At 45.9% G+C, this 288,358-nt stretch overlaps 1 protein-coding gene and 1 long non-coding RNA gene across 2 annotated transcripts; one reads left to right on the top strand and one right to left on the bottom strand.

Moving 5' to 3' along the window:
• Positions 1–128,059: 128,059 nt before the first annotated feature.
• HUNK (hormonally up-regulated Neu-associated kinase) lies at positions 128,060–259,322 on the top strand. The gene is made up of 11 exons (XM_002684590.4): positions 128,060–129,135; positions 174,383–174,675; positions 190,256–190,311; positions 196,266–196,401; positions 212,607–212,734; positions 224,643–224,778; positions 231,617–231,779; positions 237,791–237,874; positions 245,161–245,208; positions 251,178–251,358; positions 256,005–259,322. The coding sequence occupies exons 1-11, from the start codon at positions 128,872–128,874 to the stop codon at positions 256,652–256,654; spliced, it is 2,139 nt and encodes a 712-aa protein (XP_002684636.2). The 5' UTR covers positions 128,060–128,871; the 3' UTR covers positions 256,655–259,322.
• On the bottom strand, positions 227,694–228,685 carry LOC112447138 (uncharacterized). Its single transcript, XR_003035246.2, has 3 exons — positions 228,522–228,685; positions 228,069–228,153; positions 227,694–227,973 (listed from the first exon to the last, which is right to left on the bottom strand). It is a non-coding gene; the product is annotated as an uncharacterized lncRNA (long non-coding RNA).
• Positions 259,323–288,358: the final 29,036 nt, after the last annotated feature.

The raw sequence follows: 288,358 nt of genomic DNA, 5'->3' as shown, positions 1-288,358 counted from the left end.
AAGGAGGCTGGGAACTGAGCTGTGTGAGAGGAGAAAAGCTGGAGTTAGAAAAGGCCGAGGAAGAATGCTGCAGGAGAGGTCAGCCCCTTCTGATGCTGGAGTTGGAGGTCAGCAAGGTACAGGTTGGAAAGTACCTGAGAGCATCGGGGACCTCTGCAGGAATGTGGGTGAGAGTGTAGAACAGAAGCCAAACTGGCGTGCACTCAGCGGAAGGCAGCAGGAGGTATTCGACAGTCTTGACTATGAAAGCAAGTTTGTAAGGGCCCCAGGGAAGAGCTGTAGAATGAAGGAAGACTGTGCTCCTTTCTTTTAGGTTGTGAGAAGTGCACTCTTAATTTTGTTGAAGGAACAAGCAGAATATTCTTTCAGGGCCCATCTGGCCTCTACTTCATTACACTCCCTTTTTTCTCTCTCAGTTGAACTACCATTATGTTTTTTAAAACCCATTTGGCTTCTGTAGAAGTAGTTACCCACAGGGCCATTGCGTTAGAAAATACAGTTCTTAGAAGATCTTCCTCTTGGCTTTTCTGGATATTCCATAGTCTGCCAAAGACTATCCAAGACTCCCACACCATGTTTCCAGCCTACGGCCAGGGGCCCAACCCAAGTTTGGTCATTCCCTGGACACACCTTTGCGCTTATGTAAAACCCCTCCCTGCGTCTCATGTAGGCAGACCGATTTAGCACCTGGTTGATGTTCAGACATTGTGTATGTGTGTGTTACTCACTCAGTCATGTCTGACTCTTCGTAACCCCATGAACTGTAGCCTGCTAGGCTCCTCTGTCCACGGAATTCTCCAGGCTCCAGGCAAGAATACTGGTGTGGGTTGCCATTCCCTTCAGGGGAATCTTCCCAACCCAGGGATCAAACCCAGGTCTCCTGCAGGTGAATCCCAGGCAGGTGGATTCTTTACTGTGTGAGCCACCAGGGAAGCCCATTCAGACGATACTTCCTTTCAATTATTAATCACTTCTCAGATACCTACTTTGTGTCAGGCACTGTGCTGAACAGCTTCTCTCTTCTCCTCCCAGCCAGACTCAACATCTCCCACCATATGCTTCCATGACCCCAGCACCTCTTACCTTATATTGCTATTATCTGAAAAGGGGGCGGGAGAAGGTCTGTTGTGCCCTTGGCCTTCTTCTACCTCTTTCTGTGAACAGCAGCAGAATTTTAAAAGGGATCTATAAAGTCTAATGGAGTTCCTTCTCCCTCAATTCATAACTGCAGTCTTCTTTCCTCCTGTAATTCAGGGAAGTAGATTTGGCCAAGGAAGTTTGAAGTCTTGAGCTGGGGGGAAGGTGGTGACTTCAGCTTCAGATATTTGGCATTTGGGACTCAGCAATGGCACCCCACTCCAGTACTCTTGCCTGGAAAATCCCATGGACGGAGGAGCCTAGTAGGCTGCAGTCCATGGGATCTCGAAGAGTTGGACACGACTGAAGTGACTTAGCAGCAGCAGCTATTTTTAAAAAATATTTCTTTATTTGACTGCTGGGTCTTAAGATGCGGCATATGGGATCTAGTTCCCTGACCAGAAATGCCTGGAGTCTTAGCCACTGGACCACCAGGGAAGTCTGCATGAGAACTGAGGGAATGATGGCCCAGAGGAAAACATTTTCTGTGTACCGTTCTATTGAGATTTGAATGTATAAGGAACAAGATTTGACATCTGATATCCTTAGGTTTTACAGCAACTTCCCACTAGCTATCCCAGGTGGCGCAGTGGTAAAGAATGCACCTGCCAATGCAGGAGACGCAAGAGATACAAGTCCGATCCCTGGTGGAGGGAATGGCCACCCACTCCAGTATTCTTGCCTGGAGAATCCCATAGACAGAGGAGCCTGGCAGGGTACAGTCCATGGGGTTGAAAAGAGTCGGACACATCTGAGCACCCAGCACCATCCTTAAGTTTGAGGGCTTTTTAAATGGCGCAGACAGCAAGAGATGTGATTCAATCCCTGGGTCAGGAAGATTTCTTAGAGAAGGAAATGGCAACCCACTCCAGTATTCTTGCCTGGGGAATTCCATGGGCAAAGGAGCCTGGCAGGGTACAGTCCATGGGGTTGCAAAGAATCGGATGAGACTGAACACACATCCTTCTGTTTGAAGTAGATAATTAGATGCAGGGGGTGCTATCCTGAATAGGGTTGTGTGGTTTATATGTTGATAGTATTTGGGAGGTCTTTTAGACAAGTTGTTTAGGGAATATGTGTTATCAGCTAGGCTTTGGGTGCCTTGGCAGCATTTACTACAAATTTTCGGTTCAGAAGATGGCAGCACCTCTATTTGCTTTGGGATATCTGACAACCATTTGCAGAACTACTGCTGGATTTCCATCTCTGTCTCTCCAGGCATACAAATCAAACCCTCCAATAGGAAGTGAAAATGTTAGTTGCTCAGTCGTGTCTGACTCTGCGACATCATGGACTGTAGCCTGCCAGGCTCCTCAGTCCGTGGAATCCTCCAGGCAAGAATACTGGAGTGGGTTGCCATGCCCTTCTCCAGGGAATCTTCCCAACCCAGGGATCACACCTGGGTCTCCTTCATGGCAGGCAGATTCTTTATCATCTCAGCCACCAGGGAAGCCTGGCAACCATTTGCAGAGCTACTGCCAGACTTCCATCTCTGACTCTCCAGGCACACAAATCAAATCCTCCAATAGGAAATTTTGGGCAAATAACAAAAATTCATGAGGACTATCCTTTGTGAGCAGACCTTGAAGCAGTAGGAATGCAGCCTGTTAGAAAGATGGCTGGTGAATTGTAAATACATGTGGCAGAAGTCAGCAAGACATTTTATCCACCTGCAGACTTTCCTTTGCTCAAAGAACATTGACTTAGATTCATGTGTTCATAATGTGGGTGTGGAAATAGTTCTTAAAAGCCATTCCAAACAAACTTGTTTTTAAAAAGAGTAGATGAAATCAATTCAGAGGAAAGAAAAGATGACATTCAGAAAGCAATATTCCTGTTAATTCTGTGCCCTTCACATGTCAACACATTCTGTTGAATGCTGGCTACAGTCTGTAGGGGTGGAAACCAGAAAGCAGCTCACTCCTGAAGAGCTCAGAAAAACATTCATAGATAAAGAGTTCAAGAGGAAACAGCATTGTTTCTAATGCTTTAGACTGTATGCTTTCCAGAGCAAGTATAAACTAATGATACTGTACAAGACTCTTCTTTCTTCTTGGTCTGCTTTCCTTCTCTGGCCAGCGTCCTCCCCTTCCTGAGATTTCACCTGACATCTCAGTGATTGCTGTCCCTCCCCACTTACAGGTCTGAAATCTCCCCTGGTTGGCAACTGTATTTCCAGCTACCAACTAGAAAATTCCACGTGGACATCCTCCTTTGTCCCCAAGGGACCCACCTGGTTCGTTTTTGTGTCAGCCTCTGTCTCTGAGCTCTTTATGTGGTTGGCACCAAAATAGGGGAATGAGCTCTGAGGAAAGGAAAGTGGAAAAAGGAAGAGCTCATGCACAGCGATGAAGACCCAGCACAACCAAAACTTTTAAAAAAAATGATAATAATTATTAGAAAAGAAGAAGAAGGTGCAGAGACTTCCCTGGTGGTCCAGTGGTTTAAGATATCACCTTCCAATGCAGGGAATGTGGGTTCAGTCCCTGGCTGGGAGCTAAGATCCCACATGCCTTGCAGCCAAAAAAACAAAACATGAAACACAAGCAATATTGTAACAGATTGATTGCGGACCTTAAAAATGGTCCACATTTTTAAAAAAAAACTTAAAAAAAAGAAGGGTGAGGAAGAGCCCTAAGGTATGGCTGTTGAATTAACAACAAAGATTGACTGCCATCTAAAGACACTTGGTGTGTGAATGTGTGCTGTATGCAGGATATATGGAAGGGTATATGTACAGTTGTTGGCACATGATCCATCACAGTTGGGAAAGGGGCCCTAATATGGATGAAGCAGGAGAGGAAGAAAGCGCACACACACACACAAATGTTCTAAAAATACGTAGAGTATTTATATAAATGAATATTTGTATTTATATGTATTTACATGAAATTATGTACGTCTGTGAGTACTCAACACATTCTCTTGAATGCTGGCTACAGTCTGTAGGGGTGGAAACTAGAAAGCAGCTCACTCCTGAAGAGCCCAGAAAAACATTCATAGATAAAGAGTACTCACAGATGTACATAAATCAATTGGAAGATTAAAAAAGCGGCTCCAACCCCATCCAAAACAAAGGTCATTTGAGGGGTGGAATGGCAAAATATCAGCAATATGGCTGAGCACCTGCATTCAACCAAAAGATAAGTAAATGAAGGGCAAGTGAATGAATAATGTCTGGAAGCAGCCCCAATAGATATTCCAGCTAAACAAACACAAGTCTTCAAACAACCAAAATAGATGTCTTATTGTCCACATATAAAGATCATACCTGCTACCGACTGGACAGTCACTCAGCCCTCACTCTTACGGTTATCCAACAATTATAATACCTTGAGTCTTTTAAGTCCAAGCACATTAAAAGCACTGAAATAGGGAAGGAGGCTGCTGGAGAACGGTAAACACAGCAACACCAAGCGGCTGCCGTTAGGACTTATAGTGAGGAAGGAGACAGAAAAATCTGTAGAAAGCAGACACAAGAACTCATCAAGACAAAACTGTCAGGGCCATTCATTTTAAAAGAAACTGGTTCTAGGCACTTCCATAACCACCACCCCCAACCCCTGCTGGCATCCTTTTCACAGTAAGTCACAAAAAGGTTGCTGTGATGTCAGACCCCAGCTAACAAGGAAATTGAGGGTGTGTGCCACATTCTTTTAGAAAGCAAGACAGCGTATATTAGAATAGCTATGCCTTTCTTGAGAAAGGAACTCTGCCCAGCTCATTGTGACTTTCAAGGCGCAACCTTCGGCTGTCTACTGGATGCACCAGCTGGAGTCTGCAGCCACTTCCAGCTCGGTGCATCTGAAACATTTCCTGCCTCATTTTCAATTAAGGTGCCAGTTTGATATCAATTACCAAAGTGATTGTGAAGCAAGTCCATGTATGAACATTTTCAAGAGAAATGTCTGAGAAAGTGTTTGTTAAACTCTTAAACACCCTCCCCCACTTTGAGGTGATAAAAGTGGTCAGGGTACCAAGAGAGAGGGTTTGTTGTAAGGACTGGAAATAAGAAAGCGGCTGTTGGGACTTCCCTGGTGGTCCAGTGGCTAACATTCTGCTCCCAGTGCAGGGTGCCCAAGTTTAACCAGGTCTAGTCTGCCACAACTAAGACCTGGCATGGCCAAATAAATAAATAGATAAAGAAATTAATATATTTTTTTCAGTGACTGTCTTTCTCGGGCTTCCACCCCATCTGTTTGGGAAGTGAAATGAAGAATGGAGGAATGCTACCTCTAACCTAGGGATTGGCAAGCTTTTGCCTGCAGGCCAAACCTGGTTGTCGTTGTTGTTGTTTGGTTGCTAAGTCATATTCGACTCTTTGCAATCCTATGGACTGCAGCATGCCAGGCTTCCCTGTCCTTCACTATCTTCTGGAGTTTGTCCATCAAGTCAGTGACGCTGTCTAACCATCTCATCCCCTGTTTCCCCCTTCTCCTCCTGCCCTCAGTCTTTCCCAGCGTCAGGGTCTTTTCCAATGAGTCGGCTCTTTGCATCAGGTGGCCAAAGTATTGGAGCTTCAGCATCACCTTTTCATAAATAAAGTTTCACTGGGACGCAGTCATGCTGATTGGGTTATGTATTGTCTCTATGCTGTGTTTCAAGCTACAATGCAGAATTGAGTAGTTATGACACAGAGCTGGAGGCTACAAAGTCTAAAATATACTACTCAGCTCTCTTCAGGAAAAGTTTGCTGACCTCTCTTCTAATCTCATGCCTCATGAGGAAGACTTCAGGGGTCAGTGGAAGAGTATTGAAAAGATCTGTGGACGTTGGAGACAGGTATAAACCATGTCTCAGGCAACGAAGGTAACCCATGGGCTGGGATCTGACTCCTAGGAAATCTAGAGGGTGAGCCTTTTTCTGGTGGCAGAAACAATCCTGTGATGCCTGGATCCAGGATGGGTAGGGGAAATGACTCTGAGTGTTTCCTGAGGACCAGTCAGGACTGAATGGGAGGCAGAAAGTGGTGATAAGGTTCATTTGGGGTCTTACTGGATAGGCCACCTGGAGACCTAGGCAGAGCTGACCAGGTGTTGCTTGCCCAGAGATTAAAGAAGATCATATAAGAGACCACACAGAATAGGTACATCCTTTGTGGTCAAAGGAAGAAGGGGAGAAAAGGGTCCAGAAGAAAACCTTTAAAGAGTCCACAAATGAACCCATGAGAGAGAGCCAGAACCAACCATCTGTCAGCCCAGAGACTCAGTGTGAAGGCACCAGCTGAATGAGAGCTGGTCTAGACCCCTGTTTCCTCCTCGCCCACCCCTGCTTTGCCCCAGTGGCACCACAGCAACGACTGGCGATCTGGGGAGGACGTGAGCAGGGGAAGAGGGGAGCAGAAGCTTCCAGCCAAGAAGTCAAGGGAGGGTAAAGGCTTAACACTGTCAAGTTGAGTTTTCTGACATTCTAACTAATAAAACTGTGACTTAACATGACTCATGTATTACCTAGAAATGAGTAGGAAAGCTATGGGACTTCCTAGAATTTCATCTAGGCTCTTTTGATGAGAAGATAAATTCCACTGAGAAGAGCTTGAAGGATTGAGGGGAAACCCACAACTAAGGTTTTGTTTGTGGCACGGTCCATGCTTGTTCAACATACTGGATGTGATAACTAATACTTATAGAGCACTCACATGTGGCTGGATACCATGCCAGGCACTTCTCATGCATGAGCATACTTAATCCTCTCAACAAGTCCCTACTGTTAAGCCAGCTTTATTGGTGGGGAACTGAGACAAAAGGAAGATAAGCTGTGGTCCACAGTCTCACAGCTAGTGAGTGACAGAGATGAGATTCAAACTCTGGCAGCCTGGAGCCAGGCGAGCTTCCGCTCACTCACTACATCATGTTGCCTTGTAGCATATTAACCCTAGAGCCGGCTCTCTAAAGGTTTGCTATTTGCTCAGGGTTCTTAGCTTTTCTTAGATCCATATGGTTGTCTGCTTTGGTTCTTCTATCAGGGCCTGCCACAAACTTGTTGTTGTTCGGTCCCGAAGTTGTGTCCGACTGTTTGCAAGCCCATGAACGGCAGCACGCCAGGCTTCCTTGTCCTTCATTGTCTCTTGGAGTTTGCTCAAACTCATGTCCATTCAGTCGGTGATGCCATCCATCTCATCCTAGACTCTATTGCATCCCAATTGGCCAGAGACATGTCAGGCCTCATTGGATCAGCTGGATCACAAGTGCTAAATGGCAGAGTAGCTGGTACTATATCCTGGACCAGCTCTGGACCATCTCATTGTCCAAACTGAGAGTTGAGTCACCCATGGAGTCAGATGGCAATGTATTGTACAAATCTTAAGTCCACAAACATGGCACCTGATTCCTAGTGATAGGGCTTTCAAGGTATAACAACTTACTCTTCATTTTGGAGATAGAGCCCTATATGTCCTCCATTATTAGACCCTTTCCCCCACCTCTTCCTAAAATCCACTGCCCTAAATCCAGTGTAGTTTTTTTGAGACTTATGTCTCACCGTTTGATATAAATTGTCTAATCCAATCATCCTGGGTATCTGCTGCTTCAGCTTCCTAGATTCTGTCAACTTGATGTCCTTTGGACAATTGAGGTTGCTTCAGACCCAACTGTGACACAAAACCAGAGAAGTAACTTAATGGGATAAGATAATAAAAGTGTACTATTGTCCTTGCCAGGTAAAACAAGCAAGCAAACACTTGCTTCTGGTTCTCTTTGTGTGCTGGGATAGAGAAAAAACACTTTGGCAAATCCATAGATGCATACCAAGTGCCAGGGTCTCTGTATGTTTGCTTCTGTCAAATGAAGCCTGCTGAGATGTAGATGTAATTAAATAAGATTATAATAATCTATTGTCACTCTCTAAGACCCACCTGGTTTTCTTCACTGACCAATCTAGAAAGTTAAATCGGAATGTGGTAGCAATCATCATCTTTGGTCTTTCAGACCTTTTAATCTCTGAAATTCTTCTAGGGATGTGATATCACTTATGATGTGCTATTTTATGTATGGAGAGTTTGCACTTGACCATTCCTATCATAATAGCCCTTAATTCATGGACTAGAGAGCCAATGTGGAGAATTGCTCTTTGCTGTATGTATCAGTTCCAGTTATAACTCCATAAGCTGAGGAAATGAACACAGATTTGGGGGCTCATTGAGCCTAATGAAGACAAACAAATCAATTTATTACCTTATTGCCCATAATCTTCTCTCTGGTAGACAACAGTGGCATTCTGTTTCCGTAGGAATTAGCATTAATAATGGACCAGTTTGTAATAATCCTCTGAAGATCTAGGTACTTCCCCTTCTTTAGTACACGTTTACCCTGACTAATGATGATAACTGTTTTAGAGGAAGATCAGGATGAGGATTTTCAATACATATTTATGATCTTATTGTAGATCTGGGCTTCCCAGGTGGTACAGTGGTAAAGAATCTGCCTGTCAATGCAGGAGACTAAGGTTCAATCCCTGGGTTGGGAAGATCCCTTGGAGAAGAAAATGGCAATCCACTCCAGTATTCTTGCCTGGGAAATCCCATGGACAAAGGAGCCCCGAGGGGCTACAGTCCATGGGGTGGCAAAAGAATCGGACATGACTTAGCGACTAAAATGACAACAATGAAAGTGTAGTTATTCATCAGTAGTTCCTTCATTCAAAAGGCTCTGAGTCTATAAACTACTTCAGGTCTAAGATTTGAGACTCTCTATTGAAATTCCTCTGATTTGTCAGACATGAGTGGGCTCCTTATGATTTTGGACCTTAGAAATTCCATGGTCAGTTAGCCATGACGAAAGAGCCCTGCTAGTCAGACCATTCAGATTCTATTCTGGCCCTGCTTCTTTGGGTCACTTGCTCCTGATTCGCTCTCTGGGGATGGCTGAAGGAAGGGAAAGGGTCCAGTTGGCTAAATCTAGGTCATTTGCCCACCTCCTAGCTACATAAGCATCTGAGGAGTGACAAAATCTGTTTTTCACTTTTAATGATGGGACTTAGAATCTGCTCTCCACTAGGATTTATAATCTGGAGAAATAAATCCAGATTCTTATCCCCAATATATGAAGGAGGTTCAGAGCTGCTCAGCCAAAAACAGCAACAAATGCTTTTCCTGATCCATTTCATCCCTCTGTTGTCTAACAACTATGAAGTTAAGAAGATTAATCTCAACTCCAAAGGTAACCTGGGCTTTATCCAGACAAATTCAACAATGTAATCCCCCTTGCTAGTGATTTGTTCAGAAATACAGGAGAAGCGGGCATCACCGAATCATGGACATGAGTTTGAGCCAACCCTGGGAGGTGGTGAAGGACAGGGAAGCCTGGAGTGCTGCAGTCCATGCAGTCACAAAGAGTTGGAGATGACTGAGCAACTGAACAACAGCAAAACCAGTTAGCACAGGGTGGTTCCTCTGACCTCAAAGATTGGCTGAGGAATAGGCATCTGACAGATTTTAGTCTAAAAGATGCAAGATGACATGTTCTAGGTGATTCTAGGGGAAAGTTTCTCATGATCCAGAAAGTGACAGAAAGACAGTAGCATCTTCTGTATTTGGTCTGTATGCAACCATCTTGATACCAGCCTGAGAATGAAGCTGCCATAGGCTGAGGAGCAGAACCAAGAGAATCCCAGGAAAACTGAACAGGATGCTGGATTAAACCAACCCTGAATCTACTTCTGGACTTGGAATTATGAAAACCAATATATTCCCTTATTATGGAAGCCAGTTTGTGTTGGGTTTTCTGTTATTTGTGATTGAAAATATCCTAATTTATTCAATATACAATCTGTGTTTATAGCTCTTAATCGCATCCTCCAGAATGAACTATTAAACATTTAAGAAAATGCTTAAACAAGTAAAACAATAAACCCAATTTAGGCCTCACTGTGCCATTTCCCTCACTTTGAACTACTTTATTATTATGAAGCCTTGGAAAGAATCCAAGGAACTGGTTTTTATTTTTATTTTTTTTAATTTAATTTTATTTTTAAAATTTACAATATTGTATTAGTTTTGCCAAATATCGAAATGAATCCGCCACAGGTGTACCCGCGTTCCCCATCCTGAACCCTCCTCCCTCCTCCCTCCCCTACCCTCCCTCTGGGTCGTCCCAGTGCACCAGCCCCAAGCATCCAGTACCGTGCATCGAACCTGGACTGGCGACTCGTTTCATACATGATATTATACATGTTTCAATGCTATTCTCCCAAATCTCCCCACCCTCTCCCTCTCCCACAGAGTCCATAAGACTGATCTATACATCAGTGTCTCTTTTGCAGTCTCGTACACAGGGTTATTGTTACCAACTTTCTAAATTCCATATATATGCGTTAGTATACTGTATTGGTGTTTTTCTTTCTGGCTTACTTCACTCTGTATAATAGGTTCCAGTTTCATCCATCTCATTAGAACTGATTCAAATGTATTCTTTTTAATGGCTGAGTAATACTCCATTGTGTATATGTACCACAGCTTTCTTATCCATTCATCTGCTGATGGGCATCTAGGTTGCTTCCATGTCCTGGCTATTATAAACAGTGCTGCAATGAACATTGGGGTACACTTGTCTCTTTCCCTTCTGGTTTCCTCAGTGTGTATGCCCAGCAGTGGGATTGCTGGATCATAAGGCAGTTCTATTTCCAGTTTTTTAAGGAATCTCCACACTGTTCTCCATAGTGGCTGTACTAGTTTGCATTCCCACCAACAGTGTAAGAGAGTTCCCTTTTCTGCACACCCTCTCCAGCATTTATTGCTTGTAGACTTTTGGATCGCAGCCATTCTGACTGGCGTGAAATGGTACCTCATAGTGGTTTTGATTTGCATTTCTCTGATAATGAGTGATGTTGAGCATCTTTTCATGTGTTTGTTAGCCATCTGTATGTCTTCTTTGGAGAAATGTCTATTTAGTTCTTTGGCCCATTTTTTGATTGGGTCATTTATTTTTCTGGAGTTGAGCTGTAGGAGTTGCTTGTGTATTTTTGAGATTAGTTGTTTGTCCGTTGCTTCATTTGCTATTATTTTCTCCCATTCTGAAGGCTGCCTTTTCACCTTGCTAATAGTTTCCTTTGTTGTGCAGAAGCTTTTAAGTTTAATTAGGTCCCATTTGTTTATTTTTGCTTTTATTTCCAATATTCTGGGAGGTGGATCATAGAGGATCCTGCTGTGATGTATGTCAGAGAGTGTTTTGCCTATGTTCTCCTCTAGGAGTTTTATAGTTTCTGGTCTTACATTTAGATCTTTAATCCATTTTGAGTTTATTTTTGTGTAAGGTGTTAGAAAGTGTTCAGTTTCATTCTTTTACAAGTGGTTGACCAGTTTTCCCAGCACCACTTGTTAAAGAGATTGTCTTTAATCCATTGTATATTCTTGCCTCCTTTGTCAAAGATAAGGTGTCCATAGGTGCGTAGATTTATCTCTGGGCTTTCTATTTTGTTCCATTGATCAATATTTCTGTCTTTGTGCCAGTACCATACTGTCTTGATAACTGTGGCTTTGTAATAGAGCCTGAAGTCAGGTAGGTTGATTCCTCCAGTTTCATTCTTCTTTCTCAAGATAGCTTTGGCTATTCAGGTTTTTTGTATTTCCATACAAATTGTGAAATTATTTGTTCTAGCTCTGTGAAGAATACCGTTGGTAGCTTGATAGGGATTGCATTGAATCTATAAATTGCTTTGGGTAGTATACTCATTTTCACTATATTTATTCTTCCAATCCATGAACATGGTATATTTCTCCATCTATTAGTGTCCTCTTTGATTTCTTTCACCAGTGTTTTATAGTTTTCTATATATAGGTCTTTAGTTTCTTTAGGTAGATATATTCCTAAGTATTTTATTCTTTCTGTTGCAATGGTGAATGGAATTGTTTCCTTAATTTCTCTGTCAGTTTTCTCATTATTAGTGTATAGGAATGCAAGGGATTTTTGTGTGTTGATTTTATATCCTGCAACTTTACTATAATCATTGATTAGTTCTAGTAATTTTCTGGTGGAGTCTTTAGGGTTTTCTATGTAAAGGATCATGTCATCTGCAAACAGTGAGAGTTTTACTTCTTCTTTTCCAATTTGGATTCCTTTTATTTCTTTTTCTGCTCTGATTGCTGTGGCCAAAACTTCCAAAACTATGTTGAATAGGAATGGTGAAAGTGGGCACCCTTGTCTTGTTCCTGACTTTAGAGGAAATGCTTTCAATTTTTCACCATTGAGGATAATGTTTGCTGTGGGTTTGTCATATATAGCTTTTATTATGTTGAGGTATGCTCCTTCTATTCCTGCTTTCTGGAGAGTTCTTATCATAAATGGATGTTGAATTTTGTCAAAGGCTTTCTCTGCATCTATTGAGATAATCATATGCTTTTTGTTTTTCAATTTGTTAATGTGGTGTATAACATTGATTGATTTGCGGATATTGAAGAATCCTTGCATCCCTGGGATAAAGCCCACTTGGTCATGGTGTATGATCTTTTTAATGTTGTTGGATTCTGATTGCTAGAATTTTGTTAAGGATTTTTGCATCTATGTTCATCAGTGATATTGGCCTGTAGTTTTCTTTTTTTGTGGGATCTTTGTTAGGTTTTGGTATTAGGGTGATGGTGGCCTCATAGAATGAGTTTGGAAGTTTACCTTCCTCTGCAATTTTCTGGAAGAGTTTGAGCAGGATAGGTGTTAGCTCTTCTCTAAATTTTTGGTAGAATTCAGCTGTGAAGCCGTCTGGACCTGGGCTTTTGTTTGCTGGAAGATTTTTTATTACAGTTTCAATTTCCATGCTTGTGATGGGTCTGTTAAGATTTTCTATTTCTTCCTGGTCCAGTTTTGGAAAGTTGTACTTTTCTAAGAATTTGTCCATTTCTTCCACGTTGTCCATTTTATTGGCATATAATTGTTGATAGTAGTCTCTTATGATCCTTTGTATTTCTGTGTTGTCTGTTGTGATCTCTCCATTTTCATTTCTAATTTTATTGATTTGATTTTTCTCCCTTTGTTTCTTGATGAGTCTGGCTAATGGTTTGTCAATTTTATTTATCCTTTCAAAGAACCAGCTTTTGGCTTTGTTGATTTTTGCTATGGTCTCTTTTGTTTCTTTTGCATTTATTTCTGCCCTAATTTTTAAGATTTCTTTCCTTCTACTAACCCTGGGGTTCTTCATTTTTTCCTTTTCTAGTTGCTTTAGGTGTAGGGTTAGGTTATTTATTTGACTTTTTTCTTGTTTCTTTAGGAATGCCTGTATTGCTATGAACTTTCCCCTTAGGACTGCTTTTAAAGTGTCCCACAGGTTTTGAGTTGTTGTGTTTTCATTTTCATTAGTTTCTATGCAAATTTTGATTTCTTTTTTGATTTCTTCTGTGATTTGTTGGTTATTCAGCAGGGTGTTGTTCAGCCTCCATATGTTGGAATTTTTAATAGTTTTTCTCCTGTAATTGAGATCTAATCTTACTGCATTGTGGTCAGAAAAGATGCTTGGAATGATTTCTATTTTTTTGAATTTACCAAGGCTAGATTTATGGCCCAGCATGTGATCTATCCTGGAGAAGGTTCCATGTGCGCTTGAGAAAAAGGTGTAATTCATTTTTGGGGGATGAAATGTCCTATAGATATCAATTAGGTCTAACTAGTCTATTGTATCATTTAACGTTTGTGTTTCCTTGTTAATTTTCTGTTTAGTTGATCTATCCATAGGTGTGAGTGGGGTATTAAAGTCTCCCACTATTATTGTGTTATTGTTAATTTCTCCAAGGAACTGGTTTTTAATATGAACTTATACGGGTGAATTTAATTCTCTAAATTTTAGATTTCTAGTCTGCAAAACAATTGTTGTTAGTATCAGATTTATGCATATATGTGGAAAATCATTATAGAGCCCAGGACAGTGAAGAGACAAGTTTTATGCTTGTCTGAATTCTGCAAGGTTGAGAATAGTCCCGCTGGTCATTCATGAATTTTAGTTCTAGTGTAAATACTAGATGGATATATACACATACACACATATATTTGTTAGATAACTGAGTAGTGATACTAACATTTTGTGGAAGCAAAGAGAAGTAATGAACCCCTTTCCAATGTATTTGAGAGATGCAGGAACTCTGTGCAGTCCAAAGGGAGGGCAGAATTATGGCCACAGCTTTCCTAGGTACTTGGAGAGGAGTGCACACCAGCTAATTATGTGGTCAAGCTAGTTAGCTGTGGAAGGAGAATTTTAATTCAGTCTTCTGATAATAATATTCCTTTGAGAGTCTTTTCAATTTGACTTTGTTGTCTTCCCATGATTACTAGCTTTTTGCTGGTGGGCAAGTGATAGCCTCTTATGTCTTAGTTTCCTTATCTGTAAGATGGAGATAATAATGGTAATAATAGGGGTGTTTTGGGAATTAAATGAGCTAATATTTATAAAGTATTTGGGCTAGAGCCTGAAACTTAGTAAGCACAGTATAATCAGTTGTTGAATAATAAATAGACATGCTTTTTTCTTGCTTTCTTATTACCTTCATCATCACCATTGTTATTTTGAGTATTTCTCCTCAAATACTATTATTTTATTTTTAATTTTTTTACAGATACTTTAATTTGTAGTCTTGATATTAACCACATAAAAAAATGATTTATGTGAAAGTGTGTTATTTGTTACTTCTTTAACAATGTTTTAGATTGGGATAGGCATACTGTGGACCAAATCTGGCCCACTCCTTGTTTTTACAAATAAAGTTTTATTGAAACATAGCCTCACCCATTCATTTGCATATCACCTATGGCTGCTTCACAGTATAATGGGAGAGTTTTGAAGTTATAACAGAGAATTTATAGCCCACAAAGCCTAAAATATTTATTATCTGACCTTTTACAAAAAATGTTTGTTGACTTCTATTTTAGATGCATCTTCTTTAGATTCATATTTGGAGTTTTAAGATCTTTAAGAGAGAGTAAATCTCACACTTTTTATATTCAAAAAAGATAACTGTTTCCTTCTTGTTTCTTTTGGTTTACAAATATAAATGATCCCTATAAAACTGTTCACCTACCTTTCCTATGTCGCAAAAGACAATTATTAATATTATTTTTATTATTACATTAAGTGCAGATTGTCTTTGCCTACCCTCTGCTGCCAAGAAGTTGTGGATTTTGCTTTTCTGTATTTGAGGAGATTCATTTCCTTCTTCAAACATGTCTTATGATCTGAGGTTCCCCTTTCAATCAAAGGAGTGATTCATCTCCCCCGAGATCAGATTAAAGCAGAGTGGGAGGCTAGGTCTTGCAAGGGCTGTCCCCTGCCCCTCCCCCCCATCTAACATACACTTCCTGAAGCAGAGCAGTTCTCATTTATGATTGCCTGTCATCCTCTTAATCTCAGATATTCGTCTTCTACATCTGTTCCTACAAGAGATTTAGGGAAAATTTGAATGAATCAGATCAAATTCATTATGATTTCTCCCTTGGAAAAATAGTTTCAGGCCCATGACATATGTCTCCTGCATAAACAGATCCAGTTTTCATGGCCGGATGTCCTGATGTTTTTTGCAGCTTAAAGTGATCTATTAGACAGTGACTGTGTGAGAGTTATCTCATATCTGGGTCTTTGAGTGGAATTGCTTTTCACAGATCAGTTTTGGCAATTTGTCTTTAAAGCATCTGAAAATTTCCCCATGTTCTCCTATAATACCTGCCACTCTAAGAATCTGTCTCCCCTAGACATAACTCCTGTCATTGTATAATTCAAGGACATCACTTCCTAAATCTTTAAAGTATGTTACTATTCAGATTGACAGATTTTGTACTTATATCTATGACATTTTCATTGATTTCTTTGCAAAGTGACATTATTTCCATCCCAGTCTGGGTAAAACTTAATACCTTATCTTCCCTCCATCCATTTATCAAAATCACTCATAAGTCTTTCTTTCTTTCCCCTACCCCTATGCAAAGTATAAATTCAAAAAGTTTTCTTTTTATCCTATATATCTTTGGATATTTTTCTTTGCTTATTACTTTGGTAAAGAAATATTATTACCTAAAAGACAGTAGCTGTCTCAATCTCTGTCTGAATTCTCATTTATTGAGACAGATTATGGGCTTTTTATACAAAACTCCTAAGGAAGTGTCCAAATACATTGCTAATGACAAGGGACCATTGTTTTATTATTTCCTTATAAACATTCTTGATAATGTCCTTATTGGAGACATTATAAGTTATTTCTAAGTTACCTCTAAAGTTTAATAAATATGAAAATTTAAAACATTAAAGTCTATTTATTAAAAATAATTATTTATTATAGATATCTATTAAATTATAATACATATTTAATATCTTTGAAAGCAATGATCTTCCATTTTCATGACAAATTGATAAATCTGAAATACTAATTTATTTCTTAATCCAAAGGCAGTGGAGACACAGATCTGAATAGACATAGATCTGAACGGTGTCTTTGCAAACAGGGTTTACAATTTCAGGTGAGAGTCTGACAAGTTAACAAAAAGTCTTATAATGTGGAAAGTGCTAAGGGAGCTACTATTGTGGTGGGTTGTGTGAGTTTTACTGGAGCCCATGCAATGTCTTCAGGGAGGACTTCCTGTAAGAGGTGAACTAAGTTTTTAAAGGAAGCACAGTATGTCGCTTGGTTGGGAAAGTTCTTCCAGGATGAACAGGTTGTGCAAAGTAAAGTAGTTCTGCTTGGATAATTTCCAGCAGGTCCATGTGAACATGGAGTTGAGATTATCTAACTATGCTAATAAACATATGTGCTCAGGGAAAAACTAGACTAAACCTAAGTGCTAACAGGCTTTCTCCGGGAGATGCAACAAGGTCTAGAAGCAGCTTGAAGTGACGTGAAAGTCATTCAGGCACGTCTGACTCTTTGCAACCCCGTGGACTATACAGTCCATGGAGTTCTCCAGGCCAGGATACTGGAATGCGCAGCTGTTCCCTTCTCCAGGGAATCTTCCCAACTCAGGGATCGAACCCATGTTTCCCATATTGCTGGCGGATTCTTAACCAGCTGAGCCACTAGGGAAGCCCAGGTTAGGGGTATGTGAAAGACATCAAGTAACTTTGACATAAGAGAGTATAGCTGCAAATAAAAGAAGTTTTGAGTTGGGAACTATATTCAATATCTTATAATAACCTATAATTGAAAAGTATATATACATATATTTATACATATATGTGTGTATGTATAACTGAATCACTTTGCTATACACTAGAAACTAACACAAGATTGTAAATCAATTGTACTTCAATTAAAAAAAATAAAAGAAACTTAGAGCAATGAATTATAATTACATAGGTAATTCTTTTTCCCCCCTCAATCCCCCACACCCACTCTTTTCTTCTTTCTTTTTTTTGGGGGGAGGGGTAATTCTTTAAAATAACACTTTATAGGGTCCGAACAGGGAAATACTTTTTTTTCTGATTTTCTTTCATGGTTCTTATTGAGTAAGACTCCGTGTGCAGGTTGTAGTCTGAAGGGAGCAAACTGAGGGGTATATGGTTTCCTTTCTCTGGACTAGCTATAATTTTGCTGCTGCTGCTGCTAAGTTGCTTCAGTCGTGTCCGACTCCGTGCGACCCCATAGACGGCAGCCCACCAGGCTTCCCCATCCCTGGGATTCTCCAGGCAAGAACACTGGAGTGGGTTGCCATTTCCTTCTCCAATGCATGAAAGTGAAAAGTGAAAGTGAAGTCGTTCAGTCGTGTCCGACTCTAGCGACCCCATGGACTGCAGCCTACCAGGCTCCTCCATCCACTGGATTTTCTAGGCAAAAGTACTGGAGTGGGGTGCCATTGCCTTCTCCGAGCTCTAATTTTAGGAAGTGACAAAACAGATACTCAATAAAATAAGATGTTTCTAAGCAGACTGTACGTTAGAACATTTTCCCTTCTGGCCTCAGCAATATCAGAAAAATGGAATGAGCAAATTGATACTTTGATGTTATTATTATTATTATTTTTTGATGATATTATTTTTATATCTAGCACATGGGCATGGCAGGTTGGTTTCTGATCTTACTTCCAAAACCAAGGTATTGGCTTAAAGACACTACTGTAGTGATTTTGAGCAAACACTGGAGCCAGGCTGGGTTCAAATCCCGGCACTACCCTAGCTATCTATCAGCTAGGGTGAGTAGGTGAGTAGCACAGATGACTCAGCATTGTCATCTGTAAAATGGAAGTAATATTAATAATGCCAACTTCAAGAGCGTTCTGAGGATTAAATGATAGACACAGACAGGTACTCGGAAGCACTGGCCAGCATCACCTCTCAAACAGCATCTAGGGTTATACACCAGGGACCAAGAACGCTTGTCCTCAGTACCCGCTCTCTTCCTTCCAACTTAGTCGCCATGCAGTGTCCCCCCAGTCTTCACCCCAGTTTGCTCCCAGCTTGTTCAGAGGACAGAGACCTGGCCAGTGTCAGTCACTGATACCAATGAGATCCGTTATATTTTAACTGAGTCTCCCCGGCATTGAGAAAGAACTTGATAAAGAATCAGAAAATTTGGGGTCTATTGCTTCACCACTGCTTGTGCTGTGCTGTGCTGGGTCGCTCAGTTGTGTCCGATTCTTTCCGACTCCACAGACTGCAGCCTGCCAGGCTCCTCTGTCCATGGGGATTCTCCAGGCAAGAACACTAGAGAGGGTTGCCATGCCCTCCTCCAGGGGATCTTCCCAACCCAGGGATCAAACCAAGGTCTTCCTCATTGCAGGTGGATTCTTTACCAGCTGAGCTATCCCTGTATCTTTGCGTGCTCCGTCACTTCAGTCGTGTCTGACTCTGTGCGACCCCATGGGCTGTAGCCTGCCAGGCTCCTCTGTCCATGGGATTCTCCAAGTAAGAATACTGGAGTGACTTGCCATGCCTCTCTCCAGGGGATCTTCCCGACCCAAGGATCGAACCGAGTCTCATGTCTCCTGCATTGGCAGGCGGGTTCTTTACCACTAGCGCCACCTGGCCCATATCTTTAGGGAAATCTCAAAATGCCATGACTCTCAGGATCCTTGTCCTGGGATGATCCTTAAAGCTGGGATGACAATCCTTGTCCTCATCTCACCTGGACTTTGTCAGGGTCACAGGAGATAGCGTCTATGGAACTCTTTTATAAACTGTAAAATGCAAACAGATACTGAGGATTGTTTCCATTGACTCAAAGGAAAGACTTGTCAGTGAATGGTGTTCATGTTTCCTGGTCTTGATGTATTATTTAGTACCTGCAGCACAACGCTGAAGAGGAAACTTGTCTTATCTCTGACTTTTTATGGGTGGGATTTGTGATCTTTGACCCACAAAATAGTACTTACTTAGGTTACTAACACACTTTGTCAGGATTAAGACATGTCTTCTCCTGGTTTGCTGCCAAGAATGAGTGCTGAATTTTAACAAAGGCCTCTGAAACATTTGTTAATACAATCATCTGGTTTCTCTAACCTCTTTGATTATTTAAAAAAATATTTATTTTTATTTATTTATTTGGCTCTACCAGGTCTTAGTTGCTACTTGGGGGATCTTCAATCTTCATTGCAGCATAAGGAATCTTTAGTTGTGGCATGTGGACTTGAGCTTACTGATCAAGGATGGATCCTGAAAGAAAGTGAAGTCGTTCAGTTGTATCTGACTCTTTTCGACCCAATAGACTGTAGCCTGCCAGGCTCCTCTGTCCATGGGATTTTCCAGGCAAGAGTATTGGAGTGGGTTGCCATTTCCTTCTCCAGGGAATCTTCTTCCCAACCCAGGGATCGAACCCAGGTCTCCTGCATTGCAGGCAAGCTCTTTACCATCTGAGCCACCAGAGGTCTTAGGTCCTGGGCCTCCTGCATTAGGAGCACACAGTCTTAGCCACTCGACCACCAGGGAAATCCTTAGATTCTTAATATTGAAACACCTTCTCATTCCTAGAATGATCCTTTTCTAATTATTCCTTCAATACACTGTTGGATATGGAATTTTCTATCTTTTAAAAAGGTTTTATATATATATACACACATGTTATATATATGTGTGTGTGTGTGTGTATACCATATGTATTCCATATATACATGTGGAGAGAGAAATAGAGGTATCAGTGTTATACTGAACTTATAAAATGATTACAGAGCTTCTCATCTTTTCCTAGGCCCTGGAAACAGTTTTTATAGAATTTTCTCTAAAGGTCTGGTAGTATCTACCTGAAAAGCCCTCTGAATAGATGCCTATTTTAGGTAGATCTCTGAATAGCTCTTCACTTTCTTTTATGGTTGATGTTCTATTCAAGTTTCCTACCTTTCTTTGGATGAACTTTTATAATGTTATTTCCATAGGAATTTAATCATTTTATCTACAGATTTTTCGGAATGCTTGCCATGAGGGTAACATTTTTACAATTTTTGACTTAATATTTTGTCTTTTTTCTGTCTTTAGACAAGTATGTCAAAAGTTTGTCTTTCCATTAATTCTTCCAAAGAACAAGTTAATTCTATTGTCTTTGTTTTTTTTTTTTTTTATTTATTATTGTCTACTTTTATCTTCCCCGGTTTTTTTCTTCAACTTTCTTCAGATTTATTTTCTATCTCTCTTCTCCTCACCTCTCCTCCCAGCTTCTTGAGTTGAAAACTTGATTGATTCATTCATTTTCAACCTTTCTGGTTTTCTGTTATATGTATTTAAGGTTACATATTTTCCCTCAGAATGCTGCCTTGTCAAAGCCATGGCTTTGATTTGTATATAATGCTCCTGTGATTCTAAATTTCCAGTTTTTTTCCCAGGACTTAGTTGGCAGAGTATTGTAAAATATCCAGTAGGATGAATTTTTGTTGGTTTCCTTTCTGTTATTATTTTCTAATTTATTTCCTTATAGTTCATGAATAGGGACTGTCAGAGTTTTCCTTTTGGGGTTTTGTTATGGGTTCTTTTGTGAACTGATGTACCTGGAGAATGTCTCAAGAGATTTTGAAAAACTGTGTAATCTCTGTTGGGCAAAAACCTATTCCTCTCCAGATATCTATTAAAGGATCATTGTTAATTGTATTAGTTAGAACTTCTCAAGCCTTATTTGTTTTTGTAATAATTGGCCAGCGATTTCTGAAGATGTGTTTAAAGTCACCCTTTATAAGAACTTGTCAGTGTCTCCTCACATTACTATTAGGGTTTACTTTATCTATTTTGAGGCTAAAATTTTTAGGTTCAGAAAGGTTTATGAGATATTTGGTAGGTGGTGTTTTTCTGACTATGATACATTCTTAGTGATTTTCATTCTGAATTTCTTTCTGTGCAAAATGATTATGAATGTGTACCTGGCATGCCTTTTCTGCTTTTTTTCTCCCATAGCTTTATATTTGACTTTCCTGGGTCCTTTTCCTTAGGTGTTATCAGTTCAGTTCAGTTCAGTCGCTCAGTCGTGTCCGACTCTTTGCAACCCCATGAATTGCAGCACGCCAGGCCTCGCTGTCCATCACCAACTCCCGGAGTTCACTCAGACTCACGTCCATCGAGTCAGTGATGCCATCCAGCCATCTCATCCTCTGTCGTCCCCTTCTCCTCCTGCCCCCAATCCCTCCCAGCATCAGAGTTTTTTCCAATGAGTCAACTCTTCACATGAGGTGGCCAAAGTACTGGAGTTTCAGCTTTAGCATCAGTCCTTCCCAAAAAAACCCAGGGCTGATCTCCTTCAGAATGGACTGGCTGGATCTCCTTGCAGTCCAAGGGACTCTCAAGAGTCTTCTCCAACACCACAGTTCAAAGGCATCAATTCTTCAGCACTCAGCTTTCTTCACAGTCCAACTCTCACATCCATACATGACCACTGGAAAAACCGTAGCCTTGACTAGACGGACCTTTGTTGGCAAAGTAATGTCTCTGCTTTTCAATATGCTGTCTAGGTTGGTCATAACTTTCCTTCCAAGGAGTAAGCATCTTATAATTTCATGGCTGCAGTCACCATCTGCAGTGATTTTGGAGCCCCCCAAAATAAAGTCTGACACTGTTTCCACTGTTTCCCCATCTATTTTCCACGAAGTGATGGGACCAGATGCTATGATCTTAGTTTTCTGAATGTTGAGCTTTAAGCCGACTTTTCCACTCTCCTCTTTCACTTTCATCAAGAGGCTCTTTAGTTCCTCTTCACTTTCTGCCATAATGGTGGTGTCATCTGCATATCTGAGGTGATTGATATTTCTCCCAGCAATCTTGATTCCAGCTTGTGCTTCTTTCAGCCCAGCGTTTCTCATGATGTACTCTGCATATAAGTTAAATAAGCAGGGGGACAATATACAGCCTTGACATACTTCTTTTCCTATTTGGAACAAGTCTGTTGTTCCATGTCCAGTTCTAACTTTTGCTTCCTGACCTGCATATAGGTTTCTCGAGAGGCAGATCAGGTGGTCTGGTATTCCCATCTTTTTCAGAATTTTCCACAGTTTATTGTGATCCACACAGTCAAAGGCTTTGGCATAGTCAATAAAGCAGAAGTAGATGTTTTTCTGGAACTCTCTTGCTTTTTCTATGATCCAGTGGATGTTGTAATAACTGATATATTTGCTTTTTTCTGGTAGTGACAGAGGTGACCAGTTGACCACATGCTCCTGCCTCCCCACTATGGAAGGTGACTGCCCAGTAAAGGGCTACATCCTGGTCGAGTCATGTGATTAGTTCTCAGCAGTGGCGTGTGAGTGGCAATGATGGGAATCACTGAGGACTTAAATTATTTTCTCAACTTTCTGACTTATTGGAAAAGACCCTGATGCTGAGAAAGATTGAAGGCAGGAGGAGAAGGGGGCGTCAGAGGATGAGGTGGTTGGATGGCATCATTAACTCAATGGACATGAGTTTGAACAATCTTCAGGAGATGGTGAAGGCCAGGGAAGCCTGGCAACCTGCAGTCCATGGGGTTGCAAAGAGTTGGACATGACTGAGCAACTGAAACAAATTTGTGTCTTTAATCATGTGTTATCCAAAGAGTGACTAGAAAAGCTGTAAATTGAGATTAATGGAAAGAAGCTGTAAATAATAGCAAAGATCTGCATTGTGTCAGGCCCTGAGCTGGTGCTTTTTATACGGTTATTCATTTAATTCTCACAATAGCTACCATGTAGGTATTATTCTCCCTGTTTTACAGATGAGTCCATAGGGTTGCAGGGTCGGACATGACTAAAGTAACTTGGTAGGCATGTACGCAACTGAAACTTCTACTGCTTATGAAAAGAATTCAGTGGCCTGATGTTCAAGGCATAGCTGATTGGTTTTAGGAAGTCATTTAATTTCTCTGAGCCTCAGTCTCCTCAGTTTTAGAATGGGGATAACAACTATACTGATTTTCACCTCCTTGCAGGATTATCGCAAAGACTAAATGAGGGGATGTTTAGGATGACCGTGTTTTAAGCGACTGAACTGAACTGAACTGAAGCTCTACAAATATTGTTTATTTTGTAGTCTACAGGAGAAACTTGAGCTTCCCTGGTGGCTCAGCAGTAAAGAACCTGCCTGCCAATGCAGGAGACACGATCCCTGGGTCAGGAAGATCCCCTAGAGAAAGAAATGGCAATCCACTCCAGTATTTCTGCCTAGGAAATCCCAAGGACAGAGGAGATTAGAGGACTAAAGTCCACGGGTCGCTAAGAGTTGGACATGACTTAGTGACTAAACAACAACGACAACAACACTGGAGAAACTTAACGTCAGATTTTGAAGTTTCTCAATTTGGGTAGAAGCTCTTTCACACGCAACTTCTCAGTTATTCAGAGCAGAAATAATGCTCCCAGTCCCCTGAGAGACCATTTTCTTCTTTTTTAAGTATTCAACTTTCTCTGCGGTGCTGTTTGCAGGTAGGCAAGCCTTAACCAAGTTTCTGTTCCTCAAATCAGTTTCTTAATTTGCATTGGGGGAAGTGTTGCATAAGCTCATTTTAGTGTTGCCCAGCCTTTCATAAATCTTTCATAGTGTTGTTGAAAGAGGCCTTGGTTGGTTGTCACGAGCCCAGCCTGGAGCTGAGCCTTGACACTCAGCAGCCTTGTGATGATGGTCAGAAGCTACTGCAAGCTCCCCATCTGTAAGGCAATGAATGGGTGGGGCTCTTTCCCTAAGGGTACCTTGCTGTACAGCTTAAGAGTGACTGCAAAGGGTCTTAAGCAAAACTGCACATTGTCTGTAAAAGTTTGCATCTCAGCAACATGGTCTGCAGTGGAATCTATATTTAGTTACAATGGGATCATTCCTCCCCCCCCCCCCCACCCTTTTTTTTTGGTAGCTTTGGAACTTCCTACCTCCAACTATTTTTTATTACAGTTGTGCCCCCTTTTTGCTCTACTGATGCAGGTGAGATGCAAATATGCTTCTCACAATTTTTGCTGGGGCTCCTGGCCGGAAATTGACAAATATAAAGATAGAACTGTTGTAGAAGTGCATATTGGAGCTGGCAGGCTATGGGGGCAAGACGTGTGAATCACCTCACAAGAAAAAATGGGGCAAATAGCTGGACAAGGAGGAAAGAAGATTTGAATTTTGAAGGAGGGCTGAGAAATGGGTTAGTTTCAGAGATCTCTGGCTCTGGGACTCAAAGACAGCACTGCTGACTTGAGTGTGGCCAGGTTAGGACTATATTTTAAAAGAAAAGTTAGATTATGACACCGCCCCCCCCCACATAAAACTCTTCGATGGATTACCGTCTCACTTAAACATAAAAGAATCCGTCCTTATACTGGCTGGCAAAGGCTCCCTGGTCTAAGCTTTGCTGTTTCTTCATCTTGTTTTCTGCCAGTCTTGCCTGTGCTCCCTGTGGGCCAACAACACTGGTTTCTCAGGGTTCCTTAGCAGGGTGCTGCCACAGGGCCTTGGCTCATGCTGTTTCCTCTGCCTGGAACACCCTCTCCCTTATCCAAGTGGCCATGTCACCTTCTTAGGGACATTTTCTGACCACCCACACTGAAAGAGCCAGTCTCACTCCCAGCTTTCTTTGTCCCCCTGCTCAAATTTATTTTGCTTTGTGGCGCTTACCACCACTTGACCTTGTACTATAAATGGGGCTGTTTGATGTCTGTCTCCTCCACTGGCCTGTGAGCATCTCAAGGAGCAGGAGCTTTGTGAGTTTCTCCATGGTGCCCTCGGGACGTAGTTCAGAGCCTGACACATTTGTAGAGTGAATGAATGAATGAGCAAATGAATGAATGAAGAGATGGATGGGGGAAAGGATGCTAGGCTTATCAGAAGGTCCATCTAGTCAAAGCTGTGGTTTTTCCAGTGGTCATGTATGGATATGAGAGTTGGACTATAAAGAAAGCTGAGCACCAAAGAATTGATGATTTTGAACTGTGGTGTTGGAGAAGACTCTTGAGAGTCCCTTGGACTGCAAGGAGATCCAACCAGCCCGTCCTAAAGGAGATTAGTCATGAATATTCAGAGGAAGGACTGATGCTATAGCTGAAACTCCAATACTGTGGCCACCTGATGCGAAGAACTGACTCATCTGAAAAGACCCTGATGCTGGGAAAGATTGAAGGCAGGAGGAGAAGGGGATGACAGAGGATGAGATGGTTGGATGGCATCACCGACCCAATGGACATGAGTATGAGTAAGCTCCGGGAGTTGGTGATGGACAGGGAGGCCTGATGTGCTGCAATCCAGGGGTTGCAGAGTCGGACACAACTGAGCGACTGAACTGAACTGAACTGACTGAAGATTTGGGATCCACCTCTGGTTCCTCAGATTCCCCTCTGTCATCTTTGGCCTCTTATTTCCAAGTGTTTCTTTTTCTTTTTGTAATTGTAATATAATTGTTGTACAGTGTTGCATTCGTTTCTGCTATACAATAAAGGGAATCAGCTGTATGTATACATGTATCCCCTCCCTTTTGTACCTTCTCCTACACCTGCCCCCCCAATCTCACCCATCTAGGTCATCACAAGCTGAGCTTCCTGTGCTTTACAGCAGGTTCTCACTAGCTAGCTATTTTATGCATGGTAGTATATATACTAAGATGTCGATCCTAACCTCTCAGTTTGTCCCACCCTTCCCTCACCTCCCCCCCGCTCCCGAGTCTACATGTCCATTCTCTACATCTGCATCTCTCTTCTTGCCTTGGAAATAGGTTCATCTTTACCATTTTTCTTGATTCTTCATATATGCATTAACATATGAGATTTGTGGGGTTTTTTTCTGATTTACTTTACTTTGTATGACAGAATCTAGGTCCATCCACATCTCTCTAAATGACCTTAATTCGTTCCTTTTCCTTGTATTTCTGGATTCTGCTTTTTCCTCTGTTTTTTTTTGTTTTTTTTTTTGCTTACCTAGTCTTGGTGAGAAATTTCCTTACCCCATCCTGGTTCCATGGCTCCTCCCTGGTCAAGTGGTGGCCGTGAGGAGGAAGTAGAGCAATTCAGGTGCAGGCAGAGGTTCCGGGTCCAGAAGAGAGGATGCTATAGCTAAGGCTAAGTCACCAGAGGCCTCAGGATATCAGAGGCGAAGCATTAACTGATCGGCTCTTTAATCCAGCTGCCCCAGGTCTGAGTCAGAGCCGTGAGAACAGTGGGACAGGCACCCAGTGTCAGTGGAAAGGACATGGTCCAGAGCCCAGAGGCCTCTGGTCGTATTCTGACCCTCATTTAATTTCTACAAAGCTTATAAAGGTATGACTCTTATAGATCATCTACTGTATGTTGTTGTCTTCAAAATACGACAGTTTGAAGTGAAATCAAGTGGAGTCACTCAGTCGTGCTCGACTCTCTGTGACCCCATGGACTGTAGCCTACCAGGTTCTTCCATTCATGGGATTTTCCAGGCAAGAGTACTGGAGTAGGTTGCCATTTCCTTCTCCAGGGGATCTTTCCAACCCAGGGATCGAACCTAGGTCTCCCGCATGGTAGGCAGACGCTTTACCCTCTGAGCCACCAGGGCAGCCACCAAGTAGTAAGACAGTCCCAGTCACCAAAAATCATACCAACGTAACTCAAGTTTGTTTCATCTATTTCTTGAACTCCAGGAAACCCATAATCACTGTAGCTCTCAAAATCCTCCTTTCCTCTCCTGTTCACTGCAGATATACAACACAGGTGCAGTTTTTAACAACACCCCACTTGAAATACTCCCCTGGTCCCGCCCCTGCACACCTCCTGTATTCCTTCTCCCTTCCCCAATCCTCTAGCTCAAAAGACTTGTCTTGGAGGAAAAGGAAGGGAAAAGATGGAACTTTTCCTTAGGGATCATAGGGACGAAGTCCAGTTTCCTCACCTGGGAAAAATAGCAAAACCCACCTCCCAGAAGTGTGGAAGGATCAACTGAGCTAACGCGCAGGGAGCAGGGATCTCCATCAAAACAGAGAAAACAGTTTTCTGTGTATTTTCCTTCCTCTCTGCTGCAGTTGCCCCCAGGATGCATAGAAGCAGAAAGGGATACCGCTGACCCCAATGAAAGAATGATCTGGATGCTTAAGATCTTGAAGGATGTTAGGGCAAGGTGTGGGGGAAAGCAGAGTCCCTGGAACAGAGCATGGGTGGTGGGGAGCAGGAAGGACACACCTCTTTAGCCTCCCACAGTCCCAACAACGTGGGACAAACACTTGAGACTCGGGCTCTTTTAATGAGAAGAGATGGGCGGAATGGGAAGAGACCACCCTCTCGTGACCAAGGTTGAGCTCAACTGAGGGAATCTCCCTCCGCGCCGGGTTAGTGGACCCAGCCACACATGTGACCCCCGCGTGTGACGCAAAGGCTACAGTTTGCCCTGGGTCTGATAATCCAGGTTTATCTCTTTTCTTTTCTATTGGTAAAATGTCAGCTTTTATTATCTCGCGCTCCCAGGAAGGGGCGTGGCCCCGGCCTTCGGGACATGTCTGTCTGTCCTGCGACGTCGCTCCCCCCGGCTGGCACCACAGGTGTCCCTGCTCCAAGGCTGGCTGGCGTCTGTGGCCTCGAGGAGGGAGATGGTAGAAACCAGGCTTTTCAGCCAGTGCAGAAATGGAGTGGAAGCTGCGTCGAGCATCCCGCCTGGGTGTTAGGCAGGGAGGCCGTGGGGTAGGGAGCGCAGGTTCCTCTTCCTTCACAGGGCAGCGGGGAGGGTAGGAAGGGGCTCCTTGTGGTTTGTTTGCCAAACGAAAGTGGTTGACTCCTTATTCCTGTCTCTCCTTCGCCTGCCCCTCTTCTCTCACCATCAGGATGAACTATGGTTAACTATAACTTATTTGCCTGGTTTTATATATATATACGTATATATGGTGCTTCCTGGGGTTTCCCTGGAGGCTCAGATGGTAAAACTTCTGCCTACAATGCGGGAGACCTGGGTTTGATCCCTGGGTTGGGAAGATCCTCTGGAAATGGCAACCTACTCCAGTACTCTTGCCTGGAAAATTCCATGGATGGAGGAGCCTGGTAGGCTACAGTCCATGGGGTCGCAGAGAGTCGGACACGACTGAGTGACTTCACTTTGACTATGGTGATTTCCATGGACAGAGGAGCCTGGAGGGCTACAGTCCATAGGGTTGCAAAGAGTTGGACACACAACTGAAGTGACTTAGGATGCATGCATGCACGCATGCATGGGGCTTCCCTGGTGGCACTAGTGGTAAAGAACCCGCCTGCCAATGCAGGAGTCGTCAGAACTGTGAGTTCGACCCCTGGGTCTGGAAGATCCCCTGGAGGAGGACATGACAACCCACTCTGGTATTCTTTCCTGGAGAAGCCTATGGACAGAAGAGCTTGGTGGGCTATAGTCCACAGGGTCACAAAGAGTCAGACACGACTGAAGCAACTTAGTGTACACACACACACACACACACATATATATATATCAAAGAAACAAAATTTTGCAGGTTGAATAGAGGTCCCATTGATCCGTCACCAGTCCCTGCATCCTCTCCTCTTTCTAAGATAATCTGTGGTATAAATTTGCCAAGTATCCTCTGGCCCATTAAAAATATGTATTGTATACTTTTATATATGTTCTCCATGAACAAAATATAACATTATTTTATATGTTTATAAAACATAATATACTATATTGGATGTTCATTTAGAAATGTGCTTTCACTCAATACTAAATTTTTTTATATAATTTTATTTATATATGATAGCTCAGTTGGTAAAGAATCTGCCTGCAATGCAGAAGACCCTGGTTGGATTCCTGGGTCAGGAAGATCCGCAGGAGAAGGGATAGGCTACCCACTCCAGTATTCTTGGGCTTCCCTTGTGGCTCAGCTCGTAAAGAATCTGCCTGCAATGCAGGAGACCTGGTTCGATGTCTGGGTTGGGAAGATCCCCTGGAGAAGGGAAAGGCTACCCACTCCATATTCTGGCCTGGAGAATTCCATGCACTGTATAGTCCACGGGGTTGCAAAGAGTCGGACACGACTGAATGACTTTCACTTTCACTTTGGCTGTGCTGGGTCTTTGTTGCCACGTGGGCTTCTCTCTAGTTGTGGTGAGCAGGGGCTACTCTCTAGTTTGGTGTGTGGACTTCTCACTGTGGTGGCTTCTCCTGTTTCGGAGCTCCGGCTCTAGGGCACACTAGCTTCAGTAGTGGTGGCACATAGGCTCAGTAGTGGTGGCTCCCAGGCTCTAGGGCACAGAATCAGTAGTTGTGGCACTCAGGTTCAGTTGCTCTGCGGCATGTGGGATCTTCCTGGATCAGGGATCGAACCCGTGTCTCCTGCATTGGCAAGCGGATTCTTTACCACTGAACCACCAGGGAAGCCCCAATACTACATTTTTGAGAGCCAATCACAGAGAGAGAGAGAGAGACAGAGAGAGAGAGAGAAGGATCTAGCTAATGTCTTTCTATTGCTTTCTAGAATTCTGTCCTATGGACATACCAAAATTTTTTTTTCTGTTTCTGTACTGATGTTTAGATTGTTCCTGGTGGTTTTGAACATACAAACACCACTGCAGTGAGCCTCCTGGTCCAGCTTTCCTTGAGCATGCAGTCACAATCTTGGTCCTCATTTTTGCTCTGCAGTGGTTCACAAATGAAAGGTTCACTGCAGCTCCAAAAGCAACAGCCAGGTGTTCTGGCTGTGTCAGAACATCTACCTGCCTCAGTTTTCTGCATCTGGACCCCTCATGATTTATAAGAATGGCTTTGCAGCACATTTTATTTTCTGATGAGAAGAGGGTTACTGTTACAATTCTTTCAGTCACCTAGGGCAGAGGGTCAGGACTTTTTTTCAACACGGGAGGCAGAAGGCAGCCAGAGGGATACATTTTGGTCTTGTGGGTCCTGGGTTAAGCAAGATTAGAAGACTGATGAAGATGAGACCTTGGCTTTCCTGTTGCAGGGCTGACCTACCCAGGAAGATGTGACCTCTCAGGAAACCTGCCTACCTCTTGGGACTATCCTGTTTATTTGTGCAGGAGGCCAAGGAAACTAATGGTTTGGGGAAAGTCCTGTTGAGACAAACCTAACTTGTTTACAATTTAGTGAGAGTCATGCTGGGAAGCACTATTTGGAGCAATCATGTTCAATCTCACTTCTAACCTAATGAATGTCAATGTCATGGCATCACCTGTTTCTACTACTAAACTCACTGACATCTGGATTGATAGGTGCCAAGAGCTCTTTGCCATTCACTAGTTCTTATGCCTTGTGACAATTCTCCAGGGCAGATAAAGACGTCCAGTTTAGAGACGAGGAGGATGAGATCTGAAGATGCAAAGTCTCTTCCCTGGGGCCAGATGCTTTTTTAAAAAATTATTTACTTATTTATTTTTGGCTGCACTGAGTCTTCGTTGCTGTGCATAGGCTTTCTGTTGTTGCGGCGAGTGGGGGCTTTGCTGTGACGTGCAGGCTTCTCACGGTCGTGGCTTCTCTTGTTGCAAAGCACAGGTGCTAGGTGCTCGAGCTACAGTAGTTGTGGCTCATGGGCTTCGTTGCTCCATGGCATGTGGACTCTTCCTGGACCAAGGATCGAACCTATGTCTCCTGCATGGGCAGGCGAACTCCCATCCACTGTACCACCAGGGAAGTCTTGGGGCCAGATGCTTTTCACCAGAGCCAGGAAATATATTAGAATTTCCAGTTTTTAATTATTTGCTTTTTCTACAGGCCATGCAGACAGTTAGGCACATTTAAGGGTCATGAGCTTTTCAGTGGATACCAACTCACACACACACACACACACACACACACACACACACAGTATAGGCATTCTGCCCCCTGAAAAGCCTGCTTCTTGCTAGGTCCATGATGCATCTTTGACATCTCTGCTTTCGTATTCATTGTACCAAGGGCTTCTCCCCTTGCCCCCTCTTGTCACTGCCAGACAAATTTCCTAAACACAGTTTTGTGTGGTCAGACCCATGCCCAAAGTCTGCAGGATAAGTGATGTGAAGAAAAGGAATTTGTATATTCAACTGGCAGGGGGGCAGGGCAGGGAGTCCATTTCATTATTTCAGAAAGCAATTTGGGATCATCTAGAAAAGTTGGAGGCATATTGCCATCCAGATGCTCTCACACAGGTCCGACAGGAAACAGGCATAAGAATGCCCTTGTCAACATTTTTGTTAGGGGAAAAAATAGGTATTAACCCAAATGTTCATTGAGAAGAGAATGGATGGAAAAGTGCAGGCTATGTTCATTCAATGGACCACGGCAGGAAAGAGCAGCAAAGATACATGAACTTGAGCTGATGTATCATTATGGATGGATCTTCGAAACATGAAGTTGAATGGAAAAAGAATGTCACAGAAAAATAAGTACAACCTGGTTACATTGATATAATGTTCACTAATCAGTAAACTAAGCAATATATAGAGAGGAACATGCCTGTAGTTAAACTTCCAAATCAGATTGGTGGTTCCCTTCGATGGGGAGGGAACGAGAGAGACTGGGGAGAGGTTGGTGAGGGTTTCCACTACATGGGTGATGTTCAATTTCTTAAGTTGTTTGAATCTTTAAATCTTGCATCTGCTGTGCACACACACACCCGACATATACATAACATATATTCTTTATTTTGTATGAAATATTTATTAATAGTACTAGAAAAATATACAAATAAACTACCTCTATGAGACTATCATTTCCATATCATCTACTTTTCTCTGTCCAATTTAAAGGCCATTCACAGTTTGACCCCTCCAGCCTTATTACATCAGTGTACAATACCATCACTTTAAGCCAGGGAGAATCCCAAGTGCTTTCCATTGTTTTACTATGTTTAATCCTGACAAGAACTCTACAAGTTCTTTCTTTGTATGTATATTCTTTCAAATATATCATTTAAGTGAATGGCGGGGGAAAAAAACCCAAGAAAACTGAGGTCCCACTGTGAATGTGTGCTGCTGGAGCAGAAAAGCGAGCTGAGCTTTTTTGCCCGCCATGTCTCTCCTCCTCTTCTGCCGCTCCCTCGAAATACTTCGTGAAAGGCTGTTGTTTGGCAAAACTGTAAAATAAAAGCATTGCAAAACAACAACAACAAAAAAAAGAACTCTACAAGACAAATGCTGTGATCAACCACAGTTTCTGTGTGAGGAAGCTGAGGCCCAGAGAGATGAAGTAACGTGCTGAAGTTCAGGTGGCTAGGAGATGCCAGAGGTTAGAAGCTTTACAGTCTGATGTCAGAGTTTAAGTGTCGCTGATTCCACACCCCCACCTCCAGCCCCTCACCCCCAGCTTTCCCCTCCTTGTTGCTTGTGCCCATCTTCTCACTGTTTCATATGTGTTCCCTTTCCCACCCGTGCCTTCACATGTCGGGTGCTTTGATGTTTTCCGAGAACATGCAATGGACCCGGGACCATGAAATCCTCGCTTTAAAAAAAGAGAGAGAGAGTGTGCCACGGTCAAATAAATGGAGCAAACTTTGAAGAGGAAAGCCCAATCCCAGGGAATTACAGCAGTTATCAGTTATTAGACAATCTAAGGGGTCCTGGCTGATTAACTTTGCTCAGCCTAGCAATTTCCAAACTTTTAAAACCCCGGAAACTTTTTTCTCCCAGTAACAATATTTGCTATTCCACTGGACCAGTGCTCCAAGGAACCGACTTTGGGAAATATAGACGAGCACTAACCTAATCATCCCTCTGCTTTTCCAGCTTTTATTTTGTCCTTTCTTCTCTGAACCTTACAATCCTGGTTTGTATTAGGAACCTTAGCTCTGTTTTATATACAGATACACACCAAGCCAGTTTGCTTTAAGAATTTCTCTTGTAGGCTAGCCTTTTATTCCTCAGTGGAGTATTAAATTCTTGTGGGCAGGGACTACATTTTGGGCTTGTTTTTCTTACTGTTTAGTCAGTAAGTCATGTCCAGCTCTTTGCGACCCCATAGACTGAAGTCTGCCAGGCTTCCATGGAATTTCCCAGACAAGAATACTGAAGTGGGTTGCCATTTCCTTCTCCAGGGGTTGAACCTGCATCTCCTGCATTGCAGGCAGATTCTTTACCGCTGAGCCAGTGCGGTTATTGTGGGTTATCTTTCTGCTTGTCTAGGCCACCAGCTGTGACTACAGTGCTAGGCACTTGTTAACTTCTCAAAATACAGAGAAAAAGGTAGTGACTAGAGTGATTTTTTTTTCTCTTTTGACCTTTATTTTTTTTAAATTTTATTTTATTTTTAAACTTTACAATATTGTATTAGTTTTGCCAAATATCGAAATGAATCCGCCACAGGTGTACCCGCGTTCCCCATCCTGAACCCTCCTCCCTCCTCCCCTACCCTCCCTCTGGGTCGTCCCAGTGCATCAGCCCCAAGCATCCAATACCGTGCATCGAACCTGGACTGGCGACTCGTTTCATACATGATATTATACATGTTTCAATGCTATTCTCCCAAATCTCCCCACCCTCTCCCTCTCCCACAGAGTCCATAAGACTGATCTATACATCGGTGTCTCTTTTGCTGTCTCATACACAGGGTTATTGTTACCATCTTTCTAAATTCCATATATATGCGTTAGTATACTGTATTGGTGTTTTTCTTTCTGGCTTACTTCACTCTGTATAATAGGTTCCAGTTTCATCCATCTCATTAGAACTGATTCAAATGTATTCTTTTTAATGGCTGAGTAATACTCCATTGTGTATATGTACCATAGCTTTCTTATCCATTCATCTGCTGATGGGCATCTAGGTTGCTTCCATGTCCTGGCTATTATAAACAGTGCTGTGATGAACATTGGGGTACACGTGTCTCTTTCCCTTCTGGTTTCCTCAGTGTGTATGCCCAGCAGTGGGATTGCTGGAGAAAAGGGAACTCTTTTACACTGTTGGTGGGAATGCAAACTAGTACAGCCACTATGGAGAACAGTGTGGAGATTCCTTAAAAAACTGGAAATAGAGTGATTTTGGGAGAATATCAAATGTTTATAACAGGAATTGGGTGTTAAAGCTTTGTGTTCAGAGGTCTCTGGATACGTCCCATCTTCTGAGAGATGCTCCAGAGAACACAGCACATGCCTGTTCATCAAACTGAGATTCAGCAGTGGGGGTGGCGTGGCAGTGTTTCTCAGTGATGGGACTACTGGATTACACATGGGTCAACTCTGTATAGCGCAGGCCTTCCTTGAATATTTCAGGATGTTTAACATCTCCTATTCCTAAATGTCAGTAACCACCCTAGGTCATTTCATGAATTAAAAATGTTCTCATGCATTTTCAAATGTTCCCTGACAGGGTGGTAATGCTCTCAGTTAATAGTTCAATAGGCTCAGTGTAGGGTTAGACTAGGTCTTGGGGTCCTAGGACTAGGGACAGCTGTGAGCCTGGGAAAACAAGCCAGTTAGCCCTAGGAGTGAGAAGATGGAGTCTATAGAGGTAGACCTGAGAAGGACATGATATTTGTTGTTGTTGATAAAAATGGAAATTATTTTCTAAGTCTTTTTTGTAATAGTTTATACAATGTTCTTCCATTCTCCCAACCATCTTTTCTCTTTTTTCCTTCCTTCATCTCAATTTTATTCTGCTTCCTTTTTCCCATTATCACTACCCTGGCTAAGGAGCTTGTGATTTCCTTGATTTTTTTTTTTTTTCCTCTTGGCCCACAGCACAGCACGCAGGGATCTCAGTTCCTGGACCAAGGATGGAACTCGCGCCCCCAGCAGTGAGAGCTCAGTGTTAACCACTGGACCACCATGGAAGTTCCTGATAGATTCAAGAGCTGCCCAAAGGGCTGTTTTTAATCCTGCCTTTTCCTGCCTCTGAATGCCTTACATGCATCTTTCAAAACCTCTGTTAAAGCTCAAACCTGATCATGAATGTCACTGTCCAGCTAATGAGCATTCTGGGGTCCCTACCGTCAACTCCTGGAAATAGTGCAGGACAGGGAAGCCTGGCATGCTGCAGTCCATAGGGTCGTGAAGAGTAGGACATGACTGAGTGACTGAACAGCAACAACCATCAACTCAGGGAAGGTCAAACCCAGGTGATGCTGAAGACCCTCAGTCGGCCCAGCTGGGGTTCTTGTCCAGTTTTATGTCCCAGCCCAAGCGTCTAACATTCTCTTGGTTTCAGGGTATTTCTTCTGTCCAGCATCTGTTCACCACTTGTTTCTGCAACCTCCAACCTCACCAAGGAGAATTCATACCCTTCCGTTTATACTGGGCTGGCCAAAACTTTTATTCAGGTTTTCCGTACCATCTTATAGCAAAACCCGAATGAACGTTTTGGCCAATCCTATACATCTACATCCTTTAGATGCCACTCTACCCATGTATTGATAAAATATACAGGTAAATATGACCAGATTTCTCATTTTTTTTTGAAATATGCAATTACTGATTTCACGTGGCAGTCCTATATAGCAGATATTCTAAAGGTTTTGGTGCTTTTCATTCCTCTTTTAGCCATGAAATTGCTGCTTTTATTCTAGAACAGTACCTGGATTTGGGTAACTGGCAGTGGAAAAAAATTTGTCTCAAACATAAAGCTTTTTGTTTCTCTCATTCAACATCGCTTTCTTGAAAAATAAAACATGGGGTTTTATACCACAGGGATATTATTAGCTATGACAAATTAAATTGTTTTAAACATTGTTAATGGTCATCATGTGGGGTTTTTGTCCCAAGAGCATATTACAAAAATAAGAGAGAACCCTGATTCAATAATGGACTTCCAGTCCGTTCAGCTGAAAAAAATCAGTCTAGTGGATATGCCCAGTCTAAACAGCAGAGGGCTCTCATGTCCATCACAAAAAACTAACTGCTTTTTTAAAGAGGCTACGCATAGGTGTCTCTTGGACAGCAAGGAGATCAAACCAGTCAACACTAAATATTCATTGAAAGAATTGATGCTGAAGCTGAAGCTCCAATACTTTGACCACCTGATGCAAAGAGCCCATTCATTGGAAAAGACCCTAATGCTGAGAAAGATTGAGGGCCGAAGGAGACAGGGGCAACAGAGGATGAGATGGTTGGATGGCATTATCGACTCAAGGGACGTGAGTTTGAGCAAACTCCAGGAGATAGTGAAGGACCAGGAAGCCTGGCGAGCTGCCTGCAGTTCACGGAGTCACAAAGAGTCGGACAGGATTTAGCCGCTGAACGAAACAACACACAGGTGTGCACACCCTATGACATCATCTGTTGCCTCTGCAGGTATAAGTTCCGACAGGTGTAATTCCTGTCTTTACAGCCACCATTGCCCAGGCCTTCTATTTCCCAGTGTGATTAATAGAAGCAAAGTGTGACAGGGACAGTCTATGAGGAAGTGTTTAGGAAACTCTCAAGGAAGATATACAGGCCAGGTATTATTATTAATCAGTAAAGTTCCAGAAGTAATAACCTTGTCATGAGACAGCTATGAGGTTAAAAGCTAATAACACACAGAGGCTCTGAGAGCTGGCAGATGTTGTGCAGATGTGCGTGTGTTACCGACACGCACGGGGTGCTCCACTGCTTCTCTGGGCCTGACCCCTCGCCAGAATTCCAGGCCTGAATCTCCAAAGTCCTGCTTGGAATTCCTCCCCGATGTCAAATAGGCATTTTAAAATTAATGGGGCTGAAATAAACTCTTGATCCTTCTCCACTTCCAAAAGAAAAATAACCAATTACTCCATCCCCGGTCTTTCCATTTCCATGAACGACACCATTATCATTTGGCCTGAGCTGATCAGGCCAAAAATCAAATCCTTGAGTCTGTTCTGTCTCCTCTTCCTCTAATCCCAGAAAAGGTCCTGCCCACTTTCCTGGGGAACATCCCCACCATGCCCTCCTTCTTTCACCCTCTCTGCTTCTGACCTAGCGAAGCCGCCATGATTGCTGGCCTGGACTTCTGCCAGGAACCTTCCTTATGGTTCCCCTGCTCCCTAGCTCATCCTTTTCAACCAATTCCTCAAACACAGCCAGTGTTCTTTGAAAACAGTCGCATTGTGAAAGTGAAAATGATGTCACTCAGTCGTGTCCGACTCTTAGTCACCCCACGGGCTGTAGCCTGCCAGGCCCCTCTGTCCACTGGATTCTCCAAGCAAGAATACTGGAGTGGATTGCCAGTCCCTTCTCCAGGGGATCTTCCTGACCCAGGGATTGAACCCAAGTCTCCCACATTGCAGGCAGACTCTTTACTGTCTGAACCACCAGGGAAGCAACGTCACAGCATGCCACTCCCTTAATCCACCATCACCCACCTAAACTTTCCCACAGCCCTTAAAACAAAAGCCCAGATCCCTTCCCTGGCTTAGAAGTTCCCACCGGATGCCTCTCCTACCTTTGCAGACTCATCTTCTTATATATTCCTTCTCATACTCCAGGCCACACCTTCTTCCTGTAAATACTGCACAAGAAGGCTCCCCATCTTCATCATCTCCTTGATGCACCCGATTCTCAACTTGAATGGCATCTGCTCAAAGAAGCCCTTTGGATCTCCCAATCTGAAGCCGTGAGCCAGGCATTCTTTTTCACCCTGCCTGAACTCTCTATGAATGACTTATCACCAGCTGATATTACCTACAAATCACACTGTGCCCCTAACTAATAAAGCATCTACTTTCAAATCCCACCCATTGATATTAACCATATCAGAGCAATAGTCATATGTGATTGCACAATGGAAATGTCATCCACAAACCCTTAGTATAGCTGATCCACTCAGAGATGCAATGATTTCAGAATGGGGCGAGGAACCCATGCAAAATATGACTATAAATGTTTTATCCAGGGAAACTGGAAGAGGCTGACAGGGACATCACCAACGTACAACCAGACTTCTTACTTTAGAAATATCCCTGGTATGTTTCATTGTTCATTGTTGTTGTTTAGCCACTAAGTTGTGTCTGATTCTTTTGTGACCCCATGGACTATAGCCCACCAGGCTCCTCTGTCCATGGAATTTTCTAGTCAAGCATACTGGAGTGGATTGCCATTTCCTTCTCCAGATCTTCCTGACCCAGGGACTGAATCCAAGTCTCCTGCATTGGCAGGCAAATCCTTTACCACTGAGCCACCTGGGAAACCCTTCATGTGTTCATTCCTTTAATTAATTGTCAGAAAGCATTCTTTGCACATGTGTGCATATGCTTAGCCACTGTGTCATGTCCGACTCTTTGCAACACCTGTAGCCTTCAGAATTCTTACTTTAGAAGTATCTCTGGTATATTTCATGTACTCGTTGTTTAGCCACTAAGATGTGTCTGACTCTTTTGTGACCCCATGGACTGTAGCGTGCCAGACTCTGTCTATGGCATTTCCCAGGCAAGAATACTGGAGTGGGTTGCCACTTCTTACTCCATGGGATCTTCCTGACCCAGAAATTGAACCCGAGTCTCTTGCATTGGCAGGAGGATTTTTAACTACTGTGCCACTTAGCACACCTCCACTGAACATCTACACTATGCCAAATTCTGAGAAAATCATGACAAATCAACTCCCCCAAGGGCAACTTTACAGTATTCTCTACCCTCCCAACTCCACCCCTCTCCCTTTTATTAAGAACATAGTAGGTGAATACATAAACTCACATAAACACTTCTAAGCCTGTTCCTAAATATGTGTATTTGTTATTTGGGAGCCTGCTACAATTACTAGGCAGTTGAAACCTTCATGGTAATTATTTCTAGTGACAACTTTAACCAATATGTAGTCTTTGTAGTGGTAAAGAATCCCCCTACTGATGCAGGAAATGTGGGTTCAATCCCAGGGTTGGGAAGATCCCCTGGAGAAGGAAATGGCAACCCACTCTAGAATCCTTGCCTGGAGAATCCCCTGGATGGAGGAGCCTGGCGGGCTGCAGCCCATGGGGTCACAAAGAGTCGGACATGACTGAGTGACTAGGAACGTGTGCACATTAGGAGCCTCTAAGCTTCTTTCTGCTTATTAGCTGTGTTGCTTCAGCAAGTGACATGACCTCTCTATGTTTCAGTTTCCTCATGTGTTAGTAGGTAACACAAAGTACCGGCCCCATAAGATCGTTGTAATGATGAAACTAGTGAAAGTTATGTAACGCATTTGCAATAGAACCAGGCATAGAGAAATAGTATACATAGATTAGAGCCTCCAGAAGGTGGCTCAGAGGGTAAAGAACCTGCCTGCAATGCAGGAGGCCTGGGTTCGATCCCTGGGTCGGGAAGATCCCCTGGAGAAGGGAATGTCTACCTGCTCCAGTTTTCTTGCCTGGGAAATTACATAGACAGAGGAGCCTGGTGGGCTATAGTCCAAAGAACTGGACACACTCTGGGAGCAAGTCCTGGTGGCTCAGTCAGTAAAGAATCTGCCTACAATTCAGGAGACTGGGTTTGATCCGTGGGTCAGGAAAATCCTCTGGAATAGGAAATGGCAACCCACTCCAGTATATTTGCCTGGGAAATCCCATGGACAAGAGGATCCTGGCAGCCTACAGCCTGTGGGAGTACAAGAGTTGGATGGGACTGAGCAACTAAATTCTCACCTTGTATAAAGATTAGGTATTAATGCCATCACCACCACCACTGTCACCACCAGCATCGTCACCAGCATTGGCAGCAGGAGCAGCCATGGAATTTTCCCTCTGTCGTGAGAAGATCTTCAAGCAGAATTTGATTAGTTTCTCCTTACCCTCCCCGTTTCCCTCAGTCAATTCAATCTCAGATGAGTTCGCTGCCTAGTAACATCACCAGAGGGCAGACTACGGAAGGAAAATGTGATCAAAGTTAATACGGGGAAGAGTTTTACTAGATGTTTTAAATTTTGGAGTTGCCTGAGTATAAATGCCTCTAGACAGCTCCCCAAACCATGCTTTATAGACTGCTAAAGCAGTTCTTTTTTTTTTTTTTTTCTTATTTTTTGGTCACAGTGAGTTTCTCTCATTGAGTTAAATACATATGGTTTGGAATACAGTTAAGTCCCCTACATACAAATGAGTTCCATTTTGAGAGTGCGTTCGTAAAGCCAATTTTTTTCGCAAGTCCAACAAAGTTAGCCTAGGTACCTACTCAACTAACACAGTCATGCATATAGGACTGTACTATGACAGGTTTATAATACTTTTCACCCAAATAATACATGAAAAACAAGCAAAGTATAAAGAAACCTTAAAAAATATATTTATTTATTCATTTGTCTGCACTGGGTCTTTAGTTGTAGCGTGTGAACTCTTGCTGCCTGTGGGATCTAGTTCCCTGACCAGGATTTGAAACCAGGGGACCTGCATTGGGAGCGCAGAGTCTTAGCCACTGGGCCACTAGGGAAGTCCCAAGAAAACATTTTTAATCTTACAGTCCAGTACTTTGAAATGTACAGTAGTATTGGGCTTCCCTGATGGCTCAGAGGCAAAGACTCTGGCTGCCAGTGCAGGAGACTCAGATTCGATCCCTGGGTTGGGAAGATCCCCTGGAGAAGGAAATGAAAATCCACTCCAGGATTCTTGCCCAGAGAATCCCATGGACAGAGGGGCCCGGTGTGCTACAGTCCATGAAGAGTCTGACATGACTTAGGGGCTAAAATAACAACATTACCACAACTGGCACACTACACATGGGCCCAAGCTCACCTTGAAAGCTTGCGACTTGGAGGCTTCTATGGAGGAGACTTACTGTATTTGAACCCAGTGTTTCCCTCTTTGCTGTAGATTCTGAAATGTTTTACAAAATATGGGGAAATGGAATCTGATATGTCAATTGCACTTTTTTCCTGCCAAAAAGCTATTTCGATTTAGTCTTTAGTCGCAGGCAGAAGAAGTCCAGAGCAAGAGGGTTTACGTTTCTCAGCCTGCACACATGTGACACGGGGCCACCCTTGTCCCCATCTCTTGCCCTCGGAAGGCACAGCTCATAGACTGAGGTGCTCTTCCTTGCCGAGTTCAGAGGCAGGCTGGGTGCCTTCTCAACACAGCACTTCAGTCAACTTCCAGCAATCAATGGCACTTGAGAGAAAACCAATTTGGTATCCCTGAAATGTTCTCCACACTTTTATCACTCCCTGTTCAAAGTACAGCGTTTGGGCCTCTATTTTAAGAAGCGTGTTTGTGCACTGATGCTTAACAGGGCAGTTCCACTCTTGCAGTGTTTTGGAAATGTGCAAGACTTTTTTTTTTCCGCTGTTATTTTATTTTTTTTCTGTCATCACTGTCTTTTGTCTTTCGTTTTTATGTGTGTGGTAAAACACACGTTATACAAAATTTACGAACAAAGCTAGTGGAGGTGATGGAATTCCAGTTGAGCTATGCAATTATTTTGGATATATATTCAGAAGTACAATTGCTGGTGCATATGGTAATTCTAAGTTTTGTTTTGTTTTCCAAGCAACTGCACTTGTAAGTGTACAGTTCAGCAGCACTAAGTACTCAGTGTGGTACAACCGACACCACTATCATCTCCAGAACTTTTATCTTCTCAAACTGAAGGTCTGTGTCCATTAAACTTTAACCCCGCGATCTGCTCCCACAGTCTTTGCCTACTTCAGATGCCTCATGGACGTGGAGTCATACAGTGCTTGTCATTTTGTGAATGGCTTGTTGCCCTTAGCATGATTTTTTCAAGGTTCACCCATGCTGTAGCTTGGATCAGAATTTCATTCCTTTTTAAAAGCAGGGTAAATGCATGTTCACTGCAGGTATATACCATGTGTTGTTTATCTGTTCCTTGGTAGGTAGACACGTAGATTATTTCCACTTTTTGACTGTTGTGAATGCTGCTGCTATGAATGTGGCCATATAAATATGTTTGAGATTCTACTTTCAGTTACTTTGGATATATATTCAGATATATATATATTGCTAGTGCATATGGTAATTCTATGTTTTGTTTTGTTTTCCAAGCAACTGCCATGGTGCTTTCTCACTAGCAATGCACAATGGTTCCAATTTCTTCATATCTTTGTGGGAATTTGTAGTCACAATGACTAAGGACATACCTGGCACTTAGTAGGTAGATGCCTGGATTGCTAGCCACCCTGCAAAGAGTGAGGTGTCCTTCAAAATGAAGAATTGGCCCCCAGCCTGCATTATTTTTGAATATTTTGTTGATCATTCGCATAGGTGAAAAATTTGTGGATAGTGATCAAGTCATAGACCTGAATTCCACATTATATGCAATGCAAATTATTTTTTACACACTTTTAATATATAAAAAAGATCTTCACCACCCAGATAATCACTATGGTGTGATCACTGACCTAGAGCCAGACATCCTGGAATGTGAAGTCAAGTGGGCCTTAGGAAGCATCACTATGAACGAAGCGAGTAGAGGTGATGGAATTCCAGTTGAGCCATTTCAAATCCTGAAAGATGATGCTGTGAAAGTGCTGCACTCAATATACCAGCAAATTTGGAAAACTCAGCAGTGGCCACGGGACTGGAAAAGGTGTTTTCATTCCAGTCCCAAAGAAAGGCAATGCCAAAGAATGCTCAGACTACCACACAATTGCACTCATCTCACATGCTAGTCAAGTAATGCTTAAAATTCTCCAAGCCAGGCTTCAGCGATACGTGAACCGTGAACTTCCAGATGTTCAAGCTGGTTTTAGAAAAGGCAGACGAACCAGAGATCAAATTGCCAACACCCACTGGATCATCGAAAAAGCAAGAAAGTTCCAGAAAAACACCTATTTCTGCTTTATTGACTATGACAAGGCCTTTGACTGTGTGGATCACACTAAACTGTGGAAAATTCTGAAAGAGATGGGAATACCAGACCACCTGACCTGCCTCTTAAGAAACCTCTTATGCAGGTCAGGAAGCAACAGTTAGAACTGGACATGGAACAACAGACTGGTTCCAAATAGGAAAAGGAGTACATTGAGGCTGTATATTGTCCCCATGGTTATTTAACTTCTATGCAGAGTACATCATGAGAAACGCTGGGCTGGAGGAAGCACAAGCTGGACTCAAAATTGCTGGGAGAAATATCAATAACCTCAGATATGCAGATGACACCACCCTTATGGCAGAAAGTGAAGAAGAACTATACAGCCTCTTGATGAAAGTGAAAGAGGAGAGTGGAAAAATTGGCTTAAAGCTCAAGATTCAGAAAACTAAGATCATGGCATCTGGTCCCATCACTTTATGGCAAATAGATGGGGAAATAGTGGAAAGATGTCAGACTTTATTTTGGGGGGCTCCAAAATCACTGCAGATGGTGACTGCAGCCATGAAATTAAAAGATGCTTACTCCTTGGAAGAAAAGTTATGACCAACCTAGATAGCATATTCAAAAGCAGAGACATTACTTTGCCAACAAAGGTCTGTCTAGTCAAGGCTATGGTTTTTCCAGTGGTCATGTATGGATGTGAGAGTTGGACTATAAAGAAAGCTGAGTGCCGAAGAATTGATGCTTTTGAACTGTGGTGTTGGAGAAGACTCTTGAGAGTCCCTTGGACTGCAAGGAGATCCAACCAGTCCATCCTAAAGGAGATCAGTCCTAGGTGTTCATTGGAAGGACTGATGCTGAAGCTGAAACTCCAACACTTTGGCCACCTGATGCGAAGAGCTGACTCATTTGAAAAGACCCTGATACTGGGAAAGATTGAGAGCAGGAGGAGAAGGGGACAACAGAGGATGAGATGGTTGGATGGCATCACTGACTCGAGGGACATGAGTTTGGGTGGATCTTGGGAGTTGGTGATGGACGGGGAGGCCTGGCATGCTGCAGTTCATGGGGTCGCAAAGAATCAGACACGACTGAGCGACTGAACTGAACTGAATATGCAATGAATCCTATTTGGGTAACCATGTAAATTGAAAAAACATCACATTCTCTTGTGAGAGCATTACCAACAACTGTCACCATTTCTGAGAATCCCATCACTGATGGCAACACTCTCATGGGATTTAAGTTGCCAGTGCAACACACCCATTTCATTTATTTATTTATTTGGCTGCAAAGCAAAGCCTGCAGGATCTTAGTTCTCCGACCAGGGATCGAACCCGTGCGCCCTGCAGTGGAGGTGCTCAGTCATCTCTGGATGGCCAGAGAAGTCCCAACACACCCATTTTAGTCTGCAGTATTAACTGTCCTGTTCCTGGAGTTTTAATACATGGAAGGCAAGCATCTTCACCTCAGATTTACTGATGTCTTCTATTGTAGGCAAGCATGAGCATTTATGAAGATGTGGGTTGCCCGTGCTATCTGCGGCTTTCAGGACAGTGAAATAGATGAGTGGAATATTTAATATGAGGATAACTTACTGGTATAGACAAAGGGTTGCTTTTCTTATCTCTGTTGAAGAGGGGGTTGCAATGAGTTAAATGTGCCACCCAAGAATTCATATGTTAAAACCTAATCCTCATATGATGGCATTAGAAAGCAGATCCTTTGGGAGGTATTTAGGTCACAAGGGTAGAGCCCCCATGATGGTATTAGTGTTCCTATAAAAGGGACCCCACAGAGCTCTCTCACTTTTCAAGTCCTGTGAGGTTACAGTGGAAAGATAGCTAGAAAGCAGGTTCACCAGACACTGCATCAGCGGGCACTTTGGGCTTGGAGTTTTCACCCTCCGGAACTGTGGGGAACATTTCTATCATGTATAAGCCACTCAGTCTATGGTGTTTTGTTACAGCAGCCTGAACGGGCTTCGCCGAGGAATTACGTGCTGGCCTTGCAGTAAGCTGAGCTTGGGTGGGGTGCGTATGCATATGTGTATGTGTTTGTAGCTTATTGTTTTTTTTCTAATTGTGACAACTGATTTGAGCCCATACATTTCCACTCTTTCCAAGTCCATACCTTGCCAAAAGAATAGATTTTTGAGAACATCCCCTAGGAGAGATGTTTCTCTGGCTCAGATGCCAACTAAGACTCCCCGATGAGTTTGAAGGCACCAATGGACCCTCATTTCTACCAGTCTCTGACCAGCCGTGAATTCTGGGTCTTTAAACAACTTTTAATTTTATAGAATCTCAAAATAGATGTATTTAGTTATTTTTAAAAATTAACTTATTTTAATTGGAGGATAATTACTTTTCAATATTGTGGTGGTTTTTGCCAGACATAGACATGAATCATCCTGGAATCTTAAAAGAGTTATAAATGGGAAAGTGTTCAAAAACTCCTGTGTTAGCTAACAGGCTTCTGAATGTATTGCTGTGGTCCACAGAGGAGGCTGGACAAGGTAGCAAGGAGATGATGTATCAGCTACTGCAGCCTTAAAACAAAGCTGGTGTCTCTTTGGACTTTAAAATTGTTCCTATGCAGCTTATTTTATCTTTGTTTAATCAAATAAACAAGAGGGTTTTTTCCATGGAAACAAACAAAAAAAAAGAAATGGCATGTCAAGAGTGAATCTACTTTGTTTGGCAAAATTAATTAATTCAACATATATTGATTTGCCTGTATTTTGTGCTGAGCCTTGTTTGAGGTATGGGGGATAAGGCGGAGAACAAAATGAATTCCTTAAAAAAAGTATCAAAAGTCTGGAAAACAGGACTTTGCTATTGGTCCAGTGGGAAGGCTCCAAACACCCAATGCAGGGGGCCCAGGTTTGATTCCTGGTCAGGGAACTAGATCCCCCAAGTCACAACGAAGACCTGTCGCAGCCAAATAAATAAATATTAAAAAATTCTAAAACAGGCAAAAACTAAAAAAAAAGTCTGAAAACTGCATTCCTTTTTGATACAACTATCTCCTAGCTATTTATCCTATGGGAACCAATAGGAAAATGCAAAGATGGCTGAACAGGTATGCGTCATTTATCAGACGAGAGTCAGTTCAGTTCAGTTCAGTCACTTATTCGTGTCTGACTCTTTGCGACCCCATGAATCACAGCACGCCAGGCCTCCCTGTCCATCACCAACTCCCGGAGTTCACTCAAACTCGTGTCCATCGAGTCGGTGATGCCATCCAGCCATCTCATCCTCTGTCGTCCCCTTCTCCTCCTGCCCTCAATCCCTCCCAGCATTAGGGTCTTTCCCAATGAGTCAACTCTTCACATGAGGTGGCCAAAGTACTGGAGTTTCAGCTTTAGCATCAGTCCTTCCAAAGAAATCCCAGGGCTGATCTCCTTCAGAATAGACTGGTTGGATCTCCTTGCAGTCCAAGGGACTCTCAAGAGTCTTCTCCAACACCACAGTTCAAAAGCATCAATTCTTTGGCACTCCGCTTTCTTCACAGTCCAACTCTCACATCCATACATGACCATTGGAAAAACCATAGCCTTGACTAGACGGACCTTTGTTGGCACAGTTATGTCTCTGCTTTTGAATATGCTGTCTAGGTTGGACATAACTTTCCTTCCAAGGAGTAAGCGTCTTTTAATTTCATGGCTGCAGTCACCATCTGCAGTGATTTTGGAGCCCAGAAAAATAAAGTCTGACACTGTTTCCATTGTTTCCCCATCTATTTGCCATGAAGTGATGGGACCAGATGCCATGATCTTCGTTTTCTGAATCTTGAGCTTTAAGCCAACTTTTTCACTCTCCTCTTTCACTTTCATCAAGAGGCTCTTTAGTTCTTCTTCACTTTCTGCCATAAGGGTGGTGTCATCTGCATATCTGACGTTACTGATATTTCTCCCAGCAATCTTGATTCCAGCTTGTGCTTCCTCCAGCCCAGCATTTCTCATGATGTGCTCTGCATAGAAGTTAAATAATCAGGGGGACAATATACAGCCTCAATGTACTCCTTTTCCTATTTGGAACCAGCCTGTTGTTCCATGTCCAGTTCTAACTGTTGCTTCCTGATCTGCATAAGAGGTTTCTCAAGAGGCAGGTCAGGTGGTCTGGTATTCCCATCTCTTTCAGAATTTTCCACAGTTTAGTGCGATCCACACAGTCAAAGGCTTTGGCATAGTCAATAAAGCAGAAATAGGTGTTTTTCTGAAACTCTCTTGCTTTTTCGATGATCCAGTGGGTGTTGGCAATTTGATCTCTGGTTCGTCTGCCTTTTCTAAAACCAGCTTGAACATCTGGAAGTTCACGGTTCACGTATTGCTGAAGCCTGGCTTGGAGAATTTTAAGCATTACTTGACTAGCGTGTGAGATAAGTGCAATTGTGCGGTAGTTTGAGCATTCTTTGGCAGTCTGTAATCAACTTTTACTCTCAGTAAAACCTGGGAAAAAGTCTAGCTGGTTTTTACTCTAAACCAAGAAAAAAAGTCTAGCTGGTTTTTACTCTCATCAGATGAGATCATCAGATGAGAGTAAAAACCAGGAAAAAGTCTAGCTGTTAAGCAACAGAGGCCTGCTTGAGTTATGATACATCTTTGTATACTGGCGAACTACACAAGCGTTAAAGTTAAATTTATGTTTATTAAAATGGTAGAGCAAAAGTGACGTATATTTTGTGAAAAAGTTGGTTATAGACTGTGTATTATCCACTTCAAAAACTTTTATATATTTATATGTGTATGTTTTTCTTTTTTAAGAAGCTTTGGAAGGATATGCACCAGTGGGGGGGAGGGTGAAACTGAAGTTTCATCAAATTCCCATTCTCTTTTCTGTTTCCAAAACTTTTTACAACAATCAGGTATTAAGTATGCAATTTCAAAGTGAATATACTTTCCACAAACATCTAAAATAAACAAAATTCATCTGTATACTTGCTATATTCGATTGCTAGGGTTGCCGTAAAAATGTACCACAGACTTGTAGCTTAATAGAAATTAATTTTCTCACGGTCCTGGAGGCTGGAAGTCTGAGATCAAGGTATCAGCAAGGTTGGTTTTTTCTGAGTCTTTTCTCCTTGGCTTATAGAAACCTGTCTTCTCCCTGTGTCTTCACGTGGTCCTGCCTCCGTATGTGTCTGTGTCCTAATCTCATCTTCCTGTGAAGACACCGCTCATACTGAGTTAGGGCCACTCTAATGATCTGATTTCAACTTAACTACCTCTTTAAAGACCTTATATCTAAGTACAGTCGCACTTTGAGGTCCTGGGGATCAGGCCTTCAGCACATGAATTTGTTCAGTCACTAAGTCAAGTCTGACTCTTTGTGACCCCATGGACTGCAGCACACGACGCCCCTCTGTCCTCTGCTAGTTCCCAGAGTTTTTTCAGTTTCACATCTATTGAGTCAGTGCTACGAACTGTCTCATCCTTTGTGGTCCCTGTCTCCTTTTGCCTTCAATCTTTCCCAGGACCAGGGTCTTTTCCAATGAGTCAGTTCTTCGCATCAGGTGGCCAAAGTACTGGAGCTTCAGCTTCAGCATCAGTCCTTCCAAGTCATACTGTCCGTGGGGTTTTTGTGGTAAGAATATAGGAGTGGTTTTCCATTTCCTCCTCCAGTGGACCACGTTTTGTCAGAACTCTCCACTATGACACGTCCATCATGTGTGGCCCTGCATAGCATGGCTCAGCTTTGCTGAGTTACACAAGCCCCTTCGCCATGACAATGCTGTGATCCATGAAGCTAAGCTAAGCTAAGTCGCTTCAGTCGTGTCCGACACTGCGACCCCATAGATGGCAGCCCACCAGGCTCCCCCATCCCTGGGATTCTCTAGGCAAGAACACTCGAGTGGGTTGCTGTTTCCTTCTCCAATGCATGAAAGTGAAAAGTAAAAATGAAGTTGCTCAGCCGTGTCCGACTCTTAGCAACCCCATGGACTGCAGCCCACCAGGCTCCTCCATCCATGGGATTTTCCAGGCAAGAGTACTGGAGTGGGGTGCCATTTCCTTCTCTGGTGATCCATGAAGAAGCGGTCACAATTTAGCCCATAACACTTGCCTTCTAAATAAAATAAGGTCTAATTTTCACACGTGAAATACTTTCTGCTATAAAAACGTAATTACAGCCCGAAGCTACAATGATGCTAATAATTATTTTATAGCATGCTAAAAGTTGTTTTACACATTTAGACATAGATTCCCAAAATGTCACTGGTGATGTGAAGAAGATCCAAATGCATGCCCACAGAGCAGTTTCCTTTCCTAAAAGGTTCAGGATTTGCAGTATTTGAATTGAGTCATACTTTCTTCCTTTGAGGCCAGCAGTCAATCAACCCACATTTACTGGACTCTCACAGGGTGTGGCACATTTTACTAGCTGTGGAGCTGAATTAAAAATAAATAGAAGCTCAAATAATGCCCCAAAGGAACTTGTAATTTCTGGGGGACTCAGAACATTCCAACTGAATGTAAACACACCCATAATGACACATTTCATGTGGGGTTTAGAGACCAGCAATCTAATTTATTTGGTGAAGAGTGACATATTTTGTAATTAAGAGACCACAGAATAATGGTGTGAGCCGGGACTAGCCTGTAGCCCCTTGACTCCATGCCCAGTACTTTCCCCATCAGATCAGCCCTCCACCAACTCCAACAAGTGCCCCCAACTGCAGTACTAAGTTGTGCACTAAATGCCTGGGGAGTTTAAGCAAATTAAAAAAAAAATCAGATCCTGGTGTTTAAGGAAGAGCATGTCAAGTGCATCTTGGAGGAGGGAGGAGTCAGGGAGGAGAGGAGCAGGGAGAGTGCTATACACCAGTCTTATGACTGGTTATCCTCATAATCTAACAGTTTGCTGTGCTGAGTGGTACAGAAAGTAGGGAACTGATTTCAGGCCCAGAGAGGGAGATTGGTAAGGCAGGGCTGGGAGGTGGTGAAGTTGGGAGTGGGGCTGGAGTGGAAGTCGGAGGAAAGAGAGTTTCCCCCTGGGAAGTGTGGGTTGGGCCGTGTATAGTCACCAAGAGTGAGGCTGGTGGAAATAAGGGTAGCCAGAACCCCTCAAGTCCCATAGCTTGTTTCACTGCAAGTTATTTCTTGTATGGTTAAAAGGGCTTCCCTGGTGGCTCAGGCAGTAAACAATCTGCCTGCAAAGCAGGAGACATGGGTTCGATCCCTGGGTCAGGAAGATCCCCTGGAGAAGGAAATGGCAACCCACTCCAGCATTCTTGCCTGGAGAATTCCATGAACAGAAGAGCCTATTGGGCTACAGTCCATGGGATTGCAAATAATGGGACATGACTGAGTGACTAACACATTGCATGGTTAAAAAAATGCAGGAGTTTCGGGTTCGATCCCTGGGTCAGCAAGATTCCTTGGAGAAGGAAATGGCAACCCACTCCAGTATTCTTGACTTGGAAATCGCATGGACAGAGGAGCCCAGCGGGCTTTGGTCCATGGGGTCGAAAAGAGTCAGACATGGTTAACTGATGGAGCACAAGCAAATGAGCACGATGGTTAAGAGAAATTAAAATGTTCTCCTGGGGACACTGAAAAGTCCACAGGTGTTATTCCAGAGAGTCCAGGGCAGTTGAATGAATTCATTCTTCAGGACAAGTGTGTGAGTATGTGTGTGAATGAGTGTGTATTTGTGAGACAGCATGTGTGAGGGAGTGTGTTTGTGAGGAGTTAGGGTATATGTGCATGAGTGTGTGAGTGACTGAGTAGTGCATGGGGGTGTGTGTGTCAGCGTGTGTGAGCGTGTGAGAGAGTGTACATGAGTGTGTGTATGAGAGAGAGTGTGGGTTGGTGGGAATACGTATGTGAGTGTGACCACGTGTGTGTGTGTGAATGTGTGTGAGAGTGTGTGTTTCTATGTGAGAGTGAGTGTACGTGTCTGCACTTGGCCCTAGAGGTCCCTGTAACTGTTGTGCCTTGCGGGTGTAACAAGATGAGTTGCATGCAGTGGCTTGAAACAACACAAATGTATTCTCTTCTATTTCTGAAGGTCAGCGCTCCTAAGTGAGTTCTCAAATGACCTAAAATCAAGGTGTTCCTTCGGGAGACTCTAGGAGGGGGACTCCACCCCTTGCCTTTTCCAGTCTCCAGAGGCCGCCCCCATTTCTTGGTCTGCGACCCTTCTTCCGTCTCCAAAGCCAGAAATGGCAGGCGGGGGCCTTCTCACGTCAAATACTCTGACCTGTTTTTCCACCCTTCTTCCACTTTTAAGAATCCTTGTGATTCCATCAGGTCCACTTGGATTATCCAGGATAATTTACCTTAAGGTCAGCTGAGGACAAGAGCCGGCACGTGGACACAGCAGGGGAGGAGAGCTGGGATGAGCTGAGGGCAGCACTGACATCTATACACTGCCACGCGTGAGGCAGAGCCAGTGGGAGCCTGCTGTGACGATGGAGGGGTGGGGCCAGTGGCCGGGATCCAACAGGGCAGGGACACGGGCATGCGCACAGCTGAGTCACTTCACTGTACAGCAGAAATTGCTTGAAAAGCAATTATATTCCCCCCCAAACCAATTATATTCCCCCAAATTTATATTTTATATTGAAAAAACTCAGTGGATTGGCAAACTTAATTCTATCCTTCTTAATTCTTAATTCTATTCTTGAGACTCAGGAATCTGAATTCCTTCTTGCCACCTAACCTAACATATTCATGGGTTCCAGGGATTAAGAGGGGGACATTATTTAGCCTACCACAGTCCCGGGCATCACCTCTAGGTAAGCTTTCGTAAAGCGGAAATGCCTCTTTCCCCTTTCTCCAAATGTTGACATGCCTTGGAGGGCAGGCAGGCAGTGGGTTGGAGAAACAGGTATATTTAGCAAAACTGATTCAGCTCTGCCCTCACTGAGATCCAGTGGATGAAATGTTATTTTGAAGTAGTATCTGTCTTTTCCCAAACAGCACTTCAGGACTTTTGTGGTGACCTCTCTAAACACTTCATTTTCATTCATGAGGAAATGGAGAGCCAGGCTGGTGAAGTGACTTCTCCAGGGTTTCCCAGCTGGTTCCCCAGCAAAACTGGACCTTTAACAAGATTCTTAGAACTCCATCCCTTTCCTTTCCTATTGTAATGCTCATCAATGTTCCAAGATTATTGCTCTGCCTTTTCTCACCAAGAGAGATGTGGTTTTTGACCTTCAGAGGTGCTTAATTCTCTTGATTAACAGAATATCCATCTGTGTGTACGTGTCCTAAAAGCAATTACAACAATTGGATAAGATGCTTACTTGATTGTGGTGTATTTGTTGCCGAAGGCATCTAATGAGACGAGGAGGTGAGAGTCTATATACATATACCTGGTGTTCAATTCCGAGTACCATGGCACCAAGAAGATGCAGACAGATTGGCAGCAGTTCAGAAGAGATCAGCTAAAATGATGAGAAGAGAGAAGATTGAAGCAGCTAAGCAGGGAATGCTTCACTAAGCAATCAACTGGCTTGAATAAAGCTGGCTCCAGGACTTCTATGAATATTTTCATAGGAAAGCTGTGACAAAGAGGGGACTTAATTACATCAGCATTTTGGCAGATCTAAGAAAATGCACTGTGTGTAGACACAGAGGGGGAAAAAAACCCCTACTTGTGCCAACACTAAGAGCACTGAATCATTGTACCTTAATTTGCAGTTGATCTCAACTTGTAGACAGTCTTTTTTTTTTTTTTTTTTTCACTTTGACTGATTGCTTGGGTGACCAGTTGTCCTAGTTTTCCCAGGCCTGAGGACTTTTCTAGGGTGTAAGACTGTCAGTGCTAAAACTGGTACTGTCCACGGCCAACCAAAACAGTTTGCCTCACAACTGACTGCCCAGCTTGTCTCATGGCATGTGAGGGTCATCATGTAGGCCTAACTTGTCTGTCTACCTGGAAATACTGGGATACCAGAGGTAATCAGAAATCCTATTTGTGTGAGATTCCAAATATCCTTAGAGAAATAGTAAAGAGATCCTGGAATTTAGAGCTTCAAAAATACCTGCTTGAGAATTTGGCTCAAATAAAGGAGCAAAGCCAACTCACCTTGGCTGCGCTCAGTAGTTATCTGGCTGTTTCCAAAAGATGGGGGAAATGGCTTGAGATTGCCTGAGATGTCCTGGGGTTCCTGGTCAGGTGTCATGACCTGTATGTTTGATGCGGTATTATTAGATGTGTGTGTGTGCACACTCAGTCGTAGCTGACTCTTTGAAACCCCGTGGGCTGTAGTGTGCCAGGCTCCTCTGTCCATAGAATTCTCTAGGCAAGGATACCGGAGCTGGCTGCCGTTTCCTCCTCCCGGGAATCTTCCTGACTCAGGGATTGAACCCGCATCTCTTGTGTCTCTGGCATTGAAAGGCGATTCTTTACCACTAGTGCCACTTGATATTAGATGGTGTCCCTCAAACACCTCTAGTCCCAGCAGAAGGTCTGAGGATAACTTTAGGGCCCTGGAGATGTACAAGCACTGAGGAAGCAGTGTCCGTGCTGAAGGCCCTGCAGAAGCAGGTGGACAGGTGCTGAGGCTCTGGATCTGGGAGCGGGAGGACAGCTAATCACTTCTCTGCAGCAAAACCTTCAGCTGTCAAGCCAGGTTGTCAGATAATGGAGGGAAAGAGTGTAAACTAGTACAAAAACATCAAATGAGGGGACTTCCCTGGCGATCCAGTGGTTACAATTCCCGGCTTCCAATTCAATCCCTGGTCAGAGTACTAAGATCCCACATGCCATGCAGTGCAGCCAAAAAATTAAAACAATAACCCCAAAACCCAACAACAACAACAAAACACAAAACAAGAAAGAGGTTTCCGTCCAAAAGGGAAGAACTTTAGTGGAAACTTAGAAACACAGTAATAAGATCTTGTGAACCTTCTTCCAGACCAAATATAATCTCTATTTTTACTCAAGTTGTCAGAGTCTAAAAGTCCTGTTTTACTCATAGACTTAGAGCATGAACTTACGGTTACGGGGGGAAGGGAATGTGTGGGGTGAGGGATAGACTGGGGATTTGGGATTGACATGTACACACTGCAATATCTAAAAATAGATAACCAATAAGGAACTACGGCATAGCACAGAGAAATCTGCTCAATATTCTGTAATAAGCTAAATGGGAAAAAAATTTGAAAAAGATTAGATAAACGTATACGTAAAACTGAATCACTTTGGTTTATACCTGAAACTATCAAAACATTGTTAATCAGGTATTGCTGTTGTTCCACTGCCCAGTCGAGTCTGACTCTTTGCGACCCCATGGGTTGCAACATGCCAGGCTTCCCTGTCCTTCACTTCTCCCAGAGCTTGCTCAAACTCATGTCCATTGAGTCGGTTATGCTATCCAACCATCTCATCCTCTGTTGCCCACTTCTCCTGCTCTCAATCTTTCCCGGCATCAGGGTCTTTTCTAGTGAGTCGGCTCCTCACATCAGGTGGCCAAAGTATTGGAGCTTTAGCTTCAGCATCAGTCCTTTCAATGAATATTCAGGATTGATTTCCTTTAGGATTGACTTGTTCGACTCCTTGCAGTCCAAGGGACTCTCAAGAGTCTTCTTCAGCACCATAGTTCAAAAGCATCAATTCTTTAGTGCTAAGCCTTCTTTATGGTCCAACTCTCACATCTGTACGTGACAGCTGGAAAAACCATAGCTTTGATGACATGGACCTTTGTTGACAAAGTGATATGTCTTCTTTTTATATGCTGTCTAAGTTTGTCATAGCTTTTCTTCCAGGGAGCAAGCATCTTTTAATTTTGTGACTATAGTCACTGTCCTCAGTGATTTTGGAGCCCAAGAAAATGAAGTCTCACTGTTTCCATTTTTTCCTCATCTATTTGCCATAAAGTGGTGGGACTGGATGCCATAAACTTAGTTCTTCAAGTTTTAAAGCCAGCTTTTTCACTCTCCTCTTTCACTTTCATCAAGAGGCTGTTTAGTTCCTCTTTGCTTTCTGCCATTAGATTGGTGTCATCTGCATATCTAAGGTTGTTAACATTTCTCCTGGCAATCTTGATTCCAGGTTGTGATTTATCCAGCCTGGCATTTCCCAAGATGTACTCTGCACAGAAGTTAAATAAGCAGTGTGACAACATATAATCTTGATGTACTCCTTTCCCAATTTTGAACCAGAAGTTCTGAGGATGGATTATAGGAACCTGCATTTAAACAACAGTTGGAACCAACCGAGAGGGTTGACCTTTCAGGGCTCTTCTACAAATCAGGACAAAATCCTTAGGTCTGGAATCTTCTTGGTCTGGACCTTCAATCTTGAGGCTCATAGCTCAAGACACTTCTTAGTGCGGAGGCTCCATGTTGTCATTAGAGGTGAAACCTTTGGGGAGTCTTATTTTGTAGTATGTCATAGTAGAGACTTGTTATTTAAAGAAATGAAATCAAGATGCCCATTCTTGGTGCCCAAATTAGGTGTTCCAGGGAGATTAGGAAAGGATAGGGCTTCCCTGGTGGTCCAGTGGTAAGGATCTGCCGTGCAGTGGTTCGATCCCTGGCCAGGGAACTAAGTGATGCTGCCCAGCAACTAACCCCAGGCGCCACAACTACTGAGCCTGTGAGTGCCAGAGCCCATATGCCACAGCTAGAGAGAGAGTCCATGTGCTGTGATGGAAGATTCCACGTGATGTAACAAAGAGTCTGCATGCCACAACCAAGACCCAGTGCAGCCAAAGAAATAAATAGTTAAAAAATAAAGAAAAAAAACACTTTATTTGAGCACCTGGGACAAACTCAGCTTGTGAATCAGTAGGTTGTATTACTAGACAGTGTTGTTGCTGTGGTTGTTTAGTAACTAAGTCATGTTTGACTCTTTTATGACCCCAGGGACTGTAGCCCGCCAGGCTCCTCTGCCCATGGAGTTCTCCAGGCAAGAATACTGGAGTAGATTGCCATTTCCTTCTCCAGGGCATCTTCCCCACCCAGGGATCGAACATGCATCTCCTGCATTGACAGGTGGATTCTTTACCACTGAGCCACCAGGGAAGTCCCAGTTAGACAGCATGCAGTATAATTAATAGCAAAATCACCTGTTACCCATCCTGCAGGGTAGTGAGAGTCTCAGGGTGACCAGCCATCCCAGTTTGCCCAGGACTAATGAGTTTCCTGGGACATGGGATTTGCAGTGTTAAAACTGAGATAGTCTTGGGCAAACCAGGACAGTTGGTCATTATGGAGAAGGCTTGATTTTCAAGCAAGCCTAGTTGGGGAAGCCCCCTTTGGGGAGGAGGGAGACAACTGAATGGACATCACAGTCTGGAAGGATGTACAGTGGCCAAGAGCTAGGAGAGAAGAGGGAAAATTCTAATTCAAATTCACAAGTGCCTTCACAGATTCCCCAGCTCTATCAGCTCAGATCCAGGTATTTTAAACCCCGGGTGTTTTTACTTGGCATGTTGCTACAAGAAGTGTGACAGAGCTAAGTGGTTCTGCAAGCTTGAATGGTAACAATTCACATGCGCACCCACCTCTGAGAACAGGCTGATTAGCTCATGTTTGCAGAAAACTCAGAGCGCACACAGCAGAGCCTGAAACCCAGGTATCATTAGCCAGTGAGCGCCACCTTTCAAGATTCACATTTCTGCCCTTTCATCCCATTTTTTTCTCCATTCCTTTGAAATCACTGGATTCCTGCAGATTTTAGCTTGAGACACTCAGTGGAATAGAAGAGGCTACAAGGCCTGACCTGTGTGTGAAAGGGATTACATAAAAACAGCCCAGGGCCCAGCGGGCATCACTGGCGGACAACAGGCCAATTTCTTTTCTTTTTTTATTATTACATTGAAACTTTTTTTTTTAATTGGAGTATGATTGATTTAGGGCTTCCCTGGTGGCTCAGACAGTAAAAGAATCTCCCTGCAATGCAGGAGACCCAGGTTCAGTCCCTGGGTTGGGAAGATTTCTGGAGAAGGGAATGGCAACCCACTCCAGTGTTCTTGCCTGGAGAATCCCATGGACAGAGGAGCCTGGAGGGCTACAGTCCAGTTCAGTTCAATCACTCAGTTGTGTCTGACTCTTTGTGACCCATGGACTGCAGCATGCCAGGATTCCCTGCCCATCACCAACTCCCAGAGCTTGCACAAACTCATGTTTATCAAGTTGGTGACATCATCCAACCATCTCATCCTCTGTTGTCCCCTTCTCCTCCTGCCCTCAATCTTTCCCAGCATCAGAGTCTTTTCAAATGAGTCAGCTCTTCGCATCAGGTGGCCAAAGTGTTGGAGTTTCAGCTTCAGCATCAGTCCTTCCAATGAATATTCAGGACTGGTCTCTTTAAGGATGGACTGGCTTGATCTCCTTGCAGTCCAAGGGACTCTCAAGAGTCTTCTTCAATACCACAGTTCAAAAGTAACAATTCTTCGGTGCTCAGCTTTCTTTATAGTCCAACTCTCACATCCATACATGACTACTGGAAAAACCATAGCCTTGACTAGACAGACCTTTGTTGACCAAGTAACATCTCTGCTTTTTAATATGCTATCTAGTTTGGTCATAGCTTTTCCTCCAAGGAGCAAGCTTCTTTTAATTTCATGGCTGCAGTCATCATCTGCAGTGATTTTGGAGCCCAAGAAAATAAAGTCTGTCACTGTTTCCACTGTTTCCCCATCTATTTATCATGAAGTGATAGGACCTGTTGCCATGATCTTTGTTTTTTGAATGTTGAATTTTAAGCCAACGTTTTCACTCTCCTCTTTCACTTTAATCAAGAGGCTCTTTAGTTCTTCTTCAGTTTCTGACCTAAGGGTGGTGTCATCTGTGTATCTGAGGTTATTGATATTTTCCCCTGCAATCTTGATTCCAGCTTGTGCTTCATCCAGCCCAGTCCATGGGGTTGCAGAGAGTTGGACACGACTGAGTGACTAACAGACAGACACACATGCACAAACACGATTGATTTACAGTGTTTTGTTAGTTTCAGGTGTGCAGCAAAGTGCATCAGTTATACATACCCACATATCCACTCTTTTTTGAAGATTCTTCTCCCATATAGGCCACAACAAAGTACTGAGTAGGATTCCCTGTGCTATACAGTAGGTCCTTATTAGCTATCTATTTTATGTATATAGTACTGTGTATATGTCAATCCAGTCTCCCAATTTATCCCTCCCTCCCTTATCCTCCGGTAAACATAAGTTTGTCTTCTACATCTGCGACTCTACTTCTATTTTGTAAATAAGTTCATTTGTATCCTTTTTTTTTAGATTCCATGTAAGTGACATCATATGATATCACATATGATTTGTCTCTCTGTGTCTGACTTACTGCGGGGTCAATTTCTAAGTAGGCTGTCCACTTCCTGTTGGAGAGAGAATTTCTCCTCCCTGCCTCTCCTCTGGTTGACCTGTTCATAGACATCCTTTAATCTTTCTTATATATGTTATATACATGTAATATCATAGACCATACGACACTCTATCAGTAGATAATGCAGGTCCTATAATGAGAGATGGAGTTGATGCCACAGTACAGCCGAAAACACTGCATGACAGCCCACGCTCTGCCCTGAGTCCAAGCTGGTTCCTAATGCCTCTGGGATGAGACAGAAGTGGGAAAGGTACCGCTCCCCCCACCCTTTCCAGAGCTGCTTCTAAAGGGAAACGGTGAGTTGGGGTCCCACTTCCTGAGCCTGCTTCCTATTCCTGGGCAGCTCAAAGCTTGGTTAGCCAAGCAAAGTAGTGCTGGCAGTGGCTGAACTCTCAAAAGCACGTATGTATGTAGTTGTGTGCATGTGTTGTGTGCACGTATGTGTGAGGGTATATGTTGTTTTCATGTGTGTAAGGGTGTATGTTGCATGTATGCACATATGCATGTGTATATATATGTGTGCAAGTTTGTTCTGTATATGTGTGCAGGTGTAGAATGTGTTTACATACATATGTGTGTGTACATGTGTATATGATCATGTATGTATGTACAGGTGTGCTTGGGGAATGGGTGCAAATATGAGTGTGGTATGTGTGTGTGCCTTCTTGAAAGATCCCTGAGAGTTGATGGTTATACTCTGGACCTCGGGCGGTGAACAAGCTTGCCAGCCCCTGAATGTGCAGACACGTGCCCCTGCTCCTTGCTTTGCTGAGATGCTGGGGGAGGGGAGGGAAGGAGGGTGCACGCAGGCGCAGAGCCCAGGCTGGGAGCGGGGCTGGTTTCCAGGCCTGGGCTTGCCTCTCCGTCAGTGCCTCTCTCCTGGTCAGAGTGAGAGGCAGACGGGATTAGAGCCGGGTTTCACTACTAACAATAACTGGTCTTAAGACATCCTGCCAACCTGTGGAACTCCTAGAAGTGGTTCACCCAGCCATTGTTGCTAAGCAGTAGAGTAGGAATTGCTCTTCGAGGCCCCACACTTGGCGAGGATTTCATGAATAAAAAAGCACACATGAGTGGTCCTGCCTGCCCAGTTCCAGAGCTTGTTGGATAATTCCATTCTTGGCCGGACCACCAGAGAGGGCAAACAGAGTGAGGAGTCAGCAAAGCTGATTTTCTTTAGACTTTACAGAGCCCTGAAGTCAAGGGGACTCTTGGAGGATTGCTGTTAAGGAGTCTCGAAAAATCAGTATGGCGGTAGAATGGACAATAGCTGCTTGACAGTGAAGGGGATGGAGCTTTGCTAAACAGAACAAAGGCTGAAAAACCCAGATAGATGAGCTGGGAGGTTAAAGGAGCCCGGAACACAGGGGCTGCTCACTGTCATGAGCCCAAATCTGACCCCCAAGACTCCTTGCGATTACAGATTCTTGGGGTTTCTTTCCTGGCATCTTAAACAAGTGCAGTGAGCTCCTTTGCCTGTGGGTGTTTCTTTTTCCCCAGCGGTGGCACCCACATAGGTTATTGCACAACTGGCGAGGCATCTAATATGGCCTTAAGAAAAGGAAGTGATGTGTAAGCAGGGTTTGGGAGCTATTTAAAGATGACATTATCTTCCTCCATCATACTCAGTTCAGTTCAGTTCAGTCGCTCAGTTGTGTCCGACTCTGTGACCCCATGAACCGCAGCACACCAGACCTCCCTGTCTATCACCAACTCCTGGAGTCCACCCAAACCCATGTCCATCAAGTCAGTGATGCCATCCAGCCATCTCATCCTTTGTCATCCCCTTCTCCCCCTGCCCTCAATCTTTCCCGATATTGGTCTTTTCAAATGAGTAAGCTCTTCACATCAGGTGGCCAAAGTATTGGAGTTTCAGCTTCAACATCAGTCCTTCCAATGAACACCCAGGACTGATCTCCTTTAGGATGGACTGGTTGGATCTCCTTGCAGTTCAAGGGACTCTCAAGAGTCTTCTCTAACACCACAGTTCAAAAGGATCAATTCTCCGGTGCTCAGCTTTCTTTATAGTCCAATCCCTCATACTAGGGTTTTCAAAAGCCACATCAAACACTCGAATGGCCCATGACCATGCCTGTACGGTCACACTTTTGAAACTGTGTCTTCAGATGGGGAAGTGCCTGTCACTTCCAGATGAGGCTTCAGACAAATTGGCCCCTGGACACTGGGTTTCCTGTGCTATGGGGATAATGGGTTCTCTTGATCTGCAGTGAGACACCTTAGTGTTCATAACCATCTGACTATCTTCCTTTCTTCTCCCTGCCTTTCATCTCTTACTTTCATTATTAAAAAAAAAAAAAAAAAACTTCTTTAAAAAAATAATAAATTTAATATTGCCTGTGCTGGGTCTTCTTTGCTTCGTGGGCTTTTCTCTAGTTGCGGTGAGTGAGGGCTACTTCCTAGTTGCGGAGCGCGGGAGCTTCTCATTTTAGTGGCTTCTCTCGTTGCGGAGCATGGGCTCCAGCGTGCTTGGGCTCAGTAGACGTGGTGTACGGGCTTAGTTGCTCTGTGGCATTTGGGATCGTCCCAGATCAGGGGTTGAATCCATGTCTCTTGCATTGGGATGTAGATTTTTTTTTTTTTAACCATTGAGCCACCAGGGAAACCCTAACATTTTTTGTTTTTAAAAAACTTTTAATATTTTATGCACTTTTTAAAGGTTCCATTCTATTTACAGTTATATCTTTCACCATTGTGGACAGAAAACCTAAGAACGCCTTTTTAAAAAAATTATATTTTACTCTTAACGCAGTCACCCAAGTCCACTTCATGTTTTTCCAACACATTTTTTTGGACTGCCCTGCAAGGCCTATGGGGATCTTAGTTCCCAGACCTGGGATTAACCTGGTGCCCTCTGCAGTGGGAGCACAGAGTCTGAGCTACCAGGAAAGTGTCCCAACACTCATTTCAGCGATAGGAACTTTGCGTTTGGTTTTCCTTATAGGCATTACTTACATTGTATGCTCTGGCTGCCCAATAGCACTTGCCACAATGTTGGAAATATTCTATACCTGCCCTGTCCAATATGGTAGCCACTATGGGTGATCGCTTGGAGAAGGCAATGGCACCCCACTCCAGTACTCTTGCCTGGAAAATCCCATGGGTAGAGGAGCCTGGTAGGCTGCAGTCCATGGGGTCACTAAGAGTCGAACACGACTGAGCGACTTCACTTTCACTTTTCACTTTCATGCATTGGAGAAGGAAATGGCAACCCACTCCAGTGTTCTTGCCTGGAGAATCCCAGGGACAGTGGAGCCTGGTGGGCTGCCGTCTATGGGGTCGCACAGAGTCGGACACTACTGAAGCGACTTAGCAGCAGCATAGGTGATCGTTTAGCACTCAAATGTGCTTAGTGGGGCTAAAAGGGTGGTATTTTCTCTTTTAGTTCACTTAAATTAATGTCAGTTTAAACAGTGGCGTGTGGCCAGTGGCTCTAGTGCTGAAGCCACAGTTGTAGAACCCATGTTCTCCTCCCCCGCTACACCTCCAAACCTCAATTCAGTTGAATTTCTTCCCCCTTAGGTGATCCAGGCTCACTCTATCACCCATCTGTAGGCTCCTTGACCCCAGAGAAAGTAAGCAAAGACCCAGTTCACTGTCCTGCAGCTTCTCCCAAGCTCTCAGACTCCTTTGTGAGGCGAGTGGGAAGGTGGGTTGGGAAAGGCTTACTGAAATGTCAGTGATACTGGTGAGAAAATTTCAGTTCTTTGCCAAGCGTTTTCTCTGTTGACACAACAGGTTTATCTGCTTACGTGTAGGGGGAGGTGATGGCCAGCCCCGAAATGAAGTGCCTGAATCCCAGGTGGGTTATATTTCTATTCCAGTTTCATGTATGTTTAAACAAATGTAAGTTATTAAGAGTTATCTGTGCTTGAAGGTACAGTATTACAAACATTTTAGGAAAAAGCTTGTGGGAATTACAATTACATAACTAGAGAAGAATGTGGAGAGCCCTGGGTTTGCATGGAGGAAGGCAGTCAGGCTGGGTTTAAGTTTTGTGTGAGGTACCATCTCTCTGCATGCATGCGTGCTGAGTTGCTTCAATTGTTTCCAACTCTTTGTGACCTCATGGACTGTAACCCATTCCGCCCCCACTCCAACCCCGCTGCCAGGCGCCTCTGTCCATGGGATTCTCCAGGCAAGAATACTGGAGTGGGTTGCCATGCCCTCTTCCTGGGGATCTTTCTGACCCAGGGATGGAACCCGCATCTCTTACGTCTCCCGCATTGGCAGGCAGGTTCTTTACCACTAGCACCATCTGAGAAGCCCTAGGACAGAATAATCTGACTATAATCCGGTGATACTGGCAAAGACCTTGGACAAGGGAGGGAGGGGACTGGGAAGGTTGATTTACACAAACAGGCTCTTGGCAAAAGAGAGGCCCAAGGAATTTCCAGGGTGGAAAAAATAAAAGGCATACTTTTGAGTAAAAGTCAGATGCAATTATGAAGCCCCTAAGGGAGAAAGTGGTTTGAAAGGTGCTACAGCTCAGACAATACTATACACCTGGAAAAGCTCTAAGGACCCAAGAGAGCTCATCAGTGTCAGGAACACGAGATAGATGGGGATCGCCCGAGACGGGGTGTCAGACAGCGGTCGCATAAGGAAACCACCCACAGGTCTGCGGCGGAGTCCTTGGTTAAAACAGGGGGAGGTCGCCTCTGCAACATTCAGCCACCCAGGTGTTTTTGTCAGCTTGGGCTGCCAAAAACTATACACTTGACGGCTTAAACGCCAGATATGAACTTTTTTTTTTCACTGTTCTGGAGGCAGGGTGCTGGTCAATTTGGTTGCTGGTGAGAGTTCTTTTCCTGATCGGTAGATGGCTGCTTTCTTGTCGTGTCATACATGGCAGGATCGGGGTAAGGGAAGGAGGGAGAAGAAGGGGTGGGGAGGGAAACAGAGGGAAAGAAAGAGGCAGGGAGGGTGATAGAGAGAGAGAGAGAAGCACTCCATTATCGCTTCTTCTTTTCTTTCTCATTTACTTTTTGCTGCCCTGGGTCTTTGTTGCAGCACAAGGGGCTCTTCATTGCCTGTCGTGGGCTCTGCCCAGTTGTGGTGGGGGGCTCTACTCCCCAGCTGTGGTGGGGGGCTCTACTCCCCAGCTGTGGTGGGGGGGGCTCTATTCCCCAGCTGTGGTGGGGGGCTCTAATCTCCAGCTGTGATGGGGGGCTCTACTCCGCAGCTGTTTGTGGGGGAGCTCTTCTCTCCAGCTGTGGTGGGGGGCCCTTCTCTCCAGCTGTGGTGGGGGGGCTCTACTCCTCGGCTGTGGTTGGGGCTCTACTCTCCAGCTGTGGTGGGGGGCTCTAATCTCCAGCTGTGGGGGGGGGGCTCTACTCCCCGGCTGTGGTCGGGGCTCTACTCTCCAGCTGTGGTGGGGGGCCCTTCTCTCCAGCTGTGGTGGGGGGGCTCTACTCCCCGGCTGTGGTCGGGGCTCTACTCTCCAGCTGTGGTGGGGGGCTCTACTCCCCAGCTGTTGGTGGGGGAGCTCTTCTCTCCAGCTGTGGTGGGGGGCTCTACTCCCCGGCTGTGGTGGGTAGGCTCTACTCCCCGGCTGTGGTGGGGGGCTTTTCTCTCCAGCTGGGGTGGGGGGCTCTACTCCCCGGCTGTGGTGTACAGGCATCTGGTTGCAGTGCTCTCCTGTTGTGGAGCTTGCATTCTAGAGTGCCAGCTTCAGTAGTCACAGCGTGCAGGCTTCAGTTGCTCTGTGGCATGGGGACTCTTCCCGGACCAGGGATAGAACCTGGTCCCCTGCACTGGCAGGCGGATTCTGATCCACTGTGCCGCTAGGGAAGCCCTGTAAAGCTCTTTTGTACAAGTCCACTCAGTGGATGATGGTGAAGACCTGATTGGGGGCCATGGTGGGGATAGAGAGGTGGTGGTAGATTGGGAAGGTATTTGGATGGTAGATTCCAACGAGGAGAGGAGAGGTGAGTCATAATTTGGGGACATTTCTAGACCTTTAGAGAAAGGGCTGACGGCTGACATGCAGGCAGGGAATTTAGTGGAAAGGACAGGTTTCTCCAAACCTAGTGTCAATAAATACCCAAAAAACAAATGAGCGTAACCCACTTAAGTTTAGCATGTTAACAGAGACCCTGATTGCAGAGTAATGAGACCCAGTTCTCAGCACAGCGCCCAGGATGAGACTAAGAGTTGGACACTTTTTGTGTCTTATCCCAGAACTCCTTCTCCTGCTTATAATTTCTGCCTTTTTATGTACCCAAGATCGAGCACATACCTTTCCTAGGGCTAAACAAATGGACCAATATGTTTCCTAATATCCCAAAGAAACCCTGGGTGATAGACCTGATGTTCAGGAACAAGATTATCTAGAAAAATCACTGGAGGGAACCAGATCCAGTGAGAGTGCACCTCTGTTCCCTCTTAAAGCTCAGCGTTCCCATTTTGTGCGTGCTCAGCATCGCAAGGCCATGCTGTATGACGTTACTTACACTACAGACTTGCTTTTGACTCAGTGCCAGAGGCAGCTGGGCCAGCAAGATCTCTGATTTCATTGAAAAATAGATTCCAAGCCTGAGTAACTTCTAAAACGAAACTTCTAAAGCCTTCCCTTTGAGTCCTCACCCCAGCACTGGCCTCTTCTTGCTTTTCTTCTTCCATGCTCCATCGTGCTGCTGGCTCATCACCTCAGTGACTCTTCTCTAAAATACCTCCCAGCACCTTGAGTGTGGCACTGCCAAGCACCAGGTAAGCGGGGTAGGGAATGGAGATGAGAACAGATGAGATGAGCAGAGTGCCTGCTTCCAGGAGCGAACAGTCTCATTCAAGGATAAGACAAGTATGGGATGTCTTGGGACAACCCAAGGGGACCCTTGGGGAGTTCCCTGGTGGTCCAGTGGTTAAGAACCCACCTTCCAATTCAGGAGTCTTGGGTTCAATCCTTGGTTGGGGAACTAAGATCCCACCTGCCACAAGGCAACTAAACCTGAGTGCTGAGTGCCACAGCAAAAGATCCTACATGTCGCAACTAAGACCCTACACAGCCGCCCCCCAAAAGGGCGGAGTCTCATTTTTGACCAAGGTCCCAAGTTAGTACGTGGCGAGAACAATCACATTCCAAAGTGAGGTGTGTGGTTTCCAGGCAGGATGGCAAAGGAGGTTGTTGGAAACAAACTTTGAGCCCTTCAGCTGATACCTATTATCGTTATTCAGTGGCTCAGTCATGTCCGACTCTGTGACCCCATGGACTGCAGCACACCAGGCTTCCCTGTCCTGCGCTATTTCCTGAACTTTGTTCAAACTCATGTCCATCGAGTTGGTGATATCATTCAACCACCTCATCCTCTGTCATCCCCTTCTCCTCCTGCCTTCAATCTTTTCCAGCATCAGGGTCTTTTCAAATGAGTCAGCTCTTTGCATCAGGTGGCCAAAGTATCTTCAGTATCATCAGTCCTTACAATGAATATTCAGGACTGATTTCCTTTAGGATCGACTGGTTTGATCTCCTGGCTCTCAAAAGTCTTCTCCAGCACCACAGTTCAAAGGTATCTATTCTTTGGCACTCAACTTTTTTTATTGTCCATCTCTCACATCCATACATGACTACTGGAAAAATCATAGCTTTGACTATATGGACCTTTGTTTATAGTCAAGCTGAAGCCTGTACAAAACATCAGCAAAGCTGAGAGAGGGGCTGGAGATTACAGAGAGGGTTTCTTAGAAAGAAACAGGTCTTGTGCAATGAGCTTTATCTCTCCACGGAAGGACGGTGGGATGCTATCTTCTTTCCTTGGTCTATAAGGCTAGCTTCAGTGATGCCTTTTGGAAAGGTTGCTCACTGCCCAGGGAACTTAGGTAACTCAGGGACCAGAGTCAGATTCGGGCATGTGGATTCTCACAGGTAAGGGGCTGGCTGAAGCCACAGAGAAGACGGCTGTGTGCCCACACTTCCAATGACCATGAGACAAAGATGCAAGTTCACTGCAGAGCAGGGGTGTACCACGTGATAGAGACCTCTGTGGGACTGTACTGGAGAATTCTAAGAGCAGCAGGGGAATCGAGAGGTACTGCTAGGTTTCCAGAGACCAAGGCTCTTAGGTAAAGAACAAGATGAGATGCTTTTGCCTGAGGTGAGGGCGTGACGGGCAGGAAATATCCCCAGTCTGGGGGGTGGGGGCCAGGACAGAGGCTCAGAGACAGAGCGGGTGTCACCCGGGGCCATGGCCAGCGGCTGTTTACCTCTGCCTCCTCTTGATTCTGACCTTGGAGAGGTCAAGGTGCGGCCAGCAAGGTGAGGGAAGGAGTGAAGAAACCAACCACTTGCTTCCACGTGCCGGCCAGAGGAAACCTCAACTGAACCAGGCAGGAGTTTTAACTTTGAAATGGATATTGGACTCCTGAATGCAGTGGACATTGGGAATTCATCTTCGGAGAGTGAGCAGGAAGCATTAGGACTACCTGAGATTTCATCTGGGAGCAGGAGACGAGCCAACACAGAGCAGAGCCAACCACAGAGCAGGTCAGGGAAAGAAAACATCACTCCTGATTTATCTCACGAACGTCTCTCTGGAGAACTGGTTATACGCATGCATGATGATGATCTGGGCTTCCCTGGTGATAAACAACCCGACTGCCAACGTAGGAGACACAAGAGATGCAGGTTCGATCCCTGGGTCAGGAAGATCCCCTGGAGGAGGCCATGGCAACCCACTCCTGTATTCTTGCCTGGAGAATCCCATGGATGGAGGAGGCTGGCGGGCTGCAGTCCATGGGGGATGCAGCGTTGGACACAGCTGAGTGTGTGCGCGCACACACACACAGGACGATGATCTGAGACTGACACGCATGTCCCTCACTCTCTCCGCAAACACACCCACTGGACACCTGCCACATGCTAGGCTTGGAGCTGGCTCTGGGGACCAACAGAGAGCCGAGCCAGCAAGGCCCTCAGCCTTCCCAGGGCCGACAGGCTGATGGGGAGACAGTGGACTCCCTGCCTCCTAGACAAACGGACTTGCAGAGTATTTTGAGAATTTGATGAGGGAGGCACCACCCAGGGTGGGGTGGAAAGAAGAATGGCTTCATGGCAGAGAGGCCTGGGGTTGGGTCCTGCAGAAACTGACACTCCTGGCTGGGTAGCAATGGGCAGGGAGGCTCTCCAGACAGAACGAAGAAGCACTCCTTCTGCCCAAGAGGGGAGCAAAGGGGCCCAGTTCTCTGAGAGCACAGAGTGTGGAAAAGGCCAAGTGAGGGGCCTCCCTGGTGGCCCGTGGCTAAGACTCCGCCCATCCACTGCAGGGGTGTGGGTTCCATCCCTGGGTGGAGACCTAGGATCCCACATGCCAAAAAAAAGGAGGGCGGGGGCGAATGGGCATAATTCCTTTCATATGAAATAGCCTAAAATAGGCAAGTCTATAGAGATAGAAAGTTGATTACCGGGCAGTCGAGGGTTGGGGGGCAGGGCTTCTCTTTGGGATGATAACGTTTTCTAAAATTAGATTGAGATGATGGTTAACTTAAATATAACTAAATATACTAAACTTAAATATACTTAAATATACTAATACCATTGAATTTCACACTTTAAGTGGATGAACTTCATGGTATATGAATTGTATCTTAGAAAAAGACCATTCAAAAGTCATAGCACAATAAATACGGCATTTAGGAATAGGTGGCAAACTTGTAAAGAATTCAAGGGAATGCTTCTGCAGATGTCAGTTCAGTTCAGTCCGGTTCAGTCGCTGAGTCGTGTCGGACTCTGCGACCCCATGAATCCCAGCAGCCAGGCTTCCCTGTCAATCACCAACTCCCGGAGTTCACTCAGACTCACGTCCATCGAGTCAGTGATGCCATCCAGCCATCTCATCCTCTGTCAGGAGAGGGTCAACTCTTGGAGTCAGGAGAGGAATGGGTGATTGGGGGCGGAGAGTGGGGAGCAGAGAGGTGAGTGGCCATCCAGCGGCCGCTAAGTACCCCTCGAGTCTTACCGTGAATGGTGGTTACACAGATGTGATCTCTGTAAGAGCAACTCGGACATCTCTTAGGAGCACTCCGGAATGTATGACATGTTTCTAAATAAAGGAAAACGGGGGAAGTGGAGGCCACATGAGAGATGGACTGAAAGGCACCTGGGCACTGGCTGCAGGATCCAGAGATTCAGGTCAGACGTCTGCACCGAAGGAAGACGCTGGGGAGCCAGTGAAGGTGGCTGAGCAGGCCACTGAGAGTGTGAAAGCGGTGGCTTACGAAGGGGTCTGGGTCTGCAGGCAGGAATGAATGGAGGGGTGGGGGCGGGCTCGAGGTACAGAGCCTGGAGGAGTGGGAACGGGATCTGAGCATGCGCAGTGGGGCGGTGGAGGGGCGGTGTGGTGTGATAGGTGTAAAACCACCATCCCACAGAAACTCGGGGAGGAGGAAAGATGCCTGGGAGGATGGGCGGTGGCACAGGCGTGGGCAGAGATAGAGTGGGCGAGAAGGAGCTGGAAGAAAGAAAAGGTGAACAGGTTAACCTTGCATATATACATAGTGAAAGTGAAAGTTGCTCAGTCGTGTCGGACTCTCTGCGACCCCATGGACTATATAGTCCATGGAATTCTCCATGCCAGAATACTGGAGTGGGTAGCCTTTCCCTTCTCCAGGGGGTCTTCCCAACCCAGGAATTGAACCCAGGTCTCCCACATTGCAGGCGGATTCTTTACCAACTGAGCTATCAGGGAAGCCCTGCGTATATACATAGATAAGAAAATACTTCATTACTAAATGAGGAATCTCGGGAGATTGCAGCTGTAATTCTTGGCATGTTGTAGATTCTGGGTAATTGTGAGGTCTTTCCAAGTTCTGTGGGCTTGGTTCCTTGAGGAACACGCTCCTCTGTATAAACAGTTCCACACTGAGCAGGGTATCACGATCTGAGTTGCAGCCCTGCTTCCCACTCCTTCCCAGACACAGAACTTCTCTGGAGTTTAGCCTGGGGTCTTGTGGTTTAGTTGCTAAGTCATGTCTGACTCTTCAGACCCCATGGACTTAGCCCACCAGGCTCCTCTGTCCATGGGATTTTCCAGGCAAGAATACTGGAGTGGGTTGCCATTTCCTTGTCCAAGGAATCTTCCCAACCCAGGGATTGAAGCCAGGTCTCTGGCACTGCAGTGATTCTGCAGGCAGATTCTTTACCGACTGAGCTACAAGGGAATTCCCACACTCACATACTAGTCAAATACTAAGTAAGGTGGTCTTGGCGGTGCAGATCTGAGAGGATGCTTTCTTGCTGGCCAGCTCTGAAAAGTCTTCCTTGAGTGAGTTCTCAGATGTTCCAACTTCCTGTTGTTCTGGGAAACTTACCTGGCCTGGCTTGTAAGAGGAGCAGAGAGGATGGTCCCAGGAGGAAGAAAGTCCTGGACCAGGGCAGGGATGAATGGGTGGGAGAAGCAGGTGTGCTGGTAAGTGACAGGGTCAATGGAGCCACAAGCAGGAAACAGCTGAGTCCCAAAGGGTAGCAGAGGCCAGATTGCATAAACAGGTTGGACTTGATCCTTTTCCATAAGGGTGACTGAAGCAACTGAAAATTTTGAAGCAAGATAGTGATAGGATATTAAAAAGCAGCGACATTACTTTGCCAACAAAGGTCTGTCTACCCAAGGCTATGGTTTTTCCAGTGGTCATGTATGGAGTGAGAGTTGGACTATAAAGAAAGCTGAGCACCGAAGAATTGATGCTTTTGAACTGTGGTGTTGGAGAAGATTCTTGAGTCCATTGGACTGCAAGGACATCCAACCAGTCCCTCCTAAAGGAGATCAGTCCTGAGTGTTCATTGGAAGGACTGATGTTGAAGCTGAAACTCCAATACTTTGGCCACCTGATGTGAATAACTGACTCATTGGAAAAGACCCTGATGCTGGGAAAGATTGAAGGTGGGAGAAGGGGATGACAGAGGATGAGATGGTTGGATGGCATCACTGACTTGATGGACATGAGTTTGGGTAAGCTCTGGGAGTTGGTGATGGACAGGGAGGCCTGGCGTGCTGCAGTCCATGGGGTCGCAAAGAGTCGGACATGACTGAGTGACTGAACTGAACTGAGCAATAGGATTGGTTTTTGCCTGTGTCTAATAAACATTTACTATGTGCCAGGAGTCATTCAGTTTTTTCATATATGTCCTCTCGTTTAATCTTCTCAGTGATTCTATGAGGGTAGATATGATCCAGCCATCCACCCAATCCGTTTTTAAAAACTGAAGACAGCTAGCTTTGGGCCAGTCCCTCTATGCGTGTTCTTTGGACACATACGGAAACTGAAATGTCCTCACTCCTGGAGGGTCAAAACAATTTCTAAAGGCCAAAACTAGAAAGAGGCTTGGCTAAGAATTCAAACCCAGGAAATCAGACTCTTCCACTGAACTGTGGTGCTGGAGAAGACTCTTGAAAGTCCCTTGGACTGCAAAGAGATCCAACCAGTCCATCGTAAAGGAGATCAACCCTGAATGTTTATTGGAAGGACTGATGCTGAAGCTGAAGCTCCAATACTTTGGTCACCTGATGCTGAAGAGTCGACTCATTGGAAAAGACTCTGATGCTGGGAAAGATTGAGGGCAGGAAGAGAAGGGGGCAAGAGAGGATGAGATGGTTGGATGGCATCATCGACTCAATGGACATGAGTACTCCAGGAGATAGTGAAGGACAGGGAAGTCAGAATGACAACACTGGGCCAGAGGCCTGGCTCAGCTTGAGCCCTCCTCTTGGGGTGGGGCTGTAGGTGCTTGGTGTGCCCTAAAGAGAGGACAGTCAGCTGGGGTCTTGAAGTATGAACTGATCCTAAGTAAGAGGAGGAGGTCAGTGAAGCCTCTACAGATGAGGTGGACAGGATGCAAGGCACATGCGTGGATGGGCTTGGCAGACCTGGTTACCTGCCATTTCTCTGCTTTTTTTGTTGTTGTTGTTGAGGGTAGCAATGTGCCCTGCTCTTACGAATAAATTGTGATTGGTTTTAAAGCAATGATGGTTAAGTTAAACTGTTTGCTAGGCACTCATTTTTGCTACAGCCCGTAAAGGGTCTTGTGACCAAGTTGGTTAGTCAGACAAAGGGCAAGTCTGTTGAAAAGGCTTGTAAAAAGTATTTTGAGTCCCTTGATGGATGGCAGGAAGATCAGCCCTCTCTATCTGGCTGCCTCACTGCATCCTGACTTTGAAAGCAGCCATGAATGCAGGTGCTGTGGCAGCTGTCTTATGACCATGAAGCAACAGACACAAAAAGCCAACCAATGGGGAGCGGCAGAGTAGAAAGAGCTGTGTTCTTAATGAGCTGAACTAAGAAGGCTGAGCGCTGAAGAACTGATGCTTTTGAACTGTGGTGTTGGAGAAGACTTGAGAGTCCCTTGGACTGCAAGGAGATCCAACCAGTCCATTCTAAAGGAGATCAGCCCTGGGATTTCTTTGGAAGGAATGATGCTAAAGCTGAAACTCCAGTACTTTGGCCACCTCATGTGAAGAGTTGACTAAATGGATTAAAGATCTAAACGTAAGACCAGAAACTATAAAACTCCTAGAGGAGAACATAGGCAAAACACTCTCTAACATACATCACAGCAGGATCCTCTATGACCCACCTCCCAGAATATTGGAAATAAAAGCAAAAATAAACAAATGGGACCTAATTAACCTTAAAAGCTTCTGCACATCAAAGGAAACTATTAGCAAGGTGAAAAGACAGCCTTCAGAATGGGAGAAAATAATAGCAAATGAAGCAACTGACAAACAACTAATCTCAAAAATATACAAGCAACTCCTACAGCTCAACTCCAGAAAAATAAATGACCCAATCAAAAAATGGGCCAAAGAACTAAATAGACATTTCTCCAAAGAAGACATACAGATGGCTAACAAACACATGAAAAGATGCTCAACATCACTCATTATCAGAGAAATGCAAATCAAAACCACTATGAGGTACCATTTCACACCAGTCAGAATGGCTGCGATCCAAAAGTCTACAAATAATAAATGCTGGAGAGGGTGTGGAGAAAAGGGAACCCTCTTACACTGTTGGTGGGAATGCAAACTAGTACAGCCACTATGGAGAACAGTGTGGAGATTCCTTAAAAAACTGGAAATAGAACTGCCTTATGATCCAGCAATCCCACTGCTGGGCATACACACTGAGGAAACCAGAAGGGAAAGAGACACGTGTACCCCAGTGTTCATCGCAGCACTGTTTATAATAGCCAGGACATGGAAGCAACCTAGATGTCCATCAGCAGATGAATGGATAAGAAAGCTGTGGTACATATACACAATGGAGTATTACTCAGCCATTAAAAAGAATACATTTGAATCAGTTCTAATGAGGTGGATGAAACTGGAGCCTATTATACAGAGTGAAGTAAGCCAGAAGGAAAAACACCAATACAGTATACTAACGCATATATAAGGAATTTAGAAAGATGGTAACAATAACCCTGTGTACAAGACAGCAGAAGAGACACTGATGTATAGAACAGTCTTATGGACTCTGTGGGAGAGGGAGAGGGTAGGAGGATTTGGGAGAATGGCATTGAAACATGTAAAATATCATGTATGAAACGAGATGCCAGTCCAGGTTCAATGCGCGATACTGGATGCTTGGGGCTGGTGCACTGGGACGACCCAGAGGGATGGTGTGGGGAGGGAGGAGGGAGGAGGGTTCAGGATGGGGAGCACGTGTATACCTGTGGCGGATTCATTTTGATATTTGGTAAAACTAATACAATATTGTAAAGTTTAAAAATAAAATAAAATTAAAAAAAAAAAAAAGAAAAGACTCTGATGCTGGGAGGGATTGGGGGCAAGAGGAGAAGAGGACAACAGAGGATGAGATGGCTGGATGGCATCACTGACTCGATGGACGTGAGTCCGGGTGAACTCCGAGGCCTGGCGTGCTGCGATTCATGGGGTCGCAAAGAGTCTGACACGACTGAGCGACTGAACTGAACTGAACTGAAGGGCAGCAAGACTTTCCCTCTGGGTTTCTTAATATATGAAAAAAGTAACCCCTAGGTTTTCATTGCCTCTAGCTGACCACATGCTAACTGCTATAATAAGCACAATGAGGAGAAAACAGGAAGCAGAGGTGAACTTATCTGGAGTGTAAAGTGTTATGTTGGGCACCAGTGGAAACATGGCTTTGTTCTCTAACTTTTTTATGTGTTGTAAATCTTGAAGACAGAGTCATCGTTTCTGTTTTTTTCCCTCCTACCCACTTCCTACTTTCCTTGAGCCCACATTAAGCCCACGTGCTTCATGACTTTTGGTTTGGAATAAAGAAATTTCTCCTTTGTTGACTCTCATTGTACCTTTGTTAAGTGATCAGAAATATTCCAGGACAGAGGGCAGAGACCTAAACTCCTTCATTGTGCTCCCGAGGGCCTTTTACAGATGCTTTCTTTCCATTTTGTTTGGTGCCCAGAGGGAGGCTGGTAATTTAGAAACTTGAAGAAAAAAGACCTCAAGCAAGAAAAGTCATAAAAGAATTTGGAGGGGTGGAGGAGGGCAGTTGTTAAAATGACAAAGACAATGTAAGAATGGGAAAGAAAGGATGAAAGAGTGCTTTTTGTAACACTCTGGATTTTCAAGGCACCCAGTAAAGACGCTATGACCCCTCCCCAACCCAACACATCTGCTGTTCAGTTGCTCAGTCGTGTCCAACTCTTTGCGACCCCATGGACTGCAGCTCGCCGGGTTACCCTTTCTGCCTAAATCCCAGCAGCTGACTGAGGCCTCTTCTATCAGTGCAGAAACATTTCTGAGATATCTATCATTGCTTTCTATGGTGGACACTGTTAAGTGAAGTTGCTCAGTCGTGTCTGACTCTTTGCGATCCCACGAACTGCAGCACTCCAGGCCTCCCCGTCCATCACCAACTCCCAGGGTCCACCCAAACCCATGTCCCTCGAGCCGGTGATGCCATCCAACCATCTCATCCTCTGTTGTCCCCATCTCCTCCTGCCCCCAATCTCTCCCAGCATCAGAGTCTTTTCCAATGAGTCAACTGTTCGCATCAGGTGGCCAAAGTATTGGAGTTTCAGCTTTAGCATCAGCCCTTCCAAAGAACACCCAGGACTGATCTCCTTTAGGATGGACTGGTTGGACCTCCTTGCAGTCCAAGGGACTCTCAAGAGTCTTCTCCAACACCACAGTTCAAAAGCATCAATTCTTCGGCGCTCAGCCTTCTTCACAGTTCAACTCTCACATCCATACATGACCACTGGAAAAACCATAGCCTTGACTAGACGGACCTTTGTTGGCAAAGTAATATCTCTGCTTTTGAATATGCTGTCTAGGTTGGTCATAACTTTCCTTCCAAGGAGTAAGCATCTTTTAATTTCATGGCTTCATTCACCATCTGCAATGATTCTGGAGCCCAGAAAAATAAAGTCTGACACTGTTTCCACTGTTTCCCCATCTATTTGCCATGAACTGATGGGACCAGATGCCATGATCTTAGTTTTCTGAATGTTGAATTTTAGCCAACTTTTTCACTCTCCTCTTACCAAAAATCCCTGTTCCAACTGCCACCCCTATCAATGATGGAGATTTGTGAAAAAAACACTGCTGCAAGAGCTCCCAATAGCCAAAGCCGGACAACCTGAGCACAAGATAATGAAAGTACATTGGATTATAACCCAAAGTATAAAATAAATATCCATGAGTACATGTTAATATAATATGTGGTGGAATAAATAAATGAGGGGAAAAAATTTCCTGTGCAGAAAAATTCCAAATAATTTATGTAGCTACTGCATCCTCAAAGAGATGGAGCGAAACAACCTACTCCTTAAGTTTGCAATGTGCAGAGACTTTCTTCTGAAGAGTAAGCTGTGGAAACAGAGGAGATGAGGCTAACTTGTCAGTGGAGAGTCCCGACACACGTGACCTTAGCCAGTGGTCAAGGTCAGCATCAATAGTGATGTCATATTGAAGGTGTGTATCCGATATAATGTGATGAGAACAGTACTTTGTCTCTCTGGTTTTTCTTCCCCAAATCCATAACCCCTGTCCAATCAAAGACAAACTTCAGACAAACTGCAAACTCAAACTGAGGTACATTCTAAAAATTTCCCAGTGAGTACTCTGCAGAAGTATCAAAGTCATCAAAAGCAAGGAAAATCTGAGAAACTGTCACAGCAAAAGGAGCCTAAGAAGCAATGATGACAAAATGTAATGTGGTGTCCTGGTTGGAATTTGGAACAGAAAAATGATGAGTTTAAAAAAAATTATTATACTGAATAAAGTATCAGTTCAGTTCAGTTGCTCAGTCATGTGTGATTCTTTGTGACTCCATGGACTGCAGTACTCCAGGCTTCCCTGTCCATCACCAACTCCTGGAGCTTACTCAAACTCATATCCAGTTGGTAATGCCATCCAACCATCTCATCCTCTGTCATCATCTTTTCCTCCTGCCCTCAATCTTTCCCAGCATCAGGGTCTATTCCAGTGAGTCAGTTCTTCGCATTAGGTGGCCAAAGTACTGGAGTTTCAGCTTCAGCATCAGTCCTTCCAATGAATATTCAGGCTTGATTTCCTTTCAGATGGACTGGTTGGATCTCCTTGCAGTCCAGGGGACTCTTAGCAGTCTTCTCCAACACCACAGTTCAAAAGCATCAATTCTTTAGCACTCAGCTTTCTTCACAGTCCAACTCTCACATCCATACATGACCACTGGAAAAACCATAGCCTTGACTAGATGGACCTTTGTTGGCAAAGTAATGTCTCTGCTTTTTAGTATGCTGTCTAGGTTGGTCATAACTTTTCTTCCAAGGAGTAAGTGTCTTTTAATTTCATGGCTGCAGTCACCATCTGCAGTAATGTTGGAGCCCCCCCTCACCTTCCCAAATAAAGTCTCTCACTGTTTCCACTGTTTCCCCATCTGTTTGCCATGAAGTGATGGGACCAGATGCCATGATCTTAGTTTTCTGCATGTTGAGTTTTAGCCATCTTTTTCACTCTCCTCTTTCACTTTTATCAAGAGGCTCTTTAGTTCTTCTTTGCTTTCTGTGTATCTGAGGTTATTGATATTTCTGATATTTATTGGTATTTCTCCCTGAAATCTTGATTCCAGCTTGTGCTTCATCCAGCCCGGCATTTCGTATGATGTACTCTGCATATAAGGTAAATAAGCAGGGTGACAATATACAGAGTAAAGTATGGACTTCAGCTAATAATGATGTATCAACATGTGTCGACAAGTTTACTTTACTAATGGAAGTTGTTAATAATAGGAGACAGGAGGTGGGGCATATAGGAAGTCTCTGTACTATCTTCATAAATTTTCTGTAAATCTAAAAGTATTCTAAAATTAAAAGTTTATTTTAAAGAAGAGATACCAATATTAAGAATGAAAGAGGTCTAAATAACTATAGATGCCACAGATATTTAAAGGATATATTATGAATAATTTTATGCCAATATATTTGATAACTTTGATGAAAAGGACACCGTTGATAAATACTGAAGTTCATCCAGGAAGAAGTAGGTAACGTAAATAGCACTATGTCTATTAATGAAATTTAATATCCAGTTTAAAACTTTCCTGCAGGGAACTCTCATACACTGTTCATGGGAATTAAATTGGTATAGCCACTGTGGAAAACAATATGAAAGTTTCTCAAAAAACTAAAAAAAGAACTACCATATGACCCAGCAATTCCACTCCTGGACATATATCTAAAAACAAAAACAAAAACCTTGAAAACACTCATTTGTAAAGATACATCCATCCCAATGTCCACAGAAGCATTATTACAATTGCCAAGATATGGTAGCAACCAAAGCGTTCATCAGCAGATGAATGGTTAAAGAGGATGTGGTACAAATATACAATGGGATATTACTCAGCTATAAAAAGAATGAAATAATGCTGTTTGTAGCTACAGGGATGGACCTGGAGGGTGCTGCTGCTGCTGCTGCTGCTAAGTCGCTGCAGTCGTGTCCGACTCTGTGCGACCCCGTAGACGGCAGCCCAGCAGGCTGCCCCGTCCCTGGGATTCTCCAGGCAAGAACACTGGAGTGGGTTGCCATAAGTGAAATGTCAGAGAGAGGAAGACAAGCACTGTATGATATCACTCCTATGTGGAATGTAAAACATAAAGCAAATTGGTGAATGTAACAAAAAAGAAGCAGATTCACAGATATAAAGAACAGGCTAGTAGTCGCCAATGGGGAGACGGAAGTGGGAGGGGCAAGATCGGGGGAGGGGCTTAAGAAGTACAAAGTACTATCATAAAATAAATAAGCTACAAAGATATATTGTACAACCCAGGGAATATAGCCAATACTTTATAATAACTCTAAAAGGAATATAACCTATATAAAATTTTTGAGTCACTATATTGTATACTTTGAAACTAATATAATATTGTAAAGTGGCTGTATGTCAATAAAAAAAGAAGAAAATAGTAAAAAGTTTTAGCAAATTGAATTCAACAATACGTAAAAGGAATAATATATTGTGACTAAATGAGGTTTGTAAGGAATGCAAGGCTGATTTAACACTGCACATCGAGCATCAACAAAGTAATTTACATTATCAAAGTAATGATAAAACAAAATAAAGTAAATAAAAGTTCACAGAATAAGAAAGTATTATATAATACAGAGTAAAAAAGAACAAAACACCTAAAATATGATCCACGAAAGAAAAATTGTTAAGTCAGACTTCATCAAAATTAAGAATGTTTTAGTTTTTTCAACATCATTGGAATAACTGAATATCCACATGCAAATGAAAGAAAACGTACTCATACATAATGTAAGAAAATAAACTAGGATGAAACACTTAACCATAAGATCAAAAGCTCTGAAACTCCTAGAAGAAAACAAAAGGAATAAGCATCACAACATGGATCTTGACAATGATTTTATGAAAATGATATCAAAAGCACAGACAAAAAAAACAAAACCAGGCAAGACTACATTAAGCTAAAAAGTTTCTTCACAGCAAAAGGAGCAATCAACAAAATAGAAAGGCAACACATGAAGTTGGAGAAAATATTTGCAAAGCACATATCTTCTACGTGGATAATCTCCAAAATGTATAAGGAACTTGTATAACTCAATACTGAAAAAATTAATAACCCAATGAAACAATAGGCTAAGGGTTTGAATAGACATTTTTCCAAAGAAGACAAACAAATGTGCAACAGGTGGATGAAAAAAAAAATCTCAATGTTACTAATCATCAGGGGAGGGCAAATCAAAACCACAGGAGGACTCATCTCACACTTGCTTCACAAGTGTGGGATATTAGTTCCCTGACCAGGGATCAAATCTGTGCCCCCTGCAGTGGAGATGTGGAGTCTTAACCACTGGATCACCAGGGAAGTCTCTCAATTTTTAAAAAATTACTAATTTTTTGTTCTTCAGAAGTCGCTGTAAGGGAATGAAAAAACAACTCACAACTGGGGAGAATGTTTTCAAATCCTATTTCTGATAAAGAACTTGTATACAGAATATATAAAGAAAGCTCAAGATTCATTAAGAAGAAAGTAAACTATTTTGGGGTGGGCAAAAAAAATGTGAACAGATACTTCACCCAAAAGATCAATGGATGGAAAATAAACACTTGGAAAAAATACTCAATATAGTTAGTCATTGCATGTGTGCTCAGGCGTGTCTGACTCTCTTCGGCTCTTTGGACTCTGGCCCACCAGGCTCCTCTCTCCATGGGATTCTCCAGGCAGGCGTACTGGAGTGGGTTGCCGTGCTCTCCTCCAGGGGATCTTCCTGACCCAGGGATCAAGCCTGAGCCTCTACGACTCCTGCATTGTCAGGTGAGTTCTTTACCACGGGTGCCATCTGGGAAGCCCAAACTGTTTCTACATTATAAAAGTAGCACATTTATTTAGTATGAGATTTATGATAGATTTTTACTGACATGAGGAAAGGCACATGGTACTAATAAAGAAAAGTGAGATATACTCTAAAGTTGCTCAGTTGTGTCCGACTCTTTGCAACCCCATGGACCATACAGTCCATGGAATTCTCCAGGCCAGAATACTGGAGTGGGTAGCCTTTCCCTTCTTCAGGGGATCTTCCCAACCCAGGGATTGAGCCCAGGTCTCCCGCATTGCAGATCATTTACCAGCTAAGCCACAAGGGAAGCCCACTCTAAAGTTTAATCACAGTTTAACTGTCCTCTCTCCCTCACACCCACTTCTAGATAAAATTCCTGAAGGAGATGCACTAAAATTGTGTCTGGGTAATTATAGTTTTTCTATACTGTTTATTCTTTTACTTCCATACTTTCCAAACTTTCTACAATAATCACAATTAATCTTTCTTTTTTTTTTTTTTTTACCCAGAACATAATACCTTAATTTTGAAGACAGTCACCCAGATTGGTGAAAATACTGACTCATTAATCATCAGCTACTGGATGTCTGCCCTTGCATGGTACCAATCTTCTGCTTGTTCATATGTCCACACACTTGTAGGTCTAGTTTTAGCAACAACTATTTGTTCCCTCCCTGGAGGTGGAACATACTGATAGACTCAGCCGTACAACTTGTCATAGCTGATGGAACGTGAGCGAACATGACTGAGGCCACTTCAGACCAGAAGCTTTAGGTGCAGTTATGTGGTTTGGCTTGGCAGCTTGTGCTCCTGCCCTCTGCAAGAGAACTGCATGAGGCATGGGGCTGTTCCTCCTTTCTGGGTCCCAGAGTGAGATGGCACGTGAAGCTGACCTAAAGCCATCCTGCCACCTGTAGCAAGGGCACTGCTGACCTGCAGCCCTCCTACAACAGGAGTGAGAAATCAAAGTTTGATGCAAGAGGCCTCTGAAGTTTGGGGGATTGTTTGTTACTCAGCAAAAGCTGACCACTACATATTGTCTATTGTAGACGTAAGCTCTCAGACAGTAGGGACCAATGTGTAGCATAGCACAGCAGTATGTGTACCACAAAATCTGGAATCCAAGTCAAACGCCTCTGATGCCTTAAATTCCACATCATGGGGCCGAACTGTGTGAATGAGGGTTAAGGGCTTAGGTGGAGTGTAGCAGGCAATGGCACCCCACTCCAGTACTCTTGCCTGGAAAATCCCACAGATGGAGGAGCCTGGTGGGCTGCAGTCCATGGGGTTGCTAAGAGTCGGACACGACTGAGCAACTTCACTTTCACTTTTCACTTCCATGCATTGAAGGAAATGGCAACCCACTCCAGTGTTCTTGCCTGGAGAATCCCACGGACAGGGGAGCCTGGTGGGCTGCCATCTATGGGGTCGCACAGAGTTGGACACGACTGAAGCGACTTAGCAGCAGCAGCAGCAGCAATGCTTAAAGATGCCTTTAGAAAGGAGAAGGAAATGGAAAACTTAAGAGAGAAAGAAAAGAAAATTTTAGAAATGGGGTAGAGGAATGAGAGAATGGAGTGGAACTGTAGAGAAAAGAAGTGGATGAAGATGGAGAAGGAGGAAGATACACACAATCAAAAGGTGGCTAAGAAACGCTTTCTATCTTAGCTACCACAGGTAGCCTTTCTGTTCTTAAAAATGGTGCTGACATCATCTTCTCCTCAAATGCACCTGTCACCTCCCTTCCTCAGCCAGAAAGTGGAAAATGCTCCACCGTGGGCTTTGGTGAAAGCATCTGCTGTCCTAGCAGCTCAGGGCACCACGGTGTCCGGATTTCTTTTCTGTCCACATTAGAGCTTCCTTGAGGTTCTCTTGTGTACGTTGCTTTTTCTGGGTGCTTGTCTCTGATTTGCCCTTTTCTCTTAACCTGCAGGTTTCCAGTTCAGGTCTGTCCTGTGCACCTAACTTCTCCTGGGAATATCTCACAGCTTCATCTTAATGTGTCGCACCTGTCCGCCTTTCTTGGCGAGCAGGATTATTTGATGTAGGGGAGGGCCCAAGAAACTTCACTGAAGATTGAGATGTAGGTGGCAAGAATTTAAATTCATATTTAATAACCAGCTCATCTTTTTTTAATACCTAAAGGCTTTTTTTTTTTCAAAAGAAAAAACCTAATTATGCACAAAAGAAATTCACTTAGAATTAATTCACTGGGAATTAAATTGAAAAAAAGGTAAAGATGTTAACAATCCTTTTAAAAAATAATTCAAATTAGAAAGACTAATTATAGGAACTCCTTTATATAATAGGAAACCAAGTTCTCTGAGGCATGGGGCAGAGGAATAGCTATAAAGGAGACCTGAAGAAAACAAAGTTTCTGATTTATGGGAGAATTTTTGTGGATGAGGAATACAATTTCCCTTGATGAAGTACTGCCCCATTCTGCTGATAAGCTGTGTGATTGTTTCCGGGGAGATCAAAGGATATAGCAGGACCAACATTTAATTCTGGAATCAGGATCTCAGAGTTCACCATCTTGGACTCATGAAATCAGGAAGAAAGGAAGGCTGAACGTTTCAGTGGTCTCTCTGGTTGGATGAAGTCTGCCCGGTGAGTGATAAACCTGGGATTTCTATTTGGGGGTGACTTACCCAAAGCATTTGCTCTTTTCACTGCTCCCTGAGGACAGGCAAGGATCTCCATTAGGATCTGAGGGTTTATGCTTTCTGATTCCTTTTCAAGGTTTTATTTGCCAGTCATAAGACCATAGAGTAACGCCAACATGTTAAATGGTGTTTTTCAAATTCTGGCTTGTGTCTCATTAGTGGGTTGTGAAGTCAAATTTTAGAGCATCTCATTATGTATTTTTGGAACACGGAACAGAATAGAAAATAACCGATGGTGCTGCATCCATGCAGAGAGTGTTGTGAGGGAACTGTGTCCCTTCAAAGCTCATGTGTCAAAGTTCTAAACCCCAGTACCTCAGAAAGTGACTATATTCAGAGATTGTTATTGTTGTCGTGCAGTCCCTAAGCCGTGTCCAGCTCTTTGTGACCCCATGGATTGCAGCACGCCAGGCTTCACTGTCCTTCTCTGTCTTCCAGAGTTTGCTCAACTTCATGTCCGTTGAGTTGGTGATGCCATCCAACCATCTCATCTTCTGTCATCTCCTTCTCCTTTTGCCTTCAATCTTTCCCAGCATCAGGGTCTTTCCCAGTAAGGTGGCTCTTTGCATCAGGTGGCCAAGTATTGGAGCTTCAGCTTCAGCATCAGTCGTTCTGATGACCCATGAATCAGGGTTGATCTCCTTTAGGATGGACTGGTTGGATCTCCTTGTTGTCCAAGGGACTCTCAAGAGTCTTCTCCAACACCACAGTTCAAAAGCATCAATTCTTCATGCTCAACCTTCTTTATGGTCCAACTCTCACATCTGTATATGATCACTGAAAAAATAAGGTCTTTTCTTTTTCCAGCTGTGCAGCATGTGGGATCTTAGCTTCTAGACCAAAGATCGAACCTATGCCCAGCAGTGGAGGTTCAGAGCCTTAATCACTAGGGAAGTCCTGGAGATAGAGTCTTTAAAGTGGTAATTAAGTTAACATGAGACCATTAGATTGTGTCCTAATCCAATACGCAGCTGTGCCTATAAGTTAGGACACAGACGTACAGAGGGAAGACCATGTGAGGAACCAGCTAGAAGGCAGTCATGTGCAAGCCAGGAGAGAGGCCTCAGAAGAAACCAACCTGTCCACATCTTGATCTTAACTTCCAGGCTCCAGAACGGTGAGAAAATAAACTGTTGTTTACATCATCCAGTTTGTGGAATTTTGTTATGGCAGCCCTAGCAAAAATAGCAAAAGGGTTAAGTACTATTTTGTGGGATTTTAATTTCATCACACACTTAGACAATTACGCTCTGAATATGGATTTATAGCCTGAAATTATTAAAGAACGCTGAGTTAGAGTGAGGCCTCATTTCCATAGTCAAGGAGTCAGCTATGGAGACCATCTGTGGCCATCCAGGTGAGGGTGCTGACAACGGGGAAAAACCCACTACCTGAGCCAGCAAAGGCTGCCTGCGTCCCTACCAGCAGCAAAGAGAAGCCCCTGGCTTGGCAGTGGAAAATCTACTCTTACCTGGAATTTTACCATGGCAAAAGAATGTGTGTTAGAACAATGCAACAGTCTTTAAGTGCAAATTATTTATACTGATTTTTTTTCCCCCTCAAGGGAGCAACTGAGCTTCCCAGGTGGCTCACTGGTCAAGAATCCACCTGCTAATACAGTAGCTGCAGGAAACAGGTGTTTGATCCCTGTGTCAGGAAGATCCCCAGAGAAGGAAATGGAAACCCACTCCAGTATTCTTGCCTGGAAAATCCCATGGACAGAGGAGCCTGGTGGGCTACAGTCCATGGGGTTGTGAAGAGTCAGATCTGACTTAGCAACTGAAAATCAACTCAGTACCTGGTGAGCTCAACTATTTGTAATCAACCCAGAAGCCTGGCAGGAAGCTGGACACATTTCACAAGTCAGTAAGCCTCAGTCTCACAAAATCTATCGCCGAAAGTTTACCAACTGTGTTCACAGGAAAGCTCCTCTGGTCCTCATTCCATCTTTCCCTTCTTATTTTTGGCCCTAATAGTTGGGGAAAAAAGTATTACTTTAAAACATTAAAAAAGCACTGCATTTGTTAGCCAAAATCAAGAGTAAACTCTCTCTTTTGATTTGAGCCTTATTCTTGGTGATGAGGTCAATCAATGCTTCAGGACACCTAGAATCCTCAAAGAGTCATTTTGCTTTCCCCTGAAAACATTTTTAAAAACATTTAATTTTTTCAGTTGCTCCATGTGGCTTGCTGAATCTCTTCCTCCATCAGGGATTGAACCCAGGCCTACAGCAGTGAAAACTTGGAAACCTAACCACTAGACCACAAGAGAACTCCTACCCCCTTATTTTCTATTAAAAAATATAACATATCTTTTAGAGATAATCAAGCAGACTTCTGTTCTGTTGATGAGAGGACTTATGTTTCCAGGGGTGTGAGTAGACCAGGATCACCCTGCTAGCAGAGCATCCTGAAACGGGGGTCTGCTTGGAAAGGGAAAGTGTGGGACCTTTTGTAGCCTTTCTTGGGGCAAATGTGACTGACAGAAACAGCATGCAATCACATCTCCATTGCCTGAGTTGGGCAGGCCTAATGGGCCTGCCTCTTTCCGTTCTTTGGAACACATTTCTTGCAAAAGATTTGAGATCATCCATGTGTTTAATTTGTTGCAGTGCTGTGAAATTTACAACTCTGAAGGAGATGCACCCAACTTTTATATCTCCAATACAACCTTAAGTATATTAATCTTTTCTCTCCCAGAAGGAGGGAGAAAAATCATAAATGGTGAAGATGAGTAATGCCAGGCTTCAAATGGGGATTTTGACCAGAGGTCTCCCAGAACAAGCAACCGGAATTCTAGCATTTTGTTCTCACCGTTGTAATTAGAAACATTTCACACAAAGCTGGCAGCCTGGCTCTCTAGTTTACAGCAGACTGGAAGGAAGCAGCAAGTTGGCAAGGCAAGTGTGATGACAAGCGCAAAAATGACAGCTAACAGAATAAGAAGAATACTGACAACCACAATATTAGAGGTGGACTAAAGATCTTGGGAAGCCATCTCCTGGGGCCCTCTGGCGAAGGACCATCCCTCCCAGCACAACTTAGAAGCCCCTGGCTGTGTTTCAGACCAGAATGACACCGTGGCGTAATCAGGGAGACAAACGATGATTCTGTTGTGTAATGACAAAGATTCTCGCTTTGACCAAACTTTAGCTGGGGTTCTCTGAGCTTTCTCAACTGGGCCTCCACCTTGGCCTCTCTTCTTTTCCAGGTCTGCATAGCCTAGCTGTAGCAAGAATCCTGATATGTTAATTTAAAGAGAACCCCTCCATTCTCAATATCTGGTCCCCCCTCTATCTGTGATCAGATTCTTCATCCCAACACTTGATACCTGATCATCTTGGCTGCCTTCAGCAAGAATCCCCTACTCTTTTTTTTTTTTTTAGGCAACTGGTTTTATTTTAAAAATTATTTTGGCTGCGCTGGGTCTTAGCTGCGGCGTGCAAACTTTTAGTTGTGGCATGGGGGATCTAGTTCCCTGATCCGGGATCGAACCCAGGTCCCCTGCATTAATAGTGAGGAGTTTTAGCCACTGGACCACCAAGGAAGTCCCAAGATATCCTCTTGATGTCTCCTTTAGTAATTCCCCATCCACTGGCCCCCTCACCCTGCACCTTGCCTGTAAGTTCCAACCCATCTTTGCATTCAGAGGTGAGCCCAGTCTCTCTCCCTTGTCGAGACAGTCCTGACACCCATTGCAATAACCCCAAATAAAGTCTTCCTTACCATTTTAACAAGTGTCAGAACAATTTACTCTTTAACAGTCATCAAGAAGACAAGCCTTTCATAACAGCTTGCTTGCAGATGCTTCAGCTGTTTGCTGTGCGGGTCCCAGGAAGCTTAGGCACTAGCTCCTGCCCACTTTACTCCGGGGAGCCCAAATCTGAGAGGCAGAGCTAAGATAATTATTATGTTGGTGGGTTTTTACCAAAGCAGGGGTGTGTAAATTGCTTCCTGCTACGAGTTCCCAGCTGAACACGGAGCTCAGCTCAGTGCTCTGTGAAGACCTAGAGGGCTGGGATGGGGTGGGTGGGAGGGAGACTCAAGGGGCAGGGGGTATATGTACACATATAGCTGATTCACATCGTAGTACAGCAAAATTAACACAACAATATAAAGCAGTTATACTCTTAAAAAAAAATAAGAGTTCCCAGCTGAAACCCAGCCTACGTCTCCTTGGCAAGTGTCTCACCCTTGCGTGGGGCTGTATTCTCAGAGCAAGTGATGCTGTTTGCTAATCTTTTCAGGGCCCCATGTAAACTGTGTACCTGCTGGGTTCATATACCTGGAGCTGCTGCTGCGGCTGCTAAGTCACTTCAGTCGAGCCCGACTCTGTGTGACCCCATAGACGGCAGCCCACCAGGCTCCCCCATCCCTGGGATTCTCCAGGCAAGAACACTGGAGTGGGTTGCCATTTCCTTCTCCAGTGCATGAAAGTGAAAAGTGAAAGTGAAGTCACTCAGTTGTGTCCGACTCTAGCCACCCCATGGACTACAGATCACCAGGCTCCTCCATCCATGGGATTTTCCAGGCAAGCGTATGGAGTGGGGTGCCATCTCCTTCTCCTGGAGGGTCACGTTTAAATACTTATCCCAGGTACAGTTTGGAGAAGTAGTCTGAACACAGGTGTGGGATGGGTTACAGGGCAAAAGATAACTTTGTCTTAATACGTTCAGTAGTAAGTCGGCTCTAACAGAAAGAAAAACAAATACAGTTAACCCTTGAACAACAGGAGTTTGAACTGAGCAGGTCCCCTTAAACAGGGCTTTTATTTTCCAGTAGTACAACACGATCCACTGGTTGGTTGAACCATGGATAAAAAGAACCATGTATATGGAGTGAAAATGAAGATGTTGGTCTCTGTCGTGTCCGATTCTTCTTGACCCCATGGACTGTATAGCTCACCAGGAACTGTAACTCCTCTTTCCATGGAATTCTCCAGGCAAGAATACTGGAGTGTGTTGCCATGCCCTTCTCTAAGGGATCTTCCTGACCTAGGGACTGAACCTGGATCTCCTGCATGGCAGGCAGATTCTTTACTCTCTGAGCTGCTAGGGAAGCCCACATATATGGAGTTCAATTCAGTACAGTTACTCAGTTATGTCCGACTCATTGTGACCTCATGGACTGCAGCATGCCAGGCTTCCCTGTCCATCACCAACTCCTGGAGCTTGCTCAAACTCATGTCCATAAAGCTGGTGATGCCATCTAACCATCTCATCCTCTGTCGTCTCCTTCTCCTCCTGCCTTGATTCTTTCCCAGCATCAGGGTCTTTGCCAATGAGTCAGTTCTTCACATCAGGTGGCCAAAGTATTGGAGCTTCAGCTTCAGCATCAGTCCTTCCAATGAATATTCAGGACTTATTTCCTTTAGGATGAACTTGTTTGACCTCCTTGCAGTCCAAGGGACTCTCAGGAATATTCTCCAGCACCACAGTTCAAAAGCACCAATTCTTTGGCACTCAGCTTTCTTTATAGTCCAACTCTCACATCCATACGTGACTACTGGAAAAACTATAGCTTTGACTATACAGACTTTTGTTGGCAAAGTAACATCTCTGCTTTTTAAAATGCTGTCCAGGTTGGTCACAGCTTTTCTTTCAAGGAGGAAGTGTCTTTTGATTTCATGGCTGCAGTCACCATCTGCACTGATTTTGGAGCCCAAGAAAATAAAGTCTGTCACTATTTCCATTGTTTCCCCATCGATTTGCCTTGAAATAACAGAATCGGATACCATGACCTTCTTTTTTTGAATGTTGAGTTTTTCACTCTCCTCTTTCACTTTCATCAACGGGTTCTTTAGTTCTCTTCACATATATGGAGGTCTGGTTATAAACAGAAGGTGGGTCCCCCAACCCCCATGTTGTTCAGGTATCTACAGGTTGAATCGTCTACTTGAGAGGCCAGTGGTTCTCAAAACTCATTGTGCACCAGAATCACGGGGGAGCAGCTTCCCAGGCCACCCCCACCAACCACTGGATTCAGTAGCATTGGCCTCTTGACTGGGAATCAACATTTTAAATAACTGCTTATGTGATTCAGATGTTTGCAGCTCACGCTTTGGGAATCCCCATTTGGGAAGACTGCAGAGTCTGCCTAAGAAAACAACTGTTCTCATAGGCAGAGTGAAGATGTCCTTGGTAAAGTCTTTGCATAGAGTCTGGAAGAGGAGATGTGAACAGTGATGGAGCTGCATTGTTAGGTGTAATCAAATATCAGGGGTCTGGAAATTGTTGGAAGCCTGTAAGGGAGGAGGTTCCAGAAAGATGGAAAAGGCTTCTCTCCTGGGAGGATGGGCCCAGCAACTTGATAAGAGGCTAGGGCCAGATGGGTGGAGCAAAGTTCCCAGTGGTGAGAATAAACAAGGAACATTCCAGAAGATTAATGTCAAATATTTAATTTTAAGTTGCTTACGATTACGGGTATTAATACCCTTCTATTGCCCTCAAACCCTCAGAAATTCTGTTTTGCAAATTGGTCTTATGCCATTAGTCATTTGTGGATAAAGAAGAAACCCAGACCAAGGACCAGAATGGAAAGGGGACCGAGAGTTAGGAGGCTGGAAGCAGCACAAAATTCACTTTCTGTCTTGTGAAGTTGCCTATTGTAGATTCCTCATATGAATGGAATCACAAAATACCTGTCCATAGCAAATTACAGCTCGGAAGGGATGAGCAACAAATCTTCCCCCAAAAGGTCCTAAAGCCCTGGTGTCCTACCTTTTTTTGAGCAGATATGTTTATCAATAAAGAAAGATGGTAAGTACGCCCCTCTGATATATATGTATATCTATTTTTGTCAATAATAGACGTGTGTTACCATACTAATATATTGTCAATATTACAAAACACATATCAAAACACAAATCAAGAAAGAGATCAGGGTTTCCCTGGTGGTCTGGTGGCTAGAAGCAACAGTTAAAACTGGACCTGGAACAGCAGACTGGTTCCAAATTGGGAAAGGAGTACATCAAGGCTGTATATTGTCACTGCACTTATTTTACTTACATGCAGAGTACATCATGAGAAATGCTGGGCTGGAAGAAGCACAAGCTGGGATCAAGATTGCTGGGAGAAATATCAATAACCTCAGATATGCAGATGAATCCATACTTATGACAGAAAGTGAAGAAGAACTAAAGAGCTTCTTGATGAAAGTGAAAGAGGAGAGTGAAAAAGTTAGCTTAAAACTCAACATTCAGAAAACTAAGATCATGGCATCTGGTCCCATCACTTCATGGCAAATAGATGGGGAAACAATGGAAACAGTGAGAGACTGTGTTTGGGGGGGGGCTCCAAAATCACTGCAAATGGTGACTGCAGCCATGAAATTAAAAGATGCTTGCTCCTTGGAAGAAAAATTATAACCAACCTAGACAGCATATTAAAAATTAGATACATTACTTTGCCAACAAAAGTCCGTCTAGTTAATGCTATGGTTTTTCCAGTACTCATGCATGGATGGGAGAGTTGGATTATAAAGAAAGCTGAGCACTGAAGCATTGATGCTTTTGAACTGTAGTGTTGGAGAAGACTCTTGAGAGTCCCCTGGACTGCAAGGACATCCAACCAGTCCATCCTAAAGGAAATCAATCTTGAATGTTCATTGGAAGGACTGATACTGATGCTGAAACTCAAATACTTTGGCCCCCTGATGCAAAGAACTGATTCATTGAAAAAGATCCTGATGCAGGGAAAGACTGAAGGCAGGAGGAGAAGGGGATGACAGAGGATGAGATGGTTGGATGGCATCACAGACTCAGTGGACATGAGTTTGAGTAAACTCTGGGAGTTGGGGATGGACAGGGAGGCCTGGCGTGCTGTAGTGCACAAGGTCGCAAAGAGTCGGACATGACTGAGCGACTGAACTGACTGACTGACTAGTGGCTAAGACTCTACCGTCTCAATGCAGGGCCCTGGATTTGATCCCTAGTCAGGGAGCTAGGTCTTACATGCTACAACTAGGAGTTTGCATGCTGCAACTAAGACAGAAGATCCGGAGTATCACAACTGAGACTCGAGGCAGCCAAATAAATAATCTTTTTTTTTTAAAGGGAAGTGATGAGACATCAACACAAGAGTCCTAATAATTTACTCTTGTCTTTCACCCCAACCCTGGGCTGGATTGAGTGGCCACTAGAGCACATGGCCTCCATATTGGAAGGACTGACGGAAGGGAAGGTGACCTTTAAGTAGAGGAAGGACCAACCTTGCTGCTCTGTGGACAGGGCCGATTTAGTTAGCAGTCACTTGAATTACAGGAGAGCTGTAAGGAAGGAAACAGGAATCTATGTTCAGGTCAAAGGATGGTGCTGTATGTGCTTCTGAGACTGTGGTCAGTAGATTATCTCCCAAAGAAAAGCTATGGCAAAAATATCTCTGTTGCAACTCACTGTGATCACTAATTGAAAGGGGGAGGAAAAAAGCAACTTCAGGTGACCTTGAAACATTCAATTCTTGGTGACTGAGCAGGTATTCTGGGGCTTTTGGCCAGGCGTCTGGGTTCTCCAAAACCAAGAGCAAGATGACTATGACTTCTTTCACCAGGGCTCTGGGGCCCAGCTTTGGCTTTTTCAACTTAATCTTTAAAAATTGTGGAAAAGTATAGATAAGATAAAATTCGCCATTTTATGATACTTTGGCCATCTGATGCAAGGAGCTAACTCATTTGAAAAGACTCTGATGCTGGGAAAGATTGAAGGTGGGAGGAGAAGGGGATGACAGAGGATGAGATGGTTGGATGGCATCACCGACTCGATGGACATGAGTTTGGGTAAACTCTGGGAGTTGGTGATGGACAGGGAGGCCTGGCGTGCTGCAGTCCATGGGGTCGCAAAGAGTCAGACACGACTGAGTGACTGAACTGAACTGAACCACTTTAAGGTGGGCATTAAGTACAGTTGTGCAATAATAATTACTCGCTGGTTCCAAAACATTTTCATCACCTGAAACAGACACTTAGTACCCATTTGTTGGAGGAGGTCATTGAGGGGGTATGCCCGCCTGCTGCCCCGTGAGCTGGACCTCGGCAGTTAGAGGCTCCGTGCCTTCTGCCCTGTCCTTGGAATGCACATTCTGTTCACTGCCCCCAGCATGGGAATGATTTTGAAGGACACAGACGTAGAAGAGCAATGTGTTGTTGAGACCATCTGGATGGATTGTGTGTGACTGCACCCCATGATGCCTCTGTATAAACTTTTAAGAGTCTGGTGGACAGGGGCAGAGATCTATTTATCTTGTAGATGCCCAAGAAAAACCTCGCTTATCAAAACTGCCCCTTACCAATCTCAAGCGGTCTGCCTCTTCCTTGGTCTCACCCAGTCCTGTGTGTACAGAGGCCACTTTTACCAGGGAGACCCCTGAGGTTTTGAACCAGTACCTTAAGCAATAACTGCCCATTCTGTCCCCCACAGCCCTCATTCACTTCTAATCAACCTTCTGTCTCTGAGTGTCAGGCACATCATGAAAGTGGAATCATATACAATATTTGTCCTTTTGTGTCTGGCTTATTTTACTAAGCATAATGTTTTCAAGGCTCAACTAGGTTGTAGCATATGTCAGAACTTCACTTTTTTTTTATGGCTCAATAATATTTCATTGCATGGATCGATCACATTTGTTTATTTATCCATCTGTTGATGGACACTTGGGTCATTTCCACCGTTTGGCTATTGTGAATACTGCTGTAGTGAAGATGGGTGTACAAGAATCTGTTTGAATCCCTGTTTTCATTTTTAAGGGGTACAAGAGTGAAGTTTCTGGGATATGGGGTAATTCTATGCTTAGTTTTGGAGGAAATACTAAACTGTTTTCCACAGTAGCCACGCCAGTTTGCATTTTCAGCATTGATGTGTGGGGCTTCCAATTTCTCCAGGTTCTTACTAACACTTGTTAATTTTTGTTTTTGTTTTATAGTCATCCTATTAAGTGTGAAGTGGTATCTCAGTGTGGTTTTCATTTACATTTCCCTCATGATCAATGATGTTGAGCATCTTTTCATGTGTTTATTGGCCATTCATATGTCTTCTTTAGAGAGATGTCTATTTAAGTCTTTTGCTCATTGTAAAATTGTGTTGTCTTTTTTTGTTGTTGAGTTGTAGGAGTTCTTTATATATTCTGGATATTAAATTTCTATCAAATATATGATTGATAAATCTTTTCTCTCATTCTGTAGGTTGTCCTTTTGACCTTTGATGGAAAAATTTTTTTCATTTTAATCAAGTTCAGTTTAATCTATGTTTTCTTTTGTGGCCTTTGGTATGGTGTTATATCTGAGAATTGCCAAATTGAAGGTCATGAAGATTTACCTCTGTGTTTTAAGACTTCTATGGTTTTAACTATTTAATTTGGGTCATTTGTTTGGAGTTAACTTTAGTATATAGTATGAGATTTGTGCGCAGCTTTCTTCTTTTGCATATGAAAATCCAGGTATCTCAGCATCTCGTTTGAAGAGATTGTTGTTTTCCCATTGAATGGTCTTGGAATCCTTGTCCATAGTTAATCGGTCCATATATGTATGGGTTTATTTCTGGGCTCTTAATTCTATTCCACTGGTTTCTATGTCTATTCTTCTGTCAACACTAGATTACTTTCTCTTTGTAGTAATTTTTGAAACTGAGAAGTGTTGAGTCCTCTGACTTAGTTCTTTTTCAAGATTGCTTTTACTATTTAGAGCCCAATTCCACATCCCCAGCAATTCCATAGAAATGTGAGAATGATCTTTTTCTTTTTGAAAAGAAAAATGGTTGGAATTTTGATAGGGATTGTGTTGAATTTGTAGATCACTTTGGGTCCAGCCCTGGCTTTTTTCTGGGACTATTAGGACTACTGAGAAGCTTCTCACAGGATTCCAGAGGGTTTAACCTTGGAACTTCTTAGCCAGAGGATTCAGCAACTTCCCAGCACTCTGTCCATGGTGAGATGGTGAGTTTGGAGCAGTGAAGCCAGTCAGAACATTCAGTGACTGTCTGAGTGCATCACTCAAAACACCAACATGTCTCTCTCTCGCATTTGTTCCAACCCGGAGACCATACTTTAGAACCCACTGTCTTAGTGGGTTGATGAATCAGCACCCAATTGAGGAACTGAAATTGGACCAGCTGGGTGTTCTGAGGCTAATTGGAAAGCAGACTTTGAATAAACTCTTGGCTCTCCAGTGACTCTTCCCCTTTTATGAATGCATTTTAGTACTTTTGTACTTATATTTTGCAATGTATGTGCATACTGGTTAGGAATGCATTCAGTTGCATGTAACAAAAGATTTATTTTTCTCTTATGATGAGAAGTCCTAAGGTAGGTGGTTCCTGGCATTAGTTCAGGCATTCAAAGATTTCAGGGCTGGCATCTTGGCAGTTCTTTCTGCCTTTCACTTGCAATCTCAAGATGGCTTCATCACTCCAAATATCACATCTACATTCATAACAGGAAAGGGTGGGAGAGGCAGCTCAGAGCTTATATCAAGGAGACAGAAGCTTTTCTAGAAGCCCACAGAAGTCTTCCTATTCTGTTTTATCAGCTAGACCTGCATCCCCTGGCTCTCTGTAGTTGCAAGAGATCTGGAAATTTAGGGAGCAGGGTTGTCATGACTGGTTTCAACCAATCCTGATCCATTTCTCAGAGCCGGGTACATTGTCTTCCGAAACAGAACTCGGATCCTGTGGGCAAGGAATAAGAAGGAGTAGGATATCAATACAGGGTATACTAGTACATGCAAATGGTGGTGGTGGTTGTTTAGTCACTAAGTCGTGTCCAACTCTTGTGACCCCATGGACTGTAGCCTACCAGGAAGCTCTGTCCACGGGATTTCCCAGGCAAGAATACTGGAGTGGGTGCCATGACCTCCTCCAGGGGATCTTCCCTCCCCACTGATTGAAGCCATGTCTCCTGCATAGCAGATGGATTCTTTACTGACAGAGCCACCAGGGAAGCCCAGTACATGACTATACATATTTGTAATTGTTTTATTATGTTTCCTTACCATTTTTTGACTCATGTGGGCTTGTTCTCATCCTGATGCTCTAATACCAGAAGTCATCTCTTCCTCTTTATTTCTCTGTTGGGCTTACATAATGGCTTGATACATTGTGATTGAACAGTAAATAAGGGGTGATCTCACCGACAGATAAGCTGGAAGGTTGCCCTCTTTAAGAGAACACGCACAAGAGGGGGCTGGACTGTGCTGTTCCTTTTCTGTTGATGAAAGTCTGATAAGGTGGGGAAGGCAGTATGTGCTCACCTGATCAGGCTGTAAACAAATTCAAGCGGAGTCACGGGCTCTGTGTCTTTAAGGCCCCGAGTTCACACTATCCATGATCAGCTTCCTAATTATATCCTCTAAATGTTAAAAACACTTTCTTTTCTTACCCTTTAGGGGAAACAAGCAGTATTTCCAAGAAAACATCTCATCTACAATTCAAGCAAGGAAATAACTTAATAAGAAGACAAATAAAAAAAAAATCCCAATATTGTATTTGGGGAGATTTTGATAGTTCGTTTAGATTTCCAAATGTGAACATAAATGAAAAGGCTAAATACTTGAAAGTCAAAAATATTCCATATTTGACATTAAAATCAATGAATTGATCCACAGTCACTGAATGTAGCTAGTAAAAAATGTTAATTTATGGCTAAGTAATTAAACAGGGAGACAGATGGAGAATCAAATGAGTTTTCCCCACACCCAAATTTGCATGCAGCTTCTGACAGCGCACACACTTACTGCTCTATATGGTGCCCTCCAGTACTCGGAGCACGTGGAAAGCTATTCATGTCAGTTCTGCTTATGCCTCCCCAAAGAAAGTAGAGGGACTTAGACAAAATACAGAGCTCAGTTACATTTTCTTCTGGGTCTTATTCACTCATCCCTTTTGCTTCCATTTCATGATGGGAAGAACAGGCAATCGTGAAATAATGAAATTCTCTCTGTTCTCCCTTGTGTAATGGAAAATACATTGGTTGAGGAATCCGAAGACCAGCTTATTCTGGCTTTCTCAGTAACTAGCTATGTGACATTTGGCAACTCTCCTCTCTCTCGTCCCTGGTTGCCTCATTAGCCATTAGAGCTTACTGTTGACGAGATTATCTCTAGGTAGTCCGGCATGGTGGAGAATTGATTTTGGATCAACCACATACCAGCTGAGTCATCTTGGACAACTTATCTTTGATACTGACCAGGGTTCTTGCCTTCCCCGATCGATAGAAATTAACTAGAGGCCAAACAGGGAAATTCAGGCAAGACTTATTGGGCCCCCTGTGCAGCAGGGGGGAGTGAGAATAAATAACAGGTTCCTTTACTTGCTGACTCCCTGAGTGGGGGCAAGCTTGTATCATATATGGGGCAGGGTAGGAGTGTGTCCAGGTTTTGGGCTGAGGGGTGGCTTAAGTGGTCTGCTCACCACTGTCTTTGTGGTGTTGCATGCAGGGGGGTGGCATGCACAGTACCCTACATTTGCTTCGAACACTCCATTTTTGCTCCTGGCTCCTCAGAAATGGCAGTTGGATTTTTTTTTCCTTTTTTGTCTTTTTGGTCTAGAATTTGCCCCAGTGGTGCACGCACACAGTTATTTTTAGTCCCATATAGTTTCTGTGTGTTTTGTTGCTCAAGGAGAGCTGTGTCCAGGTGCAAGCATTGCGGTACTGCTGCGAAGTGTCCCAGGTCCCAGGCCTGTCTCACTTTGGCCACAATGTGCCATAGTTTCTCAGCCAGTGCTTGATAGAGGGAACCTGGGAGTCTGTTCCTCGGATGGCATGAAGAAATACAACTCTGTGACCCAGACTTGAGCTGTCAGACACTGCTCCTCCCCTGCAGATGCTATCACAGGGCTGTGCCAATGAGGGAAGCAATTCCTTTACCATTGTTTGCAGAGATTCATTTTTAACCTTTTACTGAATTTTTAACCTCTCACAAATATGGAAGACCCAGTGATCAAGTGCCAGTTAGTTTTACAATCCATTTCATTTTCATTTTTATGTTGTAGCCAGTTGTTTGGGATTACAAAAGCACTAAAATCTATTTTTTTTTTTTTTTTTTAAGTTTCAGATAATTTCTGTGGTAGATATCACTGTCTGGTCACTATGTTGCCTTATTTCTCTAAAAGTAACTTGATTTGCTTAAAGTCTTAAGGTCATAGCAAATCAAGATGGTCTGTCCTTCCCTACCCAAGAGGTGAGAACCAGGTCCAAACTGGGCAACTTGGATTCTCCTCTAACTGGAATTTTATGCTAAATGGAGTAAGAATGCACTCTTCACTGGTCTCTCCAGTTCACCTCCTCCAGCCATCCACACCGCTCAGTGTCTTAGAAAGCTGATCCGTACAGCGTCCATCAGTGGACTTCCTTGACCTCTGGATTCCGTTTGTGTTTGGCCACTGGAACGCACTGCAGGGGGCCAGCAGACAGAAGAAGGGCGATCCTGGGGTCTTTTTTCATCTTTTTCCCTCCCTGTCAGGCACTTTGGGCTGGCTCTTTCCCTTTCCCATTGCCTCAGCTCCTAGAAATGAGTAATTTCTTTCCAGGACTTGGCTGGTGGTCCAGTGGTTAAGAATCTGCCCGCCAATGCAGGGGACACGAGTTTGATCCCTGGTCCGCAAAGGTTCCACAAGCCTCCGGGCAACTAAGCCCGCGTGCCTAGACTTCTGAGCCCGCCACCAGCTGCAGTTACTGAAGCTACAATTACAGGAGAAGCCACCACAATGAGAAATTCTCACCCTGCAACTAGAGAGGAGCCCCACTGGCCACAGCTAGAGAAACTGCGTGCAGCGGCAAAGACCCAGCACAGCCAAAAATAAAAGAAAAATTTCTTTCCAGTTTAGTACCACCACAGAGCGGCAGTCCTGATCATCACTCCTCGAAAACCAGGATGGTGTGAGTTGAGAACTGGAAGCTCTGCAGTTGTGGTGTGCATTTAAACATCAAAATTAACTCATAACCTCTTTCTTTTCTTGGCAAACATTTTTCAATCCAAGCGTTATTGTATTTAGGGTTGTCTATTTCCATGTTTGTAGTAGTTAACCTGTCAAAATTTTAGATATAATTAGCATATCCTGAAATTCACCCTTTTAAAGTGTACAATTCAGTGACTTTAGGTCACTTTTTATAAAATTAAAACAATTTTTTTAATTGTGCCATCATTTCCACTGTCTAATTTCAGAAGATTTTGGTGATTCCAAGAAATCCCACACCCGTTAAGCACTCACTCCCTATTCCTCCCTTCTCTATGTCACTGACAACCACTACTTTACTTTCTGTCTATGGAGTTGCCTATTTTGGATATTTCATATAAATTAAATTATGGATTATGTAGTCTTTTGTGACTGGCTTCTTTCATGTAGAATAATACTTTCAACATTCATCCAGGTTGTAGCATGTATTAGTATTTCTTTTTATGGACAAAAATGCATTCCATTGTATGAATATGTTACATTTTGTTTATCTGTTCATCACTGGATGAGCATTTTGGTTACTTCAGTTTTTTGATTATTATGAATAATAGTGCTGTGAATATTCATGTACAAGGTTTTGTTTTTTTTTTAAACATCTGTTTTCAGTTTTTTTGGATGAATACCAAGAAGAGGAATTAGTAGATCATATGGTGATTCTGTGCTTATTTTGAGGAATTATCAAACTGCTCTCCAAAGTAGCAGTACCATTTTATGTGCCCACCAGCAATGTAAGAGGATTCCATTCTCCACATCCTCACCAACACTTGTTATTGTCTGTCTTTTTGATTGTAGTCATCCTAGTGGGTGTAGCTTGTGACTTTGATTTGCATTTCCAGTGGTTAAATCTCAGTGCTCTCACTGCCGAGGGCCTGGGTTCAATACCTGGTAGTGGAACTAAGATCCCACAAACTGCACAATGCAGCAAAAAAAATATATATATATATATATATATATATTTTAATTTATATATATAAATAAAAAAATATTTTTTTATTTATATATAAATAAAGTACCTGTCTGCCAGTGCAGGAGATGTAAGAGATGTGAGTTTGACCCCTGGGTTGGGAAGATCCCCTGAATGAAAGCACGACAACTCATTCCAGTATTCTTGCCTGAAAAAAATCCCATGGACAGAAGAGCCTATTGGGTTACAATCTGTGGCGTCTCAAAGAGTCAGACACAACTGAAGCAACTTAACAATAACTAATATTGTTGAACATCATTTTATGTAGTTATTATCCATTTTGATGTTTTCTTTGGAGAATACCTACTCAAATCATTTGCCCATATTTTAATTGAATTGTCTTTTTATTGTTGAGTTGTAAGTTTCTTATATTGTAGGTGCAAATCCCTTATCAGATATATGAATTGCAAAACTTTTCTCCCATCCTGTGGATTGTCTTTTCACATTCTTTTAAAAAAATTTTTCGTTTATTTGTATTTTTGGCTGTGCTGGGTCTTCCTTGCTGCACAGGCTTTTCTCTAGTCGCAGCAAGCAGGGGCTACTCTAGTTGTGGTGCGTGGGCTTCAGTGCAGTGTCTTCTGTCGTTGTGGAGCGTGGACTCTAGAGTTCAGGCTCAGCAGTGGTAGCACATGGGCTTAATTGCCGTGTGGCATGTGGGATCTTCCCTGACCAGGGCTCAAACCCACATCTCTTGCATTGGCAGGTGGAGTCTTTACTGCTGAGCCATCAGGGAAGCCCCTGTCTTTTCACATTCTTGATGGTGTTCTTTGAGGTATAAAAGTTTTTACTTTTGATGATCCATTTTATCTATTTTTTTCTCGAGTTGCTTGCACTTTTAGTGTCATATTTAAGACCCAAAGTCCGAGGAAATTCTCATCTATTTTATATTCTAATATTTCCTCTTTTCCATGAAATTCTGAGGAACTGTATTAGATATTCTGACTTTATCCTAAAAGTCTCTTAACCACTGTTCCATCTGCTGTTCTTTCTTTCTTTCACTTCTTTCTCCAGTTTCACTGAGACATAATTGATATACACTACTGTGTAAGCTTAAGGTGTACTTTGACTGTGTGGATCACAAGCTGTGGAAAATTCTTCAAGAAATGGGAATACCAGACCACCTGACCTTCCTCCTGAGAAATCTGTATGCAGGTCAGGAAGCAACAGTTAGAACTGGACATGGAACAACAGTCTGGTTCCAAATCGGGAAAGGAGTACATCAAGGCTGTATATTGTCACCCTGCTTATTTAACTTATATGCAGAGTACATCATGAGAAATGCTGGGCTGGATGAAGCACAAGCTGGAATCAAGATTGCTGGGAGAAATATCAATAACCTCAGATATGCAGATGACACCACCCTTATGGCAGAAAGTGAAGAGTAACTAAAAAGCCTCTTGATGAAAGTGAAAGAGGAGAGTGAAAAAGTTGGCTTAAAGCTCAACATTCAGAAAATGAAGATCATAGCATCTGGTCCCATCACTTCATGGGAAATAGATGGGGAAACAATGGAAACAGTGGGAGATTATTTCAGGGGGCTCCAAAATCGCTGCCGATGGTGTCTGCAGCCATGAAGTTAAAAGACGCTTGCTCCTTGGAAGAAAAGCTATGACCAAACTAGATAGCATATTAAAAAGCAGACACATTACTTTGCCAATAAAGGTCTGTCTAGTCAAAGCTATAGTTTTCCCAGTGGTCATGTATGGATGTGAGATTTGGACTATAAAGAAAGCTGAGCACCAATGAATTGATGCTTTTGAACTGTGGTGTCGAAGAAGATTCTTAAGAGTCCCTTGGACTGCAAGGAGATCCAATCAGTCCATCCTAAAGGAAATCAGTCCTGGGTGTTCATTGGAAGGACTGATGCTAAAACTGAAACTCCAATACTTTGGCCACCTGATGTGAAGAACTGACTCATTGGAAAAGTCCCTGATGCTGGGAAAGATTGAAGGCAGGAGGAGAAGGGGACGATAGAGGATGAGATGGTTGGATGGCATCACTGGCTCTATGGACATGAATTTGAGCAAGCTCTGGGACTTGGTGGTGGACAGGGACTGGCGTGCTGCAGTCCATGGGGTCACAAAGAGTTGGATATGACTGAGCAACTGAACTGAACTGAAGGTGTAAAGCATCATGGTTTACACATATTGTGTAAATACTTACATATATTGATATTTAAATATTTATATATATTGATTTATAATATTGGGAAATGATTACTGCCATATATTTAACTAACATCCATTTTCTCATAGATACAATAACAAGAAAAATAAAGAGGACAAAAAAAATTCTCTTTGTGATGAGAACTCTTAGAATTTACTCTCTTAACAATTTTCTTACTTACCATATAGCAGTATTAGCTATAGTCTTCATGCTATATGTTACATTCCTAGCATTTACTTATGCTGTAACTAAACTTTGCACCTTTTGACTACTTTCCTTCAATTTCCCCTTCCCCCACTTTCTTCCTCTGGTAACCACAAGTCTGATATCTTTTTCCAAGTGTTTTATTTTTTAATATTAAATTTGGTATGTAAGTGAGATCATACAATATTTGTCTTTCTCTGTCTGACTTGTTTCACTCAGCATAATGCCTTCACGATTCATCCATATTATCTAAAGTGGTAGGATTTTCTCATTTTTAATAGCTAATTAATATTCCATTATACATAGATAAGTATAATTAGTTTACCCAATTTTTTTTTTCCATTTATCTGTTGCTGGATACTTAGGTTGTTTCCACATCTTGGCTATTGTACATAATGCTGCTGTGAATGTGGAGATGCAACTATCCTTTGGAGTTCGTGTTTTCATTTCCTTTGGATATATTCCCAGAAGTTGAGTTGCTGGATTATGTAGTAGTTTTATCTTTAATTTTTTGAGGAGCCTCCATACTGTATCCCATAGTGACCACATCATGTTTTGTTTTGTTTTTCTATATTCCATCCTAAGTAATTTCATCATATCTATCTTCCATTTCACCAATTCTCCTTTTAGCTGTGTCTAATCTGTTGCTTTTCTACTTATTGATGATGTCATTTAATATATTTGTATTTCTAGAATCTCTGTATTTTTTTAATGTCCTTGTTGTCATTTATAGCTGTTTGTTCGCTTTATAGGGTTTCATGTTCCCTATTTAATTCTTTACTTATTTCTAGCATATTTAATTTGTGCTATTTTCCAGATTCTTGATTTTTAAAATCTTAGGGTCTCTAATCCTCTTATTTGTTTTGTATTATGATTGTTGTTTCTGGAAAAGATTGAGGGCAGGAGGAGAAGGGGGTGACAGAGGATGAGATGGTTAGATGGCATCACTGACTCAGTGGACATGAATTTGAGCAAACTCCAGGAGATAGTGAAGGACAGGGAAGTCTGGCGTGCTGCAGTCCATGGGGTCAAAAAGAGTCAGACATGACTGAGCGACAGAACAACAAATGGTCCCTGTGGATTGTTTGGTGTGCGTTTACATAAATACATATATATGAATATATGTATGCATGCATGCATGCTAAGGTGCTTTGGTCATGTCCAACTCTTTGCAACCTTAGACAGAGCTGCTCTGGACAGATTCTAGCCTGCCAGACTCCTCTGTCCATGGGATTGTCCAGGCAAGTACACTCGAGTGGGTTGCCATGCCCTCCTCCAAGGGATCTTTCCAACCCAGAGATCAAACCCAGGTCTTCTGCATTGCAGGCAGATTCTTTACTACCTGAACCAGCAGGAAAGCCCCATATGAATACATGTATATATACTATACGCTGCTAAGTCACTTCAGTCGTGTCCGACTCTGTGCGACTCCATAGATGGCAGCCCACCAGGCTCCCCCGTCCCTGGGATTCTCCAGGCAAGAACACTGGAGAGGGTTGCCATTTCCTTCTCCAGTGCATGAAAGTGAAAAGTGAAAGTGAAGTCGCTCAGTCGTGTCCGACTCTTAGCGACCCCATGGACTGCAGCCTACCAGGCTCCTCCGTCCATGGGATTTTCCAGGCAAGAGTACTGGAGTGGGGTGCCATTGCCTTCTCCACATATACTATATAATGTAATACATATACAAGTTCACCTTTAGCAAGGTTCTATTTTATGGCAGTCTAGTGTGACTTTCTTTGCAGAGAATCTGAGAAATCATCTTGTATTTTCTTCTCCCCTGCTCTTTCCCCCCCGGTCCAGGACCACTTTTTATATTAATTTCCAGTCTGATGCTTTCTGGACTCTACTAGTATAAATTAGAATCTCAGATACATGAGGCAATGACTTAAAATTTTTATTTCCTTTTATTTTTTTTATCCAGAGCCTGAGCAGAAAACAGATGAGCTTTCTTCCCTACTATTGCCTGTGCTGGTAGATGAATGTTCCTGGTCTGCTCTTTTGCTGAGGTTGTCGCTATTTGACAGGTAAACTCTGAGTGCGGTTTTTGACTCTTCCGTCTTCATCTCACCCCGGCCTCAGTTCCTATCCCCACATAAACATTGAAACTCAAGTCCTTTGGTCATTTGGAGGAGACGTCCCCCTCGACCCCACGCCTTGGCAACCTCGTATCTACAGTGTCAACGCACATAACTTTTTTCAGTTCTCTCTTCTACATGGCCCTGGGATTTCTTCTTTCTTTCTTGTGAGCTCAGGTATAACATTTAAAAGGATTTTTAAAAGCTATAGCTTTTAAATATATTTTAGGCAGCAGGTCTAAGAGTTTGTTGAAGGTGGTTTATCTTAACCTATCATCTTGCCGGTAGACTTTACCCCCCATTCTCACCTTATGATTGGTTTTAAAAAGTCTTTTACTAGGAGGTCACTGCTACTGGCAAGCTTCCCAGGTTGGCTCAGTGATACAGGATCTGCCTGCCAATGCAAGAGATGCAAGAGACTCAGGTTTGATCCTTGGGTTGGGAAGATCCCCTGGAGGAGGAAATGGCAACCCACTCAAGTATTCTTACTTTTAAAAATCCCATGGATAGAGGAACCTGGTGGGTTACAGTCCACGGGGTCGCAAGAGGTTGGGCACAACTGACCAACTGAACACATACACACGCTGTTACTGGAATAAAATGAGCATTAGGATCCTACGTCAAGCAGGCTACACTCATGAGAAGAGAGAGATTTAGTAAGGAAAGGAATCTTTGTTACATTGAATGTATAATGCTGAGCCATTTCTCTCAGCTTACCAGTTTTCTAGCATCTTCCTAACATGCAGTCTGAGCACAGGGGCTTGAATTATTGTTTTAGGACTAATTACCCAATGAGTGAATTATTAGATTTTTTTTGTTTTCTTCCCCTCTATTTATTAGCATCTCTTCTGTTGACTGGATCATGGGAAAGATGTCAACTCTTAACAAAACTATTGGGTTGGCCAAAGAGTTGGCTTAAGTTTTTCTGTAAGTAAAAGTGTTAGTCACTCAGTCGTGTTCAACTCTTTGAGACCCTAGGGACTGTAGCTCGCCAGGCTTCTCTATCCATGAAATTCTCCAGACAAGAATATTGGAATGAGTAGCCATTCCCTTCTCCAGGGGATCTTCTCAACCCAGGGATCGAACCTAGGTCTCCCGCATTGCAGGCACATTCTTTACTGTCTGAGCCACCAGATGTTATGGAAAAACCCAAACAAATGCTTTTGTCAGCTCAATATTTTAATAACTGTCATTGGCATCTCTGATAGAACTGTGATTGGAAAGATGTAGGAACAATTGGCTGAAATAAAATCTGAATTTTTTTTACCATCTCTGCTTATTCTCTTAGTCTACATATAGAAATCTGACAACTAAATCTGAAACCTCCTACAGCACCATAGTGTTACTATGGAAAACTCAAACTCTGCTCTATGGACCTATATAGAGTTCCCAGAGTGTCTTCAAAGAATTCTGTAGGAAATAATCTATCTGTTTATTTATTCAGCAAATATTCACAGAGTGCTGGCCAGATGTCTGGCACTGGCTTGAGTATGGTCTTTGGGGAGATAGACCTGCCAACTTCCTGGCCCCCACTCTTTCAACCAGTGCAATTCTGCTGGTATCAGTTTAATAGTTGGTGTTCTGCGTAAGGGGGTTCTGCTGCTTAGAGAATGTTTGAAATCTTCTGTGACATAGCACTCCTTATTTAAAAGAAGTTCCTATTAAGCAACGATATTTGGGTGCCAGGGGCTTTTAGTTGTATGTATAAGTTGATTTTTCATCCAACACAATGATAAGCACAAATGGGTACTGTGTATTATTCAGGGTAGGTTATATTAAGCTGCTATAACAAACAACCCCTTAATCTCAATGGCTTACAACACAAAAGCTTTATTTCTTGCTTGTATTGCATGTCCTTCGCTCATCTTTCATGGCTCTGTTTACATATCATGCTACTTTGGGACTCAAGCTGACAGAGCAGCCGTGAACTAAAACATCGCTGGCCCATGGCAGGGGTCAAAGCAGAACATGGTGAAACTTACATCACCTCTTACAGCTTAGGCTTGAAAATGACATGTCATTGCTTTGGACATTTCAGTGGCTAAAACAAGTCATATGGCTTTGCCTGATGTCACAGGCACAGGGAAATATTCTCTTTCCATAGACAGGGGCAGCAAATATTTGAGAATAATCATGCAAAGTGCCATAGTATTCAGTAAATATTTGTCAATTAAACAGCTCTATATAATAAATAATCTTGTCCCAATGCATTCTCAAATTCCAACCCTTTAAGCCATTCTCTCTGAATAGAAGTTCATGATTGTGTGCTTTTTCAAATTATGAGTTAAGTGGAAATGAGATTAGGATAATCTCAAGGTTTTTATTACCACAACTAAGTAAAAACTTCCCTCCATTACTGGGTGAAGAAATCACAACATCCATTCCTTTAACCCCACATTGATTGTGTCTTTTCAAAATGCATTCTAAAATATTAGAAGGTAAAAAGGCCTACCACTTCTAAGGATTTAGAAGAAATTCACATCATCAGAAAGCTAGGATGTAAATCCCATGGAGTTGAGGAGATTAGTTCTGGACCTAGATTGTATAAAACAGGGCTTAAAAAGTAATCTGGAACCATCCTATGTAAAACTAATTGTCCACCAAGAGGAAGCCTCAAAGTGGGTTGCTGAGAATGAAGGAATGAAATGGATTCCAGACTACCATGACAACTTTCTTGATTGAAATGAGACCAACTTATAGACTTACAGAATTCTATAAATCTCTGGATTAAGAGAATCATATCATGCTCTGTATGAATCTATGGTTTCCCCCTTTCTGCAAAAATATGAAGGAAAAAATACAGATATTCTTGCTGGAATACTTAAAGATGCTTATCCATGCAAGAAGATACATAAAGGGAAGCCATGACTACTCTGCAGTGCAAGTGGCAAAAATCACTTGATTCACACATTGGAGGGACTGATGTTGAAGCTGAAACCCCAATACTTTGGCCACCTGCTGCGAAGAGCTGACTCATTGGAAAAGACCCTGATGCTGGGAAAGATTGAAGGCAGGAGGAGAAGGGGATGACAGAGGATGACATGGTTGGATGGCATCACCGACACAATGGACATGGGTTTGGGTGGACTCCGGGAGTTGGTGATGGACAGGGAGGCCTAGCGTGCTGTGGTTCATGGGATCACGAAGAGTCGGACACGACTGAGCGGCTGAACTGAACTTTTAGTGAAAGGAAATAATACTGGCTCTCAAAGCTGCAAAGCCCAGAGGTGGATTTGGTTTTACATGTGGCTGGATCCAGGTTGCCCCCATGGCTCCATGGTAAAGAATCTACCTGAAATGCAAGAGATGCAGGAGATGCAGGTTTGATCCTTGGGTTGGGAAGATCTCCTGGAAGAGGGCATGGCAACCCACTCCAGTATTCTTGCCTGGGGAATCCCATGGACAGAGGAGCCTGGCATACTATAGTCCATAGGGTTGCAAAGAATTGGACAAGACTGAATTTTGAGTGAGAGATGGCTGGATCCAGAGTCTCATGCCATATTGTGTCCTCTCTGTCTCTTGTCTCTCCCTGTTTCTGTTTGGATTTATTCTACAGGCTGGGTTGTATCCATCGAGGTTGTCCTCACTAGGGCCATGACTTTTGCATCCCATACCTCCCTTGGCTGAGCATTCAAACATCTCTGGAGTTAGCTGCAGCTGAACCATGTTTTCAGAGAAGGCGATGGCACCCCACTCCAGTACTCTTGCCTGGAAAATCCCATGGATGGAGGAGCCTGGTAGGCTATAGTCCATGGGGTTGTGAAGAGTCAGACATGACTGAGTGACTTCACTTTCACTTTTCACTCTCATGCACTGGAGAAGGAAATAGCAACCCACTCCAGTGTTCTTGCCTGGAGAATCCCAGGGACGGGGGAGCCTGGTGGGCTGCCGTCTACGAGGTCGCACAGAGTCGGACATGACTGAAGCGACTTAGCAGCAGCCTCAGCTGAACCATATTTTAGCCTGCAACTGGCCCGTGTGTATCCTTCCTTTGCAGCTGATCTGGGCCTCCTTGTGAACTCCCACTGGGATACTCTGGGAGTCCTCACTCTCTGTCATTTGCTGTCTCTTCTCCTTCTGCAGGGCACCAGTGTGACTTAGTATAACTCAGCCCATGCTGCCATCTCTGTAGGCTTCCCCCCCAGGTTTTTCACATGTCCCTCCCACCAGGACACTTTTCCAGGCCACCACCAATGAAAGCTTTAGCAACTGAGCTGCTACTTTGTGACCTACCAACTCAGACGGCAGGGGCTTCCCAGGTGGCTCCGTGGTAAAGACTCCGCCTGCCAAGCAGGAGACGTGGGTTTGATCCCTGGGTGGGGAAGATCCCCTGGAGAAGGAAATGGCACCCCACTCCAGTATTCTTGCCTGGGAAATCCCAGGAACAGAGGAGCCTGGTGGGCTACAGTCCATGGGGTCACAAAGAGTAGGGCATGACTGAACGATTTGCACTCTCAGTAGACCTTGATGGAAGAAGGGAGGGAGGGTCTGGTGCAACCCAGACTGACATGCAGTTTAAGGAAGATTCTGTGTAAGGATGCCAGGCAGTCCTCGAGCCCACCTAGGGGGTCACCTGTCTCTCAGGCAGGACCAAGTTATATCATATGCAGGGCCAGGGGTGAAGTGAACATGCAGGATTCCCTTGTTAACAAATTATTAACAGCGGACAGTTTGAAAGCATGCACGGGGCCCTTATGAGAGGAAGGCTCTGAGTGGCAGCTTGGGACTTGTGCCCATGACGTCCTCCTTGCTCCCAGGAGTGGGCTGCCTCAGTATCCCCACTGCGCTCATCACTGCCTGGGAGTAGCTCATGGGAAAATGGGGACCTCAGTGCCACACAGTGGTGGGTGTCAGAGCCCAGTGGATGGGGCCTTTTGTGCGTGTGTGTGTGCGCGCATGTGTTTATTTTTGTCTCTTAAGAAGGTTGAGGATGAACGTATTATCCTCTATTTCCAGCTAATACTTTAAAATGGAGCTGTAATCCTGATGCAATTTATTTGTATGAATGGTGTGAAGTGGGAATTTAAGTCTTGCCCTTCGTTGATAATCAGGTATCGTATCCTTAGTTATTGAATGGCTGTTTTTTTTCTTATTTAAATACCCTTTGTGTCAAACATTAAATTGCCACCTCTACATGGCTGACAGGAAGTGATAACGGAGCTGTCTTGTCTAGTTTTAACCTAGATTCTCAAGAGATTCCACATTTCACTTTTCATGTGGGAGTACCAGGCAAGGTTGGTAGAAAGGTGTTAAGACCCTGTTTTCTCAGACATATAGAGTGCACAAAAGGACTAAGAGTGAAGCTTGTTGCTGTTCAGGCGCTCAGTCATGTCCGACTCTGCAACCCTGCGGACTGCAGCACGCCAGGCTTCCTTGTCCTTCACCATCTCCTAGAGCTTGTTCAAACGCATATCCATTGAGTCGATGATGCCATCCAACCATCTCATCCTCTGTCGTCCCCTTCTCCTCCTGCCTGTAATCTTTCTCAGCATCAGGGTCTTTTCAAATGAATCGGCTCTTTGTATCAGGTGGCCAAAGTATTGGAGCCTCAGCTTCAGCAACAGTTCTTCCAAAGAATACTCAGGATTGATTTCCTTTGGGATTGACTGATTTGATCTCCTTTCAGTCCAAGGGACTCTCAAGAATCTTCTCCAACACCACAGTTCAAAAGCATCAATTCTTTGGTGCTCAGCTTTCTTTATGATACAACACACACATCCATACATGACTACTGGAAAAACCATAGCTTTGACTATGTGGACCTTTATCAGCAAAGTGATGTCTCTGCTTTTTAATATGCTGTCTAGGTTGGTCATAGATTTTCTTCCAAGGAGCAAGTGTCTTTTAACTTCATGGCTACCGTTACCATCTGCAGTGATTTTTGAGAACAAGAAATAAAATCTGTCACTTTTTCCATGAAGCTAGAGGAGGATTTTCCTTAGAGAGAGTGGTTGATGAATTTGGAGTCTTTCCAACCTAAAAGGGAGGAAGGGACGCTTGCCCTTCTTTCTAAGTTTAGAGAAAGGTGATCCCATGGGCCCACCCTGAGTGCTTGTTCTTTGTGTCCCACGGCTGTGGAGGGGGGATCCTGTTGGCTGGTGTTTGACTTATTCCAGAAAAATCTTAAACTCAAGGATCTGCCCTGCCTCTGTGAGACAAGGGGACGTGGCCCCCCAGTTCTCCCCCCAGGACTGCCCTCAGCCCCTCTACCCTCCTGGCATCACAGAAGCAATTTCCCAAATGACATCAGCTTAGCTCCTTGCCCTCTGGCTTCCTACTGGGTTTGGACATCAGGAGGCCCCAGCAGAGGGGAGCGTGGACAGGAAGGGCTGCTGTTCACAGCTTGACATTCCTGCCTCCTCTCACTTCTCCTGGTCTGAGGCTGAGAGATGCTTCTGCTTTCCTAAGTCTCAGAGGGCTTCTCTTCTCTCTTGGTTCCCCCCAGAGCAGCCCATGCTTTTATGGCTTATCCTTTGCTGGTTTTTCCAGTAGTCATGTACGGATGTGAGAGCTGGACCATAAAGAACATTGAGTGCCGAGGAACTGATGCTTTCAAACTGTGGTGCTGGAGAAGACTCTTGAGAGTCCCTTGGACTGAGAGGAGATCCAACCAGTTCATCCTAAAGGAGATCAGTCCTGGGTGTTCATTTGAAGGACTGATGCTGAAGCTCCAATACTTTGGCCACCTGATGGAAGAGCCAACTCAGGGAAAAAACCCTGATGCTGGGAAAGATTGAGAGCAAGAGAAGAGGGCAGCAGAGGATGAGATGGTTGGATGGCATCACCGACTCAATGGGCATGAGTTTGAGCAAACTCGGGGAGATAGTGAAGGACAGGGAAGCCTGGAGTGCTACAGTCCATGGGGTTGCAGAGTTGGACACCAACAATTTCCTTCGTTGAATCAGCTCCCGTTTCCCTTCCAAGTGGGCCATCTGCCTCCCACTGGAAAGAAACCTACAGCCCACATGTCACAACTACTGAAGCCCGAGCACCCTAGAGCCCGTGCTCTTCAATAGGAGAAGGCTCTGCAATGAGCAGTTGGAGCACTGCAACTAGAGAGGAGCCGCCACCTGCCCCAACTAGAGAAAACCCACGCAATGACAAAGACCCATTGGGAGAGAAGGCAGGCAGCTTGCTGGAGCAATTTTCTGCTGTCTGCCTGGTCTACCAGTGTGTTTGTCACTGTGACACACTGTTCCGGTTATCTGTGCTGTGTAAAAAAGCACCCCAAACTTGGTGGCATTTTGAAAACTAATTTTCTTTCTTTCTTTATTTTTGGCTGGGCTGGGTCTTTGGCAAGAATACTAGAGTGAGTTGCGGTGCATGAGATGCTCATTGCAGGGGCTTCTCTTGATATGGAGAGAGGACTCTACCGAACCTGGGCTTCAGTAGTGGCGGCTTCCGGGCTCTAGAGCACAGGTTCCGTAGTTGCAGAGTACAAGCTCAGTTGCTCAGTAGCGTGTGGAATCTTCCCGGATCAGGGACTCAAACCCATGTCTCCTGCGTTGGCAGGCATATTCTTTAGAACTGAGCCGAAGCTCCTGGGTGGCATTTAGCAGCAATCACTTTATCGTGCTCACACATTCTGTGGGTGAGGTATTTGGAAAGGGCACTGTGCGGATGAGTCTTCTCTGCGCGTGATGGCTTGGTGTCAGCAGGCAGGACTCCAGGCTGGAGCAGAAAGAGCAAAGGCTGCAGGAAGCACATCTGGTTGGCTCCTTCCCTGACCTGCCTGGGGCCGGAGCCAGGCTCACTGAGAGCTGGGCTCCACTGGGACTGTAGAGCCCAACGCCTCCACATGTCTCGGCTGACTAGGGTGTCTCACGGCATAGTAACTGGGTTCAGGGTGGGAGCACCCATGAGGAGTGTTTGGGTGATGACCATTCTGAGTGCACTGGGGAAGAGACTTGCTTAACTTGGTGGTTACAGGGGAAGGGCAAGGAGATGTGTGAAGCTGGTAAAAGCTGACAAACCTCCAACTGTAAGATGAGTAAGTTCTGGGCTTCCCCAGTGGCTAAGACTCTGCTCTCCCAACGCAGGGCGCATGGGTTCCACTGCTGGTCAGGGGGCTAGACTCCCAGACGCTGCAGCTAAAGAGCTCACATGCTGTAACTAAGGCTGGGTGCAGCCAAAATAAATAAAAAATAAAATTAATGAAAGATAAGTGAGTTCTGAGCTTTTAATGTACAGCATGGTGACTATAGTTAGAAGCTGTATACTTGAAAATTGCTAGGAAGATACACCTTAAATGTTCTCACCAAACACACACACACACAAGAACTATGTGAGATGAAGATGTACTAACTCACCATATTGTGGTAATAATTTCACCATATATACACATATCAAATCATCATGTTGGATACCTTAAATTTACACAAAGTTGAAAGTCAGATATATCTCAATAAAGCTGAAGAAAAAATTAAGATGACGTTTTCAAACCATCTCATATACACTCAGAAGCTAACACAGTTCCCAGGACACAGAAGATAAACAACAAATGTTTGTTGATTGCACAAACAGAAAAGCTCAAGCCATGTGAAAAAAATATCAACTTTATTCTACTACCTGGAGATAATCACTATTAAAATATGCTTCTGCTATTTTTTTCAATGCATGGACTATATACACATATGTTCTTCTTACTGAACCATTACTTCTATAAATGCCACTAGCCTTGGAGAAGGCAATGGCACCCCACTCCAGTACTCTTGCCTGGAAAATCCCATGGATGGAGGAGCCTGGTAGGCTGCAGTCCATGGGGTCGCTAAGAGTCGGACACGACTGAGTGACTTCACTTTGACTTTTCACTTTCATGCATTGGAGGAGGAAATGGCAACCCACTCCAGTGTTCTTGCCTGGAGAATCCCATGGACAGAGGAGCCTGGTGGGCTGCCATCTATGGGGTCGCACAGAGTTGGACACGACTGAAGCGACTTAGCAGCAGCAGCAGCAGCCTTATAATATTTTCTGCTTAATATTAAACCTTTTCTGTGTGCATAAATATTCTCCCACACTTCCCAGGTGGTGCTAGTGGTAAAGAACCTCCCTGCTAATGCAGGAGACGTAAGAGACCCCTGGGTTAGGAAGATTCCCTGGAAGAGGGCATGGCAACCCACTCCAGTATTCTTGCCTGGAGAATCCCATGGACAGAGGAGCCTGGTGAGCTACAGTCCATAGAGTCTCAAAGAGACTGAAGTGACTTAACACACATGCATGCAATATGGCATTTTCAGAGGTACCATATTTTATGCATTTGATCCTTAATGCTGGACAATTGGATGTTTCCCAATATTTTGCTATAAGCAAATTCTGCAACAAACATATTTGTGTGCATGTCTTTATATTTCTTCTGAGATTTCTTTTCAGAATAAATTCCTGGAAGCAACACTGTGGGTCAGAAGGTAAGCACGTTTTCAAGATCTTTCACAGATATTTCTACATTATGGTTTTCCTTTTTTTTTTGAGGAACCACAACTGAAGAGTTAACAAAAGCATCCTTGCTTGGTTTTACTCTAATTGGAGTAATTGCTTTACAATGTTGTGCTAGTTTCTAAGGTACAACAGCATGAATCAGCGATACGTGTACATCGTTCCCCTCTTTCTTGGGCCTCCCCCTAACCCTCTCCCGTCCCATCCCTCTAGGTCACCACAGAGACCAAGCCGAGCTCCCCGTGCTATGCAGCAGCTTCCCACCAGCCATCCACTCTACACCTGGTAATGCTTACATGTCAGTGCCGCTGTCTCCATTCGTCCCACCCTCTCCTTTCCCCACTGTGTCCACAAGTCCACTCCCCATGTCTGCGTCTCTATTGCTGCCCTGCAAATAGGTTCATCTATACCCTTTCTCTAGATTCCATATATATGCAGTAATAAACGATATTTGTTTTTCTCCTTCCAACTTCACTCTGTATGACAGACTCTAGGTTCATGCACTTGCAAGTTTTAAATGAGATTTCTTGTCTTTAAAACAATAAAGCATTCATGTATTTTTTTAATCTCTTCTAAATGTTGATCTTTATGACTTTTGCTTTTTTTTTAATTTCCATAAAATCAGGAGTGCTTCTGAAAAGAAATCTCAGGAGGCTTTCTAAAAATAGCCATCTTTGCAAAAACGTTCAGATTTGAAAATGAAATGCGTCCCTAGTAATTGAATCCCCCTGCAAACCAATTCATCTTGGTTCTGTGTAGCAGAGAAAATTGCAGGGTGAGAGGCGTCACGGAGCAAATTACTTGTGCTGCATGACTTGCAAACTTGCTTGAACAAAAACCCGGAGCCTAGATGCACACAAAGAGATGATTTAAGTTTTCAGTTTTATGATAGTGATATGACATTTCATCTCTTGGAACACAGTTGTGTTCTATGAGTTTTAATCTGGTTGGGGACCATCTTGTCTCTTTCATGGTGGCACACCTCTAGTTGTATTAATGATGGGTGTTATCCTGATGCATAATCTAACTTTTATAGTCTCACTAGAGTTGCAGAATAAGGAAACCGGCTGTCATACACATGATGCTGTTGTAGCTGCAGCTACAATGGATCATCTGTGTATAATCAAACTCTCCTTAAGCTTGTACTGTACATTCTACACGCTTAAAAGTTGCACATTCTATGAATCATTTGGCTTCAAGGTATCTTATATTGAAGTGAGCCAGTGTGATGGCCACGTACTTCAACTGTATCAGGGAGATAACCTGTAAAATCCATATCTGCTCATGTCTCTTACAGCAAACATCATTGGTGGAATAAAATACTAAAAGGTTTCCAATTTTTAGATAAAAAATAAAATGATATATAGTAGTTTTGTCCCCCTTCTTTGAAATATAATCAACATTTAACATTTAAGGTTTTACTAGTTTATACTGTACATCATAATGATTTGATGCTTGTTTATATTACTAAGTGATTACCATGGTAAGTTTGGTTAATATCCATTATGTCATATAGCTACAATTTTGAATCTTACTATGAGTTACTCTTTTAGCCCTTTTCAAATGTACAACATTGTATTGTTGGTGACCGTCAGGAGGCTCTACATTACATCCTCAGAACTTACTTATCTGATAACTGGAGTTGTATACTTTTTAACCACCTTCACCTCCCCTGGTGGTTCAGACAGTAAGTTATCCGCCTGCAGTGCAGGAGACTGTGGTTCACTTCCTGGGTTGGGAAGGTCCCCTGGAGGAGGGCATGGCGAATAACTGCAGTATTCTTGCCTGGAGAATCCCCATGGATAGAGGAACGCGGTGGGCAACAGTCCATGGGGTTGCCAAGAGTCAGACATGACTGAAGCGACTGAGCACACACACACACACACATGTTATATATGCAAGTTGTTAAGGGAGTAAGTGCTGAGCTCTCATCACAAGAGATGAGAAATTTTTAATGTTTAATTTTATGTGAATGTGAAACAATGGATGTTCATTAAATTTATTGTCATAATCATGATCTCTGACTGTACTGTGTTGTACACCTTAAACTTATACAGTGCTATATATCGATAAAACCGGAAGGAAAGAAACCCCAGGAAGTCTAGAAACTCATCGGTAGCATAAGTAATGGAAATAGAAATACATTCCTATCCCAGCTCATCAATGACATGTCACATTTCTTTTCTTCTGTGTGTTAAATGGGAAAAAAAAGCCCAGTGGTTTTTCTCAGAATATTTCCATTGAATTGTTTTTACCTTGCTGCCTGGACTTTTCTTCCTTGCCAGTCTTCAGCACTCTCTTGAAATTCATGAAGGCACACCATAGATTAGCCACCAAAGCTTTATTTTTATGCCTGTTTTCTTTTGTACACTGTACTGTATCACCAAATAGGCTATAATTTTGACTTTAATTAAGGTGGAATGCATTAAAATCTTTTATTACATTTTTGGTACAAGGCTGGACTCAGAATTTGCTATTATGCATTTAGATTTCTTTGTATAAGCTTTAATGTGAATATTCTTTATTGATTCTGTTTTGAGATTGGTTTGTATTTTCTGTTTTATGCTTTTGATCTAAAAATAGCATTTAGTTTTCACATTTCTTTTATTTAAAAAAATTAATTTCATTGAAGTATAGTTGATTTATAATGTGTTAATTTTGACTGTACAGCAAAGTGATACAGTTATATGTATATATTGGATTTCATATTCTTTTCTCCATGGTTTATCATGGGGTATTAAATATAGTTCCCTGTGCTATATAGTAGGATATTGCCAGGAGAAATATCAATAACCTCAGATATGCAGATGACACCACCCTTATGGCAGAAAGTGAAGAGGAACTAAAAAGCCTCTTGATGAAAATGAAAGAGGAGAGTGAATTGGCTTAAAGCTCAACATTCAAAAAACTAAGATCATGACATCTGGTCCCATCACTTCATGGGAAATAGATGGGGAAACAGTAGAAACAGTGTCAGACTTTATTTTTTTGGGCTCCAAAATCACTGCAGATGTTGATTGCAGCCATGAAATTAAAAGATGCTTACTCCTTGGAAGAAAAGCTATGACCAACCTAGACAGCATATTGAAAAGCAGAGACATTACTTTGCCAACAAAAGTCCGTCTAGTCAAGGCTATGTTTTTTCCAGTGGTCAGGTATGGATGTGAGAGTTGGGTGGTGAAGAAAGCTGAGCACCGAAGAATTGATGCTTTTGAACTGTGGTGTTGGAGAAGACTCTTAAGAGCCCCTTGGACTGCAAGGAGATCCAACTAGTCCATCCTAAAGGAGATTAGCCCTGGGTGTTCTTTGGAGGGACTGATGTTGAAGCTGAAACTCCAATACTTTGGCCACCTCATGCGAAGAGTTGACTCATTGGAAAAGACTCTGATGCCGGGAGGGATTGGGGGCAGGAGGAGAAGGGGACGATAGAGGATGAGATGGCTGGATGGCATCACCAACTCGATGGACGTGAGCTTGGGTAAACTCGGGAGTTGGTGATGGACAGGGAGGCCTGGCGTGCTGTGGTTCAAGGGGTTGCAAGGAGTCGGACACGACTGAGCGACTGAACTGAACTGTGTGTGTCTGTTTCATATTTGATAGTTCGCATCTGCTAATCCCACATCCCTAATCCATCCCCCTTCGCCTCATGGCAACGACAAGTCTGTCCTCTAGGTCTGTGAGTTTGTTTCTGTTTTATAGATATGTTCATTTATGTCATATATTCGATTCCACATATAAGTTATATCATATGATATTTGCCTTTCTCTTTCTTACTCCACTTAAGATGATAATCTCTAAGTCCATTTATGTGGTTGTAAATGGCATTATTTCATTCTTGTTTATGGCTGAGTAATATGGCTGTCATTTATATGTGGAATCTAAAATGCATCTCTCCTGTGATGGACATTTAGGTTGCTTCCACGTCTTGGCCATTGTAATCGTGCTGCAATTAACATTGGAGTGCATGTATCTTTTTGAAAATATGGTTTTCTCCACATATATTGCATTTCCTTTACTTTTCACATCCATCTTGACAGTGGAGGATTCACTTTTCTTTACTGTTGTGGTCTCATCCCCCTGTTAAGGGCTAACACTTTCCTCTTGTTTGGGCATGGTGCAGAAGCCTTGGTCCAACCTCCCCTCCTGGCCAAGAGATCAGTAGCTAGGATTAAGTCACAACATAACATATTTGGTGAAGTGCTAGTCTGAATAAGGGAGCAATGCAACCATATGTTGTAGGACCTAGCCAAAGCGTGCTGGCATAAGCAGAAGAACAGAAGGAAGTGAATTCTCAGATGTTGGATGAAGGGATGTGGAACATGAAGTCAGATAGAGGAGAGCTTATCAATTTGGGAGTACTCTCCTGGGATACAATCAACAAAATGAAAAGGTAACTATAGGATAGGAGAAAATATTTGCAAATCACATATCTGATAAGTGGTTAATTAATATCCAAAATATACAAGGAATTCATGCAACTCAATAACAAAAAAGCAGATAAGCTTATTGAAAAATGGGTAAAGGATCTGAATCTGAATGGGTAAAGATCTGTATAGTCAAGGCTATGGTTTTTCCAGTAGTCATGTATGGGTGTGAGAGCTGGACAAGAAAAAAGCTGAGGGCCAAAGAATTGATGCCTTTGAACTATGGTGCTGGAGAAGACTCTTGAGAGTCCCTTGGACTGCAAGGAGATCAAACCAGTCAATCCTAAAAGAAATCAACCCTGAATATTCATTGGAAGGACTGATGCTGAAGCTGAAACTCAGATACTCTGGCCACCTGATGTAAAGAGCCAACTCATTGAAAAAACCCTGATGCTGATAAAGACTGAAGGCAGGAGAAGTCGGGGATGACAGAGGATGAGATGGTTGGATGGCATCACCAACTCAAAGGACATGAGTTTGCGCAAATTCTGAGAGATAGAGAAGGACAGGGAAGCCTGGCGTGCTGCAGTTCTGGGGTCTCAAGAGTCAGACGTGAAAGAGTGACTGAACAACAAAGGATTTGAATAGACATTTCTCAAAAGAAGATATACAAATGGCCAACGGATACATGAAAATGTGCTGAGCTTCACTAATCATCAGGTAAGTGCAAATCAAAACTACAATGAGAGATTACCTCACACGTGTGCTAATGGTTATTATCATAAAGACGAAAGATAACAAATGTTGGTGAGGATGCAGGGAAAGGGAACATCTGTGTACTGTTGGTAGGAATGTAAATTAGCATAGACACTACGGAAAACAGTGGGAACACTGGAAAAGACCCTGATGCTGGGAAAGACTGAAGGCAAAAGAAGAGGGCAGCAGAGGATAAGATGGTTAGATGGCATCACCAACTCAATAGACACAAATCTGTGAAAACTCCAGAAGACAGTGAATGACAGGGAACCCTGACATAGTGCAGTCCATGGGCCTGCAAAGAACTGGACATGATTTAGCGACTGAACAGCAACAACATGGAAAACAGTATAGAGGGCCCTCAAAAAATTGAAATAGAACTACCATATGATCAGCAATTTCACTTATGAAAGCATATCTAAGAGAGATGAATCCTTATCTTGAAGAGTTAGCTGTACTCCTATGTTCATTGCAGCAGTATTCACAATAACCAAAATATGGAAACAACTTAAATCTTTGTCCGTGGATGAATAATAAAGAAAATGTGGCATATAAATATAGTGGAATATTATTCAGCCATGAATAAGAAGGAAATACGGGCATTTATAACAACACAGATGAACCTGAAAGACATAATACTAAGTACAATAAGGCAGACACAGAAAGACAAATATTGCATACTCTTATTAATATGTAGAATCAAAAATGATCAAACTCATAGAAAAGGAGGGAAGATGGGACTTCCCTGGCGGTCCAGTGTTTAAGACTCTCTTCACCTGCAGGGGGTGGGAGTTCGATCCCTGGTCAGGAATTAACCTGTATGCCACGCAGTGTGGCCAGAAACAAACAAATAAAAAAGATGAAAGAAGTGGACAACTGGATGGGGCTGGGAGTAGGGGATACGAGGAGATGTTGGTCAAGGGCTACAAAGTTTCAGTTACACAAGATAAGCTCTGGAGAGCTAATGTAATACAACAAAGTGACTATAGTTAATAATATTATATTGTATGCTTGAAAACTTGCTAAAATGGTAAACATTAAGTCTTCTCAAACCACACATACAAAAAAAGGTAACTATATGAGGTGACAGAAACACCCTCTTCCAACAACACAAGAGAAGACTCTACACATGGACATCACCAGATGGTCAACACCGAAATCAGATTGATTATATTCTTTGCAGCCAAAGATGGAGAAGCTCTATGCAGTCAGCAAAAACAAGACTGGGAGCTGACTGTGGCTCAGGTCATGAACTCCTTATTACCAAATTCAGACTTAAATTGAAGAAAGTGGGGAAAACCACTAGACCATTCAGGTATGACCTAAATCAAATCCCTTATGATTATACAGTGGAAATGAGAAATAGATTAAAGGGATTAGATCTGATAGACAGAGTGCCTGAAGAACTATGGACAGAGGTTTATGACATTGTACAGGAAGCAGTGATCAAGACCATCCCCAAGAAAAAGAAAGGCAAAAGGCAAAACGGTTGTCTGAGGAGGCCTTACAAACAGCTATGAAAAGAAGAGAAGTGAAAGGCAAAGGAGAAAAGGAAAGATACACCCATTTTAATGCAGAGTGCCAAAGAATAGCAAGGAGAGATAAGAATGCCTTCCTCAGCGATTAATGCAAAGAAATAGAGGAAAACAACAGAATGGGAAAGAATAGAGATCTCTTCAAGAAAATTAGAGGTATAAAGGGAACATTTCAGGGAAAGATGAGCACAATAAAGGACAGAAATGGTATGGACCTAACAGAAGCAGAAGATATTAAGAAGAGATGGCAAAAATACACAGAAGAACTGTACAAAAAAGATCTTCACAACCCAGATAATCATGATGGTGTGATCACTCACCTAGAGCCAGACATCCTGGAATGTGAAGTCAAGTGGGCCTTAGGAAGCATCACTACAAACAAAGCTAGTGGAGGTGATGGAATTCCAGTTGAGCTATATCAAATCCTAAAAGATGATGCTGTGAAAGTGCTGCACTCAATATGTCAGCAAACTTGGAAAACTCAGCAGTGGCCACAGGACTGGAAAAGATCAGTCTTCATTCCAATCCCAAAGAAAGGCAATGCCAAAGAATGCTCAAACTATGACACAATTGCACTCATCTCACACGTTAGCAAAGTAATGCTCAAAATTCTCCAAGCCAGGCTTCAACAGTACATGAACTGTGAACTTCCAGATGTTCAAGCTGGATTTAGAAAAGGCAGAGGAACCAGAAATCAAATTGCCAACATCCATTGGATCATCGAAAAAGCAAAAGAGTTCCAGAAATACACCTACTTCTGCTTTATTGACTATGCCAAAGCCTTTGACTGTGTGGATCACTACAAACTGTGGAAAATTCTTTAAGAGATGGGAATACCAGACCATCTGACCTGCCTCTTGAGATTTCTGTATGTAGGTGAAGAAGAAGCAGTTAGAACTAGACATGGAACAACAGACTGGTTCCAAATTGGAAAAGGAGTACATCAAGGCTGTATATTGTCACCCTGCTTATTTAACTTATATGCAGAGTACATCATGAGAAATGCTGGGCTGGATGAAGGCTAAGCTGTAGTCAAGAGTGTGGGGAGAAGTACCAATTACCTCAGATATGCAGATGACACCATACTTACAGCAGAAAGTGAAGAAGAACTAAAGAGCTTCTTGATGAAAGTGAAAGATGAGAGTGACAAAGTTGGCTTAAAACTCAACATTCAGAAAACTAAGATCATGGCATCTGGTCCCATCACTTCATGGCAAATAGATGGGGAAGCAGTGGAAACAGAGACAGACTTCAGATTTTGGGCTCCAAAATCACTGCAGATAGTGACTGCAGCCATGAAATTAAAAGATTCTTGCTCCTTGGAAGGAAAGTTATGACAACCTAGACAGCATATTAAAAAGCAGTTATGTTACTTTGCCAACAAAGGTCCGTCTAGTCAAAGCTATGATTTTTCCGGTAGTCATGTATGGATGTGAGAGTTGGACTATAAAGAAAGCTGAGCACTGAAAAATTGATGCTTTTGAACTGTGGTGTTGGAGAAAACTCTTGAGAGTCCCTTGGACAGCAAGGAGATCCAACCAGTCCATCCTAAAGGAGATCAGTCCTGGGTGTTCATTGGAAGGACTGATGTTGAAACTAAAACTCCAATATTTGGCCACCTGATGTGAAGAGCTGACTCTTTGGAAAAGACCCTGATGCTGGGAAAGATTGAAGGCGGGAGGAGAAGGGGACGACAGAGGACGAGATGGTTGAGTGCCATCACCAACTCAATGGACATGAGTTTGAGTAAACTCTGGGAGTGGGTGATGGACAGGGAGGCCTGGCATGCTGCAGTCCATGGGGTCACAAAGAGTTGGACATGACTGAGCAACTAAACTGAACTGAATGTGAGGAGACGGATATATTTATTGACTTGATTATTGTGACTATTTTGCAATATGTACACATATCAAACTATCCAGTTGTATTCCTTAAGTATACAAAAGTTCTCAGTGTCTATTAAAACTCAATAAAATTCTTGAAAGAGAAGTTATTGAGGCTTCTGCCTTGCTTTCTCTTACAGGTTACTGCACTGAGAGGAAGCCTTGTCATGAGGATAGTCAAACTATTTGGAGAAGTCTATAGGGCAAGGCACTGGGGCCTCCTGCCAACAGCCAGAAGGAACTTCCCATCCATGGCTCTTGGACTTGGACCAGCCATCCCCAGTGAAGTCTTCTGGGATGGAGCATAACCAGGGCCTGAGGACCAAGCAAGCTATACAAGCGGCAGCTCAGATCTCCATAACTATACCATTGTGGAATCTGCAACCTTCCGTCAGCTCATGTCTGTGGCCACATTTGGAAGGGGGATCTGGTGGCTCACTGATGGAGGAGGAAAAAGGACAAGCTTGGGTGTTGGTTGGTATGTATGGTTACAAGCCAAAAACACAGTAATTCGCTATGACTGTCCCCAGGATTGGCCTTCCTTCTAATGGGTGGAGCTTCAGTGGTGTATCTGGTCATCTGCTGGTCTAGATGGAAAACATATGTCAACCATCTATCTCCTATCTCTACACATAGACTCATCAGCAGTAACAGATGGCTTGTCAGCTGATGAGGGGTCTCTGGAGAAGGGAACGGCAATCCACTCCAGTATTCTTGCTTGGAGAATCCCATGGACAGCGGAACCTGTCAGGCTACAGTCCATGGGGTCACAAAGATTCGGATACTGAGCGATTAACATTACTGGAAGGAGAAACATTGGAAGGTCATCGTTCAAGGAGGCCTGAGGTGGGGTATGTGGATGGACTTACGACCGTAGGCACAAATGAAGATGTCTCTACCCATGTCAGTACTCCCCAGAAAGCCTCTGCCTTGAAAGGAAGAGGCTCTGAATAACCACATCTTTTCAACCATTCACTTTCCATTTTATTTTAAATTTATTGTTTTCGAAAGTATATCCCTGGTGGCTCAGATGGTAAAGAATCTGCCTGCAATGTAGGAGACCCAGGTTCGATTCCTGGGTTGGGAAGATCCCCTTGAGAAGGGAATGGCAACCATGGAGTTGTCCATGGAGTCACAAAGTGTTGGACACGACTGAGTAGCTAATACATACAATGTATACCCAGGGCTTCCCCGGTGGCTTAGTGGTAAAGAATCTGCCTGCCAATTCAGGAGACTTGGATTTGATCCCTGGGTCTGAAAGTTTCCCTAGAGAAGGAAATGGCAAACCACTCCAGTATTCTTGCCTGGAGAATCCCATGGACAGAAGAACCTGGCGGGCTACAGTCCACAGGATCGCCAGAGAGTCAGACCTGACTTAGAGACTGAACAACCACGAGAATGTATGCCCCAGACACTTTGCGTTTTGGCTTAAGACACCAATGACCAAAGTAGCTTCCATTTAAGAGAGGCACATTCACGCCAATTTGCTTCATTTTATCTGGAGAAGGCAATGGCACCCCACTCCAGTACTCTTGCCTGGAAACTCCCATGGATGGAGGAGCCTAGTAGGCTGCAGTCCATGGGGTCGCTAAGAGTCAGACACAACTGAGCGACTTCACTTTCACTTTTCACTTTCATGCATTGGAGAAGGAAATGGCAACCCACTCCAGTGTTCTTGCCTGGAGAATCCCAGGGACAGGGGAGCCTGGTGGGCTGCCGTCTATGGGGTCGCACAGAGTCGGACACGACTGAAGTGACTTAGCAGCAGCAGAAGTGAAGTCAGAGATAGTAGATGCCCTACTCAGGGTCACCGAACGGGCAGGTGAGGGTCGATTCTGGTTTCCAGACTGGTATTCTGTCTGTGGCTCCTTGGGCAGTTGAGTGGAGGGAAATCAGAGCCCAGCCGCCAGCAGGCGGCGCCTGACTCTCTTTTGTCTGAGTCCGGCCACTGGACCGCCCAGGGCAGGCTTGTGCAGTCAGCCTGCCTGTGTGCCCGACCTGCAACGGATGAGTGGACTCAGTTCTCCAGTGTCCTTCCTTTCTGACCCTCTGCCTAGCACTCACATTCTAGAGCTGCTCCACTTTGTGTGCTCACTCAGGGGTCACTGCAGACCCGAGGATGCTGCCGGGTGCCGCCCAGTCACCAGCAAGAACCAGACAAGGGTTAGCACCCATAATGGAGGTCATCAATTTCCAACCTTAGTGCTAATAATAGCCTTTCCCTTCCTGACACACTACAAATGAGCTTGCTCAGAGGTTTATCTTTGTGGCATGGTTATTGATTCTTTTTTTTTTCTTTCAAATCTGTCTTGATGATGTATGCTTTCTCTAGCGGAACTCAGTTTCGCTGTGTTTCTTTTTTTCTGCTTTCTCGTGTATCACGGTCCCCTCTTTGGCTGTGGGAGAACCTGTGAATTACAAATTCATTCAATCAGGACAGATGTGTATTGAGTACTTCCTGTACGCCTGGCTCCAGGCCGAGAGCCCTGAACTAAAGTCCCAGCCCTCATGGAGCCTCCATTCTAGGAAAGGAGACAGAGTAAACAAAGTAAATAAGGAAAATGCATGATTTGTCGGTGGTGTTAAGTGCCAGGAAGGAAAATCAAGCAGAGAACAGGAAGAGGGAGTTGGGGAGGTGAGAGTCTGGGGGAGGTCTGCATTGTAAACGAAGGGGTCAGACCCAGGCTCACAGAGGGGGTGACATTTGAACCAAGACCCGAAGAAGCAGGTATTTGGGAGGAAGTTTTTTTAGGGAATGCATAAGTTAAAGGGCCCGCTGCAGGAGTAAGCCTGGTACGTGTGGGAGCAACAGGCAGCCTGGTGTGGCTTCACTGGAGTGAAAAGGGGAGGTGAGGTCGGAGAAGTAATGGGAGGGGTCACAGAAGGGGAAGGGCTTCGTGGTCCACAGGGACGTTGCTGGTGAGGATGTTGTTGGTGTTGACCGACAATGAGAAACGCAAGCAAGGAGAAATGGTCGGTGGAGGAGGAGGTGAGAGGGCCTCTTTCTAGAAAACACTTTAACTTGCATTCCTTCTCAATAGCCTCCCTCTGGAATTTGGAGGAAGGGACCAAACCTTAAACTGTTGTTATTGTTCAGTCGCTAAGTTGTGTCCGATTCTTTGTGACCCCATGGACTGCAGCACGCAAGGCTCCCCTGTCCTTCACTGTCTCCTGGGTTTGCTCACACTCATGTCCATGGAGTCCATGGTGATGCTATCTAACCATTTCATGGTTTGCAGTCCCCTTCTCCTTTTGCCCTTCGTCTTTTCCAGCATCAGGGTCTTTTCCAATGAGTCGGCTCTTTGCATCTGGTGGCCAAAGTATTAGAACTTCAGCTTCAGCATCAGTCCTTCCAATGAATACTCAGGGCTGACTTCCTTTAAGACATGGATTAGGATGAGAGAGAGCCTGGTGGCTAGCTTGAAGAGGGTGACAGAGGTGAAGGTGATGAGCTCTGGTCAAACGTGGGTGGGTTGTGAAAATAAAACCCATGACATTTGTATAGTCCAGCTCTCACATCCATACATGACTACTGGAAAAACCATAGTAGTCATGTATGGATGTGAGAGTTGGACTATAAAGAAAGCTGAGCACCGAAGAATTGATGCTTTTGAACTGTGGTGTTGGAGAAGACTCTCGAGAGTCCCTTGGACTGAAAGGAGATCCAACCAGTCCATCCTAAAGGAAATCAGTCCTGAATATTCATTGGAAGGACTGATGCTGAAGCTGAAGCTCCAATACTTTGGCCACCTGATGCGAAGAAGTGACTCACTAAAAAAGACCCTGATGCTGGGAAAGATTGAATTTGGGAGGAGAAAGGGACAACAGAGGATGAGATGGTTGGATGACATCACCGACTCAATGGATATGAGTTTGAGTCAACTCTGGGAATTGGTGATGGACAGGGAGGACTGAAGTGACTTAGCAGCAGCAGCAGGGAGGCCTGGCGTGCTGCAGTCCATGGGGTCACAAAGAGTTGGACACGACTGAGTGACTGAACTGAACGGAACTGACATTTGCTGAGGGACTGGATATGAGACCCAGGAAGGAGAGAAAGCAGAGGATGACTCTTAAATTTTGGGGCGAATTTGGGTGAAGCCCTAGGATAGGAGTAGGGTGGTGTGTGTGTGTGTGCACTGAGCCCAGTGTAAGTCCGAGATCCTTTCAGACAGCCTGGTGGAGAAGAAGGTGGTTGGTCACAGGACTCTGGACTTAGGGAAGTGATCCAAACTGGAGGAAATGCTTTGGCTTCCTCTGTGATAAGGGCAGTTGTGTGTGTGGCATTCTGGAGTGACTTCTCCAAGTGTGGTGATGATGCCAGTATTGACTGAAGGGGTGAGAGCTAAAATTTACCAGGTGCTTCTCAGTGCCAGCCTCTGGGCTGAATGCTCTGTGTGCATCATCTCGCTGAATCCTCACGCTTCCTCAATACCCCAGTTTTATAGATGGAGGAGACTGGGGCACGGGGAGACAGTGAGTCACGACTCACTTTCAGACAAGGAGTTCACTGCTAGGTGCTGCACGCGGTCCGCTCTCCAGAGCCAGCCGAAGTTGCCTCCCCACCCTAGCGGAGGGGACCCCGCCTTCCTCAGCCTCTGTGCTGTGACAAGATCACGGTGGACATGAACTCTGGGGACCATGAGTTCGAGTCCTGCCTCTGATTAACCGACAGCTTTCTTTGGGGAGGATCAAGGGGTAGTGCTCAGAGAATTGTCTTCCAGGCAAAGTTTCTTCGTGCCTGCTGTCTTCGCTTTCCCTCTCCAGTCACCAGCCGGCTCTGCCAGCCTAACTCCCTCCAGCCAACTTTCATTTCCTGGCCATGCCAGCCTGATTACTTCTAATTGTCTTTGACTGCTTCCAGCTGGGTCTCCTAGCTGGTGTTCTATGGGAGCACACAGACCGTCTCCCAGCCATATGGTGGGAGGAGATGGAGAAGGAGACAGGGAGGAAGGAAGCAGCTGGTACAAGTCAACTGAGAAAGCTTTTCACGGCTTTCCAGCCCACTGTCGTTGGTAAAAATTTTTTTAAAGGGTTAATGCATCAAAGAGAATTGTCCGACTCTGACAAGACAATTATATTTGTTGACCACCCATAGGCAACCAACGCTTTAGAAAGCTGTTAGAAATGTCTTCCCCCAGGACAGAGGGGGATCTTGCTGTCTGGAGCAACGAAACTCCACTCATTTGAGAATCCATGAACAATTGCTTTCACTTATGCAATAAATACATACCGAGAAATGGCCATGTCTCAGGCACTGTGCTAGATGCTCTAGGGCAAATATCAATATAATATAAAATAAGGGAGCTCCCATTTGCAAAGAGTCTAAAAGAGAAGCAAGACATTCAGTAGGAAGTAACATAGGACTTTGGGGGGCTTCCCCAGTGGCTCAGTGGTAAAGAATACACCTTCCAGTACAGGAGACACAGGTTCAATCCCTGGGTTGGAAAGATCCTCTGGAGAAGGAAATGGCAACCCACTCCAGTATTCTTGCCTGGAGAATCCCATGGACAGAGTAGCCTGGTGGGCTACAGTCCATGGGGTCGCAAAAGAGTCGGACATGACTTAGTGACTAAAAAACAACAACAATATAGGACTTAGGAAGAACGAGGGATATGGAATAAGAAAGAAGGAGGAGCGATTAGCCTCTTGCAGCTCAGTGATGGTGGAGGGCTTCATGGGGAAGCAAAGTCTGTGTTGGTTAGAAATGGGGTTGGGGCAGCTGACTGGGCAAGTTCATGCCAGAGGCAAAGGTGCAGAGGTGAGAAACCCCCATCCGGATGAAGGCAGCTGAAATGTAGTGCTCAGGGAGGTCCCACAGGCAGATAAGAAATAGAGTTCGAGATAATCAGTAGAGAGTCTTCAGTGCTGGACTGTGCTTTCAGCTAGGTGTTTTCTGCATTTCTGTCTCATATGAGGGCAGTCTATTGTTTTGGGTACTCATCTGTCCTACATAAAGAGATTTCTGGGTTTATTCCTTTTTAAACAAGGCCATTTCAGAGAACAGGACCTGTAGTTCAAACACCAGTTATGAAGCCCAGGAAGGGTAGGATCTGGACTTCTCTTTGGCATGCATCCCAGCTAATGGAGTTAGCAGTGAGCTTGAATCAAACCCAGGCATCAGGCTTGAAAAAGATTTAACGGGCTTGGATTTTCTCTCTTCTTCACCCCTTTCCTGACCTCCACCCCAAGAGGATAATTAAAAGGAAAGAAAATCTCTATTTCATTGTAAATGTCTTCCACCATGTATGGAAGAATTAGCTAGCTTTTTTTTTTTTATTCCATAAAGACACTTTGATGAACTGTCTCTGACATTTGCCTTACATTATAAGAAAGTAATTTCTACATTTTCATACAGAGCTAATTAGCCAAAAATTTAAAGAAAGTTAAGAGTCCCTTGGACAGCAAGGAGAGCAAACCAGTCAATCCTAAAGAAAATCAACCCTAAATATTCACTGGAAGGACTGATGCTGAAGCTGAAGCTCCGATACTTTGGCCACCTGATGCGAAGAGCCAACTCATTGGAAAAGACCCTAATGCTGGGAAAGATTGAAGGCAGGAGAAGAGGGCAGCAGAGGATGAGATGGTTGGGTGGCATCACCAACTCAATGGACATGAGTCTGAGCAAACTCTGGAGATAGTGAAGGACAGGGGACCCTGGTATGCTGCAGTCCTTGGAGTGGCAAACAGTCAGGCAGGACTTGGTGACTGAACAGCAATACTCTATTAATACACATGCTATTAATTGGGAAAACTCTAAAACCTTTCTCTGAAAGAAGAGGCAGAATGGTTTCGCTCTCAAAGTGAGCTCCGTATTTGTCATCCATGAGATGTTTGTTGAACATTCACTCTTCAGGCACGGTGCTGGTCATACAGCCTTTCTCTCCCCTGCCTTCCATTGTCCTAACATTTGATTACTGAATCTGAGACATTATTGTGATTACATTGGCCTTGCAGAAATTATGGGAGTGGAGTGGTGGTAAAGAAGCCCCTTAAGCACAACAAGAAAAACATTTTTAAAGTGTATTTTTAATATTGGGAAAAGGGAACGACGAGAAGGCTGATGGAAAACAACCTCAGTCATAACCCGTGAGTAGCTGATTATAGCATTTTTGAAATGAGATCTACTTAAAATAGGCGTTTCTCTGGGTCAGAAAGCCCCGGAGACACTGGATTAATGACTGCCGAGCATCCCTTTCTCATCCTGCCCCGCCCCAGTCTCAGAGCACTGACGTGGATCGTGCCATAATTGTTTACCAAGGAATTAGTAGTGAAAGGAACTTGGTTAGGACCAAATCCTGCCTTTCAGCTCTGATGCTGTAACTCTGACGGGGGGTTAAGTACGCATTAAACGCTGGCGCCTTTTATCTGGCTGCTCAACAGGTAGCATTTTGTAATACAAAAGGGGGGTATCTCCCCCTACCAGCCCTCCACTCGCCACCCCCACCTCCCTGCCCTAATTTTTGCTTTGAGAAGACTTTGGGGATCCCGGAGAGGATCAGAGTAGTCAGGGCGGCTGCACTTGTTTACCAGAGATGAACAGGGTCCGGGCGCCTCAGAACAAAAGCCTCCAGGAGCAGGGAGCGCTGGTCCACCGCGTCCTGCAATCGCCGGCGTCGTTTCAATGGAAAGCAGCGAAGATGTAAATGTACAAGCAGAGGGAGCAAACGCCCTGATTCCTACGTTGCTGCTGCTACTATTATTGTTGCGGCTGCTCCTCCTCCAACACCGCGTGCCCGCCTGGTGTGAGCCCAGGCTTTCGCCACTCCATCCTTCCATCCATCCACCCATCCCTCTATCCATCCATCCGGGGTCCAGAGGGTCCTACTGTGTGCGGGGCCTGGGGCTGGATACCGGGCACTTAAACCACAGTCCACCGGCTTCGAGAGCGCCTCCTTCCTTTCCTCCTGCTCCGGGTGGGTGCGGCTGCTGGTGGCGGATTTCTTCGCCGAAAGGTCCAGAAAGCCCAAGCCCAGAAGCCGGGCGAGAGGCACAAGCGGAGGCGGCCCGACTTGGGCGGCCCGGGAGCGCGCGTCTCAGAGGCCGCGCGGGGTCCCCCCCAGTCTGGAGCTCAGGTGGCCCCGCCGCCCCCCTCCTAGGGCCCTCCCCTCTCCGGCGAGGGTCGAGTTTGGCTGTTGCGCGCGGGGAAGGAGGGGCTACGAGGGATTTGAAAGTGCACACGCTGCGGAGTGGAGCTCGCATCTGTTCCCGCCGCCCGCGACCGGATTAAATTTCTGCAAATTCAAACTGAATGGGGCTTTCTTCTGCTGCCTTCCAGAGGGCGCCTGCAGCCCGCCGCGCGCGCCGGCTCTCGGGCGGGAGCGGCCGCCCGGCGCGCAGCTAGGAACCAGCGAGCCGGACCCGCGTCCGTGCGGGCCAGCTGGTGGCGGCGAGGGCGGAGGCGGCCGAGGCGCCCCAGGCTCCGGGACCAGACATCTCGGCTCCGGGACCCGGCACCAGATCGCGCCCCCAACCGCCCCAACGCCCCTCCACGGCCGGCGCGCTCCCTGCGCACCCGAGCCAGGAGACGGTCACTAGCCGCCTGGACGGGACTCGGGGCAGGGTCTCCGCAAGGAGCCTCAGTAGAAGAACTTCTTGTGGGTGGGGGGCGGGTCCCCGGTACCCCGTGGCCCCGGCGGCCGCTATTGTCTGCGCGCGGCGCTCGGCGGCGGCCAGGGGCGCGGGAGCGGCGGGCCGGGCGGGGCCGGGCCCAAGGCAGCTGCGGCGGCGGCGGCGGCGGCGGGAGGAGCCCGGGGAGCCGGCCGAAGAGGAGGAGGAGCCGCGAGCGCGGGAGCCGAACCGGAGCGGTGCGATGCCGGCGGCGGCGGCGGACGGGCTCCTGGGCGAGCCGGCGGCGCCCGGGGGCGGCGGCGGCGGCGCCGAGGACGCGGCCAGGCCGGCGGCCGCCTGCGAAGGAAGTTTCCTGCCGGCCTGGGTGAGCGGCGTGCCCCGAGAGCGGCTCCGCGACTTCCAGCACCACAAGCGCGTGGGCAACTACCTCATCGGCAGCAGAAAGCTGGGCGAGGGCTCCTTCGCCAAGGTGCGCGAGGGGCTGCACGTGCTGACCGGAGAGAAGGTGAGCCGCCCGGGGCTCTGGCCCCTGGATCCCCCCCGCCTCTCAGCCCCGGGATGGGAGATCGGGGCGGGAGGGGCGGTGGGGACCCTACGGAGAGCCCTGCGCTGCGAGTCTGGCTGTGGAGCCCCGGCCCAGCACCCCCACGCTCCGCCTGCTTTTCTTCTCGGGTTGAACGCGGGGTCGAGCCAAACGCGTGTGCTAGCTCTCGCAGACCGGGATACTGGCATTTCCCAGAGGAGCGATCTGGAGTCACTTTCCCTGGTGGGGTGGGGGAGTGGGGGGCGACTGGTTTCGCCGCGAAGCCAGCCGCCCGCAGCCTTTTTGCATCTCGAAGGGCGCCGCCTGGCGGACACCAGCGCGGGGTTGGGGTGCAGTGCGGGGAGGGGGGCACTCTGCTCTCGGGCCGATAGGGGCGGCAAGATCAGTGGAGAAGCTGGACCCAGGACTGGAGTGCGTGGGCCCTGATGTTGAAGGTGGGAGAGCCGATTAGCCAGCCCTTGGGGCCAATTTAGAGGCTGATCCCCCTCGCGGGCTCTGGGGAGGAGGTAGGGAAAGGCCGAGACCCCAGGGACATTCCCACTTGTGGGGTGCGGAGTTAGGGAACGTTTTACCTGGTCACAGGAGGGTTTTCACACGCCGCCCCTCCCACCATCCACCCTTCCCGCCCCTACGTCCTGGATCACCCCCACCGCACCCCCAGACATCCCACCCCCTCTTTCCCTCCTCACTCCCGCGGCTGGGGTGGGAGCCACTGGCACTGATACCCCCAGACTTCAGATGTTGGGAGAGACCTTATCTTCTAGAAGCCAGGAAAGCAAAGGAAGACCTCCTCCCGCCCCCAAGTCCCCCAGACACCTGAAGGGGCAGCCCCTCCAGCCCCTTGGAAAGTTAGCAGGGTGTGAGCCCTTGTCAGGCAAGGCCCTGCTAGACCTCAGCTGTTCACTTAGATCTGAGAAGAAACTCAATACAGGATGACTTACTTTTGAGATGCTGCGCAAGCTAGCCCGGGAGCTACCCTAAGATTGGAGCCACTTCAGGCTGGAGCTTCATGGTCATCTCAGACTCAAGGCTCCCCCCATCCCCACCGCAGGCTGGGGCTTGCTCAGCCCAGGTCGGGTGGGTAGCAACTCCCTTTGGTGGCCCATTCAGAGAGAGAGACGCCAGCAGTTTGGGAAAGGCAGGGAGGCTCCGGGCTTCCCACCTGCCCAGCCACTCTCTGCCCTGGGATCCTCTGCCAGCCTGGGGATCCCAGACCCACTGCTGTGGGCCCTCTGACCCCAGGGCGAACTGCCCTGCCCTCTGACCCCCAGCTTCTCCTGGCTTTAACCTCTCTTGCCAGTTCCCTCGTGTGTGCTGGAACCCCTGGCATGTGACTGCAGGTCTTCATCGCCCTTGTCACTTGTTCCCTTCCTACAGTCTCTCGAGGTGGTGTGCCCCTTTGTTTCGGGTAAGTGGGGTTAGCAGTGAGTACTTTTCAAAGTGCCTCTGGCTTCAATTTCCATGCACAAGGGGGAGTGTTTGGGAGAGGAACTCACTGAATGGAGGGGCTCTTTCAAGAAGAAGAAGAAAACCCCTCCAAACCTCCTTCTAGTCCAAAGTGAGCGGCAGTGCCGCTTACTCCTGGGTTCGCAGTGGGCTGGGAACTTAACCCATCGCGTCTGGGAGAAGGCGGGGATGCCCGCGGATCCGGCTCGCTAATTACAGAGCGCTCACTTCCGAGTGCCAGGCACTGGTAATAGAACTTTCTTTTCACTCGAAATGTAGAGCAATCAGTCTGGTTACGTCCATTTCCTCTTTGAAACTTAGCAGAAAGAGACGAGGTGCTCTGCTCACAGCATAATGGGCAACGTTTAGGCGCGCGCGCGCTCCCCCTGCCCGGCCGCTTAGCTTGTTCGGGCTGCCTTATTCTCTCCTGTGGCTCGGCTCCTCGCCGCTGCCCTTTCCCTCCCTAACATCAGGCTGTGTGCCTTGGCTGAACGGCCCGGGGTTGCACTCCGAACTCAGTCCCTAGCCGGGTGCTGCGGTTCTGGAGCTCAGGGCTGGGCCCCAGGCACTCTGGAATGCGAGGAATTCCTGCCCGGATGGAGTCCAGTGAGGATTCCGCCCCCCCCCCCCCCACCCCTCGCACCCCTTAGGGGCTCACGCCCGTTTTTCTCATCTTGTCTTTTTCAAACGCTGCATTTCACTTCCTCTCCGCAAGGGGAGGACCAATTAATTGGACGTAAAATTATTGCGCTGGACTAACTGATTGAATCTAGTTAAGGAAGGTGGATCTTAGAGTGGTGGAGGACAGTGGGAGATATTTCTGATGTGTGCCCTACTTCAGCCGGGAGAATCGGGGGCTCCGGGACTGCAAGCCTCCTGAGAAGTCTGGATTTTAGTTCACTTAATGGCCAGCTTTAAAGAAACGATGGGTGTCATTCATAGCTTGTATCTCACAGATCCAATAACGCCTTGCTGCTGATGCTGCTAAGTCGCTTTAGTCGTGTGAAACTCTGTGCGACCCCATAGACGGCAGCCCACCAGGCTCTGCCGTCCCTGGGATTCTCCAGGCAAGAACACTGGAGTCGGTTGCCATTTCCTTCTCCAATGCATGAAAGTGAAAAGTTAAAGTGAAGTCGCTCAGTTGTGTCCAACTCTTCGAGACCCCATGGACTGCAGCCTACCAGGCCCCTCCGTCCATGGGATTTTCCAGGCAAGAGTACTGGAGTGAGTTGCCATTGCCTTCTCCTAATAATGCCTTAATGCTTAACTAATAGATTTGGGGTTTTGGCAGATTGCAGAGATTAAAATGTGTGTGTGTGTGTGTGTGTGTGTATGACTTTACCTTGTGTGTGTGTGTGTGTGTGTGTGTGTGTGTGTGTGTAGATGACTCTAACTAGGAAGGACTGCTGAGTTGATGAGTCCCCAGCCCCACTCATATGCTGGATCCTGTCTTACTAAGAACAAAACAAAGGTGAAATCAACCTCACACAATTTGCAGCCTTCCACGTCTCTTTAAAAGGTGACCTATTAATAGAGATTTTACCCAGAAAGTGGTTACTCCTGAGAGCCAAGCCAGGGGACAACTGGAGGTGACAGGACTTGGAGGAAGGGAAATGAAATGTCCCCAGAGTGGGTGATGTGAGTGTCCCAGGAGGCCCGCTCCTCTCAATAATTCCCCCTTTGGGGAGGTGCGTACTTTTCGGAGAAAGCTCTTCACTTTTCTTTTTTCCTTTCTTTTTGAGAGGACACAGACCACAGACCACACACGAAGTCATGAATGCTATACTAAGATGTGTGTCTGGGGGAATCGATGCATTCTGCCCCGCCCCTGCCCCCCACAGCACCCCCAGAGTGTAAGGATCCAGGGCAACCTGTCCTGAGGAATCAGTTCAGGAAAAATCTGCAAAGGTGGGTGGAGAAAAGGAAGAAGAGGAGGCGCCCCATGCCCGCAGTTGCGGTCTCAAACTGGGCACGTTATTTTGGGTGATTTATGCCAAAATCCAGAGTATCACTGGTTTAGGGCACTTGGTGTGCGTTGCATTTTGACTTGTGCATGTTTCCAAAAAGCTTTGGGTGCCATGCTCCATGGCATGCTGCGAATTACTCTCTGAATCAGGTTGAAAAACGAGACACTTTTCCCTGACTTTCATCCAATCCTATCTTATCAAGAGGCACCTTTTCCCATCACTGCCTGCAGGACAGTATCCCCGCCCCCTCTCCCCCGGCCCTGGCTTTTCTTTTGCATACCTCTTTCCAAAGTTGTTTGAGAGTCATTTGAATCCGGTTGGCCCTTTTACTGCTTGAAAAAAACCGACGGCTTTGGGCAGGGCCTCACTTCGTCCTCTAGGAGCTTTCAGGTGGTACAGCCTGCCTTAACGTGGCTTTAAAAATAAATCATTCACTAGATCATGTGAAACTCTTTAACCAGCACATTCTGAGTCTTGTCTTTGACTAAGTTGATGATTAGACGAGGAAAAAAAAATGATGACAGGATCAGACTTTGAAAAGGATTCTCAGTGGCTTTGAGACAAAGAATGAAGTTGCCGTGCGGGAGTATGAAGTGATAACTTGTAAAGTCCCAGAAGGGAGGTGTGCTCACAGCCTCTAATGCTGGTCCCCAATACCTGGGCAATGCAGAGTCTCTGGCACTTGATAGGTTTTGGTACTTAATTTTTCAAAAGTATTTGTTTCTCTATCTATGGCTGCACTGGGTCTTTGTTGCTGCAGGGCTGCTCTTTGTTGCGGCGCACGGACTTCTCATTGCCGTGGCTTCTCTTGTTGCAGAGCACGGGGTCGAGGGTGCACAGACGTCAGTCGTCACAGCACATGAGTGCAGTAGTGTGACATGGGCTCTAGAGCATGGGCTCAGTAGTTCTGCCTCACTGGCTCAGTTGCCTAGCGACTTGCAGGATCTTCCCGGACCAGGGATTGAACCCGGGTCCCCTGCATTGGCAGGTGGATCCTTAACCGCTGGGCCACCAGGAAGGCCCAAGGTTATCACATTTAAAACATGAAGAAAGTGTAGTTGGAGAGGCTGACAGGGATGAGCCTAGGTGCCTTCAGGTATAGAGCTGTTTTCACCGACAGGCAAAACTGCAGGAAGGGGAAAATAGTTATTGCCGCAATTACTTTTTTTGGTGATTAAGTCTCTGTGAAGTTAGGTACGTAAAATGATTGGTTAAGATGCTTAATACCTTGTTCTAAGCCTTAGTTTTTTTTTTAAAGCCTGTTAATCATTTTCATTGGAGCTATTTTGGGGCTAAAAATAAGGGTTGCCTGCTTAGGAAGTTGCCAATAATTATGCCCGAGCATAATAGCTCCAGGTACCTGGAGTGAAGGAGTTACTAAAAATAGAATTTACTATGTTTTTCAGAGCAGGAAATATGACTAATTTTAGAGGTGGCCTTTTGGCAGATCTGTTTTTAGCAAGTATTTCGGAGACAAACAGGTGCTAAATCCTGTAGTTTTTTTTTTTTTAAGTGCTAGAAATTTAGGGGTAATAGCTCTGAGGCACAAGAAATGCTTAAGGAACTGGATATTCCTATTAACCCTCAGCAGGGATTTCTTGGCAAGTGAGAGGCATCGGGCAAAAAGCACCTGCTCCAAGAGTCGAGTGTGATAAGGCTGTGCCTATAATTTCGGAGATTGCATGCTGCAGTTCGAAGGCACAGTCTTTTTTGAACTTCCTGCCCTGCCTCATCTTTTTGAAGTCCTTGTGAATGATGGAAATTGGCACGTAGGGCTCGCTTCTCAGTGTTCATTGATCCTCAAGTCCCAAGGACTTCAAAGGGCGCTTTGAGTCAGCACAACAGTGCTGAACCATGCCCGTGAAGAGGAGCACAACCTGAAATTTTCTCTGTGGGTGTGTGGAGTCATTGCTACAGGCTGGGCTCAACTACAGCGGTGTGCACACTGGAGGTTGTTCCAGGGCCACATGGTGGTCATCCATGCCCGGGGTTCTCCTCCCAGGAGGTGTGGGGAGTGGCCCCCATTGTCTGCCCTGAGAGGGGGCAGGCTGGGTGTCCTCTGTGAAAAAGTGGGCTGGGCAAGAGGTATCATTTATCTCGGGCTATACACCCCATCTCGATTATTCATGGTAACCGAGCAACCTGCTTGCTCTCTTGGCTAATTGAAACCTATAGATAATCCCTGAGCCTTATTTTTAGCAAACTGGCGAAACCGCTTCCCCCACTCAGCCTGGGCCCTGGCCGCTTTCAAGTGCTGATCTGAATGGAATTTCACGTTCTCTGATGCAGTGCTGCTGGCTGGTAGGATGACCGGCAGGAGAGGGGTGAACCACGGGGCCTGAACGGTACCCAAGGAGGCGGAGGCTTCTACAAAGGCAGAGAGAGCTGTCGCCCCTCCTTTCTCCTGAATGCCAGCTCAGCGGTAGAGCGCTTTGTGGCGTATCCAGAGTCTTCCATGCATTTTCTCATTAGATGCTTGAAGTGACCCTGAGCAAATAAGAACCACCTCTCGGGTATCCTTACCTGCGTTGACCATGAGGAGGTTGGCCTGGGTGGATTTTTTCCTCTGACCTTCTCTTCTCTATTGTCAGGGTGTGCACATGCTAAGTTGTTTGAGTCGTGTCCCAACTCTTTGCGACACTGTGGACTGTAGCGCACCAGACTGCTCTGTCCGTGGGATTCTCCAGGCATGAATACTGGAGTGGGTTGCCATGCCCTCCTCCAGGGGATCTTCCCGATCCAGGGATCTAACCCACGTCTCCTGCGTTTTCCGCATTGGATGCCCTAACAAATGACCGAAAGGGGAGGGGAGTTTGGGGGAGAATGGATAGATGTGTATATATGGCTGAGTGGCTCTGCTGTGCACCTGAAGCTATCAGAATGTTGTTAACTGGCTACTGGTGCTCAGTTGCTAAGTCACGTCCAACTCTTTGGACATGGACTGTAGCACGCCAGGCTCCTCTGTCTTCCGCCATCTCCTGGAGTTTGCTCACACTCATGTCCATTGAGTCAGTGATGCTGTCCAACCATCTCTTCCTCTGCCACCCCTGTCTCCTTTTGCAATACAAAATAAGAAGTTTCTTTTAAAAAATGACCACAAACTGGGGGACTTAAAACAATAAAATTTTATTTTCTTAGACTTCTGGAAGCCCAGAGTCCAAAATCAAGGTGTGGGTGAACCTCTGAAAGCTTTAGGGGAGGTTCTGGTACTTGCCAACCATCCCTGGCGTGTCTGGGCTTGGGGCTGCAGCACCCCAGCGTCTGCCTCTGTCCTCACAAGTCCTTCTATCCCCTGTGAGTCTTCTCTGTCTCCAAATCTCCCTCTCCTTATAAGGACACCAGCCATGCGATTTAGAAAAGTAGTAAAAGTGTCAGTCACTCAGTTGCGTCTGACTCTTTGCAAGCCCCTGCCAGGCTCCTCTGTCCATGGGATTCTCCAGGCAAGAATACTGGAGTGGGTAGCCATTTCCTTCTCCAGGGCATCTTCTGGACCTAGGGGTTGAACCCAGGTCTTCGGCATTGCAGTTCAGTTCAGTCACTCAGTTGTATCCAACTCTTTGCGACCTCATGGACCACATTGCAGGCAGATTCTTTACTGTCTGAGCCACAAGGGAAGCCAGTCCAAATGGATTTAGGGTCCACCGTAAACTAGTAGGAGCTCGCCTTGATGACATCTGCAAAGATCCCATTTCTCATAAGGCCATATTCACAGGTGCCAAGGGTGGGTGGGACCTACGCATCTCTCTGCGGGGCACAGTTCAACCCGCAACAGCTTCTTAGATGATGAGGACTGGATTGTAGGTGACTTCCTGGGAAGCAGACCTTGGGAAGGAAGGAGTGTGGTCTTGTGGGCTTGGTGTATATCAGCACTGTGAGAGGAGGAGAGGTGAGGGGAGGCGGGGGGAGAAGTCAGGCAGCCTTGGACCCTGATGCAGCCCCAGCTGAAGTCCTCCACCCACGCCATGCTGTTCTCCAGGAGCTGAGATGTCCAAACTGGAGGCTTTAGGTCCTTATATCTTTATATCTAGGGAGGGGTCCGGGTTGGGGGGAAGGGCCCTGGAAGATCATTGGCTGGGAGCGGCCCTGGAGAGGGGCGTGGCCTTGGACACTCGCCAAGGGCAGTTTCTGGGGCGAGCTCGCAGCAGAGTTCAGCAGCTGCGGAGGAAGTTCTTGGCCCAGAAGGGGAAGCGAGGCAGCGGGGCCAGGTGTCCACGGTTTCCTGTGGGAGACGGGCCAGAGTTCAGGGTCTTGATCTGAATCCAGGCCAGTTCCATAAACGGAGTGGGGGGCTCCCTGCGTCACCTTGCCCACCTAGTGTGGAGCTAGCCTCCTCTGGAATGAGGGAACAGCTCACAGAGGCTAGTTCCCAACACCGAGCATCATCGTGGGAATATTCCGGCATCATGTTTCTTTTCACTAGGATGCCCAGGGCTCTCTGTTGTGTTTGTGGGTGCTTTTGAGATACAGTTATACATTCTATGTATTTTCTCTTGAGGATGTCATGGCCACAGAGTTGGGCTAACTTGTCCGCCAGTGGGTCTAATCAAGAGACAGTGGGAGAGACCCTCCCTTTTGATCACTCCTGAGTTGTGGGGAACTGGATAGTTCTCTGAGTCCTGGTTTGGGACATTTGGGTGACAGAAGGGTTGCTAGGTGAGCGCCATCTCCTAACATCCTGTTACCACCTCCACTGAACTGGCTCTGCCCTCCCTAGCTGCTGCTGCTGCTAAGTCGCTTCAGTTGTGTCTGACTCTGTGCGACCCCATAGACGGCAGCCCACCAGGCTCCCCTGTTCCTGGGATTCTTCAGGCAAGAACACTGGAGTGGGTTGCCATTTCCTTCTCCAATGCATGAAAGTGAAAAGTGAAAGTGAAGTCGTTCAGTTGTGTCCGACTCTTAGCGACCCCATGGACTGCAGCCCACCAAGCTCCTCCGTCCATGGGATTTTCCAGGCAAGAGTACTGGAGTGGGGTGCCATTGCCTTCTCTGCCCTCCCTAACTATGCGGTTTCTACTTACTGAATCCTTTTTGGTTTTTAATCACTTGTATGTGTTTATGTTTTAAGAGTCATTTGGTTAAAGTCTGGAATGGGTGATACAGACACGTGGTCTTAAATGGAAAGGTTTCCAGAGAGGGTGCAGCGAGAGGTAATTCTGCCTCTACCTGGGTGCCTGGGTGTTTGTTGGGTTCCTCTCCCCGGAGGCAATCCCGCTTCTGGCTTCCTGTGTCTCCTTCCACACTTACTCCATCTGCATCCAAGTGTGCATACATTTGATATTCTATACGCATACATTTGTAAATGGATAGATATAGGAAGAGATATTTTTACACCATACTTGCTGTTCAGTGTGTTGCTTTTTTCACTTAGCAGTATGTCTCGAACATCCTTTCCCCAAATTTACTAAAGAATTGTCTTACTCTTTTTAATTACTGCGTGGTATTTAGTACATGCTGTTGTTGTTCGGTTGCTAAGCCGTGTCCGATTTTTTTCAACCCCATGGACAATAGCCCGCCAGGCTCTTCTGTCCATGGGTTTTTCCAGGCAAGAATACTGGAGTGGGTAGCCATTTCCTTCCCCAGGGGATCTTCCCAGACCAGGGATCAAAACTGCATCTCCTGCACTGGCAGAAGGATTCTTTACCACTATGCCACCATGGAAGCCCATTCAGTACATGGAGGTACCATATTTATTTAGCCATTCCTTGATGAGGAAGTCAATGGACATTAGTTAACGAATTAAGCACAATTAAAGAATGGGCATTTAGGTTGCATATGATTTTTTTGTTACAGTAAATCCCCTACATATGAATTGAGTTCTGTTCTGAGAGCACATTCTGAGAGTAAGTCCAGTTTGTTTGGAAATCCAACAAAGTTAGCCTAGGTAGCCAACTAGTGCAATCAGTTATAGAGTACTGTGCTGTAATAGGTGTATAATACTTTTCACACAAAGAATACATAAAAACAAACACAAAAGTAAAGAAAACCTTTTTAGTCTCACAGTGCCTTGAAAAGTGTAGCACAGTACCACAGCTGACATGCACGGGATGGCGTCTCGTGAACAGGCAAGAAGCGTTACTGACTAGAGGTGGGAGATGGTAGAGCGGAAGGATTGTTAGCAATAGGAGGTGAAGGGCAAGCTGCAGTGTCACTCCAGTTGATGGCAGAGGCTCTGAGCTTGAAATAAAGATACTGAGCGACTGGACTCTATACAGTGCTGTACAGTGAAGTACACAAAAGCACAACCATTTGTAGAGGATGCAGGCGCGTGACAATGTACACCAGACACGTGAACTTACTTGCGTGATTGGATGTGTGGTTGCCCAGTTGCATCTTTGAAAGTTCACAGCTTGAAGGTTCGTATGTAGGGGACTTGCTGTATCTCCAAATTGTGGTGTAGTACATATCTGTGCCTATGTATCATCTTGTAAATGTTCAAGTATATCTGAGGTTTAAATTCCTAGTTCTAGGTGAAAGGGTATGTCTGATTTTCTTTTTTTTTGGCCGCACTGTGTGGCTTTCAGGGTTTTAGTTCCCCGACCAGGGATCAAACCCTGGCCCTGGTAATGACAGTGCCCACTGAGTCCTAACCACTGGACTGCCAGGGAATCCCCAAGGATATGACTGTTTAAACTGTTGATGAGTCTTGCCAAATTGCCTGCCAAGGAAGTTGTCCTAGTTTATACTCTCATCAACCTGGTGTGGGGACATCTCTCCAGATTTTTATCAGTATAAGATACTGTCAGACTTTTTGATCTTTGCCAATCTAGTTGGTTAAACTTAATATCTTGTACTATGTGTAGTTTATCATATTTGTGAGTTGAACATATTTCATATGTCCAACAACAATTTGCATTTCATCTCTGTTCATTGTTCGTGACCATTCACCATTTTCCCTTGGGTTGTTGGTCTTTCTCTTCCTGATTTATAAGCACTTCTATGTATTAAGGCAATCAGTCCTCTTTCATGTATTTTGAATCCTCTTTTTGATGTATTTTGAAGCCTGACCCATCTTGCTTGCTCCCTGTTTCCTCTTTGTCTTAGTTTCTTGGTAGTTCTCGCAGTGGTTCCCTGGATTCCACTAACTAGCAAGGGACCATAGCTGAGCTTTGAGGTTCTGTTCAGTTCAGTTCAGTCACTCAGTCTTTGCGACCCCATGGACTGCAGCACGCCAGGCCTCCCTGTCCATCGCTAACTCTTGGAGCTTACTCAAACTCATTGAGTTGGTGATGCCATCCAACCACCTCATCCTCTGTCATCCCCTTCTCCTCCCACTTTCAATCTTTGAAGTTCTGTGGATCCCTGTAAATTGTACATGTATAATTATATTTCTGGGACAAGGATCCATAACTTCATCAGATTCTAAAAGGAATTATTTACCGAGCTACTGCTTTGTTGCTCCTCCCTGTCCGCAGTGCTGTCTGAATGGAGGTTTGTGTGTTGGGATGAGGATTTGGGTCACTGTGGTGTGTTAGCACCTCTGCTAATTGAGTTGAGTTGCAGATTACACTCAGGTGAGGCAGGTGTACAGTTGAGACTATGACCTTGGCTTGACATGCCTGATTTCTTCCTTCCTGCCCCTGCCATGCCTGGTCCCAGGGAAAGGATGTGATAGAGTGTAGACGGGTCTTTGGGAGAGCTTGACTCTTGCTCGGGCAACTCTGAATCGTGTCCTGTTATTTCTTCCTGGAAAAGAGGATGGATAGAGTGTGTGGTGGGCGGATGAGAAGAAAGAAAAAGAGGGACATTGGGAGAAGTGAAATCCTTTTAAGGACCAAAAGCTGCTGTTTAACTTGGACATAAAATGCACTGAGCCAGGTGTAAGCACAGGTGTATGCCTGGGGCCTTTAGGGGCTGTTTTGTCCACCCAGGAAGCCCCTTGAGGGCTGGTCCTGGTGGAGTGAACACCCAGGCCTGTTTGGGACCCTGGGGGTCAGCATGGGCTCTCTCTGATGACCCTCTGTATTGTCCCCATTCCCTGTTGCTCTCTGCCCCCTCACCTTGCTCTGTTTTTCCTCAAAGTGCATCCCATCACCTGTGTTAGTTGCTAGAGCCCCTGGACTAAGTACCACACACTAGGCGGTTAAATAGCAGACTTACTGCCGCACGGTTCTGGAGGCCAGAGCCCAGGTCAGGGCTGGGTCTGCTCCAGGCCCCTCTCCTTGGTCTGTGGACGGCTGTCTTCCTGCTGTGTCCCTTCACGTCGTTGCCCTCTGTGTGTGTCATCTGCATTTCCCCTTTCTACGAGGATGTCAGTCATATTGGATCAGGGTCCGTCCTGATAACCTCACGTAATGACCTCTGGCAAGATCATCGTTGCCAAATAAGGTCACGTTCTCAGGTCCTGGGGGTTAGTCTGAATGTGTCCCCTCAGAGTTCATAGGTTAAAACCTCATCCCTGAGGTGATGGTATTAGGAGGTGGGGGCTTTGGGAGGTGATTAGGCATGAAAGCAGAGCCCTCATGAGTGGGATTTGTGGTCTTAAAGAGGAGACCCCAGTAGCACGGGGAACTCAGCTCAGTGCCCTGTGATGACCTAGATGGGTGAGATGGGAGGCCCAGGAGGGAAGGGGTATATGTATACAGATAGCTGGTTTGCCTCGTTGTACAGCAGAATCTAACAGAACGCTGTAAGGCAATTATACTCCAAACACATACCCTTAAAGAGAAAAAAGCGAGACCCCAGAAAGCTCTTTTGCCCGTTCTGCCACTTGAAGACACGGTGAGTAGATGTCAGTCGATGAACCAGGGAGAGAACTCTGACCAGATACCAAATCTAAGCCTGGATCTTGGACTTCCCAGCCTTCAGAATTGGGAGAAATAAATTTCTGCTATTTATAAGCCATCTAGCCTCTGGTACGTGTTGTAGCAGCCTGGACAGACTGAGACAGGACTTACACTGATGAATTGGGGGCGGACTCCCTCCAACTCATAACATCACCTGATCCCATGGTATGTATTTACGGGCTCATGTGTTTATTATTTGTCTCCCCACTAGCCTGGAAGCCCCAAGAGGAAGGGAGCACTGCTGTATGCCTGGTGGCTAGAATAGTACCTGGTAGAGAAAGGATGCTCAGTGAATGTTTTCTGAATGGATTGAAGAATGCTTTGGTCTCCCTAGGACATGGGGATGACCTTCTGGATGGCAGTGATGTTCTAGTTGGCCGGGAATGGTTTGAAAGCCCTGTCTGTCTCACTCGCTGGCCTTTCCTGGTTGTGCCCATGTGAGCGGTGGGTAGATGGGACAGGTGGTCCAGCTAGAGCTCTTTGGGAAACATTCCAGACCCAGAACAGCTGTGCCTTCTTCGGGGACTCATTAAGGAAGCCACCTAGGCATTAGAGGGACCTACCGGAGGCAGAAAAATATTCTGCAGTATCATAGGAATGTTAAAGGACCCTCAGCTCTTTGCTGAGAAAATGTACCAACACCACAACAGATGGACAACGCTGCTATTTGCAAACATACATTTCTTTGGATGTCTCCCATGGAGATATATGGAGCTTTGGATTCTGTCTCTTTGACTACACATTTTTTTTTTTTTTTATAAGTTTATCAGTCTCTTGGCCAGCTTGCTGCCAAAACATTTAGCAAACCTGCTTACTTCTCTTGCCTGTTCTCTGAGCCGTTTGATTTGTTCTCATCCCTTTCCTTGAGTTTTTCTGTCATTTTTTTTTTAATGAAGTATAGTTGATTTACAATGTTGTGTTAATTTTTGCTGTACAACAGAATGTTTGGCATATATATTTATATATATGATTCCCTGGTAGCGCAGACGGTAAAGAGTCTGCCTGCAGTGCTGGAGACCCAGGTTCGATCCCTGGGTCGGGAAGATCCCCTGGCGAAGGAAATGGCAACCCACTCCAGTATTCTTGCCTGGAGAATCCCATGGACGGAGGAACCTGACAGGCTATAGTCCATGCGGTCCCAAAGAGTTGGATATGACTGAGCGACTTCACTTTAACTTTTTACTTTCATATATATATATACTTTTTCATATATATATGCGTTCCTTTTTATCTTCTTTTAAATTATGGTTTATCATAGGGTATTGAAGATAGTTCCATGTGCTGTACAGTAGGGCCTTGTTTATCCATTCTATATATAAAAATATATATATCCATTCTATATATATCCATTCTTACATCTGCTGACTCTGACCTCCCACTCCATGCCTCCCCTAACCTCCTCCCCCTTGGCAGCCACTAGTCTGCTCTCTGTGTCTGTGATTTGGTGTCTGTTTCATGGATTGGCTCATTTGTACTGTAGTTTAGATCTGGCATATCACATATCATATATAAATATTCCCCATATACATGAATGATATCACATGGTGGTATGGTAATCTCTTATTTGTTTCAATGTTGCTGCAGATGGCATTATTTCATTCCTGTTTTATGGCTGAGTAGTATTCCACTGTACATATATCACATCTCATATATATATTTTTTTGGGGGGTGTGTACCTTGTGGCTTATGAGATCTTAGTTCCTTGACCAGGGATTGAGCCTGGGGCTGTGGCAGTGAAGGGGCCCAAGTCCTAACCCCTGGGCCACCAGGGAAGTCCCTGTGCCACGTGTTTATTCTTTCATCTATTGATGCACATTTAGGTTGTTGCCACGTCTCGGCTATTGTGAACAGCGCTTCTGTGAACAAGAGGGTGCATGCATCTTTTTGAGTTATGGTTTTGTCTATATGCCCAGGAGTGGGATCGCTGGATCATGTGGTAGCTCTGTGTTTAGTTTTTTAAGGAACCTCCATATGGTTCTCCATAGTGGCTGCCCCAATTCACATTCCCACCAACAGTGTCGGAGGGTTCCCCTTTCTCTACACTCTCTCCACCATTTGTTATTTGCAGACTTTTTAATGATGGCCACTCCGGTGTGAGGTGACACCTCATTGTGGTTCTGATTTGCATTTCTCTAATAACTGGCCATGTTGTAGCTCTGCCATTTTAATCTCCTACTGAGTTTCTGTCATCTTACATCCGGTCTCTCGGCTTTCTGGTAAGGTGTCCGGCTCAGATACTCTTCTTCCAGGAAGCTCCTCTCTTCGTCGTGACCTACTCTTTGCCAGAGCTCTGCGCAAGCGCATGGCGAGGGCGAACAGCAGTGACGGATGCTCTCCGGGCATGGAGCATGGTGCTCAGGATCAGAGGAGGTGGAAGATGCAGCTACCCAAGAGGAGGCTTGCTACCTCTGTTCCAGATGATGGGGTAAAGTTCAGAATCCCATTGATTCTTTATCTACCTGGAGCAAAGCAGGATTTTGTGACCTTCTGAATCACCAAAAGTCTACAGGAAAGGATTGAGTGCTTGCTCTCTGCTTTGACCACAAGGATGTAATACTGATAACGATAGTAATCATTAACATTTATGGATCACATACTGTCTGCTAGGCCACACCCTAGATACTTTGCTGTGGAATAGAATTTATCCCTTACAATGGCCTTCTGTAGTAGGTATTGTTGTCCCAATTTTGCAGCCTTAGGTTGACCAGCTACCCGGGGTGCCCAAGGGCTTCCAAAGTCTTGCATTTTGACAAACTCCTCAGGAAATGGCAAAATGAAGAAATCTCATCAATGTTGGTAATCCTGCTAAGGGTTTTCAAAAAGAAGTATTTAAAAAATATTTACTTACTTGGCTGCGTTGGGTCTTAGTCGTGGCATAAGGGGTGTTCACTGCAGCTCCTCTGTAGTTGTGGCATGGAGGCTCCAGAGCTTGGGGCTCAGTAGTATCGGCACGTGGGATCTCTGGTTGTGGCACATGGCTTGGTTGCTCTGCCACATGTGGGATGTTAGTTCCCTGACCAGGGATTGAATTCACGTCCCCTGCACTGGAAGGTGAATTCTTAACCACTGGACCATCAGGGAAGTTCCCTCAAATAAAAGTATTAAAGAGCAATGAATCAGGTCATGAACCAGCCATGAATGAACCACAGCCTAAAGCCCTGGGGTTAACTGGGTTGCTTGTTGTGGATGATGACCTCCATGTGTGGTCCTGGGTGGTGAGAGGGCTTTTTCCACCCCTAGGAAGGGGACAACAGGGGATGAGATGGTTGGATGGCATCACTGACTCGATGGATGTGAGTTTGAGCAAGCTCCAGGAGTTGGTGATGGACAGGGAAGCCTGGTGTGCTGCAGTCCACGCAGTCGCAACTGAACAACTGAACTGAACTGAGAGCTCCAATATGCTAGGTTCACAGTGCACTCCAGGTCTCCCGAGTGTGGGTAGAGGTCCTGGTCTGCCATCTGTTACAAGTTCACTGTGAGATGAAGAACTTGAGCCTGATGTGTGTGTGCTATTAAATAAAAATCATAGTACTAAACTAAATATCAACACACATAACTTTTGGGTGGCAGACTTTCTTAGTGAAGGAAGTGATGAGGACTGGTACCCACTTTGAGTAGCTCTGGTTACCATTCAGTCTTATTTTTAGTACCTTTCCTTTGCACTGGAGGCAGAAAATTGTGTATGAGGATTTTGAATTAAATGATGAAGCTGCAGGTACATGTCTTATGTGGCTCACTAAACATTCGCTAATAGCCTCCTTGGTAGACCACCCCCCTTCAAGAATGAACACAGATTATTTATTGAAAACAAAGAAAATACCCAGTACCTTTGCCTTGCTTATTATGCAGATGGGCGGAGCTAGACTAACTTTTCTAAGCCCTCAGTCTGTCCTCCTCCAGACTGAAGGGACGCTGGAGGCAAATGGAAGGAGGAAGTGCTGAATGAAAATGCAGGTTTAGGGAAAGTGGCTGTAAAGTCTGGGATCCGAGTATTCTAGCACGTTATCTGAGCCCTACTTTAGTGAAACCAAATGGCTACAGATGAGTGTTACCACTTAGTAATCTGGTCTTTCATTGGAATTACTGCAGCTCTGAAGTAGCAGTCGAGCTTTTGAAGTGCATTCTTTATTCCCGGTTAAAAATTTAATTAGAGAAACTAGTCGATGACTCAGTTCTCAGTTGAACGTTTACACTTACAATACCAATAAAAAACTTGAAAACACTTCTTCAGGTTTGTAAAGTGTCAGTCCCACAGGATGACATTTTATTCTATTAAAAACTAACATTTGTGAGCGGCAGTTGTAATTTCAAGGCCAATTTGACATAATGAAACTTGAATTTCCCTTTGGAGGGAAGGTGCTTTGTGGCTACGGCACTCCCACCCGATTTGTTACCCTGAGATGCCTTTTCCCAGATCAAAATGAGCTTTTATCATAGAGGCCATTAAATTAAAGTGCCTGAGAGCTCGTAGCGTGACAGATAGTTTCTTTCCAATAATCAGACTTAGAATAATGTCCTACAGATTCCAACAGGGTATATTTATTTAAAAAATATATCTAAATCATCTAATATAAGTCTGTTTTCCTATGATTAACTATAAATATCTCTAAAATATTTTTTTAAAGTACTTTGGACTAAGTAGCTCACGTTTTAGAATTCTTTAAGCTAGTCTAGTCACAGGTACATTCTAGACTATTTGAGGTTTTTAGTTAATCAAAATAAATCCAAGGCTAATATTTGTTAACTGCCATGGATTGATATTTTGTTCTTGCATTGCCACTTACATTACTATTTGCTACCACATTTGACTGAACATATTTCATTATATACTCTACTTCTGTTTTAGATACCTTAAAAATTATAATTTTTAAATCTGATTATTTAAATATGATCCCCACCCCCAGTTCCTTGTGGAAAATAAACAGAAACACAAAGAAGACAGGAAAAGTCATCTGTAATTATACTACCCAGGGATAATCACTGGGTTTAGGTGTTTGGGCTGGTTACATGTGATATAGATGTATACATATATATACACATGCATATGTGTGTATATGCATACATTAAAAAGTATGTTTTGATAATTAGTAAGGTTTATCATAATTTGTTGGAGAAGGAAATGGCAACCCACTCCAGTGTTCTTGCCTGGAGAATCCCAGGGATGGGGGAGCCTGGTGGGCTGCCGTCTATGGGGTCGCACAGAGTCGGACACGACTGAATCAACTTAGCAGCAGCAGCATCATAATTTGTGTATTTGATTGAAAGTGTGTTTCCTCTTTTATTAACTATTGTTAATGATTTATCCCCAGGTTCCTCCTGTTTGTCTTATTGATTTGCACAAACTTTTTACATATTAAAGATAATAGCTTTTTTTTTATCTGTTATGCTGCAGATGTTTTCTCCCAATTGGCATTTGGCTTTTGATTCACTTTATGACTCCTTTTTTGGGGAGAGGAGTACAGAAAAATTTTATATTTTGTCTAGTTAAGCCAATTAGTCTTTTTTCTTCAGTTTTTGTCTTATTTTTTATGCTAAAGTAAATGAGAGGGTTTGTTGTTGGTTTTACCTTATAAATTATCAGTGAAGCTTGCCAATGTTTCATTGTTGTCTGCAGAAAAATCTTTGTGTTGGATAGGGATTTTTGACTGAATTTTCTAACCTGTTGCATGACAATGGGGTCATGTATTAAAGCTCAGGCTTACAGACTGAAAGCCTTGGGTTCCTATGGCTTTTCTGGTGCTACCTAGTATCTGCGTGATCTTGTGCAAGGTTTTTAAATACTCTAAATTCCAATTTTTGTGTTTGTAAACTGGTGATAATATCTCATGAGAATTCAAGGGAAATTTGATTAAATATATGTGTATATATAAAATGCATATCAATTACATAATATATACATACATGCGTATTTTATGTATATGTGGTAGGCTTCCCTGGTGACTCAGCTGTAAAGAATCTGCCTGCAGTGCAGGAGACACAAGTTCAATGAGATGCAGGTACAGTCCCTGGGTCGGGTAGATGTCCTGGAGGAGGAAATGGCAACCCACTCCAGTATTCTCGCCTGGGCAATCCTATGGACAGAGGAGCTTGGCAGGCTACAGTCCGTGGGGTCACAAAAGAGTCAGACATGACTTAGCAATTTTACAACAACAATGTGTATATGTGTGTAAAGCACACAGCTTGAAAATAAAATGTGTTCAGTATGTTAGTGAACAAAAGGCAGTTGGTAATTCTCTTCTGTTAGACTTTAGTATTTATATTCAACCCTTGTGTTAATTGGGCTCTTTTAGATAACTAGTAATGGACACGCACTCAGTTCATCATGGAAGATGGAGTTTATTTTAAGGATAAAGGGAAGGTGAGGAAGAAAGACTTGGGCTGCATCTCTCCTCTCTGCTGCCGACACCTCCCTGAGGATCAGAAAGACTGCAGCACCCTCCTGGGACCAGGATGTCTGCATTCCAAACATTCTGCTTTCCTCCCCTGTCTCTGCCTGCAGCTTCCCAGGCTCCTAGGGAATATTCCTCTCTCTGCCTTGTGGCTTCTCTGCCTCCTGGTTTTCCTTTCTGCTCTAAGTATTATTTGGTTCCTTGACATGTCTTAAATTGGTGACATAGTGCTTAGAAGGTCTGACCGTTGAATCCATACTGCCTTGACCTTCTTGTCACCTTTCTGACACTGAGCATTCTTGAAAAGTTGAAGAAAGGGTCAGTGTACAGGTGATTTCCCCACAAGTTACCAGATTGGTATGGTTTAGAAAAATGTATGAGGCCACTTCATTCTCCATGCTTTTGATTTGGTAGCCAACTCTCTCCTCAACACTCAGGATATTTTTCTTCCTTTAGGGACTCTGATTTCTTTTACATGAACGGTTTTGGAGATATGGACCTATATTTGTTAACCGTCCCTTTGCTAGGAGTTCCCATTATTTCCATTGTGATCTAAGATCTCTTGAGAGTCCAGGATTGCACTGAGAATTTGTTACTGGATTATTATTGCCAAAATATCTGTCTTTCCAGTTCCTGTAGTGCCCCCCAGACTTATCCCCTGTTCTTCAAAAGCAACTTTATTCATCTACTTTTTCAGCTAAATTTGGCTCCCAGTCATTCTATGATGTGAGAATAGAATATTGATTGTTTCCTGTTGCCTGTGGGACAGGAATGTTTCTTGAATTAAAGCTAATTTTGGAGTTTAAAGTACTAAATGTCAACTTTTGAAGATACTCTAAGATCTCTTTGTTAGAAGAAAGGTTATTCAAGGCCAAGGGGAAGGGAAAGGAAGATAGAGAAGGGAAAAAAGAGAAAACAGCTGATGGCTTCTTCTCCCTCTTCTGAGTCATTCCCTCTACACTCATGGAAAACTCTTTCCATTTTCATAATGTCCTCGTTAAAGATTTATCTCTTCATCTAAAGCCATTTGCTAGGTGTACTGTGAGGTCAGAACGCTCATGGCTGGAGAAATTTCCCAGTTGTGAGTGAGTTTCTAAAGAAAGCATTACCTAGACTTGGCTCTTGCAGATGATCACGTATTTTTTTCATTCAAACATTTATTGATTTCTTTCATTATGCAGAGCCGCTGGCAGCTTGTATGGGCTTTTGTACAAATTAGAAAAAGCATGAATGTCTAGACAGGCTGGTTAGAAAAAGGTGTTGCCCTGGGCAGACTGTTTAGAAAAAGGAGTCTTCTATGGTAGACCAGTTGGAAAAAGGCGCCCCCTTTGAGTGGCTGCAGCTCCATGGCACCTGGTGCCTCGAGGGCACATGGGTGGGCAAGCCAAGTGGGGTCTGGGTTTCTGTCCCGAATTGCCCCTCCAGTGAATGTCTTTGTGTGTGTGTGTGTGTGTGTGTGTGTGTGTGTGTGTATCTAAGGCACCAAATGCACTGTGAGTAGACCCAAGAACCAGATCTGCCCTCAGGAAACTGGATTCTAGGATCAGAACTGAACCATGAACCACAAATCCAGAACTTATGGTATTACAGTGAAAATGTTCCCACAGACTTTACTGTATAGCGCAGGGAAGTATGTTCAGCATCCTGTGATAAACATAATGGAGAAGAATATGAACAAGACTTGTGCTTATGCTCAGTTGCTCAGTCCTGTCTGACTCTTTGGGACCCCATGGACTGTAGCCTGCAGGCTCCTCTCTCTCCATGGGATTCTCCAAGCAAAAATATTGGCATGGGTTGCCTTTCCCTTCTCCAGGGGATCTTCCCAACCCAGGGATGCAACCCCGGTCTCCTGCCTTGTAGGTGGATTCTTTACTGTCTGAGCTACCAGGGAAGTCCCATGGAAAAGAATATATATAAAAGAATATACGTAAACTGAATCAGTTTGCTATACAACAGAAATTAACACAACTTATAAATCAACTATATATCAATAAAATTAAAAAAAGAGAATTTCCTCAGTGAGTGACCAATGAAGCATTATAGGGTTTTAAGGAACCACAATTAAAATTCTGCAGAATCAGTCCTGGTTCCTCTCTGGAAACATCCACTGTGTTACTTTACTCCATAAAAGAAAGACAAGCAAGATGAAGCATCTGGGTGAGAAATAAATTCAGTTGTGTTTGTGTTACTCACTGTCTGGGAGACAGAAGACATGCTCTGGCATATGTAACATTAAGATCTTGGGGGAAATGCCCTTCGGTGGAGCCTCAAGACCTATGACCCCTCTGTGTCCTGAGTCATCATTCAAGGCGATGGAGAGGCCCAGGGCTCAGACTTCCTGTGCGTTAAGAACTGCAGCAGCTGTTCAACTGGGATCCTATAGACCCTGCTGCAGGAGTTCAAGCAGAAATATTCCCCCCAAGTGCTGATTGGACCTCAGTTCTTTCGGCACAGTACTTACCTTGGATGGGTAAATAGTGTGACCATTTAATGAAGGGTCAGTGACGATTATATGCGAGTGGAGAGAATGAAAAGCAAGACCTTAGAACAGAATTGGTTTTCGTTGTTGTTTTTTTCTGGGAAAGGAACATGATGGTGTTGGATTTCTCCGTGTGTAATCTGAGAGGTTCATCCATCTCAGGGTGACAGAGGAAAATTTCAACATTAGGAAAGTAACCTGATTTATTACAAACAGCTGGGTGGGCCATGCCTCATTGGTGCCTGGGCATCAGCGACCTTTTCAGTAGAGTTGCTCACTGTGCTCTGCCCCTGAAATGGCTTGTAGGCTGGTGTTTGGTGTTCGAAGTGGTTGTAAGCTGCTATCATCCCGAGTATCCTTACTTAGAGGCACAAGCCTTGCATCTCTTGGGGTTTTTGTTCTGGGATGAATTGTGTCCACTCTCACTCGTATCCACCTTCCCAAATCCAATGTTGGAGTCCTAACCCCTCGGACCACAGAATGGAGCTGTTTTTGGAGATAAGGACTTTAAAGAGGTAATTACAATAGAATGAAGTCTCGTGGGTGGGCCCTGATCAGCAGGACAGGTGTCTTCATAAGACTAGGGGATGAGAAGTGCCCTGTGTTAGCTTGTCCCTCTGCCTTCCCACAGAAGCCTGTCCACCTGAGGGGCCCCCAGCTCGAATCTGGGTCCTGTATTTCTTAGCCTTGACGTTCACGCACGTGACCCTTGATGAATCCCCAGCTGGTTTGTCGTTACTATCATGACAAACTTTGTATTTCATGGTTTTATCAGGGCTCCCCTGGTGGCTCAGATGGTAAAGAATCCGCCTGCAATGCAAGAGACTTGGGTTTGATCCCTGGGTCGGGAAGATCCCCTGGAGGAGGAAATGGCAACCCACTCCAGTATTCTTGCCTGAACAATCCCATGGACGGACGAGCCCGGTGAGCTGCAGTCCATGGAGTCACAAAAAGTCAGACACAACTGGGCAACTCAGCACACACATGCACACCAGGCAAAAGTAAGTGTACGGAATATGCATTTTGCAGGTTCTCTCTTCTTCCAGCCTCTGTCGGCCACCCCTCTGTCTCTGGGTCACCCCTGGGAGAGGTCCAGCATTGAACTTTGCTGTGGGTTGGAGTGGGACAGGGCAGGGTGTGGGGGTGGAGGGTGATTAAAGTCAGACCAATGTGCAAAGTAATGGGTTCACAAAGTTTGGCGGGAAGGCACTTTCTGTGGATACTCAAAGAGACTGACTTTGAAAGCTAAGCCTCTGATATCCTCAGAGCATGCAGTCAGTGTGCTTCAGTAGTTTGGTAGGAGCCTTCACCAACACCGTTGGTGAACCTCCTCTCGTTTATGGTGCAATGTTACAGACACCGATGTGCGTTGTAGTGGAAGCAGTTTCAGTGATTGTCAGTTATCACCCTCTTCCACTGTTGTGATAGGCCTATCCCAGGAGAATGCTGATTCCGTACTTAGCGCTACAGAGGAAGTGACTTTAGGGCTAGCTGAGATTTCCTGATGAACTAACCCTACTCACATCTTCGGTTTCCACATTTGTATTTGTTTCCTGGGCCCGCACCACAAACAGGGTGGTCTCAAACAACAGGAATTGTGTTGTCTAATGGTCCTGGAGACTTAAAGATTCCGAAATCAATTGTCGGCAGGGCCTGTCTCCCTGTGAAACCTGGAGGGGAGCTTTTCCTTGCCCCTCTCCCAGCTTCACTGGGCTTCCCCGGTGGCTCAGATGGTAAAGGATTTGCCTGCAATGTAGAAGACTGGGTTCAATCCTTGGGTTGGAAAGATCCCCTGGAGAAGGGAATGGCCACCCATTCCAGTATTTTTGCCCGGAGAATCCCATGGACAGAGGAGCCTGGTGGGCTGCAGTCGATGGGTCGGATTTGCAAAGGGTTGGACACGACTGAGTGACTAGCAATTTCTTCCAGCTTCTGGTGGATTGGCAGCAGTCTCTGGTATTTCTTGGCTTGTAGCCACATCACCCCATCTCTCTTTCTGTTTTCACAGTGTTCTCCCTGTGTCCCTTCTCTTCCTATAAGGACACGAGCCACAGTGGATGAGGGACCCTGCCTATTCCTGTAGGACCTCATCTTGTCTTAACTAATTACACCCGCAATGACCCTGTTTCTGAGCAAGGCCCCACTATGAGGTTCAGGGTTAAGATTTCAACTTATCTTTTTTTAAAAAATACATTTTTAATTAATTTCTTTTATTTTATGTTTTGACTGTGCTGTGTCTTCATTGGTGCAAGCTGGATTTCTCTAGTTGTGGCGGCTACTCTGTAGTTGCATGCCAGTGGCTTCTCTCACTGCAAAGCATGGACTCTAGAGCTTGGACTCAGTGGTTGAGGTTCATGGGTTTAGCTGCTCTGAGGAATGTGGGATCTTCCTGGATCAGGCATTGAACCTGTGTCCCCTGCATTGGCAGGCGGATTTGTATCTACTGGACCACCACGCATGGATGCTAAGTTGCTTCAGTCCTATCTGACTCTTTGCAACCCTGTGGACTGTAGCCCAACAGGCTCCTCTGTCCATGGGATTTCCCAGGCAAGAATAGTGGAGTGGGTTTCCATTTCCTTCTCCAGGAAGTCTTCCTGACCCAGGGATCAAACCCAGGTCTCCTTGCAAGAAAGAATCTTGTAAGCAGATTCTTTTCCGTCTGACCCCAGAACTCGTCTGGGTTCTGAAGCCAAGAACCAGGTTTTAGTGACTGGACATAAAGACTCCTCTGTGCCTCTCCTGATGTTTCATGCATGGCGGGACTTGGCAGCTCGGGAGACTCAAGGTCTTCCTGTGGGGGCTCTGGCTGCCCTTCTGAGGCTTTGTGACCGTCCAGAGGTTTCCTTCAGACAGTGGGATTCTGCCAAGCCCTGTGTGAGACCTCAGTTAATCAGTACTCTGGAAGTAAGCCTTTATCCAGAGTCGGCCACCAGTTTACAGTGGTTTATTTTTAACTTCCTGTTGGGCCGGATGTGGAGTGGTTGGGAAGGATTCAGACACGACTGAAATGACTTAGCAGCACCAGCAGTGACCTCATCGTGGGCTTTCCAGGTGGTGCTAGTGGTAAAGAACCCACCTGCTAATTCAGGAGACTTAAGAGATAGGGGTTCGATCCCTGGGTCAGGAAGATCCCCTGGAGAAGGGAATGGCAACCTACTCCAGTATTCTTGCCTGGAGAATCCCATGGACAGAGCCTGGCGGGCTACAGTCCATGGGGGTCACAAAGAGTCGGATAGGACTGAAGCGACTTAGCACACGAGCAGTGATCTCATCTTTAATTACATCCGCTGAGACTTTATTTCAAAGACGGTTACATTATAAGATACTGAGGGGTAAGCTGCTTAGTAGCTCAGTCCTGTCCAACTCTTTGTGACCCCATGGACCATAGCCCGCCAGGCTCCACTGCCCATGGGGAATCTCCAGGCAAGAATACTGGGGTGGGTTGCCATTTCCTCCTCCAGGGGATCTCCCCAACCCAGGAATCGAACCTAGGTCTCTCACATCACAGGCGGATTCTTTACTGTCTGAGCCACCAGGGAAGCCCACTGAGGGGCTGGCATTTACATAAATGTTTTGGGGGCACATTTCAACCCATAAGAACCTGTAGAGCCTGGAGTGTGTCTGCTAGGTTGACTTGGGTAAAGCAATGAATTCGGAGGGAGGCACCCTGAGAGATGAAGGAGGTGAGGAGAAGGGGCTGACCATTCCCATCCACTCTGCTCACCTTTATGTGCTAAGTTGCTTCAGTCGTGTCCACCTCTGTGTGATTCTATGGACTGTAGCCCGAGAGGCTCCTCTGTCCATGGAGTTTTTAAAGCAAGGATACTAGAGTGGATTGCCATTTCCTCCTCCAGGGGATCTTCCTGACCTTGGGATTGAACCTGTGTGTCTTACACCTCCTGTATTGACAGGCAGGTTCTTTACCACTACTGCCACCTGGGAAACCTCTGCTTCCCTCTAGCCCCTGGGAGATAACTCTGGCCTATACACCCGGCTGTGGGTGCATTGCAAGCAGTTCTCCCATGCGGGTGTGGGGGGTGGGCTCAGGCTCATGGCCAGAGGGACCCACCAGGCCTGCGGATCCAGGCAGAGGTCAGCAGGAATGGGAAGGCCCTGTCTGAGGGAGCTTCAGAGATGTCAGCATTAAGATTCTAGCATCAGTCATGTCCGTGTTCAGCTAATGTTTACACTTACGACTTGCACTTTTCTGTTTACACTGTCCTACCTGTACCACTGCTTCCGCTGTTCACCAGGTTCTGATCACGCATGTGGTCGAACCCCTTCCTGTTTGTTAGGACAGATGGCATAGGATTGTTTCATTAGGCGGTGGCATAATGTAGAGATTTAGGATTTAGGCTTTAAGATAACTTGTTTTCATTTTTCTTGGTTGCATCGAGTTACCTGATTTAGCTGTTTTATAATGATCTAATAACCCATTGGGTAAGACAGCTTGGGCTTCAACCCAGATCCAGTGGCCCCTCCACATGGCAAGAAGCAGGTTAGCTGTGGGTTGAGAGTCAAATTCAGGCTGTGCCTCGTCCCAGCTGGGCTGCCGGTGGGACTGTGTATAGACCAAGTTTCCACTCTGGTAAAAAGAGAAAACAGAGACTTCCCTGGCAGTCCCGTGACTAAGACCTGTGCTTCCACTGCAGGGGGCCCAGGTTTGATCCCTGATCAGGAAACTAAAATCCCACATGCTGTGGCGAGGCCAAAAAAAAAGGGAAAATAGTAGAATCTGTGGGAGTTGCATGAGACAATGCATGTGAAACGTCTTGCAGCTTCTTGCTTGGCAAGTGCCTAACACGTAGGACTAGCCCCAGTTTGAACTTTCCATGGTTTGGTGGCTGTGGTCTTTTAATTTGTTTCCACACTATGCAGTTAATGAAGAAATGGCGATTGCCCAATAGCTCATTAATCTTATGCTTATGGACAACTAAACTGGACAATTTACATCATCGAATGGCTCCCCAGCTAGTTCAAATATTTGTGTAGCTTCAGTTATTGAGACAGCTGCCTACACTGATTGATCGATTTATCTGGACCATGGAGACCCAATCCTAATTACAACATGAATTTTTAATACTGTTCATACTATGAATCTTTTCTTTATGTAATGATAAAAAATACGTTCAATATAATGGTATTATCACTACTGATCCATTTTAAAAAGTATGATAATGATCAAAGTATCTATTTTTTTCTTTTGGTGGAGAGGGAGGGGTGAGGTTGCAACCAGGAATCTTGTCTTCTATGAAAAACGCTATTAAAATCTTTCCATTCTGATTTTGACATAACAAAGTGCCATTAATTTTAATGGAAGAAAGAGATAACTAGTACTTGACCCAAATTCACAGTACAAGACCCAGTACCAGAGGAAATCAAACTGAGTAATAACTCCCATCACAGGCACACCTCCACCCCCACAAAAAAAACCCTCAGAATTTAAAATGTGTTTCCTTAGTGATCACTTTCTTTTTAAGTGAGAAACATCCTTTTGAAGTCGGTGATCGTCTGTTCTCTTGAAATGACTCTTTTTATTGAACTTGACTGTATAAATATTTATGTTGCTGTGTGTGCATATTCCGCGTTGTTTCATTAGTTACTGTTCTGCCATTGGAATAACAAAAAATGTTTGCTGGGTACAGATAATACCTCGTTGGAAAATAATTGTTTAAGCTGAAAAATAATTTTAACTCTTGGCCAAACAGATTAGTTTATTATTATGATTCTGGCTGCACTGGGTCTTGGTTGCGGCACTCGGACTTTTTTCTCCTTGCAGTGAGAGGGCTCGCTAGCTGCGGCTCCTGGGCTTAGGTGCCTGAGGCTGTGGGATCTTAGTTCTCCAAGCAGGGATTGAACCCATGTCCCTTGCAGTGGAAAGTGGATTCTTAACCACTGGACCACCAGGGACGTCCCCACATTAGTTCACTCTTGCCCAAAAAATTCACCTCTGCTGCAGGCCATTGAGTAAATGATGAATAAAAAAGTCTAAATTTTAAAAGAATTGTGAACAATGGTGTCCTGGATAGAACTGGGATAATTTCATTCCAGTCTGGCATGGCCACATTGTCAATGTCACCCTCAGTAAATCCCAAAACTCCTTGAAAGTAAAATTTACCTCCTGTCATCAGTAGAAACAGAACTAAACTCCCACTCCCTTCTTAAATGGTCACATTTTAGGAGGGCTTGTGCTTTGAAAAATGTATTAATACTTTGACAAGATGAGCAAGATTTTAGAGAAAAAAGAAATATTTGAGGTTAAGTCTTTCTAAAATTATCAGATTGTATCTAATGGGATGAATGCTGCTGCTGCTGCTGAGTTGCTTTCAGTCGTGTCCGACTCTGTGCGACTCCATAGACGGCAGCCCACCAGGCTCCGCTGTCCCTGGGATTCTCCAGGCAAGAACACTGGAGTGGGCTGCCATTTCCTTCTGTAATGCATGAAAGTGAAAAGTGAAAGCGAAGGTGCTCAGTCATGTCCGACTCACAGTGACCCCAGGGACTGCAGCCTACGGGGCTCCTCTGTCCATGAGATTTTCCAGGCAAGAGTACTGGAGTGGGTTGCCACTGCCTTCTCCACATAATATTGATTAAAAATGGTTTCTTCTTTTTTTGGATAGCTTATTTAGATAATGTTACTCTTAGGACCTTGATACCATTTAAGAAAACAAAATGATACCAATGGAAGAATAACCTCTTTGGGGATAGGTGTGAATTTCTCATCTGACAGTTACTGAAAGAGTTTTAGGGCTTCCCGGGTGGCACTAGTGGTAAGGAACCTACCTGCCAATGCAGGAGATTCAGGCGATACAGGAGGTGTGGGTTCGGTCCCTGGGTCAGGAAGATGCCCTGGTGGAGGTCACGACAACCCACTCCAGTATTCTTGCCTGGAGAATTCTATGGATAGAGGAGGTTGGCAAGCTACAGTCCATAGGGTCGCAAAGAGTTGGACACAGCTGAAGTGACTTAGCACAGCACAGAGTTTTAAAGACCTCTTTAAGGAGGATGGAGCCAAAACCCAATTCAGTTCCTTCCTAGAACCATCTCTACCCGTACCCCACCCCCGCCCCCACCCCACCCCCACTCCCCGCCCAGGCTGAGCAATTAATTACAGCTCTCTGTCTAACATGATTGTGACTATTCACCACAGAGGACTAGATTTTTACATGTACATATTGAAATCCTGGGAATTTTCAACCAGGATTCGTTTCAGGAAATCGTTAGGAATCCATCCTCACATCCCTTTTCTGTCTCTTTATTTTTTGCTAAACTTTAAAGGGACAAATGGTATGGAGTAGAGAATGTAGTTATCTGGTGTTTCCTAAACTTTGTGTATCACTAAAGGCAGCTAAAAAAAAAAATGACAAGAGAGTTCTTAATTTATCCCTCTCTCCCACCTTCCCCCTTGGGTAAGCTTGTTTGTGTTCTGAATCTGTGAGTTTGTTCATTTGCATCATTTTTAAGATTCCACTTTTAAGTCTTATCATGTGGTATTTGTCTTTCTGATTTACTTCACTTAGATAATCTCTAGGTCCATCTGTGTTGCTACAAATGACACTATTTCCTTCCTTTTTATGGCTGAGTAATATTCCACTGTATATGTAGCATATCTTCTTTATCCAGTCCTCTGTGGATGAAAATAAATTTCTGTTGTTGAAGCCGCCCCATCTGACGTTGTTTGTTATGGCAGCCCTTGCAAACGAATACACTGGGAGATGTTAATTCAGACGATGGAAAGAACAGCCTGTATTAAAAAGAAGTCCTAGAGCATTCTGGTCTCACCCAGGCGCTATTCTTCGCAGCCCACGCCCTGCGCCCAAGTGCCTGCAAACATGCGCATACCGCCCATCCAGCCCTTTTGTTACCTGCTTGTGAATTTCTGGCTGGCCCTAAGAGCCTTTATCTGCTGTCAGCGGAAGCAGAGCTTTCAGGATTCCCAGCAAGTGGAGGGGAAGCTGGGAGGATTTATGGTGTCATTGCAGGAACACAAATTCTGCTTTCACGCCGACTGACACCATAAATGGAGGCGTATAAATCAGAGCACGAGCGGGGAAGGAAGACCTAGTTTTTCTCTTTCCAAGGAGCATGGGCGCTGGGGCCAGCCCTGATATTTAACATGTGATTTATGCAGAGAGGAAGGCAGCCTTGTGTGCAGGTGGCGCTGGGAACCGGTCAGCAGACGCGGACTGAGGCCCTCGTGGGAAGGGGCAGCAGCCGTCCGTGGGGCTGGAGGCGGGAGGGCTGGGAGGGATTCCTTGGGTTGGTGGGTGCACAACTATTATTGTTTCTTTTTCTGGAACCACCACATCTTCCCCTGCACCCCCCGCTCCAATTTTCTGGGGCTGGTGAACTTTTCCACTTTGAGCAGGTCATCTCTCTTCTTGAAGGTTTCCATGAGACACCACCTCTCCCCTTGCAGTCCTTCCTTCTTTCCTTTCATCCCTTCCTCTCTCCCTTGCTTCCTACTTTACTCCCTGCCTCTTTACTGTGGTCCTGGCTTCCTTTTTCCCTTTCTTCCCCTCCGTATAAGCGTGGTGCGATTGTTGCTGTTGTGTTTCTGCGAACCCACGGACTGCAGCACGCCAGGCTTCCCTGGCGTGTAATCATGGTGTGATTGATTACTGCACTCATGTCCTTTCCCCACTGTGCTGTCACTATTGTTTGCTCAGTTTTAACTGCAACTAGGGAACGGTCATTATATGCCAACCCCTGTATGCGGTGTATCCTGGCCACTATCACGCCCCAGTTGACGGGTCAACAATTTGAGGTTTATTGAAGTTAAGTTTCTTGCATGGGGTTTCTCAGTTCTAGACCTCAACCTTGGTTTGGCTCCAAAAGGGGTGATTTTATTCTCACTCTGAATCTGTGTGATTGGCATTCTCCTCCACACTGTGCATCTGAAGACCACAAGCATCTCTTCATTCCTTTCTTCGTTCACCAGACCTTTCTGTGAGTGCTCTGTCTCAGGTAGACTATGCTGGGTCCAGGGCTCAGAGAGTAAGTGACTCAGTCAAAGCCGTGGAACCGGGACTGCCTGTCCAACCCTGGCCACCTGCTACATCTGCCTGTTGAACCCTGGAAATGTGCCTGGTGTGAGCTGAGATGTGCTGGGAGTCTAAAATCCACGGCAGCCTTCAGAGACTTAGTATGAAGAAAAGAATGTAAAACAGTTTGCTAAGGATCATTCACAACGTGGAAAAAAATATCTGTGGACAGACGGATTAAAAAAATGCAGCACACATATGTGATGCAGTATTATTGAGCATGAGAAGGAAGGAAGTCCTGACATTTGTGATAGCGTGGATGAACTTGGAGGACATGATGCTAAGTAAAATAAGCCAGACACAGAAACACAGATATTACCTGATCTCACTCATATGGAATCTCAAAAAAAAAAAAAAAAAAAAGACAAATCAAAGAAAGGTGATTTTACCAGAGGAGGAAGTCATGGGGAGCTATTGCTTAAAGAGTAAGGAGCTTCAGTTCTGCAAGATGGAAAGAATTCTGGAGATGGGTGGTGGTACTCTTGCCTGGAAAATCCCACGGACAGAGGAGCCTGGTAGGCTGCAGTCCATGGGGTCGAGAAGAGTCGGACACGACTGAGCGACTTCACTTTCACTTTTCACTTTCATGCGTTGGAGAAGGAAATGGCAACCCACTCCAGTGCTCTTGCCTGGAGAATCCTGGGGACGGGGGAGCCTGGTGGGCTGCCGTCTACGGGGTTGCACAGAGTCGGAAACGACTGAAGCGACTTAGCAGCAGCAATGGTTGCACAACAAGTGAATGCACTTGATACCACTGGATGATGTACTTGATAATGCTTGATTTCATATGAGATGTCTTTTATCCAAATAAAAATAAATGAAGAACAAATGAAATCTTCAGGACTATGTGTCTCACTACGACTATTATATGAAAACATTTAAAGCATGAAGACTTCATTCGACTGACAGCATTCAGGCCAAATGAAAGTTGATAGAATTCAAGCTGGGCAAAATTTTTTTTCAAAAAAAGAAAAAGTAGGTAAGGGGCGCTGCTGTCAGGTCATGAACAAATTTTAATTTCTCCTCAAGGAGTTGAGTTTCTTTTAAACGCTCTGAGCACAGAAGATGGTCATAACCGTCCTTAGAAAGAAAACCCGGGGACTTCCCTGGTGGTCCAGTGGTTAAGAGTCATCTTGTGATACAGGGGGTGCAGGTTCGACCCCTGGTCAGAGAGCCAAGATCCCCCTTGCCTCAGAGCCGAGAAACCAAAACATAAAACAGAAGCAATACTGTAACAAATTCAATAAAGACTTGAGGGGGGAAAAGTCGGGATGCCTCAGTGGGTAGAGAAGGAGGAAGGTGGGGACTTGAGGGAACCCCAGGGAATCCTTACGAGACTGGGTCAGGGGTAGTGGAGGTAGGGAGGAAGGAAATTTCCAGATGAGATTGGGTGACTGCTTGCCATGGGGATGGGTTTTGGGGGGAGGAAGGGAGTCAAGTGCTCAGCCAGTTCAGTTCAGTTCAGTCACTCAGACGTGTCCGACTCTTTGTGACCCCATGGACTGCAGGACACCAGGCCTCCCTGTCCATCACCAACTCCCGATGTTTACTCAAATTGAGTCCATTGAGTCGGTGATGCCATCCAACCATCTCATCCTCTCTTGTCCCCTTCTCCTCCCACCTTCAATCTTTCCCAGCATCAGGGGCTTTTCCAATGAGTCAGTTCTTCGCATCAGGTGGCCAAAGTATTGGAGTTTCAGCTTCAGTATCAGTCCTTCCAATGAATATTCAGGTAGGTAGTGATAATGATGGGCTCAATAAGGAGGGGAGCGATTTTCTCAAAAGAGGAGTGTGGCGGGTGTGGTCTTGGAGCAGCTGTGATGGGAGGGTTGGATGCAGGCTGTCTGAGTAGAGTATTCCGTGGGCAGCGGGAAGTTGCTGTTCTCAGCCCATTGACAGTGATGGCTGACAAAGGGTAGTCAAGCCTAACCATCCCATTATCTTTTGGATTCCACGGATCGATTTGCTTCTAGGTGATGTAATTTGAGCCTTCCTCTGTATTGGCCCCAAGTTACATTCTGATTCATTATATGTATGCTTGCTCACTTGCTAAGTCGCTTCAGTCCTGTTGGACTCTTTGTGACTCCACCGACTATAGCCCTTCAAGCTCCTCTGTCCATGGGATTCTCCAGGCAAGGATACTGGAGTGGGTTGCCATGCCCTCCTCCAGGGGATCTTCCTGACCCAGGGATCGAACCCGCCTCTGTTATGTCTCCTGCAGTGGCAGGTGGGTTTTTTACCCCTAGTGCCACCTAGGAAGCCCCATTATATACATACCTTTGGCTGATTCATGTTGATGTATTGCAGACAGCAACACAATATTGTAAAGCAATTGTCCTTCAATTAAAAATAAACAAATTGAAAAAGTTGGGCCTAGTTGGAAGAGAATTGGAGCAGGAAGGGGCTGCTGGGGGATCAGAGTTAAAGGGTAGTTGAGACAAATGGACATTGAATCTTTTAATCAGTGAATTTATTGATGTAGTATATTTGGTGCTTTCAGAGCCAGACGCTGTGGGGAATACAAAGATGAATTACACATGCTCTCAAAAAACTTGTCGTCTGTTGCTGAGCTGGAGCTTTTTGATGCTTTTCCAAAACCAGAGAAATGATTCTAGCATTACCTGTTTTAATTTGTACCTCATCTTTTTAAATTTGTACCTCATCTTCCCTTAGGATTTCTGAGTTTTGGTGAATTCCAATTGGGCAGGGAATTTGGGCTTCCTTTTATCCTTGTGGATCATAAATACATTTTGACGACAAAGGAAGCATGCATACTGTAACTAAGTAGACGGTAGACGGGTTTATAGGAATTGTAACAACTGCACTAGTACTGCCCTTCTTGGGCAGCCTGGCCCATCTACCCAGCTCTCTCAGACATCCTCTGTTTTGCACTTTTCCTCCTTGCAGGAAGCAGTTTCTGGATTCCTACCTGCAGGATGTTTCTGCAGGGTGTCGGGATGTGACTTGCTTTCTGAGTTGGAGCTAGAGTCAGGGCTCGGAGAGCCTGGTGATGGTGGTTTCAGAACTCCCCGAGGTGGGGGTGGGAGGGTCTCCCAACCCTGGGTTCTGCCCTCATCACCAAGATCAGCCCTAATGAGCTCTGTTGTTTAAACTGGGGAAGGAAGCTTTCCCCCCTCATTTCCACAAAGACAGATTTTAGTGTAGAGTCCCAGGAGGGTGGCTGGCAGGAAGCCAGGGGTCAGAGCTGTGTTGCTGTGTGACATAAATTACAGCAATTAATGGGCCCCCATAAAAGAGCGTGATCTGTGTGTTTGCTGTCCAGCATCATTTCTCCTTGAATTAGAGCGATGCTGAAATTAATTATACAGCCAGCAGAAGATATTTTCTGCTTTCTGTTAAATGAGTATCCTCCACACAGGCTCACGCTCTACTCCGATGCATTAAAGGCGTGAAACCAATTTATTTTCAAAACTTCCTACTGGGTTGTGCCAATCACCACAGTTTTCAGCCCTTTTACACTGAATTCAGGCTTGGGCTGGAGCCTCAGATCCCTCAGCCCCATGCCGATTCTTCCTGAATTTTGGGGCATCCCCTCCAGCTAACGTCTGCTCAGTTTACTTCATCCAGCATTGTCTAGATGGCTATACATCTAGATTTCATTGATGAAGATGAGATCTACACAGCGAGCCAACCTATCACTAATAACTTGCATGAAGGTTCTGTATTGGTCCGCTCAGGCTGCCGTAACAAAGTAGCACAGCCAGGTGGTTGAAATGACAAGTTTATCTTCTCATAGTTCTGGAGGCTAGAAGCCCAAGGTCAAGGTGTCAGCAGGTTAGATTTCTCCTGAGGCCTGTCTCCTCAACTTGCAGATGGCCGTCTTCTTGCTGTGTCCTTGCTGTGTCCTTGCTGTGTCCATACAGACCCTGTATGACTGGTGTCTCTTCCTCTTCTTACAAGGACACCAGTCCTGTTGGATTAGGGCCCCACCCTTATGTCCTCATTTAACCTTTAACTCATTCCTAGTAGTCTCGTTGGGGTTAAGTCTTTAACATAAGAATTTGAGGGAGACACGATTCAGTCCATAACAGGTTCTGATCTAGTTAAAATAGAATCTTTTCCTTCCAGCTGTACTTTCATTCATTCATTCAATCATTCATTTATTCATCCAAGAAATGTTTGTTGGGTGTTGTCTTTGAACCAGAGAATATTCTGGTTGCAGAAAGCATGACAGCAAAGGAGGCAGAGCACTGTTTCTGCAGCACCACGGGTCAGGCAGACTCCACACTCAGTTGATGAGTTCTGTGGGGTTTAAGAGGTGCTGTGCACCATGGGGAGGAATAGACTGGAGTGAGGCTTTGTTGTTGTTCAGTCGCTCAGTCGTGCCTGACTCTGTGACTCCACGGACTGCAGCACGCCAGGCTTCCCTGTCCTTCACTAACTCCTGGAATTTGCTCAAACTCATGTCCATTGACATGCCATCCAACCTCTCATCCTCTCATGCTCACTTCCCCTCCTGCCCTCAGTCTTTCCCAGCATTAGGGTCTTTTCCAACATGTGGGCTCTTTGCATCAGATGGCCAAAGTATTCGAACTTCAGCTTCAGCATCACTCCTTCCAATGAATATTCAGGGTTGATTTCCTTTAGAATGGACTGGTTGTATCTCCTTGTGGTCTAAGGGACTCTCAAGAGTCTTCTCCAGTGGCACAATTGGAAAGCATCAATTCCTCAGTGCTCAGCCTTCTTTATGGTCCAACTCACACATCCATACATCACTACTGGGAAAACCATAGCTTTGACTAGACAGACCTTTGTTGGTAAAGTGATGTCTCTGCTTTTTAATACGATGTCTAGGTTTGTCGTAGCTTTTCTTCAGTGGAGCAAGTGTCTTAAGTCCATGGCTGCAGTCACCATCTGCAGTGATTCTGGATCCCAAGAAAATAAAACCTGTCACTGCTTCCTCTTTCTCCCCATCTATTTGCCATGAGATGTTGGGGACCGGAGTGAGGGTTTGGCTGTTACTAGGTGGGTCAGGGAGCCTGTGTGAGTGGTGCCACCTCAGCAAGATTGGAGGTGAGGGTGAGAGTCTGTGGCCGGGGTGGAAATACCCCTGTCTCATCAGAGGACCTACAGGGAGGCCTGTGGGTGAGCAGAGGGGCTGAGAGGGGGCGGCAGGGAGATGTGGTCAGAGAAGGAGGCAGGTGCATGATGCATTCTCCAGGCACCTTCAGGACTGTGACTCTCTGGGAGAAACGGGGATTCTGGGTGTGTCTGGTTGGTCTTTGCTTTAGGGGGGCTTTCTTCCCAGATGGAGCTAGTGGTAAAGAATCTGTCTACCTGCCAGTGCAGGAGATGTCAGAGACATGGGTTCAATCCCTGGGTTGGGAATGGCAACCCACTCTACCACTATTCTTGCCTGGAGAATCCCATGGACAGAGGAGCCTGGTGGTATACGGTCCACAGGGTCGCAAAGAGGCAACTTGGCACACACACCCTGTCCTTCTGGAGTAGCTATTCTGGAAAAGATGCAGATGGCTCAGACAAGGTGAGGAGCGGGGAAGGGTGCCTGGCAGGGGCACAGCCCAGACACTGGGAGGGAGGGACTTAGGGGGTACAGGGGGGAAGCAGGAGGCTCCTTCTGCGATGGACACCAGGTGCCCAGATGGCACACTTCACTGCTGGTCATGGCTGTCCTTCCAGCTCTCCTTCTCCTTGGTGACTTCTCCCAGCCAGGCTCTCAGGAAGGGAGAGAGCGCTTTCTTCAGCAGGACGGCTGGGCGCCTCCAGTGGAGCAGGGGACCACAGTCCACCCCCGTAGGCTGGCAGCGATCCTGAACTTCTCTCTGTGCTCTGTCTCACCCTGAGAGGGCCCACCACGGCTGCTGTTTGTTCCGCGTCATCTGATCTCTGTTCTAGTGTGAGCATCTCGTGTCCGCTGTCTGCCTTCTGTCCAGGAACCCACAAGGCTCGCGCGTTAACTGGGGAGGCATGGAGCATCCATCTGTCCATCCTTTCTCCCTTTCCCTCCCTCACTCCCTTCTCCTCTCCTTACCTTGCACAAGCCTTGGCTGTGTCAGTGGCCCTGCACACGTTGCCTGAGCCTCTTCTGTGTTCCTGACACTGCCAGGCATGGGGCGTGGAAGAGTGAGCTCTGTTTGAAGTGACGGTGGGGATTGGGCTCTAGAAGAAAGTGAAGTTACTCAGTCGTGTCTGACTCTTTGCAACTCCGTGGACTGTAGCCCGCCAGGCTCCTCTGTCCAGGGGATTCTCCAGGCAAGAATCCTGGAGTGGGTTGCCATTTCCTTCTCCAGGGGATCTTCCCGACCCAGGGATCGAACCCGGGTCGTCTGCATTGCAGGCAGGCTCTTTACCATTTGAGCTATTCTACAAAAAGGAGGAGGCTTGAAAAGCGGTGAGAAGGGTTCAGCAGGACCAATCCCCAAATCAGGGAGCACTTTGTGCCATGAAGAAGGAAAGCCCTAATGGAACCAATGGAAAACCAGAATGGAGTAAGGGGGTTGTGGATTGCTGTCATGGACGGTAGAGGGTGGAGGGCGTGGTGCAGCTCTAATTAGGCTGGTTAAGGAAGTCTCTGACCTGGAGACTTTTGGAGAGGGGGTAAGAGTGGGAAAGAGTGTTTTTGCATCACAGTCACACACGAGCTGAAACCACATGCACAGGTGGCGTCACATTTTGTAATTTTCATGGTCGAAGGGAGGGCTTTGGTCAGCCTGTGTTGAAGCTGAGAAAGTGGAGGGGAGGTGTTGGTCAAGTGGCCAGCTTACCCATGGCAGGCATAGAGATGAGCCACTGTAGCAGGCGGCTGGGACCTTTTTCTTTTATTTCTTCCCCTCCTGTCCTTGCCCTGGATGAACCAAGCACAGTGCTGGAAGGTCAGACAGCTGCCTTGCTGGAAATGAGAGTGGAGGGTGTGCCCCACCATTAAGAGTGTCTGTGATGGGTGTGACAGCTGGGGAATTGCAGGGTGGCTTGAGCCAGTCTGGGCCAGAGAAAAAAATTGTAATCTGAGGTCAGAGAGAGGAGTTGGGAGTTGGGAGTTGCTCTGACCGAGAGCCCTGTGTGGGAGGGAATTCCAGGCAGGGGTGGGAGACCTCCAGAGGGGATGGTGGTGCAGCCAGCGGGGTGGGGGAGGAGAGGGTGTGCGGAGACTTTGAGAGGTGGAGGTCCTGGTGAATAATTACGTGTGGGACTAGGGGTGTGATGGATGGAGGAGGATGCGTGGCTGGGCTTCAGGGACACCTGTGGAGAGAACTGCTTCAGGGGGAGTAGGGGGAAGCCATGGGTTTGGGGAGCCAGTGTGTGTGTCAGTCACTCAGTCGTGTCTGACTCTGCAACCCCATGGACTGTACCCTGCCGGACTCCTCTGTCCTTTGGATTTTCCAGGCAAGAATACTGGAGTGGGTTGCCATTGCCTCCCCCAGGGGATCTTCCCCACCCAGGGATTGAACCTGGAGTATCCTGTACTTGCAGGCTTTACCTCTGTGCCACCTGGGAAGTCCTTGGGGAGCCAGAGGACCATTCACATGGAGATGTCCCGGGCAGTGCTTTAGGACAACCGCGAGGATAGGGTGGGGAGGGAGATGGGAGGGGCGTTCAGGATCTGGGAGGGGGGATGGGGACACAGAGGTCTACCTATGGCGGGTTCACGTTGATGTATGGCAGAAAGCGGCAAAATATTGTAAAGTAATTATCCTCCAATTTAAAGTGAATAACTTAAAAAAAAAGTTTGGGAAAGAGGTGTAAGCAGGATGTAGGTGGTGGGACTGGTCATTAAATGGATGCTCGTAGGCATCTGGGAAGTGGACAGTACATTGCTAATGTGAGGAGGGAGGCGGCCTGCGGCGGCAATTTGGCAAGATCAGGCTAGGAGGAAAAGCAGGAGGCTAGGAGGCAGAGTGGCCTCACAGACTGGGTGGTCAGGACGCCCTGGGGACCCTGGTGAGGACCTCAGGGAGTGGCGGGGGTGGGAGCCAGGTGGGGGGCTTCCTGGCTTCTGGTTCTACACACTCTTCCTACACAAAATACACAGACCCTAACACTTATTGAGGGCTTCCAGGAACGTTCCCAGGGCTCACCACCGCATAAGGTAGGCACTTTGATCGCCCCTCTGTTTTCTGTAACAATGAGGAAGCTGAAGCTTAGTGCGGTCCAAGGCACCAGGCGGGAGGGGCCGGCTTTGAAGTCCAGGCGCCCAGCCTGGGAATCTGCATGTCTGGCTGCCATAGTCTGCCACCCTCTGAGTTGCCAGTGTGTGGAAAACAGCAGGAAAGGAACTGTCAGACCTGACCCCAGCCCTTGGAGGATGGACGCTCACCCTTGGTTCTTACAGTTGTGCTCTTCTGCAGGGTAAGGGCATCTCGTAGGATTGTGTGATGCTTGGGTGGTCGATGAGTCTGCTCGGGTAGCCACAGCAGAAGATCACAGACCGGGTGGATTAAGTGACAGACATTTATCTTCTCACATTTATGGAGTCCTGAGTCCCAGATCAAGGTGCCCGTAGGATTGCTTTCTCATGAGGCTTCCCTCCTTGGTTTGTAGGTGGCCGGCTTCTTGCTGTGGCCTCTTATGGCCTTTCTTCGTGCAAATGTGGAGACAGAGAGAGGTCTCTGGCATCTCTTCCTTTTCTTATATGGACACCAGTCCAATTAGATCAGGTCCCCACCCTTAGCTGAAGCTCCAGTACTTTGGCTACCTGATGTGGAGAGTGACTCATTGGAAAAGATTCTGATGCTGGGAAAGATTGAGGGAAGGAGGAGAAGGGGGCAGCAGAGGATGAGACGGTTGGATGGTATCACTGACTCAACGGGATGCGAGTTTGAGCAAACTGTGGGGGACAGTGAAGGACAGGGAAGCCTGGCGTGCTGTAATCCATGGAATCACAAAGAGTTGAACGTGAGTGACTTAGTGACTGAACAGCAACAATAACCCCACCTTTTGGGGCCCGTTTAACCTTTTTACTGCATATAGCTCTCTCCAAATAGAGTCATATTAGGGGTTAGGGCTTCAGCTGTGAATTTGGGGGTGTGGTGTGGGAAGGGTGGAGACGATTCAGCCTGTGACAGATGGTCATCCTAAATCACTATTAAAAAATCTGAATTATGGCCACCAGTAGGCCTGAAGATCCATGTCTCTTTCAGAGCGTACGCTTGGCGTGTATAACAGTGTCAACTATATTTTAGGTGCCTTAATAAGAGTTTGCTAAAGAAGAAAAGATTCACTCGAGTTTAACCTAGTATATTTATTAAGAAACCAACATGTCCTGGAAAGAAAGCTGTTCTTGGCTCATTTTTACGTAAAAAGAAAATTCATTCAGATCAGAGCCTCCTGTTCTCCATGCATTCTGATTATTTAAAACATCACGAATAAAAGTGCTTTGATTAAGGGAAGGCTGAACGTTCAGAAACACATTGGACATTGTATAATGGCTGAAGCATATATGCATGTTTCTGTGATATTAAAGACTAGTGTCTTTGATCAGTGCTTTCCTTCCTCTCCGTCATATGAAGATCCATTTTACATCTGCCTTTTCATTTTGGAGATTGGATACGTGACCCATCCTTGATGTATTTCAGAGGAATGAATTTTAAAGGCAGTGAAGGGTGATCCAGGATGAAGGGATGAATTATTTTAAATCCTGTTAAGTCTGATCCTATGTAGGCAATCTGAATGAAGTCAATATTTAAAGGAGATGAGAGAGTAGACTAATATTAAACCACTGCCTTTGGATTTAAAAGCAGCTCTGTTCCAGAGAGTTCGAAACACTCAAATGTGATTCAAGCCGCTGCTGCTTCTTTTTTTTTTTTTTTTAATATGCTAAGGTGACAGGTCAAGGCGATGCTTTTTTTTTTTTCTTGGCTGAACTAAGTTTTGAATGCTCTTCACCCTCTACAGGTGGCCTCAGTGAAAGCAAAGCAGTAATGATTATAAGAACATCTTTTTAAGGAGCTCTTACTAAGTGCCAGACATTTTACTGAGTGCTTTGTGAACATCATCTTTGCACACCCATGGGTCTGTGGAAGTGTGTGCTGAGACTGGGGCCACACGCTTTGTGCATCCCTCATTCTAAGTAAAATTCTACATTGGAATTTTTCTCCTAAGACGTCACAGGGGTCATTAGGCATGAATGCCTTTCCGCAGCTAGCCCCTCTCCGGAGGAATTAGGATAAGCGTGTTTCTCCTTCTCCTCCTTCCCCGTGTGGGAGGGAGCCGGGCTTCCTATCCCCACAGACCAACCTCTTCCTTTGCTTTCTGAGGATCTCCTTCCTTGCCATCACCCCTTCTTCCCTGCATCTTCTGTTTCTCTATACCATAGCTGCTGCCGCCTCATCTTGGATCTAGTCTTTTTTTTTTTTTTTTGCCTTGGGATATTTCCTTTTCTTTTGTGTGAGCTTAGCTATTTAAAAGTTTGCTGATTTTATGCACTGAGAGGTATTTATTTATGTATTTATTTTGCAGGAGCCTGGGAGTGATGATGGGGTGGGAGTTGCCATACTGCGATAAGTATGGTGTCTTAGTTAATGAGAAGCTGATGAATGATCAGTTTCACCTGTGGTCCACTGGTGTGTGTTCACCTCTCTCTAGTAATTTCTCAGACTTTGCTACTTACTTGGAAATGTGGGGGCAATCCTTGAAAGCAGATTCCTCTGTAAAATTTCAGGAGGCTATGCAACTTGAAGCCATCAGAAAGTTGGAGACTTTGTTTTATTGACCTTTCGCAGCAAAACTTCTTTCCCCATATGCTCAGGATGAAACTCACAAACTCCCCTGACAACACCTCCCATCCCCCACCCCACAGCCCATTCACAAACTCAGAGACCATGTTGGGAGTTCTAGTCTGGTCCATCAACTTGGGTCCTCAGTCCGTCTGTGCAGATTTAATTTTACTGTTTAAAACTGTCCTGACTGAAGCAGTTTATCTTTTCAGCTAGAGACCCATCATCACACTGGGCTTCCCCTGGGTAGAATTAGTGCCTATAAATCTCTGATTACTGTCAAATTAAATTAGATGCCTCCCTTTGCTGATCATTGATCACTGCCAATTCCTTAATTTCCCATTCATCCCCCCACCCCCATTTCAGTTGTTACAGACGAAGTTGATTAAACAGTTTTGTGTAATCAAGAATGTCATTCCATCTTCAGAAGTATTATCAATACAGAGTTTACAAGTTTAGCAATGCTTACAAGTGAAGGTGTTTAAAAATAGAGAGGGGCCTTTATAGGATAGCTTCTCTAGGCGGGGCTGCCGTAGGGTTCAGGGTTTTCACAAAGGGACTTTGAGAATCAGTAGAACTTGGGAACCAAGATGTCAGATGATGGTGGAGTGGACCCCTGGTGTGTTAGTTTCCTGTGGCTGCTGTAATGCACAGGCTTCCCAGGTGGCTCTAGTAGACGTGGGTTCCATCCCTGGGTTGGGAAGATCCCCTGGAGGAAGGCATGGCAACCCACTCCAGTATTCTGGCCTGGAGAATCCCATGGACAGGGGAGCCTGGTGGACTGCAGTCCATAGAGTCACAAAGAGTCGGACATGACTGAAGCGACTTAGCACGCGCACACACATGCTGTAATGCGTTACCGCAAACTTGGTAACTTAAAACAAAAGAAGTTTATTCTATCACAGTTGTGGAGGCCAGAAGTCCAAAGTCAATTTCACTGGACCAAAGTCAAGGTGTCAACAAGGCTGTGCTCCCTCCGATGGCTCTAGGTGGATCCCTCCTTTGCCTCTCCCAGTGTCTGGTGGCCGTATTATTCCATCCCTGCCATCTCTGCCTGCTTCACCACTTGGACTTCTCTGTGTATTTGTGTGAAATCTCCCACTGCCTCTATTTTATGGGGACACTTGCGGTGACCTTTAGCGCCACCCAGATAATCTAGGTTAATCTCATTTCAGCATCCTTCACTTTTTCCAAATAAGGTCACATTCACACGGTTCTAAGCATGGGGGCTTAATGTCTTTGGGTGGCCATTATATAACCTACTCCAGGCAATGAAAGAGCTAAATAAATTATCCTCCTAATAATTGTGTGCTCTGTTAAGAAAGGCAGATCGTATTACTGCCGGGCTTTCAGACTGTTGTTTATTCACAGTACTTTTAAGAATTCCACTGCCAAAGGGTGTAATTTTTAAAACGTTGCAACATAGAGTTGAGCAGACAGAATCTAATTGTACTTTTCAGCATTCCTCTTTCTGCCCCCACAAGATGATGGATATATATTTGTGTGTGTATTTATATATATGTGCATGTGTTATGCATATATACATATATTTTGTCGCAAATGAATACAGTTTTTAAAGCTCTTGGCTTTGTATATACTGAACTGGTAGACCAAACTGCAGCCCACTTCTGTGGGCAGATAGCATCAGCCTCACGTCGCCCTGGGATGTTGCAGGTTCTGATTTATCTAGTCTAGTGGCTGATTGTCTCGCTCTTGGTCATATCTGTGGTTTAAGGGCCTGATAATCTCCATTAAAATGGGCGAAGGTGGTCAAAAGGTACAAACTTCTGGTTGTAAGATAAATCCGAAGGATGTAACAGGCAGCCTGGTGACTGTAGTTAGCAATGAAAGTGAAAGGAAGTGTTAGTCGCTCAGTTGTGTCTGACTCTTGTGACCCTGTGGACTGTAGCCCGCCAGCCTCCTCAGCTCATGGGATTCTCCAGGCAAGAAGACTGGAGTGGGCGGCCGTTTCCTCCTCCAGTAGTTAGCAATACCATATTGTATGTTTGCAAAGCTGCTAATATTGAAGATCATAAAAAGTCTCATATACACACAAGTTTATAACTATAGTGATGGATGTTAACCTGATTTATTATGGTAAACACTTCCCAATAGAGACATACACCCAATATTTATGTTGCATACCTAAAACTAATACAATGTTATATGTCAATTACATCTCAAATTTTTTTTAAAAAAAGACTGTTCTAGAAGAAATGATAAACTGTTTATAGCTAGATTAAGCTATTTTCAGCTAGTTTTGCTTCAATGATTAAAAAAAAGGTTCACTGATTTTCTTGTTAGTAACCTGTTGGTCACTCATCATTTATAAAGTACTGTAATGTGGCAAAGTGGGGAGTGGTCCCTGTGTTAAGGGGAGGGATTGGTGCTCTAAATGGTATCGCAGGTGGTAGGTATGATGGGAGCATACGATAGGAGTGTTAAAGAGACTTTCTGGGAGAAAGGTGGGACTGGAGTTAGTGTCTGAGGATTTGAAGGTGTAAAGAGGGTGGAGAGTAGTGTGGTCACAGGGAGTGAGGAGACCTGCTCTGGGGAGCTCGGAGTCTGGGCTGAACAGTGGCGGGAGAAGAAGCTTCAGTGCTGGGCTGAGGCTGTGGACCTTGCCCGATGGGCATCAGGGAGCCCCCAAAGAGCTTCAAGCAAGAAATCAGAGTTCTGGACATCAAGGCAGGGCAGAGTGTGAATTCAAGGGGCCGGGGTGAGTATCAAGGAAAAGAGGCAGGACATTGATGTCATAGTCCAGAGCAGGGGTGGCCAGACTTGTATTTTTATCACAAACTTGTCAAGAAAATAACATTTGAAACTGACACAACAGTGTGAAGCAATTATCCTCCCGTTAAAAAGTTACAATTTGAGTGGTGGTTGCCAGGACCTGGGAGGACTTAGGATAGAGGATTAGTGTTAAAAAAAAGAAAAGAAAAGAACATTTGAGCCCCTTTGTACAAACACGTATCTGCCTGTCTGTTGTTGTTCAGTCGCTCAGTCGTGTCCTGCTCTTTGGACCCCATGGACTGCAGCACGCCAGGCTTCCCTGTCCTTAACCATCTCCTGGAGTTCACCCAACTTCATGTCCCTTGAATTGGTGATGCCATCCAACCATCTCATCCTTGGCTCCCTCTTCTCCTGTCTTCAGTCTTTGCCCAGCATCTGTCTATCTATCATCTATTAATCGTTTACTAATTAATCGGTATCACACTTCTGTACACTGAATGCATTATGAAGCAGTTACAAAATATAATTACAAAAAAAAGAAATAAATAGAAATGAAAGGTCCAGTGTTTCTGTCCTGCAGCCCAGTGGCTTGACAGCCTCATAGAAGAATGCCCCTTGGGTTGCTCGAGTCTTACACAGACTCAGGGCATCTGAACGCTGGGAGGCAAGGTCCCAGATGAATGCAGCCTGGCGTGGGGACAGAGAGGAAGGAAAAGTGAGAGAGAGGCAGTGAGCGCAAGCAGACGATGAAGTGTCAATGGCTGGTTGCCTTAGAGAGGAGAGAAGACATAAGTAAGAAAAGAAGAGGGCAAAACAGTGTTGTGTTTTAAGGCTGGGTAAGTGAATTGGCAATAGCCGACGAAGGAAGGGTAGGAAGGTGGAGACTTGGGCAGAAGTCTTCTCTCCCCCTTCATCCCTCCATCCTTATTCCGTTCTCCTTTCCCTCCCCTCCTCCTTCCTTCCTTCCCTTTCTGCAAAGCTGGAGGGTCTATACATGTGACGTGTTGATTGTAGGGGAAGTGACCCAGGAGGGGCATCCAGGTGGCAGCGGAGATGTGACTTTGGAGCAGCAACAGGTTGGGCCTGACTTGGGGCCAAGAGTACCTGCGTCGTGATTCAGAGGGAAAGAGGTGACCACTGGAAGCCAGGGGCAGCCAGACCTGAGGGCCCGGTGTGGAGCACAGAAGGGTAGGGAGGAAGGGCAGGGCTACCAAATCCCTGGGCATTGCACCCCTCAGCTCCCTAAACACACCCCAGAACTGAAGATGGAGGCAGATTTGGCTGTTTCAGAAATGAAGGCCTGGGGGGACCCAACCTGGAGCAATTACGAGATCTGAGCGAGGTGGGGTGGGGGAGGGGAGGGGTCTTGGCTGGAGGTGACCTTGGTGTTTTCTCCGCAGGATAAAACACCAGGTTTGACACTGACTCTTCACTGAGCCTTCCAGACTTCTTCGAGCTGGCCTGAGTGAATGACATTCTCTTCCTTCGTGGTTGACTCTTCCGGCCTTTGCTGATGTAACATTTTTCTTTTCTCCCTGGATGCTATTTCAGATCAGACTTTGCTCCTGGTGCGGAGAAGGAGCGATGTGTCTTCCTAGGGTTTTGTGGCTAGTCAAGGGGGTAAACTTCGCCTGCAGTGTCTGGTAACAGCCGCGTTCCTGGTGTCTCCTTAGGTGGCCATCAAGGTCATTGACAAGAAGCGAGCCAAGAAAGACACCTACGTTACCAAAAACCTTCGGCGAGAGGGACAGATCCAGCAGATGATCCGCCATCCCAACATCACCCAGCTCCTCGATATCTTAGAGACGGAGAACAGCTACTACCTGGTCATGGAGCTGTGCCCTGGGGGCAACCTGATGCACAAAATCTACGAGAAGAAGCGGCTGGAGGAGGCAGAAGCCCGTAGATACATCCGGCAGCTCATCTCTGCGGTGGAGCACCTGCACCGGGCCGGGGTGGTCCACAGGTAAGGGCCGCGCCGTGATGCTGGCCACCAACTCTGGGCCAGACGCACCGCTGCAGTGCAAGTCAAGCAAGGCTGAATCCATCCTGGCTCTGTCCTTTAAATAGTTATGTGACCCTAGCCTGGTTACTTAACCACTCTGAACCTCAGTCTCTTCTTCTGTAAAATGGGAATAATCATGATACTCATCTCATAGTTGGTATAAAGGGAAATGAGTTGTTATACGGAAAGAACTTGGAACTGCGTTTGGTATGTAATAGGGGCATTTTAAGTGTTGGCTGCTCTTGTTATTATTATTTCCAAAACAATAAAAACTCTTGCTCAGGTGCCTGAAAGAAGCATCAACGTTAAGATGGCATGAGACTGTTTTTTAGCAGTGCTTGATGGTGCTTTCACTGTATTTGCTTTGCATATGGTAGTTGCTTAATAGCTGTTTTATTCAATGGAATTGAATCACTACATGAATTGTGAACTTGCCTTTGAAAGTGAGGCTTGTTCCCCATAACTAACTAACCTTGTTCCCAAACTAACCTTGCAAATAATTATGAAAAGCAAACTTTTTTTTTTTTTTTTGAATAGCCTGTTCCCTCCTGAGGAGGAACTTTGCAAGCAAACTGAATGGAGACAGAATTCTTGGCAGTGTTGCTGTTGGTGTTAGGGGCCGACTTTTAGTGCTAGACTAAAATAAGGTCAGTGCTGCTGCTAAGTCGCTTCAGTCGTGTCCGACTCTGTGCGACCCCATAGACGGCAGCCCACCAGGCTCCCCCGTCCCTGGGATTCTCCAGGCAAGAACACTGGAGTGGGTTGCCATTGCCTTCTCCAATGCATGAAAGTGAGAAGTGAAAGTGAAGTGGCTCAGTTGTGTCCGACTCTTAGCGACCTCGTGGACTGCAGCCTACCAGGCTCCTCCGTCCATGGGATTTTCCAGGCAAGAGTACTGCAGTGGGTTGCCATTGCCTTCTCCGAAAATAAGGTCAATAGAATATAGTAAAATTTAAAAAAATGAAAGTGTCCTCTTTTCCTCCCGAAAAAGTGTTGACTTCATCGATAAATGCATACTTCTTCATGGAGTTATAATTCATAATTACTCTGGGTTGTTGAGAAAAATTAGGGCTCATGTTTAATTGATTCTCATTTAAAAAACCAAGATCAAGGAATTATATAGATATACACACACATATGTTTAAAAATTTTGTATTGAGATACAGCTCACATCCCATTAGTTATCATTTTAAAGGGTGCAATTCAGTCATTTTCAGTATATTCAGAGTTGTGCAACTATACTCACTGCCTTAATTCTAGAATATTGCCATCACCCCCAAAAAGAAGCCGGGTACCCACTGGCAGTCACTCTCCATTCCCACCCCTCCCACCAGGCCCTGGTCATAACCACTAGTCTTCTGTCTGTCTCTGTGGATCTGCCTATTCTGGATCTTGCATATAAATGGAAACAAGACATGGTCTTTTATGAGTGGCTTCCTTCAGTTAACTGTACCAATGGGCTTGGCCAGGGATGCTCTGCCCCTTGTGCCTGAATCTGGGACACAGTAGGGAGGTCTTGGTGGAGGGGGCAGGGAGACACTGAGGGGAAGTCCCAATCAGATTGGGACTCACTGTGGGGAAGTCTCTGGTACAGGGGGGACACTGGAGGGAGGCCCCAGGCTGGGGGTGGGGGGACATAGATGGGGCAGAGGCCCGGGCTTGGGGGGAACTGGGGGGAGGGGGAAGTCCCAGCCTTGGAGGGGAACTGGGGGGAGGGGGGAGGTCCCGGGCTGGGGAGGGGGGCACTGGGGGAAGTCCTGGGCTTGGAGGGGACCTGGGGGGAGGGGGGAGGTCCCGGGCTTGGGGGGGAACTAGGGGGAGGGGGGAGGTCCCCGGCTCGGGGAAGGGGCACTGGGGGGAGGAGCCAGCCTTGGGGCCAGGCCCCATTCAGGCAGATCATTTCCTGGCTAAGGTAAGAAAATCTCTCCATGAACGTATTTTTAGTCAGACACACTGTTAACAAATCACGATTCATCAGAACTCTTCTGAGTTTTGATCAGCAAGGAAGGGAACATTCAGAAATTGTAAGTGAATAACCCTATTTTTGGCTGTTAACAACCCCCTTGTGTAACCTGCGGTGTCAGAGCTCTGCCACGATGGGGTACATGATGATCGTAGGATGCCTGGTTTGGTGATGAAGACGACAAAGGCAGAAACCTCGCGAATGAATCAGCTTGGGTTACCCACTCCGCTGGTCATGGAGGAAAAGAGAACTGGGGGTGGAGCTTTCCGAGGGACTCAGGGTGTTATTACACGGGTTTCATGCTGTCAAAAATCAGATGCGCCCCGGCTCGGAGCTTCCGGGACAACAAAGGGAAAGCCAGCGAAGGCTGTGCACTGCTTGCTGGTCTCTCCCGCAGGAAATTCTCAACAACCCTTTTAAAGTAATTTTAACAAAATCCAGTCCTTCTCAGCGCAATTACTGTCAGAACGTCAAAGGAATGCATTTAATAATGTTTTGATAGCAACGAGGGTGCGCTTTTTCTCTCTCTGATCTCCGGCATTCCATTTCGTTCCCTACCTCTTCGGAAATATATTCATCAGCCAGTAGTGGCAAAGGCTCAGATCTTTTGAAGTTAGGGAAGGCTGGAAATACAGGTGCCGTTTTGGAGGAGTTCTTCATTTTCTCCTCTAGAAATCTCCTTAATGAGTGTCAGCGCACGTGGGCACAGGTGATTAGGTGGTGGAGACATCACAGGAAACTGTTTCCAATATATTCCTGGGTGGCTATATCTGGAATGTCTTGAATTTTCAAAGGTTTTGAGTGTCTCACTTCTAGCAGCCATAATCTGGTAATACACTGTAGCCTTTTTTAATGGTGGAGAATTGTCTCCTTTATGCTGCAGAGGTGGAAAGAATTCATAAATTATTTCAAGGTTGGGCTTCCCTGGTGGCTCAGATGGTAAAGAATCTGGCTGCAGTGTAAGAGACCTGGGTTTGATCCCTGGGTTCAGAAGATCCCCTTGGCAACCCACTTCAGTATTTTTGCCTGGAGAATCCCATGGACAGAGAGGAGCCTGGTGGGTTACAGTCCATGGAGTCGCAAAGAGTCGAACACGACTGAGGGACTAACATACACGCATATTTCGAGGTTAGAGTTTTCAAATGAGGAAGAGAGTTTAGATAGCATTTCAGAGATTTCCTGGTGTCCCTAGTGGGAAGATTTCTGAGCAAACAGATTGGATCATCCAAAAGGATTTAGGATGAATTTTGGTGGCTACGTTATATGATTTAAAGGGCTTTAGGTGATGTATGTTAGAGGCTGCTTTAAAAAGCATAGTTCCTGATGAGTCTGATACTGTATCGTCATATCATCATCAGCTTAATGCCTGGCAGAGCCCTCATTTCCTGTGAAATTAAATCTAAATATTTAATTATCGATCCAGAGCTATTTAAATATCTTTTAAAGGAAGTGACTCTTTAAAAATCATGTAACTATTACAAGTAGAAGGGAAAAAAGGAAACCAAACGTCTGTAAAGTAGATTTCCTTAGCTGGCAGAGGACTTCATTTAAAACTGAACCTGGGCTTCCCTGGTGGCTTGGTAGTAAAGAATCTGCCTGCCAATGCAGGAGACATCAGTTTGAGCCCTGATTTGGGAAGATCCCACATGCTGCGGAGCAACTAAACCCTCGAAACGCAACTATTGAGCCTGTGCTCTAGAGCCCATGAGCCACAACTACTGAGTCCGTGCCGCAGTTACTGAAGCCCAGGTACCCTGGAGGTGTGCTCCCCAACAAGAGAAGCCCCTTCAGTGAGAAGTCCGCGTGTCACAGCTAGAGAGTAGTCTCCTCTCGCCACAACCAGAGAAAAGCTCTCACAGTAACAAAGGCCCAGCACAGCCAAAAATAAGTAAGGTTATTAAAAAAAAAAAAAGACCTGCCATACACCTTTCATGTCATCTGCTGCAGCAGTGGGGTTGTTCACTTACGCAAAGTTAGAATGTGGACCTCACATCTTCATTACACCCTCTGAGGACTGCCTGAGATAACTTTGGGTTTAAATTCTAACAAGGGTTTCTTTTTTCCCATTTTTCTTTTTCTCAACTGGGCTCACACCAACATCTGATGACTTTTCTATCATACAAAAAGCGTCGACCTTAACATCCATCATCAGAAATGCTGATGCCGAGAGGCTCATTTGAGATTCAACTGTTTGTTCAAAATAACAAAGTCCAATCAAGCTGCACAGACAAAACATACCCGGGTAATACAATACCGCCATCCCTAAGCAGGAAGAGACAAGCAGGACTGGGAGTGAGAGAGATGCGTGATCAAAGGGACCAGGCGTCCGTGTGTCAACACGGCTGCTCCCAGAGCCGTGACCCCAGTCACTCATCAGGGCTGGGAAGGGGCCTTCTGCACTCTGAGGAATGCCGGGCAAGAGAGGGGACCCTTCTTTGTTCTCGTAAGCCTGACAAGAAGCAGATCCCACCTGTGCTGATGGGGTTTTACGAAGTTCTTTTACCTTTTTGGTTTCCTTTGGAGAGGGGAGAGAGGGGAAGGCGGATGAGAGAGGGGTGACTTCTGCTTTACTTGGGGGGAGGGGACTATTGGAGATCCCAGGGCCTGAGCACATATTTGGAGACACTGGTTATATAGATCAAAGTTTCTTTTGTTTAATGGGGACTGAGAAAACATGATAAAAAATGTGGGATTTCACAAAGCTCTAGCCTGACAAGTTTGTGGATTGGGTTGCACCGTGGTCAGCGTGTGGATTCTAAGCCAGACTGCTTGTATCCATGTTCTGGGTCTACTTCTGAAAAGCTGCACTGGGCAAATCTCTCAGGCTTTTGTGCCTCACTCTCCGGAACTACACAATAGGGTAAGGGATTATCCACTTCATGTGGTTGTTGTGAGGATTAAATGACTCAATTCCTTAAAGTGCTTAGCTCGAGACCCTCAGGAAGTACTGAGGATATGTATGCTGTAACTACCACTGAGCCCACCTCATTCGTTTTATGTGTGGAGGCCGAGTCCTGTGCGTTCAAGGCCCCAGAGCTGTTCTCTGCTTGTGTTGTTGCTTGGTGGTGCCCGACTCTTTGCGACCCCATGGACTATACAGTCCATGGAATTCTCCAGGCAAAAATACTGGAGTGGGTAGCCATTCCCATCTCCAGGGGATCTTCCCAACCCAGGGACTGAACCCAGGTCTCCTGCATTGCAGGCTGACTCTCTACCAGGTGAGCCACCAGGCTCTTGAAATCTTCGGCTGAATTGTCTTCATCCTTCAGGTCCCAGCTCAGAAGCTCACCTCCTGCAGGAGTCCCTTCTCTGGTCATAGACTCCCCAGCGCCTTCTATTTTGTTTTCCAAGTACTTTTCACAAGATTGCTGTTGTTCAGTCGCTAAGTTGTGTCCGACTCTTTGAGAGTCGGACACAACTAACTCCTTCACTAATGCCAGGAGCTTGCTCAAACTCATGTCCTTTGAGTCGGTGAGGCCATCCAACCATCTCATCCTCTGCCACCCTCTTCTCTTCCTGCCCTCAGTCTTTCCCAGCATCAGGGTCTTTTCCAATTAGTTGGCTCTTCGCATCAGGTGGCCAGAGTATTGGAGGAGCTTCAGCTTCAGCTTCACAAGATAACTGGCTTGTTTCCTGTCTGGCTTTTGCACAGACCAACCCAGCGCCCAACCCAGTTCAGACACAGTAAGACTCTGTTGGATGAGTGAAGGGAAATTGAATGAATACAGTTAGTGTCAGAGTTAGCACTGGGATGGAAGCTTTCTGGTCTCCAATTCATGTTCTTTCTGGAATATTCCATATTCTCTGTGGAATTTTAAGGGTGTTTCTTCATTGACTTCCATTTTATTTAGTTTCCAGGTCACATTTTGTTGGGTGACATCTTTGTAGTGAATGAATAGCTCTTCCATTGTATGAGCAGAATTTGTTTCTGGAGCATTGTAGGAATTCAATAAAGGTTTCATTTTGAATAAATAAATCGGGTTACATGCTTAACACATTATTCTTGCATTTAACCAAATTGCTCATCTTATAAAGAAGTCAAAGATTAAAAAATCATCTGGTTTTTAAAAAATTATTTATTTTTAATTGGAGGGTAATTGCTTTACAATATTGTGTTGGTTTCTGCCACACAGCAACATGAATCAGCCATAGGTATACATATGTCCCCTCCCTCTTAAACCACCTTCCCGTTTCCCACATTTGGTTTTAATACAGCGCTTTTGATGATAAAACCTAACTAAAAAAATATACAAAAAAACAAACAAAAAAACTCTTGTTCACTGCAAAATGCCTGTTGCCTTGGGGAGTTATGTGCTTTTCTTGAATGCTTTATTCTTAGCTCATTACTAAGATCCATCTTGTGGCCGTCTCCGCAGGCACAACTTTCTCCCCCAGACCTAGTCCTCTCTGAGTCTGATCCAGGCTCCCCATCTCCTGTCTTGGGCCCCTTCTATCTGACCTTTCATTTGCCTCCCAAGCCGGGAAAGATTGAGGGCAGGAGGAGAAGGGGGGTGGGCAACAGAGGATGAGATGGTTGGAGGGCATCACCAACTCGATGGACATGAGGTTGAGCAAAATCCGGAAGACAGCAAAGGACAGGGAGGGCTGGCGTGCTGCGGTCCGTGGGGTCGAAAAGAGTCGGATGGGACTGAGCGACTGAACAGCAACAACTGTCTGCTTATCACCGAGGGAATCGCTTATCTGAAATCTGTTTTCTAGTCTCCCCTTCACTGTGTCTCAGAACCTTTAGCTTCGTCGCCTCCCCTGCCGCACCGGCGCCTCACCTTGTGTCTGTCAGCGCTGGTGCAGCTTCGAGGGCCTGTTTCTGTCATCCTTGCCTGTCAGTCAGCCCTGCCAGGTGGCCCCTCTTAGGATTCCATTTTCCAAAGAAAGAATCAGGAGCTCAGAGCGTTTAAGTGACTCTTCCAGGGCGGCTCCGCAGGTCCATTCGCGAGCCCCGGACCTCTGGAGCCTGTCTGCCCTACTCTCAGGCTGCCGTCCTGGCCCAGGTTCACCCCCCTCCTCCACACTAGGCCTCCACCAGCTCTCCCCTGTCCCCCGCCTACAGCCCTCTGACCTCCTCTCCCCTCCCTGGCAGCCTCTGCTTTATGCCCCTCTGTTCCTCCCCTTTCAGAGAAGGCAATGGCACCCCACTCCAGTACTCTTGCCTGGAAAATCCCATGGACGGAGGAGCCTGGTGGGCTGCAGTCCATGGGGTCGCTAAGAGTCGGACATGACTGAGCGACTTCACTTTCACTTTTCACTTTCATGCATTGGAGAAGGCAATGGCAACCCACTCCAGTGTTCTTGCCTGGAGAATCCCAGGGATGGGGAAGCCTGGTGGGCTGCCGTCTATGGGGTCGCACAGAGTTGGACATGACTGAAGCGACTTAGCAGCAGCAGCAGCAGCAGCAGCAGTTCCTCCCTTTCATCTTGGGTCTCAGCCCTGAGTGGCCCCCCACGGGCGAGCTCTCTTCTTTAGGCCTGGGGTTCGTTAGAGGCCTGACCTTCACTGCCTCGTGAGGTAAGGCCCTGTCATCCTGGTATTTGGGAAGCATGTTTGTGCATGTGCACACAGGCAAACGTACACACACAGACGTGTGCTTGCACACACGCGCACTCTCATACACGAGCATGTGTTCCCCTTGCAAGCCTGCGTGCACACACACTCCCTTGCCCTGTCTCCCCAGCAGCTGCACCTCCCCTCCCCTAGGGCGCCCCAGGACCCCCTTGTTTGTTATGGCAACAGGGTCTTCCCCTCCACCCCCTGGGTCTGGGAGGGCAGAGTTCCTCGTGGCCTGTCTCCAAACCTTAGAGATTACCATCTTGAACGGGATACCTTTAAAGGAGCCTTTGGGTGGGTGGGTGTGGAGGGGGAGGGATGCTTGCTAGCCTGTGGGCGAACCTTTAATTGTTAGTCAGGCCTGTTGGAGCTTGTGCTTTTGAAATAACCCAGAACAAAGGGCTGGTGATTAGGGCTCTCCCCTTGGGCCTTCCTCTCAATCTCTGGAAAAATGCCTACCCACCCCCCCCAACGCCCCAACCGGACCCAGTGCTGGGTCTGCGGTTGCGGGGTTTGTGGGATGGATGCCATGAGGAGCCCCACCGGACATTTCTCCTGGGACTGCTCAGTCATCAGAGAAGGGCCGAGAAGCCTCTGGGTTGTGCTCCCTCTTGCTGGGGCAAAGGGCCTCTATCGACTGCTTTCCTTTGCTGCCAGGACACAGCGTTCCCACCCCAGCCCCCCAGCACTGTCCTGATCGCCGGTTCCGCCACACACGCCCTGTCCCGCTTCTTACTTGTCCCGAGTCCTCTTGGAAGCCCTACTGGTCAAGGGAAAGCCAGTTCCTGTCCATTCAGGGACCACTTTCTTTCCTTCCCTGGCGTTTTCAGTAACTCATTCACACCGCCTGCAGTCAGCTGGCCACAGAGAGGAACTTGTTCCACTGCAGGTCGGGAGGAAGAGCCCTCCACGTCTCTCTCTTCTCTGCAAGGTGGTTGATCCCATCACGGGCTGTTAAATGTGAAACTGAGCATTGCCTTATCGTCAGGTGCAAACTGGTCAGCTGTCAGGACCTTCCCTCTCATCTCACAGACCTGACACCGAATACAGACAGATATTTCGCTCTTGGGATGGAGCTAAACACCATGCTTTTCACATGCACCATGGGGAGGTTTTCTGGGTTACAGAGGCCTGCCAGTATATGTGTGTATATATATATATATATGAATCTGCCTGCAGTGTGGGAAACCCTGGTTTGATCCTTGGGTTGGGAAGATCCTCTGGAGAAGGGAATGGCAACCCACTACAATGTTCTTGCCTGGAGAATTCCTCGGACAGAGAAGCCTGGTGGGCTATAGTCCGTGGGGTTGCAAAGAGTTGGACATGACTGAGTGGCTCACACACACACACACACACACACACACACGGTGCATTGTAATATGCTAACACTAAAACTTTGTGAATAAATTCACCCTTCTAATTTTTAATTTTTTTTTTTTTGGCTGTACCACACGGCTTACAGGATCTTAGTAGACCAATCAGGGATTGAACCCTTGCCTCCTGTTGTTCAAGTGCAGAGTTCTAACCACTGGACCATCAGGAAATCCCCTTATCCTTCTTTTATTATTCAAGAAGTTATCTTTCAATTTTTGGCCTCACGAGATCGTTCATGGTCTTTAGAGTCATTGTTGAATAGCTGGGCAGAGGGTCTGAGTGGCCCGCTGTGCTGAATGGACTCATAATTAACTTCAGGTGGTAAGGATGCTCCACAGGGAACATCCTGAATGAGGCTTGGCGGGAGGGGGGCATAGCATTCCTAGTACTGATCTCTTAGGAAGGGGAAAATATCCAAGTGTTACTGAAAAAGTTAATAGACTTAATTTTTTAAAGGAGTTTTAGGTTTACAGAAAAATCATGCAGAACAAGAGTTCCCATTTCCCTTCCCTGTGTTTTCCCTATTCTATCTTGTGATAGTATAGGACATTGGCTACAATTGCTGAATCAGTATTGATACATTATTGTTAAGTAATGTACACAGTTTACGTTCGGTTTCTTCAGGCTGCATGGTCCATTAGGGTGTTCTTCGTGCTGTGCCCTCTATGAATTTTGCAGATGCGTGGTGCCATCTGGCCACCACTGTAGTGTGCAGAATCGTTTGTTGTTTAGTCGCCAAGTCATGTCTGGCTCTTTGTGACTCTGTGGGCTGTAGCCTACCAGGCTCCTCTGTTCTTGGGATTATCCAGCAAGAATACTGGAGTGGGTTGCCATTTCCTTCTCTAGGAGATCTTCCTGACCGAGGGATCAAACCCGAGTCTCCTGCATTCGCAGGCAGGGAAGTCCATAAAGGATAAATTTGCCGCCCTAAAATAATGTGTTCTACCTGTACATTCTAGCCCTCCTTCTGCAACCTCAGGCAACTGGTGATCTTCTCCTTGTCTGTAGTTTTCTCTTGAGAAATGGAATATTTCCTGCCATATCACTAAACAAAGGATGTCGCAGACATCAGTAATTGCAGCCATCATAAATGGTGAGCTAGTGAGCCCTGAGGGAACTCAGGAAGGAAAGAATAGCTGCCATCTAGTAGCCATCAGACCACAGCCACTCCCTGCAGTGAGCCCTGAGGACCCTCAAGATGTGAAAATACAGGATCCCTGGCCCCCGAGACTGGAAGTGCTTATCAAAGGAGTGAGTTCAGTGAGGCCAGACTCTTGCTCTTCCCATACACCGCAAGGTGCTAAATTCCTTAACATGGGACAGCTGGTTTTCTTTAATTTATAATAATCTTTTGACGTTCAGACTACCTGCCTTTGTAGGTAGTCACATACTTCTACATAACCTAGCTCTCCTCCTCACCTCCCTGGAGCAGTTCCTTCAGGGTTATTTGATATGTTTCCTCCTGGGCTTGAAGTCCTAAAAATTCCTGCCGATTAAAACATAACTCTCAACTTTTAAGTTGTGAACATTTTTTAAGTCTACAGTCTTTTTCAGAAGGTCATAGAGTTGGAATCATAGTTTATTCAGACAACCTTATTTCACTTAAAAACATGCATTTACGGTTCCAAGTTCAATTCCTGGGTTGGGAGGATCCTCTAGAGAAGGAAATGGCTACCCACTCCTGTATTCTTGCCTGGAGAATCCCATGGACACAGGAGCCTGGCAGGCTACAGTCCATGGGATCACAAGAGTTGGACACAACTAAACTACCACCAAGGGTCTTCCAGGCTTCCCTGGTGGCTCAGTGGTAAAGAACCTGCCTGCCAGTGCAGGGGACTTGGATTCAATCTCTGGGTCGGGAAGACCCCCTGGAGAAGGAAATGGCAGCCCACTCCAGTATTCTTGCTTGGTAAATCCCGTGGACGAAGAAGTCTGCTGGGCTATAGTCCTTGGGGTTGCAAAGAGTTGTACATGAGTTAGCAACTGAGCATGCATGCAAGGTTCTCCGATGACTTTCATGACTTGGTAACTCATTTCTTCTTTAAAAAAACTTTTTTTTTTTTTTGATGTGGACCATTTTTTAAAGTCTTTATTGAATTGGTTACAATATTGCTTCTGTTTCATGTTGTTTTTTTTTTTTTTTTTGCCACAAGGCACATGGGGTCTCAGTTCCCTGACCAGGAATTAAACCTACATCCCCTGTGTTGGAAGTTGGAATCTTAATCATTGGGCCACCAGGGGAGTCCTGATAACTTGTTTCTTCGTATGACTGAAGACTATTCCATGGTCTGGGATGCCCCCCAGTTAGTATATCCATTCACCTACTGAAGGACATCTTGGTTGCTTCCAAGTTTTGACAGTTAGGCATAAAGCTGCTGTAAACATTCATATCCTAGGGTAAAATGACGTTTTAAAATATTATTTTTGAGCCTTTTTTCCCTAGAGCCAGAAGGAAAGTCTTCTTCTTCTTTGTAGATAAACCTCCAAAGACAAATCAGGAGGTGAAATAAAGCCAAAAGAGGTTGAATATTCCCTTCATTTGGGTAGATTAAATACATTGATCTGGGTGGAGACTGATATACCTAACTTTCCATTAACTAATCATGAAAGTTTTGGGCAGTTCGATTGGTTGTCACTGGAATATTTTAGAAACCTTGATGAAAAGGTATGGGTAAATGGCCATTAACCAGCTTTGCTGTGAGCATTTTTCCTAGGGGTTGGGGTGGGTGTCTAGGGGATGCAACAGGTGAAAAGAAAAACTGATTTCATTTTCCTCCTTTTGCCTAATAATTACATTTTTATACTTTCCATCCTGGTTTTATGATATTTCCCTATTTTAAAAGTGGGTTTTTTTCTCTTCTACATCTCCTCTTATTTTGGGGGGCTTCCTTTGTGGCTCAGACAGTAAAGAATCTGCCTGCAGTGCAGGAGACCCAGATTCACCCCCTGGGTCAGGAAGATCCCCTGGAGAAGGAAATGGCAACCCACTCCAGTATTCTTGCCTGGAGAATTCCATGGACAGAGGAGCCTGGTGGGCTACAGACCATGAGGTCTCAAAGAGTTGGACATGACTGAGCGTAATAATTACATTTTTATACTTTCTACCATGGTTTTATGACATTTCCCCTATTTTAAAAGTGGGCCTTTTTTCTCCTCTGTATCTTCTCTTATTTTTAGCCTTTCATTTATATCATTCTTCTAATCACTGTGGTTGGTTGTTCCTTGGTATTTTGTGGCCCCAGAGTTATCCAGCTTAGTTTTATTGTTCTTGGCAGTTGCATTCTTTGTCCTCACCTCTTTAAGCTGTTTTTCTTCATAATATTTGTTCTGAACCAAGTTTCTCCTTTAATGCCTTCGTGTGGCTTCCATGCTTCCCAGGGAAAGAGGTTTAATTTTGCTGGAAATAAACTGTGGCCCTCTTTTAGACTAAAATAGTGCTGCTGCTTTATAATCAGTTTTCACAGAATTCACAGTTTGGACTGTTGCTGGCACATTGTTTTGTGAGTCCGTGCAAGTGGCCGGGAATTACCATATATGCTTGAATATAAGGGTAAGACATAGTCTCTCATTTTCAGGAAGGAAGAAGTGCCTTACAGAATGCTTGCAAAGTCTCTCATAGTATCAGGGTACAGTCTCCATTATTTTCAACAGCAAAATACTAGTTAACCTTGACCTGACTCACCGATGGCCTTGGAAACTCTAGAAGTCTGAGGGAACCAATGGAAAGGGAGGCGATGGCATTTTGCGTGGCTTTAATAACAGCTGCTAAAAGGGATATGACTCACAGTGGTGAGAGTTTGTGAGACCACTCTAAAATCAATTGACTCAGTGGATAACTTATAGAGATTTTAAATGGGCTCTTATTATTTAAATGGCTTGGGATAATATTTCCAACAAGCACATCACATACAGATTTGAATGGTGCTTTATCTCAAACATCCAGTCAATTGAGATGGCTCACTGGTAAAGAATCCACCTGCAGTGCACGAGACTCGAGTTCGATCCCTGGGTCGGGAAGATCCCTTTGAGAAGGAAATGGCAACCTACTCCAGCATTACACTGGAGACTCCTGCTCTTGCCTGCCACGAGTCTGAATGAAATTGTTTCAATAAGATGTGAGGGCGTGGGAACAATATTTCTAAAGTAATTATGTTAAGATGATAGTATATGCTCTGAAATAAGATGGTGCAGCTTCATAGATAAATAGTGTAAATAGTCATTTTATCATTTCATTGCATTTCTAAAAATTATAATTTGTATTTTCCAAAAAACCTTCTGAGGGGCAGAGTCTTCCCGTTGGAAAAGTGAGGAGGATCACTTTATATGGTGGTGATGGGGGAGGGTTTACCCTGCATTTGAACATAGGTGACATCTTTTAAAGACTGGTACAGTTTTTTGAGTGTATGGTTTTATTTAAATCGAAGGGCATGTGTACAGTTCTTCCCATTGGATTTGTTGTTGTTGAATTGCTAAGTCGTGTCTGACTCTTCTGAGACCCCATGGACTGTAGCCCGCCAGGTTCTTCTGTCCATGGGATTCCCCAGGCAAGAATGCTGGAGTAGGTTGCCATTTCCTTCTCCAAGGGATCTTCCCACCCAGGGATGGAACTCGAGTCTCGTGCACTGCAGGCGGATTCTTTACCAGTGAGCCGCCTGGGAAGCCCACACGTGGACTGGGGACCATCTATCTACCTTCCCCAGATGCTCCCTTCTTATTCAGGTATTCAGCCTTAAGGCTACAAGGCAAGGGTCAAGGATTCCAGTTTTGAAATCCAGAGGTGACTGTTTCGAGCTCATCTTTTCCTGCACTCCACTCCTTAACTTTTCATCTTGAAGTGCTGCCCTTTTGTCATTCCTGTGCCAGTACTTGCCCTACTGTTCCTTCTTAGCTGGCTCTGAATGTCCTTGTTCCTGCCAGCATGTTGGCGCCTCATTTTCTGCCCTCTCCCTGGGCGTCTCATGTCCTTTGAAGGCTCAGCTTCCTCCCAAACGGAGGTTGAAAATCGGTAGTCTGTAGGCTGGATCTTGCCTGTAAGGTTGGCCCACGCTCTGTGGTTGTTATTGTGAATTTGTTGCCAACGTTGAAAAACTGGGATTGAATCCAGATTTCTGGCCACTCTTGGAAGACGGGATGAGGTGGCAGTGCTGAGACCAAGTTGTAAACCCCTGTCCCCATGGGGCACTTTGGCTCCCTGGGCCTCTACAGTTCTAGCAAGTGCTGTTCCCCTCATCTCTGCACTTCCAAGAACCGCTCGCTATCAGTCACCATTTTTGTTTATCATGACCATACTCTTCTAGTCCTAACAATAGAGATAAGAGGACAAAAATAACTCTTTTGGCTATGTCTGTATTCAGAAGTGTGAACATAAAAGCTGGACCAAGAATGCTGTGTTTCAAAACAATGGGGAAAAGCATTTTGTGTATATATAGAAGGGAACTAACTATATGCTCACACATTTAATGTTCATGGTGTGTCTGAGCTGACAGGTTGCAACTTAAGGTGCTCATGATCATTGACATAGATGGCTTATACCTTCACCCACGTTTTTTTCTTCCGGAATCCCAAGTGATCTCTTTAATAATATAGATTCATTGGTATTTACAGGGTTACGGAATGTGCAAAGGTACTGGGGCACAGTGGTAAGCAAGGCAGAATGTTTCATACCTTCAAGGGGCTGACAGTCAGCTTGTACAGGTACCACCAACCCCTCACACTCGGCATGACCTGGAGCATGTGTCTCCCTCCCACCTCCCGAGTTATCTCAGTGTCCGTGATCAAAAGCCACTTATCGTCTGATTAGCAATCTTCATTCCATCTGCAAACTTAGTTCTCTTTGGTTATGTAATGTTTACATATCCAAGGATTGGAACCCTGACATTTTGGGGGTCTATTTTTCTGTCCACCGTAATAGCTGCTTGCAAAATAGTTTATTATCCCTTGCCAATTTGTGGATAACTCATGGGCTTCCCTGGTGGCTCAACTGCTACAGAGTCCGCCTGCAATGTGGGAGGCCTGGGTTTGATCTCTGGGTTGGGAAGACCCCCTGGAGAAGGGAAAGGCTACACACTCCAGTACTCTGGCCTGGAGAATTCCATGGAATGTATAGTCCTGGGGGTCGCAGAGGCAGACATTACTGAGTGACTTTCACTTCACTTGGGCTCCAAGTATGAAGGTTGTAGGACTGATAATCATATTTTCAATTAAGAGAAAAAAAAAAGAAAGAAACTATTTGCCAGAATATTCCTTACTCTGGCTGGTTTTGCTCACCAACTCATGAAAACATGGTCCCATTTGTATTTTCTCAACTGTTCTGGCAGTGCCTGTCTTGAATGATGTCTTCTACTGTCTCCTGCTTTTATTAACTTCTAAGTTTCAACTCTGGCCCCACTTCTTTTGGAAACTGATTGGTTCTGCCCTCCTTGCTCTCTGTCTTCTCTGAAATCCTTTAGCTTTTTGACTCTGCAGCAATTACGTATATCACGTTTCATAAATATTTACTTATTGATTGTGTGAGTTTTGGCAGCAAGCCTTATGGGTTGGTTCAAAGTGGCTCTCAACAGTTCGTTTCCCTTCGGAAGCAAAATGTTATTCCACTGTTTCAAGTGCTTATCTGAAATGTTGTATGGTTTTGTTTATTTCAGAGACTTGAAGATAGAAAACTTGCTGCTAGATGAAGACAATAATATCAAGCTGATAGGTATGATTTTTTTTTTAAAGCAAGATTATCCTTTAAGTGCTGTGTTGTCAATTCTCAGTTATTTATTTCTGACTGAAAATTACCATGGTCTATTTCTAATCCCCAGACAATACTTCTAGTTCATCTCCTTTTACCTGCAACATCTAAGCATGGTTTTGAATAATTTAAACATAAAACATGTTCTTAGGATTCTTCTAACTTTGCTTCTCTGTTAATTCAGATGGAGCTGAACTTAAGTGGAGGGGTTCTTTTTACTTGAATTCACCTGAAAGCTTCTTAAGAAAAGGGGAACATAGTTTGGTTCAAAAATGCTGCTCTTAGCTTGGCCATGCTTTATTCCACTTTTCAGTGAATGTAGGGGCACTGAAATAATAGGGAATGCAGCTTACCTCCTCCTTTTCATGTCTTCGCTTTAGCCCCGTAGTACCGGATAATGGTACAGAGTGAAACAGAGGGCTGCTTTAGAGGTCTGTGCCAATCAGGAGGAAATTCCAGGGTGGAGTGAATCATAACTGATTCACCACTAAGGGTCCGTAAGCAAATTCATCCCATGGGTTCTTCTCCAGATATATTCTACTTTTGTTTACCTGTGTGGTTGCTCTTGGCAAAATCACAGGGCATCATGTTTCCACCCAGATGTTAGCCCCATCTTTTACTCCTTTCTTTCTTTTCCCACCCCAAGTGCAAGTAATTTCTTCTGCCTCGAGGGCTTGAAAAGACTTTCTATTAGAAGAAAAGAGAAGGATTAACAGAACTTTGTGAATTTTAGCTTTTGTACCCAAGAAGGAAATTTTGTTTGGCAAATACTGAAAACCATCTCCAGACTCTCTAAAACACATCATTCAAATGACCAGTTATATTCCTTGGGATCCCAGATGGCTTCCAACCCAATAACAGGCAAGAGGCTGCCAGGCACTCCAGGCCTGGGTGATTAAGCATCATTGACAGGTGTTGATAAATACACCCGTTATTAGGACATTAACAATTAAGAGGAAACCAATCCCCCCCCCGCCCCGACCCGAGGGATTTTTAGGATGTATTCGGGTTTTATTTATTTTAATTGGATGATAATTATAATACTGTGATTCTTGCCACAGATCAAGAGGAATTGGCCATAGGTATACAGGTGTCCCCTGCATCTTGAACCCCCTCACCCCCACCCAATCCCTCCAGCTTGTCACAGAGCACTGGCTTTGGGTGCCCCGCGTCACACATCAAACTTGCACTGGTTATCTATTTTACGTCTGGTAATGTATATGTTTCAGTGCTGTTCTCTCAGCCCACCCTCTCCTTCTCCCAGAGTCCAAAAGTCTGTTCTTTCCATCTGTGTCTCCTTTGCTGCCCTGCACGTAGGATTGTCGGTACCATCTTTCTAGATTCCACATAATATGCATTAATATACGGTATGTATCCTTCTCTTTCTGACTTACTTCACTCTGTATAATAGCCACTAGGTTCATCCACTTCCTTAGAACTGACTCAAATGTGTTAGGATGTATTCTTAGAAGATTCTTGGATGATCAAATAATTTTTTTTCCTCCTTAAATCAGATTGTTTTACTATTGCACTTGAGTTGTCCTGAGAGCCAGGTACAGCAGCCTTAAACAAGGCAGACTCTGAAATGTCTGCAGGATGTCTTTTTGCTCCTGGTTTCCGAGGTCTGCAGCATTAAACAAAGACACGTCCTGGTGGGGGTGGGGGGTGAGGAATGGAGGAAAGGAGATTTCTTTGTGGGTTCCCTGGCAGGGTGACCTGGCAGTTGTCTTTGGAAAATGTGTGGGGAACAGTCACAGAGTTGCCCTAAAGCTGCAGAGTGTGTAAGAGAGCAGACGGTGTGAAGGCTGGGTGTCCATTATGGTATGAACGAGCGCACCCCACTCCCCTGTGCGCTGTCTGTGCCGAGGCCGGCGACCCCAGCACAGTGTAGGCCACTGCCAGGCGGTCCCCTTACCCGCCCAGCACCCCCATGCTGTTTCTGCCCTTCACTTTGCCTCTCTCTCTGCCCCTGCGTGTGTTTTTGCTTCTTTCCCTTCAAGTGATAGCCCTAGACAATCAACAGTGAGAGGGGAGAGTGTTGAAAAGCACAGACCTTTCCACTGCTGAGAAGATTCTGGAAGAACCAGTCTCTGTAAATTGTGGGTACATTTGCAAGTAGCTCACACCTTGGCTGGGCTTCCCCAGTAGCTCAGGGGTAAAGAATCTGACCGCAATGCAGGAGATGCAGGTTCGATCCCTGGGTTGGGAACATCCCCTGGAGGAGGAAATGGCAACCCACTCCAGTGTTCTTGCCTGGAAAATCCCCTGACAGAGGAGCCCGTGGGACAGCACACAGTTGGGCGCATGAGCACACACACACACACTGGCCACATTATAAACCCTCTTAGAGGAGACCTGTACAAATAAGATGAACACATGGCAGACCTACATTAGAGCCCACAGGTCTCCTGAGATGGGTAGGGGGACCCTTTAGATACCAGAAGCCATTTTAGGCAGAGTCATCGCCTCTTAGCTTGGCAGCTTCTGAACTGGTACCCAGGCAGGCATTGTAGCTCATCTGGACACAGTGGGCCATGTCAGAAACCAGGGGTCAGGAACCAGAATTCCCGAAACAGCTGCAAAGGAGGCTTTGATAACTGGGTGTCCCTTTGTTAGAACTTCTCGCTTGGCGCCCGTTCTCTCCTGACCCGCTAAACCAAAGAGCCCTAATGAACGTGTGAATGGAAAGAGACATTATGCCATCCCAGAGGGCAACTGGGAACTGCATTTTGTTTAGCAGAATCTGCATTTCATCATTTTTTTTCATACAGAGTAGGTGGGAGAAGAAGGGAGATGTTTGAGGCAAAGCAAGCCCAGTGTCTTAGGTGTTTTCTTGCTTCTGAGTTAGGCAATTTGGATCAAATATCTCTACAGCTGCCCTCTTGCAACTTGAAAGCCCTTTGAACCTTTCCTTCAAAGGAATTACCTAGTTGTTTATTCAAAGGTTGATTATAGCTATTACCATTTTCTCTTAACAGTTTCTCTTTCTTTGAAATAATCTGATATAAATAAATTTACTTAAGCCATGTAAGCCACGGTTCAAGTTAACTAGAATTAACTGGAATAAGATTTTATTTAATTAGGATCCTTTCCCCCTTTTAAAAAAAGAAAGCAGTCTGATGTTTTTAGTTTAGTATAATCTTAAAGGGTAACAGCCACAACTTAAAATGATTTTGCATGTCAGTTTTCCAAGACAGCGTTTGTTTGGGTGTTTTTTGAGATCCATTTCATAACTCTCAGAAAACTGAGTGATAATTGGCTTATGTGTATACCAAATCTAATTGAGGCAGACCCGTGTGACGTTACTGGGAGGTGAACTTGCCCCTAGTTTCACAATTCTAATTATAGGCATATGTGTGAAATTTTAATAATTACAGTTGTGCATGTGAAACACATTAGTTATTTCTCTACAATATATTTTACATTAAACCCTTTTGGCCAGGTCTACATAAGTCACTTAAAATGTAGATTTTATCTTCTCTGTCCCACAGACCTCGGCTCATTTATCTTTTTGAAAGTGTGCTTAAGACAAGGCCAGACGCCAGTGTTCACAAGCTTGCCTGGGAGCAAGTGAGGAATCTGGTCTCTTATTTCCCCCCTCCCCATCCCTGCCCTTTTTTAAGATCAAGCACTTAGTTGTAGCCCCGAATCAAGAGCTGAGGGAGTAAACTGAAGGAGTTAATGGAACCCTCAGAGATCAGGAAGTGAGACTTTTAGTTTATGGGTTCTCAGGAGACTGGGTCTCTAACATGACTATTTATAAAATTACTCTTAAAATGTTGGCCCAGTAAATATGTTTATTCCATGGTGCTGTCTCTCCATCTTACCATAGTGGGTGCTTTGTATGCATTGATTGTCTCCTTAAATTTCCTTTGGGAAATTTTTTTTCTTTTAAGAGATTTTTTTTTTTTTTGAGGTGGACCATTTTTTAAAGTCTCTATTGAATTTGTTGCCCTGTCGGTGGTGGTGGTTTCGTCGCTAACACATGTCTGACTCTTGTGATCCCATGGACGGTGTTGCTTTCTGTTTTATGCTTTGGAGTTTTGGCCACAAGGCATGTGGGATTATAGATCCCTGACCCGGGATTGAGCCCACACCCCCTCTACTGGAAGGTGAAGTCTCAACCACTGGGCCACCAGCGAATTTTAAATGGTCATTCGACTGAAAGCTCGGAATCATTTTTCTACTTCTGACCCACCTCCCAGCTCTCCCACTTCAGTGATACTACAGAGTAGGGCCTGAGAGCAGGGGCCCTCAGAGTCTCTAGAACAGAGATCTCCTCCTAAAACACGAATCCAAGAGAGCTGTGGGGCCCCCAAAAGGGCCTCCTGGTGCAAGCTGGGCTGAAGGGAAAGCAAATAGGGGCCTTTTGTTCTCCTGTTTGTGAAGGCGGGAGTGGACGAGTAGGGAGCAGAGGAAGACAGGAGGAGAGAGGTTAAGAGAGAGAAAACAAAACTCTCCCAAACAAAAGAAGAGTCAAGTGTGTGAACAGGCAGCGCTCCTGGTGGGTTTGCCCATCCCGATTTGGGTTCTGACTTTTCATTCCAAGCTTCAGCTGAAGAGTTTGGGTGACCTTCAGAGCCTTGATGTGTTTTCTGCCTGGATGAGGTTCTATTTAGAAATGCTCTTTCATTGTACAGCTTAACCCAACGATCGTAGGGGGGAATGTTTGTGGCGTATCTTGACCCGTGGTGTGTGAGTAACTTCATGGACTCACAACTCTGCCTTCCCGGCCCCCAGTGGGTTTTTTCTTTCATGAGCTTCCCTATAGCTTTCACAAGAGCCACGGCTTTGCAGGTGGAGACGTGTTAGCGTGAAGGAAAACAAGAAGTTAGATGTATGTCCTGCCAGTTGAGAAAGTGCAAGGTTTTGTTTTTTTTTTTCCCTCCACGTGGAGCCTGTCTCGGACCACAGCCCCTTTCTGTCTGAGCCCCATGGGCCAAGTCTTCTCTTTGGGGACCAGAACCGTAAATATTTACGTTGAAGTTCAAAGGAGGAGGCATGATCTTAAATCTGCACTCACCAAAGTTTGAGGAATGATATCAGATGAGGACCAGACACTAACTGCTCTCTAATGACCTGTCAGCTGCCCTATCTGTAACATCAAAATTAAACAGAGCACAGAGGGCATAATGGGCCCAGCGTGGCTTTAGATGCTCTGAGTGCTTCTTTCTTCTGCCCCCTGCCTTAATCACCCAGGATCCAAGCAGTGGATCATTGCTAGAGGTCATTTAGTCTACTTCTCATTGCTATTTTTCTGGCCTTTTTTTTTTTTTTTCCCCAGCCAACACTCGGCATTGTCTAAATCACTGGGTGTATTTTTCCCCCTCTCTTCAAATCACCATATGTTGCCTCATGCATTGGGAACATTCTTTTTTAAGAGACTTGCATGCAATGAAAACATTCAGCTGAAAAAAGTCAACTCTATCGGGTGGGATCGCGTGTCATCTGGGGTGACACCGACACCCGCCAGAGAATATCAATCTTCCTTCGGCTCTTACCCCCTTGGCCACTTGGAAGCCAGCAGGCTGACTCCAGGGACTGTTGGCTCGTTTTCTCCTCCTGCCTTAGTCCTCGAAAGCAAGCAAGCCTGTCTTGTTTTCCTGGATGACTCATAACCCAAGAGTTGATGAAAATATGTTTTGGTTCAGCATACTTTTTAGCTCTCACTGGATTTGATTGTGAGGCCCTGCTAGAAAATATTTCCAGTTCGGCCGGGGAACCACCGCCTGACATTCTTCTGTCTTGAGACCCATATCCAGAGGTTACGGTTCACAGCTGCTGGGTTTCCTGGTGGATGCGAAATGATGTGTTAGCCCCAGAGAATGTTTCCTTTCCCGCTGCCTCCCCCCAACCTCCCTCCTTGTTCATGTCCATGGTTTTCTATATCTGAGCCGGTTTTGTCCTCCTCTTTGCAGACTTTGGTTTGAGCAACTGTGCAGGGATCCTGGGCCATTCCGACCCATTCAGCACGCAATGTGGCAGTCCTGCATACGCCGCTCCCGAACTCCTTGCCAGGAAGAAATACGGCCCCAAAATCGATGTCTGGTCCATGTGAGTTACTGAGCTTCTAAAACGGCTCTCTTATGACCTGTCTCCCTCCTACCGTCTGCACGGTCCCTTTCTGATGACATAACCTTTGAGTGTTTAATGAGCATGCATTATCAGCTCTGGGATATATACACAGTGATTCTTTGGGGGTCTCACTTTCCACCGCTGTTTCTGTCGTTTTTCCACCAACTGCCCCAAGAGGCCCTAAATTTAAATTCAACAAGGTGCAGGGGGGAGAAGAAAACAACCGAGCACTTGCCAAGATGATTTTTGGTTTCACGAGTCGCCTGTGTCCTTCCCTGCTTTCCATGAGCATCAGCATAAATCCCAGCCTCAGCCCTGGCCCTGCACCCCACTGAGGGTCTGCCCACCTCTCCTGCCTCTTCACCTACTCCCCCCGCCCCTCCCCAGCTGCTCACGGTTCTTCACACAAGTTGTCTTCTGTTTTGTCTTCCCTGCCGCTGGGCTTTGCAGTTGCTGTGTCTTTCATTGAAGTGTAGGTGGCGTACAATATCGTGTTAGTTTCAGGTGGACAACACGGTGATCCGACATTTATATATATTACGAATTGACCAGCACAGGAAGTCTAGGAACCATCTGTCACCGTACGGAGTTACTGCCGTGTTACTGACTGTATTCCCTATGCTATACGTTACACCTCCGTGACTTATTTATTTTCTAACCGGAAGTTTGTACCTTTGAATCCCCTTCATCTATTTTGTTCCACCTCCCAACCTACCCCTGGCCCCGGCCAGCAACTCAGTGGTGCTTTCCCCTGGAATGCTGTTTCCCAGCTCTTCGAATGGCCCGTCCAGCTCCGCGTTCCAGTATTGATCAGTGTCACCACTGTGGAATCCGTTTCTTGTTCTGGGGATGCCTAGCACATGGCACGGATCCTGGGCTGGAGAGGGAGAATGAAGGAAGGAGGGAAGGAAGGATAGAGGGAGGGAGGAATGAGAAGAAGGAGAGAAGGGAGGGATGGAGGGCAGGACAGGCATTTCAACCACGTGAACAGAGGCTGGAGAGAATGAAAGTGTTAGTAGCGGGGAAGATCCCCTGGAGGAGGAAATGGCAACCCACTCCAGTGTTCTTGCCTGGAGAATCCCATGGACAGAGGAGCCTGGCGGGCTACTAGGGGTCACTAAAAATCAGATGTGACTGAGTGACTTAGCACACGCTTATGGACTGTAGCCCACCAGGCTCCTCTGTCTATGGGATTCTCCAGGCAAGAACACTGGAGTGGGTTGCCATTTCCTCCTTCAGGGATCTTCTCTACCCAGGGATCGAACCCAGGTCTCCCACATTGCAGGCAGACTCTTTAGCGTCTGAGCCACCAGGGAAGCCCTAGAAGCCAGAGGGTCAGCACTAAAGCCAGCAGAGGAAGCAAACAGAGGAATGTGAGTGAATGAGAGGATTGTAGAAAGTCTGGTTGGAGATTATTCAGAGGAACCAGAGACGAAATGAGAATCTGAGGGCACCAGAATCCCCTGAACATTCCAAGAAAGGGCCGGCTCTCCTTGGAAGTGCAGCTCAGCTCATTCAGCCAGGGGGTGAGATGTTAGTGGGGGTCAGCCTCCGTTGCTGAGGCTCTGAGTCCGCTGTTTCCTTTAATCCTCAGGACCACCTGTGAGGCCGGCTATTACCCTTTTTCACATAGACAGGAGGGTGGCTTGGTGGTTAGTGTGGCCCAGGGCCACTCAGCCTCTAGGCTGGGGAGCTGCCCTCAGCCCTCAGGGCTCTTCAAGCCTCAGGCTGAGCTCCAGGTTCCTCCTAGTTCTCCAGAGGATGTGAGAATGCTCCCGTGTGCAGCGGGTGCCATGTACAGAGGGTGCCATGTGCAGAGGGTGCCGTGTGCAGAGGGTGCCTGTGAGCAGAGGGTGCCGTGTGCAGAGGGTGCCGTGTGCAGAGGGTGCCTGTGTGCAGAGGGTGCCGTGTGCAGAGGGTGCCTGTGAGCAGAGGGTGCCTGTGAGCAGAGGGTGCCGTGTGCAGAGGGTGCCGTGTGCAGAGGGTGCCGTGTGCAGAGGGTGCCTATGTGCAGAGGGTGCCTGTGTGCAGAGGGTGCCATATGCAGAGGGTGCCTGTGTGCAGAGGGTGCCGTATGCAGAGGGTGCCGTATGCAGAGGGTGCCTGTGTGCAGAGGGTGCCGTGTGCAGAGGGTGCCTGTGTGCAGAGGGTGCCTGTGTGCAGAGGGTGCCTGTGTGCAGAGGGTGCCGTATGCAGAGGGTGCCTGTGTGCAGAGGGTGCCGTGTGCAGAGGGTGCCTGTGTGCAGAGGGTGCCTGTGAGCAGAGGGTGCCTGTGGGCAGAGGGTACCTGTGGGCAGAGGATGCCATGTGCAGAGGGTGCTTTGTATAGCTGACTCACGGGGGACCCCTGGGGCAGGGGAGTGGTAGTAGGAAGCAGAGGCAAAGGGTGCTTCCTCTTTGAGGTGCCCTGGGTGATTGCTACTCACAGACTCTTTTTATGCTGTGCCCAGACGGGCCTCAGAATCCTTCTCAACACAGTCCTCCAGGCAGCCAACCTCAGTGGATGAGAGTCAATACATAGGTGAAATCCATTCATGCCCTCCTAAGTATCTGGCATGTCATCTGCCCTTAATAGTTATTTATGTATCAAGGGGGGCTTCCCAGGTGGCTCAGCAGTAAAGAACCCGTCTGCCAGTGCAGGAGCCACAGGAGATGCGGGTTCAATCCCTCGGTCGGAAAGATCCCCTGGAGGAAGAAAGAAACGGCAACCCACTCCACTCTTCTTGCCTGGAGAATCCCATGGACAGAGGAGCCTGGCAGTCTACAGTTTGTGTGGGGTTACAAAGAGTCAGACATGACTGAGTGACTGAGCACGCATGTGCACATGTATGAATGGGTGAATATGAAAGTCTGAGTCTATAATCACTCTCTTTCCTCAGCATTTAAGGAATTATTTATGCTAAATGGAAAGCTTTGAGAGGAATAGTTTGTGAAACAAAAAACAAAACAAAATGAAATAACAAACCCCCTCCCTCCAAAAAAATACCCAAAACAAACCACATGGACAGTGGGTAGTCTGAAAGACCAGGGGTTCAGGGGTGTCACAGAACTGTGGTGATAGGGACTGGGCCGGGTGACAGCGATCAAAGGGAAGGAGAGCTTGGAGAGGAGGTGACAGTTTGCTCCTGGGGTCCTGCTCTCGAAGGCGCTGGACAGTACAGCGTCATCACTGGTTGTCATGGTGACGAAGATTGGCCTGTGTAAACGGGACCCTTTCTGGCCCATGACTAACAAAACAGGCATCTCCGCAAGGTCTAGAACTGCTGGTGGAAGGAAGGAAGGAAGGAAGGAAGGAAGGAGCCTGTGGCTGTCAGAGCTGTAGGAGACCACCTGGCCTTATAACTGCCTGGGGCCTCTTGTCCTCTCCTGGGAACTCTGAAACGGAGACTGATTATTTATCTTGTGTGTAGAAAGGAAAATGAAGTATATGGACACTAAGGGAGAAAGGGGGAGTGGGGTGGATTGGGAGATCAGGACTGACACTTAACACATGATTGATGGGTGTGTGTGTCAGTTGCTCAGTCACGTCCGACTCTTTGCAACCCCCATAGACTGTAGCCGGCCAGGCTCCTCTGTCCATGGGATTCTCCAGGCAAGAATACTGGAGTGGGCTGCCATGCCCTTCTTCAGAGAATCTTACCCACCCTGGGATCGAACCTGGGTATGCTGCGTCTCCTGTGTTGGGAGGGGGATTCTTTACTACTAGTGCCACGCGATGCTATGTATAAAGTAGACAACTGATGGGAACCTAGAGTATGGCACAGGGGACCCTGCTTAATGCACTGTGGTGACCTGAACGGGAAGGAGATCCAGAAACGAGGGGATATATGTGTACATATAGCTAATTCATTTTGCTGTACAGTAGAAACTGACGCAACGTTGTAAAGCAACTACAGTCAAATAAAAATTAACTTTTAAAAACGAAAATGAAAAGCACAGGCTGCAAAAGGATCCTAGGGTCAGTATTAAGCTCAGACTTTGTTCCTGCCCCTTCTTCTGAGTCCCTGGACCCTGGAAAGGAATCCACGTTTAGTGACCATTTTAGATGCTCCCCTTCTTAGTTTTGGGGCCCCGGGATTAAAATAAAGGGACTTGGGCCATTGCCACCTGCTGTGTGTGTCCACATCCGTCCAGTGGCTCCATCCAGGCGGAGGTGAAACTTCAGAAGAAACTGCAGAAGAAACAGAGATGACCCGAGACTAGGATGCCTGGACCCTCGCCTCCCTCTTCCACCCTTGCTGCTGGCAGGACTGTGTCTGGGGCAGTGGGGCACTTCTCTGCTAACTTCCACTTAATTGCATTTTTCTTTTTTTTTAAGATGATGATGTGTAACTGAAAGCTCTTGAAAGCTCTCATCAGGCCTCATTCTTGGTCATGATGCTGTCAAGCAATGTACACGAAAGCCTTTGATAAGTGATTATGTACTTTACAGACTCTGGGCTTCAGTTGATCCTGGCAATGCTCTGGAGGCCCATGGGGGATGTCCAGGTAGACCAGAAACCCCAGCCCCCTGAGTCCTTTGTTTTGGTCTCCAACATGGGGGGTCAAGGTGGAATAAATTCTCACCCTTGCTCAGCCACCAAGGACCATGTTTTGCTCTTTCTAGAAACCAGGTTTTCCCAGAGCAACTCTGTATTAGCTGACTCCCTGAAACATTCCCTAGGGGGATGAGACCCCCATGATCCACACCTCATTCACAGGGATGCTATAAACTAGGCCCTTTTTAGAAGCTGTTGATAAAGCTTAAAAAAACAATAGGAAGCCATGTGAGCCACATGCTGGCTTATGAGAGATTTGTTCATTCGGCACATATTTGTGGAGCCAGGCACTGGGCCGAATTCCGAGTGCACGACAGTCTGTGCGACTCCTGTAATGATCGTGGTTAACCCTTGTGTACCTCCCTCTGAGTGTCGGGCAGTGTTCAAGAGCTTTGCGTGTTTTAGCTTATCTCATCTCGTCTGCCTCAGAAGTCTTCGGGAGAATGCTGTGTTGTCCCACTTTGCAGATGAGGACACTGAGGTGTGAAGAGCTGTAGACACTTGCCCAGATAACACAGCTGATGGGTGATGGGGCCAGGATGGGCCAAGGTGGTTTGCCTCTAGAGTTTTGCCTTTAATCGTCACTCTCTACTGCTTCTGCCATGTAGCTCTTCCTCTTGTAGGATTCTAGTGGGGCAGGCAGGCAGTTTTTTAAAAGCTGTAAATTCACTGCAGTAGCCTCTCTGGAGGAAGTGGGAGGGCTGCAGGGAACAAGGATGGGGGTGGCCTCTTGAGAAGACCTCAAAGCCAAATCTGAGGATGAGAAGAATCAGCTATGAGCGGAAGAAGATGTGGGCAGAGGCTCCAGGCAGGACAGAACAGGATGTGTGAAGGCCGTAGCGTGGGAAGGAGTGGGAAGGGGTGTGAATTTTGCCCTAAAGGAAGGGAGAGGCTATGGGACAGTTGTAAAGAGATGCAAAACAAAATGTTATGGATTGATTGTGTCTCTCCAGAGAAAGACATATATGAGAGTCCTAACCTCCAGGACCTCAGAATATGACCTTACTTAGAGATGGGGTCTTGAATGAGTTGAATGAGGTCATTAGGATGGGCTCTGTTCCAATAGGACTGTGTCCTTATATAAAGCGGACATTTAGATCCAGGGAGACACAGGGAGAAGGCCATGTGACGATGAGGGCAGGGACCCGGGTGACCCATCTGCGTCAAGGAACTGCAGATGGCCAGCAAACCAGCAGAGGCCCAGGGGGCCGCAGGAAACAGACCCTCCCTCACTGCCCGCAGGGAACACCAACCCCGCCGACACCTTCAGCTCAGACTCCGAGCCTCCAAAATTGTGAGATGATAAATTTCTGTTATTTAAACTCTGCCCTCTCAGGAAAGGTCAAAGGTGAGTGAAAACTGACCGGTCCAGATCCCAAGAGCCAATCTCCTCCCAAGTGTGAAATATTTCCTTTATTAAGTCAAGTGTACTACCTGGCAGATGAACTGGACGAGCTGAAGTCTTGGTCATCCCTCATCCCTGCCCCACAGTGGACTGTAAACCTCCATCAGCCCCCCCAAGAGAGGTCATCAGATGGTCAAATCATAAAACAGAAGTCTCAGTCCTTGCTGTGCCCCATAGGCAACGTATTATTGGCTATGTGAAAACCAGGAAGCAAAGAAACCCCCCAGTATGTAGAACTTCGTTCACATGATTGTGGAAAGGTCCCTGGAGTAAGAGAGGGTTAGCCTTGCTGCAGAAATACTTTTTGAGAGTCCTCTGAGTCACATTTGCTTGTGTCTGTTTGGGCAAAACAGATGGCCCAATGGTGAAGCCAGGGTCAGGAGGAGAGATATTTTCTACCCCTTGATGGAAAGAGTAACATGGAATTTGTGGTTATTTTAAAAAATGGAACACACTTATCTACTGCTATCTACAATCTGCCTGTAATGCAGGAGACTTGGGCGATGCCAGTTTGATCCCTGGATCAGGAAGATCCTCTGGAGTAGGAAATGGCAACCTATTCCAGTATCCTTGCCTGGAAAATTCTGTAGATAGACAAGAGGAAACTGGCGAGCTATAGGCCATGTGGTCACAAAGAATTGGACACGATTGAGCACGTGCGCAAAAACATGTTCTGCTGTGGATTGAATGGTGTCTCCCTCAAATGCATATGTTAAAGCACTCACTGCCAATGTGATGGTATTCAGAGATGGAGCCTTTGGGAGGTCTTGAGGGTGGAGACTTCATGATGGCACTGGTGTTCTTTGGAGAAGAGCTTGCTTAGTCTCTCTCATGGGAGGACACAGAGAGAAGGCTGCTGCTGCTGCTGCTAAGTCACTTCAGTCGTGTCCGACTCTGTGCGACCCCACAGACGGCAGCCCACCAGGCTCCTCTATCCCTGGGATTCTCCAGGCAAGAACACTGGAGTGGGTTGCCATTTCCTTCTCCAATGCATGCATGCATGCTAAGGCGCTTCAGCCGTGTCTGACTTTGTGCGACCCTACAGACAGCAGGCCACCAGCCTCCTCTGTCCACGGGATTCTCTAGGCAACAAAACTGGAGTGGGTTGCCATTTCCTTCTCCAAGGTGGCTGTCTACAAGCCAGGAAAAGAAACCTCAGTGGAACTTGACCACGCTGGCATCCTGATCCAGACTTCCAGCCTCCAGAACTGTGAGAAAATTAACTTCTGGTGGTTAAACCACGCCTTCGGGTTATGGTAGTCAAGCTAAGACACTTGCTTATAGGTGACCTAGAAGTCTCACCTTTAAACCAATAAAGCATGTCAGAAGACACTGTGCAGAGATCAAATGTGGCTGCTCAGGTGGGTTAAATTCAAGAAGGCATCAGGGACTTCCCTGGCAGTTCAGTGGTTGAGATTTTGCCATTCAATGCACGGGGTCCAGGTTCAGCCCCTGGTTGGGGAGGTAAGATCCCACAGGGCTCATAGCCAAGAAACCAAAACATAAAACAGAAGCAGTATTGTAACAAAAAATTCAATAAAGACTTAAAAAATGGCCCACATAAAATTTTTTTTTTTTTAAGAGAGGCATCGGAGGAGAGTTTAATCTGCTTCTGAGGGATGAAGTAGTTTGTCAGGTGGAGAAGAGGAGGAGAAACTTTCCAGGCAGAGGGAACAGTTGAGCAAAGGCAGGAAGGTATAAAAAGCCTGATTCCTTCTGCTCTTAATCTTGGAGAAAACACAACTTCAGAGCCTTCTTCAAGAGATTAATTTCCCAGCACTTTGGGGCGTTGTGTCTGAGATGCTGGGTAGGTTTCTATTTGGTGCCCACAGCTTGGCTGGCAGCACTGGAAATGGAAAGCCCAGAGAGAATTTAATTTGAAAGGCTGTTTAACAAAAGTGGAAGTGGGGCCAGTTTTCTCCCCGGTCAGACACTATTATTACAAAGCACCCCTCTTTATAGCTCTGAAACAACAGAAGGAAGAGTCCACTTCGAAAACCAAAAGCAAGCTCCCATCTCCAGACGTGGTTTTTTTGTGTGACCTTGACAGGTAGATGGGGCCTTTCTTTAAGACTTCTGACACTGGTTCAGGAAGAAAACCAGCTTGTCATTCAAGAAAACCATGGGAAAGAAAACTCTTCCCCACCAAAGGGGCCCCTAGGAGACTCCTCCTCTAGTGAACCAGGAATTAACAATGGAAATGGAAAATGGTGAGCATGTGGACGGTGACTGCCACCATGAATTAAAAGATGCTTGTTCCTTGGAAGGAAAGCTATGACCATCCTACAAAGCATATTAAAAAGCAGAGACTTCCCTTTTCCAACAAAGATCCATTTAGTCAATGTTAGGATTTTTCCAGTAGTTATGTACAGATGTGAGAGTTTGACCATAAAGAAGATTCTCCATTGTAAGTCCTGCTCAGGAAGCCTCAGGTCTCACTTTGGGTTATAAGAATCAACAGCATTTATCATCCTGGAGATTCAGCTTAAACTGAGAGAGAAAAAAAGGGGGGGTCCCATTTTTAATATCCTATTACATATAATATACAAGCTGGCTTAGCAATAAGCAGTATTTATAGGGTCTTAAAATTCTGAAAGAGATGGGAATACCAGACCACCTGATCTGCCTCTTGAGAAATTTGTATGCAGGTCAGAAAGCAACAGTTAGAACTGGACATGGAACAACAGACTGGTTCCAAATAGGAAAAGGAGTTCGTCAAGGCTGTATATTGTCACCCTGTTTATTTAACTTATATGCAGAGTACATCATGAGAAACGCTGGACTGGAAGAAACACAAACTGGAATCAAGATTGCCGGGAGAAATATCAATAACCTCAGATATGCAGATGACACCACCCTTATGGCAGAAAGTGAAGAGGAACTCAAAAGCCTCTTGATGAAAGTGAAACTGGAGAGTGAAAAAGTTGGCTTAAAGCTCAACATTCAGAAAACGAAGATCATGGCATCCGGTCCCACCACTTTATGGGAAATAGATGGGGAAACAGTGGAAACAGTGTCAGACTTTACTTTTCTGGGCTCCAAAATCACTGCAGATGGTGACTGCAGCCATGAAATTAAAAGACGCTTACTCCTTGGAAGGAAAGTTATGACCAACCTAGATAGCATATTCAAAAGCAGAGACATTACTTTGCCAACAAAGGTTCGTCTAGTCAAGGCTATGGTTTTTCCTGTGGTCATATATGGATGTGAGAGTTGGACTGTGAAGAAGGCTGAGCGCTGAAGAATTGCTTCTTTTGAACTGTGGTGTTGGAGAAGACTCTTGAGAGTCCCTTGGACTGCAAGGAGATCCAACCAGTCCATTCTGAAGGAGATCAGCCCTGGGATTTCTTTGAAGGAATGATGCTAAAGCTGACACTCCAGTACTTTGGCCACCTCATGCGAAGAGTTGACTCATTGGAAAAGACCCTGATGCTGGGAGGGATTGGGGGCAGGAGGAGAAGGGGACGACAGAGGATGAGATGGCTGGATGGCATCACTGACTCGATGGGCGTGAGTCTGAGTGAACTCCGGGAGTTGGTGATGGACAGGGAGGCCTGGTGTGCTGCGATTCATGGGGTCACAAAGAGTCAGACACGACTGAGCGACTGATCTGATCTAATAGGGTCTTAATTATGAGTGCTGATGAACTGATGCTCTCAAATTGTGGTGCTGGAGAAGACTCTTGACAGTCCTTGAACAACAAGGAGATCAAACCAATCAATCCTAAAGGAAATCAACCCTGACTATTCATTGGAAAGACTGATGCTGAAGCTGAAGCTCCAGTACTTTGTCCACCTGATGCGAAGAACTGACTCACTGAAAGAGACCCTGATGCTGGGAAAGACTGAGGGCAGGAGGAGAAGGGGGTGACAGAGGTTGAGACAGTTAGATAGCGTCACTGACTTAATGGACATAAATTTAAGCAAACTCTGGGAGATAGCAGAGGACAGAGGAGCCTGGCATGCTGCAATCCATGAGGTCACAAAGAGTCAGAATACAACTTAGTGACTGAACAACAGCAACATCTTGGGGAATTCCCATTATTTTCAACAGTCAATGTTTTTGTATTTGGATCATATACGAATATCTCTAAAATAATTCACTTCTTCCCTTTAATCTATATGAATCAAATATCTATATCTTTATCTCCAATGAATTTTGAAATTTCAGAGACAAAAACTAAATGTTCATTCTGTTGCAGTGAACCTTTTTTTACTGTTGACTGGCTTTTCCTCGAAGTGGCATAAATGCTAATTAAAAAAAAACTTGAATGCAGGTATACTTTTTAAATGAAAAGAATCAAAACTAACTTAATTTTCAAAATATTACAGTGCTCTCTGGAGAACTCTGGAGAGTCTCTAAGGGTAGGGAAAAGGAGAATGGAGAGTTCTGTCCTCCAGAGATTGAGAATACAACATTTTTTTTCACCAAAGCTGCTCTTGGCTCTTATGGGGCCATCTGGAGTGGGGGAAGCATTTGTGTGAAGACCTGGAGCTTAGTTGAGTGCCCTGCACAAATATCTAGGCCATCTTCTCAGGCACACTGAGTGGGAAAAATCTGTCCCAGTGCTGTCCTTTTGGGTAAACAAGTTGGCTGAGGGGCGCCATCTTGTTTCTAGTTCTATCCCCGTGTAAACCTAGGTTTTCAGGAGGAAGAGCTGGAGAATTCGTTTCAGTCCCCAGAACTGTTTTGTAAAAGTACACCAGACACCACCAGCTACTTCCAGACCTCAAATCTGGAAGGATAGCATTTTGTCTCCATTCAGGCTCCCTTCAAATGAAAGATGGCAGGAGAAACAGGCAGAAAGAATAACCTGATGACTTCTTTTGGGTAGTTTAGAGCTTTTGCCTTTTTTTTTTTTTGGATCAGAGAAAGGTTCATTGCAAGGCCATGCAAAGAGATGAGGTGGCTTATGCCCTAAAAAGTCTTGAGCTCCCCAAAGGGTTTTGGCAAAGAATTTTTAAAAGCTAGGTGAGGGAGGAGGGATTCCTCGGGTTACATGCACATTGACTTTTAGAAGAGAAACTTTCTTTAGCTTCAGAGATTTTTCAGTTACAAAATCCAAGACTTTTTGTTTTTGGAGCTAGCATGCACACTTAGAAGAGAAGAGGGAAGAAAGGAAAAGAAGGGGGGGAAGTCTTAAAATCCACAAGAAAATAATCTTTTGCTGAACACAGACCATATAATGCTGTAGTAGTGAACTCCGTGATTTTCCAAATGGATGGATCTGTTCCCACTCTATTTTTAAGACCTTAAATTGGAGGTTGTACTGAAAGCTGATACTGAAATGTGGAAGGCTATTGCTTTTAGGCAGAGAATTATTTTTAATTTTTATGAGGCAGTTTCTTTCTCGAAGAATCACACGGAAGCAAGGCATGTCAGCTGAAGGTTCTCTCAGCTTCCCTCTGGTGTAAGCTGAGCTGCCCACCAGCCCTGTAAGAACCAATATTCACTCCCTCCCTGACACCACAGCTCTGCAAATTACTTTGTCTCTTTTTGTTAAAGTTGCTGGTTGACTTCTCCAGGGACCTGAGCCCCTCGGTCTTTCCTTTCGGAGATGCCAAGTGATACCCTAGCTTTCCCTCCAGGGAGTATTTTTGTGTATTAGACTAAATATCAGGACCACTACTTGGCTCCTAATCTTTTAAAAAAATTATTTTCATTTATTTATTTTGCTGCATTGGGTCTTGATTGTGTCGCAAGGGCTGTAGAGTGCCGGCTACAGTAGTTCCAGCACATGAGGTCTCTAGTTGTGGCCCACGGGCTTAGTTGCCCTTTGGCATGTGGGATCTTAGTTCCCTGACCAGGGACTGAACCCGAGTCCCCTTCATCGCATGGCAAGTTCTTAACCACTGGACCATCAGGGATGTCCCCTGGCCCCTGGTTTAATCCCAAAGATTCCACGTCTACTTTTCCCGGGACCCCTTCCTCTCTTCTTGCAGCTACCCTTCTGGTGCACTTTTTCTTTCTCTTTTGACATCAGAGTATTCCACCCAGTCAGTGTCTCTGGATTGGCTTGCATCTGTTGGTGACTCACCCTTATTTCTCTCTGTTTGGAAGCCTTGAATTTTATTTCTTGTTGGCCTCCTTTGGGCTTCCCTGGTGACTCAGTGGTAAAGAATCTGCCTGCAATGCAGGAGATGTGGGTTCGATCCCTGGGTCTGGAAAATCCCCTGGAGGAAGAGATGGCAACCCATATCCAGTATTATCCCATGGACAGAGGAGCCTGGTGGGCTATGGTCCATGGGAATGCAGAGTCGGACATGACTGAGTGACTGAGCATGCACGCAGGTCGCCCTCCTTCGTCCCGACATCTCGTTACTTTCTTTCAAACTCTTTGTGGTTCTTGGGGGCCCCATGTCTGCCAGGGAGAAGCGAGAAAGCCCCTGGGCCATGTTTCAAAAGACACATCAGGAAATTCTGAACGTGTTTTGAAACTTCTACTAATTCTGTGGGATTATGGAGGTTTATACACTGCATTCCACATTTCTCCCTTGGTATTCTCACATCCTTCCGAAATGTCAAAGGGGCTAGATTTTCCTTATCCAGATATTAAACATGTATGAAAACTCTAGGGGAGGGGGATTAAGATGCTCAGGCTGGTTTCCCTTTTCAAATGTACTGCGGCCATAGGACTATTAATGTAGATTTCCATTATTATTTGGCAATAGGGTACAAATGTAATTGTAGCTTTTTGTCTCTTGTTTTTAAAAAGTTTTGTGATGAAACAATAGGTCACATTTATCAAGCACTAAGATTATGTCAGGCATGGCATTCAGTACTTTCTGTGGCTTAGTTCATTTGACCCTGATACGACCTGAGAGGTAGGGTCTATTACTATCCATATTTTATAGGTAAAAGATGCTGGATAGAGAGCTGGGTCTTCTTTACAGATTTATGACGGTTTTTGTTGATGGTAAACTTCTCCGAGAGAAGTGAAACCTGGGGTGAATGTGGTCAAAGAAGCAGTTTGTTGTTGTTTAGTTGCTGAGTCGTGTCGACTCTTTGTGGCCCCTTGGACTGTAGCCCTCCAGGCTCCTCTGTCCATGGCATTCTCCAGGCAAGAATACTGGAGTGGGTTGCCATGCCCTTCTCCAGAGGATCATCCTGACCCAGGGATCAAACCTGAGTCTCCTGCATGGCAGGCAGGTTCTTTACCGTTTGAGCCACTAGGGAAGCCTACTACACAGATTGAGTATCAAAAAAACCACCTGCGGGAAAAATAATTTTGTTTAAGTACCAGACTCTTCAGCTTTAGATATGAGTGTCAGAGCGAGAATTAATGCATACCGAGGTGAGTGGGGACAGGACTGGCTGGTCCCACAGCTGACGGGTAGGAGTTGTAGACTCCGGCTCAGTATTTGAAGCCCTTGCCCATGCGTAGCGTTGCCCTGAATGGCCTGAGCTGCCTTAGGAGGCTGGAAGAGCTTGACTCTGAAGCTTCACCAGGGTCCCCAACAACAACCTTGTGGAGTGTCCCACGGGATTTCCATCCCCAAGAGCCATGTGTCCAAGACCCCTTTAAATGCACAAATGGTACAATTTGGAGGGCCCTCTTAGCTTTCTCGCTTTATCAGCCTCCAAGAATCCTCCAAGCAAGGATGGTTGGCTCTGCCTCAAACGTATCCACAGTGCAGCAGTGCATTGAAGGTTCTCAAACAGGTTAGTTCCCCTAATCCCCTTTTCCTCTGCCGCCAGACTACCTCTCCTCCCGGCTTCCTGGCTTCTGTTACATCACCACCATCGTCCGGCTTTCCACGCTGCGTCTTGGCGTCTCCCCTTCAAACGTCCCTATTGCTAATTTTCTCCTCTCTCTTTCTACCATATGCTGTCCCTCCCGTTCAGAACTTAATGAACAACGTGCCTCAGTCTGCTGGTCCCCATTCTGAGCCCCTTTCACCCACTTCATGCCAGATGACTGCTCTGCAAATTATTTGGCCACAGAAAGTTTATCCACCCAACATCTAGTCTTGTCTTGAGGATGGTGTTCCACTAAGCACACACAGGGAAATGCTGCTTTAAACAGTGCTGGATATGCTTTGTTCATTCTTACCTGCATTTCCTTTTTAAGAATTTAAATATTTATTTAGTTATTTATTTTGGCTGTGCTGGGTTGTTGTTGCTGAGCGGGTGGGGGCTACTGTCGTTACGGTGCACAGGCTTCTCATTGCAGAAAGCAGACCCCAGGGCACTCAGGCTTCGGTGGTTGCAGCGAGTGGGTTCCATAGTTGTGGCACATTGACTTGGTTACCCTGCAGCACGTGGAATCTTCCTGGGTCAGGGATCGAATTGGTGTGCTTTGCATTGCAAGGCAGATTCTTAACCACTGGACCACCAGGGAAGCCCTTTTGTCTCCACTGCTTGGTCCACATAATTTATCCTCGTAACCAGTTGGCCGAGACAGATAAACTCACACACGTATACTTATCCCGAGAGGGCTCCCATCTTCAAGTACTTATTATAGTCGTCTCTCTCCCTTAATTGAACTCCTCTGGGGTCCAGAGCCGCAGAGTTCAGCATTTTCTTATCCCCTCGGCACTCACTACTTGAAACACTTGAACTTATTTATTTGTTGATTTGCTGGTTGTCTGCCTTCACCCAGTTCTGAGTCTGAGATGGCAGCTCCTTGTCTGGTATCCCCTCCGGGGGCCAGCCATCAATACTGCTGCATGAGACTGAGAGCCAGCCTGCAAGCATTGAGAAGTGAATGATGCTGTATCCGTCTCCTTAACTCCACTTCGAGTTACAAAGCAAGAACTGGGTCTTAGCATACGCCTGCAATTCGAGAATGACTTCTAGCCGGAGCCCGTGGATTCTGGACCTGTCCCTCTCCAGAGTGCTGTAATTCAGAGGCACCTCAGTGGAACAGGCCCCACGGGTCTTCATTTCAATCAGTCTCATTGGATTTGTTTTGACTGGAGATCTTGTTGCCTCTTTTTAAAACACTCCCCTGCGCGCTTTTGAGCACTCGAGATCTCGCGGCAGGCCAGGCATTTCACCCCATCAGGAAATCTCATCAAAATGATATTAGGTTTTGCACATCAGGAAAAGAAAAGTCCTCCAAGAGATGTTACTGTTCTCTAGTTTGGTTTTGGCTGTAGGTAGTGAAGCCCATTCGGAAGGCATTTTGACCACATGTGAGCTGGATGGCAGAATCTCCCAATAAAAAATGATACGAAAAATAAGAGTGGGAAAGAGATCTCCCTTCCTCCCCACCTCCAAAGGAATTTCTCTAGGTACAGGCCAAAACGGAGTTCAAGAGAAGAGCGAAACACCAGTTTGGGTGTGAGACTTCTGTCTCCAAGGGCTGAGTAGTAGCCACGCAGCCTGGCCAGACTGTGACTTGCCCTCCCGTGGAGGGTCTTGCCGTGTATGTTTTTGATCTGGCCTCCTCCAGGCTCCACCTCGTCAACTATACTTGAAAACTGCATTATGGCGGAACTACTTTTATTCGAGGTTCCTACTTACACAGGCATTTTTCACATCATTTGGTCTGGACTTCCTTCCAGAAGAAAAGGACATAGTTTCCCCTCCTTATGGGGGTAGCTTCTGAAGCTCTTTATTTACTTTCTGAAAGTTGATTAATTAATTAATTTTTTGGCTGTGCCCCACGGCCCGTGGGATCTTAGTTCCCCGACCAAGGATCAAACCCATGTCCCCTGTAGTGGAAGCATGGAGTCTTGCCTCCAGGAAAGTCCCTGAATTTATTCCTTTTTAATTTTTATTTTGGAAGATAGTTGATTTACAATATTGTGATATTGTGTGTGTGCAGCAAAGTGCTTCAGTTATTCAGATACATGGATTCATTCTTTTCCAGATTCTTTCCCATAGAGGTTATTACAGAATATTGAGTGGAGTTCCCTGTGCTATAGAGTTGGCCCTTGTTATAGGAGTGTGTGTATGTTAATCCCAAACTCCTAAGTCATCCCCCTGCCTCTCCTCTTTGGTAACCCCACGTTTCTTTTCTGAGTCTGTCCCTGTTTTATAAAAATAGGTCATTTGTGTCATCTTGACGCTCTTTAAACCCCTGTTGTCACCACGGTCCGACTCTCCGCAGCTGCGCTTTCGCTCGTGCCTTTCACACCTCCTGTCTCAGCGCAGAGCTGAGCGCTCGAGGAATGGCCGAGCAGCGCCGAGGTGGACGCGGAGGCGGCAGGACCCAGCTTCCCCACGCCCCTGGCCGCTCTGTCTTCTTCCCGGCTCGTCTTCCGGTCTCACGTCTGGTGTGTCTCTCCTTCCAGAGGTGTGAACATGTATGCCATGCTGACCGGGACCCTGCCTTTCACGGTGGAGCCTTTCAGCCTGAGGGCCTTGTACCAGAAGATGGTGGACAAGGAGATGAACCCGCTCCCCGCCCAGCTCTCCACAGGTAACGCACCTGCCGCCCCAGGGTCCAGGGCCGCTCTCCGACCCCCGGAAGCAGTGTGTCTCCTGCAGCTTTGGGGTCTGGACGACCCTGTCACTGCCTTGTCTCTTCCTAGTATGAAAACGAAGTCTCCAGAAACGGTTGGGTTTCCCGTCTCTAAGGACACACTTCGCTTCATCGCCTCTGAGTCCTTTCCTTGTCCATTATAATCCCGACCCCCTAACTTCCTCCTTCCTCCTCCTGCACACAATACACACCTATCAAAAGGATCGTATAGTCCCTCTTGGAAAAATAATTGCAGACTGAATTGTGTTAAAACTCAACTCATTATAATGTTGACTCGGAAAAAAGAAGGTCGATCATCACATTTCTATTGTGTGTTCCTTAGTCAGCTCACTGTAAAGAACTATTAGTTTCATTTGAGTTTGTTCTGAGATTTGTTTAGCAATGTGAGTTTCCAAGTCTGTTCAAAAGCTTTTAAATATATATGGGTTCGGTTACGTGATTAGACCAAATCCTCAGGTGTGTTTGGAAATTACTCTCAAACTTTAGCTGGTTCACATTTCAGTAAACAGTTCATATTAAGATTTGGTTTCAGATCCAGGAAATGACTGCAGTTTGTTCTCTTGTTTGGTTTGCAATTCACTTCAAGTTCCTGGCCTCGGCTTGGCCTTGATGGTCATTTAATTGGCTCCTTAGAATAAACTCAGCTTCACTGAGATAAGGCATGTGGCCAGAAAAGAAAAAAAGGAGTAATTATTTGATTTCAACTTATGACACATGGTTCAAATATGGCATTTTTGTTTGACTACTATTAGGCTTTTGGTGTGTTTTTTTTTGCTTGAGTTTATAAAGCATCCATGAAGCTGACCTAGAATTTATGCTTGCCAAATGACACCCAAGCTGAAATGCATTCTTCTATAATTATCTAATTCGGTTCATTCTTTCACCTCTGCCGAGGCGTGTTGAATCTCTGGAGGCTGAAAGCAAAGCAGGCATTATGTACTTGGGAAGATGAGTTACGTTTCTGTTGTTATAAAAGGAATAGTTCTGCATTGAGACCTGTAACTCATGGAGTTAGAAAGGGTGCAAAATGTTGATCAAATTGTTTGGTTTAGGTTTTACAGCTTGCCAAAATGTTGAAAGTGCTGCAATGGAAGCACATTCATTCGTTCATATTTCACATTTATTCACTTATTCCACAAATTGATCCTGGGCATCAACTTGCTGCTAGAGATGTTCTAGGCCCCAGGAAGACAAAACAGTCTCTATCCATGTAGAGCTTACATATCAGCAGAGGAGGCAAAAAATAACAGATAAACACTTGTGATGTTTAGTAGTTTCAGTGTTCTAAAGAAAATTAGAAAGGGGCTTCCCTGGTGACTCCGTGGTAAAGAATCCACCTGCCAACGCAGGAGACACGGGTTCAATCCCTGGTCCAGGATGATCCCACCTGCCTCAAAGCAACTAAGCCCCCACACCACAACTACTGAGCCTGTGCTCTAGAGGTGGAAGCCGCAACTCCTGAGTCCATGCACCACAGCTCCTGAGTCCATGCACCACAGCTCCTGAAGCCCACACGCCATAGAACCTCTGCTCCACAAGAAAGACAGGCTTGTGCGCTGCAACTAGAGAAAAGCCTGTGCAGCAATGAAGACCCAGAACAGCCAAAAATAAAGAAGATAAACCAGGATAAGGGGACAGAGAATAAAGATACAGTTGGGTTTTTGTTTGTTTTTTAGCCACTCAGGGTTTATAAAAAACTTTTTGTTGTGGCATAAGCGTGGACTCATACACAGTTGTGAGAAATCACGCAGAGGTGTGTTTGTGCTTCACCCAGTTCCCCCCGTTGATAGGCTCTCAAGTAACTGCAGTTTAGGGTTGCCACTAGGATGCGATTAAAAGCCATTGGCCTTATTTGGACGAACATGCACTTGTGTTGGCGTGTATTGAATTCTCTGCAGTGTCACACCACATGTGTAGATTCATGTGATAATTAAGTCAAGATATGGAACAATTCCATGACCAGAATTCCTTATCTTACCCTTCTATAGCCTCAGCCAGCTCCCTGCCTCCCACCTTGCCTAACCCCTGGCCACCACTAACCTGTTCTCCAATTCTGTAATTTTGTCTTTTCAAAAATCCAATATATTTGTATCTCTTTTTTTCACTTAGCATAATTCCTTTGGGATCCATCCAAGTCATTTCACACACCAATCCTTTGTTTCTTTTTCTTGCTGAGTAGTGGTCCATGGTATAGATTTACCATAGTGTATATATTTACCCACAGAAGTATATTGAGTTGTTTCCAGATGCTATGAAGGAATCTGCTGTCAATATTTGTATACAGGTTTTGTGAGAACATGTTTTCACTTGCCTGAGTGAAATAGCTGGGTATTATAATAAGCGTATAATTGGTTTTGTAAGCAACTGTGACATTTCTGTTCTGAGTGGCTGTACCACTTTGCGTTCTTTCTAGCAAGGCATGAGTGATCCAGTTTCTCTGCATCCTTGCCAGCATTTGATACTCTCACTTTTTAATTTTAGCCATTCTGATAGGGATATAATGATACCTCATTGTGGTAACAAATAAGATTTAACACTTACAAATAAATGCAGTCTTTCAAGGTAGTCTCTTTAAGAGTTATATAATCATAGGACTACCATCTTTCAGAGTGATTTTGAAGTTCCTCTTATTGTTCAAGCCTGTTTTGTCTAAAGTGTCCCAATACAAAGAACAATAGGAGGTTGTTTCTAACTTCATGCCTGGAAAAAGCAGACAGTGTTCACTCTGAATTCCAGTGAGACCCTGAAGAGCTAGAGCTGCTTCTCATTGTACTAGTCAGGATAGCCTAGGTTATGCTACAGTAACAAATAGCCCCCTGATCTCAGTGGCATAAGACAACAAAGATTCCTTTTTTCTTGTTGGTTGTGCCATGTAGCATGCAGAATCCTGGCTCTCCAAGCAGGGATTAAACCCATACCCCCTGCCTTGGAAGCTTGGAGTCCTAACCACTGAACAACTAGGGAATTCAACCGAGATTCATGTCTCATTCATGCTACATATCTGTGGAGAGGTGGATCAAAGGTTGAAGGGTTCTGCTCATTCTTGTCAATCAGGCTCCCAGACCACTGGGGCAGCCACTATTTCCAATGTGTCTGATCCATGCAGAGGGAACCAGAAATCTAGAAGGTCTCTTTGCAGCAGTGAAATCTCCCACCAACATTCCACTCATAACTTGTAACTTTCTAAAACATTTCACATGGCTTCACCCAGCTAAAGGAGCTGAGGAAATGCAATCCTACCATGTATCTGGAAGGTGAAAAGCCAGAAATATCTGATTAAGCAGCATTACTCGTGTGAGCCACAGGCTGTGGGAGGAGGGGGTCCCTGACATTGGCACTGGGGTGTTTTGGGCAGCAGGGCAAGGACAGGCGGACTAAAAGCACAAGGAAATCAGTTTCGTTGCTTCTGAACCAACCTTGTTTTTATCCCAGTACTATTACTCAGCATTAGCAGACTAGGCTCTAAGTGCCTTCTTATTGTGACAATTAAATTACCTTCAAAGAAGTAAAAGTTGCACCCTGAAAATATCTTTTTTTTTTTTAAGTCGGAGGGAGCAAAAGAAATATTAGAAATGTTCCAAGCAATTTCGGTATGATTGGAATTGATATCCAGTCTCACGTAGCTCTTGCTTGGAACAGACAATTTTGACTTTGGCCTTAAACTCTGAACTGAACTTAAACTCTGTGTGTGCTTTTTAGAGATCTTCATATCTGTCCAGGACCTTATAGTCTTGATTGGTCAAGCATGAACAAGCATGAAATGCATTTTTATATCTGATTTTATGCATTATATATCTGATTTTATGATATAGGAATGTGGACATCGCCCTCCTCCCCTTTTGACTTCCCTGATGGCTCAGTGGGAAAGAATCTGCCTGCAATGCAAGAGACCTGGATTTGATCCCTGGTTTGGGAAGATCCCCTGGAGAAGGGCATGGCAACCCACTCCAGTATTCTTACTTGGAGAATCCCATGGACAGAGGAGCCTGGTGGGCTACAGTCCATGGGATTGCAAAGAGTTAGACATGACTGAGCTACTAACACTTTCACTCCCCCTTTTATTCTCTTACTATTCCAACACAGAGGGTTAAAGCCTAAGATGGGTAAGTGTTTCAGTTCAGTTCAGTTCAGTCACTGAGTCATGTCTAGCTCTTTGCGACCCCATGGACTACAGCACGCCAGGCCTCCCTGTCCATCACCAACTCTCAGAGTCCACCCAAACCCATGTCCATTGGGTCGGTGATGCAATCCCACCATCTCATCCTCTGTCATCCCCTCCTCCTCCTGCCTTCAATCTTTCCCAGCATCAGGGTCTTTTCAAATGAGTAAGTTCTTCACATCAGGTGGCCAAAGGATTGGAGTTTCAGCTTCAGCATCAGTCCTTCCAGTGGATATTCAGGACTGATCTCCAATAGTAAGATATGTAAATATCTACCCACCTCAGGCTTTAACGTTTTGTGCCAGGTTTGTGCTATCAAGCATAGTGTGGGCACATAGTGGTTGTTCAGGGAATCTGAGTCCCTGGCCCTTGTGTTAAAGTGTGTAGTCTGGGAAGCCAGCCCACAGACTCATTTGGCTACTCAGCTGTGAGATCTGGCCCGATCCAGTAGGGCCCAGAACTGCACCTTCGATGCTGAGGAAGCTCAGGTCATCTTCTCTGGCTTATAGAGTGAAGGACATCAGTTCTGGGGATCAGCCTCTGCTTTCTGTCAGCCCCCTGCTTTTCCAGCTCTTTGTTATTTGCACCCCAAGTTGACCACTTTTCCTTCCACCATGCTGGCCCACCCTCATCTGTGGTACCGTGTGACACCAGTTTCTTTACGTCCCAGAATACTAGCTTCCAGCAGCAGGAGTGGCTGCCATTTATTGAATGGCCATGGGTAAGTGCTTTTCATAGTGTCTTCTGTTCTCATAACAACTCTGTAAGTTAAGCTCTATTATTCCCAAGTTATCAAGGAGGAAACTTGAGTCCCAGCAAGATTATATAGCTTCTCCAGTTTTTATTTACTTCCCCTTGACCCCCAAATCTGAACTTCCCTCCTGTACTCGGTTGCTTCTTTGAAAGTGAAAGTCACTCAGCTGTGTCTGACTCTTTGCAACCCCATGGACTATACAGTCCATGGGATTCTCCAGGCCAGAATACTGAAGTGGGTAGCCTTTCCCTTCTCCAGGTGATCTTCCCAACCCAGGGATGGAACCCAGGTCTCCCACATTGTAGGCAGATTCTTTACCAGCTGAGCCACGAGGGAAGCCCAAGAATGCTGGAGTGGGTAACCTATCCCTTCTCCAGAAGATCTTCCTGACCCAGGAATTGAACTGGGGGGTCTCCTGCCTTGCAGGCGGATTCTTTACCAACTGAGCTATGTATGAAATGTTGCTTCTCTATTCTTCCTTACTTTATTTTGTGTAAGATGCCCCCCTCCCCTCCCCACTGCAGATTTGGCAGTGTTATCTGTTGTCCTCATGTTTTGAGTAATATCAAAACCGAAATATCCAAATTGAGAATGTGCCATTTTATTAAGTGTCTCATTAACACATCTTTATTAATTTATATCACTCATACTTGTAATGATCTCTCCATATCTACTGTATAACAACACTTTTTTTTAGGTGAAGTTGGAAGAATTTTTGCCAAATTTGAGCTGAAAAAGAGCACAGTGTTATTGCCCTTTGAGTCTGCTCTGCATGCTTTCCAAGAATCGTCTCTCTTCCCCACCATGTAGTTCGAAAGCTTAAGCTGTTGGGATCTTTCCAATTCTGGCTTCTAGACAGTTTCTCTTTGTGCTTGTTGGTGCTTGTACATCACAGAGTCGTGAATGCCTTTCACAGCTTCCATGTTTTCCTTTTTTATCACTACACCTCAAGGAAGGCGTTCTGAACGCATTCCAGATACTCACTTTAGATCAAGCGGGTTTTGCACCATGAAGTCACTGAGGTGATACTAAAGGCGGGATGTTAGCATCTGCGAGGGACATGTCAGTGCCAATTGATTTTACGTGAAAAGATGCTCAGCATCACTCATTAGAGAGATGCAAGTCAAAGCGACAATGAGGTGTCCCCTCACACTGGTCAGAATGGTCATCATCAAAGAGTCTACAAATAATAAATGCTGGAGAGGGTGTGGGGAAAAAATGAACCATCCTACACTGTTCGTAGGAATGTGAATTGGTGCAGCCACTATGGAGAACAGTATAGAGGTTCCCTAAAAACTAAAAATAGAGTTATTACCATGCGTGCATGTGTGCTGGCACTTCAGTTGTGTTTGACTCTTTGTGACTCTCTGGACTGTAGCCCACCAGGCTGCCATGTCCATGGGATTCTCCAGGCAAGAATACTGGAATGGGTTGCCATGCCCTCCTTCAGGAGATCTTCTCGACCCAGGGATTGAACCTACATCTCCTGGGTTGCCTGCATCATAGGTGGTTTCTTCACCCCTGAGCCACTGGGGAAGCCAGAATTACCATATGATCATCAATCCCACTCCTGGGCATGTATCTGGAGAATACTCTAATTTGAAAAGATACATGTTTGTAGCAGTACTATTTACAATAACCAAGACAAGGAAGCAACCTAAATGTTCATTGACCGATGACTAAAGAAATTGTGGTACACACACACACACACACACCCTGGGAATGCTACTCAGCCATAAAAAGGAAGGAAATAATGCCATTGTAGCAACTTGGGTAGGCCTAGAGATTATCATACAAAGTCAGATAGCTAGAGACAAATATCATATGATATCACTTATATGTGAAATCTTAAAAGAATGATTTAAATGAATTTATTTATAGAACAGAAACAGATTCGCAGACATGGAAAACAAACTTATAGTTACCAAAGGGCAAGGAGGGAGGGATAATTAGGAGTTTGGGATTAACAGATATGCACGACTATATGTAAACAAGGTCCTACTGTCTAGCAAAGGGAACTATAGTCATTATATTGTAATAAACTATAATGATGAGAATCTAAAAAAGAATATATATAGATAGGGTAAAAAGGATTTCCGAGAAGCCTCAATCGTCAAATAATTGCTGTTGCTGCTTTCTCCTGGGAGCTGATGGTGAAGGAGCCTCTGGTACGGGTGAGATCTCTCTCAGCATCCCACAGGCTGCAATAGAACAAAGAATTTGATGGCTTCGCCTGCCTCCTGGGGCTCTTTTCCAAGGCACGGGCTCATGGAGCTCACACAAGCCAGCCCAGGCTCCAGAAAGCTGATGCTTGGAGGAAACAGGTTTTGCACTGGAGGAGTGTGTACCTTCTGTGACACGGGGCGCAGAGAGGGACCACACCCTGGGTGGGTCATCCCTATGCCTGGCTCTGAAGACCAAGTGCTAGCTTAGAAGTGCTGGGTGGGATGTGTGGCCATGGCCCCCACAGCTTTCCTGAACAGTGGAAAATATTTTTATGCCTTTTGCTCATGAGTCATAGGGATATTCAAGACCCTCACACAGACTTCAAAGAGCTCCAAGGATGTTTTCAAAGTCCTTTTTGGATACTAATGCAATATTTGTGATGTCCAAAGAAAGAAAATTCACTGGTAGAGATCTGAACTAAAATTACTTGTGCTCATCAGCAATTTGTGATGGTGCAGAGTGCTTGGTTCTGAAAATAGAACAAAAACTCACATCCAGTCTGTTCTTAGCTCTTCTGGGTAATCAAACTCTGAAAAAGCCTGGGTTGCTGTTTAGGTCCTTTGAGGGTAAGCAACAGAGATGTCCAGTTTTCTGTTGATGGATGGAGCTGTGTTCCCTCCCTGTGAGGCCAAACTACGGTAGGGGTAATGGCAACCTCCTTCAAAAGGACGTAGGCCAGCACACCATGGCTCCTGGAACTCTTGTATTCAGTGCCCCTGACCTGTGGCAGGCCAGTGTCTTCCCGTGCATCCACTGCAGACTCTTGGACACTCACAGGTAACTCTGGCTCAGTGTCTTGTGGGGTCAGTGCTCCTTTCTCCTGGGTCCTGGTGTGCACAAGGTTTTGTTTGTGCTTTCTAAGAGTCTGTTTCCCTAGTCCTGTGGAAGTTCTGTAATCAAGTCCCACTGGCCGTCAAGTCAAATTCCCTGGGGGTTCTCAGCCCCTTTGCCAGACCCCCAGGTTGGGAAGTCTGTTGTGGGCCCTGGAACTTTTGCAGCAGTGAGAGAACTTTTTTGGGATAACTGTTCTCCGGTTTGTGGGTCGTCTGGTTGGCGGCTCTATGGTGGGGCTGATGGCGACCTCCTCCAAGAGGACTGGAGCCATGCTGTGCCTCCAAGGCCTGCTGTAGCCCGAGCCCCTGTCCCCATGGCAGGCCACTGCTGACCCATGCCTGCATAGGAGACACGCAAACACTCAAAGGCAGGTCTGGCTTAGTCTCTTGTGGAGTCTCTGGGTCCTGGTGCACACAAGCTTTTGTTTGAGCCCTCTGAGCGTCTGTGGTGGGTATGGGGTTTAATTCTAAACACTGTTTCACCCCTTCTACTGTCTTGTTGGAGCTTGTCCTTTGCCCTTGGATATGGGACATCTTTTTTTGGTGGGATCCAACATTCTCCTGTTGATGACAATATTAGTCAAGAAGATAGCGGAAAAGTACTTGTGGAAAATTCTTCATGAAATGGGAATACCAGATCACCTTACCTGCCTCCTGAGAAACTGTATGCAGGTCAAGAAGCAGCAGTTAGAACTGGACACGGAACAACAGACTGGTTCCAAATTGGGAAGGAATATGTCTGTATATTGTCACCCTGCTTATTTAACTTATATGCAGAGTACATAATGAGAAACGCTGGGCTGGAGGAAGCACAAGCTGGAATCAAGATTGCTGGGAGAAACGTCAGTAACCTCAGATATGCAGATGACACCACCCTCATGGCAGAAAGCAAAGAAGAACTAAAGAGCCTCTTGATGAAAGTGAAAGAGGAGAGTGAAAAAGTTGGCTTAAAACTCAGCATTCAGAAAACTAAGATCATGGTATCTGGTCCCATCTCTTCATGGCAAATAGATGGAGAAACAATGGAAACAGCAAGAGACTTTATTTTGGGGGTCTCCAAAATCACTGCAGATGGTGACTGCAGCTATGAAATTAAAAGACGCTTGCTCCTTGGAAGAAAAGTTATGACCAACCTAGACAGCATATTAAAAAGCAGAGACATTACTTTGCCAACAAAGGTCCGTCTAGTCAAAGCTATGGTTTATCCACTAGTCATGTATGGATGTAAGAGTTGGACCATAAAGAAGGCTGAGCACCAAAGAATTGATGCTTTTGAGCTGTGATGTTGGAGAAGACTCTTTAGAGTCCCTTGGACTGCAAGGAGATCCAGCCTGTCAATCCTAAAGGAAATCAGTCCTGAATATTCATTGTAAGGGCTGATGCTGAAGCTCCGATACTTTGGCCACCTGATGCGAAGAACTGACTCATTGGAAAAGACCCTGATGCTGGGAAAGATTGAAGGCAGGAGGAGAAGATGACAAGAGGTTGATGACAAGATGACAAGAAGAGACAAGAAGATGCACAGAGGACAAATGGTTGGATGGCAACACTGACTCGATGGACATGAGTTTGGGTAGGCTTGGGGAGTTGGTGATGGACAGGGAGGCCCCACGTGCTGCAGTCTATGGGGACACAAAGAGTCGGACACAACTGAGCGACTGAACAATGACAACAGCAGAGATGTCTCAGAAACATCATTAACTGAAGAGTCTCCTGGTTTCAACTCATTATGCTCACAGTCTTTTTTTCTTTGACCAATAGATGTCCCGATTAAGCATCCAAATGACCTTACAATATAGGGAAGTGGAGAGAAGGGAGGTGGAGGTTCCAACAAGAGAGACCCCTCTTTTAGAGCCCCATTTGCTCTTCAGAGCACTGAAGAACATTGTAGAAAAGATGTATTTGGAGACCTAGCTATAAAACTTAGAATATTAAATACCTCTCATGTCTGCTTTGTCATCTACACATATATTTTTACCCACTGCATTCTCAAAAGGAAATGGCCTTCCAGTGGCCTCATCCACTGCTTGGAAACCTATGGAGGGGTTACCTGGTGGCCTGACCTAGCAAAAGTTTTTCCTTTGGGGTTGGTTCTGGCATCAGAGTTAGCCCCTCTTGACAGCTTCATTTTTACCCTGCAAAGACGGTTGACCATAATACCCATCATTCTTCAAAGGACAGTTTTAAAAATGACAACTGAAGCCTGTGAGAAGGTGACAATTTTTATGACTTTTCATTGAAAGGTTAGATTATCTTGTTGCTATTGTTCAGTCGCCAAGTCATGTCCAGCTTTTTTGCAACCCCTTGGACTGCAGCATGCCAGGCTCCTCTGTCCTAGACTATCTCTCGGAGCTAGCTCAAATTCATGTTCATTGAATCAGTGATGCCATCCAATCATCTCATCCTCTGTCACACTCTTCTTCTGCCCTCAGTCTTTGCCAGCATCAGGGTCTTTTTCAGTGAGTTGTCTCTTCTCATCAGGTGGCCTAAGTATTGGAGCTTCAGCTTCAGCATCAGTCCTTCCAATGAGTATTCAGGGTTGATTTCCTGTAAGATTGATTGGTTTGATCTCCTTGCTTTGCAAGGAACTCTCAAGAGTCTTCTCCAACACCACAGTTTGAAAACACCAATTCTTCGGCGCCCTGCATTCTTTATGGTCCATCTTTCATATTTGTACATGACTACTGGAAAGACAATAGCCTTTACTATATGGATTATCTTAGGAAACTAAAAAATAGCTTTAGGGGAAAAGATTTAAAAAGTTTGGTGACCAAGCAAATTCAGATTAGTTTCCTCAAAGTTTTATTTGGTATATTGGAAATGGGATATCATGTACAAAATTACATAAAAGAATATTTTTTTATTGCAAGGATACTATCACAGTGCTTTATAAAATGAGTATAAATAAGAAAACATCCTGGTCCCCAAACTCAAGCAAGACAGAGCATCTTCATTTTCAGGGAATCCCTGGCAGTCTTTGTCCATGTGAGGATCTGCATATTCTCATGCTCAACAATTTTGGAGCCTGTGACCTTTATGTGCATTATAAACATTTTCTTGAGTGTTGTATTTTTGTTTCCATTGTTATAATCTTAAAGGATGCACGTATAGCACAGGGAACTCTCCTCAGTATTTTACAATCATCTATAAGGGAAATGAATCTGAAAAAGAATCTGAGTCTTGGTTGTGGCATGTGTGATCTTTAAGTTGTGGCATGTGGGATCTAGTTCCCTTGCACGGGATCAAACCCAGGCCCTCTGCATTGGGAATACAGAGTCTTAGTCGCTGGACTGCCAGGGAATTCCATATATATACAAGTATATACACATATATATGGTAGTTTAGACGCTAAGTCATGTCCAACTCTTTGTGACCCCATGGAGTATAGCCCACTGGGCTCCTTGGTCCATGGGATTCTCCAGGCAGGAGTCCTGGAATGGGTTGCCATGCCCTCCTCCAGGGGATCTTCCCGACCCAGGGATCGGACCTGCATCTCTCACATCTCCTGCATTGGCAGGTGGGTTCTTTACCACTAGTGCCACCTGAAAGGCCTATGTATAAATTCCTTAAAACCTACCTTGAGACCCAGTGTTGTCCTTTCACATTCGTCCATTCCCCTTTGGCTCACCTTTAGTGGTAAACCACAAGAGAAAGCACAAGGGTTGGGGAGGTATGGTGTGTGGGGAGACCCACGCCAGTTCCTGCTTTACCACGTGCCAGATACCTCCTTGGACAGACATCTTGTACTCTGGATGGGTGGCCCCCCAAGATCCAGAAAATAGATGAGCAGTGGCCCGGGAGGTGTGGTGGGTCACCTGCCTTGGTCTGCCTTCAGCCTGTAACAGATGTGACACTTGCCCAATGTCTTCACAGGAGCCGTGAACTTCCTGCGTTCTCTCCTGGAACCAGATCCTGTGAAGAGGCCCAACATTCAGCAGGCGCTGGCGAATCGCTGGCTGAATGAGAATTACGTGGGCAAAGTGCCGTGTAACATCACCTATCCCAACAGGTACTCAGTGCACGCAGAGGGACCCCTCCTCAGGCGACATGGGGCCTGTCTTACAAGCCCTGAATAGTTGTGGACAGGATGCTCTATGTGACTCAAGGGAAGGCCACATCTTCTCTTGGCTGCCCTGCCCCTCTGCACCCACAAGTCCGCACGTGGGGCTCCCCTCCGTGCACCAGGAGAAGTATAGGTGGGGCCATCCCACGTGGTCGTGCAGAGCGCACCCTTCAGGGGGCCCTGCCAGAGGGTACGTGGGGGCTGAAGTCCAGGCTACTCTCCCCTCCTCAAACCTGCTGCTGAAGGCCTCTGTCTCTCTTGAGTGGCACCTCTTTCTAATTCACACAGAGGGACTGTTTAGACGAGCTAAGGCCTGAGTGAGTGAGTGTGTGTGTGTGTCTGAGTATGCCTGTGTGTGTGAGTGTATGTGTTTCAGTATGTGAATCTGTGTTGAGTGTGTGAGGGTATGTGAGTGTGTATGTGTGTCTGCTGGAGTGTCTGTGAGTGTAACTGAGTGTGTGTGTGTCTGAGTATGCCTGTTTGTGGGTGGCTGTGTGTGAGTGTATGTGTTTCAGTATGTGAATCTGTGTTGAGTGTGTGAGGGTATGTGAGTGTATATGTGTGTCTGCTGGAGTGTCTGTGAGTGTAACTGTTTGAGTGTGTGTGTGTCTGAGTATGCCTGTTTGTGGGTGTCTGTGTATGAGTGTATGTGTTTCAGTATGTGAATCTGTGTTTGAGTATGTGAGGGTATGTGAGTGTGTATGTGTGTCTGTTGGAGTGTCTATCTGTTTGAGTGTGTGTGTGTCTGAGTATGCCTGGTTGTGGGTTGTGGATGTTTGTGTATATGTTTCAGTGTGTGAATCTGTGTTGTGTGTGAGGGTATGGGAGTGTGTATGTGTGTCTGCTGGAGTGTCTGTGAGTGTATCTGAGTGTGTGTATGAGTGTGTGTGTGTGTTCCACTCAAGAGCTGTCCTGCCAGCATCGGTTGGAATCCAGTGGAATTGCCCCCGTTCCTTCAAAATGACCCACAAGCTCCTCTTCTGCCACCTCTTTGCTCTGATGTTTGTTTCAGCCCTGAGTCCCTGCTCTGAAATGTTGGGGGCAGGAAGAAAGGCGGGAAAGGCTTCAGCCCAAGTTTCCCTGTGCCGCTTGCTCGAGAAGGAGTCCATGAGGAAGCTTCCAGGCAGGAGCCCACAGTATGGAAACACTGAGGGACACCTTGTGATGGGCCACGTGTCCCCGAGTGGGGGTATCGACTACAGACTTGTAAACAAGCACAGGAAAATCCTGGGCTTCCCTGGTGGCTCAGACAGTCAAGAATCCGTCTGCAAGGCCAGAGACCCGGATTTGATCCCTGGGTCAGGAAGATCCCCTGGAGAAGGGAATGGCTACCCACTCCAGAATTCTTTCCTGGAGAACCCCAGGGACAGAGGAGCCTGGAGGGCGACATGGGGTGGCAAAGAGTCACACAGGAAGATACTTCCTTGCACTTCTCCCCTACTCGTTTGACATACTGCTCACTAGTCTGAGTTAGGGGAATAAGGACCCCCTCCTTGGTGACTTTATTTTGTAAAAAAATTTTTTTAAGATTTTTTTTTTTAATGTGGACCATTGTTTTTTAAAGTCTTAAATGAATTTGCTACAATATGCTTCTGTGCTGTGTTTTGGGGTTTTTTTGGCTGAGGCATGTGGGATCCCAGCTCCTTGACCAGGGACGGAACCTGCACCCCCTGCCTTGGAAGGCGTAGCCCCAACCACTGGACCACCAGGGAAGCCTCCCACCCTTTGGTGACTTTAGAGCAAACGTGAAAACCCCAGGGGTCAAATACCTTCCAGGACTGAGACCAACCTAGAGCCCTCTTCCTTCAGACCTAGAGGGGCCTGCACATTCTAGATCTGAAGCCCAGGTGACGATGCAGGAGCCACTGAAGAAGGGGGACGCATAGAGCAGTAACAGGGCAGGGAAGGGGGTGACATCCGCCCAGGATGGTCTGGAAACAGGCCCCGAGCCCTATGAAAGCTGCAGCACCAGCTTCTCCAAACAAGAGCTCTGTCCTGGGGAGGAGGCTCTGAGGGGCTTCCGAGGGCGTGGGTGGACAGTGCTGGGACCTGCAACCTGGCTCCTGGGCCCCATTGACACTTGCCTTGGCCAGAGAGAGCTGCCATCTAGAATTCTAGCCTTTGACTCGTGAGAAGTAATTTAAACAAAGTCTAGGGGACTGGGGTTACCAAGGGAACCTGGAAACAGACTGCTGGTTTCCAGTGTTGGCTCGATGTGGGCTAGTACCAGAAATAGACACCAGAAATATTAGCCCGACGTGAGATGGAAAGCGAAGCCAAGGGGCCGAGCCTCATTACCAGGCTCACGCTGCCTAGCAGTACACAGCTCTGCTCTCTATAAGGGAGCAGGCACCGGTGGCGGCCAAATGAGTCATTAACCTAATGTAATCACCACCTAAATGAGCAGACTCAACCCCCTCAGTGCAGCAGGTGTTGAAGGGCGTGAAGCAGCTATTAGAGATACAGCCCTCCCTCCTTGCCGGTTGCATCTTCATTCAGAGATTCATGCCCTGCTCATTTTGTCACTTCTCCACGGGTTATAAACAGCCTTTTGTAGATTAAATCTTAAATTCTAGGTACCTGTACTAGCTCTGCCAGTTTGGTCCTTTTTACATCTGGACTTGGTCAGAGGCATAAAGGCTGTTTAAGATCTAGTTGGGTAGATTGTAAAAATGATTGAGAACTTGCATATGAAGGAAAGCAGCAGCTCAATGCCTTCTCTTTAGGTAAGGCTCATTACTCATTTAATGAGGCAAATCAATGTCCAATTTTTCGAGGCAAACCAATGTCCAATTTTTAAAGTAATGAAACCAGAAATCTAAACTATTAGAAAAGACACGTCTTCCTTAGTCTTTATTTTGAAAAAGATAGAATGCAAAAAAAAAAAAAAAGTGCCCTTGATAATTATTTTTCTGATTTTATCAGGACACAGATAAACAAAATAAGAACATGCAACTGGAGAAAGGAGTATTTTCTCTTTGAAGTCTATTTTATAGCTTCTCAACATATGTAGCCCCAGATTTAATTATTTTAGATGTTGTCAGTGTTTTACTGTTGGGAAAGAGAGAAAATAAAGGTCTCATGTTTTCTATCACTGTTCTGTAAAGCCTTCTGTTAATTCCTTCAAGCCTCTGAGTTGACCTGCAAGAGGCAAGAAGAAAATATCTTTAAAAGGAAACTTTTTATAATAAGTTCACGCCAGTCAGTTACAGATGTCTGCTGTATACCAGGCTCACCTCTCTGTTCTGGCAGCAGACATTTTTTTTCTAGAGCAGACCTTGGCTGCCTCCTCCATCACCCTGCCTGGGACTGTGTCTCCACCTGGAGATGGGTGGGAGGGAAAGCAGATCATTGGTAACAAAGGACAGAATTAGACCACACTGGAATGAAATTGACTTTAATACATATTGACTCAAAATTGTACCTCGTATTCTAGAACACTTTTTAAATATTGTTTGTATCATCGAAACTTGGAGAGGTAATACAAATTCAACAACTGATACAAGTATGGTTGGTGGTGGTTTAGTTGCTAAGTCGTGTCCGACTATTTGCCACCCCATGGACTATATAGCCTAGCCAGGCTCCTCTGTCCGTGGGATTCTTCAGGCACTCAATATATACATTGCATGTTGAAAACGTTCAAAATATTGCTGTTAGTCAAGAGCCAGTCTACATTTGGCAGAGTTCACCTGTTTTTGAAGACAGTGGGTAGGAAGGGCAGAGACTGCTCACTTTTCTCCTCTCACCTCTGCCTCCAGCCCCACCCTGGTGGCATCTCACACCCAGAGCACACTCCCTTCCAGGACCTGCTCCAGATAGAGAGTGGAGCTATCCAAACGGCAGCCATGGATGATTGGCTGGGGTGGAGTCACAAAAATCATGATCTGATTGGCTGAAGGAGTGGCCATGAGGCTGTGGTCTGATTGGCCAACATAAAAGGGCAGTGATCTCATTGGCCAGGAGTGGGGTCAAGTAGGCGTGGTTTCACTGATCAAGGGCACGGCCAGGGGCACATGGATGTTACCAGGTGGTTTCAAACAGTTGTGTTCTCTGTGTTAAGTGCTTTGGCAACATTCAAGTAATCGTATCCTTTTAAAACAGATGTTATTATTTTTAACCATTAATCATAGCAAGCCTACTCCAAACTGTTTCTAGAATTTGCAATTTTTGTAGCCAACAGGAGTGAGGAAGGCAGATTTTGTCGTTTCTCGGGCACCTTTTCTTTGGGTGGCACTTAGCCAGACCTAGAAGAGGGAGAGCTGACCTAGTTACAATAGCCAACAGACCCAGGGCTGCCGTTGCTGCCTTTGTGAGCTTGGCCAGTTGGTCTCTTCTTCTGCACCACTATAGGGTTGTACCCTGTGGTTTTTCCTAGTGTTATGATTCTGCTGCTGCTGCTGCTAAGTCGCTTCAATCGTGTCCAACTCTGTGTGACCCCAAAGACGGCAGCCCACCAGGCTCCCCCGTCCCTGGGATTCTCCAGGCAAGAACACTAGAGTGGGTTGCCATTTCCTTCTCCAATGCATGAAAGTGAAGTCACTCAGTCATGTCCGACTCTTTGAGACCCCATGGACTGCAGCCTACCAGGCTCCTCTGTCCACGGGATTTTCCAGGCAAGAGTACTGGAGTGGGGTGCCATTGCCCTCTCCAGTTATGGTTCTGAGGTCCCACCAAAAATGTCTCCAGACTCTGGCAGGGCTACAGAGCTTTCTAGCCAGATGTGCTTGCTTTCTGCTCACAGAGTATTGTCCTTGCCTCTGTCTTCAGGAATGTAAAATGTTGTATCTGATGACATACCTCCACTACCAACACATGTATTCCCTATGCCCTTCTCCTGCTTTCATGTTCTACATAGCTGCTACTTCTTGCCAGTGTATGCCTGGACAAGTTACTTTCCTGCTGTGGGCCTCAGTTTCTTCATCTGTTAAATGGGGATAATAATGGTTTGTTGTTGTTGTTTAGTTGCTAAGTCATGACCAACTCTTTTGTGACCCCATGGACTGTAGCCCTCCAGGCTCCTCTGTCCATGGGATTTTCCAGGCAAGGATACTGGAGTGGGTTGTCATTTCCTTCTCCAGGAGATCTCCCCAACCCAAGGACTGAACCCACGTCTCCTGCATTGGCAGGTGGTTTCTTTACCACTGAGCCATCAGGGAAGCTCTGGTACCCTTTGTAAGACTGTCGTGAAGAATAAATGGATTTATTTTCTCTCTTCCCCATCGCCATGTAAACTCCATGAAGCAGGGACTTGAATGAGCAAATAAGTAGATATATACACACCTGGCATTCATTTTGGGGCATTCTATCCCAAGGGAGTTTATCTTCGTATCACTCCTGTGTAGAAGCTTTAACCTGTCCTCTGAGAGCATCCAACTTCACAGCTGCATCCCAAATCCCCTCTTTGTGAACTTGAGAGCTCACATTGTTCCTTTAAACATGGTCTGGTCTGGCTCTGAATACCCTTCTTTCCCAACCCAACATCCACCCAAACTACATGGGCTCTACCCAGTTCAATAAATACATATTAAGGGAAAAAAATGTCAGATTGTAAAGAAATTTGGGATGAATAGGGAAATTGGAATACAGTCTAGATATCAGAGAATATTAAGAGATTTCTAAAATTTTGGGGATGTTTTGAAGGTATTATGATCCTGCAGGAGATGTCATTGGTTTTTAAAGATGCATCCTGAGGTGTTTAGGAAAAAAAAAAAGTTTGTGATTTGAAATACTTTAGTAAAGGAAGAAAGAGGGAAGCGAAGGGAAGAAGGAAGGACAGGAGAAAGGAAAGGAAAAAAGAAAGGGAGAAAGAAAGGCAAAGTGCTAACAGTTAGTTCAACCAGGCACTCAGTTCAGTTCAGTTCAGTCTCTCAGTCATGTCTGACTCTTTGCAACGCCACGGACCGCAGCATGTCAGGCCTCCCTGTCCATCACCAACTCCCAGAGTTCACCCAAACCCATGTCCATTGAGTTGGTGAGGCCATCCAACCATCTCATCCTCTGTCGTCCCCTTCTCCTCCTGCCCTCAGTCTTTCCCAGCATCAGGGCCTTTTCCAATGAGTCAGTTCTTCGCATCAGGTAGCCAAAGCATTGGAGTTTCAGCTTCCACACCACTCCTTCCAATGAACACCCAGGACTGATCTCCTTTAGGATGGACTGGTTGGATCTCCTTGCAGTCCAAGGGACTTTTAAGAGCCTTCTCCAACACCACAGTTCAAAAGCATCAATTCTTCTGTGCTCAGCTTTCTTTATAGTCCAACTCTCATATCCATACATCACTACTGGAAAAACCATAGCCATGACTAGACGGACCTTTGTTGACAAAGTAATGTCTTATTGGCTACACACATAGGGTGATACCCAGATGGCACTAATGGTAAAGAACCGCCTGCCAATGCAGGAGATGCAAGAGACACGGGTTCAATCCCTGGGTCGGGAAGATCCCCTGGAGGAGGGCATGGCACCCCACTCTGGTATTCTTTCCTTGGAGAATCCCATGGACAGAGGAGCCTGGCAGGCTACAGTCCATAGGCTCACACAGTCAGCCACGACTAAAGCAACTTAGCATGCACATATAGGGTAATTAGACTATTCCCTTTCTTTTGTTGTGTATGTTAATGGTTCATAATAAGAAGTCAAGTGAATGAATGAGTGGACTAATTGTCCACGAGGGAGCCCTTGAGTGTTTGAGGGTAGGAGGGGGTTTCTGTACTGCCATGCTTGTGAGCATCATTAAGGGGACCCCAGAGCCTCTCAGTGACTGGTTCTCTGTCCCTCCGTCGAGCAGGATTTCCCTGGAAGACCTGAGCCCCAGCGTGGTGCTGCACATGACCGAGAAGCTGGGCTACAAGAACAGCGATGTGATCAACACCGTGCTCTCCAACCGCGCCTGCCACATCCTCGCCATCTACTTCCTCCTAAACAAGAAGCTTGAGCGCTACTTGTCAGGGGTGAGTGGGGCCCTGTGCTGGTTCTCTCTGCTCTCTATGGAAAAAAAAAAAGAGAGAGCTCTGACACCCGAAGTGTTTCCCAGTGGCCGACACTTGATCTGAGCTGTTAATTGAAACTCATGTGAGGTTGAGTTTCCTGAATGTGTTAGAAAAGAGGAGCAAAACCTGCTTCTCGGGGAGTGCTTTTTATCTGAGATGTTTTTAAAATATTCTCCCACAGAGCTGAGCTCTGGGCCAACTCGCGAGAGACTCAAGCTTCTTTTCCCTTCAGCTTCTTGTTGCCTTTTTTGTTCCTGTTTCTCTTGGCTCCTTGGGGTCCCCACTTAGGGGTACTGGGGCTTGTGTGATCATAAAAACTGGGGAGCAGAGCCCCTCAAATATTCACCTCTAAAGCAGGGTAGATGAAAAAGCCGCTCTTCACATTGACTTCTCTAGAAAACAAGAGTGAAATCGACCACGGCTTCTTCAGTTAGTCTGGGCATCAGGCGTCCTGTGTCACAGGTGAGGAAGGTGCAGCTGGGGGTCTGTGCTGGACCCTGGTACCCTCATGCTTTGGTCACAGGTATCCTTCTGCGTATGCAGTTTATAAGTGCCCAGGTGAGGGAATTTACATGCTTCCATATCTGTGTGTGTGTGCTTAGTTGCTCAGTCGTGCCTGACTCTTGGGACCCCATAGACTGTAGTCTGCCAGGCTCTCTCTGTCCGTGGGATTCTCCAGTCAAGGATACTGGAGTAGGTTGCCATTTCCTGCTCCAGGGGATCTTCCTGACCCAGGAATCGAACCCAGGTCTCCTGCATTGCAGGCAGACTCTTTACAGACTGAGCTACGAGGGTTTTGACTAAATCGTGCTGTGTGTGCTAAGTTGCTTCAGTCGTGACAGGTTCTTTGCGACCCCATGGACTGTATAGCCTGCCAGATTCCTCCGTCCATGGAGTTTTCCAGGCAAGAATGCTGGAGTGGGTTGCCGTTTCCTACTCGAGGAAATCTTCCCAACTCAGGGATCAAACCCAAGTCTCTTAGGTCTCCTGCATTGGCAGGTGGCTTCTTTACCACTAGCGAAATGGTTGATTTCACTTATGAAGGAAGCCCTTCATAAATCAACTCTTTCCAAATGAACAATGGCTGAAAAAGAAATCTGCAAAGAAAGCTAGATCAGAGGCAGTGCGGATTCTGCATATCTTTCCTGCTGTTTCTCCTACTCAGAATGGTGAGGGCTGACCAGATCTAACAAGAAGTCATGCAGAGAAATGTGCAGTTGTTGGGAAGCCCATCTGAAGTGTGATTTCACACCCACTGTCTTGAAGCACGGTCTTCACCCTGTGTGTGTGTGCCTTGAGATCTGTGTGAGGTCATCACTGTTAGGAAGACATTCAGAATCCAAAACATGAAGATGAAATTCTGGAGTTTTTCAGTGCTACTTAAAGTCATGTGATATGGGAGATTGGGATTGACATATATTCACTATTTTCCCTGATGGCTCAGATGGTAAACAAACTGCCTTCAGTGCAGGAGACCTGGGTTTGATATCTGTGTCAGGAAGATCCCCTGGAAGAAGGAAAGTACAACCCACTCCAGTATTCTTATCTGGAGAATCCTGTGGACAGAGGAGCCTGGAGGGCTGCAGTCCACGGGGTCGCAGAGTCAGACACGACTGAGCGACTGAGCACACATACTGCGTATAAAATAGATGACTAATGAGATATAGCACAGGGAACTCTACTCAGTGCCCTGTGGTGACCTAAATGGGACGGAAATCTAAAAACAGAGGGAATACGTGTATACACATGGCTGAGTCACTTTGCTACACAGCAGAAACTAACAGAACATTGAAAAGTAACTGTATTCCAATAAAAATTTTAAAAAAATACGTAAAGTTATGTGATAGCCCAATTAGAGCTAAAGATGAAAATTCACTGACGGGGAAATGGTATTCTCCTGGTGAGGTAGAAATGACCAAAATGATGCCCAGAAGACAAGATGGTTAGACTGTGTCTCTTGTTAGCAAATAGATTTGGAAGACGTCTAGAAAACATTGCTAAATAGATCAAGAAGCTTGATGGGAGGTTTGTTAAACAATGCGATGGAAGGATAGGTGTTTCTAAGCTGATTCAGCTTAGGGTATTTCCTAGATTTGGCTTCGATGTGAAATTATCCACAGAAGCACTTTTTATTTTGTGTGAGCCACCAAAGGAAAGACATAGGGCTTCCGTGGTGGCTTAGATGTAAAGAACCCGCCTGCAGTGCAGGACACCCAGGTTTGATCCCTGGGTTGGGAAGATCCCCTGGAGAAGGGAATGGCTACCCACTCCAGTGTTCTTGCCTAGAGAATTCTGTGGACAGAGGAACTTGGAGGGCTGCAGTCCACGGGGTCACAAAGAATCAGACACGACTGAGTGACTAACACTTTCACTTTCAAAGGAAAGAGGTACTTTCCTTTGATGAGAAGAAACATTATAGTAAATGGCTGTTAAAAATGAGAGCAGTGTTTTATGAGGGAGAAAAAAAAAAACATGCTCTAGAAGCAGGGATGGAATGAAACTTTGGAAGGGAGCAGAAATGCAGCTGGATTTCAGAAACAATACCGTGGTCACAGGAAAGCCGCCACAGGAGAAGTGGAGGTCAAAAAGACTGGACCCCTGACCCATAATGTATTATTTATATCATTTTACTATGTGATAGGAGGGATTAAGAAATTCTCTTACCCCAGAGAACAGAGGTCCTCTGTTCACCTATGGTGATGGACTCAAAAGACATGTTAGACTTGAAGCCATTTCTCATTTCTCTTTATTTCTTTAAAAAAGTTGTTATTTGTTCATTTTTGGCTGCCCTGAGTCTGCGTTGCTGTGCATGGGCTGCTCTCCTAGTTTCGATGCCTGGTCTTCTCTTTGTGGCGGCTTCTCTTCTCGTGGAGCTCAGGCTCTAGGCACACAGGCCTCGGGAGTTGCAGCACGTGGGCTCAGTAGTTGTGGTGCATGGACTTCGTTGCCCTATGGCGTGTGGGATCCTCCCAGAACAGGAATTGAGCCTGTGTTTCTGTGTTGCAAAGTGGATTCTTAACCACTGGACCACCAGGGAAGCCCTAGTGGTTTTGTAAAAAAACCACATGTCCCATATATTCCTTATCCTTTTAAATCCCCATTTTATTGCATATTTTATAATGTACAGTATTTTATAATGTATATATTATAATGATATATTAGTACAGTACATGCTTATAATTTATAAAATAAATATGCACATATTGTCGATACAACTTTTTCACTCATATGGGCTCAAGGTCACACCATTTAGAGACCACCATGCTAGAGACAAGCAGTTCTCAAGTAAAAGGGACAGAGGAGGGTCACACACCAATTTTCTTTTTGAAATGATGAATGCCACTCAAATATGAGTTTTAAAAAGTGTTTCCAGGAAACTGCCGATAAAGTTCATGATTCCACATGTTTAAAGGATGACACTGCTACTTTCCTAAGCAAGCAAGCAGATTCCTTTTCAGCAGAATCAGTTCTCCGAATACTGATCGATAAGATAAAGGGGCTTTTGTTTTAAAAAATAGTTTCTTGCATCTACCTCTGTAGAGACCCGGTTAAACAATCACGGGGCTCATCCCAAGTCAGAGACATTTGTGTGAAGCTCTTAGGCTGTGTCCTGCCTTCTCCAGGTGTCTTACCATCTTCTGTGATCACTCAGCATCAGAGCTGCAAATGTTGCAGTGTGCAAAGCTTTGTGGTTTTGTCTACTGAGAAGCTGGAGTAGGAAATGGCAACCCACCGTGGTATTCTTGCTTGGGAAATCCCATGGACAGAGGAGCCTGGAGGGCTACAGTCTATGGAGGTGCAAAGAGTGTACATGACTGAGCGACTGAGCACGTGCGTGCACACACACACACACACACACACACACACACTGCTGAGAAGTTCCTGGTGGAAACTAACATAGTTCTAACAGGGGACGGTTCTTATTTTATTGTCTGTTTCACACTTAACCCTTAAATCACAAGACATAGATGGTCTGAGAACCAGTGTCTAGGTGGGTGACTGCTTTTAAGAGTGAATTATTCCCCACAATGGTCCCATCACTTCATAGAAAATCGATGGGGAAACAGTGGAAACAGTGTCAGACTTTATTTTTCTGGGCTCCAAAATCACTGCAGATGGTGATTGCAGCCATGAAATTAAAAGACACTTACTCCTTGGAAGGAAAGTTATGACCAACCTAGATAGCATATTCAAAAGCAGAGACATTACTTTGCCAACAAAGGTCCGTCTAGTCAAGGCTATGGTTTTTCCAGTAGTCATGTATGGATGTGTGAGTTGGACTGTGAAGAAAGTTGAGTGCCAAAGAATTGATGCTTTTGAACTGTGGTGTTGGAGAAGACTCTTGAGAGTCCCTTGGACTGCAAGGAGATCCAACCAGTCCATTCTAAAGATCAGCCCTGGGATTTCTTTGGAAGGAATGATGCTAAAGCTGAAACTCCAGTACTTTGGCCACCTGATGCGAAGAGTTGACTCATTGGAAAAGACTCTGATGCTGGGAGGGATTGCAGGCAGGAGGAGAAGGGGACGACAGAGGATGAGATGGCTAGGTGGCATCACCGACTCTATGGGTGTGAATTTGAGTGAACTCTGGGAGTTGGTGATGGACAGGGAGGCCTGGCATGCTGGGATTCATGGGGTCGCAAAGAGTCAGACATGACTGAGCAATTGAACTGAACTGAACTGAACTGATTGCCCACAAATAACTATAGCTAGTCCACTCAGTAATTTCCATGCAAGGCTAATTTAATTGCACCCAGGGCACTATTCCAGTTATTAATATCATTAAGCAATTACTAACAACCATATATAATTTTGAAAGGGCAACTAGTGAACTAAAAAGTAAAATATTATACTTTAATTGCCATTTCTCCCTTGATTCTTGCTTCTTCTTTCTAAAGCCTAGATGCATGGATTTTAATTTGGAGAGCCTGTAAAGGCCTTCCGGGAATATTTGTTGACTGATACATTAATCAGTCATTTAATTTCAGCTGTCGCCAGAGAGGACTGTACGTAAATCGTACCCCTACACCATCTTAGGTGTGGTTATACATCTTCTTCTTTAAGCTATATTATGAATTGCTGTGACTTTTTTGGGGGTGGGGAGCAGGAACTAGGGCTGTTTTTTTATACTTGAAGTCTGGTTGATACAGTGTTGTGTTAGTTTCATGTCCACAGCAAAGTGATCCAGTTATACCTGTATATATATATATTCTTTTTCAGATTATTTTCCATTGTAAGTTTTTATAAGACATCAAATATAGTTAGTTCCCTGCGCTATATAGTAGGTCCTTGTTATGTATCCATTTTAGGCCTGATTTCATTTTTTAGGTTAATTAATTTATTTTTGGTTGCACTGGGTCCGTGTCGCTTCACGCGAGCTTTTCTCTGGCTGAGGTACACGGGCTTCTCATTGTGGTGGTTTTCTTGTTGCAGAGGACGGGCTCTAGAGCACAGCTTTAGTAGCTGTGGTTGCAGGGGTTTAGTTGCTCCACAGCTTGTGGGATCTTCCTGGACCGGGGATTGAACCCACGTCCCCTGCATTGGCGGGTGGATTCTTATCCACTGCGCCACTAGGGAAGTTCTTAGGCCTGTTTTTAAATAAGCAAGACCTGCATCCCATTCAGTAGTTCCATAAAGTTAAGTTGTCCTCCCCAGCTCACATATTCGGTCCCTGAGCTCACGTCTTAGCGTGGCCTTCGTCGCACAGATGAAAGAGCGGAGGTGCAGCAGGAGCAGTGGCGTGCCCAGGGCCACCAAGCCCTTTTCTGGCAGAGCCAGGAAGCTGGGTCCTGCCTCTCCCCACGCTCCTGCGGGCTGCCCACGGAGTAGTCTTTGCACTGCTCTTAAGTGCCCTGCCAACCGCATTCTGTCGTTTCTCAGCCAAGCACTGGCTTAAAAATTAACGACTGCTTGTTAAACATTCCTATTTTCCAAGAGTTAAGCCAGGCTTTTTTTCTTTTCTTCTCCGGTAGAAATCTGACTTCCAGGACAGCGTCTGCTACAAGACCCAGCTCTACCAGATAGACAGGTGCAGGCCCACCAAGGAGCCCTATGAGGTGAGTGGCTCCCCAGAGCAAAACCCGGGACCTCTTAGGAAGAGTGGATTTCCCTTATGGGAAGAGGACTGGAAAGGAAGCCAGTTGTTACGGGACATGGAAGTAGCCAGAGACAAATACTTACTCGCTTTCCTGAGCCCTTAAGAAATGGCTTACCTTGATGGCTCAGATGGTAAAGAATCTGCCTGCAATGCTGGAAATCCGGGTTCAGTCCCTGGGTGGGGAAGATCCCCCGGAGAAGGGAATGGCTACCCACTCCAGTATTCATGCCTAGAGAATACCACGGACAGGGGAGCCTGGCGGGCTACAGTCCCTAGGGTTGAAAAGAGTTGGATACAACTGAAGCGACTCACACTTTCACTTTGTAAGAAACGGCTTACAGCGGGGCCACCGTTGTTCAGTCTCCAGACCGTGGTTCTCAGCTGTGGTCATATAGTAGAATCCCCAGGGGGCATTTCAACTTGTGAATGCCTGGGCCACACCTCAGACCGCTTCCATCGGAACTCAGGGGGCAGGAGTGGGGCGGGGGTCGATGTTTTCTGTTTTTGTTTTTTTTTTTTTTGCTGCACTGTGTAGCATGTGAGGGATGTTAGTTCCCTGACCAAGAATTGAACCCATGCTTCTTGCAGTGGAAGCACAGAGTCCTAACCACTGGACTGCCAGGGAAGTCCCAAATCCGGGGATCAGTATTTTTTAAAGCTCACTGGATTATTCCCAATGGAGTCACAGTTGGAATCTACTGTCAGATCACCAAAAAATAAAAATGAGATGCTGAAAGACATGTGTATGTAACACTTGGCATCAGGAGAAGAAAGTAAGGAAGGTGAGGATCGGGAAAAAGGATCAGGAGTGAACCTTTCCAGTCTGCTGTCTCTGGTGACCTGATGCTACCAAGGACGTACCTGAGAGAAAATACCAAGATTCTTTGGTTTCAGAGTAAAGACTAGTATCGTATTATCCCAAATTCGAACCCCAAATCCATGCTTGTCAAGAGATCATGCTAGCATCTCCAGATCCAGGGCCTGGAGCACAGGGTGAGGGTCCCCCACCCCAGGACCCCTCATTCACTGTTCTGTCCAGTGGGGGCTCCCTTGCCTGCTCAGGGATTTCCCATAGAATGTGGAGCCCGCTGGGCTGTGCTTCATCGTGGCAGCAGAAAGCAAGTGGGACATGGCCCAGACCACGCAGTGATACAGGTGTCAGGGTTGCTGAGCTGCCGTGTGTGAATGAAGCCGCCCCGAGCATCGAGGCGGGGCTGGGGTAGGCAGCTGGGTTGGCGGGGGGAGGCTGATCACTCTAGACAGAGCCTGGGGGATGGCACGATTCAAGCAGGTGGAGAAGAGGAGATGCTGATGACAGGAACGAGTGAAGGTCCTCGGGCAGCCGGAGACCCAGGAGGGAAGGATGTTGGGGAGGACATGGGAAAGGTCAAGTATAAAATGGCCCGTGGTGACGGCTGAGCAGCTGCTTGTCGTGGAGGAAGTGGAAGGGCAGAGAAGAGATTGCCTGGATTTGGGGGAGTGAAGACGGTGAGCATAGATCTCTCCGTGGATGATGCTGGTGATGAATGGGGCGGGGACATGACCGCCTCTGCTTGAAGGATGCACGGGGTTGGGAAGGAGTCAGGGTGGAGGGCAGAGGAAGGAAGCACAGTGGAGGGTGGGGACGGACGGGCATTCAGAGCAACCCGGGTGGGGTCTAGCCCTGACCCCGGACTGCAGGCCCCCTTCCTCTGAGACTGTGAGGCTCCAGCATGGTGAGGGTGGAGATGAGGCTTTGGTGGGGTGGGTTGTGTGGGTTGGTTCTGGGAAGCACATGCTTTTGGGTTGCGAGCGGAAGATCAGAGATGGTGAAGGGCCAGACACCCTCGAGCTCCAGACCCCACCGGCCAATTGCCAGATCTCCTCTTGCAGGAATGTAGGTCTCCAACGCAGCACACAGGAACCAATCCCACAGCAGCCCTCCTACCCTGCCCCTGTTCTCTGTCTCCAAATGGCAGCCTCGCCCTCATTACTGGGCAGAGGCCTTTTTATTCCTTTCCCTCACCGCCAAGAGCTTCCCAGGTGGCTCAGGGATGAAAAATCTGCCTGAAATGAGGGAGACGCAGGTTCGATCCCTGTGTCGAGAAAAATCCCCTGGAGAAGGAAATGGCAACCCAGTCCAATATTCTTGCCTAAAAAAAAAAATCCCATGGACTGAAGAGCCTGGTGGGCCACAGTTCATGGGGTTGCAAAGAGTTGGACGTGACCGAGTGACTGAGCATGCACATGGCAAGTTCACCCCTAAGAGCCAGTCTGACACCATGTTCTGCCAGCTTGACTCCTGGAGCTCCCCAGCCCCATCCTCCCGCCCTGGTCCAGCCTCCATCACCTCTTGTGTGGACCTCAGCCACAGCCTCCTAACTATCCCCTCTTGGTCAGCATGAATGCAGTCATGACTACACGCGGTCTGCACACAGGCCAGAGTGAGCTATTCACACTCAGATGAGACCATATTGCTTCCCCGCTTGAAGCCTTCAAAGGCTTCTTCCCCATGGAAGACGAACTGTGACGTGGCCACCGTGTCCCAGATCGGACTGGCTTCTGCCGGCAACTCCAACTTTATCTTTTAGCTACCCTTTCCCACCCCCACCACCCTGCTTCTTGCTCTTATTATTATTATTATTATTTTTAATTTTCATTTGGTCACTCCCTGAGGCACATGGGATCTTAGTTCCCCAACCAGAGACAGAACCCGTGGCCCCTGCATTGGAAGTGCAGAGTCTTAACCACTGGACTGCCAGGGACATCCCCCTGCTTCTTGCTTCATGCTCAGTCCCATGGGCCTTCAGACTTCTGTGCTCTCTTGGTTTCCAGGGCTGTACACATCCTGTTCTCTTCCAGAATGTTCTCCCGATCTCTCTCTGCTGAGTTAATCTCTGTCTTCAGATGCAATGGCAGGGTCATGTCCTCATCAGTTCAGTTCAGTCTATCAGTTGTATCTGACTCTTTGAGACCCCATGAATCACAGCACGCCAGGCCTCTCTGTCCATCACCAACTCCCAGAGTTCACTCAAACTCACGCCCATCGAGTCAGAGATGCCATCCAGCCATCTCATCCTCTGTCTTCCCCTTCTCCTCCTGCCCCCAATCTCCCCCAGCATCAGGGTCTTTTCCAGTGAGTCAGCTCTTCGCATGAGGTGGCCAAAGTATTGGAGTTTCAGCTTCAGCATCAGTCCTTCCAATGAATACCCAGGACTGATCTCCTTCAGAATGGACTGCTTGGATCTCCTCGCAGTCCAAGGGACTCTCAACAGTCTTCTCCAACACCACAGTTCAAAAGCATCAATTCTTCGGCACTCAGCTTTCTTCACAGTCCAACTCTCACATCCATACATGACTACTGGAAAAACCATAGCCTTGACTAGATGGACCTTTGTTGGTAGAGTAATATCTCTGCTTTTGAATATGCTATCTAGGTTGGTCATAACTTCCTTCCAAGGAGTAAGCATCTTTTAATTTCATGGCTGTAGTCACCATCTGCAGTGATTTTGGAGCCCCCCAAAATAAAATCTGACACTCTTTCCACTGTTTCCCCATCTATCTGCCATGAAGTGATGGGACCAGATGCCATGATCTTAGTTTTCTGAATGTTGAGCTTTAAGCCAACTTTTTCCCTCTCCTCTTTCACTTTCATCATGGACCCCTGCTATTCTCTGACCTCTGCCTTTGGGTCGCATCTCTCCAGTGCAGGCTGTCACACACCTCCTGCCTCCCGGGGCTGATGCCCTGGATGGGGTTCTGTTTGTTCTGGGATGATTTGACTCCCATCTCTCTCCCACTCTGGTCTGTGACTTCCCTAAGAGGAGGGCAGGCGTCCCGTTACTGATTTCTCTGACAGCTCTTGGTCTTAGTTTTAGCGCCTAGTTGCCCTGCAGCACGTGGCATCTTAGTTCCCCAACCGGGGTCAGACCCGAGTTCCCCCGCATTGGGCTCTTAACCACTGGACCATCAGGAGGGTCCCTGGGACAGCTTCCCTTTTGTTCCTCACAGTGTCTCCAGAACCTGCATGATGCCTGGCTCACAGTAGAGGCTTAATAAATATTTGCTGAACTAAGAAATGAAATAATCAAGTGGACCTTGGCCTGAGTCTCAGAAAATGGAATTGGGTCAGCGTCTTGGGAAGGTCGAACATTCCAGTGGGACATCCTAGCTTGGTTAAAGTAGGGGGACCACCTGCATGACAGCATTCAAATCGAATTACCATCCCTTGATGGCCATGCCCTATGGGAGGGACCTCTTACAGTCACTTGCACGGGGGGTGGTCACCTCGGCTGGGGTTCAGGGGATACAGAAGTCGCCGTTAGGCTCCCCTGCCTCTTGTTTGACTCTTTAGGGCCTCAGGTAGTAATGCAAACTTAAGTGTGCCACGTCCCCTAAGTGTGTGTCCTAGGCGGCCTCTAAGCCTCTCGGCTGGTGCCCATGTCCTTGGTTGCCTGGTACCCGACACTGCTTGTGTGCTCAAAAGTATCAGAGCCACAATGTGAAAGGGGCCTCTTTTTTTTTTTCATCTAGATTATTTTTCTCAGCTGCTTATTGCATTTGGCCTGAAAATACATGGTAAGCGTTTTAAAACATTTGTCGCAATATTTAATGGCTAGAGTTTCAATAGAAACGCTAATGGGGAAACAGCATTTCAATTTTCTAGTTTCCATTTGTTTTCTCCAAACCGCAGAGATACTTGAGCTAATTAAATTACAGACTCTGGCTAGATGACCCAGCTCCTCTCCGTTGGAACCTAGCAAAGTGGAATGGGGCCAGCTAGAAAAAGTGGTGAGAAAGGCTGAAAGAGGCCAGATTCTCCAGGGACAGCCCACTCCGGGCCTCTGTAGGCTTCAGCCCAGCTGGTCAGGAGGAGAAGCAGAGGGGATGGGTGGTGTGAACAGGAACAGCGGAGTGAAGTTCAAGGTTGTACACGAGTGGGCTAGGGGGTGGCTCTGGGGCCGTGTCTGGGCATTGAGGGCAAGTGTTGGCCTCTTTCTTCTTCTGGATCCCAGTTCTTTTTCTCCTAGGAAACAGAGGAGCTGACCTAAGCAGAAAACACTTCCCTCTCAGGATTCTAGTGCTGTCATGGTATGACTTTGCCACTTTCTCCCCGTCTTCGTTACTGTAGCAGGCAGAGATCACGTCTGGAAAAGGGAGACCCTTGTCTAACCTTGGGGGAAAGGGAGACCCTTGTCCCACCTTGGGCTAATGCCCCAGAGACTCCTTTTCCTAAAAGAGAGGTCCAGAGAGGTGGGGGCCGGGGGCGCCATGGAGGGTCGTGGCAGGGCAGTCATCACTAGTAACCTGGCTCAGTAAAACCACAGAGAGCCGGAAGCCAGTGTTGTTCAAGTCTTGAAAAATAATGCTGATATGTAGCAAAATGTCACTTAGAAATACGAGGGCTTTTCTGCGGTATCTAAGTAACACTGCAGTTTTGGAAGTTAAGTCATGCAGATGGTGGCAGAGGGACTGTAGGAGTCTGCGAGGGCTCCCATCACAAAGTCCCACAAACCAAGTGGCTTAAACCAGGGTTCCCCCACCTCCAGAATTTAATGCCTGATGATCTGAGGTGGGGCTGATGTAATCATAATAGAAATGAAGTGAGCAGTAGAAGTGATGCGCTTGAATCATCCCCAAACTATCTCCCACCCCGGTCTCTGGAGAAATGGTCTTCCACGGAACCAGCTCCTGGTGCCCCTGAGGACCGCTGGGTTAGACGAAAGAAATGTGTCGTCTCCTGGTTTGGGAGTCCAGAAGGTCAAGGTCGTGGTGTCTGCAGGACTGATTCCCTCTGAGGATGGTGAGGGAGAATCTTTCATGCCTCCTAGCTCCTGGTGGATGCCAGCAGTCTTCAGTATTCACGGGCTTGTAGGAGCATCCCCCTGATCACTGCCTTCACCTTCACGTGGCATTCTGTGTGTGGGTCCATGACCAGTTACCCCCTTTCTGTAAGGATTCGGTCACACTGCACTAGAACCCACTCTGATAATCTTAACTGGATCACCTCTGAAAAGGTAACACCAGGAAGAGGTTCCATCTCAAAGGCCAAGGAGAGCGAGCTTTCACACTCCCCCCTGTACCTCCCGCCCGGCTTCAGAGGGGATGGGACGCGCCTGTCCTGACCGTGTCTTCAAGTAAAGCTGCATTCTGAAGTTTAGGGGTTAGGACTCCGACATCTGAATTTGGAGGAATGTGAAGAAATACGGGCTTCCCAGGTGACTCAGTGGTAAAGAACCCACTTGCCCAGCAGGAGATGCAGGAGATGTGGGTTCCATCCCTGGGTTGGGAAGATCCCGTGGAGAAGGAAATGGCAACCTACTCCAGTGTTCTTGCCTCGGAAATTCCATGAACAGAGGAGCCTGGCAGGCTGCAGTCCATGGGGTCACGAAAGAGCTGGACACGACTGAGCAACTAAGCCACCACCGCCATCGTAATTAAATGCATAATGGGAACTATAAGTTTAAAGGTAAAATATTACAGTATTTTCTTTGTGTCATTTCAAAATCTGGTCAAATTGAAAGAAAACTTAAAATTTATGTTACTTTTGGCTACCGTGGGTTCTGGTTATCGTGCCCAGGCTTTCTCTAGTTGCGATGAGCAGGGGCTGCTCTTCACTGTGGTTTGTGGGCTTCTCACCGCAGTGGCTTCTCGTGCTGTTGAGCACAGGCTCTAGTTGTTATGGTTCACGGACCTGAGATCTCACAGACTTCAATAGTTGTGGCCCACGGGCTCAGTCACTCCAAGCCACGTGGAATCTTTCCAGATCAGGGATTGAGCCCGTGTCTCCTGCACTGGCAGGCAGATTCTTATCCACTGGACCACCAGGGAAGTCCTGCACAAATTTTAACAATCAAGTTTAGAATCAAGTGTCTGCTGTGGTAAATCAGAACGGTGGTTACCTTTGGGGACAGGAAGAGAATGTGGGAACGAGGGACTTCTGGGTGTTGGCTGGGTTTTGTTTCTTGATCTGGGCGCCGTTTTCATGCGTGCTTTTGTTGACTGAGAAAACCGAGTCGACGCCTTACTCATCATCAGAGCACCCCTCCGTCATGTGTCCTAGACTTCAGTATAAACCTTACCTAGAAGATCTCTCCAGGGCAGGAATTAGGACATCTGCCGCCTGCTTCTGGGGCAGTTTGGTTTCTTGTCTGCAAACACTGAAATGGGTAACCCTCAACCAGAGCTGCAGGTGGGAAGGGGTGAGTTTAGGGAATAAACAAGTGTAGCTTCTTGAATTGTTGAAAAATGCTGGGTTTTTTGCAGGCCTCCCTGGACACCTGGACAAGAGACCTTGAATTTCATGCTGTGCAGGTAAGAAATTGGGGGAGGTTCTGATGGATTAGACAGAGTCCTCCAGAAAAGCGGAATCAATAGTGTGTGTGTGTGTGTGTGTGTGTGTGTGTGATGCATGGACACCCAGGGAAGAGTTTATGTTTCAGCTCCAGTCCCAAGTCTTCTGGAGGCAGAATTCCTTCAAAAGAAGGAAACCAGGACACTTCAGTCTTCTCTCTCTCATTTTTAAATCAAATTTATTTTTAATCGAAGGATATTTGCTTTACACTATTGTGTAGGTTTCCGCCAAACATCTTCTCTTAAGCCCTTCAACTGATTGCCCAAGACCCACCCAGATTGTGGAAGACAAGCTGCTTTACTCAAAAGCCTAGCGATTTAAATGTCATTCTTATCTAACACAAACCTTCACCACAAACTGTAGACTGGTGTTTGACCAGACACTGGGTGCCCTGGCCTAGCCAACTTGACACATGAAAGTCACCATTGCATATGACCCTGAAGATTAGGGAATCCCTGCCCAGAGCTCTGGAGTCTGCACACCTCTCATCCTGTCCTGAATTCAGACATGCAGAATCCTATTATAAGTAGATTTGTCAGAATCCCCTCAGATCAGATCAGCTTTCTCTGTGTGTGTGCTAAGTCACTCAGTCATGTCTGACTCTTTGACCCTATGAACTGTAGCCCATCAGGCTTCTCTGTCCATGGGATTCTCCAGGTACTGGAGTGGTTGCCATGCCCTCTTCCAGGGAATCTTCTCAACCCAGGGATCAAGCCCATGTATGTCTCCTGCATTGGCAGGCATGTTCTTTACCACTAGAGCCACCTGTGTAGTTGACTTTTTTAAAATTCATCTTGCTATAACAACAAACTTGGCTGTGCATTTGTGTTTCTACCTGTAAAGAAGTGGGGTTTAGAACAGTCCACGGCTTCCTGGTTCAGTGGCCTAATTTACGGACCAAGCCCTTTTTATACTCATTTGTTTATTTCCTATGGCAGAATCAGGCTTCTGTGGCTTCCCTTATGTAACGGGCTTGGGCCTGTGCTCAGTTGCTACGTCGTGTCTGACTCTTTGCAACCCCGTGGACTCTAGCCTGCCAGGCTCCTTTGTCTGTGGGGATTCTCCAGGCAAGAATACTGGAGTGGGTTGCCACGTCCTCCTCCAGGTTCAGTTCAGTTCAGTCGCTCAGTCGTGTCCAACTCTTTGCGACCCCATAGACTGCAGCACACCAGGCCTCCCTGTCCATCACCAATTCCTGGAGTTTACCCAAACCCACGTCCATTAAGTCAGTGATGCCATCCAACCATCTCATCCAGGTTAGGATCTTCCTAACCCAGGGATCGAACCCACATCTCCTACATCTCCTGCATTGGCAGGTGGATTCTTTACCACTGAACCACCAGGGAAGTCAGGGTCTGCATATTCAAGGCATCCAGTTTTTTTGAAAAACATCCATGCACATGTGTGGTGGTTGGAAAATGGTTTAAAGAGAAGAGGCTGTTTTGTATGGGGTTTGCTTCCAGCTGGGGCCTCTGGCTTCCTCCTGGATCCGCCTTGGAGGGTATGGACTGAGCATGAGGGGGCAGAGAAGACCCCTGAAGCTTCAGCTCCACTACCCGCCCTTAGGCACATGCGGATGAGGGGCACACTGCCCACCCATGAGAATCAGAGGGAGACTGAAGAGGCCTGCAGGCGGCCAGCGTTGCTAGGTGGGGTGTGCGCGAGTGGGTGCAGGCATGTCGAAGGGGGAACATAATTAGTCCTTCTGAAGATCTGTTTCTGTTACATAAGGCAATTTAGCATCCTTCTCCCTGGGAAATCTCTTTTGGAGAAAATAGGCCATGCAAATGAAAATGGTAGAATTGGAAAATCGGTTGCATTTATGAATCTCTGCTTGGAAGACATGAAGATGGCTGCTTGTAAACAAGTCAGTTTCCTGAGGGATCACCGGGACAGATCCAGGGCATTGTCCCCCACCCCCAAGGAGCAGATGGGCAGTAAACTCTTGGCATCTCCCTAGAAACCCATCACTATGAAGTCATCTGTTCTTTCAGGCTGAGAAGAATGCTCTGGGGGTTGGGGAGAGGATGGGGGTAGTTTGGAGGAAGTACCACGCTGCGAAAGATTGAGGGCAGGAGGAGAAGGGGACTACAGGGGATGAGATGGTTCGATGGCATCACTGACTCAATGGACATGAGTTTGAGCAAACTCCAGGACATGTTGAAGGACACGGAAGCCTGGCATGCTGCGGTCCATGGAGTTGCAAAGAGTTGGACACAACTGAGCGACTGAACAACACCAAGGTGCAGGATCGACAGGGCGATGTGAGTAAGGTTCCCCAGACTCTAGTCCTAAATCCACGTCCCCTTTCTTCTGTCCCCATCGTGGGCTTTCTCGTTGTTGTTGTTCAGGAGCTCAGTCGTGTCTGATTCTTTGTGACCCCATGAACTGCAGCACAGTTCCTTGTTCACTATCTCCCAGAGTTTGCTCAGACTCATGTCCATTGAGTTGATGGTGCCATCCAACCATCTCATCCTCTGTTGCCCGCTTCTCCTGCCCTCCATCTTTCCCAGCATCAGGGGCTTGTCCAGTGAGTCAGCTCTGCTCATTGCCAAAGATCCCTTTGTGGGTTGAAGGAGAGATTTCTAGAGCCAACCTTGATCTCGTCCTACAGAGAACTCTCACATCTTGGACATCCTTTGGTTCATGAGCTCTGTCTGGGTGGTGATACTGGCCCCCCTGAAAGTTTGCATCTTGATCCTTTTATCTTTGAGAAGCCACAGAGAGTTAGAAAGGAGCTGAGATGAACCCAGGAGGCTGCCGGCAGGAGCCCTCTGAGAGCAGGAAATGCAGGGTAGCCCAAAGGAAGATGTACTCACTGTCCTAAAAAAAGGGGGGCAATGTTGGGGTTGTGAGCAGTGGAGGGTGAGGTAACTCCAGTTTTATTTTTTCTTCCAAATATTGTTTTACAATGTATCACAAAAGTGCATTTGATTTCTATTTTCCTGTTTAAGGTGTTACCAGGTAGAATTGATGAGTTTGCTCGTAAAAACAGATAGAATGGAGCCAGACTTTGGGGTGGAATTCTGCCAGACTTTTTGGGACAGGCCGTTTATTGCTTGGGGAGAGGCTGGGGATGGTGAAAGTTCATTCTTCTTTGCTGTAGAGCAGAGGGCCTGTTGGTGTTTGATAGAAAGAGGGAGAGGGAGGCAGTGGAGAATTGCTCTTGGCCTTGACCAGGAGCGGATGCCCCGCCCTCCGCTCCGCCCTTCATAGCATCCTGCTCATGGTCTCCTCTGTAGCATCCTGGATGCCCTGGACTACAGTGTGGTCCCTGCCCCAGCCAGTCACTGTGCCTAGCCTTTCTCTCTGCCACCAGAACAAGCCTGGCCCTGCTCCATCTTCCAGAGGGCAGTGTGGAGTCAAGGGTTAAGAACACATCGACTTTCAGGGAGGGCTGCAAAAATCTGAGTTGCTGTCAGGCTCCTGGGTGAATTCTTTTAAAAGAAAAAAATGAAGTATAGTTGATTTACAGTGTTGTGCCCATGTCTGCTGTACAGCCAAGTGACTCTGTTATACATGTGTGCTGCTGCTAGGCCGCTTCAGTCGTGTCCGACTCTGTGGACCCCATAGACGGCAGCCCACCAGGCTCCCCCGTCCCTGGGATTCTCCAGGCAAGAATACTGGAGTGGGTTGCCATTTCCTTCTCCAGTGCATGAAAGTGAAAAGTGAAAGTGAAGTCGCTCAGTTGTGCCCGACTCTTAGCGACCCCATGGACTGCAGCCCACCAGGCTCCTCCATCCATGGGGTTTTCCAGGCAAGAGTACTGGAGTGGGGTGCCATTGCCTTCTCCGATACATGTGTATACATCCCTATTTTTGACTGTTCTTTTCTACTACGGTTTATCACAGGATATTGAATATAGTTCCCTGTGTTCAACGGTAGGCCCTTGTTCATCCATCCTGCATGTAACAGTTTGCATCTTCCAACCCCCAAGTCCCACTCCATCCCTCCGCCTCCCCCTTCCCCTTGGTAACCACAAGTGTGTTCTCTGTGAATCTCTTTCTGTTTTGTACATAGGTTCGCTTGTGCCCTGTTTTGGGTTCCACATATAAGTGACATCCTGTGGTACTTGTCTTTCTCTTTCTGGCTTGCTTCACTTAGGATGAGAGTCTCTAGTTGCATCCGTGTTGCTGCCAGTGGCCTTCTCTTTTCACAGCTGTGTAGTGTCCCTCGTGTGTATGTAGCCACATCTTCTGTATGCACTCGTCTGTCGACAGACGTTTAGGGTGTTTCCAGGCCTAGGCTGTTGTGAATAGTACTGCTGTGAACACAGTGGTGCATGCATCTTTTTGAATTGTCTGGGTATATTTAGCTACTGCAGGCACCTCTGGAAGAGGGGATAACAGGATTTGCCTCATCAGGGGTCATGCTCTTAGCGTAGCGTCTGACGTTCCAAGCATCTTCAGTAAAGCTGGTGGTGGCTGATAAGACGCTGGTGAAGGTGTTTGCAGGAGCTTCACCTCTGCCTTTGTCCTGACCACCCGCCCATGGGGGGAGCGAGCCACCTCAGCCAAGGGCTGGGCTCCCAGCAGCTGCTGCCCTGAGGTGGCACTCAAGGCTGGGGTGTGTGCCCCCACATCCAATTTCTCTTCTGCCATCTTTCCCACTCAAAACCTGGACACAATGAACCCCAATCCAGAAAGGCTTTGAAAATCCTTGTTAGAAAGGGCTACCCAAGTGCAAGGGGATGTTTCCTTGAGAAGCTTTTCAACAGCATCCATGAAAAATAGATGAGCTTTCTTGAATTGCAAATGTTCTTAAGGTTTTAAGGCAAAAAATGTGAAAATTGGTCTCTTCCCCCCCACACCCGCACTCCTGGTGAGGTCAGGGATTCGGTTGCCTCTGTTTGACAGTAAACATCAAACACAGTCTTTAGGGCCAGAAAAAAGCCTCTTCCTTGTGGCATCACCCTTCCCAGAAGCTTGAACCCAATTCATTTTAATTCAGTTCCGTTTCCACTGGCTCTTTTGTTTTTGTTTTTTTAAATATTTCAATAACTATTTGATAAGCTTTCTCTCCATGCCTGGCTTCATGCCAGAGGCTGTGGGGTTGAAGATGTATAAAACAGTCAAATTCACTCCCATCAGAGGGATTATAATTGAGTTCAATCAGGGCAAGACTTGACGGCACAAATGGCTGAATTCTGCCAATTGAAGTTCACAATTAAGAGCCCACATGAGCTTCCCTTGTGGCTCAGTGGTAAAGAATCTGCCTGCAGTGCAGGAGACACGGGCTCAGTCCCTGGGTCAGGAAGATCCCCTGGAAGAGGAAATGGCAACCCACTTCAGTATTCCTGCCTGGAAAATTCCACGGACCGAGGAGCCTGTCGGACTACAATCCATAGGGTCGCAAAGAGTCAGACACAACTGAGTGAGCACACAGCAGAGACATGACTTAGTGACTAAACAGCAGGAGCCCACGTGAGCAGGGCAAGACAGGGGTCAGAAATTAACCCAGGCAGGCTCAGGGCTCCATGGGTCGGGCGTCCACCTCCTCGGCTTCACTGAACACTGAGGTTATGATGGAGCGCTTCTTGCCTCTGCAAATCCACTACTTGGGGAGAATCTTGGGACTCTGCTGTAGCTAAGACGGAAGGTTACCAGGAGTCCTCATAGGCTTTACCTCGGTTTGTTCAGCTTGTTCTAAGAAAATGGACCACCCAGGGATATCCTTGCCCTTGATGGAACATGCCAGAACAGCACAGTGCAGGGAGCCAGGGACCACCGAAGCGCACTGCGGCCCAGGGAGAGGGCCGTGGCTTCCCTGGAGTGTCCTCTGGGTCTGGGCGCTTCCCTTGATGCAGCTGAGAGCCTGGCATTTTAGAAAACTGAGGTTTCTTAACTCTACTTTGATAACTATTCAAAAAGGGATCCTGTTGTGCATTCTTGTGTGCATCTGAGTACCTATGTTTGCTTCTGATTGGAAGGATAAAAAGCCCAAAGAACAAGAAAAAAGAGGGGATTTTCTTCATCGACCATTTTCCAAGAAGCTGGACAAGAACCTGCCGTCGCACAAACAGCCGTCGGCCTCGCTCATCACGCAGATTCAGAGCACCAGGGCCCTGCTCAAGGACCGCAAGGCCTCCAAGCCTGGCTTCCCCGACAAAGGTGGGTCAGCGTGGGGGACTGTCTAGGCCTCTCGTGTTCAATTGCGTGGCTGTTGTGTATCCCATGCTGGTTTCTGTGTGCGCCCCTGGGACAGACACTACTCCTGTGCCCATGGGAAAGCGGAATTAATGCTTGAGAGGCAACGTGAGAACAAGACCTTGTCCTGACTGCTTGGTGTGGTCCACCTGTGTGGGTGGGATTTGAGAAACCAGAGACGGGGTGGGTGCAGAAATCAGGGTGTAAAGTATTGCAGGAGACTGGGGTTCATAGGCTTGTGGGTGCAGGAATCAGGGTGTAAAGTATTACAAGAGTAGAGACTCGGGTGCAGGAGCAGAGATGGGGTACAGGAATATAGATGGGATGCAGGAACAGAGATTGGGGTGCAGGAGTAGAGATGGAGTGCAGGAGTAGAGATTGGAGAGCAGGAGCAGAGATGGGGTACAGGAATAGAGATGGGATGCAGGAACAGAGATTGGGGTGCAGGAGTAGAGATGGAGTGCAGGAGTAGAGACTGGAGAGCAGGAGCAGAGATGGGGTACAGGAATAGAGATGGGGTGCAGGAGCAGAGATTGGGAGGGATGATTTTGCAGAAGCAGATGTCAAGGTGGGTGGTACTATGGGAGCAGAGACTGGGGTGCATGGTTTTGTGGGAGAGCAGATACCAGGGTGCATGGCATTGTGGGAGTAGAAACTGGGGTACTTGGTATTTTATTGAGGTAGCAGAGGTTGGGGTGCATAGTATCATGGAGCCAGGCATCAGTGTTCAGTTTTAAGGGGCAGAGATTGAGGTTCAGGAGCAGGGATGGGGCATGCTCTCGTGGGAGCCTTCCCTGAAAAGTATACCCTGAGAGGCAGTGACATGTGGTCCACAGAGTCTGGGCTCTGGGTGGAGGTGCTCAAACCCAGCTCTGAGGCTGCTGATGCCCCACGTTCCTCATCCTCTGAGGATCTTTACTGATTCCCTTCCTTGTGAAAAGAAACCTACCTGTCAGAGCTATTGGGTGGATCCAGTGAGATAAGGGCTCCCTTGATGGTTCAGATGGTAAAGATCCCTACATCAGGAAGATCCCCTGGAGGAGGACCCACTCCAGTATTCTTGCCTAAAAATTCCATGGACAGAAGAGCCTGGTGGGGTACAGTCCACGGGGTCACAAAGAGTTGGACGCAACTGAGTGATTTACACTTTCACTTTTCACTTCAATGAGAAACACGTGTGGGCTTCTCCTCCTCATTCATCGTCCAGCACATGCGGTAACTGATGGATATGGGTCTCCCTCCTCTGGAGCAGGCATCCAGGGATGTGGAAAGGAGACTGAACACACCCTGAGAGCCTGGAGGGGCACAGGGAGCCAGGAGTGCGTGTCCAACTGTGGAGTAGAGGAGCGTTCCCCTTACAGAGCGGGGATGGGAGAGGTGGTGGCGTCCAGCCTTAGATCCCTTTGTTTTAAATGTGAAGAAACTAAGGTTCCAGGAGGGCTCTGGCTGTCTGATGTTAACCAGCAGGAAAGTACACTGTTGTTGTTCAGTCATAATATCATCTCTGACTCTTTGCTTTCAGACCCCATGGACTGCAGCACACCAGACTTCCCTGTCCTTCACAATCTCCCGGAGTTTACTCAAACTCACGTCCATTGAGTTGATGATGATGATGCGGTCCAACCATCTCATCCTCTGTAGCCCCCTTCTCCTCCTGCCTTCAATCTTGCCCAGCAGCAGGGTCTTCTCCAGTGACTCAGTTTGTCGCATCAGGTGGCCAGAGTATTGGAGCTTCAGCTTCAGCATCAGTCCTTCCAATGAATATTTAGGGTTGACTTCCTTTAGGATTGACTGATTTGATCTCCCTGTAGTCCAAGGGACTCTCAAGAGTCTTCTCCAGCATCGCAGTTCAAAAGCATCAATTCTTCGGTGCTCAGCTTTCTTTATAGTCCAACTCACACATCCATACATGACTACTGGAAAAACCATAGCTTTGACTAGACGGACCTTTGTTGGCAAAGTACTGGGGACGTTCAAAACAGTAGCACGGGTCTTCCTGACTCTAGGAGGGACCAGCTGTCACCCAGGGAAGAGCAAATCTACTTGGTTCCATTTCATTCTGCAGCCGTCAGGAAGGCAGGGGCCCCACTGGAGAGACTGTGCTTGTCCCTCCTCGGGAGACCTTCCTTCCTGGCTTTGGAACCAGCAGTGAATCCGGGCCCTCACAGTGGCATCCTGTGGGTTCCCCGAAGGAAGGTCTAGGTAGAAGCTGCATATTTGGGGTTAACTTTGTAGCGGGCCTCCCTGGTGGCTTCGAGGGTAAAGCGTCTTCCTACAATGCAGGAGACCCAGGTTTGATCCTTAGGTTGGGAAGATCCCTTGGAGAAGGAAATGGCAACCCACTATAGTATTCTTGCCTGGAAAACTCCATGAATGGAGGAGCTTGGGGGAGCTACAGTCCATGGGGTCGCAAAGAGTCAGACGTGACTGAGCAACTTCACTCACGTAGGTAGCCCCAGAGGCTACATAAGAGTCTGTTTCTTGGTACTTTCCTGGGCCAGCTGTCATCTGTTCCTTTGCATTTTGCCTTTGTCCTGGGATTTGGGAATCTGTGCCGAGAAGCGCTGAGGATCCTGTGTTAACTGTTCACACTGACCACTCATGGCGTGGCCGGCACTGCTTCAGCTCTTACCTCAGCCCATGAGGTCATTCTCACCCCCATTTCTAGAGATGAGGAAATAGCAGAGAGTTCTCCAAAGTCAGGGAGCTGGTAAGTGATAGAGTCCAGATTTCCAGCCCAGCAGGCTAGCTCTAGAGCTTTCTCTGCTAACCAGGGTAGCTGACTCCCTCCCGGAAAGAATGGGGTGAGGAGGAGCCAGCCAACATGCCTATCGCTCTGGCAGGGTGACTGCCCTTCTTGCTAGGGACCAGGCAGGGTCTGGGTCTCTGCCCCAGGGCTGACTCTGGGGTGGGAATAAATAGGGTGCCTGTGGGAGGTATCCTGCCAGTATTTACACCTCTAGGCAAGCAGAGGAAGCAGAAGTGGGTGGAGGGAGAAGCTGGGCTACAAGATTGGGGCACACAGCCATCTGAGGGAGAGGCAGGGGGCTTGCATGCCAGCTGGAACGCTGGAGACGTTAGCCATCAATGAAATTTCCCGTCTCTCTGCCCGTGAATCTCAGGCATCTGTGCTGGCCCCAGGAGGAGATTTATTTGGGGATCTGTGTATATATTTATGTAAGGGAAAGAGGATTCCCAGTGCCCTTGGCTGTCGCCGAAATAGCTCCCGGTGGCAACAGCTCGTTCCTGCCTCCAGGCTCCAACAGGGCTGTCAGGTGTGATGGTAGGAGAACCAACCAAGACAGGGCCTGATCCATGGGAACCTGGCTTCACTTCCCTCAGCGCCAAACACCGGGGGTTTTCCCTTTCTTCTCTGCCAAAGCCTGCAAACCTGGATTCTAGCCTGTGCCAGCTTGAGATGGAAGCCACGGGAGTTGGCTGGTTGCCTGAGATATATAGATGAAGAGTGTTTCACCCCTGTTCAGGATTGGTGAGGCTCCAGGGAGACCAGAAGTCATGAGAGAGTCTTTAAAAGGGAGGAAATTCTGGGGCTTCCCTGGTGGCTCAGTGGTAGAGAATCCGCCTGCCAGTGCGGGAGCCACAGGTTTGATCCCTGATCTGGGAAGATCCCACATGCCGAGGAGCAAGTTAGCCCGTGCGCCACAACTGTTGAACCTGTGCGCTAGAGCCCTTGAGCTGCACTGCTGAAGCCCACGTGCTGCAAGTGCTGAAGCCCACACACACTGGAGCCCATGCTCTGCAGCAAGGGAGGCTGCCAAAATGAGAAGCCTGCATACCACAGCTAGGGAGTACCCCCCGCCCAGCAATGAAGGCTCGGCACAGCCGAAAGTAATGAATAAATAAAAATTTTAAAAAGGAAGGAAATTCTGACACATGCTCCAGCACAGGGGAACCTGGAGAACACTGTACTCAGTGAAACAAGCCAGTTACGAAAGGACAAATGCTGTAGATTCCACCTACATGAGGGAGCTAGAGTAGTCAGATGTATAGACCAGTTGCCCCAGGCAACCACTAGCAGATCTGCAAGTGAAGAGTTCTATTTCACAAGCATGTGAATGTACTTAACTGCCCTGTACACTTAAAAGAGGTTAAGTAATAAATAAATAAGCAGTTTAAAATTTATGTTATGTAATTTTTACCATGATATTTTTTTTTAAGTTACGAAGAAACTTTCCTTCCGGTTTTGATTATCTGAGGACTAAACTTGCAAGTCCTCAGTGAGTTGGGATCCATGTGCTTCCAGCAGTTTTGTGGTCATTCTGTTGAGCCACAGACCTTTTCATTCAGAGGCTCTTGGGCGGGGTCCAGAATTTTAAGCAACAGAAAGGAGAGCAGAAGTTAAGCTGGTGCCATGAGGCAAGTCAGAACCCAGGAGGCCTCCTGTCCCCGGCCTTCTGTCCGCTCTACTCCAGGAAGTCCGTCTGGTTCCCCGCAGGGAGAGTGGGAAGCCATGTGCCCCTCGTCCCGTCTGACCTCCCCTGGGCACCTCCCGCCCCGTCTCAGTGCAACTGGGGTCCGAGTACGTGGGAACAGGGCCGTGGGCACTGACTGTGGTGTCTTCACATTTCCTTTTCTTTCTTGGTGTGCAGATTCCTTCGGCTGCCGCAATATTTTTCGCAAAACCTCGGACTCCAATTGTGTGGCCTCCTCCTCCATGGAGTTCATCCCGGTGCCACCCCCCAGAACCCCCAGGATTGTGAAGAAACCGGAGCCCCCTCAGCAGGGGCCTGGGAGCACCAGCCTCCCCATCAAGGAAGACCCCCTGATGCTGGATATGGTGCGCTCCTTCGAGTCCGTGGATCGAGACGACCAGACAGAACTACTCTCCCCGTCCCATCACTATAGGATTCTGAACTCCCCTGGGGGTCTGGCTCGCTGTGAGCGGACACTCTCGCCTGTCCTGCTGCCTGGAAGCCCGTTGCCCCTCCAAACTCCTTTGCACCCCACTCTGGTCTCCTTTGCTCACGAAGAGAAGAACAGCCCCCCCAAAGAGGAGGGCACGTGCTCCCCAGCCCCGGGGCCCGGTAATGGCCCTGCGCAACCCCTGGGAAGCCCCAACTGTGTCAAGAGCCGAGGCAGGTTCCCCATGATGGGCATCGGACAGATGCTGAGGAAGCGGCATCAGAGCCTGCAGCCTTCTGCAGACAGGCCCCTGGAGGCCAGCATGCCCCCACTGCAGCCCCTGGCCCCCACAAGCCTCTCCTTCGACTTGGCTGATGGGGTTAAAGGCCAGTGCTAACCTGGGCCAGAGAAGGGCATCTGGGCGTTTCTAAGGAAAGCAGTGGAGCAGCTCCCCGTATCAATCAGGGTGCAAAGATTCTAACACCTCTCCTGGAGTACCCTTCACAGCCTCACCTCCTCCTGACAGTCGCTGTCCCTGCAGCTGAAACCACAGACCCAGAGCCTGTACTCCCCATTCTCATGTAGGGTCCCCACTGGAGATGCTGAGACTCCCAGGAAGGTTGGCTGTCTGTGTGGCCAACTCCATCAGCCATGGCCTCCTTCCTCCCACCTGTTCACTGGCCCTCCACCCACCTCCCTCCGCCGGGCTGGCAGGGAGAACCCTGCACTGGCCTCGGCCTTCTCAGACGATACACCCTTCTGAGCCGTCTCTCCGCGCTGTGCTCTGTGTGCGCCTCTCAGTGGGTTGGTCTCATTTCAGCAGTCACGTGGCAGGGAAGCACAAGGTGGTTCACCCAGGCCACAGTTTCCCCTCCTTTAATCGAGAGAACTCCCTGCAGGGTGGCAAGAGCTGGTCACCCAGAGAACCCAGCTTCAGGAGCCCCTGGGGAAGGTGGGCAGGAAGCTTAGAAACCAGCACCACCCTCTCTGGTTGGATCCAAGACTGATCCCCACAGCGGGGTCCCCAGTGAATGGAAAAGACCAATGTGGGACACTCATTTGCCAAGCAGGGTCTTGATGGAATTTTTTTTCACTTGGTTGAAACTTGCTAACAGTTGAATTATTAGTATCTTCTCCAAAGGTTATTGTTCTTTATGTGATGTCATTAAATCGAGTCAACATGATTTTTAGAAACCTGGGTGGCGAGATGGGAAGTGATTTCACCAAACTCCTGTTCTCACGAGAGGACGAGCATGGAGGGCATCAAGGCTTGCCCAGGTGACGTTTTCAGTGGCACTGGCCCCTGGTGGCCTGCAGGGGGGGACGTGATCCTCGCCGGCTGCCTGTCCTTCCCATTGGATCACCAGAGCCCGGATCCTTCTGGAAGGTGCAGAGCATAGTTACAGTCGGTTATTTAGAAAGAAGACAGGTAAGGTTGAATATGGACGCGCCCGGAAGGCACCTCTAGCTCTGTGCAATGCAGTTTTCAAGCTGCCAAGGCGACAAGTGTGGTTTAGAGCTCAGCCAGTTTGCCGTGAGCAGTGAGAGACTCTTGTGCAGGGACTCACGTTCAAAATACAGTACTGTATCTTCTTTGAGGAAAGCAGGGTTCCTCAAACAAGGCTTTGAATCCGTGGTCGGTTTTCACACCTTTTGCCAAGGATGGAACCAAAGATGCACCTCTGGATCTGTGTCCATGCCGTCCCTGTGTATGTGTTTTGTGGATCCCAGTGTTGTCTTTGTCTAGTTAGGAGCCTGCCGGGAGCTGTCTCCACTGGGGCTGGGGCCCTGGCCCTTGGTGGGGACCACTCGGCCATGAACAGAATTGGCAGAAGTAGAATCGGCACAGGTTGGATGCAGGTCAGCTCGGAGCCAGGTTCCACTGTGGCTTGGAGTCTTCAGCTGCTGGCTGCTGCGGGCGTGACCAGAAACTGCTGCTGGGGCCACCCCGGGGCTAGTCCTCCCAGCCCACTGATCTGAAAGAAGGCCATGACCCTGGGAGCCTGCAAAGCCCGCCTTCGCTTCCCCCGGCAGCCAGCCTGTGCCAGAGAGTGCTGGGGGTGGGTCTTCCTTTCTTCTCATTCCACACTGGTGACCTCCTTCTGGCCCAGATGTCCCTGACTGAGCAAAGAGAGGGTGGACACCTGGCTGTGCCCATTCCTGGCTGATCTTGACGAGACCTTGGGCTGCTACTCCCCCTCGCCTTGTTGGGGATCGCCCCAGCCCTGGGGCTTGTTGGGAGGAGGTCAGACTCCCCACCGTGGGTGGCACTCCTTTGGATGGCTCCAAACCAGGTTCTGGAACTTTCCACTGAAAAGTAGAGCTTTTTTTTTTTTTTTTTTTTTTAAGCAGAGAGAATAAAAGAAGCAGCTGAGAAGTTCCTCTCTCCATTTGACATGGAGTGTTGGGTTTTTGATCAGTGAAGAACCCTCTTTGAAGATGGTTTCCAGCTGCAAGTGTGGCTCCGCAGGCTTGCAGGCTGCGTGCCCACGAACTTGGTCTAAGCTCTTTCTGTCTCTCTCATGCTTTACTTGCCTCAAGACCATGAGCATTTCTGTGTCGCTGTGTTCACCTGCTGGGACGTGTCCCCCGATCCTGGCACGCTTCCAGAACAGCCGACTGTCTGTGTCACCACTGGCAACTTGAACTGTGAACTCAGGTTTATTCCAAGCCCAGTGAGAGGTGAGGGGGCAGTGAGGAAGGGGAGAACCCGTATTTTGTGTGTGTGAGCGCCCGACAAATCTATGGAGTCGAGTGAGAGGAGAAATGTTGAATTCTTTATTATTTTATTATATTTATATGGAGACCTTGAGTATCCCTTTGGTAAGTACAAAGCGTGTTTCGTCTCTTGGACCCATGGCTGTCTCTTGTTAGTCTGACCCGTGAGCTCAGTCAGCCTGTGTGTAGTTACTGCCGAAAGTGACGACTATCAGCGTGTGATATCCGGAAGTCAAGTTGGCTTTGGTTGTACGATTTGGTCATAAGTAAGGACTGTATTTACGTCACCTTTATGAAATATATGTACTTTTATAACGACTGTGAAATACACTTTTCCCTCACTTTGACTGCTTCGTTTATTGACTGATACGTCTGAAAACTAAGAGTATGTTGCAAAAGAGTGGTGTCAGCTTCTAAGCAAGGTTCTTGGCCCAGCAATAGACAGAATACAAGAGGGGATCGAGGTGTGGGTATTCAGGCATTTTTGGCTTTGCCTCATTGCTACAGGGGTGTCTGAAGACTTCTATCTGCCTGATGTACTGCAAATGGCCGTTCAAGGTGAATCAACATTTTTTTCTTTTTGCAGGGGAAATGTTCAGGTTCCTCCTTGTGAGAGTGTAGAAGTGTTAGTCACTCAGTCGTGTCCAACTCTTTGTGACCCCATAGATTGTAGCCCACCAGGCCCCTCTGTGTATGGGATTCTCCAGGCAAGAATACTGGAGAGGGTTGCCATTTTCTTCTCCAGGGGATCGTCCTGACCCAGGGATTGAACCTGGGTCTCCTGCATTGCAGGCAGATTCTTTACTGTCCGAACCACCAAAGAAGCCCTGGAATTCCTGAATTTCCCTGGCCTCCCTCCCCATTTTCTCACAGGCATCTGCCCTAATAAAATCTTCACATGCTTAAGCCCATTTCAACGTCTGCTTAAGCTAGACCCAGACTAGCTTAAGGCTCTGAAAATGACGCGTGAAGAATGACATCAGTGAACGTCCCCTCTAGATCTGGTCCTTGTTTCAGGACTTGGTGAGGGTGAGGGGGAATTGAAGTGATGAGTAGAATGAAGGGGGAGTCCAGATGGGGTGTTTGGATTGGCCCAGTTCTGACTTCCTTTATAAGTGTTCACAAAACGTTTTTCATATTTATGGACTTGCTTAAGCCCTGTGTCCCCTGAGCTCTGTGGCCGCCCTGTGCAGTATAGCATGGTAGAAATCGAGAGGCCCGTGGTTTCCGCTTCATGAAGCTCTCTGAAGTTTGATGGGGTGGGGGTGGGGGAACCAGAAGCTGTAGCTAGTATTGATGATAGCAACCCACTCCAGTATTCTTGTCTGGAGAATCCCATGGACAGAGGAGCCTGGAGGGCTCCAGTCCATGGGGTTGCAGAGCATCGGACACGACTGTGTGATAAATCCTTTGTTTCAGGAATCAGAGCATTTTAGAACACAAAGGGACTTGAGATTATCTGGTGCAAGCCAGCTTTTTTTTTTAAATTCTTTTTGCTTTTGAGCTTTTTATTTTGTATTGGGATATAGCTGACTGACAGTGCTGTGATAGTTTCAGGTCATTAGAAAAGGGACTCAGCTATACATATACATGTATCCATTCTCTCCCCAACTCCCCTCCCATCCAGGCTGCCACATAACACTGAGCAGAGTTCCATGGGGTGCAACCCCAAGTTTTTTGAAGAAGAGAAAACTGGGAGCCCAAATGGTTTAGGGACTCCAGGGTCCTGAGTGAGCTGGTCCCAGAGGGGTTTTGGGGGACATGGCCCCCACCTCCACGAACACAGAGACATCAGAGGGCTTGGCCACCACGGGCAGAGGGGAAAGTCAACTGCAGATTGAGCTGTCCTTATAGCACACATCTTTGAGGTGCCTGTGTGGACCAGGTCGTCACAGTGTTAAGTCATTCTCAAAATCATATGGCTTGTTGAGATTCTGAGCATCACGGCCTTTCCGCCATCTACCATCAACTCTTAAACCGGGACAAAGACTCTTTCTTTCTCAACAGATCTCCCAAGTAAGCAGCCACCCTGGATCGCCTCCTTATCTGTTAGCTGTTAAAAGGTTGCTGGGTTTTACTAGATTAAGTCAATAAAATACTTGCTATATAACCGTGTCATAAAATGAGACCAATTCAGAAAGAATGCAAGACTGATATTTTTAGGGGGGGTGCGTCTGGAAGCCTCTCGATTATTGCATTTGTTTTCTCTACAAGACCCTCTCTGTGCTACAGGCACAGTTAGAATAATTCAGAGCAGGACTGGGAGCTGGTTCAATTTCATGTCATCACTTTTCAGTGAAAGGAGCATATTTCCTGAGTAGTAAATGAGTGTATTATTTGTGGCAGTTTTTTTTTTTTTTTTTTTTTTATGTCAAGGGAGCGCTTCAGACATCTGGTTCCAAAGACAAATGTGGGTCTATATTTGTACTTCTTTTCTGCAGACCTCTTTTCAGGACACTATCTCTCAGAGCTGATGTCTGTGGCACCAAGGTCTCAGGGCGGTAAAGAGTGGGGAACATTGTAGCCTTTGCGGTTTCCTTCCACATGTATATCAGCCTTTGAGCTTGGAAGAAAAGTTATGACCAACCTAGATAGCATATTCAAAAGCAGAGAGATTACTTTGCCAACTAAGGTCCGTCTAGTCAAGGCTATGGTTTTTCCTGTGGTCATGTATGGATATGAGAGTTGGACTGTGAAGAAGGCTGAGCACCAAAGAACTGATGCTTTTGAACTGTGGTGTTGGAGAAGACTCTTGAGTGTCCCTTGGACTGCAAGGAGATCCAACCAGCCCATTCTGAAGGAGATCAGCCCTGGGATTTCTTTGGAAGGAATGATGTTAAAGCTGAAGCTCCCGTACTTTGGCCACCTCATGCGAAGAGTTGACTCATTGGAAAAGACTGATGCTGGGAGGGATTGGGGGCAGGAGGAGAAGGGGATGACAGAGGATGAGATGGCTGGATGGCATCACTGACTCGATGGACGTGAGTCTCAGTGAACTCTGGGAGTTGGTGAGGGACAGGAAGGCCTGGCGTGCTGCAATTCATGGGGTCGCAGAGTTGGACACAACTGAGTGACTGAACTGAACTGAACTGGGGTGCACATAAGGAGGCCTTTGGGGGCGGCAGCTCTGAGTATGTGGAACAGACTGAGGTACTGGAAGCTCAGGCACTAACCAATGACCACAGCACAGAGTGGACAATGCCAGGGAGATGCATTATTTACAGATGAAATAAATAAATAAATGGCTCTGATTTAAGGGCCTGAGCTGGTTACACAACGTATTCCTTGCTCAGGAGATGGCCCAAAGCTATTTTTTCCCTAATATTTATTTTTGGCTGCTTTGGGTCTTAGTTGTTGCATGTGGGATCTTCGCTGTGGGCTCTCTAATTGTAGCACAGGGGCTCAGTAGTTGGGACACATGGGCTTAGCTGTCCCATGGCATGCGGACTTCCCTGGTGGCTCAGGGGTAAGGAATCCACCTGCAGTGTAGGAGATGCAGTTTGACTCCTGAGTCAGAAAGATGCCCTGGAGAAAGGAAATGGCCACCTACTCTGGTATTGTTGCCTGGAATATCCTGTGGATGGAGGAGCCTGGCAGGCTACTGTCCATGGGGTCACAAAAGCAATGGACACAACTGAGTGACTAAACAGCAGTGTGCGATCTTGGTTCCCCAACCAGAGATCAAGCCCAGGTCCCCTGCATCGGATCGCAGATTCTTGACCACTGGACCTCGAGGGAAGTCCTGGCCTAATAGCCATTGTGAAAGAAAAGTCTTTGGCTGATATTGTATATATAAAGCCTCAGGAATAACAAACTGTATTCTTTTTAGGCTTTGTTACCATAGCCAGCTAACCAAGGGCAGAGTGCAAGCATTTGTTAGGAATAAGGCTTCCCGTGCAAGATTAGGTAGTGAATTCGCGGCAGGTCTGAGATGAACATGTCTTTTGTGACCCTTCCCCAGCATTCAGCTCTCTTCTGACAACCAGTGTGTCCGATAGATCAGGTTTTGGTGTGATAGACTGAGCCCCAGATCACTGTGATTTGCACAATAAAGCTTTATTTCTTACACGTTTATGCAGTTTGGCTGATGCCAGAGCAGCTCTCTTCCATGTGGTAACTCAGGGATCCAGGTTGCTTCCAGCCTGCGGTTCTGTCCATTCAGAATGAAGCTTCTCTGGCTGCCATAGCCAAGAAGCTTCCCGAAACAGGGAAGCCAGGCATGCTGCAGTCCATGAGGTCATGAAGAGTCAGACACGACTGAACAACAAAATAGCCAAAGAAGGGCAAGCTGGAGAGCTTCCACTGGCCCTTAAGAGTTCCATAAAGGCCAGAACTAGTCCTCTGGGCCTTCCTGTGAGCAAGATGCTGAGAAATGTGAGGGAGTATATGGTAATTTTGAGCATTACTTTGCCAGCATGTGAAATGAGTGCAATTGTGCAGTAGTTTGAACTTTTCTTCGGCATTGCCCTTCTTCGGTATTGGAATGAAAACTGACCTTTTCCAGTCCTGTGGCCCCTGCGGAGTTTTCCAAATTTGCTGGCATATTGAGTATAGCACTTTCACAGCAATATGCATATTTTGGGTGCACTTAATGTTTCTGCCCCAGGGAAAGTACAGATGCCTCTCTTAACAGTCCCTTAACATTGGGCTGGACTTTCCCATTGTTACATGGTTATGGATCCTCTTCATGTACAAGGATTGTTCATTGTTTAGTTGCTCTGTCACGCCCAGCTCTTTGTAACCCCATGGACTGCAGTGCTGCAGGCTTCTCTGTCCTCCACTGTCTCCCAGAGTTTGCTCAAATTCATGTCCATTGAGTCGGTGATGCCATCAAACCATCTCATCCTCTGCTGCCCTTCCATTCTCCTTTTGCCTTCAATCTTTCCCAGCATCAGAGTCTTTTCCATTGAGTTGGCTTTTCACAGCAGGGGGCTGAAATACTGGAGCTTCAGCTTCAACATCAGTCCTTCCAGTGAATATTCAGGATTGATTTTCTTTAAGGTTGACTGATCTTGAAATCCAAGGGACTCTCAAGAGTCTTCTCCAGCAAGGATAAGGATTATTGTCCTAAATAAAGGGATGAGCATTGTTAATTATTAATACTTCCCTTAATTTAAGAGGACAGTTATAGGCTGAATTGTACATACCCTCCAAAATTTATATACTGAAGACCTAACCCCAGATGCCTCAGAATGTGGCTGTGGTTGGATATAGGGCCTTTAAAGAGGTGAGTTAGGGACTTCCCTGGTGGTCTAGTGGTTAAAACTCCATGCTTCCACTTCAGGGGGCACAGTCAGTGAATTAAGATCTCACATGCCATGAGGCACAGCCAACAAAATACATAAATAAATAAACATAAAAAAATAAAGAGTTGAGTTTAAATAAGGCCACCATTGGAAAGTGAATTCACTTAGTCATGTCTGACTCTATGCGACCCCATAGACTGTAGCCTACCAGGCTCCTCCATTCATGGAATTCTCCAGACAAGAGTACTGGAGTGGGTTGCCATTTCCTTCTCCATTGGGGTGGGCCCTAATTCAGTCTGACTGGTGTCCTTGTAAGAAGAGAAAATTTGGACACACACAGAGGGACACCAGCCAGGGGAAAGAGCATGTGAAGACCCAGTGAGAAGGCAGCCATCTGCCGGCCACAGAAAGTGGCCTCGGGAGAAACCCAACCTGCAGACACCTGGGCCTTGGACCTCTGGCCTCTGGAGCTGTGAGAAAATAAATGTCTGTTGTTTAAGCTGCACAGTCTGTGGTATTTGGTTACGGCAGCCCCAGCAGACTAACACAAGGGGAAGGCCAAATAGAAATATTTATATATTCTACAAATCCTACAGATTTTGTCCCATATGTTGAATCTCATTTACCCTTTTCTTGCAACTACATTAATCCCAGAAAGTTGTCCTTTTTTTGGTAGTGAAATTCTACCTTTTCCAAGCATCCCCTGTGTGCTAGGCCCTAGGCCAGTTATTTTCAAGGGTATTTCTTCCTTCAATCCAGAGACCCACACACTTTTTCTGTAAAGGGTCAGGTAGCAAACAGTTAGCAGACGATCATGCAGTCGTTGCATACTCTTCTTTGTGTTTTCCTTCTTAACAACCCTTGAATAATGTGGAAACCGGGGCTCCGCTGGTGGCTCAGTGGTAGAGAATCCACCTGCCAGTCCAGGAGACATGGACTGGATCCCTGATCTGGGAAGATCCCACATGCCTCAGAGCAACTAAGCCCGTGAGCCACAACTACTGGGCCTGTGCTCCAGAGTCTGCGAGCCGCAACTTCTGAGCCCCCGTGCTGCAACTACTGAAGCCCGTGTCCTAGAGCCTGCAACAAGGGAAACCGCCCCAATGAGAAGCCCGCACCCCGCAACTAGAGAGTAACCCTTGCTTGCTACGACTAGCGAAAAGCCACGCAGCAGCCAACACCCAGCACAGCCAAACATTAATACAATTTTTAAAAATATAGAAACCGCTTTTTTTCTGGTGGGAAAACATAGGCCACACAGACTTTGATCCTCAGGCCTCTGTCTTTAAGCCTCACACGGACCCTGTGGAATGGTCAAGTTGTCTTAATTTTAGAGGTGTGTGTAGGTAGCTTTGGAGAAGGAAATGGCAACCCACTCCAGTATTCTCGCTGGGAAAATCCCAAGAACAGAGGAGCGTCATGGGCCACAGTCCATGGGGTTGAAAAGAATCAGACTGAGCATGCACACCACCCCAGGTAGCTTGCCCTGCTCACATGACCAGCACATAGATGTTCAGATGTGTCCCGTCACCTGAGAGCTCCTGGGAATTCCCTGGCGGTCCAGTGGTTAAGACTCTCTGCTTCCAAAGCAAGGGGCATAGGTTTGATCCCTGGTCAGGGAACTAATACCAGGCACATTGTGTGGTATTAAAAAAAAATACCATGACTAACAAAGTAGTTGAGTAATAAAAATACATACTAAAAAAAGAGAAAGCAAGAGCTTCTTCCTATATTGCTTTTGGTAGATTTCCAGCTCTGGTTGCCATCCATAGGGCATAAAAATGTCTCAGGGGAACATGTTGGTCACCAGTCTGTTGCTGCAACTTAGTCCCACTCTTGGATTCGTCCTACAGAGCAGAGCATGGCCCTAGTGCTCAAATCACATTCCATTCAAGCTGTTTTCCATTCTCTTTGTGAATGGCCTCTCTAAAATGGGCTCTTGCTTGCTCATAAAAAGAGAGAGCTTAGTCAACTTTTAAGGGAACAAGTCTAAATCTGGAGCCGACGTGGAGCTGCGTAGTGCCTCGTGGACAAATCATGGCCATTACTCACACCTGAATGACGTGGTGTCACCAGTGGCTGGACCAGCGTCCCCTCCACTGAAAGATGAATCGTGCCCTCTGAGTCAGAGAGCCCTGAAGAGCCCATTCAGAGTCCTTCCCACCCATGGCCACTTCAATGACGTGAGCCATACTCACTTTCAGAGCACTGGAGCCCAAGGCACAAAATCACAAGGATCTTGGGGTCACCTGGTTCCTGGGCTTAGTCCCCCCAGGAGTTTGGGGCAGTCCAAAAAGAGCACTGATAAACAGGGGTTCTCAGGATAAACATGAAGCAGCTTCTTGGAGCAGAGTATTTATAGTCCACTGATAATCAAAAATAAATTTTCCTTTTGACTTAAAACTAACATGTGTCATGTATTCAGATGCAAAATTAGTGTGAATATTGTGAATCCACCACTGACTGTCCTCTTTGCTCTGGACATTTCAGGGGATAATTTAAGAGGCAGAGTCAGGGTCAACTTTCCTCATTTACAGATGATGCATTTGAGTCCAGACCAGAGAAATGAGGCATGAAGAACACAAACTTGTCATTGGCAGCATCTGCCTCCATGGTCAGTTCTCTTCTCACCACGCTGGGTAAAGAGACCAGAATTAATGGGGGCCTGGGGATTCTTAGGGCTGTCATGACGTCTGAAGTCCATTTTTTCCCCTTTGCAAATTTTGGGCCACAGAGAGGGTGGACCTGGTGACGACCATAATAGAAAGAAGGAAATTGATCTGTGAGGAGTGTTTGAAAGAAGAGGGTATGTCCAACTGCTCTTTCCACCTTCCCAAGTATGATTTGACATACCCTTCTCTGCATACTCCTGGTTTTTCATGAGTACATGCAACACATGGATGGATGGGTGAGTAGATGGTGGATGGATGGATGCGTGGGTGGGTGGTGGATGAATGGATGGGAGGGTGGATGAGGGGGGTGATAGATGGATGGGTAAGGGGATGGTGGATGGATGGGTGGGTGGATGATGGATTGGCTGGTGGATGTGAGTGGATGGATGGTTGGTTGGTGGATGGATGGGTGGGTGGATGATGGATTGTTTGGTGGATGTGAGTGGATGGATGGGTGGATGGTGCATGGATGGATGGGTGGGTGGATGGTGGATGGATGGATGGGTGGATGATGGATTGGTTGGTGGATGTGAGTGGATGGTGCATGGATGGATGGGTGGGTGGATGGTGGATGGATAGATGGGTGGGTGGGTGAGCTGATGCATGAACGATAGAGTAGGTCCCCTACATATGAACAAGTTCCGTTCCCAGAGCATGTTAGTAAGTCCAATTTGATTGTAAGTCCAACAAAACTAGTCTAGGTACCCAACTAACACAATTGGTTATAGTACTGGAATGTAATAGGTTTATACTACTTTTCACACAAACAATACGTAAAAAAAACAAACAAAAAAATGAAAGAGTTTTAATCTTATAGTGCAGTACTTTGAAAAGTACAGTGGTACAGTACAACAGCTGGCATACAGGGGCTGGCATAGTGGAAACAGGCAAGAAGAGTTACTGACTGGGGGAGGGAGAGGAGGTGGGAGATGGCAGAGCTGAAGGATTGTCAACAAGGAGGGCAAGCTGCCATTTCACTCCTGCCTGAAAAAGTTGATGGCACAGAGCTTGAAAGAAAGGTCCTGAACTACCAGACTCTCTGCAGTACTGAAGAGCAAAGGACACAAAAGCACAGCCGCTTGCAGAGGAGGCACACACACAGCAACGCACACCACACACGTGAACTAACTTATGTGATCGGACACGTGAACACATGTTTGCATCTTTGAAAGGTCACCACGCGAGGGTTCATATGTAGGCGATTTACTGTGTTAAGAGTGACTGTCGAGAGGACTTAGATGACTTTGATTAGTGGATGGCTGAAGGGCACTTGAGGGAAAGGAAAATACTCCCGATCCAGAGTATAAGCCCCTGAGTACAAACATTCAAGTGGAGGGTCTGGGAGACAAATAGGGCTCACAGATGGGGTACCAACACCCTCCACAGAAGATGGCCAGAGTGCCAACTCATCCTAGTATTGGTCCATGTGCCACCCTGGCAGCAAGTAACCATGGGCCTTGGGTGCGTGGTGAAGCCAGTGTCCCCGTTTCCCCCATGCACGTATGTCCGCTTGACTGTTTTCCTTTGGTGACTGGGTAGAGACTTGGCATGAGGGTGAGATGCTGATGAGATTAGCTGGGACAGTACCTGGCTCACCGTTGCCACCCTCATGCCAGTTTACTGAGGCCCAGACTCTTCGGTGTACTCTCATGCTGACTCTGAAGTGCTTTTTCTTACTAATTTTCATGTCTCACCACCCCAGTCTTTCAGCTCTGTTGCACACAAATCATCTAAAAGCTACAAACAGATAATGCATTCTTACAAGGGAGATATAATGTCTAGTCAAGTTGGCATTCGTCCAACTCCATCTCACCCCAGTTGACCTGGTCCCTTCCCCTCTGCTATGGGCTGAATCATGTCTTTCCACCATCCATATATTAAAGTCCTAATTTCCAGCATCTCAGGCTCCAAATATATCTGGAAATAGGGTCTCTTTAGAGAGATAATTAAGTTAAAATTAGGCCGCCGTTAGGGTGGGCCTTTATCCAATGTGTCTAGTGTCCTTATAAGGAGAGGAAATTTGATCATGCAGAGAAACGCCAGGGATACAAGAACACAGAGGAGGGACTGTGTGAGGATGCAGGGAGAAGGCAGCCGTCTGCAGGCCGCGGAGAGAGGCCTCGGGAGGAGCCAGCCTCCCAGCCTCTTGATCGTGGGCTTCCAGCCTCCAGAGCTCTGAGCAAATAAATTTCTGCTGCTTTAGCTTCCCTGTTGCTATAGGAGTCCTTGCAAGCTAATACACCTACAGATTCCAGGTGTGGAAGCAATGAAGACCCCCCCCCCGCCCCCCCGCCACAAGGACAGGCAGAGGCTATTTCTCAGAGCTCACTGTAGCCAAGGAGTCAGAATCATCTCTACCACCAAGTGGGAAAGCTTCATGGTGGAATCAAGAGAAGGCCTCAGGTGTACCCCGACAGGAGGCTGTTGCCATGGAGAAGCTGGAGGCAGGTTAACTAGAGACAGGGCATCCTATGTGATTGGGTGGGGGAGCATGCTTGGCTGTTTGTAGCGGGTTTGCAGTTGGAAGCAGAGGTAAAACTAGGGAAACTGGCAGTCCCTGACCAAGTCCTGACCTATTGGACTGACTGTTGCAGAGGGAATGGTTTGGTTTCACAGGCTGGTTACTGCAGAGGTTGAAAATCAGAGTCCCATTTTTCCATTTGTCTATCCTGCATCGCATAGGTCTTCTCATCCCATTTACCTGGCTGTGCTAGTTTTCCGGGACTGCTGTAAAAAATGACCACAAGCTTGGTGGCTTAAAAACAACAGAAATGTGTTCTCTCACAGTGCTCGAGAAGAGAGTTTGAAATCAAGGTGTTGGCCGGGCCGTGAAGGGTCTTGGGGAGGACACTTTCTTGCCTCTTTCAGCTTCCAGCGATTCTTGGCAATCCTTGGCATCCTTGGACTGTAGACTCATGACTCCAAAGTCAGCCTCCATCTTCACTTGCCATTCTTCCCTGTGTGTCTTTACACGGACTTCTTAGAAAGATACCCGCCGTTGGATTGGTGTCTAACTCAGCAAGACCTCATCTTTAATCATATCTGCAAGATGCCTATTTCCAAATCAGGTCACATTTCTAGGGGTCCAGGTGGATGTGAATTTCAAGGGAGACAATATATGATGCACTGGAGAAGGCAATGGCACCCCACTCCAGTACTCTTGCCTGGAAAATCCCATGGACGGAGGAGCCTGGTAGGCTGCAGTCCATGGGGTCGCAGAGGGTCAGATATGACTGAGCGACTTCACTTTCACTTTTCACTTTCATGCATTGGAGAAGGAAATGGCAACCCACTCCAGTGTGCTTGCCTGGAGAATCCCAGGGACAGGGGAGCCTGGTGGGCTGCCGTCTATGGGGTCACGCAGAGTCGGACACGACTGAAGTGACTTAGCAGCAGCAGCAGCAGACTCATTAAGGGCTCTCTTCTGCCATCACCAGGGCTAATAACCTGGCAAGTCTGGACCCAACACAGGGTCTTTGGCACCAGAGGGGAGTCAACTCTGTGAAGTCTCAAGATGTTCAGAACTGAGGATATTAGGAAGTGATGTGTTGATGGAAAACTGGGACGCTTGGGGGCGGGGGAGGGAAAGAGAGGAAACCACATCTGGAGTGAGTGGCAGGTTCACCCCAAGGAAGGAAGAACCTGGGGCCAGGTTGATGCTTTTTTTACCTTCTGACATAAACTTTTTTTTTTTAACTGTGCTCTCTGGGTCTTTGCCGCTGTGTGAGGGCTTCCTCTCGTTGCGGCAAGTGGGGGCTGCTCTCTAGTTGCAGTACGGGGCCGTCTCACTGTGGTGGCTTCTCCTGTTGCAGAGCGGGGGCTCTAGGGTGCACGGGCTTCAGTAGCTGTGGCACACAGGCTTGGTTGCCCCGCGGGAAGTGGGATCTTCCCCTGCATTGGTGGGTGGGTTCTTAACTGCTGAACCACCAGGGAAGTCCCTGACATAAACATAGAGACAACCTGGGGCAGATGCTGATTTGTGAGAATACTGTGTCCAGTTCAGTTCAGTTCAGTTTAGTCACTCAATCATGTCCAACTCTTTGTGACCCCATGAACTGCAGCACACCAGGCTTCCATCACCAACTCCTGGAGTCCACTCAAACTCATGTCCATTGAGTCAGTGATGCCATCCAACCATCTCCTTCTTCTCCTACCTTCAATCTTTCCCAGCATCAGGGTCTTTTCCAATGAGTCAGTTCTTCACATCAGGTGGTCAAAGTATTGGGAGTTTCGGCTTCAGCATCAGTCTTTCCAATGACTATTCAAGACTGATTTCCAGAGGTTTATGAAATCTTGATTCTCCATAAAATCCGTGGATCAACATATTGTTCATCCTAAAACTCTGTCTTCAATAAGAGTATGCTCTGAACTTCAGGCACATTTATCAAGCCCCAGAAAAAGACTGTATTGCACTCAGTGTCTCCTGAAACAAGTGATCTCATTCTTCAGACTAGCTTCTCCTGGGCTCCTTCTTGCAGTGAAGGGCATCACCGATGTCTCCTTGTCCAATTCGCATCCTGGACCACACTCTCCCCCTCACATCCCATGTCTAGTCCATTCACAAATCTTGTTAGCTCCCCCGTCCCAAAGATGAAGGGCTAGTGAAGGCTAGTGCAAGCTCCACATGGAGGTATGAAACCCACTCTCCATTCATGCTGTTTAGCAAGGTGTAGAGGAAGATGCAGAAAATCCAGAATCATCTCTATAAATAGAAATTTGAGGTAAGAAGTAAGTGAGGGGTAAACAGTTAATATATGAAAGACCCTTAAAAAAGTCTGATACAAAGCAAATGCTAGAGACGTGTCAGCTCTCCTGTGACAGCCGTGCTATGCTGTTGTGCAAAGCACCAGAATCAAGGGCCTGGGTCCTCATTCTCAATCTGCAGTGAAGAGCTATGGAAAGCTGCCCTACTCTTTAGGAAGAGACTCCTCACTGAAATAAAACAAACCCACTGATTGCAGCCCCTTGGGAAACTACACTTTTGCTCTAGCATAGCTGCCGTTTTTCAAAATGCTTTGGGGGAGTTCCATTTTGGTGTCTCTCTTAGAATTCACAATATTCTTTTTTAACTGACTTTTAAAAAAGAATTTTATTTTGTGTTATCTTGGCTGCGCTGGGTCTTTGCGGCTGTGTGCAGGCTTTTCCCTAGTTGTGGCGAGTGGGGGCTACTCTCTGGGTGCTCAGGCTTCTCGCTGCAGTGGCTTTTCTCGTTGTGGAGCATGGGCTCTAGACCACAGGCTTCTCACTGCAGTGGCTTTTCTTGTGGAGCATGGGCTCTAGACCACAGGCTGCAGTAGTTGTGGTGCACAGACTTAGTGGCCGGGGGCATGTGGAATCTTCCCAGTCCAGGGATTGAACTCAGGTCCCCTGTGTTGGCAGGTAGATTCCAACCTCTGGACCACCAAGAAGTCCTGAATTGACCTTTTATTTTGGAAAAATTTTAGATTTACAGAAAAATCACAAAGACACTACAGCCAATTCTCCTTACCTGTATAATCTTCACCCCATTTCTCCCATTGTTATACATCTTACATTATCAGAGTATTTTTGTCACATTAAGAAACTGACATGGGTGTATTACTATTAACTCATCTCCAGATGTTATGGAAAACTCATCAGTTTTCCCATTAACTGGACATCTTCTGTCCCAGGATCTAGTCTAGGATAGCACATTGCATTTCATTATCATGTCTTCCCAGTCTCCTCTAATCAGTGGCAGTTCCTCAATCTTTCATTTGAGGGTCTCAAGGAGTACTGGCCAGGTGTCCTGTAGAATGTCTCCTAATATGGGTTTTTCTATTGGTTTTCTCATCACATTGTATCAGGGTGTACCTGGGAGCCACGTGGCAGCATGATGAAACGAACCTTGATCATTTGCTTAAAGTAGAGTTGTCAGGCTTCTTTGGTGTTGAGTTACTGTTTTCCCCTTTCTCTACTCTAGTCTTTGGAAGCTAGTGACTAAGTAAGAAGAGGGGGAACCAAGCTCCCTCTCCCAGAAGAGGGAGTATTTCTCCTTTGAGGAAGATATATCTCTTTTCCCCCATTTGTTTGTTTATTCAACCACTTATTGATATCAGCATGGACTTATGGCTTATAAGTTTATACTTTAGGTGATAATTCAATATACATGATTTATTTTGTTGCCCTAATTGTTCCAGATTTGGCCATTGAGAACCTTTTCATGTTGGCTCTGTGTTCCATTGACACGCTTCCTCCCTTTTGTTTTTTGAGCACTCCCTTACTTTCTGGCATTCTATGATGCTCCAGACTCATCTTATGTTTTTCCTGCTTTAGTCCTAGAATCGGTCATGTTTCCAAGGAACTGTGATTCATTACATTCTTTTGAATGTCACCAACACTGCCAAGTCCAATTCCTTTGGGAGCAGGTTTAAAAAATACTTTAGGACTTTCCTCGTGGTCCAGTGATTAAGAATCCGCCTGCCAGTGCAGGGGACAGGGGTTCAATCCTGGTCTGGGAAGATTCCACCTGCCACGAAGCAACTACTGAAGCCTGAGCCCTTAGAGCCCATGCTCCACAACAAGAGAAAGCCCATGTGCAGCGACAAAGACCCAGCACAGCCAAAAAATAAAATAATGAATGCTGAAAAAGTATTTTAATAACCAAACATCACTCGGTATTTTATCTGGTGACACAGACTGGTAATCAAGTGAGTTAAATCACCTCTTTCATCCAAAACTATGAGACAGAAGAAAGTAAGGGCTGAACCAAAGCAATGGCATAGTTGAGAAGCAAATCACAGTCAGTCTTATTAAAAAAGTATTTGACATTTCCCAATGACTTTTGTGTTTATGCATTAAAAAATATGATCAACTCTCACCTTTTGTGGGCTGCATTGACGGTGAACAATGTCACTGACGTGAAAGAAAGAAATGAACACTTCCCTTTTGCTTTTGAAGCGGGGCATTTTTCCTAAGTCTTAGGGATGTTGAAGTTTGCCACCATGAATACTGACACTTAGCTTCTGGATCATAATAGAAACACCATGTTCCATGATCAGTTACTATTTTTCTCAAAAACATGTGTGCTCTTTCATTTCTTCAAACCCCCCTTGAACAATCTGAGCAAATGCCAAGGCTTTTTAGCTTTAAGTTCATCAATCAAAATTCTTGGCAAGTTTTCACAGAAATTTCCCTGGCATTCAAGTCCACTTCCATCTGACTGTAACACTTCAGCCATCATGCTCACAATTAATTGTCCAGAGTGCAGATCTTTCAACATTTCCATTGCTCTTTTGAATGACAAGGCAACTCCCCATTCTCCATCGCTGAACAACCTCCTTCCTTTGTTAAGCCTTTCGTGACAATCAAGAACTCTTCTTCTTTGCCATCTGTTCTTGGCTTTTTCTCCAAACGCTTTTTTTTTTTAATGTCAGACGTCTAACTTGCCCACTGTTCTATTTTATAGGAAGTTGGAGACTCTGCTTTTAAAAACTGCCCTCACTTTTACTCAGGCTTGAAGAGACATGCACGTCCTCTGCAGCCCCCTGGCACAGACCTGCCTGCGTGATGTTGGAAATCCTGCTGGTGCCAGGCACAGGCAGGTTATGGCAAATCCCTTTAAAAATCAGTTTCTGACTTCCGCAAGTCTCATGGGCCACTCCTTTGGATACAAAGAAATCCACTACAGTGGATGGATTCACGGTGCAAAGAGTTAAAAATGCCTGTCTTGTCTATGATGATTAATTTTACCTGTCAACCTGTCTGGCCGTGGGGTGCCCAGATTCAATTTTATTTGGAGTAGGTCTGTGAGGGTGGTTCCAGATGAGATTCCCATTGAAATGGAAGTGGACTCAGTGAAGCAGATGGTCCTTCCCAAAATGGGTGGGCATTATCCAATCCCAAATAGAACAACAGGTAGAGGAAGGTGAGAGTCTCCCCTTTCATCTCTGCCTCAGTGCCGGAGCTGGGACATCCCATCTCATTTTCTCTGGCCTTTGAATTGGGGTTTATATACTAGATGGTCCATGGTTCTCCTGTCTTTGGACTTAGACTAAATTATATTAGTAGCTTTCCTGGGTTTCCAGCTTGCAGAGGGCAAACTGTGGAATTTCTCAGTCCCCAATTCCTTATGATAAATCTCTCTCCCTCAATTTCTCTCTCTATATAGGTGTGTGTGTGTGTGTGTGTGTGTGTGTGTTAGTTGCTTAGTCGTGTCTGACTCTCTGCAACCCCATAGGTATATGGAGGCTTCCCAGGTGGCTCTAGAGGTAAAGAACCTGCCTGCCAATGTAGGAGACATAGGAGACATGGGTTTGATCTTTGAGTTGGGAATATTCCCTGGAGGAGGAAATGGCAACCCACTCCAGTATTCTTGCCTGGAGAATCCCATGGACAGAGGAGCCTGGCAGGCTACAGTCCATAGGGTTGCAAATAGTCAGACACGACTAAAGCAACTTAGCTCACATAGATATAAGCATTCTACTGATGCTCTTCTGTGGAGAAACCTGACTCATACACTCTCCTTAGAAGGACCATGTGCCCTGTGGCCAGGAGCAACCCCTAAAATCAAGGTGTTGTCGGGACTGAATGAAATTCTGGAGGCGCTGTTTGCCTGCCTTTTCAGCTTTTAGTGGTTGCCTGGATTCCTTGGCTTGCGGCCACTTCAAAGTACACGACTCCCATCTCTGCTTCCTTCATCACACACCACCTTTTTCTCACTCTAAGCTTCCATTCCATTTGGAAGAACCTTTGTGATTAGACTGGGCCCATCTATATAATCCAGGACACTCTCCCCTTGATAACATCCTTACATCCTTAATTTAAACACATCTGTAAAGTTCTTTTGCCCTACAGAGTAACATTTATAGGTTCTGGGGGTTAGGATGTGGATATCTTTGGGAGGGGCATTCAGTTCAGTTCAGTCACTCAGTCGTGTCCAACTCTTTGCGACACGATGAATCACAGCACGCCAGGCCTCCCCGTCCATCACCAACTCCCGGAATTCACTCAGACTCATGTCCATTGAGTCAGTGATGCCATCCAGCCATCTCATCCTCTGTCGTCCCCTTTTCCTCCTGCCCCCAATCCCTCCCAGCATCAGAGTCTTTTCCAGTGAGTCAACTCTTCACACGAGGTGGCCAAAGTACTGGAGTTTCAGCTTTAGCATCATTCCTTCCAAAGAACACCCAGGACCAATCTCCTTTAGAATGGACTGGTTGGATCTCCTTGCAGTCCAAGGGACTCTCAAGAGTCTTCTCCAACACCACAGTTCAAAAGCATCAATTCTTCAGTGCTCAGCTTTCCTTCACAGTCCAACTCTCACATCCATATTCAACCATAACGCCCTGCTCTGATTCTCCTGTAGCTGTTGATGCATATCCTCATCACTTAACTTATGTTAGCTTGTAGGTGTCTACTTCTGCATGCATCTTGCCCTTCCCACCCCAGCTGTTCTTCGAGCTTCAGAATCTTATATTTCTCACCTTGTATTGCCCATACCAACTGTGCCTGGAGCATAATAGGCGCTCAGCAAACATTTGTTGAATAATGAAATGAATGGAGATCTCACCCTGATTTTAAGATCAGACCTTTGGCTGGACTTGACATATATTGAGATTGCCCAAGAATTTAGTAGTTCAGAGAGGAAAGGGCTCAGCAAGTTGTTTCCCTCTTCTGTACCCATCCCCCAAAGCCCAGAGAAGCAATAGGCACCACTTTCAAAGAGCTAGAGGTTGGGGGTGTCCAGGCAGCCCTTCAGCTCCCCGAAGGTCCTTCCTCCCTACACAGGGGAGGTATGAGGTTTGGAGGTATTAGTATTGCCAGTTTTGCATGTAGCCAAACCACACAGAGTTGGAGCTTGTGATCTGATTTGGACCCACCAACCACTCTCCCCATTGTGGTGTATGGGCTGTGAATTCCCCTGATTCTGGGCCAGGCCACAGCTGTGGGTTTGAAGCCACCATCCAGCTCTCCCACAGCAGTAACCTGGAGCCCTGATCCAGGGCCGTGCCTGTGACCCCACTGACCTAAGAGAGGCAAAGCTGTATGACTATGGTTTAGCAAGGTTACCACGAGGTCGCATGTCCTGCCTTTAGCCTCCCAGTGTGGCTGGCATCTCAGATCCTGAAGGTCATCGGGCCCTGTGGTCCTTGTTCTGGGCTGCAGCAAGATAGAATTTGGGGAGGGGCCTTCTGGGTAGGTATTAGTGTTATAAGTCAGTTTTTTCATGAGCAGTTCACCAGACTGGAAAATAATAAGGCAAAAGGGCTGGAGGGACACAAATGACAAACTTGTAAACAGCCATTTTAGATTTGGGTCTGGAAAGGAGAGTTTCACAACGGCTGATCCAAATGCAGAGCCTACTCCTTGGTGGCCTGATGTGGGCTTGTCAGGAAAGCAGCTGGCTTGGAAAATGCAACGAAGGCCAGTGTGTGAGTTTCCACGGGCTCTTGTGTATCCCCTGGGCTGGGAGGCTTAAACAACAGGCATGTACTGTCTTACAGTTCCGGAGGCCACAAGTCTGAGCTCATGGCATGTTTAGCTTTCTCTGGAGGCTCTGGCGGAGAACCCCCTCCAGGCCTCTTTCCCAGCTTCTGGCGGCCTCAGGCTCTCCTTGGCTTGCAGTCGGCTGTCACCCTCCACCTTCATGTCACCTTCCCTCTGTGCGTGTCTGTCCTTGTACCCATATTCCCTCTTTTAAGAACACCAATTGTTTTGGATTAAGGCCCATCCTAAGGACCCCATCTTAACTTAATTATCTCTGTAGGAACTCTATCATAATCTCCAGATAAAGTCACATTCTGAAGTCTTGGGGGTGACACATTGTCTTTTAGGGGAAGAGGGGTCAAATTTAACCTACAACAGCCAGTCACCTGGAAATGAGAATTTTTGCTCAAAATGACATTTCTTCTGGAGAAGAACGTTCTCTGCATTTTGTGGGGTGGGTTGCTATGGGTAGAAAGGGACAGAGGAGTCTGATGAAAGGCACCAGAGCTCCCTGTTATGGCTGAACTTCATAAAAAGCTTCCTGATCATCAGTGACAAGGCCATCAGTCCGCCCATGGCATTGATAGAACAGTTCAGAACAGACCATCCCGTCCTTAGCCTGGACTGGGACTGATGCCTTTGTTTTCTTTTCAGCCATTGCTCTGGTTTTCATCTCACCACTGATTAGAGGGATGGTGATTATGTTAATAATTCCTTCAATACAAATTTATTTGTGTTTATAGACATAAATCTATACATATTTGTTTATTGAGAAGTGAGTTGCCAGAGATCTAACAATGAGGCTCTGCTTTGGCCCTTAAATATCAAAAGAGACTCACATTTCTATATTTGACTGGAAAAGTAGCAGAAGGCTTTTTAAAACTAAGAGTTTTCCCCCCTAATTATAATAATACAGTTGCATTTGAGCAAGTCTAGAAGGTTAGATAAAAAGGAAAAAATGTTTTCCCCAGATCCCATGCCTAAAAACATTTGTAATTCTTTCCTATGCACTTATAAACACATTTTTACCCTTCACAGGGTTTGCTCATTTTACTATTATTTTTAAACTTTTTCTCTGGAAATAATTTTAGGCTCATGCAAGTTGCCAAACTAGTATGGAGAGTTCTCATGTACCTTCCCTCAGTTTTCCCATGACGATATCTTTTTATTTATTTTTACTTTTTGGCCACACTGCAAAGCTTGCAGGATCTCAGTTCCTTCATCAGGGATTGAATCCTGGCCAAGGCAGTAAAAGTGCCGAGTCCTAACCACTGGACTACCTAACCAAGAGAATTCCCTTATTTTTAAAAAGTCATGTAAAATACATACAATATAAATTTTGCATCATCTCAAGTGTCCCACTCAGTGTTGTTACGTACATTCACGCTGTTGTGCAACCATCCCTGCTCTCCATCTTTGGAAATTCTTTCATCTTGCAAAACTAAAACACCAGACTCATTAAATCAGAACGCCCATCTTCCTTCCTCCAAGCCTTTGCTCACAGTCATTCTACTTTCTGTCTCTGCATCAGCTCTGCTAAGGATCTCATATAAGTGGGAGCACACAGTATTCATCCTTCTGAGACTGGCTTATTTCACGTATCATAATGGCTGCAAGGTTCACGTGTGTCAGAAGTTCCTTCCTTTCTGAGGTGGAATGTGTAGTAGCCATTGTATGGCTACACTACTTTTTCTTTAATCATTTGTTGATGCACACTTGAGTTGCTTTACCTCTTGGCTATTGTGAATGATGCTGTTATAAACGTGAGTGTATAAATACCTCTTCAGATCCAGCTGTCACTTCTTTTGGGTGTACACCCAGAAGTGGAATTGCTGGATCACATAGTCATTCTATGTTTAGTTCTTTGACACCCTGCCATGCTGTTTGCCACACTGGCTGCACCATTTTATACTCCCAGCAGCAGAACACAAGGTTCTACTTTCTCCACATCCTCGCCAACACTCGCTATATTCTGTCTTTTTGATAATAGCCATCCTAATGGATGTACCCACTGATAACATCTTCTATAACCATAGCAAGATATATGAGTTTTTAAATTTTATTTTTCTTTTTAATTGCATATGCAATCTTTTGTGGCCACCAGCTTTGTTTACTTAACAAAATACAGATACATAACAAAAGCATTTGGCCCTGTCACTAAAACCTCTCTGTAAATACTATTTTCTTTGGCAGTTTCCTACTCCTTTGAGGGGCTGTGGTTTCCCTGCCATGAGTGGACTGGCCAGGCTGTGAGGCCAGCAGGTCACTGGGTCTGCTGTGTCCTGAGTGACTCCTTGAGCCTGATGACCAGGAGTGGGACTGCTGAGTGGGAAAATGTGACTTGGTGTGTGATGGCTCTTTTTCAGCTTATTGGTGCAATAAGCCACCAGACTTGGAAATATCGCAGTAGTAGGTCTGTAGGAAGCCTCTAACATGTGGTCTTGAGGCTCAAAAGGGAAGACAGAAGCTGGAGCTTTGCTTTGGTCTGAGTGAGGGTCAAGCCAACAATGACTGATTGCAGAGGAAGAGCTACTCTCGTAGCGACTGTGTTTGGCCCATACGTTAAATCCAGGGCACTTAGATCTCAGGACCTCAGCAGCTGCCCTTGCTGTTCCCACTGGATGAAACGGCCCTAACCGCTTGGGGCCCTTACATCTCTGCCCCGTAATTACACATTCCTCCTGGCTTAGCTTCCTGTAGCTTCCACAACAAAAGACCACAAACAGAGTGGCTCAGAACAGCAAAAAGTTACTCTCCTACAGTTCTGGAAGCCAGAAGTCTGAAAACAACGTGTCCATAACCAAAGCTCACTTTGCTCCTGTTGTTTAACCACTAAGTTATATCTGACTCTTTTCGACCCCATAGACTTGTTAGCCCACCAGCCTCCTCTGTTCATGGAATTCTCCAGGCAAGAATACTGGAATGATTTGCCATTTCCTTCTCCAGGGATCTTCCTGACCCAGGGATAGAACACGCTTCTACTGTTTGGCAGGCTGATTCTTTACCACTGAGCCACCTGGGAAGCCCCCTTATGACCTCATTTAACCTTAATTACCTTCTAGGGGGCCCATCTCCAAACACAGTCACGCTGGGACTAGGGCTTCAGCATAGATTTGAGGCGTCTATAACATCCTCCATGAAGACTGATCACCAAATACATTTGCAAGACACACAAGCCTGGAAGGCAGCCTCCTCCTGCCTCTGTGCTTGCGTGGATGATGGGGGCCCCTTGCCTTGGCAGCCACAAATGCACCTGGCATTGTGGCTGAGGGGGTGGGGTTTTCCAGGGTCCCCTGTGCGTTTCCCCCAGCCTGACCTCTCTTTTTGGCAGCCGATGGCAGCCTCAGCGAGTCTGAGCCAGGAGTGTGAATGTCAGGAAGATCCCAGGTATTGCTCCTTTCAGCGTGATGGATGTGAAGGTCCCCAGAGGACCTCACATTGGCAAAGGGCAGGGAAACTGTGGATGAAAGGCAGCGTCTCAGACATCCTCATCTGTCCTGGAACAGGCACGCGGTGGTGGCGCCCAGCCTGTCCCCATCCATGTGGGGTCAAACAGCTCCCGGCGGACACGGACAGGAATTCACGGCAAAGCCTGTGTCAGTGGTCCTCCCTGCCAGCCACAAACCCAGTTGTTAGTTTCAAAGGCTTGGGGCAAAACCTACCATTGTAGTGAGTTAGACCCATTTATAAAAGAAGCTACACATAGGAGGTTTTGCCAGCATTTCTGTTTCACATCAACTTGCTGTTTGATTAAAATGTTTTGGTGAACTTCTCTGATGGTCAAGACGGTGTTGGACATACAGTCAAAGGTATGGTTTTTCTGGTAGTTACATATGGATGTGAGAGTTGGAGCATAACGAAGGCTGAGAACCGAAGAATTGATGCTTTCGAACTGTGGTGCTGGAGAAGACTCTTGAAAGTCCCTTTGGACAGTAAGGAGATCAAACCAATCAATCCTAAAGGAAATCAACCCTGAATACTTATTGGAAGGACTGATGCTGAAGCTCCAATACTTTGGCCATCTGATGTGAAGAGATAACACATTGGAAAAGACCCTGATGCTGGGAAAGATTGAAGGCAAATGGAGAAAGGGGTGGCAGAGGATGAGACGGTTGGATCACATCACTGACTCAGTGGACATAAATTTGCATGAACTCTGGGCGATAGTGAAGGACAGGGAAGTTTGGCGCTCTGCAGTCCATGGGGTCGCAAAGAGCTGGACACGACTTAGCGACAGAACAACAACAATGGTGTTGGCCACGGAAATGTTATCAAATCTTGCATTAATTCTGGGAAATGGGTCTAGAAGTCTTAAGGATCCCAATGCAAGCATTTCCACCTCTTCATCTCGTTCAGAATGATTGCAGAACCTTCCCAGAGATCTCCTGGATTTCTGGCAGATGGTGGCCCTCACTCACCCTGCATTCCTGACGTTTTGCGGAGCTGTGACTTTGGGAGGTAAGCTCTGGATAGACCAGTTCACAAGGGAACAAAATGCCTTATGGTGTTTCTGCAATGCTGGAAGTTTCAAGTTCAGTTCTGAACTTTCCTCTTTCCTGGGGGAATAGAAGGACACTGAGAAGGGAAGGAGGTTAGGAAATGGCCTTTGGTGTATGGAATAAAAACCTGTCCTTCAACAGATAAAAGGTGAAGATGCTAGGACATCCCATCTTGCCTATGTGTGTTCATAGGTGGTGCTAGGGTTTCAGCTTCATTTCAGAGGGCAACTCAGCCATGAAGTTCTTCACTGAACCTCCAAATCTGAGCTTTCTCTGGGCAGGGAGGGTGGAAGGTCTGCTAATAAATAGATACCCAGGTTGTGACACTTTTAAGTTCTATTGCCCAACTTCAGTGGTTATGTGAACAGGCAGGTCTGGCTGTGGGCAGAGGGGAGGGGAACCCAAGGAAGGAAGAGAGGTAAGGGTCTGGGTGACATGGAGATGCAATAATTTCCTCTTGCAAAACTCAGTGCTGGTTGTTGGCTCTGATTTCTCCAAATGAAATCTCCATGTGACCAATGGCAAAGAAAAAGTGACTGTCATCTCCTAAGACTGCCATGAGTTATGATTTCAATAAACCCTGGGTACCACACTTTTATTAAATCCCCTGATACCTGCCACTTTTGTTGGTATAATGGTATTATTTTGCTATCATTAAAAAAAAAATCAGAATCATGTCCATTTTGAGGTAAACCCTGGGAGTTATAAGTGAAAAGATTTCCTCACTTGAAATGAGTGGAGACCACCTCCCTGAGTTGTTCAAAACCCTCCTAGGAAACTGTATTGTTGTTTTTAATTTCTGTTTCTGGAGTTCCTAGTGAAGTTGAACATCTTATGTTTTTTTGTCATTTTTATTTTTCTCAGAGCATCTGGCCCACGTCTCTTTCCTTAACTCTCTCTTGGAACCATCTTAGAATTTTGGAGAATAATAAGTTGTTTAGTTGCTGAGTCATGTCTGACTCTTTTGGTGACCCCGCGGACTGCAGCACACCTCTCTCCTCCACTATCTCCTGGAATTTGCTTCATGTCCACTGAGTCAGTGATGCTGTCTAACCATCTCATCCTCTGTCATCCCCTTTTCCTCCTGCCCTCAATCTTTCCCAGCATCAGAGTCTTTTCAAATGAGTCGGCTCTTCACATCAGGTGGCCAGAGTATTGGAGCTTCAGCTTCAGCATCAGGTCTGGGTGTTCAATGAACATTCAGAGTTGACTTCCTTTAGGATGGACTGGTTGGATCTCCCTGCAGCCCAAGGGACTCTCAAGAATCTTCTCCAGCACCCTACAGTTCAAAGCATCCAGTCTTTGGCGCTCAGCTTTCTTTATGGTCTCACTCTCACTTTGAACATCCTTAAATAATAGGACAGAGTCATGTTATATCTGCTCGTGACCTGCATTTTAGATGACAAAATCTCATGATTATCTGAAAAGAAACAGTGAATCAGGTTTGTCTTGTACTTAAGGCATCTAGGCATCACCTACGTGGAAGATTTCAGAGAGGTACACCAACCCTATTTTTGCTGACCCCCACCCACATCACTTGTGGACTCCAAGGACTCAGGGCTTATCTAGATTAGGCTTTGGAAGTGGCATCTGATCTGGAAAAGACAAATGGGCTGAGGAATTGAGTCTGTCCAGATTGATGGGCTTCCCTGGTGGCTCAAACAGTAAGGAAACTGCCTGCAATGCAGGAGACCCAGGTTCAATCCTTGGGTCAGGAAGATCCCCTGGAGTAGGAAATGGCAACCCATTCCAGTATTCTAGCCTGGAGAATTCCAGGGACAGAGGAGCCTGGTGGGCTACAGTCCATGGGGTCACAAAGAGTTGGACACGACTGCTGGACGAACACACATACACACAGACTGATGGGGCCCAGTGAAGAGAGATGGCTGGAATGAGTGGCAGGATGTGCGTAAAGAATTCAGCCTTGTCCAGAGACAGTCTGGCCTTTTCCCTCAGCTTCTCGGGGGAGACTTCTAAGCCCTTGGATGTCATGCTTGATGGGAGCTTCCTTGGTTTGCCTGGAGGCTTTGAGTCACACCAACAATGTGATTTAGGGTGGGGGCTTTGCATGGCACAGTTATCAGCTAACCTCTGGAGGAGCTGGAGACAAGTCAATCCTGTTGGGGGCCGACCAGGTTTAAATGATGGAGCCCCCGTAAAGGCTATGGATTCCGAGGCTTGGTGAGCTTTCTTGGTGGGCAGTACTGTGGATTGTCACACATCTGTGCTGGGAGAGTGGTGCTGGCCTGACTCTGCTGGGAGATAACAGCTGAAACTTTGCATCTGGCTCTTCCCCTTTCTTTAAAATTTTATTTATTTTTGGCTGCGCTGGGTCTTTGTTGCTGGATGCAGGCTTTCTCTAGTTGCGGCAAGCAAAGGTTATTCTTCAATGTGGTGTGCGGGCTTCTCATTGCAGTGGCTTCTCTTGTTGCAGAGCACAGGCTCTTAAGAAGCATGGGCTTCAGTAGTTGTGGCTCATGGGCTTTGCTGCTCTGAGTCATGTGGAATCATCCTGAACCAGGGACTGAATCCATGTCCCTTACGTTGGCAGGCAGATTCTTATCCACTGTACCACCAGGGAAGTCCCTGCCTTTGCATCTTTCTTGGTCTCCACCCTATGCTTCTCTTCCCTTGCCTGATTTTAATCTGTATCCTTTCACTGTAATAAACTGTAACCATGAGCATAAAAATTCAGTGTGTTCTGTGAGTTCTCCTAATGAGTTATCAAACCTCAGGGTGGGGACTGTGCCCTCTGAACTTGGCTCTTGGTGCAGAGGTGAAGACTCTCTGTACACAGCTCCCAGCCTTCACAGCTTCACAAGCAAAGACCAGCAATTGAGGGAGGGAAAAGGATGGAAGCTTAACTTTTCCCTTGTGACTAACTGTGCATCTCGCCTCCTCCATCATCCCCTTCCCTTCTGCTTGCTGGCCCTGCACTTGGTGCCCCTGGGCCCAGATCTCCAGTTACCAATGAAGAAGTAGAAATGACCGAAGAGCACTTACCTTCATGGAGTTCCAAGGATTTCACATGTGAATCTCGAGAAGGCAATGGCACCCCACTCCAGTACTCTTGCTTGGAGAATCCCAGGGACAGAGGAGCCTGGTGGGCTGCGGTCTGTGGGGTTGCACAGAGTCGGACACGATGGAAGCGACTTAGCAGCAGCAGCAGCACAAATGAATCCAGTTAAGCCTTTCCTGTGTCACAGGGTGAATTAGAAAAGCAGACTCAGATTAGCATCTTTTATCTGTTATTTAGTGAAGAATTAGTTCATAATTTGGCCCAAACAGAAAAGCAAGCCCCTTGGAGCTTCCATTCAGTCATCACCCATGAAAGGCAGGGTCTCCGTGCCCTCTCTGAGTCAGGACCACCTCATTTTTAGGTATATCTCATTTCGTGTCCCAAATCAGTACTCCCTAGGCTTCATTTGAGTTCAGGTGCTCTTATCTCTGACAAGCAAACACAGATATGAATTAAAGAGAAGCAAAATCATTCGAGTGAAATGTCAAGTTCAGCCATTCAAGTGAAATGTCAAGTTCAATTTCACCCATATGAATTTTCTTTTTTGCAGACTGAGCGACTGGCACACAGGCTGAACAATGAGAGTTTGTCCCTGTAGACAGATACTCCAAGATGAAGAGGAGAAGAAGCTGAGCCTGGCCCGGATAAGAGACCACATATTTCTCATTCTCAAGGTCAAGGAGATCTTCCTGACCATACATGTTCAGAAAGGCTCCTCGAAGGTCAAAAAGGGAGGGGGCAGCACCCCATCATAGGTGATGTCAACTTATTCATAGGCTACTTTGCTAGGATCCATCTTGGCTATGAGATGCATGTGCACAAGGGAAGAACCCTTAGATAGGCAAATACAGACTCAGAATCAGGCAGAACATGATTAGCCAAAGGAAACCCAGAAGAAATGCCCCATATAAATGATCTAAACTACCACGAGGGTGTATGCAATTCTCTATCTCTGAGCCTGCCTGTGTGTCTAGCCACACATACCCTTTTTCCTCCACTTCACTTGTCTTACTACTTCTGGTCTCTATGTGGAAATTCATTTCTGCGCAGCTGACAGGCCAGAACCTTGTCACTGGCCACTGGTCTAGCGGCTAGGATTCAGCGCACTCATCTCTTCAGCCTGACTTCAGTCTCTGGCCAGGAACCAAAATCCTGCTTCACGCTGAGACCATAAGGACTGCAGGGCACAGACCTGTGGGGAAGATATCCTCCCCAGAAGTGAAATAGAATTTTCTATGGACTGTTTTTTCCTCTCTGTAAAAATCTTTTCCCTTTTTCTACAACCTTTTGCCTCTCAAAGCAGACATGCTTGAGATTTGAGAAGTTGGAATTCTATCTTCACCCATGACAGAGAGTATACACCCTGCCTGTTTCTTAAATGAGTATGGATGGTCAGTTTGGAGGAGAAGAAAGAATTACGATGGACAGGGGGCTTTGCTGACCAAGTCAGCATCAGGTGATAAGCTAGAAGGGTGAAAAGACTGCATCATTTTAATCAGAGATGGTTCACACCAGACTCCATGGACTCAGTCTGAGTGCCAGTGGCTCATTTCCTCTCTATCTGCGGCATCAGGATCCTGGTAGGAAACAAGCATTCTCAAGCTGGGTCACTGAGGGATGTTTACTGAAAGGACAGCCTACAAGGTGTGGGCTGATTTAGAGAAGGAACCCTGGGAGGCAGCATCAGTGGGGAGCCGTTGCCTTCAGTGCCTGTAGGGAGGGGCAGGGCGTGGTCACCTCCAAGTGAAGAGACGGTGGAGCGGCAGGAACTCTCGACGGGGCAGTGACATTTGTTAGATGGACAGAGCCATAGGTGGCACAACAGTAAAGAATCACCTGCCAATGCAGGAGACACAAGACACGCGGGTTCAATCCTGAGTCAGGAAGGTCCCCTGGAAGAGGAAATGGCAACCCACTCCAGTATTCTTGCCTGGAGAATCCCATGAACAGAGGAGCCTTGTGGGCTATGGTCCATGGGATCGCAAAGAGTCAGACACGACTGAGAAACAGCGATGACCAATAGAGCCAAACCGGAGCCCTGCAGTGGAAAGGGACCCTGGAGAATAAACATCCGAGGCCCATGCTCCATCCTCTCACCTAACTCCAGTGCTGCCTCCCACTGGCCGACACTAGCTGGGTGGAGACTGGTGACACAGTCCATGCAGGCCAGCCTCGCAGTGGGGAGAGAAGAGTGGGGAAGGGCAGAGGCAAACGAGAAACAGCAGGCCGGTCCATCTGTCAAGGCACATTCCAGAGGACCATGCCCTGGGTAAGGGTTTGCAAACCCAGACCTCCATGTGCCTTCCCTCTGTCCCTTCACCTCGTAGACAAAACAGCTGCAAAACCAAACCTCTTGTAGCTACAGAGAACTTTCCCCTGAGCATCCCTTGCTTGGCCTGTCCAGAGCTGTCCCTGGGAGGAGAGAAGGCTAAGACATGCCACAAAATTCTTCCAAATCATTAACTCAGATGACTCGTTTCTTCCCACCCTGCTCTATGGCCTGTAGTTCCAGCTTTGTGGGGTGTGTGTGTGCGTGCGTGTGTGTGTGTGTGTGTGTGTGTGTGTGTATCCTCGGTCCACAGTCCCTGGATAACAGCCACAAATGTCTTACCAAGGGGTCCTTCCAGAGCTCAGTGCCAAGTGCAGCCGAAGCCTTGCTTTCCTTTCTCCTCCTAAAGTGTAAAAGCAAGACCTTCACTTATTGGAACTTATATGATCACTGGGGTTCTCAATCTGGTGGTGGGGGAACTCGAGTTGTATGAAGGGGAAGCTGCTGATTGGATGAACTGAGAACTCAGTGAGAGGAAAAGTTAAGGAATGTTTCCCAGAACCTAAAACACAGAATCTCCACTCTGACTGAGGAGTCTAGAATTCTCCTCTTAGATGCCTTGTAAATCCCTGAGAAGGTAGCATGATGTCATGAATGTCACCCTAGGAATGAGTTCATCAGGAACCTGTCTCCCAGGAGCCGGTTTTGCAGCAGGCGAGCCAGGGGCCAGTCTGGGGGAGGAGACAGGGAGGGTGAAGGGTCCTTGGGGATTCTCCAGTGTTCTGGACTTTCGTCTAACCCCAGCAGTGGTTCCTGGAATTCTAAACAAAGCATGAACTCTGCAGAGGGCCCAGGCGTGTATTCCTCCTGGGGGTCTTCTCTAGAAAGAATATGAATTCCCTTTGCATTTCTACCTCCGAGTGGAGCAGAGTGAGAACTCCTGCACCCTCTCCTTCCCAGGCCCCTTCTTCTCCTAGAGGAGAAGGACATATGGGCTACATACCTTGGAAGACATAACCCCCCTGCATCCCACTTATGAGCGAAACCACTGCAGGCCGGCCAGTGGGAAGGGAAAGAAGCCACAGATAGAAAGGGGCTTCCAGGAGAAATTCTGTTTGTATTGCACAGGCCAGAGTTGCAAGTTCTGGAAGGGCCAGTGTGGCGGCTCGACAATCAGCCTACACTGTGAAATCAGGGGAAAGGGACAGCAAAGGGCAGTTTTCCTGGAAATG

This window comes from Bos taurus, chromosome 1 (assembly GCF_002263795.3).
Source record: "Bos taurus isolate L1 Dominette 01449 registration number 42190680 breed Hereford chromosome 1, ARS-UCD2.0, whole genome shotgun sequence".
NCBI lineage: Eukaryota > Metazoa > Chordata > Mammalia > Artiodactyla > Bovidae > Bos > Bos taurus.
The sequence above is the reverse complement of the archived record's forward strand: the minus strand, read 5'-3'. Positions and strand labels throughout refer to the sequence as shown.

Bases quoted from the DNA above. Each gene is read 5' to 3' on its own strand.
- HUNK (XM_002684590.4), top strand. From the start codon at position 128,872: ATGCCGGCGGCGGCGGCGGACGGGCTCCTGGGCGAGCCGGCGGCGCCC. The intron at 224,779-231,616 runs GTACTCAGTGCA...TCCGTCGAGCAG, and splicing joins AACATCACCTATCCCAACAG to GATTTCCCTGGAAGACCTGA. The intron at 251,359-256,004 runs GTGGGTCAGCGT...CTTGGTGTGCAG, and splicing joins GCCTGGCTTCCCCGACAAAG to ATTCCTTCGGCTGCCGCAAT.